At 47.3% G+C, this 288358-nt stretch overlaps 1 protein-coding gene, 2 long non-coding RNA genes and 1 pseudogene across 6 annotated transcripts; 3 read left to right on the top strand and 1 right to left on the bottom strand.

Annotated features, from left to right (window-relative positions):
* Positions 1–26645: 26645 nt before the first annotated feature.
* LOC133042927 (U2 spliceosomal RNA) lies at positions 26646–26730 on the top strand (annotated as a pseudogene).
* Positions 26731–90612: 63882 nt separating this feature from the next.
* ZHX2 (zinc fingers and homeoboxes 2) lies at positions 90613–266375 on the top strand. Of its 4 annotated transcripts, XM_061123274.1 has the most exons (5): positions 90613–90839; positions 171301–171369; positions 190567–190622; positions 246540–249284; positions 265121–266375. In XM_061123274.1, the coding sequence occupies exon 4, from the start codon at positions 246764–246766 to the stop codon at positions 249278–249280; it is 2517 nt and encodes an 838-aa protein (XP_060979257.1). In that variant the 5' UTR covers positions 90613–90839; positions 171301–171369; positions 190567–190622; positions 246540–246763; the 3' UTR covers positions 249281–249284; positions 265121–266375. The 4 variants fall into 4 exon arrangements, with proteins under 4 accessions (XP_060979257.1, XP_060979254.1, XP_060979256.1 ...); XM_061123271.1 differs by lacking the exon at positions 190567–190622; XM_061123273.1 differs by lacking the exons at positions 90613–90839; positions 190567–190622 and adding an exon at positions 171006–171085.
* Positions 258590–271045, bottom strand: LOC133042563 (uncharacterized). The gene is made up of 2 exons (XR_009689514.1): positions 270541–271045; positions 258590–264120 (listed from the first exon to the last, which is right to left on the bottom strand). It is a non-coding gene; the product is annotated as an uncharacterized LOC133042563 (long non-coding RNA).
* On the top strand, positions 270785–282800 carry LOC133042564 (uncharacterized). Its single transcript, XR_009689515.1, has 4 exons — positions 270785–270882; positions 270982–271098; positions 271924–271985; positions 282248–282800. It is a non-coding gene; the product is annotated as an uncharacterized LOC133042564 (long non-coding RNA).
* The last annotated feature ends 5558 nt before the right edge of the window (positions 282801–288358 follow it).

The raw sequence follows: 288358 nt of genomic DNA, 5'->3' as shown, positions 1-288358 counted from the left end.
ATTCTCCAGCAAGAATACTGAAATGGGTTGCCATTTCCTCCTCCAGGGGATCTTCCCTACCCAGGGATCGAACCTGACTCTCCTGAGTCTCCCACATTGGCAGGCAGATTCTTTACCTCTGAGCCATTTGGGAAGTGTCTGGACTAATCTTTCTAAATTATCAAATTCAAAGCCAGTCTTGCTGAACCTGGATTCCACACCCTCTTCTATGGCTCTCTGATCCCATCCCTCACACACTGCCCAGTTGGTCCATGATTTAACAGTACTGCTTTCATTGCTGTTAGTTTTCTGGTCCATCTTCAACATTCATCAGTAGCAAATGAACATTCATTGAGCAGCTACTATAATCTGTGCTTTGAGAATTTGAGCAAGAGTCTCAAGAGAAGATTAGACTTGTGGTTTCCATTGTATAACCTTTGGTACAATTTTATTTTTATTTTTTTTACATTATTGCAGGCATGCTAAATCTCTTCAATCATATCTGACTCTCTGCAATTTGACTCTATAGAGTGTAGCCCTTGAGGCTCCTCTGTCCATGGGATTCTCCAGGCAAGAATGCTGGAATGGGTTGTTATGCCCTCCTCGAGGGAATCTTCCCCACCCAGGGATCAAACCTGCATCTTCTGTATCTCCTGTATTGCAGGCAGATTCTTTATTGCTGAGTTACCAGGGAAGCCTGTTTACATTACTACCTTCAGCTTATAAACATCTTAGAAAAGACCCCCATTTTTGAAAAAGTATATCTCACATGTGAGGTCTTTCTGCAGATGATTGTGGAATAGTTGGTGGCTAAGTCTAGAGGAAAACAAATAATTTTTGTTTTGAGTTTGTAAACTACAGAGCTTTATTAAATAATCTTATCCACACTAAGATTTGTTTCTGCACTAATGGTGTTTCTATGCTTCCGAAGTCAAGAGCCTCAGTGTTCTGAGACTTGAAATCCAAAAAGGATGCAGCCTTTCCTTGGGCCCTGCCCACCACACTCCACCAGACTCATCACTGCCTCCTGCCCACAAAGGGTGAGTCTAGAAAAAACCCAGCTGACTCAGCCCTGGAACTGCCCTCCTCACTGCCCCCGGGCAGGACTGCTGTTCCTCTGCCTCCCAGTAGGGGGAGCAGCTGTTCCCTTCATCAGTTCCAGAGACCTTCCCAGCCTCCAGTTATTCTCCAGGGTTCGTAAACCTAAAAGACTCTTCCCAGAGTTTCAATCTTCCGTGTCCCACAGCAGTGGCAGCACCGTCCAAACTCCATCTCTGCTGAAAATGTAGCAAAATGAAGACTGTATTGGGAGCTGGCACCCGATAGCATGTCTCCCATCATGACTGCCACCTGCCTTCAGCCCCTGATATCTTGAGGAGAAAAAAATGAAATGCAAATTTGGACACATAGAAATGATGAATGAAGCTGCCACCACCCCCTAGAGCCCTTGGGCTTTCTTCTCTGACTCAGTCACCAATTCCCTAAGCTCGCGCAGTGCCTTCCAAAGCCTGGGTGTGACTACAGAGCCCTTGAAAAGTGACTAGTGTGATGAGTAGTTGAATGTTTTATTTTAATTCAGCTAGATTTAAAAACAATTCAGTTATGGGAAAACTTTATGCCTGGGACAATGTGGGCAAGATGAATATTTTTTCAACTGTAAATTTTATAAAATCAAAATACATATCAAGTATTTTTATTGAAAATTTAAGACTCCAGATGAGATGTGCTGTAGGTAACAGATTTTGAGCACATAGAACAAAAAGAACACAGAACAGTCACATTCATAGTGGTTCATATGATTCCATGTGAAAATGCTGTTTAGGGTATCTCGGGTTAAACCATATTACTAAAGTTAATTTTACCTGTTTCTTTTTTCACCTAAGAGTTGGCCCTTGAACAACACAGGATGAATTGCACAGGTCATTTATACGCTTATTTTTAAACAATAAATACTGCAGTGTTACACAGTCTTTGGCTGGTAGAATCTGCAGAGGTGGAACCACAGATACAGAGGAAGCATGGATTTGGAGGGCCAATCATAAATTACACTCAAATTTCCCACTGCTTCAAGGGGTGAGGTCCCTAGTCCCCCATGCTGTTCAAGGGTCAGCGGTATTTTTTTTTAGCAAACAACACTTTTCTAGACCCTCTTCCAGTTTGTTTGTCTTGGAGAGGGGTTGGCTGTGCTGAGCGGCATATGGGATTTTAGTTCCCCGACCAGGGATCAAACCCACTCTGCCTGCTTTGGAAGCGCAGCATCTTAACCACTGGACCACCAGAGAAGCCACTCCAATTTTCCTTTGCATTGAAAACTGGCCAGAAATCCCACCCAGTGTGAACAGGGTGGTGTTCTCAGAAGAAATCGCACAGGTTTCCGAGGCCCGCCGTGCTGGAAGGAGGCAGAAGGAGCAATACCAGGTGGAACTGAGTCTGACATCCTGAGGGAAAGCCAACCCATCCCAGGACCCTCCCAACCCCACCCTGACTCCCACGCCATCAATGGGATGCCTGCAGGCCCTCAGTGGACCCTCTCCTGGAGACCCAGGGATGATAAATGCACGGTTCTGGCCTTTTAGGAGCACATGGCTTTGGAGAGAGGGTTTCCACAGTCAAGCACAAGAGCCGTGGTACATGCAGGAGCCTCTGACTCAGCCCCAGGGGGAGCAGGGAACCCCCTCCCACCCCCCCATCCCCAGATGAGATGGCTCTGGGGCAAAGCTGGAGAAAATTAAGACCTCTCTCCACCTGGCCTATCAAGTGGCTCTACCAAACCAGATGCATGAACTTGGGCATCATTGCCCCTTGCCAAGGCTTGGCTTCCATCTTGTGAAATAAGATGCTTCGAACAGATTCTGCTTAAGAATGTAGTTATTCAGTACAACTGTTCTTTTCTCTACGCAGCATTGGCAGAGAAGGGGGGCTCCAATCAGGCCCGAAGCCAGGCCTTGACTTTTCTCCGAGAGCTAACTCAGGAGTTCATTTCCATGCCCAGTGTCCAAGCCCAGGTCTGCTTGAAACGCAGGCCAAAGGCTCATTAAAGATACACAGAAGGGAGGGCTGCGGGAACAGGAGTGCCAACCCCCGCCCCCCACACCAACAGGACCAACGCTGGGAGTTCAGCTTTCGGTGGCCGCTCTTATGCCTGGGAAGCACCCCCTTCCAGGAGACTCCAAGTTGGAAACACAAGATGGTTTGAGCACAAGGCCCCATCACAAATGCCAGCAGGATCAGAATATCCAGCAAAGTTCTTTCCGGGACTTCTGGTGCCTAAATAGTCCCTGGGAGACCAGGGAGGAGGGGTGGGGAGAGCCTGATCGTCAAAACCCAGAAACCCAGCTCTCATCCTGACTCAGAAAGAAAGTAAACAAAAAGCGATAGTCTCTCAGTAGTGTCCGACTCTTTGCGACCCCCTGGTCTGCCCATGGAATTCTCCAGGCAAGAATACTGGAGTGGGTTGCCATTCCCTTTTCCTGGGGATCTTCCCAACCCAGGGATCAAACTTGGGTTTCCTGCATTGCAGGCAGATTCTTTACCGTCTGAGCCACCAGCCTTGGAAATACAAATAACAACAATAACAGCAGTAATCATTTGCCCATCTCTCCCTCCATGTGTGAGAGCAAAAGAGGCACGTAAATCAAAGGCACTGGGAATGAGGGAGGCCAAGTGCACCTTCAGCTGCAGGAACCAGGAAGGGTGGGATCCTAGCAGGGTGGCATCTGGGGGAACAAGGAAACTGGGGTCCTGGGCGGAGAGGCTGTGGAGGCTAAATGGAGTGCATCTTCCTTTCCCGTTTAGATTATACGTTCTTCTTCTCAAGAAGAGAGAAGACAGTATTTCTGCAGCAGTGGACTAACTCTTCTCTATACTGAAACGTAAAGTTTGTTCTGAGCTTTAAATGCAGTAACAGAAAGTGTAAATCGCTTGGTTATTTACACTTTCTGTTACTGCATTTATCACTCTCAAGAACGTGTGCAGTAGTTTACAACTGAGATGTTTTGTGGGAGCCTGGGCCCTCCAGCAGGACAGGGAGTTTGCTTGATACTTTCTCTTGTTCCCTGTCAGTCTGCCATGCGATCTCTGAATTAGAAGGACCCTGAAGATTATTCTAGCTAGACCCTCTTCCTCTTCTTTCCCCCAGATGCCTCTGCAAGACAGGTGCGCATGCCATCTTTTCTTTATTGTATGCAAAACAGGATGTTAAAAATGTATTCTTTCTGTTTCAGTATCAGCTCATACCCCCAAGAGAACAAGAGCTGGCTGTTTACCATTTCAAAGTGAAGGGTAAGGGACTCTCCTGGTGGTCCACTGGTTAAGAATCCGCCTTGCGATACAGGGGATGTGGGTTCGATCCCTGGTCGGGGAACTAAGATTCTTCATGCCACGGAGCAATTAAGCCCTTGCACCACAACCAGAGAATCTATGCGCTGCAATGAAAGATCTCCCATGATGCAGCAAAGATCCCACGTGCTGCAACTAAAACCCAATGCAGCCAAATAAATACATAAATATTCTATAAAAAGAAAAAAACCAAGTGAAGGGGTTTTTTGGAGACAGCCGTCGAGTCCGTATGTCCATGATCCCTGTGGGGAAGGGGTTCCGTCGTCTCACTGAAAGCCGAGGCAAAGGGCCTGCAGTGACTTCTTGGAAGGCTGAATGCAAGTACACAGGAGACAGTAGGTTGGTGCTTGACTCACCCTGGGAAACCTAAGGGCCCCTGCTCTGCGGGCGGAGTGAGGAGCGGTTCTGTGGAAGGTGGCCCGCTCTCCCCAAGTTGTCAGGGCAGTGGGTATGGGAGAGTTTCCTGTGAACCAGAACCAGCCCTGCAGGTGGTGTGCTGCCAGATGCCGGGGTGAAGAAGTTGTGCAGGAGCCGATAGAAGACACCCGGTGAGCGGTCAAGCAAACTGCAGGTGCCCACCGGGAAGAGGGAGGGGCTGGCTGCAAAGAACCCAGGAAGGAACATCTGAGATCAGTCTACTGTCAGACCTGGAGGGCTAGAACAGCACCAGTGCAGTAAATCTTTTCCTGCCCTTTTGCTCCTCTCTGGGCTTCCCTGGTGGATCAGATGGTAAAGAGTCTGCCTGCAGTGCAGGAGACCCCAGGTCTGATCCCTGGGAGGGAAGATTCCCTGGAGGAGGAATCCTCCAGTATACTTGCCTGGAGCATCCCATGGATAGAGGAGGCTGGCGGGCTACAGTCCATGGGGGTCACAAAGAGTCGGACACGACTAGGCGTCTGAGATGCTTGTTCCTCTCTCTCCCTTCCCAGTTTTGGAGGAAGCAGAGGCTCAGGGAAGATGAGAGGGAAACAGAAACACCAAGTGAAGAAAGAGACCCAGCAGTCCCCACCCCCTCTCACTCACTCCAGGAGCCAGCCGAGCTGGAGAAGGAAGAAATTGTCACTCACAATGAAGATTGGAGTTGTCGAGTCCTTACACTGGAGTGGACCTATTAATTACTAAATGGAGTCCGGATTTTTGTGGAAAAGTAACTGGATGACTGTTTTGTAGATAACAGTGACAAAAGAAGTACAGTTTTATCAAGGAGCCAGATAAAACCTACAGAAAAGTTTGACAGGACGGCGGGAGACCAAGGATACAATTCATTTCCATTGCATCCTATGGGTCCCTTCTCGTCCACTGTGATAGTGACACTTTCAGAAGTCAGAATCATGCTCCCTGTGGCATTCCAATCTTTTTCTTTTTTTTTCCTCAAAGAATAATATAGGATGAAGTTTTTCCCTTGGAAGAAAATATTCATCTACAAGTTGAACATTGCACCATATGGACACACCGTCATTTATTTATCCAATATCTATCCAATGTTTGTTCTTGCAAATCATGCTAAAATCAAATATACTACGCATAAATCTTTGTACACATATCTGATTCCTTCCTAAGGATAAATTCCAAGGAATGGAACTGCTAGATTAATGGGTAAAAATTTTCAAGGCTTTTTCTCTCTCTTATCGAAGAGGTCTAGAAACATGTTTTTAGTAAGTGAATTGAGTTGTCCAGACCAGCCCTGCAGTAGCTGATAATTTTCTACAATCTAAATAGCTTTTCTCAGGAGAGAGAAGTTACTCTTGGGGAGGTCTTCCCATGCACAGGTATGTAAGGGGAGTGAGCATCACTCTTGAAGAAACCAACTATAAAACAGAGAGAGAGAGAAACTCATTGCATAACACTTTCATATAGTGCTTACCTTCCTAAGTTCCTCACAGGATTGATTTCTTGGGGAAGCAATATTTCTTGGGGGAAGTGTGGTCAATAGCACAGATTCTGGAGTTAGACAGATCAGCCTTGCTTCCCCCACATTCTGAAGGTGTTCCTCAAGCAAGTCTTACTTTCCCCTCTGTGTCCTGAGCATCCTCATTTGTAAACTTTCTCTGAGGGTTGTATTGTGTCCCCCAAAATTCATATGTTGAATCTTCCGTGCCTCAGAATATGACTTCATTTAGACCATTGGTTTTTGAAGAGGTAATGAAGTTTAAATCATTTGAGTAGGTCCTCATCCCATAAGATCAAACTCCTTATAAGAAGAGAAGCTTAGGATACAGACACACGAAGAGGAAGGACCATCTGAGGCGATGCCATCTCCACACCAAGGAAGAGGTCTGAGAAGAAACTAACCCTGAGGACACCATGATCTCAGACTTCCAGCCTCCAGGACTGTGAGAAAATCAATTTCTGTTGTGTTAAGTCACCTAGTCTGTGGTAATTTATGATGGAAGCCCTAGCTAACTAAAACTCTTTCTAAAAGCAGAGACATCACTTTGCTATGGACAAAGGTCCAATAGTTACAGATGGCTGTGAGAGTTGGACCATAAAGAAGGCTTAGCTCCAAAGAACTGATGCTTTCAAACTGTGGTGCTGGAGAAGATGCTTGAGAGTCCCTTGGACAGCAAGGAGATCAAATCAGTAACCCTAAAGGAAATCAACCCTGAATATTCATCGAAAGGACTGATGCTGAAGCTGAAGCTCCAGTGCTTTGGCCAACTGAGCCAACTCATCAGAAAAGACCCTGATGCTGGGAAAGATGGAGGGCAGGAGGAGTGACAGAAGATGAGATGGTTGGATGGCATCATTGACTCAATGGACATGAGTTTCAGCAGACTCCAAGAGTTAGGGAAGAACAGGGAAGCCTGGTGTGCTGCAATCCATGAAGTCGCAAAGAGTTGGACACAACTGAGCGACTGAACAACAACAAAATTAGATTAATTCCTGAAAGTGCTTAACTGGATGTCTGGAGGACTAATTGCTTGATAAATGGTATCATTCATTGTCATTTTCTGTGCTTATTTTAACAGACAAACTGAAGCCAGGTCAGCTAAATGAGTGGTTGCCAACTGGGAGTGATTTTGCCACCCAAGAGATATTTGGCAGTATCTTTAGATATTTTTGATTGTCACAGGTTAGGGGAAAATGTGCCACCAGCATCTAGTATGTAGGAATGTTTCTAAACTCCTATGTACAGAACAGCCTCACTCACACACACACACACACACAACAAAAATCAGTATTTCAGAGATTCAGAATGCCAAACCAACCCTGGCATTCACTGAGAGCCAGCTTTCACACCCTGATAAGCCCCATATCCTTATTTTGTGTGAAGCATTTCCCTCCCACTATCTCCAGAGCCATCTGGTATACCAACAGGTAGGCCTGGCCACACCCCTCTGTCTAGCACCCACAGTGTGTGATGATACAGAGGAATCTAATTACCAGGTGTATTAGTAGGCTCTTACTACAATGGGGCAGGCAGTAAGAATACCACTTCCCTGGGTCAGGAAGACCCCCTGGAGGAGAAAATGGCAACCCACTCCAGTATTCTTGCCTGGAAAATAGCATGGACAGAGGAGCCTGGTGGGCTACAATCTATGGGGTGGCAAAGAGTTGGACATGACTGAGCACGCATGCACGCGCTACAATGATGCTGCCTAAGGAGCAATTACAAATCTGTGAGGCAAACAAATTAAGCATTTATTTGTTGCTCATGGCTTTGAGGGACAGCTGTCACAGTTCAGCTTCAAGCTGTGGGTCAAGCTCAGGTCTGCCCCATGCATTTTATCCTGGAGCACGGGCTGAAGGAACCCCAAGAAACTGTCATGTAATTCACACAGCAGAAGTTCTCAGGAGGACGAGCCGCCTACAGATAATAAATGTTGAGAGGGTGTGGAGACAAAGGAACCCTCCTGCACTATTGATGGAAGTGTAAATTGGTACATCCACTATGGAAAACAGTATGGAGTTTCCTTAAAAAACTCAAGGTAGAATCACCATATGATCCTGCTATCCTATTCCTGGGCGTATATCTGAAGAAAACTCTAATTCAAAAGGATACATGCACCCCAGTGTTCTTTGCAGCACTATTGACAATAGCTAGACATGGAAGCAACCTGAATGTCTATTGACAGGTGAATGGATAAACAAGATGTGGTATATATACAATGAAATATTACTCAGCCATAAAGAAAGAATGAAATAATGCCATTTGCAGCAACATGGATGGTCCTAGAGATTGTCATATTAAGTGAAGAGTCAGACAGACAAATATCATAATATAACTTGTATGTGGAGTTTTAAAAAATGATTAAAATGAACTTATTCATAAAGCAGAAATAGACTCAGGGATGTAGAAAACAAACTTTTGGTTACCAAAGAGATAGTGGAGGGTGGGGAGAGGGGAGATGAATTAGAAGTTTGGGATTAACATATATACATTACTATACATTAAAATATGTGAACAACAAGGACCTACTATATAGCACAGGGAAGTATACTCAATATTTTGTAATAACCTGTGATGAGCTTCCCTGGTAGCTCAGACGGTGGAAGAACCCACCTGCAATGCGGGAGACCCAGGTTCAATCTCTGGGTCAGGACGATCCCCTGGAGAAGGGTATGGCAACCCACTCCAATATTCTTGCCTGGAGAACTCCTTGAACAGAGGAGCCTGGCAGGCTACAGTCCACGGGGTCACAAAGAGTTAGACACGACTGAGCAACTAACACTAACACGATGGAAAAGAATCTGAAAAAGTAAATATACTGTATATACACACACATATATAAATCACTTTGCCATACACCTGAAACTAACAGAACATTGTACATTAACTATACAACTTTTAAAAAAACAGGACTGGAGGGGGAAGATGCCTCTTACACCCAGCTCAGTCTTTGCATTACAGCTGCCAGATTCTTTACCTCCTGAAAACTCAGGGGGGAAAAAATACAAAATTTTAACACTAAAAAAAGTGCCAAGAAATTTTTATAAATTCAGTTATTAACTCTTCTGGCAACAGGTAAATTCTGTCACCTTCCCTCTGGGCAGTATTAATGTTTTAAACTTTGAAATCAGAGTTCTTGAGCAGCTGTTATCATCCACTGTTCCTCTAAACACCACCACACATGGAGGACAACCCTTTAAACCCCATCCCCTTCTGGCTGTCCTTTGTCCACTTCTGCAGACTTGATCTACGCCAGTTCCCTCCGGCTGCCATCCAACACAGGGCTTCAGAGCTTAGCATGAAATTCCCCCACGTTTTCAAGCCCCGCTCTCTCCATCAGACTCCATGCACCAAGTTCTTTAATCACTTACTCTAATTCCCCTTATCTACACCTAGCTCACACTAATCCAGTATCTCTATGGAACAATTAGGCTTCCAAATAGAGGCAATTTCTTCCACTTCCCATGGCCAACAGGCTGATAGAGCCATAAAACAGGGCAGAGATCACAGAGCCCATGCAGAAGAGTGGTTCTCAGAATATTTATATTTTAAACCTGGAACTCTTTGTTCATCTAAAGTTCCTCTAAAGAAGCCAAATATGCAAAGCAGATAAAGGCAGAACTACTCGAAATGAGAGTGAGTTTGGAGGGAACCCAGAGATCCGCCCGATCTTGCTCCCCACCCCTCAGCAGTTTTAAGGGAGCCCTTTGAAAGCCAAGGCTCAAAGTCTCCACATGTGCTCTCCCTTCTTTCTTCTGCCTGAAGTGCACTTCCTCGAGGTGTCTGCCTGGATCATCCCCTCACACCAATCAAGTCCCTAAACAAATTCCCCCTGTCATGGGCAGGGCGGAGTGGGGTAGGGTGGGGTGTTTTCCTGGCCACTTATCTAAAGTCGCCCCCACTCGAAGTCTTCTTTCAGGCTGCTTTAGTCTTGTGTTAGTCCAGGTCCTCTAGGAAAAAAAGATGCCAAGATGGGATAAGAATTGCCAAACATGATCAGGGGAAACATAAGAAATTAAAGGGAGGTAACTGGGATGGACTGGAAAAGCTGCAATGAAGGTCTGCTCCTGAGTGAAGGACAAAGGGAAGGAAGGAAGGACAAAGGGAAAGAGGGAGGGAGAAAATGCGGGAGGAGGAGAGGGAGATACGGAGTGGAGGAGGAGGGTCTTAGACTATGATAGACCTCAAAGGAAATTTCCACAAGACCTTCAGAGAGTATTCAAGCTAAAGTTCTGCATCAATGAGCCCTGCCTCTGTCTTAGTGTCCTGCCCTGCTCGGCTATTGGCAGAGAGCAGACCTGAGAAGCAGGGTCCCAGGCAAACACAGCACTGGATTTCAGAATGCGGCTGCTGGAGCTCTCGGTCACTTACACACGCAGCAGACGGAGATCCGAGAGGCCTAGCCTCATGGCTGCTGCAATTTTTCTTCATAGCACTTTCACTTTCTGATGTTGTGTTTAATGCTTCTTGGTTTATTGTTGTAATCTCTGTGACACCAGGGACACACTCGGCTTGTTCACTACTGTATCCTCGGCTCCTAGAAAAACTCCTGGTGGAATAGATAGAAAGCCCTCAATAAATATTTGTTGACTAGATGGATGGGTGGATGGATGGGTGTGTAGATGGGTCGATGGATGGATGGATGGAAGGAATGTGCTGAAAAGGACCTGAAAGTGTTTGTCGCTCAGTTGTGCCCGACTCCTGATGCTGGGAAAGATTGAAGGCAGGAGGAGAAGGGGACGACAGAGGATGAGATGGTTGGATGGCATCACTGACTCAATGGAAATGAGTTTGAGTAAACTCTGGAAGTTGGTGATGGACAGGGAGGCCTGGCGTGCTGCAGTCCATGGGGTTGCAAAGAGTCAGACACGACTGAGCGGCTGAACTGAGCTGAACTGTGCCCGACTCTGAGACCCCATGGGCTTTAGCCTGGCAGGCTCCTCTGTCCATGGGATTCTCCAGGTAAGAATACTGGAGTGGGTTGCCATTTCCTTCTCCTGGGGATCTTCCTGACCCAGGGATTGAACCGGGATCTCCCGCACTGCAGGCAGATTCTTTACTGTCTGAGCCACCAAGGAAAGTTGTGTTGTTAATTGAAGAGGAAACAAAAAGTCTCTTCCCACCCTGAGTTACATGGCATATGGGAGAAGAAAATCAGGCAAATTGAGGGGATTCAAGAATATTGTTTCCTTGGAGAAAAGACAGGATTCAGGGAAAGCTGAGAGAAACTCAGCCAAGAGCTTGAAGATGCAGGGAGTTTGCTGGCCGTGGGTTGCCATTCATCTAGGCTGAAGGCTTAAATTTACTCTTCTGAAATCAAATAGTAGCAAACTGGTGGCCGTGAAAAAAAACAGAAACATAATCTACCTCCTCTCCTTAGAAAATGCACACACCCACACATACTCAGATGCTGGGCTTCTTGTGTGGGGGGTCATTAATGATCTAGGAATAACAATCTAGGCCATAGCAGCCTCCACCCTTACCCCCCACTCAAACTCTCCACCATAACAACACTGTTATATAAGGCGCTTTTCTGCTGCAGAAGTTCCAAACTCTGAGACTCAGATTCCATGAAGATCTGACTCCACTCTTAAAAATTCAGAGCCAAGAAGATCTGAGGCTGTTAGGACTTAAGTTAGCATGGCTCTGGAAATGAGAAAAGAAGAATGGCTTCTGGGTGAGTCAATGTTGAAATCTAGTGACTTCTCCCTTGTAAGTAAGAACATAACAGCCCAAGGAATGTCTGCTCTTTTAGTTTACAGGGCTCCCTCTGATTCAATGAATTCAACTGATTTGTGTAACAAACCATAAAATTAAATGTATGGACTTAGAGAAATGAGGCTGCCAAATGGATTCTCTGAAGTAATTCGGCCTTTTTTTATTTGCTGCCCCATTTTTAGCCAAAGCTAGTGTAATGCTCTGAACATTTTCATAACAATGGAATCTCATAAGCCTCCAAGGAGCTAAGGGCAAACTCCAACTTTTAGTGACAGAGTTTAGGCAGTAGCTAAGGATCAAGTGAAGTCCAAGGCATTTGATGGATTTGATTATGGAAAAAGCGATCATTTCTGTCTCACTGAGCTCCAGGGATAGGGTCAGAAAAGGGGCCTTAGGGACAACAGAAGATGAGACGGCCCAGCATAGAGGAAGGGTCTGTAAACACCCAGCACCCCTTCCCTTCTCCACCCAAAACACCTTTCATCTACATATGTGGTAGACTTTGCAAAAAGCTTTCATAAGATCTGAATAAACAATGTGAATAGCACTAGTCAATTCCAAGGAGATGACACAATACTTGTACCAGATCCTTCATTCCCTTAAATCCCCAGGGGATTACCCATATACGATTCACTGACATATTTCCACTTCCCAGCACTGAGGGGTTATCTCCTAAATGGGACAGACACTGTCTGGCACACACTGTTTACTGTAGCTCCTAGTGGGAAAATTATGGAAAAATAAATCCTTCAACGAACATCACACATGGATGGATCTAGAGATTATCAGACCAAGCAAAGTAAATCAGAGAAAGACAAATACCATATGATATCACTTACGTGCAGAATCTAAAATATGACACAGATGAACTTATCTATGAAACAGAAACAGACTCACAGACATAGAGAACAGGCTTGTGGCTGCCAAAGGGAAGGGGGCGCTGAGGGAGGGGAGGGGAGGGAGTTTGGGATTACCAGATGCAAACCATTATACATAGGATGGATAAGCAACAAGTCCTAATGTATGGTGCAGGGAATTATATTCAATGTCCTGCAATAAGTCATGATGAAAAAGCATGTGTATATAACTGAGTCACTTTGTTGCACAGCAGAAATTAACATAGCATCATAAATCAACTTATATGTCAATAATTTTTTTTAACTTACTGAGTTCCTACTCTGTTAGACATCAGTGATAAAAATATGAATATGAGGTCATTCTTTCCCACAAATAACTTACAGAATAATAGAAGAGAAAAACACAATAGAAATGTAAGCATGATATGTTGAATCATTTATTCTGCAGATGACAGAATAAACCCTAAAATGTGACTTGGGCAACAGGTGGTTATTATTATATCTCACATATCAAAAAGTCTGAAAGATAGTTCTCAGTTTGGTTCAGCAACTCAGGGATTTCAGGGATGTGCCTCACCCTCTCTGTGATTCTCTTTGACTTTTTCCTCATAGTTTCCTCAAGTCTGAAAGATAGTTCTCAGTTTGGTTCAGCAACTCAGGGATTTCAGGGATGTGCCTCACCCTCTCTGTGATTCTCTTTGACTTTTTCCTCATAGCTGCTCCCAACATCACTCCTCATAGAACTATTTACATTCATTGGAAGAAATGAAAAAAGACAGGTGTTCTCCGAATCACTTCTTTGTTGTCAGGAAGGTAAATTTTTCCCAAGAATCCCTTAGTAGATTTCCCATCCACTCCTTTGAGTAGGATTGGATCACATCCTAGACCTTAGCTTCAAGGCAGGCTGGGAGAGAATATCACATTTTTTGAGCCTTTGTAAGAGGCAAATTCCTCCAGCAAGTAAACAAGAGAAGCAATGACTCTGGGTCAGAAATCAACAAAATCTGGCACACGTATATCCAGTGACAGAGAAGAATATGGTGAGCTGTGGAGGAAGTACAACTGTCTTATCCAGAGGAGGATCCCTGGACCTGGTAACTCCTAAGTTGAATACTGAAGAACAAGTTGGAGTTAGCAAGATGAAGATGATGATAGAAGGGTGGGGTGGAATGAGGTTCTAGGTAAAGGAACAGCATAAGCAAAAACATGCATTCATGAAAAAAAGTGTCAGCACCAATTTAATATTACGAGAGCATCTAGTGGCAGGAAATATGTCTCGGGAATTATCAGGGGCTTGATCACAAATTCCTCCTGGGCTGCGTGCAGGACCTTGAACTTGGAAACAAAGGCCAGAAGTTGCAAACTTGGAGCCTAGAGGCCAAACCCAAACTTCAGGCTTGTGCTTGGCAGGCATGTGGTGTTTGTATTCTGAATATGATGGCTGGAGCTGGGCATCCCTTTCTATCATCTTCCACCTGGCCTGCTTCCCTTAGTTACATCTTCTGCCTGTTCCCTTAAGGCTGTTGAGTTTGCCTCCCTGAGTAGGCTCCAGGGAGCCGTCAGAGGATCTTAAACAGGAGAATGGCCCCATCAGTAGTACATCTTATATTAATCCCTCTGGTGGCACAGTGGGGAAGTTGTAGTATGAAGATCACACTGGAAATAAGAAGATGGTAGAAGGTATATTTTCCAAAACTCTTGGTTGCAAGTGTCAGGAACACCACTGAAACCTGCTTTTAAAAAAAGATATATATTCATCCATACAACTTTAGCTCCAGTATTAATTTAAGCTTCAAATATGGCTAGACCCAGTAGCAATGTAATAACAACACATTTCTCCACATTGCTGTCCCATGTTTTGACTCTATTCTCAGACTGGCTTTCTGCTCCTAGAGAAGACAGTTGTTAGAAGCTCGAAACTGATGTGAGTTTTAAAGCCAGTTGTCTCCAAGAAAGGAGAATTTACCTTCCTGATACTTCTAACAAAATTCCTAGAAAAGACTTTGATCATCCTGGCTGGATCATGTGATCATTTGTGAGCTAAAACACAAGGCCCAGGTATGGAACAAACAGTGGCCAGAAGATGGAACCACACAGGACCCCACCCCCCATGTGAACAAAGGAAGAGAAACCTTGCAAAGAAAGAGTAGTCAGAGAATTAGCAGTAGAAGCAGAATCACACAAAGTCACAGCCATCTTTTTAACAATGAATGAGCAGCTCTTTCAAATGCAACTGAAGTATTATAGTTTATTATGTACTGTGCTTAGCTGCTCAGTCGTGTCCTGCACTTTGCAACCCCATGGACAGTAGCCCGCCAGGCTCCTCTGACCATGGAAATTCTCCAGGCAAGAATACTAGAGTGGGTTACCATTCCCTCCTCCAGGTGATCTTCCCAACCCAGGGATTAAGCCAGGGTCTCCTGCATTGCAGGTGGATTCTTTACCAGTTGACCTACCAGGGAACTCATATTTTATTATAACGTATTACATTTTATTATAACGTATTACATTTTATTCTAAAGAACTGCAGTGTCTTCACTAGGTTGCTAAAAAATGCTGGACATTGATAGAAATACTTTGATGAGGTTGTGGGGCCTAGGTGGGAGGATGGGAGAGTTAGCAATGGATTTGAGGAGTACATAGAAAAAGAGAACAAAACTATAGATGACTGAAGAAATTTGGCTGAAAGGAGAAATAGAAATAGAGAAGTTATAGGCAAAGATATAGCATCAGAGTAAAACATTTTACGCTATAAAGAACTTGAGTTAGCAGGTGGGATGGGGATCTGAAGATAAAGAAAGAAAAGGGAGTTACTTTTTAGAAAGAAAGATTGAATTAAATAACAATAATTAGGAGTGTCAGTCAGGATGTATGGCAGGTGAAAATTTCTGTTGTTCAGTTGCTCAGTCTTGTCTAACTCTTTGCAACCCCATGGACTGCAGCACGCCAGGCCTGTCCTTTACTTCCCCCAGAGTTTGCTCAGACACATGTGCATTGAGTTGATGATGCCATCAAACCATCTCATCCTCTGTCGTCCCCTTCTCCTCATGCCCTCCATCTTTCCCAGCATCAGGGTCTTTTCCAGTGAGTTGGCTCTTCGCATCAGGTGGCCAAAGTATTGGAGCTTCAGCTTCAGCATCAGTCCTTCCAATGAATATTCAGGGCTGATTTCCTTTAGGATTGACTGGTTTGATCTCCTTGCAGTCTAAGGGACTCTCAACAATCTTCTCCAATACCACAGTTCAAAAGCATCAGAATTTCTGAGGCATGTCTAAATCCTCCATTTTTGATGTCCTTTGCTTTCATGATGACTGAAGAAATTGAAGTCCTGCCAGCATCAGCTGTATTCATTCATAACTTGGCCAGGAAGCAGTTAAGCTGCTAGTGAGCCAGCAGTGATTGAAAGTGACAAAACCTCTACTCTCGGGGGTATTAAATGCCTTTGATACAGGAGTCCAGGGTCTTCCACCTTCCTGGAGATCTGAGCTATGCATTCCACTTCCAGCTCTTTCTGGGCCCATAGGCAGATGTACCTAGACACTGGGTACCATCTCTGACAGCTGGAAGTTTGGTTGCCTGAATTACTGTCAGCTTCACACTTTACAGGCTGCTTACCCATTACCTGGGCAAAGAGAGAATACAATCATTTCTATCTCATCCCCTCATCATCCTTTTCTCTTCCTTATTAAAGAACCTAGAGGGTGGTTGGGCTTCCCTGGTGGCTCAGAGCGTAAAGCATCCACCCAATGTGGGAGACCTGGGTTCGATCCCTGGGTCGGGAAGGTCCCCTGGAGAAGGAAATGGCAACCTACTCCAGTATTCTTGCCTGGAGAATCTCATGGACAGAGGAGCCTGGTAGGCTACAATCCACCAGGTTGCAAAGAGTTGGACATGACTGAGCGACTTCACTTTTTGGGTGATGGGGAAAAACAAAATTTCCCATACCCTCAGCTGCCAACAGAATTCCCAAAATAAGATGAGCTTCTCTAGATGATTCACTTAAAAAACACTTCACACTTCTGCTGTGTCCCTGAATAAAAAAAAAAAAAAAAAACCCACAACTGAGAGGAGTTATTATTCTGGGCGACAGGTGGAGATCAGAGAGGGACATTCAACCCAGCAGAAGAAGGGAGCAGGAAGACTTGAATATGTGGATTCTGAAATAAGACCACCTGGATTCCGATTCTGGAGTTCCCACTTATCAGCTTTGATACTTTGAGCAGGTTTCCCTGCCTGAGAAGCAGTTCAATAATAACAATGATGGGGGCTTCGCTAGTGGTTCAGAGGTAAAGAATCCACCTGGCAATGCAGGAGACATAGTTTCGATCCCTGGTCCAGGAGGATCCCACGTGACCTGTGACAACCAGGCCCACACGCCACAACTACTGAGCCTGTGCTCCAGAGCCCCAGAGCTGCAACCACTAAAGCTCATGCACCCTAGAGCCTGTGCTCCACAACAAGAGAAGCCCCCACATGCTGCAACTAGAGAAAAGCCAGAGCATCAGTGAAGACCCAACACAGCCAAAAATAAATAAATAAATAATGATAATGCTAATGGTGATGATAGCAATTACATCAAAGTGAAAGTGAAGTCGCTCAGTCGTATCCGACTCTTTGCGACCCTGTGGACTGTAGCCCACCAGGCTAAAAGAGCTACATAAGTGAGATATGCCCATTCCTTACAGTGATCACGTGGGCTGAGAACTGATACGAGGTGCATTCCACATGAAAGTTGGGTGAGTCTGCCAAAATGAAAAGAGAATGAAGGCTGTAGGACATTCAGCGTTCACTTGATGACCCTGTGAAATAGTGTTCACCTAATAGCTCACCCTTCTTCAGACTTCCTCGGCCTGGACATGGTGAGGCAGGAAGGAGAAAATTTCTCTGTCCACTTCAGAAATTGAGGTTAGTACAATTCGTTCTTAATTCTTCACATCTGGGGCCAATAGGCTTATGTCATATGTTTAAAGAAAAACTATCTCCCTCTTAAGAACATAAACTCAGTGCAGCCATTAGGTCAAAGTGTCAGCTAAAGATTTGGTTCCTGCAAAATGTCGAGTGAAGTGTCTTACCATTTATGACAGGACAGCTGTTGCCTCTTTTTCCAAGACGAAATGAAAGGATCTTATTACCTTAAATGAGAATGACTAAAGCATGATTATTTTCCTTTCAATCTTTTTCTCCCCAGTGGAAATTTACATAAGATGGAGCTGTCTGTAATCCATTCTGTTCATGCCGGTTGCATGTCAGAAAAACCTCCCCTCTTGTGGTCTCCATGGCAGCGGCCCTCAAGCTGATCCCAGGCAGCCTTTGCCTCATGGTGAGGATTTGACTTTTATCTGGCAAAAGCAATCAGTGTAGACAAGGGCTCTGTATGCTTCCAATGTGAGATTCTTTCTGATTTGGAATTCCATGTGTGTTTTGGCTCTGAGCATTGGTTAAACTCATGTGATGCATTCACGTCTATTTGTTGCTTTATTTTGTGATGAAATGGCCCGAGAAGCCTCCTGGCATTTTGAATGTTGTCTTTCCCTCTGTACTGATGATGGTGCATTTTCCAGTTTTCTAAGAAGGGGATGAGGGCTACAGATCACTTCCCAGATCAGTGGAGACTTGACTTCAAGTTGTTCTCTCAGCAGTGGACCGCTCTTTCTCGGCTCATCCTTTTGTGATATCCTGAAAAACACTGACCTGTGGTCACTGAATAGAGTTAAGCCCATGGTGGGGGTGAGCTATTGTACAGCTGAGTGAGCGGAGCCAAAACAGGCATTAGACCCGTAATCTGCCCTCATGAGCGCAACCAATGGAGTGGCCCTGTTCAGCACTCTCAAGTCGAAGTCAGGCTTTTCTAAATGGGAATTTAAAACCTCCACTTGTTTTGTCCCGTGAAAGATCCTGTTTAGAGAATGAAAAGACAAGCTGCACACTAGGAGAAAATATTTGCAAGTCTCATATCTGACAAACGCCTTGTATCGAAACTACATAAAGGCTTCTCAAAACCCAGCAGGAGAAAAACAAACAAACAGTCCAGTTAGAAATTGGCCAAAAGATACAAGCAGACATTTCACCAAAGTGGAGATATAGATGGCAAATGAGTAAAAGAAAAGTTGTTGAACAGCAGTCGCCATTAGGAAAATGCAAATTAAAAGCACAATGATATGGCCCTACATCTAAAGGTAACGAATTCCATTTGTTTGCCACCGTTGTTGGAAATCACTCACACTTAATATTTGTAATTCTTTTGGCCTTTTGAAATTTCATGGGTGCCCCTCTGATTTGGGTCTATTGGAATTTGATGAACAAGTTTATGTATAGGCGTCTTTTTCTATGCCCTTCAGGAATTCACAGGACTTGATCATTTGTCTAAAGCTTTGGTCTTTCATAATTGAGTCCATCTCTGTGTTCTTGCTCAAATGTAGGTCCCTCTTAATAATTTAGTTTGCCTCTTGCAATGTGTCCTCTGCATGTGGTTCCCTGAGTAGTGAAATGACTAAAAGTACGCACACTCCTGCTGACCACCTAGGTTTTGTGCAAGATAGACAGAAACAAACTTTTAGAATTTAGGACCAATAAAAGGCTCTTTTATCTAACAAGTTTTGGAGGTTTGCATTTTTCTTCTAGACTTCTTTCTTGCCTTGTACCTTTTTACCAATGGAAATCCGCAAAACATGAACATGAAGGGCAGCCGCTCTCAGAGGAACTAAGAAGCTGTGCCCAAGAACGAGACAACGGGGTCCAAGGTTTCCTGACTGCCATAGCAGACTGAGACACTGAACGTGCAAAGGTGGAAGTGGCAGACATTTACATAATGATGTCAACATATTTTATCTGCCAGCTGTGGGCTGTCTCTGTTTCTCCTTCCATAAACTCCTCAAAGCGTGACGCCCGGGGTGACCCCTGGGTATGTCGACCCCAGGGACAATTCTGGAAGCAACTTACAACTTCAGCTTTGTTTCTAATGGTCCTCTGAACAATTAGCAGGATTTTCTTGTTCTGCTAAGAAACACACTGTTAGGTAGGAAGTTAGGCATGAGCAGTGAGGGGTGGCCTAGCCAAAAAGGATGCAAGTTGATCTCTAAACCCCATCTTGACACTCCCAAGAGAGCTCATAGATATGCTACAAAAATAACCACACTTTTCCAACACCTGCCCATGGGCCCTAGGCACACAGTGGATACAAACTAATACATGGGCTTCTCCAAGTAACCTTAGGCAGCCAAAAGCCCATTAAGGGTTCATAAATATTCTACATGCATGTATGTAGATATTCTATGTCTGATTATAACAGACTGAATTATGGGAAGATACACATAACAGAGCCTGTTGTTCTATAACTTGCGGGTGTCAATCGGCCTTGAGCGTATGCCCATTTACATTCCCTTTCTTGACTGGTGGTTCATATAAGCCCTAGGAGGGCACAACCATAGGAGGAGATGGAAGTATAAAAAGGGAGAAGCCAAGCGGGATGGCTATGATGACTCCTTTGGGGTTGGTCTTCTCCCATATCTTGGGCATGTCTGTCTAGGAAAGATCTGTCTGCTTGAGCTGAACAGAGCTGTAACTTTTCTGTTGTTTTAAACCCTTTAGTCTGTCATTCTGAATTTTTGAAGCAATGAGACAAGAACTGAGGAAGAGAAATAAACTGACCTGACAACCCTATGCAAGTATTTTTTTTTTAGCAAGCCATCTAGAGTGAATATGATATCCCTTTTCTTTGTTAAATTTGTTTTTAATTGGAGGATAATTGCTTTACAATGTCGTGTAGGTTTCTGCCCTGTATCAACATGAATCAGTCATAGGTATGCATATACACGCTCCCTCTAGAGCCTCCCTCCCACCTCCCCTCCCATCCCACCCCCTCATGCTGTCACAGAGAACGGGATTTGGGCTCCCTGCTGTCATACAGCTAATTCTCACTCTCATATCTCTCATGGGGCTGCTTGCCATGGTGATGTGCTCCTACAGGAAGGAACAGGAAGCTTGGACAGTGGGGTCTCCAGTAGCCCCACCGTCTCCCCTCTGATGAGCTGTGATGAGGTCTGGTGGGCTAGTAGAAAGGACCCTTGATGTAAGGTCAAAGGATAAGATCCTGGACTTAGCTTTTCTGTTTAAGAGTTCTGTGGCCTGGAATAAGCCTATTGGCCTCTCTGGACTTTAGTTTCAACCCATTTGAAATTAATAATTTGGTCTAAGTGATCCAGTTCTAAAATGTGACTGACCGCCTGTGTCTCTATTGACCTGGAACTCCTAGCTGCTGCGGCTTCTGCTATAACAGTTGCCCACCCTGATGACACTGGGGGAGGGGTGATGGGAGCAGGCACAGGGGCACAATGAAGATGGGGGTAAGGTTTATGACAACAAAGAGAACCAGCGGTGTTGGTGATGTTGCTAATGGTTGATACTGATGGCAGGGTTTGGGGTACCTGCGGTGGTGGTCATAGCATGCTAAAATTGTCTCTCTGCCTGTATGCTGCAACCCTCATCACCACCATAAATTGAGACCTTACAACTACTTCTAGAATAAGAAATCTTAGAACTGGAAGAAGCCTCAAGCTTGAAGGCAGGCAGAGTGTTGTCTTTACTCACAGATGAAGTTCAACATGTCCGAGTAATTTCCCCAAATCCATCCACCAGTAAGAGCAGGGAAGGGCCAGGGGCAAGGCTTTCCCCAGCTGACAGCTCTGTTCACAGCATCCTTGTGTTTCATTCCCAGTTGCCCACTGTAGGCCCCACTGCAGTGGTTCTCAATCTTGGGCATTCATTACCAAAGCCTCAGCCCCGTTCCTTATCACTCGAATCAGCCTCTGGGGATGGAGTCTCTTAGGGACTTCACTGTGCCTTCCCTGCTATTTTCATCTGTTGAAGTCCTAAGCCCCAATATCTCAGAATATGACTGTATTTGGAGATAGGATGTTTAAAGAGGTGTGTGCGCTCAGTCGTGTTTGACTCTTTGCGACCCCATGGACTGTAGTCCTCCAGGCTCCTCTGTCCCTGGGACTTTCCAGGCAGGAATACTGGAGTGGGTTGGCATGTCCTTCTCCGGGAGATCTTCCTAACCCAGGGATCAAACCCATGTCTCTTACATCTCCTGCACTGGCAGGCAGATTCTTTACCACTAACACCATCTGGGAAGCTCCCCGCCCCTCCAACCATCAATTTTTTTTTTTTAGAAAATGGGAAAAATCCCAAAGGGGAGGTGTGGTGAGGATAGTCACAGGAAGGGCCTGCTTCAGCCTCACTAGCACGCTCTTCTCTCAGGGGAGACAGGCCAACGACTCTGGGAGGAGAAGGCCTGATTCGTGGCATGGAGCCTACAGGGTGGGGTTGTCCAGCCACCACCAGGCGCCTGTGTCTGGGAGCGCACAGCACAGAAGACCCACACCGCCTTGCCTCACCACCCTCGGGTGAGCTGGAGACTGGAAGCGGCAGGGCGGATCGTGTTGGGTCAGTCAGAACTGTAGGCAAGAACTGGCACACAAGCCCAGGCAGGCAGCTCAAGCAAGGGCTGAGTTGGGCCCGAGGCATCTGTCCAAAGACCCAGAGCCTTAGGTGCATCCAGAGGCCCGAAGTCCACGGCCACAGACCCCAAAGGAGATGGTGTCGGGTTTCAAGAGGTAGTTTAATTAAATGAGTTCTTTCAGATGCACCTTAATCTGATATCACTGGTGTTCTATAAAGAAGAGGAAATTTAGTTTCAGAGGGGAGACCATGTGAAGGCACAAAGAAAAGAGCCATCACAAACCAAGGAGAAAGGCATCATCACGAATCAACCCTGCTGACTCCTTGATCTTGAGCATCTAGCCTTTAGAATCATGGGAAAATAAATTTCCATGGTTTAAGTCCCCCCATCCTATGGTACTCTGTTCTGACAGCCCTAGCAAACCAATGCAAGGTCTGTGCACTAGTTTTCCTTAACTCTCCCCAGCTTATTTTCAAGCTCAGTTTCAAGAATGATCAGCCTATAACATAAACCTACATTCCCCCAGTCCTCAACATTCTAGCCACTCTGCCTGTCCAATCACAGATCCCACTTTCCTATAAAAGTCCCCAACTATAATCAGAACCTTCATTGCACCATCTCTTAAGACTGTCACACTAGTTCTTTATTTTTTTTTTAATATATATATATATATATACTGGCTGCATTGGGTCTTCGTTGCTGCACGCAAGCTTTCTTTTGTCTCATTGCAGTGGCTTCTCTTGTTGCAGATCATGGACTCTAGGTGCTCAGGCCTCAATAGTTCTGGCACATGGGCTTAGTTGCCACCTGGCACGTGAAACCTTCCCAGACCAGGGATCAAACCCATGTCCTCTGCACTGGCCAGTGGATTCCTAACCACTTGACCACAAGGGAAATCCTACCATACTAGTTCTTGCCATCATTCATTTGTTCCTGCAGGCTGTTTTCCAGCCCCAAAGTCTTCACCTCTCCCTTCCCCTAAACCACATGCAATTCAACCCTTTATCAAGCATTTACTAGATAGGGTATTATGATGCCAAATCAAGTAGTGTGTATTTAAAGAAGGGGCTTTCAGGGAGCTTTGCTCCCACTGAGTAAGGTGGGGAGGGATGGGAAGGGTATTTCAGTTTCCCATCCAAGTTCTCAAGTTATACCAACTAGGAACCTATCCAAACAACCTATTAAAAACTTGACACAAGTTTTTGAAGAGCTGGAGCAGGAATTTCCATTGCTGGCTTTAAGAAGGGGCATGGTTTTTTCCTTCAGTCCCCTGTTTAGGGAATCATCTTGGCAATTTTTGAGCTGTATTCTCAGTTCCTATGAGAACTTTGTCTTCTTTATACTGGTTTGCCTTACTAGTTTACCAACAATGCTAGTGAGAAGGGCTGTCCCTTAAGAGTTAAGTGCAGAAGTTCTGCACTTGGAAGAATCAATTCAAATCCCAGCTCCTCCACTTCCTTGTTGTCTAAACTTGCAAATATACAGAAGAGATTGCTGGTTGTTCTTTCAGTGAGGTGCTGGACCTCATTTTATACTGACTGTGCAGTTTGCATCTCTGTAGGAACATGAGGTTAATTTGTAAATTTCAGTTCAGTAAAGATGCAAATAATTTAACTCTGGTAGAAGAGTTAGTTCCAAGGGTTAGGGTTTATGGCCCTGTTGGACATTAACCAGCTTTCTATCTAATTCAGTAATTTTCCATTTTAATTCCCTACTATTGCTGAAGCAATGATCACATCTTAGACAGTAAGACAATGTAAGTTTATCTTATAGTTCTAGAAGTCAGAAGTTCAAAATCAGTTTCACTGGGCTAAAGTTGGGTGTCAGCAGGTCTGGTTCCTTTGGGAGGTTCTAGAAGAAGATCTGTTTCCTTTATTTTTACAGCTTCTAGGGTCACCTACATTCTGTAGCCTGTAGCCGTTTCATCCATCTTCAAAGCACATCACTCCAATCTCTGCTTCCCTCTGCATCTCTCTCATGCTAACGTTTCTGCCTCCCTCTCATAAAAATGCTTGTGATTACATTGGGCCTACCCAGATAATCCAGAATAATCTCTCCATCTCAAAATCCTTAGCTTAATCACACCCTTGAAGTCCTACTCACTCATAAGATCACATGTTGACAAGTCCCAGGGAGCCAGATGTGGATATCTTTGGGGAAACTATTTATTACTCAAGCTACCACACTTTCCTTATATTTATTTGTTAGGTCACAAGTTCAGTTCAGTCGCTCAGTTGTGTCCAACTGCATGCGACCCCATGGACTGCAGCACTCCAGGCCTCCCTGTCCATCACCATCTCCCAGAGTTCACTCAAACTCATGTCCATTGAGTTGGTGATGCCATCCAACCATCTCATCCTCTGTCATCCCCTTCTCCTCCTGCCTTCAATCTTTCCCAGAATCAGGGTCTTTTCCAATAAGTCAGTTCTTTGCATCATGTGGCCAAAATATTGGTGCTTCAGCTTCAGCATCAGTCCTTCCAATGAATACTCAGGACTGATTTACCTAAATACTCTAATAATGCTCTTTGAATACATTTTAATATCTTACTCCTTCCCTCACTAATTAGTGAGTTAAATAAAATCTGTGACGTGGGATCATTCAACATTTGCCAGAGAGTCATGATTTACATTTTTGAAAAGTACCCTCAACATAGCTTTGTGACCCTAAGCAAGCTGCATAACCTCTCCAGGTCTCAGTTTATATGTCTATAAATGAGGATGAAAATAATACTACTTAGCTTTTGGGGGTTGCTGTTGTAGGGAACAAATGAGACAATGTATGTAAAATGATTGGTCCAATGCCATATGCATCTAAGCTCCTTGTGTTCACTCAGTCCTGTCCAACTCTTTGTGACCCCATCAACTGTAGCCTGCCAGGCTCCTCTGTTCCTGGGATTTCCCAGGCAAGAATACTGGAGTGGGTTGCCATTTCCTTCTCCAGGGAATCTTCCCGACCCAGGGATTGAACCCGCATCTCCTGCATTGGCAGGCATATTCTTTCACACTGAGCCAGCAGGGAAGCCATTGTGCATCTTAAGTCCTCAGTACATGTTAGCTGAGGATGGGGATGCTGCTGATGTTGATGAGAAGCGGGACAAGCACTCTATCTTCAGTATCTACATCCCTAAAGTCACGGCGCTGTGCTCAGCACTCTCTAACTTCCTTTGCAGCCCTCCCTAGCTTTATGACCAGAGCCATCAAACATCAGGTACCTTATTCAATTTGCAAAACAGCCCTCCTCTAGGCGAAAAAGGCAATGCAACCTAACCAGAGTACCTGGCTTGGCAGAGAGGTGCTAGCTGGTTTCCAGTCTCTTCCTGACCCCCTGCCCCAAGCTGGGCCTCTTCATGTCATGAACAAACCATACAGCAAGGCCCTGACTATGATTTTAAAAGTAACGGATAATGGCAATTATCATAGGAAGCACTCCACATTGTTTTCTAGACAGAAGCAGAGTGATGTAATAATAATAACCTAAGCAGAAAGGCAGGACTTGTCTTTGCATTGATTTCATGCCAAAACATGGCAAATTGCATTAGACAATTGATAGCAAACTTATTACAATCAACAGTAATATTCTTATGCGGTCAGTTGCTTCAGTCATGTCCAACTCTTTGCAAATCTATGGACTGTAGCCCAGCAGGCTCCTCTGTCCATGGGATTCTCCAGGCAAAAATACTGGAGTAGGTTGCCATGCCCTCCTCCAGGGGATCTTCCTGACCCAGGGATCAAACCCATGTCTCCTGACTCTCCTGCATTGTAGGCAGATCCTTTACTACTGAGCCACTGGGGAAGCCCTGATATTCTTAAACACACACACACAAATAAATTCTCCCCAGAACAATGGACAATCATCATGTAACAGCCTAACCAGCCAACATTTCCTCCCCCAGCATATGTAGTGAAGGATGAAGCTCTCCATCCAAATCTTGTAACCTGCAGCTACAGAGAGGCTGACCACAGAGCTGCTTGAACTCAGAGTCATGTTTACACTGTAAATATGTAAATATGTCATGTAAATATTCATGCTCACTCTAGTTTATTAAAAAAGAAAACAGAACAAGGCTTATTACGATTCAAGCAGCCTTCTACACAAACTGCGGTCTGGATCAGCAGCAAGCATCTATATGACCTATGGACTTGATAGAAATGCAGACTCTCAGGCCCCACCTCAGACCTGCTGAATCAGAAGCCCTATCTTAAGAAGATCCACAGGTAATTCAAATACACATTAAAGCTTGAGAAGTTCAGCCCTAAGAACTTCTGAGTGAGAATGGTGGCTGGTAAGCATTCTGAATAGCTGTCCCTCTTTGTAAGGAAAAAATGACACCATCACTACAAACCGGTAGGAATGTCAAAGACGGCAAGTCACCGTACAGCTCTTTCTACAGCCATTCATCATCGCTTCTCGGCCTTTTGGCTAAGATCAAGTGTAGTATCTGTTCTACAAACATTCATTAGGACCCAGTTTATGCCGGACGCTATACTAGGTGCTGACATATAGCAATGAAAAAAGAGAGATGAAAAATCTCTGCCCTTGAGGATCCAATGAATAGTCTATAGCATGCTGGTGGTACCGAGTACCGTGAAGAAAAATAAAAATGAATTAGGGAGGGAAAATCTTTCACAATTTAAAATAGTACACTCAGCTGGTGGTAGTTGTCCAAAGTTCCAAAGGAAATGAAGAGACAAGCTTTGTGAGTATTGACTGGAACAGAATGGTAGGTAAAGAGAAGAGCAGACGCTAAGCCCTGACGAACAGAAATTCACAGTGTACGTAGTATGTGTGTACACTGGTGAGAATGAGTCATTGATGGCTGCTTGAGGGAGAGGGGGAAATTGTGAGGTTGTCCTTGATAAGCAGAGGGGATAAAAATCTCACAAAAGAAAAGACAGCCCAAAAGGCGGGCATGAACAGTTCAACCAATAATATTCAGGAAGACTGATTACAGGTGACCAGATATGGGTAAACTGGTAGAAAAGGTGGTGGGAATTTTGGAAGTTTACTCTGTTGCTTAAGATTTCTCCTTGAAATAGGAATCAAGTTTATCCTTTGAGAGGGAGGGGACAGAGAGTCTTAGAGGCATGAGGAGAGAGGATAAGCTCTTAAATAGCTGTCCAGAAAAGGGATGTTTGTTAAGCAACATTGATTCCACCCGTGTGACACATCACCATCCTTTTTTCTTCTCCAGCAATGTTCAGGGTCACGTTCAGATTCGAGAAGAGAGCAGAGTTGGATTTAACAAGGGTTGAGGTTTAGCCAGACACCTAGAATGAAGAGAAAGTGGCAGATTTGTTGCAGCTATATGCAAGAGTGATGATTATGAAGGATCATGGAATTTAAGCTCAGTTAAAAGAACATGAAGACACAACAAACAAGGGACTTATTTGAAAAAGTAATAGGATCACTGGATAACAAGTCCAAGTGAAGCCAAATAAGCATTCAGTTCAGTCACTCAGTCATATCCGACTCTTTGCAACCCCATGGACTACACCTCGCCAGGTTTCCCTGTCCATCATCAACTCCCCAAGTTTGCTCAAACTCATATCCATCAAGGCCAGTAATGCCATCCAACCATCTCATCCTCTGACGTCCCCTTCCCCTCCTGCCTTCAATCTTTCCCAGCATCAGCGTCTTTTCCAATGAGTCAGTTCTTAGCATCATGTGGCCAGAGTACTGGAGTTTCAGCTTCAGCATCAGTCCTTCCAATGAATATTCAGGACTGATTTCCTTCAGGATTGACTGGTTTGATCTCCGTGCAATCCAAGGGACTCTCAAGAGTCTTCTCCAACACCACAGTTCAAACAAGCATTAGGGTCAATAAATGGAAGAATTAAACTGGAAAATTAGATGGCCAGAGAGAATGGGATTCTTAAAACTGGAATTGTGAAGGGGGTACAATTAGTGCTGATTTCATGGTCCAGGTTGTGTTATCCAACATGGTAGAGACTAACTATAGGTGACTATTTAAATTTTAAAGCTTAAAATCCAGTTCTTTAATTACACTAGCTACATTTCAAGTACCCAATGGCCATGTGTGGCTAGTGGCTTATTGGACAAGACAGATAAAGAATATTTCCATCAACACAGACAGTTCTGTTGGGCAGCAGTGTTCTAGGGTGTGTCATGGGCATTCATGGCTCAGGTAAGATGATGGGAAGACCACTGGAGGGCCCTGGACCATCTACACAGACAGTGAAATCACCAGGAACCAGGACAGGAGTAGCTTTGGAGAGCACGAAAATGAGCCAGGAGCTAAAATCTTTAAGGTGTTAGAGTACAATCAGCACTCCGACTGCTCCAGGGAGAATATTAAAGGTTGCTTTTTTTAGTGAGGAAACAGTCAAATTGTCTAGAAGGACCACAAGGACAACAATTAAGATAGCCATGATACCTACTGTGAATATTCATTGGAAGGACTGATGCTGAAGTTGAAGCTCCAACATTTTAGCCACCTGATGTGACGAGCCGACTCATTGGAAAAGACCCTGTTGCTGGGAAAGATTGAGGCAGGAAGAGAAGGAAGCGACAGAGAATGAGATGGTTGGATGGCATCACTGAGTCAATGGACATGAGTGTGAGCAAACTCTGGGAGATAATGAAAGACAGGGAAGCCTGGTGTGCTATAGTTTGTGGAGTCACAAAGAGTCACACACAACTTATCAACTGAACAACAACAACCCCACATCTAGGCCAAATGTGCCTCAAAGATTACAGGAAAGGGCTAGAGGGAAAGCCATGCTCTTGGGTTGAGATTCAGTCTGTAGGAGGATGAAAGTGAAGGGGTTGTTCAAAGATTGTTGAGAATATAGATTTTGTTGATCACTGACCATGGGCCCCAGAGCAACAGCAAAACATTTTCAGGAGACAGGGAGCAGCACTCAATAAGCTCATGTAAGGGGAGATGCAGCGCTGGATGGGGATGAAGATCAGCAAGATGAGGGGTATCCTGGGAACCTGGGTTCTTCCTGGCGACTTATGTAAACAGCAATAACACAGCAAGATTGATCATGTCGGTCCCTAAGCAGTAGGTAGGAGAAACCGTGAGTGTTGAAGGAGAAACAGACCTCTTGCCTGAGGCATAGAGAATTCTGAAACATCCATTTCACTTCCTCCTGACGTCACATAAAGGCCATGAAAGGACCCAGAGCTTGCTACCTCTTGACTGCAGGCAGTGGGGGAGGAGGCCTGGGAAGGGTGGCCTTCCCCTGAAAACATGGAGCACTCTTTTTTTTTTCCTTTTTGGCCATGCCCCAAGGCTTGTGGGATCTTAGTTCCCTAACCAGGGATCAAATCCAGGCCCCTGCAGTGAAAGATTGGAGTCCTAACCATTGGGCCACCAGGAAACTTCTAACCCTCTTGACTCCTTAAACCTGCAACTAGAAATACCTGAGTGTTGAAACGGCCCTGGAAAAGGAGGCTGCCAGAAGCAGGAGCAAGCTTCAGGGATTCCGCAATAGAAACCTGAGTTCGAATACAGACTCTGTCACTTACTACCCGGCACCCTGGAGCAAGTCTTCTCACTTCTCTGAGTCTCTGCTCCCTGATATTCAGACTTTCCTGCTTATCTTCCACACTATGGCTTCAGTCTAGAAGTTTCCTGCCCCTTTTCCAAGCCAAGGGAATGGCTATGGTCTGCTGCTTGAAGATACACACCTTAACTAATGACCCTTGGACAGTCACAATACTCTAAATATTGTAAAGGTCCTGAGAAGCCCGGTGGTTTCAAATAATTTTTCCAGTGATACAAAGCAAATCCGTGGCTGCCTAGGGCTAGAGGTGGGGATTGGATTGACTACAAAGGGGCGAAAGGAAACATTTTGGGGTAATGGGCATATTCTGTACCTTGATTGGGATTGTATGCAACATATACATATGAGTGCATTGTTGTTGTTGCTCAGCCACTAAGTTGTGTCCTACTCTTTGCAACCCCATGGACTGCAGCACCCCAGGCTTCCCTGTCCTTCACTATCTCCCAGAGTTTGCTCAGATTCATGTCCATTCAGTCAGTGATGCTATCTAACCATTTCATCCTCTGGTTGAAGGCATATGGATGTATACATATGTCAAAATGCATTGAGCAGTACACATAATGTATATTTTGTTATGTGTAAATTATACCTCATTTAATGTAATTATCGGAGAAGGCAATGGCACCCCACTCCAGTACTCTTGCCTGGAAAATCCCATGGACGGAGGAGCCTGGTAGGTTGTGGTCCATGGGGTCGCTAAGAGTCAGACATGACTGAGCGACTTCACTTTCACTTTTCACTTTCATGCATTGGAAATGGCAACCCACTCCAGTGTTCTTGCCTGGAGAATCGCAGGGACGGGGGAGCCTGATGGGCTGCTGTTTATGGGGTCACACAGGGTCGGACACGACTGAAGTGACTTAGCAGCAGCAATGTAATTATAATTGCTTTTTATTTGACTTTGGAGAATTTTTTTCATTACTATTTCCTCAAAAGGCTTAATTTCTTGAAATATCATCTGAGAAGCACCACTGAGTTCGTTTCCTATGACTGCTGTAAAAAAATTACCACAAACGTAGTGGCTGAAAAAAGACATAAATTTATTCTCTTACAGTTTCTGGAGGTCACAAGCCTGAAACAGATCTCACTTGGCCAAAATCAAGGTGTATGTTTTTTGGAGGCTCCAGGGGAGAGTCTGCTTCCTTGACTTTTCCAGGGGCCACCTGCATCTCTTGGCTCATGGCCCCTTCCTTCATCTTCAGAGTCAGCAATCACATCACTCCAACCTGCACTTCTGTCCTCAAATCTCCTAACCTGACTCTGACAATTTCATTTTCCTCTTTCACTCCTAGGACTCGGGATTGATTGTATTGCATCCACTCAAATAACCCAGGATTGAGAATTCCCTGGTGGTCCAGTGGTCAGGACTTTGCACTCTCACTGCCAAGGGCCAGGGTTCAATCTCTGATTAGGGAACTGAGATTCCACAAGCCAAATGACATGACCAAAAAAAAAAAAAAAAAATCCAGGATCACCACCCCATCTCAAGATCCTAATTGAATCACATCTACAAAGTCCCTTTTGCCATTTTAGGTAACATGCACAGATTCCAGGGAGTAGGACATGGACATCTTGGGGGTGGGAGTGGGGTATCATTTTGTTTATCACATCAGTTTTAGAATATAGTAAGAAGAGTAAATAATAAGTCTGAAAACAAAAGCTGAGCCAGATCAGGCTCAAGGATTTGGAGTTCCCCTGGTAAGCAACAGGCAGCACTTGCTTACCATTGAATTGGAGCACTCACATATTTTAAAATGTGACAGCTATCATAGAGTATTAAGTGAAAATTTTTCTCTGTACCCCAGCCATCCAGTTTCCCTCTGCAGAACCAATAGTTGCTTACCACTTTCTTATGTATTATTCCAGAAATAATTTTATTAATTATATAATAATACAATATATATGTGTATATATATATGTATATATATATTTTACACAAATAGGAGCAGAGTATAAAAAATTGTACTGGTAACTTGCCATTTTTCCCCAAAGACTATAACTTGGACATCATAACCACAGCAGAACAAAAAGAGGATTGGAATAACCCCCTTCCCTTGAGAATGGGCAGAGCCTGTGACTTACTTCTTAATCAACAGAACAGAGCAAGGCGGAGGGATGTCACCTCCATAGTTACACTAGGTTACATAAGACTCCGTCTCAGCAGACTGGAGTGAGAGACCTTCCTTGCTGACTTGATGAGGTTTAACTGGCCACGAAGAAGCTCATGAGACAAGGAAATGCAGATGGCCTCTAGGTGTCATGGGCAGTCTCTAGGACCCACAGGCAGAATCCAGCTGATAGCCAGCCAAAACCAGAGCCCACAGTCTTATCATGGTAAGAAAGTGAACTCTTCCAACAAACTAAATGAGCTTAGAAGCAGTTTTTCCCCAGTCGAGCATCCAGATGAGAACACAGCGCGGTGTCCGCCTTGACTGCAAACCTCTAGGACCCTAAGCAGACATTATCAGCTAAGCCGTGCCTAGACTCCCGACACACAGAAGGTGCGGTGTCACCGTGTATGCTGTCTCAAGCCTCTAAATTTGCAGTGACTTGTTACACGGCAATAGAAAGCTAATAAATCCCCAGGGGTAGCCTGTAAGGTCTGTGTGGGCAGAAACCACATCCGTAGTGTATCCCCCAGCATATCCCCATCACCTCACACTGTGCTCAACAGGTTAAATGAATGAATGTGCATCCTCTCTACGACAGTTACAACCTCTCCATAAGGAGAATTCGTTTTATACAAGCTTTGTTCAGACAAAGAGAACATAGGTGATACATCCAAGATTCACATAGAAAAGGAGAGGCCTTGAACTAGCATCCCCTAGGACCAAACTCCAAGCCCGTTGATTAACATCACAGCTGCAAAGTCAGTGGGAGGCTTTGTAAATAATTGTCCCTAGCCTATACCTATAGCAGACATCACTGATCAATCCCAGTGTGCTTTCAGGCTGAGACCATTGCAAACTTTCTTGACTCAGCACTTTAGTAGGCACAAGCAATTGATCAAAACTATCTCAGCAGAGGATGACTATTCATCAGGAGAGCTCTAAGCTCCTAGTTGGTATCTATACCTCAGTGCAACTAGATTTAGACTCCATTCCAAGAAATGTATGGGGAAAGAATATGAAAGAGGCAAAAATCTAAGCATAGGGAGAAGTGATGCCCAGCTTTTTTTTTTTGGAAAAAAGCCAAGGAAAGAGATTGGAGATGGGGGTGGGGGGGGACAATGTTTCTAGAACCTTCCCTGCAGAGGAATGTCTACAACATTTCAGGACAGGAAATTTCACTAATGAAACACTCTACAGCTGGTTTCTCTTACAGCTAAATTCCCCAAGCTAGTTGTAGAGTCTTCCTTGTACAGAACTTGGATTCTGCAGTTAGAACCTTATTTATTATTATCACTGCCATAGCATCCCACCTGATAATCGCACCAGGGGCACAATGGAACGAGCATTCACCGTGGCTGATACTTTTATTGTTTTGACAATTAAGGTATATGCTTGCCTAAGGGGGCTGAAGTTTTGATATTTTAAAAATTAAGCTCCAGAAAGGAAAGCTAGCTTTTCAAACAAGGAGTGTCTATGCTGCCAAAAATATGATGAAGCCTTAAAGTTACACAGCAGATTGAAAAGTGAGGGAAACAGTCAATGAATTAGTAGTTTGGTTTTGACTTCTTTGTTAATAAATTGATAAAATTCACTTTGCTGTAGGCATTAAACAAACAAGGACTACTGAAAATATTGTGCTGACAATACCACCTCTCATGCCCACGGCAGGCATTACTAATTAATCACATTATTCTTTTTCTCCTAGTCCCAGCTTGGTCTTGGAAGCCTTCCCAACATGGAACTCCACACAGCCAATAACAATCTATCATTTTGGGTCTCAAGGCAAAACTACTTGCTATCCAAGATTATAGGCACAGCCCCAGCTCACAAATTTTCAAGCAAAAAGCAGTATTTCAAGTGACAATCAAAAGCAAGGACCTTGGACTCAGAGTGCCTAGATTTGAAGTCCACCTTTGCTATACCCAACCATGCCATGCCTCAGTTTCTCCACCTGTAAAATGGGTAAGTGTTAGCTGCTTGCTCAGTCATGTCTAACTCTTTTTTGACCCCATGGGTTGTAGCCTGCCAGGCTCCTCTGTCCATGAAATTCTCCAGGCAAGAATCCTGGAGTGGGCTGCCATTTTCTTCTGCAGAAGATCTTCCCAACCCAGGGATCGAACCCAAGTCTCCTACATTGCAGGCAGATTCTTTACTGTCTGAGCCACCAATGAAGTCCAAAATGGCTAAGACCAACAGCAATTACCTCAAGGAGCTACAATGATGATTAAATGAGTTAAGATATAGATCAATCGTGGAAGAGTGCCTGGCAAACATAAGTACTCTCTACTCTTTCTGATATTTTGATTCTTTTCGTTCTCTGTGCAAAAGCTCTCTTCCACTAGACTGCCAGGTAGGTATCTTGTTTTATTCTTCTCTGTATCCGCAGCACTTAAAACACAAAAGGAAGTTGAGTCAGTATTTATTAAACTGTTGAATCAAACTCTTCCAACCAGACTGACAGACTCACTATTCTTCCTCCCAACACCTCACCCACTTATGCCTCCTGTCTCTTCTGTCCTTTCCCATCCCCCGTCTTCCATCGCTTCTTCTCTTCATCTTCATCCTTCTACTATTCCCACCCAATCCCCCTTCACCAGTGTTCACCTAACTCCTACCCATCATCCAGAGCCTGCCCAGCTGGCATCTGTTCATTAATCTGTTCACCAAGCATGTCCAGCTCCCTGCCTGCTGGGTATCTATAATTTTATTTTCCTGCCCTGCCCTCTGGTTGGGTGGATGCAAGTGTGCATGCATGCGCAGTGATGTCTGACTCTTTGTGACCCCATGGACTGTAGCCCACCAGGCTCCTCTGTGCACGGAATTTCCCAGGCAAGAATACTGGAGTGGGTTATCATTTCCTGCTCCAGGGGATCTTCCTGACCTAAGGATCGGACCCAGGTCTCTTGCATCCCATGCACTGGCAGGTGTGTGGCTGGGTGGGACCATATGAAAAGTCTGGCTCTTGAGTGGAGAATTTGATTGCTGGCATGAGATTCTCCCGATCTCAGAGCTCCCTTCTCCTGTCACTACAATCAGTGATGTTCCAACCTGCGATTCCTCCATCTGTCTGGTTTGGAGTGAAAACTGGGTGGAGCAGAGCCACAAGCTGACCCAGGATGAACCAACAGCATGAATGAGAATGAATCTTTCTGCTTTGAAACCACTGAAACTTGTTGTTGTTTCTGCACCATCACTTGCATCTTCCTGCAACCCTGCTCCAGGTATCCTGACCCAGAGTAATTTTCTTCAAAAGGGCTGGGGAAAAAACTGTCGCTCATTTTTATCCTAACAGGGTGTCTTGCACATAATAAGTGTTCTTTAAATGAGGGCTTCCCTGGTGGTCCAGTGGTTAAGAATCCACCTGGCACTGCAAGAGACACCAGTTCAATTCCCGATCTGGGAAAATCCCACGTGCCATGGAGTAGCTGAGCCCGGGCGCCACAGCTACTGAGCTAGTGCTCTAGAGCCCACGTCCTGCAACTACGGAAGCCTAGAGCCTGCTCTCCGCAGCAAGAGAAGCCACCACAATGAGAAGTCCACGCACTGCAACGAAGAGTGCTCCCCGCTCACCGCAATTGGAGAAAGCCCGAGCGCAGCAATGAAGACCCACCACAGCCAAAAATAAAATAAAATGACTATTGAATAAATGAGCAGTCATTAATCTCTAAGTCTCTATTTGCCCAGAATATAAAGCAGGATAATAGATTTCTTGCTCTTCTTAACATTCCACCTCTTATGGGGCTAAAGTGGCTATGAACCATAACATGATGAACACATCTCAAGCATCATTACTAGATGATAAGCTTTTCGTTTATTCAGAATCCATTCATTAACAAACACACAAACACAGTTCTTAAGTTCTGTTGTTGTTCTTAAGCTCAGGAATGAGAATAGTGGTCAACAGCTATTGAATGGTCAACACAAGTCAGGCACTGTGCTGGGTATTCATCATGCCATTGTCACTTATAATCCTCAAAGAGTCACAGGAGATGGGTACCATATGCCTATGTTACAGATAGCAAAACTGAGGTTCAAAAAGGGTAAGTAACTGGCCCAAGGTCAAATGGCTAGAAAGTGGCAGAGTTGGAAGCTTAGTCAATCACCCCAAGTATCTGAACTTCTTGAGGAATAGAAACCCAAGTATTTGGAATCAAAATCATTAGCCACAGCTCTATTCTACTCCCAAGGAAGGTGTGAATTAAACACTCCTTGAACTGGGCAGGGAGAAGTACTGCAAGCTCAGGAGTCCTTAGTGTGACCACTGAAGGGACAACAGAGAAGCTACATAAAGCAGGCTTCCCAGACGCTCATCTTCCCCGAATCACATGGGCTAAGCTGGTGCTGGGTATTTTAAAATACACATCCATGGAGATGCATCCACTCCCAAGAGCCAGAGCCAAGAAAAAGGGAAGCATTTATTTCTCACTGTAGAAAAATTCATGCCTTTAAAAGCACTTCAAACAATGCCAGTCTCATGAATATCTGACCAGCGCAGTCACGCTGGGCCCAGTGCTCAGATGGCCTCAAACTTGGGATTTCAGGCTCTCTGGTCACCATATTGAAATTATCAAACTTCCCTTAGAGTTTGTGTTTTATAAGTGAAGCCGGAAGGGGCAATAGATCCTGCTTCAGAGAGCCTAGAGGCTTAGCTCATACAGAGCCCCAGCTCCTGCCACCTCCCTTATCCGGGGGAGGACCTTCAGCTGCCCAAATGCTCCAGACTACCTGCCCTGTCCCCTCCTGAGCGCGGGCATGGAGGTCTGGATGGGAACAGCGTGTGGGGCAGAGGCATGAGTCTGCATGCTAAGTTGCTCAGACGTGTCCGACTTTGCGACCCTATGAACAGTAGCCCACCAGACTCCTCTGTCCATGGGACTCTCCAGGCGAAAACACTGAAGTGGGTTTCCATGCTCTCCTCCAGGGAATCTTCACGACCCAGGGAAGCCACCAGGAAAGCCCCGTGGAGCAGCGGGCTCAAATTGAAATCCTTCTTCTACATTTGTCCCCTGTGGGATCTTGGGCATACTATTTAACCTCTCTAAGCCTCTATTTCCTCATCTGTAAACTGACAGTAAAAGCAATACCTGTTTCATGGAATTGTCTAAGAATTAAATGAGAAAACCTCTGTAGAGGGATGTCCCTGGTGGTCCAGTGTTTGGGAGTCTGCCTGTCAATGCGGGAGACATGGGTTCAATTCCCAGTCCGGGAAGATCCCACCTGTCACAGAGCAACTAAGCCCATGTGCCGCAACTACTGAAGCCCATACGCTCTGGAGTCCATGCTCTGCAACAATAGAAGCCACCACAATGAGAAGCCCCTGCTCCGCAACTAGAGAGTTGCCCCCTTCTCTGAAACTACAGAAAACCCTTGAAAACCCTTGTGCAGCAGCAAAGACCCAGCACAGCAAAAAAAACCAAAAACTGTAGAGCAGCTAGCCCCACGCCTGGCACAGAGCAGCAGCTCAAAAAACGGCAGGTGTTACGTTCTTACAAGCAGCTGGGAGACTGGTTTTGTGATCCCAGGTCACAGATGAGAAACTGAGGCCCAGGAAGACTAGGTCCAGCACCCTGGAGGTTCCTGAGCGGAACAGCCCAGACGCAAACCTACAGCTGCCAGATTGCAAAACCCAGGTGGCTGACCACCACTGCCACTCTGGAATAGGGCCTCTTTTGGTGGCTCGAGGTCCCACCCCAGTCCTGCTTCTGAGGTTTTTCAACCACGGCCCTGTGAACCAGGGCCTCACAGCTCTCAAAGCCTTGGCGGCGATCAAGGTAGGCCTACCAGGTAGCAACCGTGACCAGTATTATGTGCAAGCCCCAAGAGACCACTCATGTCTGTTTAACTTCCCTTCCGTGGAGCCCCACGCTGGGCCATGCCCAGACAGGAGCTTAACAAGCTCGTTTGATGAAAATCTATGAAGCTGATCAAGCTACTCTGTATCTACCTAATATTTGATGGTGACACGGAGCGATGGGAGGCGAGCAACACGAATAACATAGTAAACGTTCAATGGAAACTAAAGGTAAAGGGGACACAGTGGGAAAGGCAGACCACGCGTCGACTAAATGTTTGAAACCAAGCCTTTGATGCCTTTGAAACAGAATCTGGGAAAATTGCTGCACCCCCTGTAGCCTGTTGGAGGATGTTTTCCCCCTGCATTGTTGCACAGTTTGGGAGTCTCTAGTCTCTAATCTCCCAGGTTGGGAGCACAGCCCTGAGGTCTCGGGGAGGCAGGGTGTGTGTGAGTCAGCCCCGGTGCTGGCACGACCCTGGGCCTCGCGTGGAGTCCAGGCCGGCCTCTGACACATGGGGGAATGCAGAGACAGGAGTGGGTGTTTGCTGACAAGCAGCTTCATGGGAAAGCTTGCCTCGGCATTTCTCAGTGCTGAATCAGGGAGAAAAGTTGGGCAGAGTGCCTGCGGGGTTCAACTGAGAGAGAGAGAGAGAGAAAATAAAAAAACAGACCCTGAGGTGGGACAGCAAACAGCACGCGAGGCAGTGGTAGCAACAGCAGAATTCTCATCACCTGAAGGCCTACTGGGTGCCTTCCACGGCTCCCTGGCTGTCTTCCTCACAGCCCCAGGAGGCAAGGAAACCCCAGGGGTGAACGATGATTCTCTCTGGCTCATGAAGAAACTGGGGTTAAGAAAGAACAAGAGTTACACAGCTAACTAGTGGCTACAATGGAATTCAAGCTCATGACTGACAAGAGCCAAATCTCATCCACATCTAATCCATCGCCCTACCCCTTCTCTGGGAAACTGTGCCTCACCCAGCCCTCCTTCTCCTCCAGAGACTAGGAAAAGCCAGACAGACAGGAAGCAGAGCAGATGTGGAGAGCGCAGCCACCTCTCAGCCAGACTGGCCCCCAGCTGCAGGAGCCCAGGCGGGTCGTCTGCCGCCCTTTACCTTCCCTTTTCCACCCTGCTCATCCAGGTGAAGGGAGAACCCAGACCCCCCTCCGATTCCTCCCTCACCATGTCATTCGGAGCAGCACTGTTCAATTAAAACACAACCCCAGGTACATCTTGTAATTATAACTCTCTAGTAACCACATTTTTAAAAGTAAAAAGAAAGAGCCAAAATTAATGATATGTTTTATTGAACCCATCTATCTAAAACAGTATTGTTTCAATGTATTGGAGTTGGCCCAAAAGTTCATTAGGGTTTTTCTATAAGACCCCGAATGAACTTTTAGGGCCAACTCCAATATAACCAACTTAAAACATTAGTGAGATAGCATATGTTCTTTTTCTCATTCTAAGTCTTTGAAATCCAGATGCACTTTACCCTCATTCCACACCTCCATTAGGACCAGCCTAGGCACATGTGGCAGGTGGCTACTGTATTGGATGGGGCAGGTCTGTGGGATACCAAAATATCCAAATGAATATCACCTCACTCTACATGATGAAAAGGCTTTTTTTTTTTTTTTTCATTATCTGTGATTTTTTTGGATGTGCAGTCTAGGAATTTTAACACAAGTATAGATTCATGTGATGACCACCATAATTAGAATACAGAGCTATTCTTCCATCACCCTCAAAGGACTTCTTGGTGTTATGTCTCTTTTACTTTTTCTACTTTTTGGCCTTTCCACTTGGCATGTGGGATCTTAGTTCCTCAACCAGAGACAAAACCCACACCCTCTGCAGTAGAAGCGTGGAGTCTTGACCACTGGACCGCCAGGGAAATCCCTTGGTGCTATCTCTTTACTGTTACCCTCCACCCTCCCCTAATCTTTGCACAAATGTAATCATACTATATGTAACCTTTTGATACTGGCCTTCTACTCAGCATAATGCCTTTGAGGCTCATCCAAGTTTGTTGTATGCATCAATATTTATTTCTGCCTCATTGTATCATTCCTATTTATTACCGAGTTTTATTACATTGTATGAATGTACCACATATTGTATCTCCATTAAACTACTGAAGGACCTTTGAGTTGTTTCTGGTTTGGGATGATTACGATGAGAGCCGTTACATGTGTTCAGGGGTGTGTGTGTGTGTGTGTGTGTGTGTGTGTGTGTGTTCAGGTTTTGTATGAACTCAAGTTTTCACTTCATTTCTCAGGACTGAGATTGTTGAGTCATATGTCTAACTTCATAAGAAACTACCAACATGTCTTCCAGAGAAGTTGAATCATTTTTTATTCCCACCAACAATGTAGAAGGGTTCCAGTTACTCTGCATCCCTGTCAGTACTTAGTATTGTCAGTATTTTTACTTAGCCATTCTGATACATATGTAACCCACTCCAGTATTCTTGCCTGGAGAATCCCATGGACAGAACAGCCTGGCGGGTTATAGTCTTTAAGGTTGCAAAGAGTTAGACACAACTGAAGCGACTTGGCATGTCTGATACATAGGTGGTTGTATCTCATTGTAGCTTTAATTTGTTTTTCCCTAATGACTAACAATGATGAGCATCTTTCAGTGGGCTTACTTGCCTTTCTCGTATTCTGTTTAGTGATATGTCTTGGTCTTTTGCCCAGTTTTAAATTAGATTCTATGCTTTAAAAGTTTTATATATTTTAGAAAAAATAAATAAATAAAAGTTTTATATATTTTAGATACAAATTTCTTTGTAAGATATGTGATCTGCAAAACAGTTTCTCCCAGTCTCTAGATTGTTATTTTATTTTCTTAATAGTGTCTTTCACACAGTAAAAAATTTTAATATTAATGATGTCCTATTGATTTTTTTCTTTTATGAATGATGATTTTGTTATCATTAATAAGGACTCTTTTGCCTAACTCCAGGTCATGGAGATTTTCTCATATTAAGTCTTTGAACAATAAATCACATGTTTAATACCCAAGGGGTTATAACTATCCAAAGAAATTAACCTGTGGGTTTTTAGTTATGAAAATCCACATTGTCCTATGGATTCACTCATTCATTCACTCCATAGACATTTAATAAGTGGAAAGTCATCACCAGTAAAACAAAGATGACTACAATTTGGTCCACAATAGTAGTTGCCACTAATTGAGGGTCTAGGATCAGTGGCCATATTAATATTATCTATATCCTCCAATAAAGGAGAAGAACTTGAAACTTAGAAAAGTTAAACAATTTTCCAGCCACACAGGCAGGAAAGAGTAGAGTTAGGTTTCAATAGCTCCAGTGCTCTCAGGTACGGGAAGTTTCTTTCATTTCTAGCAATAGGAAACAGCTCAGTCTACCTAAGTGGTTAAAAAAAAAAATAGAGAAGTGGTCCACAGATATTTCACAGAACCAGCCCAATGACTGAACAACCATATCTTGGAAGAGAAAAAGTCATGAACTTCAAAGATATAGCTAGCAGGAAAAATAGAGATATCCCCTTTGAATGAAGCATCTTCAATTATTTTCAGCCTTTGCTTATGCCCTTTCTAGGTTCAAGTTCCTGGAGCAATCATCTGATTGGCCAGCTGTGGGTCATGTGACCATCTGTTGCCCAAAGAATGATGGAACCTTCATTGACAGCCCCACCAAGACTATATCCAATTAAGGGGCATAGTCTCCTTTCCTTCTTGAATGGAATACAAGGTGCTATTACTAAAGGAAAATGGGAAGAATTGATCCTGGGACAGCAAAAACAAAAAATATATATATATATATATAGATAGATAGATGCCCACTAATGCAATGACTTTCAACATTTTTGAACATGATCCGTGTTAAGAAATCTACTAATAGTTCACCAACATGTAAGTATATTCACATATGACCAAAATGAAATTTTCATTTAACATTATATGCCCTTACAATGTGTAGTACAATCTGATATGTCACACTTATTTCCTTCCATTTTTAGAAAATGGATGTCATAAGCCCTTTTTGGGTCAGAACCCGCACACTGCACTTACCATGGTTTCCTTCCTCTCCCTATCCGTGAAGACTCCAGAAGGAAAGATGTGTAAAACAGTGAAGGCATAAAATGGTGAGCTCCATAATGTCCCTCCAGACAACATCAACCAAACCATCTCACCAAATGGATGTGTGAACAGAGACGTAACACTCCCGTGAATAAGAAAAGGCTGATAAAAGATACCAGTTTCCCCACAGAAGTAGACCTTGAAACAAAGATGGGAGCCCAAGTAGCTTTTTTGTGAAGTGATCCCAGGAAGGCCAGGGAGGGAATGAGAAAGTGAGATGGGGAAGGGAGGAAGACCAGCAAAGGGTTCTTGATGAGTCATCTGGGGCTCGGTCAGACCGGACACCTGCTGATAAACAGCTGCAGAACATGCTTCAGGATCATCACACCAAAGGGCAGGGACACTGGGATGTTCATCCACCAACTGCATCCTTCCTTGGAAGCAGATCCCCAAAGCCATTAATTTCCCAATACATCCACCTGCCACCAAGTGAGGACCAAGTGCCCGCGGCTGGAGAACACCCTCAGGTAGAGAAATGCAGAAAGATTTGGGCTGTATGGGAGTTGTCTGCAGATGGCCTCCAGGTGGGTCAGGAGGATACAGTTCGAAGGTCTCCTGTTGTTTGTGACCGGGAGGGAGAAGGAGCAGCTCAGGAAACCATTTTCAGTCATGAACATCTGCCTTCCTTGCCAGGATCAGACACACCCTCATCTTCCATAGCACCTTGGAATCCCTGTGACTATCAGTCCCCTGATTTCTAAATGTACCAAGTTTATTTCAGCCTGGATGCCTAGTTTCCCACGTCAGCAGTGCTGAATGAAAACAGGAAATCCACCCAACCATCTCACCAGTCCTACCTGCCCCTCTGATTCTCAGTCAACATCCCAGAGAAAGTCTCATTTTTCAGCCAATGATCTCTGCCACAACATTTCAGGAAGTCTTTATCTACCATCTCCCTCCTCTTAGTGCCCGAAGAGAATATGGTTCTGCTCCTGTGAGGGTGCCACTGAAAACAAATGTCCAGGACTCAGAGGAACGCTCTAGCACTCAAACCTCAATTAATTCCCAGCTATTCATCAGATGAAAACACAGAAGATAGACTGACTTTGGGAGTCAGGTCCCATGGGATGGGAATAGAATCGGCATTGAGTACAGAGTAGCAAACCCTCAATCAACAGTGTCAGAGGGCAGTGGGTCTCACCCCAGGCTGCACAGCATCATCTGAAGAGCCATTAAAGAGTGCTGACTTCCCACAGGGAATAGGGTAGATCCTAGGCAGCAGTATATATATTTTTTTAATTCTATAGATTCTAATGTGTAGGATGTATAAGATGGAACAGGAGGGAAGAAAGAACACTTCCCGGGGTTTTGTTTTGTTTAGGTAACCCTCATGTCTCAATTAATTCTTTCCACCCTGCTATATGTTTCATATCACTGTACCCATCTCAAAGATAAGAAAACTGAGGCTGAGGGAAATAAAGTAACTCCCCCAAGCTCCCATCATTATAAGCAAAAGCCCCAAGCTTACTATTCAAGACTGAATCCATTCTTTTTTTTACTCCACCGTATTTATCTCCCAAGGAAATTTTTAAGAAAACTGATGGTGAAAGGAAAGGGGCAGGAAAAAAATTGAAATCAAGGGTATCACTGGAAAAATTAAGACTGGCCTAAGGAAGACCTGGTGGAAGGGGCTCTGGAGGCTGTGAGAAGCCCTGGATAGCCAAGGCTGTTCACAGTCCCAAGAAGAATGAGGCAATGCCACCAAAGGGGAATGGAGTACCAGCTAACCTGCCTTGTCCCTAGTTCCCCAGGGCTAGCCCTGCTCTCAAGGTCTTGCATCCAAAGTTAGCTCAATGGACCATTTTCCCATCAGACCCTGAACTGTGACTGGGGACGTCACAGCCCACCAGCTCCCATTTGAGAGCCTCTCAGGATGATTGATCTTCTTCCTCTTCTCTGTGGCCTCCAGGCTGGCTATATTCAGTGGAGAGAATAAACTGACAACCCAGCAACCAGCCTTTCCTCATTTCTGCAACTGATTTCTCTATTCTCTGCGTCTGCTTGGCTCTCCAAGCCCAGCAGTCCATCTGGTGGAATAGATATCCCGCTGCTTGCAGCCTCCTCTGGGACTGCTTGAAGATAGCAGAGGCCTCAGCCGTTTCAACTCTGTGTGTTTGTGCCATGAAACTGAATTTTATTTAAGCATCATATTTGGGGAAGGAAAAGGCGCTTCAGTCTTCGCTTTCTCAATAGTTTCTTTCAGCAACAACAAGATGCCTAATCCATTAAGGCAATCCTCAAAAGGAAAAATTCAAAACTAAAATCTCCCAGGCAGGCTGTGCTTCCAAAATCCAAGAGAATCTTTCAGTGAATATTGGAAAAGTGTAGAGCTGAGAGGAACCCTATAGATCATCCCTTAGAAGGGGAAGCTAAGACCCAAGTGGGGGAGTGACTTACCTGCTACCATGGCAACAGGGTTGCTTTGACCTCTTGTCCCCACGGGGTGTTCTAGTGGGCAGGAGCTGTGAACTGGGGACAAGCAGAAAGCGGCATGCTGAAGGTGATGATTCATGTTGGGAAAGGTGCAAATTTTACCATCCTGTGCATATATACACACATGACTGAAAAATGTGTACAGAAACTAGGGTTGGCGCCAAGGAAAACAGTGGATCTAAAGCCTGCAGGCTTAGCCCCAACTGTGAAGAAAACAAAGTGATCTTCACTATTTACCAAGCCATCCTTCCCAAGTTGGCTAATCCCAGGGCCACCATACTGCGTAACTCCAGGGGGCCCAACTCACACAGTACCGTTCATCTGTATTTTAGAAAGGTGGAAGAGTAACAGCATAAATATTAGCTATTATTGTTCTTGTTCTGTACTCACAGCAGGAACTGAGGCATTCATTGATAACTACAGGATTCATTAAAAACAAATAGCAACTGAAGAACCACCCCATCTTGAAATGTGACTTTCAAGATTCAAAAGAATAAATCTACAAAAGCAGGTTAATCACAAAGATCACTAAAAGAGAGGGAGGCCCTTTAGGAAAAGTTCCCTTAGGCACTCATGTAGGCATTATTTTCAGTGCTTTATGTATGAAAAGTCTCACAACAGCTCCATGACATGGGCATTATTATTATTTTACAGATGAGGAAACTGAGGGTAGAGTCATCAAGTAACTGGCAAGTCTCATACCTGGGAAGTGGCAAAGGGGTTCAAAGGCAGCAACCTTGTTTCCAACACTGTGTGCTGGACTGTTTCCATCAGGGGTCCCCAGCCCCTGGGTCTTGGGGCTGTACCAGGAGCCAGGCCACACAGCTGGAGGCGATGCCTCATTTGTATTTACAGCCGTTCCCATCACTCGCATTAGGGCTGAGCTCCGCCTGCTTTCTGATCAGCAGCAGCACAATAAATGTAATGAGCTTGAATCACCCCTCCCCTGGTCTGTGGATAAATAGTCCTCTATGAAACTGATCCCTGGTGCCAAAAATGTTGGGGACCGCTGATTTATATCACTCCTTTTGCAAGAGTCAATTAATCAATGTTATCTGCTTGTTTGAGCAGTGGGAACAGCTGGATCCTGTTCCATTGCCCTCAGATCACTGCAGGTGGCCAGCATGAAGTCTGCACTGGGGAGGCCATGACCAGGTGATCTTGCACCCATGTTGTAGGGAGGTGACAGAGACCACCACAGGAAATCTACAGTGATTTCCGCTGCTCCAGGAAACCTACAATGAATGATGTCATCAGGGAATCACAGATCTGGACAAGAGCCCCAGCAACTCCAAACATAACATGGGAGCTCACGGGGGAGGTTCTGGGCCTCTGGGGGCTCCTTCCCAACCCCTAGTCCTAGCCCTCCTTTGGGGAGGTGGAGTAAAAGGGAAGGGAGGAAAAAATGCTTTAAGCCCCTCCACCACAGGCCAACAGCATTCAGAGTAACTTTGAGACCCCCTCCAGGCCTCCCAAGCAACAAAGAGAGGAGAGATTTTTTTAATTCATCCCACTCTGCAATTTTGAGCAATTCACATCAAGTCTCTGAGCCCCAGTTTTTCATCTCTATAGACCCATCATATAGTAAGAATTAAATAGAAGAGATTCTCTGGCAGTTCCGTGGTTAGGACTCCAAGATTTCACTCCCAAGGGTCTGGGTTCAATCCCTGGTCAGGGAACTAAGACCCCACAAGCCATGTTGCATGGTCAAAATAAAATGAAATTGAGATGAGTGGTGAAAAGGGCTTCACACAATCTTTGCCACCTGACAGAAGACCAGTAAGTGAACCAATAAAATGACAGTTTCCTTCTGTTCTTCTGGGATTAAAAGAACGTGGTTAGGTTCCTAACTAATATTCATTCTTCTTCTTTACCAACAGATTTCTGATTTCATTCAGGGCTTCAAAACACCCAGATTTAAAAAATCACCTTCCCAGATTCCTTTGCAGGTTCAGGTGGCCATACTTCAGTTCTGGCAAATAGGATACAAGGATAAGACTATTTGGGGAGGCTTCTAGGACATTTGTCACTTCCCTAAAAACAAGGGTAACACACTCAGCTAACATTTGCCTTTGACCCTTGCCCTTTGTCTCATCTTCCTTCTGAAGGTGTGGCAACCATCTTGCCACAATGGGGACAAAGGCCATGAGCTGATGACAGGAATAGAGACAGGACCAGGGTCCTAATAACATCCTTTGGTCAACACACCAACTCTAGACTTCCTGACTCTTGACTTATTGGGTTAGAAAAATAAACCCTTATCAGGTTTTCCATTATTTGTAGCTGAACACTTTCCTAACTGATATTTACCAATCCCAGTTTGATGTATTGAAATAAATATAGTATAGAGATGCTGGGCTGTTTGTCCAAGGTCATATCAGGAATGATTGGTGGCAAATCCAGGTCTGCTGAGCATCTGAGTCTTAAATTCCCAACCCAAATGCCCTCCAGATCAATTCTATTCCCACAAAAATTTTATTTATGTCAAGAATCAGAATGATCACTATTATAAAATATTTCTATGTTAGCCAATTGTGCCATGGATAAGAAGCTCCCTTCTGGAAATGTAAGTAGCCAGTTTTTTTAAGAAACTTGGATTTTGTTTAATCTGTGCAAGTAGGCTTTTCAGTCTTGGAACAAATCATACACAATGCTCAGACAAAATGCTGACCATCTATAGCACTCAGGTTCACCCCTCAAGGAAACACTTGGAACACCACATTGTGAAATCAACCAAATAGAACTGCCTGCCCTGACATCTATGCTAGAGAAGATATTGAATTCACAAAAGTAATGCCTTTGAACTACTAATAAATATTTTATAACCTGATCACTTAGGAAGTCAGGATTGAAAAGCACTATTATAGAAATATAATCTTTGCATGGCAAAATTGTTTGAGCTTAAAGTTATCATTTGCCTTGGATTGTTACAATTTAATGAAAGCAATTTTCTGGACTCAAAAAATGCAATTAATAAGTAAAAGCAATTAGTAAATAAATTAACAAAGTCTCATTCAAATGCCCTTGCTGAGAATTTGTATCTGCAGGATGTGAGATTAATCAGAATCTCTGGAACTTTAGGATCCTTAGGAGAGAAAGGCCTAATGCTTTCCTTGGGAAGAGATGCGTCCTTGGAACTGTGAGGTTAGAGGCAGGTAATGTTGCTTAGAATTAATCCTGTCACCAAGCCATAGACTCTGGGTGGAATGACTTCGCAGTGATGCCCCCAGTGGCCATAGCTACAGTCACATCACTATTCCACTAGCCAGACCCAATGCATCCAGTGTAAAAACACATGACCCAAATTGTGCCAGATTCTCTCTCATGGGAAGTCAGGATGTAAACAGAAAGACATAGTGATGGGTAGTCTTTAGAACTGAGTCATGTGGCTGGCAGCAAACTGGAAATGGAGCCCACGAACTCCTGCCACTGAGGTCCCAGGGGCCTGTCTGTTCTTGCCCTTTCTAAGGTCACCTCATTCTGTGAATTATCCCAGGACTTTCCTAAGAAATACTTCATTTTAAACTTAAGCTAGGTAGGATCAGTTTCTGTTACTTTAAAACAAAAGCCTCTTAGAGAATACGTTTGACACTACTGTACACCCATGGGTAGGATCATAAAGTCAGAAAGACTCATTCCTTCCCACCTCTATGGAGAAATAAACAGTCCTAATCTTGGGCAAATATAAGGTGACAAGGAATCTCTGACTTATTGGAAGAGACCCTGATGCTGGGAAAGATTGAAGGCAGGAGGAGAAGGGGACGACAGAGGATGAGATGGTTGGATGGCATCACCGACTTGATGGACATGAGTTTGAGCAAGCTCTGGGAGTTGGTGATGGACAGGGAAGCCTGGTGTGCTGCAGTTCATAGAGTCCCAAAGAGTCGGACACAACTGAACAACTGGACTGAACTGAATTCTCCCTAGGTCTCTAAGGAAAGTGGTTTCAGCATTTGGCCCTCACACTCTATACCAGGCCCATCTTTTCCAAGTTCTTTCTTCTACCTTTGTGGTGGCAGCCATGCAGCTAGTGGTTCAGAATGTGGGCTTCCTAGATGGACTAGCGTTGGAAACCTAAGCCTGCTGCTTCTGATTGTGTGACTCATGGTATTGTCCATGGCTCAGTTTCCCCATCTAGAAAGGGGAGGTAAACAGAGTGCTAACCTATGGAATTATTGTGAGGACTGAGTTAACCTCGATGTGCTCAGAATAGCCTATCACCCCTAACTGTTCCAACCACCTCCTCCTATATTGCAAACACATCAGCCTACTTTTCAAAAACATATACTTTTAGCTGCTTAGGAGTCTTAAGGGGGCTTTGCTCATTCTGTTCTTTCTGCTGCGGAAACCCACTTCACCTGGACCCATTCCCCGTATTCTCCCAGTGATATATGAATAAAATGACCCCTGTTCCCCACACCCACCCTATACCAACATTCACTCTCTGCTCTGGAATTTCACACGATCCCTCCCGTCAGGAGTCCTCATCCCTTGATTCTGGGCTATTCATAGACATGCTTTAGTCAATAAAATTCAGAAGTGACGTGGTACCAGTTTTGAGCTGGAGCTTCAAGAGATCTTGCATGTTTTGTTTTGTTTTGTTTTTTTCTCTCTCTCTCTCAAACTCCTGCCCAGCCACAAGTTCAATCTAGCCTGTTGGTTGATGAGACACACATGGACCAGTCTGCACCATTATCCCAACCCACAGCAAATCATGATCTCAAAGCAGAGCCACCTAGCTGACCAGTATCTGACCACAGATGCACAGTGCTCTCCCTGGACCAACCAAGACCAGAAGAACCACCCAGCAGGTCCCAGCCCAAACTGCCAAGTCACTGCATTAAAAACTAAATAAGTGATTGTTGACTCAAACCTCTGAATTTGGGGGTGATTTGCTACATTGGAAAAGATAACTGGCACCTACCTACTCTAAGCCTCCTATTTCTCAGTGGTATAATGAAAGTAGGAATAATAAAATTTACCTCTTAAATTAAGTGTGAAGACTACGTGAGATAATGTGCATAAAATGCCTGTGTTACACGAAAAATTACATGACTATTAACCACCAAAGACATGGTAATGATGATACTGGAGTTTCCACTTTACCTCTCATCTGGAAATGTGGGAGTAATGATATCTAATGAGCAGGATTGTCATGAAGAATTGAGAAAATATGTCTAATGTGCTTAGCACCATCACAGACACAGAACATCAATAACTGGCTTATTATTGTGTTTTTGTTAAATATTATCTCAGATAATTGGCTCACAACCCACCACCACCATCTCCTGCCCTGCCCCTAGCCTTCAGTTTCCTCCCGCGGATGATTAGACCTTGATTCCCAACCCACAGTTTTGCACTGGGGCATCCCCCAGTCTGCCAGGAGGCATCACGATCCAGGTTAGAAAGGAGGTCTTATTTAGTTCCTGGACCCCTCAAATGTCAGTCCCCTGTGAACTTTAGCTACTAGGGGGCAGTATCTCCCTCCAGCCCTGCAGAAAGTGGGGGCTGTCCTGTGGGTCCTCTTCTGTTTTCTGATCCCACCACCCACCTTGTCTTAGGGCCCAGGCTTTGGGAAGCCCTTACTGGTCCCATTGTGTACAGGCCACACCCTCACTGTGATCATCCATCTGTCCACCCCAGATCTTCCCTCCTGACCAGGGAGCGACCCCTCCCCCAACCCACTTGCAGAGACACTGGTAGCAACACTTCTCCAGCTCTGGGCAACCTCTCAACCTACGTGAGTGGTTTCATAATTCATGCCTGCCCATCAGCAGACAGATTTAGCCTCCTGCCTGCTGAGTCTGGAAATACTGAATATTAAAATATCTCAGATGCTCGCCCTTCTGACGCCCTCGCCTCTCAGATTCACAAGCAGTTGGTTGCACAAACCATCCCTGGGACACACATCAGTTTGTCAGTTAAGAGGACTCTGAGCGCTCACATGTATAAGTTTCATGGAAATAGGAAGGTGTATTTGAGGTGACGGATTAGGTGCATGACTTTGGAGAAGCCCTAGTTCTCTGGCTATGGAAGCCAGTGTATTTTCTGCTGTTCCGCGTCGCTGCAGAACCTCGGCCAGCCCTTTTTGTAGCACCATTTGCAATCGAGGGAAGCAGGAATTCTCTTTGAAGGGGATTACTAAGCTAAGTAAAGCAAAAGATCTGAAGAAACTTTCTCCACCCACCTAGGATAGCCAGAGTCTCCCAGGAATTAAACTGACCAATATTTGAAGATGGAGGAAGCAGAGAGAATCTTTCCTACTTGGTAAAAAAAAAAAAAGTGTGTGTGAGTGTGTGTGGCTCGTGCCCCCATCTCAAAAGTCTAGCTGACTTCCCTCATGCACATCAAAGACTACCAAGCATTTCCCGCCTTTGATGTTGAAATTTTAAAACTTCTACTGAAAGAATTTCTAGATTAATGCACACACCATTTGCTAATATCCAGCAGTGACCAATTGTAAAAGTGGGTTCAGGATTTCAGGGAAGGAGGATGAGAATTCCCCACAGATTCAAAATAGAAGAAGGGGTCTCTCCTCTGTCCTGGTAGATTTCATTCTTTTCTCCACTAGGAATCCTGTGAGCCCCTGATGCTGGCTCCCAGCACTGAGCAGAATTTGAAAGGAGTTGGAGCTGCCTCTCGAAGTATGTGATCTAATTAAGGAAGCAAGGCCTCCCTGGGGGAAATGAAGGCTGATGTCCAGGCAATATAGAAAGCCTGCGTGATAACTTAGCATCAGAACCAGAGTGATGGAGTGAGTCTCTACAGACGGAGTATTAAGTTCCTCTAAAATACATTCAGGAATAAGGCAGCTCAGGCCAGAGTGTGTTGTATGAGAAAGAGACAGGCAAGGCAGACCTGGGTTCAAGCCCCGGCTGTGTCATTCACTGTCAATGTCCCACATTGACAGTGTGGGACCTTCCCCTCTTAGGCCTCAGTTTCTGCATCTGTGAAATGGGAATACAATGCCCATGGAAGAGGCTTGTCCTGAGGCTTCTTCAGACTTCTCTTTAGGGTCCTTCCCATCAATGCTTCTTTAGGAACTTTACCTGGGCACTTTACCTTAAAACAAGAGATTTAGGCTTAAAGGTGATGGAATTACAGTTGAAGAGCAAGTTGTTCATTGGATTTTTAGTAAACAGCTAAACTAAGCATGATGACTGGGCTTCCCAGGTGGCTCAGTAGTAAAGAATCTACTTGCCAATGCAGGAGACAAAGGAGATGTGGGTTTGATCCCTTGGTCAGGAAGATCCCCTGGAAGAGGAAATGGCAACCCAGTCCACTATTCTTGCCTGGGAAATCCCATAGACAGAGGAGCCTGGTGGGCCACAGTACATGGGGTCGCAAAGAGACACGACTGAGCGCACACACGCACGCACGCACACACACAAGCATGAGGGCTAATGACAAACAGGGAGCTTTGCCCACACATCTCCTTCACTGAGGGGGTCATTAATATTCTCTCTTCACGGGTGGCCAGCCAGGAACCCAGAAATATTCACCATATTAGCTTCCCATTGCTGCTATAACAGATTACCACAAACTTAGTTGCTTAAGACAAAAATGTATTATCTTCCAGTCCTAGAAGTCAGAAGTCCAAACTGAGTCTCACTGGACTAACAATCAAAGTGTTAGCAGGGCTGAATTCTTTCTAGAGGCTTTGAGGAGAATCCACTGTTTGGCCTTTTCAAGTTTCTAGAGACCACCAGTATTTCTTGGCTGGCAGTCCCTCCTCCATTTTCAAAACCAGCCACATTGGGAGAAGTCTTTCTCATGCTAACATCGCTAGTCTGCTCTTAACCTGCCTCCCTCTTCCACTTTTAAGGACTTGTAATTACACTTGGCCCATTGGGATAATCCAGCAAAATAACCCGATCTCAAGGTCAACTGATTAGCAAGCTTAATTCCATGCACCTTAATTTCCCTTTCCCACAGGAGCTAATGTATTTACAGATTCTGGGACTGGGATATTTACAGGCCACTTACCCCAGCTATGCCTCCAGAGATGGGGTGGAAACTGGGTGGATGGGGAGGAGTCAGTCCCCTTCCTGTCTGCAGTACTGATGGAGCAGCACTATGGGGACTGGGAAGGCGCTGGCCTGGGGGTGGGGGGTGTGAGGTCTGCCCTGACCTGACTGTTCACTGCCAGAAACTTTGGGCAGTTTTCAGGGCATCATCTTCTTCATCTGTAAAATGGGAATGATTACCCTGCCTCTCACCCCTGTATCACTGTTAAGAAGGTTAGATATGATTCCCAGCTGAGGGCCTCCTATGAACTGGGCCCCATGGAGGACCCTGAGGTATAGAGGTCATTTTTAACGACCACGATCTCACTATACAAGAAAATCATTCCATGCTTCCTTGCAGTTTTTCTAAGGATGCTTGGGTAGTATTTACAGAGTTAAAGACACGAAATAGGTATAACATTAGTTTCAATTTTTTCGCCTTATCATCATTAGCATTTCCAAAGTTGGTACATTTCCAAGGTTGGTACATTCTCTCTGAGATAGTCTTCCAAATAGAGGCACCCTTTTATTGTTCATTTAAGTCACTTCCAGTTTTTTTGTTTTTTAAGTGACATTAAAATGAGCAACATCACACATTATCTTTTTCCCCTTCAGTCCGAATGATTTTTAAGGATGAATTCCCAGAAATGGGTTTGATGGAGTAAAGGATATAAGGGCCTCTTTCAGTGCTTGAGACATATTACCAAAATGCTTTCCAAAAGCACGATACCACTGTCACCCCCACTAGCCTTTCATGAGTGTGAAAAAAAGTAAAAGTATTAGTCACTCAGTGGTGTCCGACTGTTTGCAACACCATGGACTGTAGCCTGCCGGCTCCTCTGTCCACAGAATTCTCCAAGCAACAATACTGGAGTGAGTAGCCATTCCCTTCTCCAGGGGGTCTTCCCAACCCCGTAATCAAACCCAGTTCTCCAGCATGGCAGGCAGATTCCTTACCCTCTGAGCCAGCAGGGCAGGTTGCTTCATGAGTGTATCAACTTCCTTAGTTTCTTCATTTTTACTAATTTAATTGTATCAGATAAAACTCTGACATTAGTTTAATTCATTTCATTGATAGTAGAGAAAGCTACACATGCTCCCATATGTACCTGCTAGGTGTTAATATATATCTTACATGACCTAACTTTTTATGTCTTTGCCAATTTCCCTCCCCCTAAAGCAGAACTAATCACCTCTTTGTTGGTCTCCTCTTAGTACCTAGTTCCTGTCTCTGTTCTTGGATACGGACACACCACAGAGCTGCGGTTATTGGCTCACATATGACTCTCAGAGGGAAAGGACTGATGTCTTCCTTCTCAAATTACCCTGTCGGTAGCCACTAGTTACATGTGGCCGCTGAGCACTTCAAATGTGGCTGTGGCACAGATGCAGACTATTATATGTAGAAGGTTAACAACAAGATCCTATTGCATAACCCAGGGAACTATATTCAATATCCTGTAATAAACCATACTGGAATAGATTATGGGAAGGGTATATATATATGTATAACTGGATCACTTTGCTGCACAACAGAAACTAACATGACATTGTACATCAGTTATACTTCAAAAAAAAAAAAGAACATGGCTAGTACAAATCAAAATGTGCTGAAAGCATAAAATACAGACTGACTTTCAAAGACTTGGGAAAAGAAAAAAAGAATGTAAACTATCTCATCAATTACTTTTATATTTATTAAATTTGGAAATGATGATATTTTGCTATGTTGGATTGAAGAAAATAATTATTAAAATTAATTTCACCTGTTTATTTTTACTTTTAGGGTAGCTACTGGAAAATTTTAAACATATACTTAAAATCTTTAAAACAAAAATTTTTTAATTTATTTTTAAATATATTTTAAAATTTTATGTTTCTATCGGACAAAGCTGCCTAGGGACCAATGTTTTTAGAGAAGTAATTCATTAAATGTTTGAGAATGGATTTACAGGTTTTAAAGTTCTTCGTTACCAATTGAATTGTGACTCAGTTAAAGATTATTATCATCATTATTATCCCTCTGCCATATTTATACCTGTCTTTAACATCAGTGAGACCAGTTGGAAATTGCCATTAAAGACAGTCATGACAAGAGAAAGACAGAGAGTGTGGTTAGTCCAGGTGATATTTATTGAGCATCTGCTGTTGCCAGGCACTTTCTAGAAACTTGGGACCACCAGCAAACAAAGTAGACATGGGTCCTACCTTGAGAAGCTAACGGGGTGGAAACAGACAGTTAATGACCTTGTATATTAGGAGGTGAGAAGTACAGTGGCAAAAGGCAGAAGAAAGTGCAGGTGAGGGACGAGCAGGTGCCACGGTGAGTAAGTGGTCATGGTAGGTTTCACTGAGAAGATGACAGTGTAAGCAGACTTGAAGAGCGGGGCACAGTATTCCAGGGCTTCCCAGGTGGCACTAGCGGTAAAGAACCCACCTGCCCATGCAGGAGACTTAAGAGATGAGGGTCAATCCCTGGGTCGGGAAGATCCTCTGGAGGAGGGCATGGCAACCGACTCTAGTATTCTTGCCTGAAGAGCCCCATGAACAGAGGAGCCTGGTGGACTACATACAGTCCATGAGGTCTCAAAGATTCAGACATGACTGAAGAGACTTAGCATGCAACACGTGCACAGTATTCCCATTGACTCCCTGGGGGAAGAACATGAGGCAACAGAAGCAGCTACGGCAGAGAACCTAAGGTGGGGCCGTATGATTGAAAGGGGCTCATCTCTGAGCCTCAGTTTCCCCTCTTGGAGGTCTCCTCTCTCTAGTCCTGACCAGCTCAAACATGCAGGGCTCCACCACCTATATCCCTGAGCACTGCCCCCTCTCCACCCCCTCCTTCCCCAAGCAGAGGCTTTGGCAGTTTCTCCGGTTGTCTGAATTCGAGAAAAGGCTTTTACCTAGAGCACTTGGGGGAGAACCAAAAGGAGCCGGGAAGATATTTATAGATCAGGACAGTCTGTAGGCTGCTCTGCAACCCTGGCTCATCTATAGGAAGAACCGCCAGTTGCTAAAATGATCGTCCCAGGGGAGCTGCCCAGTTGATTTGCCAGTCAGCCCAGGTCCCTCTCCACAGAGCGAGTGAGACAAACGGAAGGATGGAGGCAAATCAAGTTGCACTCACTTCCTAATTGGCTCCCCTGCCACCTCTCCCATCACTGTCCCTTTTCCACTCTGCTACACAGGTCTCGGTGTGTTATTTCTGTTCTTAAAAGTGTTCCATCCAGGACTTCCCTGGCAGTCCATCGGTTAAGACTTCCACGCTTCCAAGGCAGGGGATGTGGGTTTGCTCTCTGGTTGCAAAACTAAGATCCCACATGTTGCTCATCATGGCCAAAAAATTAATCTCGAAAAGAGTGCTCCATCCAATAGCTCCAAGCCCAAAGTTCTTAGCAGGAAATGGAGTCCATCTCAGCCTGGCCTCAGCTGAATGCTTCAGTCTCCATCCTTTTCTCTATTTAGACTCTTCCCAACGCATCACACTTTGCTTCCTTGTCTGTCTGCAGTGAACCCCAGTGAAGTGTACCTCCCACATCTGCCTGGGAGGTTCCTTTTCTTGTCCAGTTAGTGGACCTCACACAATCCTCCTTAAAGGACTAGCTCAGATGTCCCTTTTTCTGAGGACAGGCCTCAAAGCTGGTCCTGGGATTAGACTTCACCAGCTCTGCCATTCCTGCCAGGCTTCTAGGGCAAGTTCCCTGACCATCCAAGGCTTTGGTTTCCTCATCCAGCCAGAGGGTTGATAATAAATAGTGTGTGTGTGCGCGTGTGCGCTCAGTCATGTCTGACTCTTTGAGACCTCATGGACTGCAGCCCATCAGGTTCCTCTGTCCATGGAATTCTCTAGGCAAGAATACTGGAGAGGGTTGCCATTCCCTTCTCTGGGGAATCTTCCTGACCCAGGGATCGAACCTGCTTCCCTTGCACCTCCTGCATTGACAGGTGGATTCTTTACCACTCCGCCACCTGGGAAGCCCAATAAATACGACACACCTCCGGGAATTGTGTGGATCGAGGGGACTAATACATGGGAAGAGCCTAGCACAGTTTCTGGCACACAGTAAGTGAACAGTAAGCACTGTTACTCCGTATTTTTATTATTATTATTACTACTACTGCTTTAAAAAATTTTATTTTAAAACCGTTTATTTTTTTATTGAAGTATAGTTGACCTACAATATTATATTAGTTCCAGGTGTACAACCTAGTGATTCAATATTTTTATACATTCGAAAAGATACCACGGTAAGTCTGATCACCATCTGTCACCGTACAAAGTTTTTGCAATATTCCATGTTCCCTGTGCTGTACAGCACATCCCCATGACTTGTTTCTTTTATAACTTTTATAACTTTTCTTTTATTATCATCATTATTACAACTACTGCTACTACTGCCACTATTCACCCAATTTTTATAGGTTGAATATTTGTTTGCCCCTCCCAAATTAATATGTTAAGCCCTAACGCCCATTGCAATGGCATTTGGAGGTGGCACCTTTGGGAAGTGATTAGTCCTTGAAGGTGGAGCCCACATGAATAGGATTAACACGCTTATAAAAAGGGCTGGAAAGAAGGAATTCCTCAGTCCAAGGGTTAAGACTCAGCCTTCCAATACAGAGCGCATGGGTTCAATCTCCGGTGGGGGTACTAAGGTCCCACGTGCCATGGGTGCAGTCAAAAATTTTAAAACATAATAAAATTAAAAAATAAAATAAAGTTGGTTAAAAAAAAAAAAAGAGGCTATAGCAAAACTATTCCCTTCCTCCATTTGACCCTACAGCGAGTAGGCACCCTCTAGGAGGAAATGAGCCCAGACACCAAATCTACCAGTTCCTTGATCTTGGACTCCCAGTCTCCAGAACTGGGAACAATAAGCTCTCGTTGTTTATAAGCTATCGAGTCTGTGGCATTCTGTCACAGCAGATTAGGACACTGGGGAAGAGTGGCTCCTGCCTCCAGTGTGTTTCCATGTGACTTAGTTTGGGTTTCCTAAACTTGGTGGTGGTATTGTTTAGTCGCTAAGTCATGACCAGCTCTTTCTTGCGACCCCATGGACTGTAGCCTGTCAGGCTCCTTTGTCCATGAGATTTCCCAGGCAATGATACTGGAGTGGGTTGCCCTTTCCTTCTCCAGGGGATCTTCCTGACCTTCCTGAACCAGGGGATTGAACTGACATCTCTTGCATGGACAGGCAGGTTCCTTACCACTGAGCCACCAGGGAAGCCCAAACTTGGGGTTGGTTTCCTCAAAATCATACTCTGAGATAAGGACTTGGATGCAAGGAGTTTCTCTGGGACATGATCCCAGAAAGACAAGTGAGGAAGTAAGAGAAGTGAGACAGGGAAGTAAGACCAACAAAGAGTGTGTTCACAGGAAGGGTATCTTTGTGGTGTGAAGCTCACTGCCCACTGCAGAGCTCCCCAGGAAAGGGCCTCATCTCCCAACTAGACAAGGACATGCTGAAGACCCAGTACTGCCCAGTCACAGAGTTTCAGAGAAAATGACCGCTGCCAAAGGGAACTACCACAACTCAATGGCAAATAGCTGCCCCCAAACCTCAAAATCTTATAAGATCTGATTTAGCAATTCTGCTTCCAAGGATGTATCCTAGGTGAATAATCACAGATGTGAACAAAAGCACGGCTAAAAGAATTCTCATTCCCAAGATTGTTTATAAGAGTGAAACATTGGACACCATCTAAATGTCCAATAACAGGATAGTGAATAATTAAATGATGGCTCATTCCCACACTGAAATACCCAGCAGTCATTGAAAGTGATTTTGTATGAGAGTTTTTAATGTCACAGAAAAGTGCCCGTGATATTGTTTGGTCATTTTTTAAAAGCAGATACATAGACACAGAAACTAATATATATGGTATGACCTAATATATTAATACCATTAATATATGGTATGACCTATATATTGTCATGTTAAGCAAGCACACGTGTGCACACACACACATATACACACAGAGAGAGACCCGCAAAGATAATGATTAAAAATGATGACAGGATAGTACTGATGAACCAATTTTCAGAGCAGCAATTAGTCTGTGTCTATTAGATTCAGAGAAGAGACTTATGGACATGCCTGAGGGTGGGGGGAGGAAGGAGAGGGTGGGATGTATGAAGACAGTAACATGGAAACATACATGACCGTATGTAAAATAGGTAGCCAATGGGAATTTGCTGCATGACTCGGGGAACTTAAACCGGGGTTCAGAAACAACCTAGAGAGGTGGAATGGGGAGGGAGGTGGGTGGGATGTTCAAGTGGGAGGGGACATGGGTAAACCTATGGCTGATTCATGCTGATGTTTGATGGAAACCAACAGAATACTGTAAAGCACTTATCTTTCAATTAAAAATAAGTAAGTTTTTTAAAAAAGAAAAAAATGATGATAGTGGTAATAGCTAAGTGGTTGAATTGTATTTTAATTTTCTTTTTTTTATCAGTATTTTCAAAATATTCTACAGTGTTCATGTGTTCAAGGGTGGCTCTGACAGCACCAGGCTACCAAAGCAGAGAGTCTGCAAGAAGTGGGAGCATCAATTAACTGCCTGTCCAAATGAGCGTGTATTTTTCTCTGATCTGAGAGGTCCCGCTGTCAGTCCCCTCTGGGAGATCAGCTTACCTCTAACCTCTAAGTAGCCCATCTGGGCCATGTGCATCTCTAAAATCACATGGGTTTTCCCAGTGAGAAGATACAGCCTGCAACCAGAGAAGGAAATTAAATGCTTTTCTCAGTCAATTTCTCCATCTCCAAGTTTGAATCATTCTAATAGGGCTACCTGCTGATTTATGTTGCTTGAAAAAAGATTAAAAGGAGTTGATTCTATGAAGTTATCAGTAGATTTTAATGGGGGGAGGGGAATGCAGTGTTTATACTGCTTTCTAATCTCTGATCTTTAGGTCCTTTTTGATATTGTTTCTTGCTCTCTGACCATCCTTTGAGGTAGGATTCAGGTAGGATTTAGGTAAGGAAAGGAGAAGACTATAGAAAATCTTTACATTCACTCAAGAAATATTTTCTGATTTTTAGGAGGGGCGGGGTGGGGGGCAGCCCTCCTGCGCTTCTCTGTTTTTTTTTTTTTTTTGCTCACAATAGGATTAGAGGGACTTTCATCTTTTTTATCAACTTGTGGTGTCTTTGGCTACTCCCTCCCTTAATAGCTTCAGCCCAAGAAAGGGTGACAAGCTCCTGTCACTGCCCAGAGCCTGCAGTGATCCTCGGATCACGTTTATTGTCGGGCGGACCTACGAAGCCCCTACACATCCGGGACCTGAGAACACAAGCCTCTTCCCAGTTACCCCATCACAGAGCAGAGCCTGCTGGACCCGGTTCCCTTCCTGTGATTCTGTGCCCACCGCTGGGTCTGTGATGCAAGCCGGCCAGCCTGGCCCACAGGGCTAGTGGGGAAGTGGGCTTAGAGAAGGCTCTGTGGTTTCCAGCCAGTCTAGATTTGAGGAAACAAGAAGGAAACTCCGTATTTCCTCCTGACCTGAGGCCCCATGCCCTTTCCAGTTTTTATGAAAGAAGGCCTTCTTTGGGGGGAAGGGTGGTTTATGATGCTTTGTTGTTGTTCAGTCTCTAGGTCATATCCAACTCTTGGCGACCCCGTGGACGATAGCCCGCCAAGATCCTCCTGGACTGTAGCCCTCCAGGCCCACATCTACTGCATTGCAGGCCGATTCTTTGCTATCTGAGCCACCAGGGAAGCCCCCAGTATAAAACAAAGAGTTAAAAAGAAAAAGTGGAAGTCAACCAGAAGGTTAATATACTGCATCCTGATACAATGTTCTCTGTCCTACCTCAGAAAGGGTGCAGCCTGGAAGGGTCTCAGGTAATGAAAGTATTGGAGTTTTTAAGTGGAGAAATATAAAAAGGTTGAAAAAGGTTTCAAAGTCTTCTTTATAGCTTCCACTAAGTCCTGCTTCTCTGATAGAATTTCATGTACTCACATTTCAGTCGAGGTGTGTGCTGTTCAGTCGTGTCAGTCATGTCTCCATGGACTGTAGCCCCATGGGCTGTAGCCCGGCAGGCTCCTTTGTCCATGGGATTTCCCAGGCAAGAATACTGGAGTGGGTTGCCATTTCCTTCTCCAGGGAATCTTCCCAACTCAGGGATTGAACCCGGGTCTCCTGCATCACAGGTGGCTTCTATACTGTCTCTGCAACAAGGGAAGCCCTTCAGTTCAGGTAGACCTTGATAACCAAGTAATCAATCAGTTTTTTAAAATGTGCTGGATGATTAAGATGGAGAAAATGGGACTTAACCTAGTCTTGAAGAATGAGTAGCATTTGGGTGGGTGGGTGCTATCATCTGAAATGTTTGTGTCTTCCTAAAATTCATATGTTGTCCTCTTGACCCCTAAAGGGGATGGTATTAATAGGTGGGGCCTTTCTGAGATGTTTAAACCAGGGGGGAGCCCTTGTGAGTGGGATTAGTGCCCTTATAAAACAGGCTCTGGAGGGATCTCTAGCCCCTTCCTGCATGTGAGGACACAAGAGGTCTACAACGCAGAAAAGGGCCCTCAGCCAATCATGCTGGCACCCTGCCCTTGGACTTCCAGGCTCCAGAACTGTGAGAAATGACTTTCCATTGCTTATAAGCTACCCAGTCTGTGATATTCTGTTACAGCAGCCTGAATGAACTAAGACAGTGGGGATGAGATGAGCATGGCAGTCCCAGGAGAGGATTCCTGTGTGCTTCTACTAAACACAACCTAGGATTACCACCCTTTCTCAGGTGAGCCCCCTTGGTTTCAAGCAACAAAAATAAACTCAGCCTAGCTTGATGAAAAGGGAAATATTTGTGGAAGAAATAATGAATGGGCTATCTCATGAGCCATCCCCTGAGTTTCAACCACTTGCAAAGACTAACTGGCTTTCTCTGACTCCCATTTCTCAGAAACAGATCTGATTGGACCAATTCGACTTACATGGTCACCCCAGTCAACTGACTCTTGCTGAGAGTCTGGATCCCATGGGATAAACATGGCTGCTTTGAGCAGCTACCAAAAACGAAGGCCAGTACAAACTGAACTATGCTAATTCCACAGTTCTTTCACAGGCTCAAGGTTCCTGCTGTCCTGGAGTTAAAGCTTCAGCTGAAATCTGTGACTGAGTAGAAATCTTAATTCAATGTGGAAAATATGGCTGCCAGACTTAGCAAATAAAAGTACAAGATGCCCAATCAAATTTGAATACTTAACAAAAAAATTTATACCATGTGATATGTGGGACCTACTTATACTTAAAAAAAAAAGCTTCATTGTCTGAAGTTCAAGTGTAACTGAGCATCCTATATTTAACTGCCAAACCGAGTGGAAAGCTGGTCCTTTTGTGGGACTCTGAATTCTTGACATTTCCAAAATAATAATCACATCTCTGGGAATTTAAGCACCCAGGACAGATGTAAGGGTTTTCAATATGCCACATCGAGGACACTGTGAATGAAGCCAGCATCCTGAGAGCAAGAGGTGGACCTGCATAATTATCAGTGAGTTAAATTGCTTTGTTGCAGAGAGCCAGCTTATTAAACATGCATTTCAATTTTGGAGTGGTTGGCTGAAGAACTTGATTATCAACAGATGGGAAATCCCTCGCCGCAGCCGTGACCTTTACCTGTCATGTTGGCACACAGGACCACATCCAGATGACACTAGGAGAACTTGATGCCAGTCTCCAGAGCCTCTGGACAGGGCACCCTGGGCTTCCCTAGGGCTGGGATGGGAAGGTGGAGGGCCACGATGGTTACCTAGCTGGGTATATGACTTCCTTGGCTTAAATGGGTCTTTTTATGACTTCACTCTTCCGTCTCCGTGAAAACAACACTGTTCTTAGTTGTTAAACAAACTTGGGTCCCTGTCCTGAGGCTACCTCTTAGAAGCTTTACGAGCCAGAGCAAATCATACAACTACTTTGAGCCTCAGTTTCCTCATCTATTAATTGGGAATAATAATATTACCCACTTACAAGGTTATTGGGAGGAATCAGTGACCTCCTGCCTGTTTAAGTGTCAGATTCCATGGACCCCAGCCCCTCAAACTTGTCCTAGTCTCCCTCTTTCCTATTATCTAGGTCCCCAAGGTCAGTCATTTTAGTAATATCCTCCCAGCTACCTCAAAATGTGTGCCCTGTTTACAATTCTGCTCTGTTTATTGGCAAGCTTATGGATTTGTTGTCCCACTGTCTCTACCTCTGGACCAACCAGCTTGCTGGCATCAAATCAGAAATCATGTTAATAAGTCAAATCATATTACCCAACCTCAGACGGCCTCTCCTACTTAATAACCCTACTCTTCTCCAGTAGATGCACATCTCAGAGGCTTCATGACTACCACAGCATCCAAAATATTGCTTATATTTTGCTTTTTAAATAACGTTAAATAGTATATTGGGCTTCCCCAGCCGCCCAGGGGTAAAGAACCTGCCTACAATGCAGGAGATGCAGGCTCGATCCCTGGGTCAAGAAGATCCCCTCGAGGAGGGGATGACAACCCACTCCAGTATTCTTGCCTGGAGTATCCCATGGACAGAGGAGTCTGACAGTCTATAGTCCATGGGGTCTCAAAGAGTTAGACGTGACTGAGCGACTAAGCACAGCATATTTTATCATTATCATGATTATTATTGGTGAGGGAGCAGAGCATAAGTACAGGATAGGATATTGAGGTCTTCTGAACTTCCTTACTCAGAATCCTACCTTAAAGTCAGCTCCTTCATAGGACTTCCACTGGTGGTCCAGTGACTGAATCTCCACATTTCCAATGCAGGAGGCCTGAGTTCAATCCCTGGTCAGGGAACTAGATTCCACGTGCCTCAACTAAGAGTTCACATGCCACAACTTAAGATCCTGCATGTCGAAACTAAGACCTGGCACAGCCAAATAAATATACGTTTAATATAGGTCTTTTACCTCTTTTTTAAAAACAACTTTTATTTTATTTTTGGCTATGCTGGGTCCTCATTGCTTTGCATGGGCTTTCCCTAGTTGCAGAGTGGGAATTACTCTTCGCGGCAGTGCAGGGGCTCCTCGTGGCGGCTTCTCTTGCAGCAGATCACAGCCTCTAAGTGCTCAGGCCTCAACAGTTGCCGCACATGGGCTCTAGAGTGTAGGCACAGTCGTTGCAATGCAAGGGTTCTCTTAGCACATGCGATCTTCCCAGATCAGAGATCAAACCTGTGACCCCTGCATTGGCAGGCGGACTCCCCATCCATGGCACCATCAGGTAAGTCTAAAAATTTGTTTAAATTAAATAAATAAATAAAGTCAGCTACTTCTTAAGGTCACCAGTGGTGCCCCGGGCCCTCTGCCTATTGGCTGCATGCATGTGCGTACTCAGTCACTTCAGTCCTGTCTGACTCTCTGCGACCCCATGGACTGTAGCCTGCCAGGCTCCTCTGCCCATGGGGTTTCCCAGGCACGAATACTGGAGTGGGTTGCTGTGCCCTCCTTCACGGTATCTTCAGGACCCAGGGGTCAAACCTGTATCTGCTGCACTGGCAGGCGGATTCTTTACCTTGTCATATTGTCTAAAAATCCCCATTTGTCTATGTCATATTTGGAGTTGAACCCCATGTCTCTCCCCTGTTGCAATATCCCATCCCAATAGTCATAAATGTCTCCCTTATCATTTTAACAAGTGTTGGAATAATTATTTAACAGTTAATAACACCTGGAGCATGTCTTTTAATTCTGAGGAAGCCTAGGCTCCACCTAAAACCAAGGAGTCAGAACCGTGGGCATGGTTCTGATGTGCACCTGGATTGAGAAACACTGGCCCAGAAGATCTGCACAAATCTCCTGTGAGGTAGACTGGCTCTTAGACTGGATGGTCCCTTGAATTCTGTCTGGGTTGACCTTCACCTCTGTCTCAGAGCAGCCCTGTCCCCTTTGTCCAATCCCGCCAGACACTGTGTCCCTCCTCCATACATCTGCTCACACTGGCTTCCCTTCCTGAAATGCCCGCTCTATGCCCCCTGACCACCAGGGAAAGATTGCTCACACTGAAGAGCCCACCTCAAGCATCACCTCCCCCAGGGAGCCACCCCCAATTCTTCTTTCCAGGGATATAATGATCCCGTCCTCTTTCCGTCCGCACAGACTTGTCAACCAGGTATCACCACGTGGCCTTCCCTAGCACACCTGGTGTTACTGCATCCAAGATCATACCACTCGCCACTCAACAGCCCAGAAATCACAAAAACAAGTTCTTGGGGCAAGGAATGATGATTTGGAAAGCCAGCTGAGAAGATGGTGGGTTCGTGCCCCAAAGAACCATCTTGCCTGAGTTAGAATTCAGGCTCCTTTAATATTACAACGGGAGGCAGTAAAGTCAAACACCGCCTGGTTGCCATCAGCCCCCAGAGGGCATGTGTTCATTTCTTCCTCCCGGCAGTCATGCACAGGTGGGCCTGGTCAGGAGGCTCTGAGCCAAACAAAGGTATTTTAGCTCAATGTTTATTCCCTGGGAAGCAAGTTTCCCAGAGATGGGCCCTCGTTTATAATTTAAGCTTATAGGCAACATCCCTTTAGCGATTACCTTAGAATCCAAAGGTTCTTCCCTGTCGCACTGGGACTTCTTTTGCCCTGTCCGCAGGCCTGACAATGCACAAAGCAAGCCACAGAGGATGTCACTAAAACATCAAAGTGAAATGCGGCTCCTCACCAGCCGCCCTGGCTAAGGGCGTAATGAGTAGGACTTGATATTCATGTAAACAGATACTAGGTTTTCAGAAATTACCCATCTGAAATTAATACTGACACCTGAAAAAATAAAAACAAAAACTTTCCATCAGTCAAAATGAAACTTATTATATCTGCCAGAAAACTGTAAACTTGGATAAACCTCAGTATTGAACACATAAATTTGTTGATAGCAAATATTAGGAATCTTACAAGACAGAGCATGGAACTCAGTGTCAGGAAATCTGGACTATAAATGAATTCAGCCACTTTCTAAGTGTGTAACTTTACGTAAGATACTTAATTCCCAGGAGCCTCACATTTCTTATCTATAAAGCAGGGATTGTAATATTACTTCATCTACTTTCTCCAACAGGTTGCTTTAGTCATTAAATAAAATAAAACCTGGAAAATCATATTTCCTTTCATTGTGAAGCTCCATACAAACACAAGGAAGAATTTTAAATTCTTGCTAATTACTTGTGCTTTGCTTTTTCCCTTAATCAGTATCAACACTTTCACATTCGTATGAAACAGATCGAGATGTCCATTCAGGAATAACTAAGAAGGAAGGTTTATTTTAGAAAGACCGTGGGATGTTGTTAGAAAATTATGTCTTTTCTCTTAAGAAATAATATGCAAATAACTTTATCTGGCTGACATTTTTCCATACAAACTGTAATAGAAACTATCTTGGACCTGTATAATACACTTATGTCTAAATTGTAAATAATAACTAAGGGGAAAGAATAGCTAAGGAAAGTAAAGGAAAGGACAACACTTGATGAAAACTGCAATCTCAAAGGTGTTGAGGATCCAAAGCAGGCCATGTGTATATAAACAGATGTATATTGATATTTATCATTGTGCTCGATTCTCCTCTTCCTTATCCATCTTCTCCCTGTATAAGTCAAATCTTTCCTTTTTTTTTTTTTTTTTTTTGGATCAACGAGGTTTGGAGATATGAACACACTGGCAGTGTATGTGTGTTTTCTTTGTGTTTTGGTCATGCTACACGGTTTATAGGATCCTAGCTCCCCAACCAGGGATTGAGCCCAGGAGCTTGCCGTGACAGAGCAGAGTCCTAACCACTGGACCACCAGGGAATATTTTGTGTGTATGGATATGAGTGTTTGTGTGCATATGCGTGCTAAGTCGCTTCAGTCGTGTCCGACTCTTTGAGATCCTATGGACGGTAGCCCTCCTATGGACGGTAGCCCGCCAGGCTCCTCTGTCCATGGGATTCTCCAGTCAAGAATACTGGACTGGGTTGCCGTGTCCTTCTCCAGGGGATCTTCCCAACCCAGGGACTGAACCTGCATCTCTTACATCTCCTTCATAGGTAGGCAGGTTCTTCACTGCTAGTGCCACCTGTGTGAGTGTTTTTTCCCTCTAGTCTGTTTTTTAAGTTTGGCTGATTTACACTGTTTTAGGTGTATGGCAAAGTGGTTCAGTTATACCTATGTGTGTATATATATACACATATATGTATATACGAGGTGGACAAGGTATTGTTCAAAATGGCATCTCACATGCCCCCAGTAAAACGCTGGTCCTCTGAGTCTCGGGTATTTTGGGTAAACATCAACTGCTTCATGCCCAGTTCTCTCATCACTTGTGTCAACTCAGCATAGGTATACCATTTACTCAGGATATTCGGGAGCTCTCCCACATTCATCCACGTGGCGCGGATGGCAATGTTAATCCATGCCATCAGGGTGTGCATTTGCATGAGTCGCCTAGCGTTCTGCAACATTTATTTCAATGAGGGATGAGTGGTTATAGAGGCTAACTGTTCTCTCTCTTCCCCAGAACAAATGATACTGTCTGCCCCTGTGTCCCAGAGTCACAACAGCCATGCTACCAAGGGTTCCCCCCTTGCTTTTGCCACAACTGCTTACCCAAGCCAACCAACTCTGCCTGAGTATTTGGTCGATACGTTGTGAACTCAGTCACATTGGGGGTCCCATGAGGACGCTCCCCCCACCCCAGGGGTGATAGGTTGCTTGCGCTTCACTTTCTGCACAACTGGGGCCTCACTGACAAGCGGAGACCTGCGGTCTCACCAGGTTCACCGTCATCGTCCCTCCTTACCTCATAGTCCGAGGTGCTGGGCTCCTCAAGGCCACGCATCTCTTGCTCCAGCATGCGTACACGCTGCTCTAGCCCTTCCTCCCGTCTCTGCAGTTCATGCACTGGCACAGCATCATGGCAGGCACTGTCCATATTCGCCTTCAAGGAAGTCAAGAAAAATCCACCCCACGGTGCCAGCGGCGGCCCGTGCTGATTTGTCTGCAAACTGGAACCCACCGCCTGTAACGCCTTTTCAACACTATCCGGTGACCTGTCCGCTGCCTCCCAGCCTTCCACTGGGTACCACATGCTAAGTGGTGGCCACCGGCTTCCTCCTTCCACCGGAGCCTCAGGCTCCCCTACCTGCTGGGCATCCTGCCAGGTATCCTGCCAACTACACCAATTGTCTCACTGTTTGCAAATTCGCTGAACCCAGGGTAGGCAAGACATAAGTGGAGAAGCCGGAAGAAAACTCGAAGGGTGTAGGATATGCAGACATGTGTTTTCTCTCTGGGCTTGTGCAGCAGCAAAAGGGGTTTCTCAGGTGGGGCTCATATAGGTCTACAGAACAAAAGTGGCCGGGGGCCAAGCAAGTACATCGTGACCCACACGTGCGGTGCTATCAGTGTTCTAGCTGTTACATAACCATGCAAAATCATTGTTTACAGGATATGGGGCGAGGGCGAGAGGGCGTGGGCCGAGAGAGTCTGCCTGATGCCATCTTGGCTACGTGCTATTTCCCCACACATATAAAAGTGATATATGGTATTTGTCTCCCTCCCTTTAGTTTTTTGTGGTTGGTTGCTTGCCTGGTGTGGTGGTATTTAACCTCATCTTTGACAAGGCATGTGGTATTAAAGTCTGAGATACTTGGGTATCACAAGTTGCTACACAGCTCTCTGGTTAGGCTACAAAGGACATAGACTAGTTCTGGATGACAAGTTCTAGAAGCAGCAGAGTTAGTCAGGGAGATAAGTATTTTCTTCAAAGTTTTCTTGATGTAGAAGAAATTTTACAGATCATCTAGTCCAACCCTGTGCACTTTCTCATTCTACAGATAAGGAAATCAAGAATGATCAGAGAGGGGAAAGTGACTTTCGTAAGATTACAGAGCTTTTACACATCTTTCCTAAGCATCTTCCCTGTGCAAGGCATTATTCTGAGGCAGAATAATGGGACCTGGGGCCCTTTGCTGCAGTGCGGCAATCCTTGCACCCGGACACACCTCTCCTTGAGTTACAAAATAGGAAGAAAATTTATGGAATTAAAAATTTTAAATTCTGGACCAAAAGTCATGACTCTGCAACCCATGGACTGTAACCTACCAGCTTCCTCTGTCCATGGAATTTTCCAGGCCAGAATACTGGAGTGGGTAGCCCTTCCCATCTCCAGGGGATCTTCCCAACCCAGGGATTAAACCCAAGTCTCCTGCAGCTCCTGCATTGGCAGGCAGATTCTTTACTACTGTGTGACCTGGCAAGCCTAAAAGTTACAAAGACAAAACTAAAACAAAAACCCAACCGCCATTCTGGAGAGCTACAAGCAAAAAATCTCAAGTGTTGGAAGCAAAAGCAGGGTACTGCCCATACCCCATGCACTCGACACCACAAAGGGTGGGCAAACTGCCTAAGCCACCTCTCCAGCCCGACCCCTGGACACACTCCTACCTCCACCCCATCCATGGAAGGAATGAGCTTGCCCCCACTCAGGGAGTCAGCAAGCAAGGGAACTTACTTTTTTTGCTTCCTCCTGCAGCCAGCACAGGAGCCCCAGTAAACCCTTACCTGAATTTCTTGTCTGATCTCTAGTCAATTTCTATTGATTAGGGAAGAGCAAAAACCCTAGACAGTATCAATTCTATTGCTTGAGATGATTCCAGGATGAAAAAGAGCATGATCTCCATCCTCAAGGAGCTGAGGGTCTCATAGGGGAGCATGTAACATAAGGCAGTGAAATCACGACCAAGAAGAAATGCCTGAGAAGGCTGGAAGAACTGAAAGACCTTCTGATTGGGAAACGAGACAGGGTTTCACAAAGAACGTGGCATCTGTGCTGAACGTCACAGAACGAAACCCCTGGGGACACATGGCACCCACACTGGAATATTTATTGTGTCACTGGTTGTCTCAGGCACCCCTCTTGGAAAACAAAACCAGAATACTAGAAGATTAAAAAAATAACAATAATAAGACAAGAAGGGAAACTGAGAAGAAACAGACTAGGAAAGGACAAGCAGAAAGCAGTATGTTGAAGGTAATAAAGGGAACATTGTCTTTAGGAAAAAAATAAATAAACACATAACACCTGCTAGGGGCTCACATCAATTTAAAATGCAAAAAGCAAATCAAAGTGTATGTCTTTTCTGATCATGCTAAGAAGTTAAAGCAACTTGGTAGGATTATTCAACATAGTTATGGTGCACTAACCTTCTCAGATGTATAAACTATCCATTAGATCCATACTTGAGTTAAGGCAGAAAAGACCAGATAAGAGGGAAAAATACAAAGAAAAACAACTTTGAACTACATTTCAAAATGTGCAGGGGCTGGAAGAAGAGCCACTTTTGTGTGGAGATCCTAAGCCCTGCTGCAGGGGGCCAGGTCAGCCTGGAGAATAGGAACCTGAGAGATCAACATGCATGATGTCATCAACATGAGTGATTGATTATTAAAGGCCCGGGGTGGGGTAAGATGACCCAGCGAGAGTGTGTGGGGTGAGAGGGGAACCTGGGCCAGGATCTGGGAACCTCTGACCTCTCCAGGGCAGGCAGTAGCAAGGAAGAGTCAGTGGTGACTTAGGTGATTTCTAGGGGAGCAGAGGGCAGAGTGCAGTGGTTTGAGGTAGATGTAAAACAATGAGAAAGCAAACCAAAAAATGTCTTTAAAGCCACCCTCCTGGCAGCTCTACAGGGGACAATAGCTTCTCCCTCCGGCAGCGGGCATGACTGCAGAATAATTAGACCCTGCCACACACACTGGAGAGCCAGACACTCCCACGGGCCAAAGGAGGAAGCTCACAGGCAGTTCTTGGAGGGTGATTGGCCATCAGACAGCTTTAAAGCTTCAGGAAGTGCTTTACTGTCTGTGTGTGAGCACGATAAGTCGCTTCAGTTGTGTCCAACTCTTAGGGACACTGCGGATGCACCAGGCTCCTCTGGACCTACGGACTGACCAGGACCCATGGGATTCTCCAGGCAAGAATACTGGAGTGGGTTTCCGTGCCCTCCTCCAGGGGATCTTCCTGACCCAGGGATGGAGCCTGCATCTCCAGCAACTCCTGCATTGCAGGCAGATTCTTTACCACGGAGCCACCAGGAAAGCCCATTTCACTCCCTACACACCCCCAACCATGTGCACACACACACACAGGAATTATACATTTTAAATTGTATTTATTCATTTGTTGGCTGCACTGGGTCTTCATTGCCACTTGTGGGCTTTCTCTGGTTGTGGCGAGTGAAGGCCACTCTTCGTTGTGGTGTGTGGGCTCCTCATTGCAGTGGCTTCTCTTGTTGCAGAGCACGGGCTGTAGGTGAGCAGGCTTCAGTAGTTGCAGCACACGGGCTCAGTAGTTGTGTCCCGTGAGCTTAGCTGCTCCTCAGCATATGGGATCTTCCCCAACCAGGGATCGAGCCTGTGTCCTCTGCATCGGCAGGCGGATGCTTAACCACTGGACCACCAGGGAAGCCCAGAAATAATTCATTTAATTAGGGGACTAAACATCCCAGCATACATCTGCTGACCCGGCATAATAATTGGTGGCATCCCCTTTCATTCCCCGAGGTATATCAGTTTGGAAAATGGATTCCATGTGATTGCAGAGGGTCAGGGATGGTTGGGACAGGGGGTGGGGGTGATTACAAAGGGGAAGCGAGGGAGAGACGATTGTGGTGATGGAACAGTTTTACAGCTTGATTGTGGTGGTGCGTACATAAATGTACTTGTGATCAAAGATGAATAGCAATACACACACATTGTACGTTGACACACAATGTCAATTTCCTGGTTGCTAGAGGTAAGTGAGATGTAATCACTGAAATTGAGCGAAGGGGACAAGGTCCTCTCAGTACTATCACTACAATTTCCTGTGAGTCTATAATTATTTCAAGATAGAAGGGCTGGGGTTTTTAAATGCTCTGGAAGCCTCCCCTGAGCGCTGGAGCAGGGACTTTGGAGAACGGACGTTCATGCCTCCAGTATTTGCTCGGATCTGTGCAGTTGCTAATAGGAACATAAGCAGCTGCTGCAGACATGAGTTGGAGAAGGCTCTGTTCTTTAAAGTTTGGAATTATAAGACAGGGAGACCAAGAATTCTTGGTCACACTTTCATGAGCTCTGGTACAAGAAAATAATCATTTCAGTGTGAATCAGCAGAGATATATGTACCTTGTGAAAGTGGATCAGTGGATGGCCCAGAACAGCTTAGAGACAGCGAAGGGGATTAGGAAGCAGAAGAAGGACTTTGGCATCCCTGGGATTTGAGCTTCATCAACGTTCAGGAACTTCACAAGTGGCTCAGTGGTAAAGAACCCGACTGCCAATACAGGAGAGATGAGAGAAACGGGTTGGATCCCTGGTTGGGAAGATCCCCTGGAGGAGGGCACGGCAACCCACTCCTGTATTCTTGCCTGGAGAATCCCCATCAACAGAGGAGCCTGGTGGGTCACGGTCCATGGGGTCTCAAAGAGTCGGACACAACTGAAACGACTTAGCACATGCACAATGTTCAGGAAAACAGAGAATTAGTAGTTAACCTCAGACACATAGACAGTTTGGTCAACGACTTTCAGTTTATTCCTATCACAATTTTTGTCCTTCTCAGCCACTCAGCTGATTTTTTTATTTGTGTCACAACCTTAAAGGATCCCATGAGATATTTTTTAAAAACCATTTCCATTTCTTGAATGTTTTGCATTTACACCATTCATGTCATTTCATTCCGATCTTCACACAGACCTACAAAGTGGATATTATTACCCCCACTTCGCAGAGGAGAAAACTGGGACTCAGAGAAGTTAAGTAACTTGCCCAGTGTCACACAGATAAAAGGAGGTAGGGCCAGGATTCAAGCCCAAGTCATTCAGACTCTGAACCTGCCTCAGCTCCCCGAGTGCTGCAGTGCCTCTCCCGGGGTGAGTGAGGCAGGGGTAGTGGGAGTCACAGGGTCACCTGAGCTAGGTAAAGCCAAGTGCCACCAATCACAGTGTCGTTGCTTTGGTGGGTGGACCAGAAGTTCTCCCTTGGAGTAAAGCATCGGAGTTGGCCCTGTGCTCTGTCCAGCCCTAGTACCAGGTGGGGCGAGGGATGCCTTGGGTTTGCCCGTCCCTCCCTTTTTCCTCGGAGTTCTGGGTGATAAAGAGGAGAACCCTCCCTCCTCGCCAGAGCACCCTCAGGCTCTGTGCAGACGTCCATGGACTATAGACACTCAGGGCCACACATTAAACTGAGACCCTGGCAGAATGGCCGGATGTCCCCAGCAACTCTGCATACGGAGTAGGTCCCAGAAACCCGACCACAGGGTCTCTCTCACCACATCATCCTTTAGGTAAGTGGCATCTGCCTCGCATTAGAGAAGAAAGAATTTTCCTGGCCTGCAAACATCTCCAGCAAGAGCTCCACTGGGGAAAGCCTGCAAATTTCACTCTCACAGCGAAATCTGAGGATTCCAGGCCAAGTCGTTAGATTGGATATTCTGAAGCCAAGAAGGGGAGAGCAGCAGCTGAGACGTGGCTGACATCTTGACAGTTAAACTCCACAAACAGCGCCAAGGATTTTGTCTTCTGCTCACGTGACTCAGATGGGCAAATTGAAACGCCTCGGGGTCAGCCCAGGAGACTGGCGTGGTGACCGTACGCAGCTCGGAAGTCTCTCTGCCTTTATCCTCAGACGTGGTTACAGAGGAAAGGGACTGAGAACAATTAGTGGTCAATAAAATATGCTTAGAAACTAGCAGCTACAGTTTCTTCAAGTGTATTTGCAGGCCCTGGGGTAAGGACTTGAGTTGCATTTACCTCACTGCAGCCTCACAAGAGTCACACAGATCCGTTTGATTATCATCCCCATTTTACAGGTGAGGAAACTGAGGCCCAGGGGCATCCAACAATTTGTCTAAGGTTCTACTGATGGGTCAGCACAGAGAGGATTTGAACCCAGAGCTTGTGCTTTTCACTGTCATTTTATCTCCCACATGGATGATAGTTGGGGTGGAGAGAAGAGAGAAGCAGAACTAGACCCCAGGGCTGCCCAGCTCTAAAGCTTGTGCCTACTCAAAATATTCCATACATGTAGTTGTTTGGGTGTGGCCCACACACTTGTCCATGCACAAGAGCCTACAGCCAGGCAATGAGCAAATACATCCACCTTAGGAGCCTTCACTTGAAGAGGATGTTTTTTTTTTTTTAATTTTATTGAAGTATAATTGATTTAAAATGCTGTGTTAATTTCTGCTGTACAGATAAGTAATTTAATTATACATATATATATATATATATAATATTCTTTTCCATTTTGGGTTTATCACAGATATTGAATATAGTTCCTGATTTAGCATGTACACACACACATCATATGTTGGACTTTACTGTTTATCCAACCTGTATATAATAGTTTGCATCTGCTAGTTGCCAGCTCCCAATCCTTCCCTCCCCCACCCTTGGCAGCCACAAGGCTGTTCTGAGAGGGTGTTTCCATTGGTTATACCTAGTCCCAAGTACGCAGGAAGGCCCTCCAGGCTCACCACATTGCGAGTGCCACTCACCTAACCATTAACCAAACTGGCTCTGGCTAAGCTGGGAAACAGACAAAGGTTATCCTGTGGAGTGATTGCATCAGCTTCTCAACCCCGGCCCTGGCACCGGGTGGCCTTAAGCTGACCCATAGTCTGCTAGGACCACAATTGCTGTGCCCCTTTCCAGGCCCGTTGCCTTACCCTTCTGTTTCCAGTCCCTTAGGGTTTTGCGACCCCAAAGTTAACAGTAATAATAGCTTATATGTATCATGTATTTAGGGTATCCCAGGTAGTAAAATGGTAAAAAATCTGCTGCCAATACAGGAGACACGAGTTCTCCTGGGTCGGGAAGATTCCCTGGAGAAGGAAATGCCAACCCACTCCAGTATTCTTGCCTGGAGGATTCCATGGACAGAGGAGCCTGGCGGGCTTCAGTCTATGGGGTCGCAAAGAATAGGACACAACTGAGTGACCGAGCACACACAGGTACTCACACACACACACACACACATGCACACACACTTGGTATAGTTACTGTGATCCATGGATTAGTTTGTTTAATTCCCACAAACACTCTGGGAGTTGGGCACAATTATTAGCCAAATTTTCCAGGTGACAATACCGAGACTCAGAAAGGTCAGAGTACCTTTTCCTGGGTCATGTGTGTGCATGTGTGCTAAGTCGCATCAGTCATGTCCAACCCTTTGCCACCCCATGGCCTGTAGCCCTCCAGGCTCCTCTGTCTGTGGAATTCTCCAGGCAAGTATACTGGAGTGGGTTGCCACGCCCTCCTCCAGAGGATCTTCCTGACCTAGGGATCGAATCTGCATCTCTTATGTTTCCTGCAGGCAGACTCTTTACCACTAGTGCCACCTGGGAAGCCTCTTCCTGGGTCACACAGCTTATAATTGCGAGCTGGTACCTAATTTAAGGTATTTTGATCTTGGAGCTGAAGCTGATCCTACCTTTCATTGCAGCCTGCCTTTCAAAGACTTTGACCCAAGAGTGGGAGGATTAAGCAGCCAGAATGGAGGATAAATGTTGAAGGAAGAATACACTGGGCTGATTTTCATGTCCTCCTGAAAAGGGAGTTCTTCACCATCAGGTCACCTTCACCATGGGCCGATCATGGTCATGGTCATAGTCATGGTCAATGTGAATCTTAGAAATGATGTGTCATGCTTTCTAAAACATGCTTTCTGAACAGACAGACTTTAAAATTTTTATTTATTTGTTTTTATATGAAGGATTTATTTAAATGATAATTCCCTGGTTATGTGCTAAAGTTATCTATATTCACCCCAATCGCTGACCAGACAATGATCACTGACATTCAGAAAGATCAATATCAGACCCTGGAAATTCACGGTGGTCAAAGAGATTAACAGGGCTTTTATCCTTTCCATGACAGTAAAGATTATGAATGTATTTTTTAAAAGTTTCATTAAGAACTGAAAGTGAAATGCCTAATCTTAAAAATTAAAAAGTAATCAAACAAAATAGCATACTACCCAAATATTTCCATCATCTGAGGAATTTCTGTACAACATTTTGACTAAAGTACTGAAAAGACAGATTTTTTTTTCTTAATTTATTTTATTTTTCCATTTATTTTTATTAGTTGGAGGCTAATTACTTTACAATATTATAATGGTTTTTGCCATACATTGACATGAATCAGCCATAGATTTACATGTGTTCCCCATCCTGATCCCCCCTCCCTCCTCCCTCCCCATCCAATCCCTCTGGGTGTTCCCAGTGCACCAGCCCCGAGCTCTTGTCTCATGCATCCAACCTGTGCTGGTGATCTGTTTCACACTTGATAGTATACATGTTTCAGTGCTATTCTCTCAGATCATCCCACCCTCACCTTCTCCCATAGAGTCCAAAAGTCTGTTCTATACATCTGTGAAAGACAGACTTTTTAAAAACTGCAGCATACCTTTTATCCCAGCAGTTCCACTTCTAGAATTTTATCCTTCAGATACACTTGCACATGTGTGAATGGACATATTTACAAAGCTACTCAGTGTTTGTAACGGCAAAAACTTGGAAGCAATCCAAATGTCTATCACTGTGGAATGGTTAAATAAATTGTGGAATATAAAAAAATAGTTGCTCGGTCATGTCCAACTCTTTGTGACTCCATGGACTGTAGCCCACCAGGCTCCTCTATCCGTGGAATTCTCCAGGCAGTAATAGTGGTATGGGTAGCCATTCCCTTCTCCAGGGGATCTTCTCAACCCAGGGATTGAACCCAGGTCTCCCGCATTGCAGGTGGATTCTTTACAATCTGGGCCACCAGGGAAGCCCACTTGGAAGCAACCCAAATGTCTATCACTGTGGAATGGTTAGATAAACTGTGGAATACACAGATGGTAAAATACTCACCAAGCATAAAAAAAGTGTTTAAAGTGAGCTGTATCTGCAAGGATACGGAAGAGATATGTAGGCATGTATAGGATATAAATCTCCACAGCAAACTGCTAAGTGAAAAAAAGTAAGACCAGCTTGTATGTTATGCCTCCACTTATGTCAGATGTGGGGAGAGAGGAAAATAAATACAGGTGTTTTCTCAGATATGCATGGATGACCTGTAGCAGGAGCTAGAGGAAATGGGTACCATTTGTTGATTTCAGAAAGAACCTAGATGCTAGGGAGACAGAAGTGCAACATGGAATTTTTGCTCTATCTCATTATATTTATCATCTGAATGTGGGCAGCTATACCAAAATAAATCTATCTATATAAATATGCACACACATATGAATAATCATAAGGGAATGTTCACGGTCCATTAAAAAAAAAGTCCCTGGACACAGCAGCAGAGACCTTGAATTTGATCATTGTTTCTGCCACCTTGGAAAAGCTACTGGATGTTTCTGAATCCAGGTTTCCTCCATTATAATGGGGATGGTGAAGAGAGAGTAATAACTCTCTTCCCAGGGGTGTTGGGAAGACCAAGAGCAAAATGTATTTGATTCTTACTTCTCCAGATATTTGTAGAACACTTGCTTTGGGCTAGGCCCTGGGATCTAGGCTCAAAACTACATATAAGGGACTTCCCTGGCCATCCAGTGGTTAAGACTCCACACTTTCACTACACGGAGTGGAGGTTCGATCCCCAGTCAGGGAACTAAGATCCCACATGCTGTGCAGTCAAAAATTAAAATAAATAAAAATCATAGCGCCTCAAAACGAATGCTTTCTTAAAGATGTAAATCATTTAAAAAATAAAGGTAATGACCATGGGAATTCATGTGACATTGTTAGGAATTGGAAGCTGTATAGCAGAGTGTTCTAAAAGAAAAGTGAAAGCCAATCAGTTGTGTACAACTCTTTGCGACTCCATGGAGTGTAGTCCATCAAAACTGTAGCCTGCCAGGCTCCTCTGTCCATGGGATTCTCCAGGCAAGAAAACTGGAGTGGGTTGCCATGCCCTCCTCCAGGAGATCTTTTCAATCCAGGGTTCAAACCTGGGTATCCTATACTGGCAGGCAGATTCTTTGCCACCTGAGCCACGCACTAGTGGTAAAGAATCTGCCTGCCAATGCAGGAAACATAAGAGATGAGGGTTCAATCCCTGGGTTGGGAAGATTCCCTGGAGGAGGGCATGGCAACCCACTCCAGTATCCTTACCTGGAGAATTCCAAGGACAGAGGAGTCTGGCACGCTACAGTCCATAGGGTTGCAAAGAGTTGGACATTACTGAAGCAACTGAGTATGCACACATGAGCCACTTAAAAAGAAAAAAAAATACATACAAGCAAGGTGTGTCCAGAAGCTGTGCTCTCCCATCATGCACTGTGGGATTACTGGCTGGTGGGAAGATGGGCATGAAATCAATACAGAGCGATGCAGCCAGCTGCCTGTTGTCAGAAATACTACAGCAAGACAGAGTGGCTCTGGGAGAGAGACTATCACAGGGCTTATACGAGGCCTTTCCAAGACAGTCACACAAGCTCAGACCCACAGGCACTTGCCTGGCCAGGCGAGGAGGAAGGAGCATTGCAGGTGAGAATCCTGAACCAGAAATAAACTTGGAGAGTTCAAGGAAGCAGACGACAAGCAAAACGGCTAGGGAGCAGAGAGCTTGGGGGGAGCAGAGAGCTGGAAGCATCAGGGGATGGAAACATCTGGTGCCTCCAGGGATGGTGGGAAGGACCCCATGGGTACCTTCCAGGGGCAGTGAGAAGACACTCACTCATCTCAAGGTAAACGCGGCGGGTGCAGCATGGCAGATGAGAGAGCAGGCTCAGACCACCCACTTCAAATCCGGGCTCTCCCACTTCCTGCTGGGGTGCCCTGGGGCAGCCCTCTGCTTCTCAGTAAGGAGGCCAACAGTGCCTCTGGGTCAGCCTGTGAGGTTTAGGTGCATCCTAGGAGGAACTCTTAGCTCTGTGCCTGCTGCCTCTCACCTCTCAATAGGTGGCTTCGCAGCAGCAGCAGCCGTCATAAGAGTTGCGGTGCATTTCTAGAAAACCATTCTAGAGCCCAGCTGGGCCAGTGATGGTCCCTGGACCCAACCTCAGCCTACCTCCTACTTTGTGCTGTCCACAAGCAACGAGTGGTTTTAATTTTTAAGTTAGTTTGACAAAACAAAGGAATAGTAGTAATAATTCATGACATGTGAAAATCTTATGAAATTTACATGTTAGCACCAATAAATAAAGTTTTATTGAGACATGGCCAACCCCATTCATTTACAGATCCTGTATGGCTGTTGCCATGCGCCAACAGCATCGTTCAACAGCTGAAACAGAAATCGAAAGGCTGCAAAGATATTTACTCTCTGGCCTTTGAGAGAAAACTTCTGCCAATCCTTGCTCTCGAGATTGGATTAGAGAGGCTCAAAAATACAAGGAGGAAGACTGGTTAGAAGGCTCTCACTGAGAGTGAGCAAGGGAGAACAGTGAAAGGAAGAGAAGGAAAGAGCTGGGAGGGGGTTTCTGGAGAAGTGCTTTGAAAACTAGGAAGGGCTTACAAACATTGGGCTTTGCCAATCTTTCCTACACTGGTCACGGTCATGACTACTTCTGTCCATAAGACTTAAGAGGTTTTTGTGGTTTTAACATCAGTTTCAACATTCTATAATTCCAGGATACTTTATGGTAACAGCAGAGGATGATTTCAGAGTCCAGGTGACTGACAAGCTGGTAGCATGACAGATGTATAATGCTAGCACGCTCTGAGCAAGCCCAGTGCCGGGGTGTATAAATAGAAGTCAGAGGTCATTAGGAAGTATTCCTGGGGCTGAGGTCATCCTCCTGTCACAACGTCATGGCAGGGCCAGGTGAGATCTAGGTCCACATCTATTGTTGCTGTCGTTCAGTCACTCAGTTGTGTCTGACTCTTTGCAATTCCATGGACTACAGAATGTCAGGTTTCCTTGTCCTTCACTGTCACCTGGAGTTTGCTCAAACCCATGTCCACTGAGTCAGTGATGCCATCCAACCATCTCATCCTCTGTTGCCTCCTTCTCCTCCTTCCCTCAATCTTTTCGAGCATCAGAATCTTTTCCAGTAAGTCAGTGCTTTACACCAGGTGGCCAAAGTGTTGGAGCTTCAGCTTCAGCATCAGTCCTTCCAATGAATATTCAGGGTTACCCAACAGCAAACTAGAGTCAGGAGAACATGATGGATTGGAGAGAGGGCCAAAAAGTCAGCCGGAGAATAACACCTGTGAAAAAATTAAAGCAATTGGATAATTATGGATTATCCAATAACGGTGGGTGACAGGTATGAGGCATCAGATGCCCCAGATGTTGTTGTCAGCTGTTTACATGAATCATTTCATTTCATCCTCACAATCAACAGTACATGGTAGCTACTACAATTAGCTCCATTTTTCAGATGGAGGCAAAGAGAGAAAACCCAAGACAGTACAACTTGTCCATGGAGGAGTCAGAATTCCATTCCAGGAGATCTGGGTTGGAGCTCCTGGACTTAACCACTATGCTTCACTATCCTCTGTTCCAGCCCTTGGCAGGGCGGGGGGTAGGGGGGCAGGGTGGTGAAGACTGGGGGTTATTTAGGAACTATATTTAGGGTCCTTTTGTTATTTCCCATCACAACTCCCACAGAGTATAATATCTACAAGACAGCATTTATTATCCTATGATCGATTTATTGCTTTCTTGAAGTCATATGTGACCATTTAATCCTTGCTCATCAGCCTGCAATGTCATCCTCAAAACGCACGCACACACACACATCTCATCAAGGATGGACTGGGATTTCCAATGGGCTTTTTTACAAACTGCAGATAACTCTCAAAGCACCCAGAGCACCCCTGGGGGCCGTGGACAGAAGGCCACCGCTAGATACACAGCTCAGACCGTCTCCAGCTCCCCCTGACGTATCACCAGGTCAACTCTTCCACTTAAACCCAACCAAGTGGCATGGGCATGCCTATCCGCATAAGAAACAGAAGCTAGACCAACGACAACAATAATTATACCTGCCAATTATTAAGTGCCATGTGCCTTCAATTTAATCCTCCCAACCATTGAGAAACAGGGTGGGGATCATCATCCCTATTATTCACAAAGGAAACAGAGGGTCGAAGAGTTCAAGTACTTGCCACAAACCCTCAGGGAGAGGATGTCTGAGTCCGTATCCATGCTCAAAACCTCCTGATTCTGAATCTTGCCTCCAACTGCAAGGCCATGACGACTCCACAAAGGAATGAATGAGCAAGGTCTAAGGAGCAGCTCTGTTCAGTGGATGGTTATTGATCACACACTACATGCCCAGTATTGTATTAAGCCTTGGAGATGCAATAAGACAGAAATGGTCCCTGCCTAATAGAATCTAGAGTCCAATGAAGACAACTACAGAATGTATTCATTCAACCAATATTCACTGAGAGTCATCATGCCAGAGCCGGACACAATTCTAAGTGTTTAAAGATGTGGCAATGAACAGAAAATGCAGGAATACTGACTTTATATTTGGGCATTTCAAAACACTGTGATGGAGCATTTTAGACAGGCATAGAAGAACTGGAAGGGGAAACAAGTCTGGGACGTGCCTCCCCAGCCCTCCAGGGAGATATCCAGTGTTGGTGGGAAGTCTGGGCTCTCAAAAGGACGGTCACCACCCAGGCACTTCCAAAAGTCATATCCCAGGAGAGGGTTTGGGAGAGACTGGCTGGTTTCTAGCCCTGGGTAGCTAGAAAATCCCAGTTGTGCTGAATGCCCTGGGGTTCTCCAATTATTAATATTTTTAAGAGATGTCATGAAGTTCTCCTCCCAAGTGCTCCAGAAGAGATGAATTTTAATCCACTTTTATGTAAAGAGTGACTATGTTGGCAAACAATTTTCTGTCATGGAGTGGGGGTGAGTGGCATGAAAGGCAGTGCCATGATGTTTAATGCCTGCTCCAAAATGTTTGAGAATAAAAGATATTTTTAATTAAGCATCTTAGAAGTGGATGCAGAGAGAGGGGACATGGTAGAAAATTTTCAAACAAAACAAAGCAGGTTTCCCCTCTACCACCATACTCCACAGAGTTCATGACAACTGTGCATGGAGGTTTTCCATAACTGGACCACTACAAGGAGGACATGTTTTATCAGAATCTGGGTTAGGGTAGAGGTGGCATGTTGACATGACAAGCTCCAGCCACCATCTCCTTCAAGTTGGGATTGGGACCTCAGAGGACTCTGAGACCAAATGCTGGTCCTGGCTGTGCCAAACTAGCATGACCTTTCTCCTGCCACGTTGCCCAAAGGGGCACACATTCCATGGCAATGTGAAATTTCCTCTTTAAAGTGAGTCAATTTGGAGGGACGTATTCCATATACAAGGAAGCAGGTGGTCCTACATGACAAACTCAAGCTGGTGCTGGATAAATGGTTGAAGTTTGAAAACCTTGATTGGACCTGTCCCCATCTTTCCTGAATTTGAGACAGAGAAACTGAGGCTCCGAAAGTTGAAATGAATTGCCCAAGGACACACAGCAGGATGCTTCTACTCACCCCTTCTTCAGTGTGCTGTTCACATCTGTCACACAGGAAGCTTCAAACTTTCAAGAAAGAAATGGGATTCAAACGTGGAAGATAAGCTCAGAAACCCTGTGTCAGTGGAGGAGAGGGCAGGGGGGGCACAGATGGAAATGTTTCCTTTATTTCTCTAAAAGGGAAATAGATCAAGATCCTTTAAAGACACAGGGTACATCTAAGGCAAGTCTTCCAGTCAAGATGTCCCCACAACGTCTAGTTCCCTTCATAAGAGGAGCTGAGCATCCTCTATAAAGCAGTTAACAGTAGATTCACCATAGACGCTCCAAGTACACATGGTAATTCTATGAAAATGGCTTTAAAATTCCATCACTTAGGAATTCTGCTTCTGGAAAGATGGAATAGATGTAATTTTCCCTATTCCTCCTGCAAAGGACAACTAAAATCCCTGGACATTACAGGCAAAACCATTTGCAAACCTACAGACTCTGAAAGGTTAAGAGAAGAAAGCAGACCAATTAGGAATCTCAGGATCTGAGGAGTAACATGGCTATGATTTCCCTGGGTTTTCTTTTGCTTTGTACACCCCACAGTTGATGCTGACAAAACCAGCAACCTGCAGGGACCAGGAAATGCTGGGGGGAAAAAAAAACTCCAGTGAAACTCAACCAAAGCCTGCTTTCTCTAGTCAAAGGACCAGGAATGGAACAGAGTAGCAAGACAAATTTTTAAGACAAAAGTATCTCTACCCCAGTCAAACAACACAGAAAAAAACTGTGGCCCAGCCTCAATGGTGCCTGCAAAGGCCAAGTGAGCAGCCCAGACTTCCACTGGATGAAGGATGAAAGACTAACAAAGAAATAATGCCCCAAACATCCCAAATTTCATAAAACAACATAGAACTACAGATTTAAGAAGCTGTGCGTGCTTAGTTGCTCAGTTATGTCCAACTCTTTGTGACTCCATGTACTATAGCCTGCCAGGCCCCTCTGTCCATGGAAATTTCTAGACAAGAATACTAGAGTGGGTTGCCAAACCCCAAACAGGGTAGTTGTGTGTGTACCAAACAAAGGAATGGCAAAAACTGATGGAATGGAAAGGAGAACTAGACAAGTTCACAATCACCCTTGGAAATTTCAACAGCCTTTTCTCAACTTATAAAACAACTAGATAAAAATTAGCAAGGGTATAAAACATCAACAACCTCATCAACCAACAAGATCTAATAAACATTTATAGAATACTTCACACAATAACAGAGGAATACACATTCTTTTCAAGTGTCCCTGGAACACATACCAAGATAGACTATATCCTGTGTCTTCCAAACTCCGCGGTTATTGGCAGAATTCAGTTCCTTATGGTTGCAGGACTGAGGTCCTCGTTGTCTTGACTGGCAGCCCGGGACTGCTCTCAACTTCTAGAGGTAGCTTTCAGGTCTTTGCCATGTGACCTCTCTACCTCAGCAGCAGAAAATCATCCTTTCTCACACTGTGAATATCTCTGAATTCTTCTTCAACCAACTCTGCTTTTACAGAGCTCATAGAATTAGACAAAGCCTATCCAGAAATCTTCATAATTTCCAGATTATAAGGCCAACTGATTTGATATTTTAATTAGGTTTCTAAATTCTTTCACAGCAGTACCTTAGTTAGTGCTCAGTTGAATAAGCAGGGCTGGGAATCTTGAGTATCTTAGAATACTACTTAGAGTATCTTAGAATACTACTACCCCACATTCTATGTTAGGCAAGAAATGAAGACACAGAGATGGCTGGTAAAATACCCATCCTCAAGGGGTTACAGTCAAGTGAATGTAGCAAATACAAAGAAGTGACTGGACTGCAGGGTAATAATTGCTAATTCAAAGAAAATGCAGTAAATATCCTGTTTACTTCAGAGGAGGCAAGACTAACTCTCTTGGGAAGAATGCAGGCAAGCTTCCCAAAGGGAATGACATTTGATCTGAGTCTTGAAATGTAGAGAAGGGAAAGCATTCCAAGCAGAGGGTGCATGACTTAGAAAGACAGAAAAGACCACAGCAAATTTAGGAAGTGACAAGTAATCTAGCGCTGAATCTTAGAGGATAACATTAGAAAACATGGTTTTAATTGATGCATGGATGTAGCATTAAATGGTCCTGGTTTAGAAAGAAAGTTATTTTGTTGCAATTCTCTTTCCATCCTTTTAATTAGCTCAAGAAAAAGTTACTGGTTTGTTGTTAACACCTCTACACCTTTACCCTCTGGCTCTACCTTCTGCAAATGAAAGTGTCTAGCTAGCTTAATAGCACTCTTTCTTTCTGTGGATTATTTTTGTTGCTACCTTTCATTTGTTACAATCAGTGTTGGATTTCCTTTTCCCAGTGTAATAAAAAGCTTATTATCATCATTATTAAATAGATACACACATTTAAGTTTTGAATATAAAATGTCAAATAATATTACAGATAGTACATATACCTCTGGGGCAAAAATTGTGAAGGTGGTTTGTAAATGAGCTAATTTAGGACACAAAGGTGTAATGAGAAACAATCAAGATTAGCAGTCAGGATTTACAGTCAGTCAAACTTGAGTTCAAGTCCAACTCCTCCATGAGTCTTAGTCTTCTCCTACAAATTAGGGAAATGATACACCTACTCAGACAGTTGTGAAGACTAAGTGAAACCAAGTGAAGAGGCATCTTCAAGGTGTCTTCATGCAGCAGCTTTTAGAATCCCTCTCACAGTGCATGTCTCTGAAGAATGGAGATATGGGCAACACCAAACAGGCACTAAACTCCAGCACCTACTGAGTATCTGTGCTAAGAGTATTCATCTGCTTAGGATCTGGGGTGTGTGTGTGTGTGTGTGTGTGTGTGTGTATGTGTGTGTGTGTGTGCATGCGCTGGGGGGAGGGGTGGTTCTTAGGCTGAATTCAGCTGTTTTGTGAAAAACAACTAATATCACAACCCTTTTGTGAAAAGGTTGTCACTCAGAGGAGTGACCAGCACAGGCATCATGGACCAGTCCCTCCAATCCTTTGTCTGGCTTTCTCTGTGATCTCAGAATGCTACATCCTACAGAGATCAGTGGGAAGTATAGCTGGAATATTCAGACATACATGCAAATTAAAACACCAGGAAAACACCTCCCATTTCAATTATCTATTGCTATGTAATAGTCTAACCTTGGCGGTATTGAACAACTAGTATTTTATTATCATCTCCCATGATTCTGTGGGTTGATTGGGTTAAGCTGGGTGGATCTTCTGCCCCATGTGATGTCAACTGGGGCTGCAGTCAAGTGGGAGATCAATTAGCCTGGAACACCCAAGATGGCTCACTCACATGGCTTAAGTCTGACTGGGAATCAGTCAGAAATCAGCTGGGGCTGTTGTCCCTAGCATCTTGGTTTTCCACAATGTGGCCTCCCCTTGAAGCTTGGGCTTCTCACAACATGGCAGCAGGATTCCAAGAGGAAGGAAAATGCCAGACTCATAAGGCCTGGGCTCATATGTCTCAGAATATCACTTTCATAGCATCAAAGCAATCACAGGACTAGTCCAGATTTAAGGGGAAGGGAGATAAACTCCACCTGTTAATGGCAAAGTGTCTTTCATAAAGGGAGGGAAAGGATTGACTGCAGTCGCCTTGGGAGACCATGGTCCATACCCCCTGAAACTTTCATTTACTGCAAAGGGTTTTTACCCTAGAACTATGTGCATATTTCAACCCAGTAATGAGTTATCAAGGAATTTATTGTGAGTAAGCCATCTTGAATGGTTCAAGAGATTTGATGCAAGGTTTTCTATTGCTAGTGTTTCTCATGTTGAGAATACAAATGAGGACTGACTACCCATGCCCTGTCTCACCAGACACAAAGCCTATGCACCATAGAAATACAAGCCTGGATCCTGGTAACTGATGTGCTTAGCTAAGGTCATTCTAGGTAAACAGAAGATGTGGATACTCTTCAAAAACATTGGTTCCTCATAACTGGATAAGCCTTGACAAGAAGTGCATTTATTCCTTCCTTCCTTCATTCAGCATTCATTTGTGGTGCACCTGTGAAATGCCATGTTGGTTTAAACATAAGGATACAGCAGCAATGAACTAAACAAAGTACCTGGCAGTAGGAAGCTTACATTCTAGTAGGGATATAACCAAATAAATGCATAAGTAGATATAATAATGCTCCTCCAGGGTTCTGTAAGAAAAGAGAGACAATATCTGATAGGAGCCACATTTAGACTCCTTTTAGTATGATAAAAAGTGATGAAGATGGGGCATAGAAATAGCATTAGTTTTGCAGTTACAAGCCCTGGATTTAAATTGTGGCTCAGAATTAAGTTTGTGAACTTGAACTAATGATGTGATCTTTATGACCCTCAGTAACCCCTTCCATGAAACGGGAACGATAATGCCAGTTCTGCTTTCCTTATAGAGGTGATGCAAGGATCAAACCAGACTGTAAAAATCAAAGAAAAAAATAAGCGCTGAGTTTTCCCCATTTGGTAAACTTTTAGTTCTCCACTCCAAGCAGGATCAAGTCGCTGCCAAGCCAAGCTCCTGCTGTAAATTTGAAAACATCAAATCCCAGCTCCAATGCTACCAATGCCATGGGGTGGTCTCAGGGCACGAGACATTTTATATCAAGCCACGGGGTGGGGAGATGCAGACATGGGAGGAGACAGCCTCTGTCTAGCATGCCTCCTTTCTTCCTTTCACTCACAGGTATTCAGTAAAGCAATCTGAACGTTCTAAAAGGTCACACTCTGTCTCACTTTGTTGTAAGTTGTGTCAGTAGTAGCCATTCCACGCCACAGTTGGTAAATTGATATTTAACTGTTTTCATTTCTCCTAAGAGTTTCATAATGGAAAAAGTAAATAAATGTAACATATGGAAAGATACATATCAAAATTATAACCAGTGCCTGGTCCGACTGCTGATGTTTTCTTTTTCTTGTTTCTCTGTTTTCTTTTTTCATTCATTTAGAAAAATGCTTATCAAGCATGTGAATGCAGGGATCAGATAGCTGGAAGGGGTGACCCCACAACCCCTATCTCAATTTCAAATCTTTGCCACCCCCCACCACATCTTTTTTGAGTTTGCAAGCCAGTGTGGATTTGTTGTCATTAGATTAAGGGCCCCATAAGGGTAATGCTGCTTTTTCTTTCTTCTCCTCCTGCCATTTCTAAATTTTTAAGACTTCTTAACCTGGCCTAGTTCTCACCAAATCATGAACAGAAGTTGCTTCCTCCCTACTCGGCCTCTATAAATCACAGTGACAGACTCCTGTCTCTCCTTGGTTTTGAAGCCACCAGACAAAGATTGAATCCAGATTCTTCTGCTTACTGGCTGAGCGACTTTGAAGAAGCTTCTTAAGTTCTCTGAACTGCAGTTTTGTCATCTGCAAAATGGGAGAGAGAATACCCACAGGGAAGGTTGGTTGTAAGGATTTAACAAGATGATGTGTAAGAAGGGCTGATACATAATAGAGGCTTGAAAGACAATTGCTGCTAATAAAAGCAGTCCTGGGAAGCACTGGAGGCTGTTCTAGGCTGAGGGTGGAGCTTGAGTTGTTAATAAAAGGCAGAATTGTACAATCATTAAGAACTCTGGCTCTAGCCTCTGAAAAATCTAGTGTAAATCCTTGTTCCCTCCATTTGCCTTGGACACATTACTACATTTCTAAGAGCCTTGGCTTCCTCACCTATAAAACGCACATAATAATAACTTACCTTAACAGCGGTTCTCAAAATCTTATCCAGGGATCCTGGAGGGCCCCAAGACCCCTCCAGGGGGTCCTCAAGGTCAAATCTATTTTGGTTATAGGGCTAAAATATTACTTACCATTTTCACTCTGATTCTTTCTTAAGAGTACAGTTGTTTTCCAGAGGCTACGTGACATATGGAGTCATTGCTCTGACTGCACTGTGTTTGTACATTCCTGTGCCTTGATTTTTTCAATTTCTAATATGCAAATGTCAAGATGTATAAAACTCAGGTTAATAAAAGCTATTTGGTGTCCTCAATAATACTAAAAGTCTAAAGGAACCCAAGATAAAATATTTGGAGAATCACTGCCTAAGGGTTGTTGTAACGATTAAGTACTGTACCCCTGAAACTAATACAATAGTACAAGTCAAGTATACTTCAGTTAAAAAAAAGATTCAGAAGCAACTGGTATATGTATACAAAGCACTCAGTAAACATTATCCCTATAATTATCGGTTCCAAAGCATATCATATCAGATAAGGGTCTGCCTACTCCACCTACACATAAAGCAAACTGAAATCAAATCACAGCACTTAAGGCAAAAGTCACCTTTATTTCATCCCCTCCTGTTTATTTATATAGCAAAGGTTGAGTCCATGCTAAACTCTGAACAATTTAAAGACACTGAGGCACATAAGAGGCCCACACAGTGCCCATGAGATCCAAGTGCCCTGAAGATATGGGAACTCAGGGGACAGTCCAGAGGGCTTACCCTGCTGGCTCAGCCATGACCCTGCCACCCTATTACTTACTGGCCCAGAAGAAGGAGGGAATTGGGGGGTGGGCAGAGGAAACCTGGCTTATAGAAACCCCTCCTAAGTGGTTGACCAGCAAAAGGGAGGTGCAGCCTCAAACAGGAATAGCTTCCTTAAGGTTTCAGTAATATCCATGGAAACAAATTGAGAGCTATCATTTTCAAGGGAAGGTAGGGAAATGGTGAGATGACCTGGAAGAGTCAAGAGTAAGCAATATAAATAAGTTGGTGACATCTTTTTCTTTCACTCTTCAGACACCCCCTTGAGGGAAGAAAAAAACAGCATCCCTAAATTCTGATTTTGATGGCAAGTAACAGATTAGGATTTTAGACAGTAGGTATCAAATGAGTTTGAGAAAGATGCGACATGACCTGGATCACAGTCATCCAGCAAGTTCTTAATACTTTAAAAGCCTGCCTGCCCGGGCAGCTCAAGCCTCAGGTGCCAGAGGGTCTCGCGAAGAGACACCCCCTCCCAGGCCAGAATCTAATTTTATGCACTGTTAACAAGCAAACCCTACATCAGCGGGAACAAACAGGTGCAAGCCAGTAAGAAAGTTTTGCATACGAGCTATTTTTATTGCAAAAATTCCTGGGGACCCAAAGGAGATTCTGTTGGAGAAACGAGTCTCCGGGGAGATCCTAGGAAAACCTTTTGGCTTCTTTCTTCTCCTCAGCCTCGGAAACGAAAATCCTGAAAGGTCACTCAGTGCCTTGGCCAAGCGGTCAGCCCCAGAGCCAGCCGTTTGCACCCCATTCCCGGTCCTCGCCTCCAGCCACTCCGCCGCACCCGGCCACCTGTTGCTGCCCTCGCGTCCGGAGCCGAGTCGCAAGCCGCCGCTAGAGTTCGTTCTAATTCCCTGGAGCAAAGGCTGGCCGGGAAACCCCGACGCTCCGAGCCTGCTAATCTTCAGGGCAGGCGGGGACTCCGCAGGGCCTCCCAGCCCCAGGCTCCCTTTGTCTCCTCGCGGCTCTCAGAACATCAAAAGTCAACCCCAGACTGCATCCTCTCGCCCCTCTTGGCTCGTGCGCGCTCGCGCTCAGCTCACACCTGGGAGATGCTGACGCGTCAAGACGCCCACGGAGGGGAAAAGGGTCCATCCTGGCAGAACCCAGAAGCACAGACAGGTTGCTCTCCGTGAGAGTCCAGAGCGTCTCCTGAATCCCAAATCCCTTAGAGCTTCTTAGCTGAGCACTGTAGCTGCAGCGCCGCGCCCCAAACGCAAGTTCGCGGTTGCGGAGGCCGCAGGCGGAGAGCAGCGACATCCTGACTCGCCTTTGCTCTAAGGCGCCCGAGGGGAGGTCCAGGGGTAGGCGACAGTTAGGGATGCCCTCCCGCCAGGAACGCCAGAGTCGCAATTTCGAAAGGGACCCGCCTCGCTTCCGAAGGACTTGCTTGCCTGTGAGCGCCGCAGGGGTGTGCATTTCTGGAAGTCTGAGAATCCCAGCGAACGCTGGCCCGGCAAGAGTTTTTAAGTCAGCTCCCGGGGCGTCTGTTTGTTTATTGACGCTTAGGGGAAAAGTCTGAGGATGTTTAACCAACCTCAGACCTGGCACAAGCGGAAATCTCAGACTCTCTTGGGCAAAAGTCCTCTAATTTCGAGTCGTTATATAAGTAGGGGCTCTTTCTTACCCTGCCTACCCTAAGCGCTCTCGTCCCTATTCCAGGAGCTAAATGTGTTTCGCTTAAAAAAAAATTTTTTTTTTTTTTTTTTGGTTAAAGTTGTCATTATTTCCCTGAGTCCAAAGGCGGGAGAACGCGCAGGCCGCGCCCCAGGGCGCGCGGCGGCCCCACCCTCGCGCTGCGGGAGGGACGCGGGGTCCCTGGTGCCGCCGGCTCGCGCCGGAGCAGCCGCGCCCCGCAGTCCCTCCGTCCGCCACTCCACGTGGTCGGGATCAACAGTTTGCTGAGCTCATCAGTGACACCTTGAACTTTTAATAAAGAAAATGGGTATTGCACCGGGAGGGTTCGGCCGCGGCCGCCTCGCCGGGTCCTGCTTAATATTCAATGATCTCGCTCGCGCCTCCCCCTCCTCCCCTAGCAGAAATTCCACCGAGTCCGTTACTGGGCTCAGACTTTTAAGTTAATTTACGGGGCCCCCACCCCAACCTTGGCTAGTAACCAGCGCCTTGAGGGCTAGCTTCCCCCCTTCCCACCCCTCTAGCTCCCGCCTGAAAATTGACATTTCGCCGGCGTCTCCGGAGGGGGCTGAATTTCACTTTGTAACTTTCTGCGGAACCCGAGCCCGGGTGGCAGCTCGGGTGGTGGTATCGTATGCAAATACGCATGCTGACGTTACAGATCATGTGGGTTTTGGCGTAGATTCCCCACTGATCGAGACATTTTTTTTTTCCCCCTTTTTTTTTCCTTTCCCCCCCACCCCCCCTTTTTAAAAATTTTGGCCACTGTTCTCCGTACGGGGGCTTCTGTCTGTCTGGCTGGCTGGCAGGCTGGCTTGGCCCCCTCTTTCCCACGGAGCCCGAGCCGGGCGCCCGGTGGGGAGTGGGGAGTGGGTGGGGGGGGAGCCAGCAGAGTTCCATTTTGGAACGCCCCTGTGCCGCGTCTCTGCGTTCCCAGCCCGGGTCCCCGCGCTCCCAGCCCCCGGCGCAGGTAAGAAACTTCGCCCCGGCGCGGAGCACCCCCCCACCGCCCCGGCGCCGCCGGCCCCGAGCCCCGCACGCCGGGCACCGGCCACTCCAGCCCAACTTTCCCACCGCCGCCGCCGCCGCCGCTCCCGAAAAATGTGTTGTTAATGGGACTTGGCCGGGTGTGTGATTGCAAAGGGGGGCGCGGGAGGGGGGTGGTAGGTAGTGTGCAGGCTTTTTTTTTTTTTTTTTTTTTTTTTGCGGGTGGGAGGAGATCAGAGGAGCCAGAGGTGGGGAAGATTTTTTTTTTTTTTTTTTAAGAGTTCTGATTACAAGTTTGGATAAATGGGAGGCCGAGCGAGGAGGAGGAGGAGGAAAAAAACATGTCTACGTTTCCCTATGTCGACATAAGCCACAAAAAAATATGGCGTCCGCTTTCGACAGGGCGTTACGTAGACCCGACTGTGTTTTTATTTATTTATTTCGGGGCCGGCTCCCTCCCTCCTTGGCCCGAGCGCGGCGCTTTGTGCGAGCGGGGCCGGTCCCGCGGGGACTCGGCCGGGACGTGGCCCCGGCTCCGCGGGGTTCGGCGGGCGGGGGGCTGCGTGTGTGCTCCCCGCCGTCCCCCCCGCCCCGCGCTCCCCGCGTCTCCCCGCTCCCGGTGACGATTCGCCGTAACGTGGTGGCAGGAAGCATGACGCCGTGGGCTGAGGCTCGCCTCTCCGCTCCGCGCTCCTGGCGGCTGCCGGCGGCGCGGGCGGGCGGGCGGCCGGCCGAGCTACCTGCCGCGCGGGCCGGGCCGGAGCGCGGCGCTGTCCCCACGCCCCGCTCAGGTGCCGGGGAAGCCGCGTGGGGAGGGGCGGCGGGGGACACCCCCCGGGGACCCCCCTCCCCGCCCGGCCCGGCGGCCCGCCCCAGCCCACCGTCGCCACCCCCCACCCCCGGCTCGGAGCCGCAGGGGGCGCGTTTAGTCTCTGCCCCCACGAGAGAGGTTCAGCTTTGTTGGTGTTACGGCTCCTTGGTGGGGTCCCTGGGACTTGGTCGACTCTTCGTCTTTGCAAACTTGCCCCTTTCCCAGCCGCTGGGCATGAGGCTGGGCATGAGGCATGAGCGGAAAGTTGGAAACCAGTGAGCATCACAGGACTGTCCCCTTGGGCTCGTCGCTGTGCGGAGCTCGGGAGGCGGCGGCGGAGGGGGACAGGGGTGTGGGAGGCTGGGGGGAAAACTTGACTGGGAAGCCAAGTTGTGATTTGCTTAGGCTTCCACCTGATGGATTGGTTTCCAAGCCAGTGGGGTCTCTGCCTTCACAGCTATTTCCGCGGTGGCCTTTTGTTTGTCTGGGAGGTGGGGGAGGAGGAAGGTGGAGAAATCAAGACTTTCCCTGGACCCCTCCCCTTTGAAAGTGGCGCTGCCCAGCTTGGGCCCCAGGGATCACCAAGGCTTTTCGGACCCTGGAGTTGTGTCCTCCGCGATCCCCGACGGTCTCCCTCTGTTATCAATGTTAATGTTGAATGTTAGTCACTCAGTCGTGTCCGACTCTTTGCGACCCCAGGCTCCTCTGTCCATGGGGATTCTTCAGGCAAGAATACTGGAGTGGGTTGCCTTTCCTTTCTCCAGGGAATATTCCCAACCCAGGAATCGAACCTGGGTCTCCCGCATTGCAGGCAGATTCCTTACCGTCTGAGCCATCAGGGAAGCCCCCTGGTGTTGTTAATGTTATTAATAGCAGCTCCCCAAGTCTGAGGCAGGCCCCTGGGTGGGGGCAGGATTTGGGGGACAGGCATTGCCCCCTTCATTCCTCCGGTCCCTCAAACCTCCCACAATTATCCTCTTAAAACACACACATACATAGACTCATGCACTCACTCACATGCGCATTCTCTCTCCTGTAATGTTGAGCAGAAGGGAATGCCTTGAAGTGTAGGGAGTGAAGTTCTGAGAGCTCTTCAAGATTTCCGTCAAAAGGTGACTTTCTGTTTATGAGGGCAGTGAGTTAAAGTAGTGAAGTCCCAGGGCAGTAATGTCAAAAAGCATTTGGATGACAACCAAATGGAATAAATATCTTGTAAAATGGCATGTTTAATAGTAAAAATAGATTAATGGAGCCATCAAGTGCTTGAACAGACTCACATAAAGGTTTAAGTTTAAAGGGAAAGTTAATATAAAGCTGTAGACACATCTTCTTTTAAGGCCAAAGGTGGGAAATCTACAAGATTGAAATGTGTCCCTGACAATGACTGGACCCGCGATCTGGGAATATCACTGCTGTTTGGACAGTCTGCTCCAGTGACTGTTCTCATGTGCATGTTCACCTTCTGGCCAGGTTTGGTATCAGTGAAGGATCCACTTGGAAGTTAACAGCTCTTAAGGGGAAAATTCAGAGGCCAAGGTTTTGGGGTAAACTGAGTATACTAATTCCCGTTTAAAGGCAAAAATCAAACGCCACAAATGTTTGTTGGCACACAAGTATTCTGCCAGTGTAAATGCAACGTATCTTGACATGCCAAAAGGCAACCCCACCTCAAGTGTCCTGTCCCCGTCAGGACCATGAGAAATCAGTGGCATGCTGTGCATTTGACAAAAAAGGATAATGACAGTGTTTGATAACAGTTGCTAACACTGTTTCAGTATGCCAGGCATAATGCTGTATATTTTACATGCTTTACCATTTAATTCTCACTATAACCCTATGAGATAAATAGGATTATTATCCCAAGTTTACAGTGGAAGAAACTGAAGCTCAGAGAGGGGACAAAGACTTGCCCAGAAGCCACACAGCAAGAGTCAGACTCTGCATTTGAAGCCGAGTCTTACAGCACCCCAGTATAACTCCTCAGCAGCTCCTCAGATATGGGAAGTTGTAGTTAGAATGAGAAGTAAAGGCAGAAAAGAGGGAAGAGAGACCACTGCCCAGTGGTCCAAACTTGTAGGAATTTTCCTGGGTTTCATCTCTTAAGTGAAAGAAAGAAGTCTCTCAGTTGTGTCTGATTCTTTGCAACCCCATGGACTGTAGCCTACCAGGTTCTTCCATCCATGGGATTTTCCAGGCAAGAATACTGGAGTGGGTTGCCATTTCCTTCTCTAGATCTTCCTGACCCAGGGATTGAACCCCAGTCTCCTGCATTGTAGGCAGACACTTGACCATCTGAGCCACCAGGGAAGTCCTAATTCATCTCTTAATTCATTTATATTTAGCAACTCTGTGTTGATTTGTTTATTCCATAACTATAATATTCATCACACTAATAAAAGCCTAAAGTCATTAAGCACTTTTATATGTCAGGGACCAAGTGCTTAGAATTAAACTATTTTGTCTTCATGACAACGCAGTGGAGCAAGTACTGTTATCCTCTCCTTTATATAGACGAGGACCTGGGAGCACAGAGAGGTTCTCTAACTTGCTCAAGGCCAAACAGTAAACAATTAGCAGAGTTCCTGACTCCAGAACATGCGCCGTACACATGCCAATGCACTATTCTAGACATGATGGAGATGCTGAAGAAATGGAGCATCTCTCTAACCTTGATGCAAAGCCCTGCTCCAGGCACTGGGGAGACGTTAGTGGACTGAGATCCCTTACCCTTTAGGAGTTTGAGCAGCCAGCAGGCCACATCAAGCAGAATTAAATAGGGGCTAGAATTGAGAAAAGTAACTACTGTGGAAGTACCATGAAGGGCACAGTTCTTGTGCTGTGGGGGACCCCATAGAGGATTTCCTAGAGTGGGTAGCTGGGAAACTATCCATGACTGAGGCGGAACCATGTCTGGAGCTGTGTCCGGTATCATTGCACATAGCTGTTAGCACCAGAAATTCTGCCCACCCATGACTTAACCAGATGGGGGCCTATTTATGTTGGACAAGAAGAAAGTGGGTGGAATGGTGCCTCAGCTGTACCACTGGGGACCGAGGCTCTGTCTTTCTGTTCTGCCACCCATAGAGCTATAGGCATTTGACCCCAGCTCTATCACCTCATGGTGGGAAGGGGGCTGCTGCATCTCCAGGCCTCACATCTGCATTCCAGGAAAGGGGAAGTAGGATGACTGAGGCACACAGAACATTTACCTAGCATGGCTTTCCTGTTACGTTTGGAAAGGGACACCCCTCTCAGGGACCTTTGTCCTTAGCTTGACCAGAACTGTGCCACATGGTCACCAGAACCTACCAGAGAGGGGCAATCACATGTTTTTAGTTAGGCACATCAATGCCATAAACACACTGGGGTTCACCTTGTATGGCAGAAGAGGTGATTGGTGTAACTGTTGTTGAGTTGGCAGATAAAGTGTGTGTGGCCTCAGATGAGAAAAGGGGTATATTCTGGATGAAGTTAAAACTGCATCCTAGGAGCCATGTGTGTTCTGCTGAGGTAGAGAGGGAGATGCAGGGAAGATTGCGCAGAGAGGTGATGCCAGACTTGGGGGCAGACGTGGAGGAGGTTGTTTTAATTTGTAGGTACTAGGAAGCCATGGCAGGCTTCTGAGGAGGGACTATCCGGTGTTTAAAGAAGGTAAGACTGACAGCCTTATGTAAAGAAATCAGCTTGGTTCTTATCTGAACTCAAATGAGTTCTGGAAAGTTTCAGACCAGGGGACCAGTTCTGCCTTAGGGCAAAAAGAAGACGGCACACTAAGAAAGTGAGGGAGATTTTCTTTTAGGTTTTGCCAATAGGAATCCAAAATTAACCTGATGTTAGTCAGCTATTGTGTGCATGCTCAGTCACTTCAGTCGTGTCCAACTCTTTGTGACTCCACAGAGTGTAACCTGCCAGGCTCCTCTGTCCTTGGGATTTTCCAGGCAAGAATACTCTAGTGGGTTATCCATTTACTTCTCCAGGGGATCTTCCCGACCCAGGGGTCAAACCCCTGTCTCCTGTGTCTCCTGCATCAGGCAGATTCTTTCCTGCTGATCCACCAGGGAAGCCTTTAGTCAGCTCTTACCAGGAAGCAGCTAGCTCTCCTTTTGCAGTAACTCAGTGAGTGGAACTGGACACACTGGAAAGGAGTACCAGTTGACTCCCCAAACACATTGCTTGCCTTTCTCCTGACTCTCAGACTCCCCAGGTCCCACCTGTAGCTCCAGCACTCATCAGCAGAATAATTTTGGTTGTGACCCTTCAGCTTTGCTTTTTTTTTTCTTTCACATTTGTTTAAAATTAGAGGATAATTGCTTTACAGTGTTATGTTGGTTTCTGCCATACAACGTGAATCAGTCATAACTATGTATATAAACGGAGGGGATGCTATCAGAGGCCCTCTGTCAGTTTCCCCACACTGGCTTCCTCCAGCAAGGCCACCATCCCTGATTCTCTTCTCAGTTAATCACTTTATGATTTGGGGCTGTTACATATAAACCTCAGTTTCCTCAGCTCTGAAATGGAGATTATTCCAGTAGCTGCTTTCTGGATTGTTGTGAAGCTGAAGAAGACTTACAAAAGGGTTTAGCATAGCGCCTGACACGTGGATTCTGCTCAGTAAGTGTTACCTGTTGCCACCATCCTCACCTGCCATCATCATCACTGCCAGCACCTCTAGGATGTGACTTTCTTGTATCCTTGAGAGGGGCCAGGTAATTAACATGCATGAATTTGCACCATAGATTTCAAGACCCCAACTGTCCCCAGTTCATTGCAATTCTCCTCCATCCCGCCCTCCCCCGCCCACACTCATGTGTGCTCATTTGTGGCAAATCTGAGCAAGTTCTGGAATATGGCAGAATATGGCAAGCTCTCCCGGAATATCACAGTGGGACCCTGGTGCAGCATTCAGGTAATGTGCTGTGTCATGGTCAAATCCAGGCAGTGCCGTTCTGAAAAGATGCTCAGCTGCTCACATACCCCGGTGGTAGACAACAGAGTGGGCATTGTTCTGGGTACTGACAAGGTAGTTTCTTTTGTAGTTGAAAAAGAGAAAGTCCTCTCGATTCCCCACCCCCACCCTCCATCAAATAGGTTGTGATTTTAAGAACATCCACCCCAATCTGTTTCCTGTTTCTATGCTTGAAGTCATGCATTTAAGAGGGGTTGATTGGCAGTGGGGTGTGTGTGTGTCTGTGTGTGTGTCCCCTACACACACACACGTAACAGACCCCCAAGAAGAAAAACTTTCTTGGCAACCATCCATCATGTTCCACCCAGACTTTAAAAGGGAATCAAAGACCAGAGTCGGAATCAAGTTTTCTTGCTGACACCTCTCTTTCCCCGCCACCCCACCCCTGGTGAAGTTTACCTGTTAAAAGCCAAAGTTCACACACTTTCTTCCTCTCCCTGCCCGCCTCTTGTCCCCTAGTACTGAAACCCTTAGTGGGGATTAAATCTTATTACACAGTGTTTCAGTACAACAATATTTACCACATGAAACCTGTAGTGAATGAAATGCTTGTGTTGTTGATTCATGGGGGATCGATATGAAGGAGTGTGGCCCAGTCATTCACTCACTTTGGTATAAGAGGTTCAGAGTAGACTTTAGAGGTGCACAGGCTTGGTTTGGGATGGAGAAGTTCGAAGCACCTGCTGGGTTTACTTTCCTGGGTTTAAAGCCACGCCTGGTTCACCTTGCAGGGGGAAATCAGCAAAACCCTGGGAGTTGTTTGCTGTCAGGCTCCGGGCTGGGAGTGGATGCCTGTGCTTCTGGGGCCTTGTAGGGTGGCCAGGCTGATTTAGCTCTTTCTCCGGGAGGGAATGCTCCCTGTCGGGGGCCCAGAACAGACTCTATGGGAGAGAGAAGTAGCCTGCTGTTGAGAAGGGTAGCGAGAAAAGATGAATGAGATTTCCTGGGCTGGTTGGATGCCTGCACCTGCGGCTTCTGGACTCCAAACCAGCTGCAGAAAACCAAGGAAGGACCAGATTCTACACGGAGAAGCCTGCAGGCGCGCATGCAGGGGTAGTGCTAGCGTGACGGTTTAAATCACTGTTGCAGAAAGACTCAGGAAAACCAGTCCTCAGCGGGGCTGCCATTTGTATCCCTCAGAACCATCTCCCTGCTCCCCCAGGCCCCTGACCACAGCTGTGTCCACTCTGGCTGGTGAGACTGAACAAAATACAAAGCCCCCTGCCCACCCCCCACCCCGCAAACACAGTGCCCCCATCTTCAGGGCAGCAAGAGCATCCAAAACCTGAGTACCTACTGTGTGCCAGGCACCCTGCTGAACGTGCTGTCTTCACTGTATGCTTCAGGGTGACTGAGGAGTGCCTCCGGGGCCACGGTGGAGCCTCCCCTCAAAGACCGAAGGAGACTACAGTGCAGAGCGGTCAGGTGCTGGCTCAAGGTCACAGGGAGGAGGTAGTCGAGATTCGCGCTCACATCAGCGTGATTCTAAAGCTGATACTCTGAGGCATCACCAGGTCTTTGTATGTATTTGTAACTATATTTATGTGTCTATTTTTGGCAGTGCTGGGTCATGGTCACTGCGGGGTCTTTAGTTTGGGTGAGTGGGGGCTACGCTCCAGTTGTGGTACTCGGGCTTCTCGTTGCAGTGGCTTCTTTTGCTGTGGAGCCGGGGTTCTAGAGCACGTGGACTTCAGTGGTTGCGGCTCCCGGGCTCTAGAGCACGGGCTCAGCAGTTGTCACACTCGGGCTCAGCTGCTCTGCAGCATGCGGGGTCTTCGTGGATCAGGGATCGAACTTGTGTCTCCTGCGTCGGTAGGCTGATTCTGTATCACTGAACCATCAGGAGAGTCCCTCACCAGGTCTTGCTGATGTCTTCTGGAGGCCTGGAACTATACGGGGGGAGAAGGGACGGTTTTAGAATGGGTTTCTGGACAGTCTGACAACTTTTCTGCTAAAGGAATGTAGGGGTCAGTGCACACAAGTGCGTGCACGCATGTGTGTGTGTGTGTGTGTGTGTGGCGTAAGATTAGTTAAAACAAGAGAATTCCAGATCTGTGCCTGTTATCCTTAGCCACCCGAACCCCACTCCCAAGACAATTCTAAGCGTCTGTCAGTGTCTACACCAGAACATTCTCCAGGGGCAACGCCACCCTCTCCTCCCTGGCTCTGGCGAGAGAAGGAATCCCAGTGGGCTGGCAGCTGAGACTTGGAGACGGAGGAGAAGCTGGGTGCTACTTTCAGGATACTGAACAGCCTTGCCAGCCAATGGGGGCAGGAGGTTGGGGGAGCAGGCGTTGGGAGGGTGGAGAATGGCTGGGTTGCTGTTTTTATACAATAAAAGAGAATCATTGTAATTGGGAGCCCTTGAATCATAACACGTCTGCCCATGGTTCTTTCCAGCTGCAGAGCCATTTAGTTAAATAGCACACAGAAAACTCCTTTCAGCTGACATTACGTTCCCGCTATTCTTAAACTACAAGACCAGGCTGAATCGCTTGAACGAAAAAGCCATCTCAGGCTTCCTTAGCCCCTGTGGGTATGCAGAGCCCCCATGGAATCTTCCTAGCCTGTGCAGGAGGACGTTGAGAAATTATTTTCCTGTGCACTGAACCCTTGTCTTTTGAGGAGCAGCATCTTTAAGATATTTGCAACCCAGTCTGGTCAGAGCTGGATGTCGCACATGGCCAAGTTGTTTAGGATCCGTGGTGGCCCAGAGAGGGAAGGGAAGGGCCTCAGAATGACCAGGGCTGGAGGAGGCGGGGCATGTGGACTGACAGCCAGAAGATGGAAAAAGAGACCGCCCCCTCCTCCCAGCCAAGAAGCCAGGGGAAGGGATGCTGGTGGCTGCAGACAGAAGCACAGGCCCTCACCAAACCTTCCCTGATAGAGAGCACCGAGGTGGCCTTATCCTATAGAACAGCAGGAATTTAATTGATTCTGAGCGTGCAGTGAATTTCTGCCAGAGCCACACAGTTCAGGAGAATACTTCATATCATTTCCAAGAGCAGAGACTCCAGGGTGTAGGGAGCCACAGAACAGAAAGGGTTTGGATCGCTGGTGGGTTATGGGAGACCCTCCAAAGATGGGGGGCTGCAGTTGACACTGTGAGATTGAACGTGGCCTAACTTTGGCACTTTTAGAAACGGATTTATTGTAAAAAGTCTAATGTTCTCTGGTGTCCCCAGAGGGGGATGTTGGGAGGATAAGAATAATAGCAGCATGGTGCATGAGTAGGATCAGGGAGTGTTCTAGCAGGAAGGAAGTTTTGGGGTTCCCTGCTCCAACTTAGGGTTCCCTGCTCCAACCAGAGAAATAAGGGAGTTGACCCAAGGATGCACAATCATATGGCAGCGCGTGACTTTTCCTTTTCTGTGCTGTCTAGTTGAAGATCCTCTGTTTCCTTAGGACTCCTCAGACCAGCCAGCTCCATCACAGTACCCTCCCTGCCCCCCTTCTCTTCCCCTGTCCAATCAGCGGACACTCACTGAGCACCTGCCGGGGGAGGAAAACAACATCCCTGCTCTCAGAAAGGTCATGGTCATTTGGCACTTAGCAGCAACTGCTTCCTGACATCAGAGACGCAGGGCCCAAGTGCTTTCTGTGGGTTAGCCCACGGCATTTCTGGGAGATGGGAGGACTCTGTTATCCACATTTAATCGATGAAAAAGCACAGAGTGGGGAAGTCCTTTGTCCAGGGTTTCTGGAAGCCAGGCAGTCCTGCACCACACCCAGTGCTCTTAAGGCTCAGGCTCGTGCATCCTCGCCTACCCTCTTGTGCACCTGCGGTTCCAGCAAGAGGGCTGGGGCCCCACCCCATTGATTAGCGCCTGGGGGGTCGAGCCACCAGCCCTCGCTGAGGATAACACAAGGATGGATGTGTGTTCAGGGCTTGATGAAGAGCCTTCTCCTGCATGGGGGTTGTTCCCAATGTATTGAATATCAACTGTGCATAGGCTCTGTGCCCCTCATACCTCACGTCATAGCCCAGGTCATCTGTACGGCAGCCCTGCTGAGCAGATAGTGGGGACGGCAGAGATGGAACTCCAGCACACGTCTGTGCAACCCAAGACCAGAGCAGTTTCAGCTACACTGGGCAGGCATGCTGCAGCCAGAAGATGCTGGTTGGGGGTCCTGGGTGGGCAGGCCACTTAGGGACACAGCATCACCAGTGATGGGCCAACTTAGTTTTCCATAAAACTAAAGGTCTCTGTAAAAATAAAGGAACTTGGAAGCATTTTGGCAACTTTCAGTTGAGCAACAGATACTTACTTAATTTAAGCATAATAAAAAGTCCCGAGTGCTGTGTGTCGGGCGCTGGGCATCTCTGTACCATAGATGTTAATACTAGTCACATTTTAAAAAGTAGTTTGAGAATAGCATTGAAACATGTATATTGTCATATGTGAAACAGATCGCCAGTCCAGGTTCGATGCATGAGACAGGGTGCTCAGGGCTGGTGCACTGGGATGACCCTGAGGGATGGGATGGGGAGGGAGGTGGGAGGGGGATACAGAATGGGGAACACATGTACACCCATGGCTGATTCATGTCAATGTATGGCAAAACCCACTACAATATTGTAAAGGAATTAGCCTCCAATTAAAATTAATAAATTTTTAATAAATAAAAAAGTAATTTGAGAAGTAACTTATATAGCTTCACATCCACCCCTTTAAAGTGTACATTCTACTAACCTTTAGTGTGTCTGCAGAGATGTGCATCCATCCCCAGGGTCTAATCTTGGAACATTCCCATCGTCCCAAACAGAGATCCTGTGCCCCTTCACAGTCATTCTCCACCCTTATCTCCCATCCTCTCCCTGCTAACCCCAGGCAGCCACTAATCTTCTTTCCGCCTGTATAGCTTCGCCTTTACTGACATTTCATATAGAAGGAATCGTAGAATATGTGGTCTTTCATGTGCTTCTTTCACTTAGCATGGTTTTGAGATTCCTCCGTGTCACAGCATGCATCAGGACTGCATATTATTTCATGGCTAAATGATATTCCATTGTATGCATAGACCACCTGGGGCTGCCATAGCCAGATGCCACAGACTGGGTGGCTTAAAGGACAGACATTTATCTTGTCACAGATCTAGAGGCCAAGAGTCCAAGCTCGGGGTGTCAGCATCAGCAGGTCTGATGGCCCATGAGGTTTCTCCCATCGGCTTGCAGACGGCTGCCTTCTCTCCGCATCCTCGCCTGGCCTCTTTGTGCACCTGCCTCCATGATGTCTCTTCTGTGTGTTCAGCTTCCTCTTCTTGTGAGCACTGGACTAGAGTCCACCCTTTCAGCTTCACGTTAACTTGATCACCTCTCTGAAGGCCTTGACTCACATTCTGGGAATAGGGCTTTAGCAAATGAATTTGGGTGGGACATAGTTCACATCAGACCACGGTGGCCGTTTTGTTTATTCAGTGCTGCTGGGCAGTTGGCTTATGTCTACGTCTGGCCGTTATAGTAACGTTGCTGTGAACATCTGTGTGCAGTCTCTGTGTGGACATGCGTTTTCATTTCTCTTAGGTGGCTATCTACGTGTGGAAGTGCTGGGTCTTGTGTTTCACTTTTTGAGACACTGCCAAACCATTCTGGCTGTTTCCGTTTTACATTCCCACCAGCAGTGTATGGGGATTCTGATTTCTCCATATCTTCCACACCTCCTGGTATTACCAGAAGCTCCATTTTACAGATGAGAAAACTGAGGCAGCGGGCAGAGAAGGTCAGTCACAGGGCTATAGAGTAAAGGGAACAGGCTTCACACACACATGCCACACACACCAGTCTGACCAGTTCCCTACCCAGAGCTGGGACTGATTAGCAAATGAGGCCCCAGTGTGTGGCATCTTAGATGGCGCTTGCTCTCGGGGTCAGCAAGCGCAGGCTCAGCATCCTGGTTTGCCATTTGCCTTTCCTTTGTCCTGGCCTGGCCACCACCCTGCCGTTGCCTATGGGGTTCTGTGCTCCATGTTGGGGTTGGGGAGCAATGAGGGTGGGGACACAAAGGACCAAGCCACCACCCCATCCCGGGAGGGGTCCTCTGTCTGGCTGGAGACTTTGTGCATTTGCAGCTCCACCCAGCGAGCTGAGCTGGACCTGCAGAGGCAGAGTCCCTGCTCACAGGGTCGCTGTGCAAAATCACAGGGGCTCGTACCTGCGAGAGGCTTCCCTGGCGGCTCGGCAGTAAAGGACCCGCCTGCCAATGCAGGAGACACAAGTTCAATCCCTGGGTCGGGAAGAGCCCCTCGATCCCCCCTGCAACCCACTCCAGTATTCTTGCCTGGGAAATCCGACAGACAGAGGAGTCTGGCGGGCTCCCGTCCATGTGGTCACAAAGAGTTAGACACAACTGAGTGACTACGCAGCAACAAATGCCTGTGAGGAGCTGAGCGCAGCACCCAGCACCCAGGCGGTGCCCTGGATGTGCTGGCCAGCACCGTGGTGTTGGCACAGACGTACCTCACACCTGTGTCTGTGAGGCTGCTTGTGAGTCACTGTGGTTGAGGGAGGTCCTGATGCTTTGGGTCTGTGACTGGCAGCCTCATCCCCACCCCCCTGGGAGAGCCGTCACCCAGCGGCCAGAGAGTGACCTGAGATGAAAGAAACCGACCATCCACACCCTCCATGGACCTGCTCAGCCTGTCCTGGGAGTGGTGGGTCCATCCACAGAGCCCAGCACTGGCTCTCTTTCACCTCACGTGTTTCCCGGCTGGGCTGTAGACACTCCAGGTCTGGCTCTGTTACCAGCAAAGCCAGAGCGCAATTCCTGTGCTCCCAGGTTGAGAAAGTACCTGGTGGATAATACCTGTGGGGATCAAGGTGAGCCAGGGAAGGGATGCTCTTTCAGGGTTGGGAAGACATATGCTGATTGATCCTAATAGGAGATCTGGGGACTCAATTTCAAGATTTCTGGATATAGAAGATGTTTCAGTTACAAAAATGATAGAAATGATGAGACTTCTTGCTCAGTTTGGTCAGAGGCCACGATGATGCTGCACATGGCTTAAATGGACTTACCTCTCTTAATAGTGTTCTTTTTATTGGAGTATAATTGCTTTATAATGTGTTAGTTTCTGGCGTACAACAACATGAATCAGCTGTACGTATACATATATCCCATCCCTCTGGAGCCTCCCTCCCACCACACCCCCACCCCACCCCTCTCGGTCATCGCAGAGCGCCCAGCTGAGCTCCCTGCACTATACAGCACCTTCCCACTAGCTGTCTGTTTGACACATGGTGGTGTAAATATGCCAGTGCCACGCTCCCAATTCATCCATCCCATGCTCCCTTTCCCCTCTGTCCACATGTCTGTTCTCTGCATCCTGTATCTGTATTCCTGACCTGCAAATAGCTTCATCTGTGCCATTTTTCTAGATTCCATATATATGCATTAATATATGTATTTGTTTTTCTCTTTCTGAATTACTTCATTCTGTATGACAGACTCTTGGTCCATCCACACCTCTACAAATGACCCAATTTCATTCCTTTTTATGGCTGGGTAATATTCCATTGTAAATATGTACCATATCATCTTTATCCATTCATTTGTTGATGGACATCTAGGACTGATGCAGAAGCTGAAACTCCAATACTTTGGCCACCATAATGTGAAGAGCTGACTCATTTGAAAAGACTTTGATACTGGGCAAGATTGAAGGTGGGAGGAGGAAGGGACGACAGAGGATGAGATGGTTGGATGGCATCACCGATTCAATGGACATGAGTTTGAGTAAACTCCGGGAGTTGGTATCGGGCAGGGAGGCCTGGCGTGCTGCAGTCCATGGGGTCGCAAAGAGTTGGACATGACTGAGCAACTGAACTGAACTTAACTGAGGTTGTTTCCTTGTCCTGACTACTGTAAATAGTGCTACAGTGAACACTGAGGCATGTGTGTCTTCCTGAACTATGGTTCTCTCTGGGTGTACGCTCAGTAGTGGCATTGCTGGCTCAGTGGTTCTGCCTCAGGGGAAGGCGGCTTGCTGGCAGTTCAGACCTCCTGGCTGACGCCCTCCCAGCTCTGCACACGCACCATGCCAGCCACGCACCTGCCGGGAGCCTGGGTGGCCTGTGCTATGGTGTTGCTGTGTGTCTCACCAGTGGTCTCAGGTGTGTTCTGGCACCGTGACAAGACCTCAGTCTTGCTGGACATAGGGATTTACACTTTGATTCCTCCACTCCCACCCCACCCCCAGCCCCTGCCACCTGAACACTTAGCTCTGGTTGAGTGGTGGCTCAATACACCACTGCTCAATTGATAAAACAGAATTGAGTAAAATAGAATCTCTATGTGTGTTGAGATAGGAGTGGGGAGTCATACTGGGTCTGACCACCCAAAAGGGAACAGAAATTTTTCTGGAGTTGGTTTTTCAGTAAGAGAGAAGGAGGAAGTCTTATGGTAAGGAATACATATCATGGCAGATGTCACCATCCCCTCTTTACCTCCACTCCAATGACACATGGCTCTAAAACACCAAATCTGATCATGTTCCACTGACCTCTGAAAAACCTCCCAGGAGTCATAAACCCAAATGCTCTTAGGAGGTTTGCAGGCAACAGAAACAGGTAAAGGAGTCAGTTGTAGGACAGTAGGAAGTGATCGTGCATGCTGAGTCACTTCAGTCCTGTCCGACTCTTTATGACCGCATGGACTATGGCCCACCAGGCTCCTCTGTCCATAGGATTCTCCAGGCAAGAATACTGGAGTGGGTTGCCATTTCCTTCTCCCGGGCATCTTCCCAATGCAGGGATTGAACCCACTTCTCTTGTGTCTCCTGTTAACAGGGAGGTTCTTTACCAATAGCATCACCTGGGAAGTGGTAGGCAGTGGAGCAAAGTAGAAAACACATGTCCAGCTGAAAGGCACTCAAAACCCCCAAATCCAAACCATTTGAGTGGACTTTCCTTCCATGGCAAGGACTGCTGCTTAATAACTTCTGACCCATAGGATCAAGTCCAGATTCTTAGAGAGCTGCCCTCTACCCACCAGACATATTTTGCCGTAACCGCTTCCCGCTCCGCCCTGTGCCCCACACTTCAGCCATTCTGAACCCCACATGCTCCACCTTCTCCCCCTTTTCTTTCCTTTTCCACATGAAGGTCCTTCTCCCCAGCAAGACTCACCCCCCAGACTTAGCAGTTCCCTGGTGGCTCAGACAGTAAAGAATCTGCCTGCAATTGAACCTGCAGGAGACCCGGGTTCGATCCCTGGGTCAGAAAGATCCCCTGGAGAAGGGAATGGCAACCCACTCCAGTGTGCTTGCCTGGAGAACCCCATGGAAAGAAGAACCTGGCAGGCTGCAGTCCATGGTGTCATGAAGGGCAGACACAACTGAGTGATTAACACTTTCACTCGTTCCTGCCCTGGAAATAACTGCTTAGAAATCCTAGCATGTGGATTTTGACCTTTTTGCACCTCTGTATCCCTGAAAAGCCATGGACCACCCTCCGCCCCAAAGGAGAGTTTCCTCTTTGTCTTCATGTTCCCAGCACCAACCCAGGGCTGACCCCGTGAGCAGGTTCCAAATGACTGTCCCTCGAGTGACTGATTGGTTCTACAAACCAGTGAATGATTGGCCTGTTTGGGAGCCTGTGTTCTGGGTCAGAAGGAGGTAAAGTAGCAGTTGCTACCCGCTGCTGCCCCTGGTGGCCGGCATTGCCAGTGCCTGGAAGGACAGTCACTGGACGGACCATTTCGTCACAGGAAGCTGGCCAGACGGCTTCCGTCCCAGGCTGCCTTTGTCCCAGGTTTGGGGGCCTCTTGGCCAAATTCTGACGATCTGCCTGCCTCCCCGGCTCTGCCGGGCTGTCTCATCTGAACATCTGGCTTTTGTGTGCATCCTGGGCGCACTTCTTTCCTCTGACGTGGCGGCAACCTTTGTTTCCTTCCAGGGACACCATGTCCACCGTCCTGCGTGACACCCAGAGCAATACCGCAGGTGCCACGGCAGTGTCTTTCTACCGCTTCCAGTAGTAAACAAACTTTTGTTTTTTTGGCCAAGTCTGAACTTGAAAGCAAACTCTAAAGGTGGTAGAAAAAAGGACACGCATTGATTGAAGGCCTGATGTATGCCAACCATTAAATCAAGCATGTTGTCTACCCTACCTTATTTTAATTTCTTTCATTCCCCCAGCGACGCCACTTGGTAGACATTTTTATACCCATTCGACATCTGAGGAAAGTGAGGCTTTAGGAAATTAACTTGATTTAAAGCCGGGCCTGAGTGACCTTAGAGCCCAGGTACTTGCCATACTGCAGAGCTGGTGTGTGTGTTAGAGGTTATGAAGACTCTGGGTTAAGTGCATCAATGAGTGGGATACACAGACGTTGACCCCACATTTCCTTCCAGAGTTTACTATTTTGATTATAAAAGGCTGCATGGCTAGAATGAGTAACAGAGGCATCTTTTCTCATTCCTTAAGAAGGCTCTTCCTGGCACTAACACAGCTCCTCATTCTCAAGAAATGTCCTTATGCGGTATTTTTAAAAAACAGTTTTAGTTATTGACTTATTTTTTGGTTGAGCTGGGTCTTTGTTGCTGCCCAGACTTTAGTTGCAGCAAGCAGGAGCTCCTCTCCAGTTGTGGTGTGTAGGCTTCTCATTTCGGCAGCTTCTCTTGGTGCTGAGCATGGGCTCTGGGGTGTGCGGGCTTCAGTAGTTGTGGTCCCCGGACTCTAGAGCACAGGCTCAGAACTGTGGTACACAGGCTTAGTTGCTTCATGGCATATGGGATCTTCCCAGACCAGGGATTGAACCCGCGTCTCCTGCTTTGGCAGGCGGATTCTTTACCACTGAGCCACCAGGGAAGCTCCCTCACACAGTTTTGTTACCAATTTTTTTTTTCCCTCTAGGGAGAGGAGAAAAAAAAATTTGTCTCAAGAGAGATGGCCAGTTTACTAAATCTTACAGGATCATCTCACAGGTTAGGAAAAATAATTGTTGAGATTTCAATTATGTGGGGTGTGTGTGTGTGTGTGTGTGTGTGTGTGTGTGTAGTAGTAGTAGTAGTAGTAGAGAATAACTGGCCATTCTGTGATAGACAGGCATGAACGCTCGGGAACAAGCACTGAATAAGATGTATAAGTAGTCAGGTTAGGCTAAGCTATGATGCAGTGACAAATAAACCCTGATATCCTATTGGCTTAACCAAACAAGGATTATTTCTTACTTTCATGAAATGCACCAAAGGGCAAGAGCTCTTCAAGGTAGCTGTGACTTAGGGATCCAGGCAAGCTGAATTTTTTTTTGCCACATCATTTCAAAGAACTGGCTTTCAGGCTCCTAGAGAGGAAAAGAAGACTAAAGGGTCACATATACACTCTTTAAATACATCAGTTCTGCTCACACAACCCTGCCTAACTGCAGGGAGTCTGGAAAAACACAGGGGAACACATGGATGTTTGTCAAGTAGGATGAGCAAATCCTGCTTTGCTCTATCCAGCAAAGTCCTGGGCGTATGGGATCTGGGCATATGGGATCCTGAGCATATGGATAGAGTAAAGGATGACTTTGCTCTATCCAGCAAAGTCCTGGGCTCACTGGCCGTGTTGAGTCACGCGGAGTAAAGATTACCAGTAGCAAAGCCCCGAGCTGAACAGAACTTCCTGCCACTTAGTCGAATGCCACTTCTAGCTCTAAGAACAGTGTCCAATTGTCCTGCCCAGTGGTATGTGAGGAAGTGGTCCTGATGATCCAAAAGACCACGAAACATAAAAGCTTTTTTCCTGAGTGAGCGTGCATCGTGCCAGGTGGATTCTCAGCACTGGTGGATTAATTTATATACTCCCGCCACCTCCCCTCAGAGGACCTGACCATTCCTTTCCTCCTGAGAAAGGCCTGGTTATCTGCATGTAATAGATGAGGAGACTGAGCCTTGGCAAGGTGAAGGAACACAACCGGGAAGGGACAGAGCTTGCTGAACAGGATCGTCGTTGTTGTTCAGTCCCTAAATCACGTCTGACTCTTTGCAACCCCATGGGCTGGATCACACCAGACTCCTCTGTCTTCCACTATCTCCCAAAGTTTGCTCACGTTCATGTCCGTTGAGTCAGTGATTCTGTCCAACCATCTCATCTTCTGTTGCCCTCTTCTTCTGTGAGCAGAATAGCTGATAGCCAGCACTTGACTTGTGAGATTGAGAGTGTGGGGGGGATGCAGGAAAGGCTAGGGATTAAATATTAGTGTCATTCGGGAAAGTAGTTGAAAGCTTTTTGTGGATTCAGCTATGTATATACATTCTGGCATCACCGACTCAATGGACACGAGTTTGAGCAAGCTCCGGGAGTTGGTGATGGACAGGGAAGCCTGGCGTGTTGCAGTCCACAGGATTGCAAAGAGTCGGACACGACTCAGCGACTGAACTGAACTGATACATTCCGGGGGAGGGGAAGGCAGTGTCAGAAATGTTCTGGGTGTTGGACACTTTGGTTATTCATACAAGATGTATTCCAGCTTCTACTATGTGACAGGCACCATGCAAGACACTAGGAATGCTACGGTGGTGAAAAAGATACTACTTCAATCTAGATTTATTTTTCTATGGAACTTTCTAGATTTATTAAATGTCTTTTTAAATTTTTAAAATATTTTTATTTATTTGGCTATGCCAGGTGTTCTTTGTGGCATTAAGAATCTTTAGTTATGGCATGTGGGATCTAGTCCCCTAACCAAGGATCGAGCTCAGGACTCTTGCTTTGGGAACACGGAGTCTTACCCACTGGACCACCAAGAAAGTCCATAGAAGTCCTTGAAAAGTAACTTAAGAACCTTGATCCTAACATCCTGCTCAGGAATGGCCATGTGTTTGAATTTTAGCTCTGAAAACACTGAATGTAGCCCCTGGGACTCTGCTCAGAAAATAAACACCCTCTTCAACCAGTGGATTCCATAGTCAACCAGTCAAGCATTTGTTGGTAATCACCTTTGCATAGTTCCTGTCTTGGTCAGTCAGCCAATATGAACCTGTAGCCTCCAAGATCATCTAGTCCAACCCACTGAGGTCTTACAGGAGAGTAAACCCAGGGTTGTAAAAAGCTGAAGGCCCTTCAGCTACTTTAAAAGGTTTCAATATCAGCCCTTCTTCTACTTTAAAAGGTTTCAATATCAAAGCTGGGTCCTGAATGATGCAGTGAAACCAAAAGCGCTCCTCTCTCCTCTATAGTTACATTCAGGAATGTTAAGATAGAGTGTTTCACCTCTCTGAGCTCTTAACACCTTTGCCCAGAAGCCTTTCCACCAGCCCAGAGCGCCCAGGGCAGGAGAGCTAACAAGCCCGTCTCCCCACCCAACTCCTAGGTTTAAGCAGGAGAGAATGAAGACATTCTGCCCTCCGTTACAGAAGGTAAATGACACGTGCAACATCAAGTTACCAGCAGTGAGAACTGGACTAGAACCCTGTGCCTTTTGCTTGTGTTTCATTATTTTCTTTTTTTTTCAGTACTAGAATTTCATGCCAAGTTCTCTGACCAAGTTACTCACTTCAGATTGGAACAGGGGCGGGGCAGGTAGAAGCGATACAAATCCAGAGAAGTCTATTAAATATCGTTTTGGTGAACTTCACATTTTGTAGCTGGTTTGATGTCCAATAAATCCTGGTGTGTCCTGGTTACCTCTGAGGAGTAGAGGACTTGGTTGGAGTGAGGCTGGTTGTCCAAGGAGGGAGCCGGACGGTGCCCAGTCTTTCTATTGGGAGAAGCTCTCGTTCTCAGCGACCCCTGCTGGACTCTGATGTGTGGTCAACTTTTTGTTTCTAACCTTTTGGATGAGTCCCATCCACCTGCCTCCCACCAGCCCTCTGACTTTGCTTTGCCCAAATAACGGCATTTGAATTTACTTTTGAGGAAAAATGCTTTTGGTTTTTGCTAACTAGTCCAGTATAGCTGGAGTCTGTCTGTCTTGCAGTTCAGGTGACCTTGCTGACAGAAGAGGCCGGTCACCATTGGGTGTCTTTCACCGTCCCCCCTTGCATCCTGCTCTCTTCCTCTGTCCTGGGTTCATATAGAACTGGTTGCCAGCATCATGGTGGCCCCCTAACTTTTCTGCTCCGCTCGGTGCCCACAGAGGAAGCTGGCGTGGGGCCTGTAACCCTTGGCTTCTGCAAAAACAGTGGGAGGGTGGAGGGGGAGGTGGTTTCTGGATCCTGGATGGCACGGTGGAGCCCCCAAGCTGTCGTGGCCACCCCTGTGGTCGGTAAATATTTGTGGAATTCCTGAGGCAGGCAGCACCAGTGGGCCCACCGTGACCCTTATCTGGGAGTTGAGCTGTTGGAGATTTGGCATTCTGTCATTTGTTCTGGCAGCTGATGAAACGTCTTTGCACCACATGCCCTCCGTCACCCTGAGCGCAGGTTAACAGTGAAAGGCTTGCATTAACCGTGAGAATAGCTAGTGGTCACTTAGCCGAGTTTTTTTTTCTTTTTCCTGAAGGGGGCCAGGAGATGAAAATCCTATTAAACTCCAAGAGCTAAAGAACAAAGAACATGTTTTGTTTTGTTTTTCCCCCTTTCAAAACCGTGTGGGAGGCTTGCCTGAAAGACTTAGAAAAACAAAACAAAAACCTACGACTGGAAGTTGTATCATGTGTAGACAGGTGCACACACACACAAACAGAACTAAAACAGCACAGCTGGAAAGATGAATATTTTTGAGTCTTTTCTTTGCTGGCGCCTAGGTATTTGTAACCAACCTTAACAGCAGAAAATAGACATTACGGCTGATAGTCTGTTATAGAAGTTCCACGTTGTAGACCTCCAACTCTGTAAATCAAGGCTTTCAAGGAATGAAAAGACTAGACATTGGTGGTTGAAAATAACAAGGCGTAGAAAAATTCCTGCCCCTGGGTTTGCAGGGAGGGTTTACTTATAGCAAATTGCCTCCTTCATTCTGGCTGTCTGTAATAAAACTCTCAGGGCAGCATGGGCAGATTATCATTTTTAGCAAAATAATTTTAACTGAACGTATTCCAGCACATTTCCCCCATAATGCCCCTTCTTGTGAAATGGAGTGCCGGAAGTTGGGTCTGACAGCTGTCCTCACGAGCAGGTTTTTTGACCCGGGGCTCGTGTCGGGGGACTCTGGGAACCGAGGGCAGTGTTTTCCGTTCAGAGGAGAACTCCACAGACTGAGGGAGCAGAGCTCTTCAGCCGCGTCCTCCGAAACCCAGAGGCTCGCTTGGAGGAAGATGGCTGCCGCTTCCCAGCCTTCCCTGTCTTTCCGTTTGGAAGAGTCGATGTGGAACTTTCCCACTCTTCTGGCACGAGTATGTGTCAAGAAATTCCATAAACGGGCGAGGGTCGGGAGGCCTGGGGTCCCGCGCTGCCTGCTGGCTCTGAAGGGGCCACCCGCTCCCTCTCTGGCCACAGGGCCCCTGCTCGTCAAGAGGACGCGGGTTCACAGCCTCGGGGTCACTCTTCCTCGCAGGGGTCTGGCGCTTGGGTTCCCTCTGCCCGCTCCGGGCTGGCAGGGCTTCTTCAGGTCGGGCTGCCTGTCCGAGGCCCGCTGCCACCCTGGCTGCCTCAGCGGAGCCTGTTGACTCAGATCTTTCTGGAAGCCTTGCACGTTAAGAAACTGCCCACGGAGCTGGGGTGGCGTTTCCTCGGGAAGCCCCCGGGGTGTGTGGAGCAGCAGGCTGCTGTGCGCGGCTCTCGAGGCGGTGGGCCCGGGACAGATTTACAGGGAAGAAGGGAGAAAAGGGACAGAGAAGGGGCAGCTGGTGGGAGGGGGTGGGGGGAGCGGGCTGGCATGCTCTCAGGGCCCAGCGCCTGCTGGAAAAGTTAATGGGCCGGCTCAGTGAGGGTGAAGGGGGAAAGCTGGCCCGGCCGCCCTGCCGGCCCTGGGCCTCTGGAATGCTCTGTTTATTTACGACTTCGTGGAAGCCTGATGCCTGTTTCTCTTGGGAAATCACTTCTTCCAGGACTACGGGAGGCTGGCAGGATGTCTCCAGAGAAATCTTCCCCCCAGCCCACCAACTGGAGCTTTTGGGGGACCAGGGGAAGGCCGCGGGAGATGCTTTCGGAGAGAGGAGGAAGGGAGCCCGCAGGTGGAGGTGGGGGCCTCCGAGTGGTCCGCCTGAATGAACACCCTCTGCTTCCCTCTTTCCGGTTCTGAGCCTGGGAAGGGGGTGGGGACTCCGGGCTCTGGGGACTTAAAAGTGAAAGCAGCCAAGCAAAGGCCCCCACCGGATTTCCCTCGCCCTTCCCCCGCCCAGCCCAGCCGACCACCCCCAGATGACACCCAGGAGCAGAGGTGTGAGAGCTCGCAGGGGGCGTGAGCGAGACTGGGCGGTTTAGCCATCTGGCGTCCTTCTGCGCGAGGCTGTGACGGTGGGCTCCGGGCGCACCGCACAGCCCGTGCTCCTCCGGGCCAGCTCCGGGAACGGGCTGGAGCTCAGTCTGCTGTCACCTCCATGGAGGGCGCCTCTGCGCCCCGTCGTCCCCCCACAGCAGGATTTCTTCACCTCGCCGCCATTGACCCTTGGGGATGGCGAAGTCTTTGTCACGCAGGCCTCCTGTGCGTTACAGGGTGTTGGTATTAGGAGCGCCTTTCCTCTAGTTCCCTTCAAAAGCATCTCCAGGTGTTGCCAGATGTCTCAAGGGAGCAAAATTGTCCCATCCTTTCTTCCCCTTCTATTGAGGACCACAGGCTAAATCACATCCTGTTTTATTTTCATCTCAGCCCTCTTCACTCTCTGAAAAAATGATCTTACTTTAAAAAAAAAAAAACCTTTTTATTTTATATTGGAGTGTAGCCGATCAACAGTGTTGTGATAGGTTCAGGTGGACAGCGAAGGGGCTCAGCCATACATACACATGTTTCCACAACCCACTTGGTACTCTTGCCTAGAGAATTCCATGGACGAACAGCCGGGCAGGCTACAGTCCATGGAGTCGCAAAGAGTCAACACGGCTGAGCAACTAACTTTCACTTTCATTCTCCCCAAACCGCTGCTCCCATCCAGGCTGCCACATAACATTGAGTAGAGTTCCCTGTGCTATACAGTAGGTCCTTGTTGGTTATCTGTTTTATTAATAAATATAGCAGCGTGCACATGTCCATCCCAAACTCCCTCTCTTCCCCCCTTCTTTCCCCCTGGCAACCTATAAGTGTGTTCTCTAAGTCTGTGAATCTGTTTCTCTTTTGTAAATAAGTTCATTTGTATCATGAAATGATCTTACTTTTTTTTTCCCACTGGATCCCTCTGGTGCGCAGCCCAGAAGCACATTATATTCACCTGAGAAACATATATTACCATATGTAAAATAGATAGCCAGTAGGAATTTGCTATATGACCCAGGGAACCCAAACTGGGGCTCAGTAACAACCTAGAGGGGTGGGGTGGGAGGAGGGAGGTGGGAGGGATGTTCAGGTGGGAGGGGACATGGGTAAACCTACGGCTGATTCACGCCGATGTTTGGTGGAAACCAACACAATACTGTAAAGCAGTTATCCTTCAAATAAAAATAAATGTTCGACAAACATTCATGAAGTGCTTGCTCTGTGCCAGGTGTGGTGCTAAATATACAGGAGATGCAAAGTTGAGCAAAACGTGACCCCCGTCTTTTAGGCACCTCCAGTCCCCTGGGAGGCACAAAAATGCAAAGACACGGGGTTGCCCGTCTCACTGCTAGACTGGAGGTATGTGAACGGCAGTTAAAACACAGAGTAAGCAGTTCCTTAAAAGACTCTAGAGAGGAACCTAGTTTCTCTCCATGAGTTGTCTTACTTATATTTCACACTTGAACATCATTACAACCTTGCACAGTAAGTGTGGCCCCATTTCGCAGATGAACAAACTGAGGCACTGCATAACTTCCGATAGGGGCCACCTGCCTGCATGTGGCCCAGCCTGGACTCTAACCGAGGTGTGCCTGTCTCGAAAGCCCACATTCTTTCCAGCACATGACGCTGCATCCAGAGCTGAGGCCCGAACAAAGGATCCTGAATTCTCTTGCACACACAGCCTGTGCTTAAGATCAATCCTGTGTCTGCCATTAACCACCTAATGACTGTTTCCTGCCCCTGAAAGGTTACCCCTGAAGTCCTTTTATTCTGTACTCTTTCATTCTGTGAAACCGAGAATTGGCCTGTCTTCGTCTGGGTTCCCCAGAAGCACCCCCCCAAGACAAAAATCTAGATGTATGGTGTCTATCTGAGAAGTGAAGGGACCTGGAGCATTTTCAAGAAAGTTACCACTGAGAGCACCTGGGACTTCATCTCATGGGGACCTCTGGTCACGTGATGGCTGAGACCTATGCGGTATTTACTCACCAGCTTCCATCAGCCATGGCTGTGGGGTGCTCCCCAAGGAGCCAATTCTTCTGTGCTTCAGGCCTGCCCATCAGGAAGCAAAGGGGGCCTGGAACCAGGGAGAGACTCCAAGCAAGGAAACCCAGGTGTCAGCAGTTGGAAGGAAGGCTGTGGTGCACTCGAGCGGGAAGGACAGGGGAACGTGGGCAGGGTGTGGGCAGCATCTGCTCAAAGGAACAGCTCTCCACTCTCTTTCTCTTTTTTTAGTTCTCAGTCTCACTTACGGAGCACCTGTTGAATGCAGGGGCTTCCCTGGTGGCTCAGGCAGTAAACAGTGCCTGCAGTGCAAGAGACCCGGCTTTGATCCCTGGGTCAGGAAGATCCCCTGGAGAAGGGCGTGGCAACCCACTCCAGTATTCTTGCTAGAGAGTCCCATGGATAGAGGAGTCTGGCCGGCTACAGTCCGTGGGGTCACAAAGAGTCAGACACAACTGAGTGACTATGCACACACACATAAGAGTGCTGTAAAATAATAATATTGTATGCAGAGCTCCAGGCTAGGTTTGACATAGAAAGACATTCTGTTCTGATGGAGCTGGCCATCATGCACAGATGACCAGAGCACTTCCTGTCCCAGCATCAGCACCAGAGTGTCTCGGGTCCCAGGTCCTCAGCTCAGGGGTCACACCTCCTCCTCGTCAGGACAAGACCCCTCTCTTTCTTCACCTCCCCCTCGAGTTCTGTGCTTCAGGACTTTGGAACTGCTTGTAGCTCCTGATAAAGCTCCTCCTCTCTGACTGTCCCCCCTCTGAACCCTTAGGCCTTCCAGTTCTCCCTCCTGAATAACCCCCACCCCCACCTCGTTATGACTCAGGTTAAGATCGCCTCCTCTGGGAAGCCCTCTCTGACTAGCTCCAATCCCAGGTGCCCCTGGCCCTTTGTCAGGGTCACTGTTCTTATTCCTATCAGAGTAGTCATCACTGCAATACTGTCATCACCTTTTCTCTGTAAACTTTGGGGAAGTCAGGGATGCATGTGTCGTTAACACTGGGCATTAAAGCCAGGCCTGGGCATGAAAACTCAGCCTGACGTTGAAAGTCAGCTTAACTACTTCCTAACTGTGGGGCTTGGGTTGGACTTTAAGCCTCAGTTTTCCTATCCTTAAAAATGGGCACAATAATGCTTCTTTCATCAAAGGGTAGCGGGAGGCAGGGAGGTGTTTATAAGCATTAGAGAAAATTCTTGAAAAACTGAAAAAACAAAAAACACAGTATGTACAAGTGTCTGAGTTAGGGTCTCAGCAGGTAATGGGGAGGTAAGAGGAGCTAATGAATGGTTATTGACAGGCAAGTGGGCAGGCTTATGCAGGGTCAACAAGACATGGGGAAGCCCTGGGCTAGCAACAGCTGAGAGCCCTGCCTCCCCTACACCTGATGGGGCAGGAGGCCTCTGGAACTCAAGAGTAGGGTAGCTGGAGCAGAATGGCCCTGTTAGTTCTTACTCCAGATAACAAGGATTAGTAAGAGCTAACATTTACTATGGCCAGCACTGTTCTAAACATGTTAATTCATTTCAGCCACATTCATGGGGTGAATGTTACTATTTGACCCATTTGGCAGATGGGAAAACTGAGGCACGAATTCTTTTTTTTTCTGGATCCCACAGTGGGACCCCACTCAGCTGAACACAGTGGTTAAGGACCCCACTGAAACAGTCCACGGGGGTCACAGAGCAGGGTGAAGAAGGGAGGAAAGTAGATCTGCAGGGGAAAGGGAGGTGATCCAACACAATAGGTGACTGGTAAGTGGGAGTGCTATTGCTAGTGCCACCACTATTATTGTTGTCGTTGTTGGATCATCAAAGTGTGGGGCTGTGCCTGGCCCCTGGGGGGCTCAGATATTTTCCAGTGGAATAAATGAACCACTGTCCTGCTAACTACAAATAATAGCAGTGTGGCCCTGAATAGCATTTTTATTGAGTAGTATAATTGAAAATATTATCCCTTTGCAGGGCTTCCCAGGTGGCGCTAGTGGTAAAGAACCCGCCTGCCAATGCAAATATAAGAGATGTGGGTTTGATCCCTGGGTTGGGAGATCCCCTGGAGGAGAGCATGGCAACCCACTCCAGTATTCTTGCCTAGAGAATCCCCATGGACAGAGGAGCCTGGCGGGCCACAGTCCATAGCATTGCAGAGAGTCAGACATGAACGAAGAGACTTAGCACAACATCCCTTTACGCTTCTGGTAAGGTAGGAAATGGTTCACGCCTAAGAGTTTTAATAGTATTGACTCAGCGAATTCTTTTTGACATTTATTCAGGATTTTCAGACTGTATGGGAAGGAAAGCAAAACACCACCATCAATGTTTTATGGGCAGAAACAGAAAAGTAGATTTTTCCATTCGAGTTGAAATGTTAGGCACTTGGAGGTGGCTTTTGGATTTAGGTTGAGAGTTTAACACTCCTGCCTGCGGCCACCTGGAAACCACAGGTGATGCCCTGCCCAGTGGGCACCTCACAGTCAGGAGCAAGTGCGTGGTGCTAATACAAACGGCGTAGGGTTGATAGGGTGTAGGAGGCCAGGCTGGCCACCCGAGGCTTAGGATCAACAGCTGACACTCACCGTGTGCTTCCACAGGCCAGGTCTTTTCCTGAGATGTTAGCAGGGTTTTCTCATGCAATTCCCATGACTACCTTCTACAATGGATTCTGTTATTAGCCCCATTTTGCAGATGAGGAAGCTGAGGACCAAGGAGGCTAGACGGTTTGCCCAGAGTCATCCAGGTAGTAAGTGGAAGACCCCTAATTCAAGTCCAGAGTCTTGACGTTGGGAACTAGGGAGACCTTTCAACTGCAGTGCTGATCGCTTCTCTGTTAGAGAGTGGTGGAGAGGCCTTGGTCTCAGCTCCAATTTTACAAAGGAGGCTCAGAGAGGTACAGTAATTTACCCAAAGGTACCCAACCTTAGCAGGAACGTTTAAATGGGTCTTCATGACTGCTTCTGACTCCGAGCCATCCTGTACCCTTGGGCAGGTCACTTACTTTTTTTTCTACTTACTCATCTGTAAAATGGGACTAATAATTGTACTTTTTTTAGTTTACTTATTTTTAATTGAAGGATATTTACAATACTGTGTTGGTTTCTGCCATATATCAACATGGATCAACCTCAGTTATACATATGTCCCCTCCCTCCTGAGCCTTCCTCCCACCTCCCACCCCATCTCACCCCTCTCAGTTGTCACAGAGGCCCGGCTTGAGTTCCCTGAGTAATAATTATACTTTTAAGAGATATGGTCACTTCTGCCCTTACTCCTCTTAGCTACGAGGACACCATATGATGTGTGCCGACACCTTGGGTAAACTGCAAGGTGCTCATCAACAACAACAGTACTGATAAATAATAATAGTATGTCTGGAGCCCTGGTTCTGGTCAGTAGAGTTCAAAGCTCTCATCTGTTAATCCTTGTCATTCATTATTCATAATCCATAATTCTCACCACACTCCTTCCCAGTTTACAGTTGAAGAATCTGCTACAGAGAAGGGAATAACTTGCCAGGTTACCAAAGCTAGTGAGCATGTGCAGTTACTAAGATTGGAACCTGACTAATCTGGGTTGGTGCTCTTAACCAGTAGCTATATTATCAACAGATATTGTCCATGTTGCCACACTTTTCACTGCAAATGCATGAAACCAAAGAGAGCTATTTCTTCATGAACCTCAAATCTGGAAGGGACTGTTCTTTCTTGCAATGTCCCAGTGGAGATGGTGATAAATGCTATACAGACCATCTTCTAGGATAAGAGACAGGAAGATGTGAGGTTCCTGGAGAGGAATATGAAGGTCCCAGAGACTTGCCCTGTGATGTCACATTGGCCATTGTATCATAAAAGAAAGGGCAGAGATGTCTGAAGTGGCTGGAGGAGGACAGGCGCAGAGAGACTAGAAAGAAAAGTTGAAAACAGACCTCCCAGGAAGAAAGACAGCTCATGTGTCTAATCCCATGATGTCATTTGCTTGTGTCCTCCACATGTGATTTTGGGCAACAAGTGACCTTAGGAGCCATCCTGGGCCCCTATGACCTGAGCCACATCCTTCACTCGGCTCCAGATGTATCAGCCACAGAGCCCCAAATTTTAAGAGCAGACCCTGGAGGGAGGCAGATGTGAGTCTGACTCTCGGGCTCCACCCCTTTCCAGCTGTGTGACCAGAGGCTACCCCACCCTGTCATCATCTGTGAAGAGAGGTAATAATTCTGTCTGCATCATCAGTCTTTTGGAAAGTTAAGAGAAACCCTGCACGCAGAGAAGTCACCACCAAAAGAACTGGAAAACAGAAAGACTTGCTTTTGCGGGATGGCTAATTTTTATTATAATCTGGTGGTTTTCATGATCAACCTCTGTAGTTATTTGATTTCTTGAGCATGAACATGTATTTCTTTGCATATATATATATATGTATATATTTTAAAGCATTTTAAGAGGTCCTGAAAATCAGCACCCCACACAATGCTTGACAAATAGTAAGAGCTTAATAAGTGCAGGCTGTTGATGTCTGTGTCCTCTGATGGCTCTCTGTCAGTATTGCCTGGATGCTTCAAGAAGGGTTGGCGGGGGCTGCTATTTCTGCAGAGAGCTGCAGGGCTTCAGAATTACAGTGGTAAAGGCGAACCTGCTGGCTTGAGACCTCTTCTTGCCAAATGGATTGTCTCGCTCCCTTCAGTTCAGTTCAGCCGCTCAGTCGTGTCCGACTATTTGCGACCCCATGAACCACAGCATGCCAGTCCTCCCTATCCATCACCAATTCCCGGAGTCCACCCAAACCCATGTACATTGATGCCATCCAACCATCTCATCCTCTGTCGTCCCCTTCTCCTCCTGCCCTCAATCTTTCCCAGCATCAGGGTCTTTTCCAATGAGTCAGCTGTTCGCATCAGGTGGTCAAAGTATTGGAGTTTCAGCTTTAGCATCAGTCCTTCCAATGAACACCCAGGACTGGTCTCCTTTAGGATGGACTGGTTGGATCTCCTTGCAGTCCAAGGGACTCTCAAGAGTCGTCTCCAACACCACAGTTCAAAAGCATCAATTCTTCGGTGCTCAGCTTTCTTTATAGTCCAACTCTCACATCCATATATGACCACTGGAAAAACCACAGCTTTGACTAGATGGACCTTTGTTGGCAAAGTAATGTCTCTGCTTTTTAATATGCTATCTAGGTTGGTCATAACTTTCCTTCCAAGGAGTAAGCGTCTTTTAATTTCGTGGCTACAGTCACCATCTGCAGTGATTTTGGAGCCCAGAAAAATAAAGTCAGCCACTGCTTCCACTGTTTCCCCGTCTATTTGCCATGAACCGATAGGACCGGATGCTGTGATCTTAGTTTTCTGAATGTTGAGCTTTCAGCTGACTTTTTCACTCTCTTCCTTCACTTAGCCTGTGCCACTCTCACCTCCCTGCCACTGACTTGCTGGTGGGCAAGGTCTTACTCCAGGTCTAAGCTTCTACCTGGACTCAGCTAGTGTGCTCTTAGCTGCTTTAAGTCTCCTGTTTCCTGAGCTGTTTCCAAGGCTGTTTTGCCAGAGCTTAGAAAGGGCAGAGGGGCTTTCCGGGTGGCTTAGTGGTAAAGAAATCTGCCTGTTAAGCAGGAGATGTGTGTTCGATCCCTAGGTTGGGAAAATCTCCTGCAGAAGGAAATGATAACCCACTCCAGTATTCTTGCCTGAGAAATCCCGTGGACAGAGGAGCCTGGCGGGCTATAGTCCATGGGGTCGCAAAGAGTCAGACATGACTTGGCGACTAAATAGCATCAGCAGAGAAGGCAGAACGGTGCTCACTGGAATCCAGCTCCCTGGACTCCCTGGGTCAGGTGGAGGCTGATTAACTTCAGGTTTTTTCATGGCTTTTTAGCCAGTAGGTATGTGTTGGGGGGAGCCACAATTAGGCATCTCTGGTTGTCATTAAGGTGTTTGAGAATGCCACTCGTGAGCTCCTTGGGAACATGCTGGAGAAATGTTGGACAGTTCCTTTGAAGAAGTTTGCAGGTTAAATGACCACCCAAAAGGGTGCCAATGGACCTGAATGAAATTGCCTGGACCAAGATTCCTGGGAGTGAGCCTGGGGTCTCTGACTCACCCCCATTTCTGTCCATATGTTTATCTGTGGCTTAAATGAAGACCTAAATGCTCACTCTAGAAGCCATTCAGTCTAGACTTTTGAATTCACACTACTGCTTACAAGCTTACAATAATACGTAAAGACCCTTCACTTCTGAAAACCTCAATTTCCCTGTCTGTAAAATGGGAGATAGTAACACCTGCCTTGTTGGTTTCTTTTGAGGACTAAACAGGTTCAGATAGGTCTGAAGAGGGCTGGGCCCCAAGCCTGAGAGCTTGCAAGCATCTAGGCAGCTGACACTATCATTTCTCTGTGGTCAGAGATAACACGAAGCTGGGAGTGATAGTACACATGTTAGTGGTACTAACACGTCGGCCAGTAGTACCCTAGAAGATCTCAAGGGACAGGGAGAAGGAGTCAAATCTAGTACAGAACAGCAGGGGAACAGGGGATGGAGCCCTGAGGTATCTCAGAGTCTGGGTGGGAAACGGGTCAGTGGACTGCAGGTCCAGGAGTGACCAGCAGTGAAAGCAGGGGTGTGGAAACATCTTTTCACAGCATTGATAGAGTGGGGTCCAGTCGGTGAGCAAATAACAGCCCTTCTCCCCTGGGTCACAAACCTCACTGTAGAATCGGGCTCAGCCTGCAGTGTTGTATGTAAAGTGGGACGTCCACAAACGAACACATCAGAGACAATCCAAAAGGGGAACCAGGAGGCTTAAGACTGACCTCTTTCTTGCCAAATGGATCGTCTTGCTTCCTTATCCTTTGCGATTCTCACGTTCCTGCCAGTGACTTGCTGGTGGGTACACAGTACCTTGGTGCTTCGCTGGTGGCTCAGTGGTAAAGAATCTGCCTGCCAATGCAGGAGACACAGATTCGATCCCTGGGTCAGGCAGATCCCCTGGAGGAGGAAATGGCAAGTCACTCCAATATTTTTGCCAGAAAAATCCCATGGACAGAGGAGCCTGCTGGGCTACAGTCCACGGGGTCACAAAAGAGTCAGACATGACTTAGCAACTAAATGACAATAGCCACAAGCAATGCCTTACTCCAGGTCTAACCTTGCACCTGGACTCAGCTAGGGATGGTCTTTGCTGCCTTAAATCTCTTGGCTCCTGGGCTGTCTCCACGGTTGCTTTGCCAGGGCTTAGAGAGGGCAGAATGGTGCTCACACTGACTTCACGTCAGACACAGGGGCTTTCAGAGCTTAATTTCAAGATGACTTTCAAATCCTTCCTAAAGAAAGAAGTCCCAAGTAGATCCCATCTCCCGTCCCTGCTTTGACTTGAAGCATGACTGTTTCTACTTAGAGTCATTTGAGAAGAGAAAGAAACCATCGCGGTGGATTGAAAACAGGACTCAGTATATCTGCTCTGTTCATCATGCTGATGATGACTAGCACTTATGCCTCATTCACAGTTTCCAACAGGCTGTCACACATGGTCATTATATCATTCTGCCTTGCGAGGTTTATAGGTTGTCACCGTTTTATGGACGAGGAAGCTGAGATGAACTGGGGAAAGTGAAATGATTTGCTTAGTCACGGTACTGATAAGGTAGGTGGAGAGAGACTTGGAGCAAAATCTGGAGACAACGTTTGAGCTATGACTCAATGCTGGCTCAACAACTGCACTCAAAAAACATCGCCCTTAAGGCTATGGGAGTACTTCACGCGAGAGAGACTTGCATCCTGTCTTTCTTCCTGAAAACAAGCACAAAGAGCCATGGCAAATTCCTAGGGGCATCATCTTAGACTCAAAAAATATTAGAGAAACCAGTTTCTAGGATTGAGTCCCTACTAAGAAAATCATTTTCATTCCCTGGGATCTGGCTGGCTGTGTTGGTTTTAGTAACTTAGGTTTGTGAGAGATCGACACCATTGCCACATTTAGGAGTTTGTGTTGATGTAACTGTTGTAGAAAAGCACATATTGGTCCCCACCATCTATATGCCTGCGACTACTTTTTTTTCTCTCTCTATCTTCAATTTCGTGCAACTTTGCTTACAGCCTACTTGGCATAATTGACACATTGGCTCAGACCTCCAAGGCTGCCAACTTGGAGCCTTGGATCAGTGAAATTAGTTATGACAGATGTGATTATTTACAAGAAAATAGAAGTCACTATAATTAGACCTTTGAAGGAGTACATTTGGGTAGAGAATGAGGAAGCCCAAGTGTAACCTGGCATGATGTGTCTGGATGTCAGCCCTGAGCAGGTCCTTCTCCATGCCGTGAAAGGAGGTGTTGGGGTGGCTGACACCCTCCACAGACAAGGCCACTTAACAGTGCTTAGGGCACAGTTCTCAAGAGATGGAAAGGCGGCTAGTAGAACAAGCATTAGACATGGCACCAGAAGTGGCTTCAGTTCTCAGCTCACTCATTTGTCCTCAACATTGATTTCTTTTTTCAGTTGTAATATGGGGATGACAGAAGCCCCATCTCATCACAAGGTTTTGAAAATTAAAAGTGATAAAGTAAGACAGGTGTCCAGCATTATGCCTGGCATGAGCCAGCAGGCAGAAAGCGCTGAGTGGTAGATGTTCTTACCCCTCTTGAGCATAGCACTTAATCTCCTTGAGCCTCGCTTCTTTTCATTGGAAAATATAGATGAAACCATCTCACACAAAGGATGTGAGCACTGGAGGAAATGAGGTGTGTGAAAAGGGTTTCATAATCATTTGTGGCTATTTCATGTGTCCATCTTCCTATTATTATTTTTTAAATACCCATAATAGTTATCATTTATTGCATGCATCAGGACCCAGGCTTTGCAGTAAGAAGGATCAGTTTCTTCATTAGGCACAATAGGCATGGTGCGCAGAGCCCACAATACTTTTAGGGCCCCAGAAAATGTTTCATTTTAACTTCCCTTAGAATTAGAAGAAAAAATGAACATAATGTATATTAAATTGAATATTAAAATAATAAATAATAATAAACAAAATGGTTAATCCAGCCTGGAGTGTATTTGTCTTTATATTAATGTAACATTAAAACCTAATTTTTTATGGATTTTGAGGTTTTTTTAACATAGGAAGGGACACGCAGAGGCAAAAATGCCTAGGGCTTGCAAAAGTCATGGTGCACCCTTGGTTGTGGGAACTTTACAAATGTAAATCCAGTCCTTAGGAAGGTTTTTTTAATTCTCATTTTGCAGATGAGGAAATCTAAACTTAAAGAGGTTAAGAAACTCATCCAAAGGCTACATGGTAAATGAAAGTCTATATTAGTCAGATTGAACTAACAGCTGTTAACAACCCCAAAATTTTAATAGTGTAACAACTTAGGAGTCTATTTCTGCTCATATCACAAATCAGTGTGTATGTCCAGCCGGCCATGTTCCACACCGTGATTCAGGGACCCCAGCTCCTTCCCTCTTGTGGCTCTGTCTCCCTCTAGTCCTGGGAGCTCTCTCCATTCAGTGGGTGGGTGGAGAAAGGAGAGAACCCCAAGTGGGAGGTTTTTAGGAGCCAGGTCCGAATCACTTCTACTCATTGCATTGGCCAGAAAACTGTCATATGACCACCTGTCACTGCAAGGAAGTCTGGGAAATGTAGTCTAGCTGCTGCCTGGTAGGAAAAGGAGAACGTGGATACTGGGGAGTGCTCCCAACCCCTGATGCAGGGACAGTCAGTGCTGGATGCAAGCCCATGTCTTGTGTACACAAAGTCCATGCTCTTTCCACTCAGATGGTTCTTGTCACTTTTATCTTCCACAAAGCCCCTTTATGGGCCCTTTTCTCTTGCCAGACTTGCCTATGCACTGTTCCCAGCACCAGACCTTCGCCTGCTTGGTCCCCGTTGCTGTGGTAGCACCGGGAGGGAGCTCCTCCCTGCCCTGGCTTCCCTTTCAGGTTACCTTAAGAAGGCTGCTCTCTCTATCTCCCAGTCCCAGCTCCCTGGCTGCTTCTGGGCACGTGATGAAGCCAGTGATCACCTCCTCAGTGTGAGAAAGGGGGGCTCACAGAGTGTTTCAGAGGCAAGAGGAAAGAAGTTTGAGCTGTAGTCTTGGCTGGCCCATGAGCTGTGGGCACAGCATCAGCAGGAGGGGGGTGATGCCTGATGGTTGGGCAGCACCAGAGAGCTGCAATCCTGGTGGTATGATCATTTACCAAAAGTGACTCGTGACGTCTGCCCTGAACCCATCCATGTGTGCTGCCTTTGAATGTCCGTGATCGTAAAGGACAGAGCTGCTGGAGCCAGCTGGAGGCTAGATGCCCTGTGGGCGCTGTAACCCTTGGGCAAGCCCAGCGACCCTGGCAGTGTTGTGGTAGTGCTGGTGTTGGTGGGCACCCAGCTCCTGTAAGACCAGGTCACAGCGATCTGTTAGGAGACCTCTGAGTTGGAATAAATCCCTTCTCCAGGAAGCCCTCGGTGATTCTCCTTCTCTTCAGAACTCAAGGGCACTTACTGTCATTCATCTAAAGGCCCTGCTTTGCTTTGTGACATCTCTCTCAGTCATCCTCTCTTTATCCACTGTTAGCCTCGGAGGCAAGGAACTGAAACCGTGTGTGGCCAGAACCAAGTGGTCAGGATGCTCTGAGCACTCTGTAGGCCTCACAGACTCAACAGTATTTAGTCAGTTCTAACACTTCATCCAGATTCATATCCACGACTGGTTTGTTGTAAGAAGAAAAATGGTATCCAGGCACCATCCTTTCTTTTTATTTGATGGGAAAAGCACACTTTTTATTTATGTGATGGGAAAAGCACACTAAGGGGAAAAAAAAAGATTCAGCCCATCGTCATCTGAGATGCTCGTGGTCATCCCCCTCGTCTCTGTAAGGTGAATACAGTCGCAGTGGATAACCTGTGTCCCTATCCAAAACAGTACAGCTTCAGGCAGACCTGGTCACGTGCTGGGCTGCCATTCGCCAGCTGATTGACCCTGGACACATTCCCTCATCTCTCTCTGTTTCCTTATCTGTCAAATTCAGATCAGACTGTGGCTAGCTCATGGAGTGGCTGCAAGTTTAAAAGGAGAGCATATCAAGACAGCGCTTGGCACGCAGTTCTCCTCCCAGGCCCCCCCTTAGACTCTCACGCAGGCGCAAAACCTTGCTTCATAATGTGTCTTGCAAGAAGACTTGGCATCCAGGACGCGCCCTGGGAAGAATTTGTTTTTGTTTTAATGCCGAGGACGTTTGCATGAAAACAGGATCTTCGTTGCTTAGGAATTGATCAACTCCTGCTGCTGCTTTTCCCCTGCTGAAGTGCCAGTCCCATATTTGTCACAGGCAAAAGAGGAACGGTAGGGATGGCTGGGACCTCCACAGAGGCAGGATCGTGTGGCCCCTTGGGGTGAGTGACAGAGGCCACGGAGTCAAGAGATTCAGGAATCCATCCCAGGGTGAAAAGAGCTCACAGGTAAAGGGCGTCTTGGCCAAAGGACTGCCACATGAGCAGAGATTTTCTGCAGGTCTCATTTGACTCTGGGAGGAGAGAAGAGGAGACGGGGTTTAGACAGTGGCCTCCACCTGCAAGGATAAAAAGCAACAGAGAAGACAGCAGGCAGGAGTGATAGGAACCACTGTGTACAGTGGAGAAGCCGGGAGTGAGGAGCCGGACAACCTGAGTGGACATGTGCTTAGCCTGTCTGCTCCCCTGTTTCCCAACTGATGAAGCAACATCCTCTTTCAGGGTCATTATGGAAGTTAAACGAGACATGTGTGTGCTAAGTTACTTCAGTCCTGTCTGACTCTTTGTGACCCTATGGACTGTAGCCCGCCAGGCTCCCCTGTCCGTGGCATCCTCCAGACAAGAATACTGAAGTGGGTTGCCATTCTCTTCTCCAGGGGATCTTCCCGACCCAGGGATTGAACCCACGTCTCCTTTGTCTCCAGCATCGGCAGGCGGGTTCTTTACCACCAGCACCACCTGGGAATGAGAGTTAAATGAGATGCTCTGTGTTAAACGGCTGGTGTTGAGTAAGCCCTTAGTAAAGCCAAACCATTCATGTTAACAATAACCATTCATGACAATACCAGATGCTCTCCATCCTAAGGAAGAGACAGCCAGATGACCACAGAAAGCTGTGCAGAGGACAGGCTTGAACTTGATTTGGTACAGCTGTGTCCCCTGCAGACCATTCTGGAGGAGGTTTGGAGATGCTTTCTAAGACATCGAAGTAAAATTGCCCACGTGAACTTAGAGGAGGGTTCCCAGGACTCCTGCTCCCTGGGGCCATGCCCCACCTGCTTGTGGCCCCAGCCTGGTCCCAGGAGCATCAGCCCAGGAAGGAGCGAGATGAGAAGAGCCCGGAGTGACAGCTCAACCGGTCAGGTCCTTCTTGCCGCTGCCATGCTTGGCTTCCTGAAGGCAGTTGGGTGTTTGTGTCCAAATGCCCAGGAGAGGCCAGACACCTTTCTCTTTCTGTATCCTTAATATATGCTAATCAAAGCTGAGAGCCTGCAGAAAATATCAGCTTGGCCAAGCCCTGCTCCCTTGCCTTGGCCTGACCACCCTTCCCTGGGCTTCCCCTCCCATCTGCCCATCCAAGGGTGTCCATAAATCCAGCTTTCGGAGCCCTAGGGGGCTGGCAAGGCCGCCACGGACCTCAGTCACATCGCAGTGGAAACAATTGAAAACCACTTGGCAAAACTATGGGGTGATCTCATGTTTTATAGGGAGAATACATTTTTCCCTCCCCATTCTTATTCAAGCCTTGGGGGGAAAGCCAGCCTCCCTGCAAGCTCCATCAGGCTGGTACCCCAGGCTTCCTGACTCTTTGCTCCTCTGTCTCAGGTCACCCCGCCGTGGGGAGGCCAGGCTGCCCGGCTGGCTCTGGCCTCCTTGCAGGCCCCGCAGAAGCAGATCCAGCCTTACCTTCCTGGCTCGCCTGGCCGCCTGAGTCCCCTCAGAGGTGCGGCTGTGGCCACAGGGGCCTGTGGGGAGGCCCATATATGGAGCCTGGGGAATGTGGGCTCTGGCAGGTGGCCTGGAAAAAAATGGCCGTGTTCTGAGGGTGAACTCCGCCGGATTATAAATAGCACCGCCTCCCTTCCCCTTCCAACTTGCTGTCTGTCACTGCAGGGCTGAAGGTTTCAATTCAAGAGGACGGAGCAGGACCAGGTGGGGGGTGGGGAGTGGGGAGGAGGGGGAGATGCCGGATCGTGCAGGAGGTTCCGCTGCCGTCTTGGGATTGATGAAGAGAAGCGTCGCCAGCCAGACGGTGGGGCCGAGAGAGTGGGATGTTTTTTGTGGGGAGGGGAGCAGAATGACTCCTGATTTAATGCATTTTCATAAACCGAATAAGCACTGGGGTAAGACTAAGGGAAGGTCTAACTTCAGGAGGTGGTTTTAGAGAAGCTTTAGCGCCTCTAAAAAATAATAACGAAAATCAGCTGCCTCAAAATATAGATAGTTTCTCCCTGGTTCTGAAAGGTCAGCCATTCTGACCCCCAAATCAACACCCATGGCCAGGTGCCCACAAAGGCCCAGCCCTTGAGCCTTCTCCCAGAAGGTTTCTCAGTGGGTTTTTGTGTGTCTCTGATGCCAAGGAAGCAGGGTCGCTCACTGCTTCTCTGCGGACCTCAGCACGTTTTGCTCACCACGAGGAGGGGGATGAATTTAGAAGGTGCTGGAAAATAAAGAAGTAAAGGAGTGTGGGGCCCTGGCTATAGAAAGCCACCCTGTCCTTCACACCTGGGGAAGAGTGATGGGTGAGATGTTTCAGCGAATTCTGAAGGAGGAGGGGAGGCCTGGGTCTGCAGAGTCCTTGTCTGTGTCTTTGGCTCTGTGCTCCTAGGGGCCAGGTCTCCTGATTGACTGCCCCTCCTTCTGTGGTAGGCACTCCATGGTCGGGCCTACAGGAGCTCTGCTGGGCGCCATGGGGGGCCTGGAATCATGTTAGGGGCGAGCACGCCTCCACTGGTGTTGGTGAGTCCTCTGTGAGCAGGCAGGCTGGCCATGCTCACTCATATCCTTCCTTCCAGCACTTGTGGCTTTTGCGTCGCTAGCAATGATTTGGAAATGGGTTAATTGATAGAGTCCTTCTCTCCTACCTTTGTTGTTATTGTTCAGTCGCTCAGTTGTGTCCGACTCTTTGCGACCCCATGGACTGCAGCACACCAGGCTTCCCTGTCCTTCACCATCTCCCAGAGTTTGCTCAAACTCCTGTCCATTGAGTTGATGATGCCATCCAATCATCTCATCCTCTGTCACTCCCTTCTCCTCCTGCCCTCAGTCTTTCCCAGCATCAAGGTCTTTTCCAGTGAGTCAGCTCTTTGCATCAGGTGGCCAGAGTACTGGAGTATTGGCGTATTGGAGCTTCAGCTTCACCATCAATCCTTCCAATGAAGAGTCAGGGTTGATTTCCTTTTGGATTGACCGGTTTGATCTCCTTGCTTTTATAATCCTCATGTTTTGTGCTCTATGGAGTGATGTTTGAAATTAAGCATGTGAAAACCACAAAATTAAGGAGGAGCAGGTGAACTTTTGTATCTTTTGAATGCTTCTCAAAGAATCTCTGACCCCACAGAATATAAGCCCCGAGCAGACGTTAGGTGGGTGTGGGTGGACATCGGAACTTGCCTGGGTTGGATTTGGAGGGACCATCTAAGGGAGTGGTTTTGAAGCTCTGCTTCAGCAGCTCTGTTGGGGGAGGCACCCCAGAGGCCAAAACAGAAAGAGCCTCCCAGACCCTCGCTCCTATTTTAAGCCAAGCAGCTCCATTTTTACCTGTTTTAGGTTATCAGATTACATTTTTTTTAATGGACTTTATCCCTTAAAAAGTTTGGAAACCAGCATTGCAGCTCACTCGATCATTTTAGTGCTGAGTAAATGGAAGAAAGGGAAAGGGATTTTTTCAAGGTCATGCCCCAAGGCCAAGACCTCTGCTTGGGTAAATCCTGTGCTCATGGCTCTTGTGTTGAGAAGGGAAATCCCAGGGTTGTTGGACTGGGAAGGACCACAGAGAGCATCTCATCAACACCCTTTCTTCAGTAACTGAGGCCCCGGGAGGTGATGGGATTTGTTCAAGGCACAGTCAGTGCCAGGCCTGGGATTTGAAGCCATCACAGGTACTCATCAGAGAGGCAGGACGTGCTGTAAGAACCCCAAATGGCGGCGTCATCCAATCTAGACAGCTTCCCAGAGGAAGTTCACACTGAGCTGAGATGCAAAAGATGATGGGCAGCTGGGTGACGAGGAGGGCATCCACACAGAGGAACCAGACTCAGGCTTGGTCCTTTGCCCCTCTCACAGCTTCAGGCAAGCAGAGGCTGGGAAGGGACAGCAGTTCTCGTGGGCGGGCTGCTCCCACCTGTCTCTGTGTTGACCTGTCGCCGAGGGAGCGTGGACGGTGAGTGGCATCTCCACCTGCCAGGTCAGGCCATGTGCTGCGGCCTCTCGGAGCAGCCCTCTGGCAGACCCGGAGCCCAGCTTATCAGGAACAGAGCCGGGGCAGGATGGCGGCTGCTGGGAGCTTCCTGCCCGCAGGACTTGAATGCATAATGCACCGCGTCTGATGTGAGCTCTGAGAAAGTCCAGATGCCTGCCTGCTCCAGACAGGAAAGGACATCGCGGGGACGCCGGCGTTCACTCTCAGGGCAGCTCCCTGCAGCTCTTTTGCAGACAGACAGTGTTAGTCTCTCCCTCTGGACATGAACTTTCCACGAGGCGAGGATGGACCTCGGATCTTATTTCTGGTCCTGGGGAGTAGAATGTATTCCTTTATCAGGACCGAAGGAGGACTTGGGTAAAGACCCCCGGAAATGGGTGCGTTGCTTGTCATCACCCAGACACAGTGTAAAAACAAATACATGTTCTTTAGGGTGCAGCATACTGGGAAAAGGATTCCCGTTCTCTGCTTTCTGGGACATGTGAAAAACAGCACCTGCTCATGCCTACAGAGGCCGCGTTGTCTAATCTTGGGCTCTCAATTATTCTCTCATCCAGCAGCACCTAAGGGGATCTAGGGCCACCCAGGAGGGAGTGTGAGAATTGCCAAACCCAGAAGTCCAGCAGAGACCTCCCGGTCACTCCCATCGTCTGATCTGCCTTCAGAGGGGGGACTTCTAGGTGACGTGTCCTCCTTTGTTTTCATGAGATTCACAGCCTCCATCCTGACATGCCCACCTCAGTCCTGGGAGCCTGCGAGGGTGCCAACATCACCCTCCAGCTTTCTCTGTGCCAGCCTTTCTCAAAGCCCATCTGAGGAGCAGGAGTCCTGCAAGACACGTTATGACACAGGGTTCCATTCTCATGTTAGTTTGGGAAGCGCTGCACACGGATTCCTCCTGCGTGTGAGGACCCAGTTCATAGAGCATCACCTCCGAGGGGTCTTTCCAGACCTCCACCCACATGTGCTCTGTTCCTGAGTCCTCTTCCATCCTGATTTTACACGTGTCTGTTTACTTTTGTGTAGTCCATCTTCCCCCGCACTAAGCGATCCTCTCCCCATTCTTGCTTGCCTGTTTTTGTTCAGGCCTGCGTTGCTCGTGCCCTGGACACTGCCTGGTTCAATAAGAGAATGTGTCAAGTGCACACATGGACCAATTAATGTATTCAAACCCTTAGGGCTCCTTTATGTAGAATTCTGTTTAACTCTGTTTAGCTCAGTATTTTTTTTAATACTTATTTATTTGGCTGCACCAGCACGTGGGATCTTTGCATGGGATCATTGCAGCATGCAAGATCTCTATTAGCTGCAGCATACAGGATCTTTTTCTTAATTGCAGCATGCGAAATGCCTTAGTTGCAATACGTGGGATCTGGTTCCCCGACCAGGGATCGAACCTGGGCCCCCTGTGTTAGGAGCATGAAGTCTTAGCCACTGGACCACCAGGGAAGCCCCAGCTCAGTACTTTTTCCTACTTCTTCCCCCTTTTCTTTAATTGCCCAGCTTGTCGCATCACCTAGGACCAAGTCACATTGGGCCCTGGGAGGCCAGCCCTGCTGAGAGTAGCCAGCTTCCCGGTCCCACTCCATCTCATCCCCAGGTCTCACTTCCTTTGTGGTCTGATGACCAATGGAAACTGGCTTGTCCACTAGTTCACTCACTCCTCTGCTCTGAGCACTGTGAGGGCAGGGACCTTGCCTGTCCTGGTTCACCACTGACTCCCCCATGCCTCGAGCAGTGCCTGGGAAGTGCTCGGGGTGATTTCCTACATGAATAGCCCCCTTTTCTGACTCACCATCATCCACAGCCCATAGGACTTCAATTCCACCAAACACGCTCCGGGACATGCTATTTTCTTTTTTTGGCTGCATCATGCCGCTTGCAGGACTTTAGTTCCCTGACCAGGGGTTGAACCTGGGCCCTGGCAGTGAAAGGGCTGAGTCCTAGCCACTGGACCACCAGGGAATTTCTGGGACATGCTATTTTCTGTCAACACTCACAGCCAGTTGCCAGCCATCTGGTACGGTGGCGACTCCCTTTATCCATCAAAACACCAAGTGTCAAAAATGGAAGAGACCATGGCGACTGTCTGCCCAGGGCCCCTGTGTTTTGGAGGGAGAAATAGAGGTTCCAGGAGAGCAGTTGGTTCCAATTCAAGACTGGTCCCCCAAGACTCCTGTCTTACTTGCGTTGTCCTCCTGCGTTAGTCTTCCAGGGCTAAGCAACATGCACACTTAAAGCAACATGCACGCGTGTTATCTGACAGTTCTGGAGGTCGGAGGTCTGAAGTTAGTCTCACTGGGCTAAAGTGAAGGTGTCGGCAGGACTCTGCCTTCTGGAGGCTCTGAGCGAGAATCCAGTTCCTTGTCTTTTCCAGATTCTAGAGCTGCCTGTATTGCTTGGCTCGTGGCCCCTTCCTCCATCTTCAAAGCCAGCAGTGGCCAGTTGAATCTTTCTCAAGCTGAATTGCCCTGACCCTCCTTCCTCTTTCACTTTTTAAAAAAAATTAATTAACTTATTTGGCTGCTCTCAGTCTTAGTTGTGGCACTCAGGATCTTCACTGGATCACGCGAATCTTGCGTTGCTGCATGTGGACTCTCTGATTGTGGTGCTCAGGCTTAGCCGCTCTGCAGCATGTGGGATCTTAGTTCCCTGACTCATGTTTTAACCGCTGGGCCAACCAGGGAATGGAAATGGAAGACAGGACCAATCTTCACAAGGTGCCACTATTCGAATGCTCTAGGATTCTGTGAGGCCAGGAGTGCTGGGGAGAGCGGAAGGCATCTGCTAGGAGGTCCGGGAAAGGTCTCCCTCTTTAACGTCTAAGGACCTTTGTGATTATATTGGGCCCATTCAGATAAACCAGGATAATCTCTCCATGGCAACTTCCTTAACTTAATCACATCTGCAAAGACCCTTTGCTGTGTAAGGTGACATATTCACAGATACTGAGGATTAAGTCATAGCATCTCTCAGTCAAAGTATTTGTCACATCACTGTATAGCTCCTTCAGTGTCTGCCTGCCTGGTTAAGCCATGACTATCTCACAAGAAGGGCCTGGCCATCTCTGTGCCCAGCTTTGGCACATTCCTGGCACTGAGAAAGCACACAGGGAGTGTGGGTCTCCTTGGCTGAGACAGAAGTGGTCCTTGTTCATTTTACTGCACTGTTCCCACCCCCATTTCCATTAAGTGATGAAGGGGCCACAGCCCCCACCCCAGGTTCTAGTGTTCAAGTTCTGCCATGGGATCAGTCCTCACCAAGATCAAGAAAGATCCAGGCCACATCCACATTTTTAGACTCCTCACATGCTAAAATATGAAGAAAAAAAATGCAAGCTGATTATAGACATTGTAGATCTGTAAAATAATTAAACTAGTAAATTAACTCCTTTGACATCTAAAATACAATGCAATAGAATTGTCTTGCAAGCTTACTGCAGGTTTATATCTAAAATACATTCATTCAGGGTATTCTATGGGTGTGCATGCTTCAGTTGTGTCCGACTTTTTGCGACCCTGTGGACTGCAGCCTGCCAGGCTCCTCTGTTCTTGAAATTTTCTAGGCAAGAATACTGGAGTGGGTTTCTGTGCCCTCCTCCAGGGGATCTTCCCGACCCAGGGATCGAACCAGCATCTCTTACTTCTCCTGCATTGGCAGGTGAGTTCTTTATCACTAGTGCCCATTCTATGGGTGTTAGAAGCCCAAATTCAGATTGCCGCATACGTGTCTTAGGGGACTGTGAAAAGTTGAAGTGTGTGCCCTTTCATGAATGAGAGGCCTGGCCCAAGAAACCTTCCTATTTATATCTCCAGGCCTCTGGCCTTTGCTTGGAATAAAGGCTGCAGGAAAGGCCTCTGGAGTGCTGTGTTTAATACTCAAGAGTCAGACGTTGGGCAGGTCACATCCCTCATCCAAACTACTCGTACTCAACTGGTCTGGAGCCCATGTTCCAAGTTCCCTTTTCACCAACATCTTGTCACCTGAAGGGACTTAGAGCAGATTCTGGCACCTGGTTTGAGGTTCTGATGTAGCCACGATGACAGTTCCAGTTCTGGCCTGAGCCACTAAGTGATTGGATCATTGATCTGCCTTTCCCAGACCTCCTAGCAAATGCCTTCCCCTCTCCCCAGCACTCTTGGTCTCACAAAATCCTAGAGCATTCGAACAGTGGCACCTCGTGAAGATCTGGTCCTGTCTCCCCATCTGCAGTCAGAGAGGGCAAACTGCCTTCCCCGTGCACCCAGGTTGGGATTGAACACCAGGTCTCCCTGCTCACCCCCTAGTATTTCAGCTACACCATATCAGCCTAGAAGTAGGGTGGTTTCTTACTCTGCAGGGAGTGCAGATTGAAAAGCACAAAAAACCCTGATTTTGAAGCAACTTTGATGGCTTTTTGAAAGAAAACAGAACCAAAGGCGGGGGGCGGGGGGGGGGGGTTGGGAATCATCATGAACAGTTGAAAATAATTTGTATGTTATACGCTTTTCTATGTTCTATTTTACAATAAAAACACAATTTAATAAGCCACAAAAACTAAATAAATGGTGTTCCAGGCCCTCAAGTCAGCCAGGAACCCTTAACTATTTTTCTGAGCTCTCCCAGGCCTGCTCTTATTCCACTCACATTGCAAAGCCTCCTTAGCCCGCTGTCCACCATGGAGCCTGCACGCCTGCATCTATGGTTTGGGCTGGTCCATCATTCATTCATTTGCTCCTCAAAGTAGTTGTGATGGTCCTCATTTATTTAATGCATCATATACCCCCAGGTTGGGCTTCCCTGGTGACTCTGCAGTAAGGAATCTGCCCACCAGTGCGGAAGATTCAGGAGACACGGGTTCGATTCCTGAGTCAGGAAGATCCCCTGGAGAAGGAAATGACAGCCTACTCCAATATTCTTGCCTAGGAAATCTCATGGACAGAGGAGCCTGAAGTGCTACATCCCATTGGGTCACAAAGAGTCAGACGTGATTTAATGACTAAAAACAACCCCTAGGTTGCCCCTGATGGTACACAGTGTGACACTGTAAAAACAGCACAGACCCAGGTGTCCAACAGAGACCTGTAAGTCTCCTGTCTTAATCTCTCTGAGCCTCAGAGTCCTCATTTGCAAGTAAGGGACGTGTCCTAAGTCAGGCTTGCAAACCCAAATGCATACATAGGCCAGGCAGGCGAACAGAATGCAGGAGGCTAGCCAGGGGTGAGTAATAGGGAGTGGTGGTGACTTTGACAAAGTAGAGCATCCATGCCCAGTCTAAAAGGGACACTTGCCACTGAGTTCCCACTGAGTGTCCCCATGCAAGGATATGGATTCAGTGAGGTCGGGGAGCTCCTTTTGAATTTTTCAAGAAGACCTGGAAATCTTGATTTTTATGAGGTACTCCAAAAATATTTAAAGCATTGTTTACAGTCAAAGAAAATATGTCTAAGGGCTAAATCCAGTCCCAGGCACCTGTTTGCAAGCTGTGGGCTGGAGCCTCAATAGACTGTTTGACTTTCCCAGTCAGATAGGGGAGATGCTGCCATGTCGGCCTCACTTCCTTTGGGCCTGGATGTGTGTTTCTCTCACTGCAGTCAAGGCTTTGTCCCTGGAAGACAGCAGAGGCTCAGTTAACTCTAGGTATAAAGGGCTAGATCCCCACATTATACTCCTGTGTGCCATCCCCACCCTCACTGTAGCCTGCCAGACTCCTCTGTCCATGGGATTTTTGCAGGCAAGAATACTGGAATGGGTTGTCATTTCCTCCTCCAGGGGATCTCCCCGACCCAGGGATCAAAGCTGGGTCTCCTGTATCTCCTATTGCAGGCAGATTCTTTATCCGCTGGCCATCAGGGAAGCCCAAGACCAACACAGCACTGGGTATACAGAGATATGACCCAGTAGTATGTACTCACTAAATAAGCAACAACAGCAACTTGTAATGATATTATGGAATCAGTTATGGAAAAGGAGGTGCATAGAAGCCCATGAATTTTGGCAAAATAGGTGTAATGTTTGGTAAACAGGCTAATTCACCTAAAACCTCTAAGATTAGAGACGCTGGTCTGTGATTGATCCTCCTCCCTTCTCAAAGTGAGAGAAATGGAGTCTTGCTGGCTTCTATCATTTTTCAAAGGCTGCAGCAGCCCCTCCGGGCCTCAATTAATTTATTCCTTCAAGCCATAAATTTGTCTCTCATCCCTTCTTTATTTCCTCCTTCATTGTCTCCTGCTCCCCAGGAGGAGCCAGTAGACTTCTCAAGGACACGTCTTACTTACCAGGGGCAGGACTTGGGCTTTGGGCAGAAAAGCAGCCCATTATGCCCCAAATCTGTGGCTGTGAGAGTGATCACACCTTCTGCGGCTGAAGGGAGCACAAAGAAACACTTGAGCCCAGTGGCATCAGCCGCTTTTCTTCCCCGGAGGGAAAATGGGCCATTCTTCTAAATGTACTCCATTCCCACCAGCCCTCCGCTTAACCTCCAAGCAAGAGAGGCCCCAGTTTCTAGCAGGTTTCCCGGCTGGACACTCCAACAACATATTAGCATATTTTGCATTAAAAAAGGACTTGGAAAATGAATTAAATGATTGGCATGGTGTTTCTAAAGGTTTTTTCCAAACTACTAGTAATTGTGTGGTTTTAGAATTCACCATCCCTGGCTGAAATACCCAGGGCCTGGCAGCCAGCTTAATCAGGAGACATTGTACCAGGCGGGGGCATATTTTAGGGCTCGTGATACCCAGTGATTGCCTGAACAGTACCTGGAGACTTGCTAAAGAGAACCTTGTCCTAGTTTTTCAGCAGAGCTGGCAGTTCATTTTCCTTGCTTACAGAGAGAGCTGAGATTTACGCCCATTCAAAACCTCTTTTTATGAGAGGGGCTGGATCTACCCTGGAACCATCTGCTGAGGCGCCAAGCAGTGTAGACAGTATCCAGATCTGACAGTGAGCTAAGTGAGGTGGAGCTAGGTGCTCGGTTGGTCACTTATGGCCCTGCTCTGAGCCAAGAGAACTCGAGGTAGGGGAGCAGAGGTGTGTTGGAAGGCGCAAGTGTGTTGGAAGCTTCCAGAACATGCTTGAAAAAGTGTTAGTCACTCAGTCACGTCTGACTCTTTACAGCCCCATGGACTGTAGCCCACCAGGCCCTTCTGTCCATGGGATTTCCCAGGCAAGAATACTGGAGTGGGTTGCCATTTCCTTCTCCAGGGGATCTTCCTGACCCAGGGATTGAACCCAGATCTCCTGCTTTGCAGGCAGATTCTTTACCATCTGAGCCACCAGGGAAGCCCAGAATATGCTTAGGAAAATGCTATTCTGGTTCAGTTCAGTTCAGTCGCTCAGTCGTGTCCGACTCTTTGCAACCCCATGAACCACAGCACGCCAGGCTTTCCTATCCATCACCAACTCCCAGAGCTAGCTCAAACTCATGTCCATCAAGTCGGTGATGCCATCCAACCATCTCATCCTCTGTCGTCCCCTTCTCCTCCTGCCCTCAATCTTTCCCAGCATCAGGGTCTTTTCAAATGAGTCACCTCTTCTCAACAAGTGGCCAAAGTATTGGAGTCTCAGCTTCAACATCAGTCCTTCCAATGAACACCCAGGACTGATCTCCTTCAGGATGGACTGGTTGGATCTCCTTGCAGTCCAAGGGACTGTCAAGAGTCTTCTCCAACACCACAATCCAACCTCTTCTTTTTTGCAAGTGAAAGAGATGGAACCCAGAGAGACTATGACTTGCCCAGGGTCACCCACCATTTTCACTAGAAAGAATTCAGATCTCCTGACTCTTCATCGAGATTTGTTATTTTTTTTCAAGTCCAAAAAAGAAATAAAAAAGAAAAGATAACCAGGAGGTCAGGGTGCGGGGTTGGAAAAGATTCCTAGGGGCAGATTAGGAAGGTTGAGATGGAGGAATTTAGGAATGGCAAGTTGTGGTAGAATCTCTGGTTTTTTAGAATAACAGAGGGTTGTTACTCATTACTTGAATTAATGATGATAATGATAAGGTAATAATTGGTAACGTGTGTGCTTTCTTGGAGCCAAGCACTGTGCCTGCTGCTCCACCTGTTACATCTCCTTTAATCCTCACACAGCTCTGGGAAGCAGGTCAGTAGGAACATATCCCTGTTTTACAGATGGGAAAACTGAGGCCCAGGGTGATCCAGCTCTGATTTCAGAACCAGAGTCTTTAGGGGGGAAAAAAGAGACTCCATAAGAAAGTGATCAAGAAATGGCAGCAGCAGGCCCTGGCAAGTGTTAAGAACAGAGCCAAGATGAGGGAGAAAAGAGTGGAAACACAGGAAGGCGCCGGGGGCAGCCAGAAGGCTCCCGTCCAGAGAGCAGAGTGAGGCGCTGCCGCAGGGGACAAAGGAGCCGCAGAGACCCAGGCCCAGGTCTGACTGCGGGGACCGCGGTTCTGACCTCAGGGCAGAAACGCAGACCTGGGCTCAGGAGGAAGGAAGCCAGAATCGTTGTTTTTTCAGGAACTGGAGAGAGAGAGAGAGAGAGAGAGAGAGAGAGAGAGAGAGAGAGTGTGTGTGTGTGTGTGTGTGTGTGTGTGTGTGTGTGTGTGTCTGGAGAGAGAGAATACCTGTATTTGTGTGTGTGTGTGTGTGTGTGTGTGTGTGTGTGTGTGTGTGTGTGTGTGTGTGTGTAGGAGGAAAAGGAAGACACACCCTCTCGGGAGGGTGTAAGGGACAGCGCATCCTTTAACCAGCTCAGCCTGGGTCATTTTGTGCAAAAAGAGAAACCAAACAAAACCTGGGAGGGCAGGCAAAGCCACGAGCGCTGAGTGTCCCCGGTGTCCATCCGCGGACCCTCAGGAGAAACCCCGCGTGCGGCGAGCTGCTCGGCCCCGCTGTAGAGAGAGAACGTGCGGGCGGCTGGGCGGGAGATGAGCGTGAAGGCAGCCCAGTGCGCGTGGGGCCGAGGCGGACGCCGGCATGGTGGCGAGGGGCCTGCCCTGAGGGGCTGCGTGGTCTGTTTCATCTCAGATATTTCCGCCACCCCTTCCTGGGCTTCATGGATGGTGTGTGTGAATGGGTCCCTGGATGACTCACTCCAGGTGATTCTCATTGGAATTATAAACTAAGTACTGTGGGTTTGGGCGCTACCAGGGCCTTGTGGTTTGGCTTATATTCTACACAAGAGCACCCAGGAGATGGCAGATACGAATTCACTCATCCTACAGATTGAGGGTTTTGATCTTTTCTTAAACCATCGCTGAAACACTGCATTTCAGCAAAAGGTTAGAAAACATTGACTTAACTGTTGACCAGTGAATGAGTAGAGTATTACACAACTATTTCAATGTACAGTCTGAGGACTGTGTAATAATAAGGGTAGATACTTGCATGGAACATTAGGTAAAGCAAGGAATTTATAAAGTGTATTGGTAGTAGAACATTTTTTAAATAATCTGGATGTACCCAAAGTCAGAGAGGTTAAGTAACTCACCCAGAGTCACACAACTGATAAGTGGCTGAGCCAGGATTCAACCCAGATTGGGGGGCGGCGGGGGGGGGGGGGGGGGGGTGTGTGTGGCATCCTCTCAATCACCATTACACTACACTACGGAAGTCATCTTATGATAAATTTTTAGCTCCAAAGCTTCAAATCCAACATCATTTGTTTTGACTCTGCAAGATGTGCATGTAAGCAAGGCCTATGACCTTTGCTCTCATTAAAGAACTTTGAGAAGTTACAGCAGTGATTAGAGTGGTTAGAGTTACACTTTTCAAAATTTATTTAATGAGCTTATATTCCCTTTAGAAGGATATACACATAAATCCATGCATACAAATTGGAAAATAAGAAAAAAAAAAGCAACATGAGAACCCTCCCACCTTATTCCAGGAGCAGAGCAAGTGTCTCTACTTAGGCACTGTTGGAACTTTTAGTCCCTTTGGGCTTCTATGATAAAATACCATAGACTGGGTATATGTATTTTGGGTTTATGGCTCATGAACAACAGAAGCTTATTTCTCACAGTTTTGGAGGCTTCAAGTGCAAGATCAAGGGCTGTCAGATTCAGTATCTGGTGAGAGCCCACTTCCTGGTTCACAGACGGCTTCTTGTGGGGGTCTCACATGGAGAAAGGGGAAAGGGCGCTCTCTGAGGTCTGTGTTGTAAAGGCACTAATCCTCTTCATAAGGGCCCCATCCTTGTGACCTGATCACCTCCCTAAGGCCCCACCTCTTAATACTATCACCTTGGGCATTAGGATTTAACATGTAAATTTTGGTGGGGGACAGAAGCGTTCAGTATAGCAGGGACTGAACATAAAAGACTGGCTCCACCTTCACCTGCTAAGGAACTCAGAGATGAGACCAAATGTACAAGTGAAGTCACGTGACAACAATCACAAAGCAACAGCTTCGGGAGTTGAGATCTCTCAATATTAAGGGTGCTGAAAGGAGACTTCCCTGGTGGTCCAGTGACTAAGACTCAGCACTCCCAATGCAGGGGGCCCAGGTTTGACCCGTGGTCGGGGAATTGGATCCCACATGCCACAGCTAAGAGTTTGCCTGCTGCAGCTAAGACCCCACATGCCACAACGAAGACCAAGTGCAGCCAAATACATAAGTAAAAATAAATACTTTAAAAAAAAAAGAGTGCTGAAAGGATACAGAATAAATGACCTCACAGATGGAATTCAGTCTGATGGGTTTTCTTCTTTTGAAAAATTACGTTTGGAGGGGCATTGTGATGTATCAGTGGCAGAAGCAATGGCATGGACTAATTGCAAAGGGTATATACACTATTGATCAGGATGTGGGCTTGTTGTTCTAGACGGAGAATCTGAACTTGCCCTGTTGAGGTGGTTGAAGTGAAAGTGAAAGGCGCTTAGTCATGTCTGACTCTTTGTGACCCCATGGACTATACAGTCCATGGAATTCTCCAAGCCGGAGTACTGGAGTGGGTGGCCTTTCCCTTCTCCAGGGGATCTTCCCAACTCAGGGATCGAACCGAGGTCTCCCGAATTGCAGGCAGATTCTTTACCAGCTGAGCTGTGAGGACTGGGGGACATTTCCCCCCTACCATTCTTCAGGTTTTTTTGGTCTGGCCTAATCATTAAAATGAAACATGACAGATTAATGTGAGAAAAAAAAAAAACAATTTTCTCCATAAACGTAGAACTTCCATAGAAATGAAGCACCTTCTGTCAAATGACCAAAGCAGGCTGTTTGTACATCATTTTTTGACAAAGAAACAATTCTTCGTGATGATAACGCAAAACAAAGGGGCTTGTGCTTGGGGTAGTAGACTGATGGAGAAGTAACAGTTTGTTTCTATAACTTTCTTAGCCTTGAATTTCCTAACCCGATGAGAAGGATGCTCTCTATCCTTCTGGTCTAGGAAGGGTCACTTCATGTGGGACGTTTATATCCCACTTTCAGGGGGAGAGACAGAGTCGGAGTAGGTGTTTTTTAAATATTTATTTCACTGTGCCAGGCCTTAGGTGTGGCACTCAGGATCTTCCATCTTCGTTGCAGCATGTGGGATCTTTAGTTGTGGCTTGGGAACTCTTAGTTGCAGCAAGTGGGATCTAGTGCCCTGATCAGGGATCGAACCCGAGCCCCATGCATGGGGAGCATGGAGTCTTGGCCACTGGACACCAGGAAAGTCCCCAGAGTCAGTTTTTTTAATGTCATTTTTTTTTTTTTTTTGCTACCGAGTGTTTCTCAAGTAACTTTAAATCAACATAATCACTGTGTCATTGAGACACATTGAGGGGTAGTCAGCCCACCCTGCCTAAAGGGACTTTGTCCTGTGAAGTTTTGCATATGACTGAACATCCAAAGAAAACCTACCTGGGCAACCAGCACCAGACCTCTCTTTGATCTTGGTTATTGTATAAACTAGCCTGACTGCAACCCTAGCAGCCTTCAGGTGTCCACGATCCTTTCCAAAACAAGAGCCGGTTCAGTGAGGTCACCTACTGGTCACCCCACGTGCGTTTGGTGGTCAGTGCCGCTTCCAGTCGCTCAGTCGTGTCTGACTCTCTCTGACTCCGTGGACTGCAGCACGCCAGGCTTCCCTGTCCTTCACCATCTCCCAGAGTTTGCTCAAACTCATGTCCATTGAGTCGATGATGCCATCCAACCATCTCATCCTCGGTTGTCCCCTTCTCCTCCTGCCCTCAATCTTTCCCAGCTTCAGGGTCAGGGTGTAATTCAGCTAAATTAATTTTGCAGATTCCTAGTGTTTTTACAGGTGGGAATGTAGGCCCGAGAATTTGAGATTTAAAAAATGCATTTCAGACATACCGTCAAGTTAGAGCTTCGTTTTGGTCCGTTGGGGGTGGCCACCAAGTAAACAGCTTGATTTCCCTCCCCGCTGGAGGTACAAAACGCAGCGTTCATGTTCGCCAACAGATAAATGTCTCCAATCCCTGGCAGTGCTTAATGGCTTCTAGTAGAGTTAAGGCTGGGAAAAAAGAAACGGACTTCCTCTTATTGGGTAAAATTAAAACCCCGAGGAGACGATTCCATTTCAGGCAGACCCTTTCCTTCTCCGATGACTCATCCACAGCCCAGCCAGCTCCCTTTCAGCTTATTCAGGTAAAAATGGAAGATAGAGGCCACCCGCCTGGGCAGGCGGTGGGGGTGGGGGTGGGGCTGATGAGCTGGGTGTTGGCGGTTTATCAGCTGAGATTTGCATTTCTAATAAGGGCCACGTCCTGGGGAGCTGCAGCCCAGTGACTGTGAGTCTCTTTTTAAAAAAACAAATAATCATATATAATTTTATTTTTATTTTTTAATTTTTATGGAGGTATAATTAATTTACAATGTTGTGTTCATTTCAAGTGTACAGCAAAGTGAATCTGTTATACGTGTACATATATCCATTCTTTTTTAGATTCTTTTCCCGTTAAGGACATTACAGAGTATTGAGTAGAGTCCCCTGTGTTACACAGTAGGTCCTTACTGTGGCTATGAGTCTGTTTCTCTCTCAAAGTGCTCTGTTTTGCAGGGACCAATGCAGGAGTCTTCATGGCTCAGATGGTGAAAGATCTGCCTGCACTGTGGGAGACCCAGGTTTGATCCCTGGGTCAGGAAGATCCCCTAAAGAAGGGAGGGAATGGCTACCCACTCCAGTACCCTTGCCTGGAGCACTCCATGGACAGAGGCTACTGTCCATGGGGTCTCAAAAGAGTCAGACACGACTGAGCAACTTGCACTTTCACTTTCTGAGACCCTGTACTGAGACCCTGTAACAGGGTCTTCCTGGGGAAGACCTTCCTGGCCTGAGCCTTTAAAATTCTATTGTAGCAAGTTGCAGGGCTCACTGGGGAAGAGTCCTCACCAGACTGTCCCTCACCTCCCTTTGTCTATGTAAGAGAAACATGAAATGGTGCACTCCGAGATTTTGAGATTTATTGTTTTCTCCGAAAAGAAGTCCCCAGGCATGTCTATCCAAGCATTATTTATACAGTTAAAAAATTAGGAAAAGAAAAACAATGTTCAAGAAGAGGTGAATGATCAAAGAATTCAATGATTAAGTAAATTAATCATTAAATAAATAAGTAGTAGAAATCCCTAAGGCATACAATTAGGTAAGTAATGTGATTTTTCTAAATGTTAAATGAAAAAAATGCTGTACATAGTTTTTATTTTTTAAAAAACATACACACAGATGGAAATATAGCAAAATGTTAAGGTAGTTCATCTGGAATCAGATCTTATGTTTCCTCTTTTATTTCTTAATTTCCTATACTACACCTTTAGTCATAGAAGTTAAATGTCACAACAGGAAACTATCATATACCCTCGTTTATTTTTTTCTTTGTTTGTTTTCCTTCCTTTTTTATCTCCTCGCATGAGAACATCAGCTATGCTGTCAGTGGAACCGCCTTGTTCTGCGCAACAAACATTGTATTGCTAACAGGAACCAGAAATCCACAGGGGTTAGGACAAAACCTACCCCTCACCCGTCGTTCCCTCCTCCTCCGTGAGTCCCTCTAAACCCTTCTTGAGCATGTTTATAGTTTTAACTGGTACAGCCTCTCGGGCCCAAGGAGTTCCCTGTGTTTTCCACCCTCCGTGTGAAGTGGCAGAGGCCTGCCCGAACGGTATCCTCAGATGACCTCCTTCAGAGTCCAAGGGTCCTCCCTGGTTTTGCATTTCTAGGACTGAGCAAACAAAATGAGAGCGAAGACTACACATTTGCAATTAGCCAAGTATGCGTCCAGACTGCGTTGTTGAACTTGGTGTTGGAAGAGACCTCAGAAATTGTTTAGGCCGGTGTTTTCCTAAAAGTCCACATGATGGGAGTCAGTATTCCAGAAACCAGTGGAAGCTGTACACGACCCAGGATATGGTGGCACTGGCTGCCTAAAAATATCATTTGGGGGGGAAGGGGGGGGAGCTGTTTTCCTTTTGCTCTGGGCTGGAAGCAGATAACAATGGCTACTTTGTTTGGATCAGAAGCTCCAGCAGTTGCACAAATGCTTCACTGCTTTGTTAGTGGAGAAACTAATTAATGTATGAGAGACAAAATCTTTTAAAATCGGGTGTGTCAGAAGGTGGACATGGATACGACCCGTTATCTGGGTTCTACCTAGTAGGTGGCAAAGGCAGGAATATGCCCCATGCCTGATGGATGAGAAAGTGGATTGAGGGCAGCTGCCTCACCCCAGCTAAGTAGGCTGCCATGGAGACCAGTGGCTTAGAATCCAGGTGTCCACCTTGGAGACCTGGGCTGCCTCCAGGGCACCCAATCTGCCTGTTTAAACCAAGCCCCTGAGTTGCGTTTCCTGTACTGAAAATAACTTAGCAGACTGAATTTTTGACTGCTCCAGCTGTGATCTTTTTTTGTAGACTGAGTCCTGAGTCTGGAAAATTATTATTTTCATTGTCTTTCTACATCTTCTCCCATCTTTCCCAGCTGTGGAATACAGACTTCCAGGTTCAGAAGATTCCAGTAGGAAAGCAGATGGGCTCTGGAATCTTGACAGCCTGGGTTGAAATCCTGCTTCCCCCACTCACCAGACTCTCATCTCAGATGTAAACTTCTCTGAGCCTCGGTTTTCCCAACTGTAAAATGGGAATAATGATAGTATCTGCCCTTAGGATCATTGTGAGGATTGAACCACATAATGAATGAAGAGTGCTTGCCTGACACCTGGTGCCCAGTACGTACTCAGTAAAGAGTTGTCACCCTCAGCACCATCGTCATATTATCAGTTTTCCGTGGAAGAACCACAGCCAGGACCCAGAGTCAGCTTTGAACCTATTTTGCTTGGCTGCACTAGGGACAGTGACCCCGCCTGCTGTGTTATTTGCTTTATCTTCCAGGGCAGAGCAATCCTTTAGCTCCTAGTCACCTGGTACCCATTTTCAAGGTCCTGAGAACTGACGTAGTGTACTCAATCAAGGTCACACAGCTCCTGGGGCAACGGGAGAAATCTCCCATGCAGCTCTCTAGAGCTCATCACTCTGCAGAGCTCTGTCCCTTGTGGACACCTCCTCAGATCCTCCAGCCCAGGAAAGGAGAGAGAAATAGGTGAAACAAATGACCAGATTCTCAGGAATGCTCGTTGGAATCACCAAGTGTCTCCTGCATGCCTGCTGCTTGCTTAGTCGCTTTCCTTTATTCAGGAGATTTCAGTGGAGCTGATGCTTCCTGTTTCAGGTTCCTTGAACCGCCAGCCCCACCTGAGCGTCTCGGATGCTGGGTTGGGTGATGGGGACACTTGGGGCCTGTGGCAGGGCCAGGAGTCGGCTGGTTTGAAGCCCTCGTTCCTGCTCTGCTTACCCCAGCGTGGGGTGTTAAAGGAACTCTGTGAGGCATGGTGCACCCCTGAAAAGGCCCTTGTAGGTCTCTAAGGTCCCTCTGGCCGGAAGCCTCCCTACCTGCATCAGCCACTTCCTGAGCACACCTTTGAGATGGCAGACACTCTGAGACCACAGAGCCGAATGAACTGCACTTCCTGCTTTCATGGCAGCTCACGGGGCAGGGAAAGTCAGGCCCAGACTGTAAGCCAAATCAGCGGGGATCCTTGCACCTAGAGGGTAGTGGGGGACGGCATTCCTGAGCAAAAGCACTGAGATGTGACCTTGCACGCAGTGGGGAGCCCATCACTTGCTTGCTGTCTGGCTGCTTTGAGTGTGTTTCTTCTGCCCTGGCTAGATGTTAAGTGCCTCTAGGCAGGAGATGTAATGAGCCCTGCTCCTTCTCTAGTCCTTGTGCTTGTGGGCTGATGGACAGCTTGGAAAGCACCTTCACTTGAGTCATTTTATTTGACCTGCTCAGCAGCTTTGTGAGGTCAGATTTTATCCCCATTTTACAGATTTGGAAACTGAGGCATTGAGCGGGCGGTTTGGTGGCTCAACTACTCAGTGACTGAGCCTGGATTTTGCATTCAGGTCTGAGCTCCAACTTGACCTCCTCCCCAGATCTCACCATCATGGTCAGCACTGGGGGAAATGCACATGGATTCAGTGCTTGGCAGAGAAGGCGAGACGCTGAGAGGGAGCCAGCATGCGAGCATGAGCTTGAGGGTCTCAGTGGAAAAGACTTTGGCAGGGAGACCCCTGGCTTAAGTTCCTGCGTCTCCAAGCATGAGCTACCTGCACTTAGAATAGTCCCTTCCCTTTGGGGCTCAGTTTTCCTGGATGGAAAATGAAATGATAGTAGGAGATTCCATCTCACAAATCTATAGAAGTACGATTGAGAACTTTGGTCTTCAGCACTTTCTCATCTCTCAGCAGCCCCAGTCTACTACGCCCGCACTCCCAGCCCCCTCCCAGGCATCCCCACCCCTGGGTCTCTTCCAGCCTCCGTATGTCCCTCTCTCCAACCATCCCGGCCTCTAGCCCAGTGGGATCACCTGGGGAGCCTGTTAAAATGCTGACTCCCAGGCAGCAACCCAGAACCTGATTGCTCTGAGTCCCGGGGAGATGGGCCCAGGAACCTGCATTTCTCCTCTGAACACTCCCAGGAAATTCTGCTCATCAACTAGTCTTGGCAATCATTGGGTGAGCTCAGGAGTCCTCCAGCTTTGGCAGACATCAGTCCCTTGGGGCGGGGTGGGGGTGGGTTATGAAATGACTGAGCTGCACCCTCAGAATTTCTAATTCAGCGTTCAGAGGTGGGGCCCACAGATGCACTCTTCAAACAAATTCCCAGGTGATGCAGGGATCACACCTGGAGAACCACTGCCCTAGCTCATTCCCCAAGCAAAGCAGCAACGACATCTTAACTCGTGGGCAATGGCTGGGTGGAGCGGTCCTGTCAGCACATGAACTTTTAACAGAGACCTTCGAAATTACTGAATAATTATAATAACAGCTACTGTTTACTCTGACACGCGCTACATGCCAGATCCTGGTCTAGATGTCTACGCTCAGTGTCTCGTTATTATATTTGGGTTTACAGATCCAAAAACTGCGGATGCGATGAGGTGATCGTCTAGTTTATTGTTGTTTATCAGTTGCACAGTCGTGTCAACTCTTTTCGACTCCATGGACCGCAGCACGCCAGGCTTCCCTGTCTTTCACCATCTCCTGGAGCTTGTTCAAACCCATGTCCATTGAGTTGGTGATGCCATCCAACCATCTCATCCTCTGTCATCCCCTTCTCCTCCTGCCCTCAATTTTCCCCAGCATCAGGGTCTTTTCCAATGAGTTTGCTCTTAGCATCAGGTAACCAAAGTATCTATAAGTGCCACCAGGACTTTCTGGAGGAAAGCTTGGGCTGTGTTCTTTATCCCATGAGGCCTCTCTTTGCCGTCTCTGGCAGGAGTATCAGGAGAATGTCAGCCAGGTTCAGAGAGAGGTCACCACGCAGGTTGAGGGTGGGATTTTTGGCTGGAGGAGCCTTTCATTAATTCCCCACAAATCGTCCCCTGCCGGTGGTGGCCCTTGGCTCACACCCTTGGGACAGCCTGTCTGCTGCTCATCTGCTGGTTTTGCACACTTTGAAGGGGCCCCTCATGTAAGCAGGGGTCCTTGCAGCTCTAGCAGCCTGAGCCCCTTGGGTGAACCTGTTTGTTCTTGTTGTGCATGCATGCTCAGTCGTGTCTGACTCTTTGTGACCCCATGAACTGTAGCCTGCCAGGCTGCTCTGTTCGTGGGATTTTTCCAGGCAAGAATGCTGGAGTGCGTTGTCATTTTCTTCTCCAAGGGGTCTTCCCTACCCAGGGATCGAACCCACGTCTCCTGTGCTGCTACATTCCAGCCTGCTGGGGTTTTGTGTGGGGTCTAGCCTGGCTGATGTTCTGTTTGCCTGTAAGGGCCTTGGGATCTCAGGGATCATTCAGCAGGTAGCAGTGGAGAAGGCTGAGTCCGAGTCTCGACTTCAACTCTCCCAGCTGGTGCGTCTTAGCAGGGGAGCTTTTTTCCCTCTAGCATGTGAAAATTGGCCTGTTGTTTAATAAGAAGCTCATTGATTTGTGAAAACATGTAAAACACAGAGCAACTAGAAAATACAGGTGGCCAGGAGGGTTTTATCCATACTTAGCACACAGATCATCATGCTGTGTATGTGTGTTGTTTTGGTTTTGGTTTTATTTCAGTTGTATCTGGCAGGGATCTCAAGTTTTCTAAGGCAGCTAATGCCTTTCCTTCAGCACGTCCTACTTCTTCTAACTGTTCTCTTCTCTTTGCAAAGAGAAGAAAGGAAGGGAAGATGGAGGGAAGAAGGAGAGGGAGGGAGGGAGAGAGGAAAGGAAAGAAGGAAATGCCCTCAGACACGGATCCATTGGGGTGGCCAGGGATCTCCATACAGTGGCTTCAAAGTGTTAACGCTTTCTGTTTTAAGAGGGTAGACGTGCATAATACCTGCCGAAACTCTGTCTGCACCCTTGATTAAGGTAAAGCAGTAAAAGTGCTTAGGGTCTTCCTTGGCAGTCCAGCGATAAAAACTTCGCCTTCCAATGCAGGGGATGCAGGTTCAATCAGGGAGGTTCAATCCCTGATCAGGGAGTTAAGATCTCACGTGACTTGGGGTGAAAAAACCAAAACATGAGAACAGAAGCAATGTTATAACAAATTCAATAAAGACTTTAAAAATGCCGCCCCCCAAAAAAATTTTTTTAAAAAGTGCTTAATCCAGCACAGGCACAGTGTAGGAGCTTAAGAAACGTTATCTGCTGCTATTGAAAGTGTTAGACATTGAAGATCATGTTCTTGCATCGTTTTCATAAGAGAATGACCTGGCTTATCATTTAAATGAGATCTCTCTCTCTAGGCCTCTAGCAATCTAACTGCTCAGTAAAAATTCTAATTTTTCTGCCCAGGGCAGAACAAATATGGGCCCGGTTTTAAGCGCATCATAGCTGCGTTGTTATCTTTGGAATACTGAGACACCGGCATGGGAGTTTTCAGTACTATCTTGTGCATATAGATATCCTTATATCTGAAAAGGATATAAAATTGCAACACTAAAAGACAGAAATGAACTGGAAATCATGAAAACAAGAGTGAAAACACAAAAGCCCAATTATAATGGAATAGAGGTTATGTGGCGTGCTTGCGTGCGTGTTCAGTCGCTTCAGTCCTGTCTGACTCTTGGCAACCCCATGGACGGTAGCTCACCAGACTCCTCTGTCCATGGGATTCTCCAGGCAAAAATATTGGAGTGGGTTGCCACTTCCCTCTCCAGGGCATCTTCTTGTGCTGCATTTTCTGGTTTACAGAGCAGTTTTAGCTGTTTCTCATCCCAGTGGCTTCACGACCAGCCTGGAAGGCAGGTGTGATTCTGCCCATTTCACAGAAGAGAAAAGAGAGTCAGGCTGATGCTGAGTGGGAAAGACAGGAGCCACATCACACCGGGCCTTGCAGGACTTGGTAAAGAAATCTAAATTGTTCCCAGTTCAGCGGGAAACCTTTAAAGACTTAAGCAGGAGAGTACTGCAATCTTATCTACATTTTTAGATCTCTTGGTAGAGAGGGGAAGGAGCCAAAGTGAAGTCAAGGGGGCCACGTGGAAGGTGGCTTTGGATGTTCAGGCAAGAAGTGATAGACTCCCCTGGTGGTCCAGCGGTGAAGAATCTACCTGCCTGGGCAGAGGACACGAATTCAACCCCTGCTCTGGGAAGACTCCTCATGCTGCAGAGCAACTAAGCCCCTGAGCCACAACTACTGGATTTCAAACACTCCGGAGCCCGTTCTCAGCAACAAGAGAAGCCATCACAGTGAGAAGCCCTTGGCACCGCAACTAGAGAGTAGCCCCCAATCGCCACAAATAGAGAAAGGCTGCTTGCAGCAATAAAGATCCAGCACAGCAAAAAAAAAAAAAATTTTTTTTTAATTAAATTGTTTCTTTCACCCTAGTGACAGCAGGGGCTGTTTCTTTTTGTTGTTGTTGTTGTTTTTATAAAGAAATTGTATAGCACTTATGGAGATAAACTTCCCTGGTGGCTAAGCTGGTAAAAAAATCCTGCAATGCAGGAGACCCCAGTTGGATTCCTGGGTTGGAAAGATCCACTGAAGAAGGGATAGGCTACCCACTCCAGTATTCTTGGGCTTCCCTTGTGGCTCAGCTGGTAAAGAATCCGCCTGCAATGCAGGAGGCCTGGGTTCGATCCCCGGATTGGAAAGATCCCCTGGAGAAGAGAATGGCTACCCACTCTAGTATAATGGCTTGGAGAATTCCATGGACTGTATAGTCCATGGGGTCACAAAAAGTCGGACATGGCTGAGCGACTGTCACATGGAGATAAAGAAAAGGGGGTGGTTGGAGATGTGGTGGTCACAAGGTGGTCTTAGGGTGGGTTGACTGTGGATGTTGATGGAGAGGGAGAACCAGGGGTGGTGCCAGCTTCCTGGTGGGTCATTGGGTGGTTGATGAAGGGCATGTCTGCAGAGGAACAGGTTTCTGTGGAGGTGGGGGAGGCTTTACTTGGATTTATTTTTGGAAGGAGGGTATCTCCTTCCAATCACTTCTTATGGCAGAGAACAGGCTGTATTTTCCTGCTCCTGGGCACTGAATAAATGCTTTCTGTGAGCTGGGTGCACTCAGGTCCAACCCAGGGCAGCCTGTCTGCAAAGAATGCCACCGTTGACCAGGCACTGCGTTCCTTCTGCCGCCAAGGAACCAGGGAGCCATTAATGACCCCTTCTGAGAACTCTGGGCCCCCGTACAAGAAACAAACAAAAAGCCCTGATGTCCTGCCTTCTCGTGTTTCAGGCTTTGGTAGCTTTTTCTTTTGCCAGCCTCCACGGGATCTTTCCTCTGCTAATGTTGGAAAGCGATGCTGTTTTGTTTTTTTTTTTAATGTTGTACTCAGGCCTTAAATAACCTTTACCATGAGTAGATGAAGCCTAGTAAAATGCTATTAATATAATAACATTGACAATAATGATGAGCTTTGGTAGAGTGTCCTCTTTTATATACACTGTTTGAGTTTAGCCTGGAGACAATCAGGTGAGCTAAGTGGCAGGTTAAGCTCTGTTTGGGAGGCCAAGGAATATAGTAGCCACGGGCGTTAAAGGTGCAATAACAATGGCATTGCTGAGACTTCCCTGGCTGTCCAGGGGTGAAGACTTCGCCTTCCAGTTCGGGGGGTGCACATTCAATCCCTGTCCAGGGAGCTAAGATCGCGCGTGCCTTGCAGCCAAAAAACCAGAACATAAACAACAGAAGTGATCTTATAACAAATTCAATGAAAACTTTAAGAATGTTCGACATCAAAAAATACCTTTTGGAAAATGGCATCTCTAAATTATAAGAGTTGAGGTCCTTGGAATGGGGCTGGCCTGTAAACAGCAGCTGTTGTCATCTACATGGTTAGTTTCTAGATAGACAGAGGCACAAAGAAACTGCGACATACACACAGCAGTGGAATCAACCCTGAGTTTGTAGTTCAAAAAAAGTTCAAAGTGTTAGTTGCTCAATCATGTCCGACTCTTTGTGGACCCCATGGACTGTAGCCCACCAGGAAAGTTGTGTAGGATCTGTGATATTTCTGGATGCCATTCTCATAAGGAACCATGTTCCAAAGTCATATTCAAGGGGATCCAAGCTGCTGCTGGGCCTGGACCCCCATGGAATCCCCTCCCCCATCCCCCTCTTTGGGCTTCCAAGGTGGCACTAGTGGTAAAGAACCCACCTGCCAATGCAGGAGACATAGGAGACGAGGGATCCCTGGGTTGAGAAGATCCCCTGGAGGAGGACATGGCAACCCACTCCAGTGTTCTTGCCTGGAGAATCCCATGGACAGAGGAGCCTGGCGGGCCACAGTCCATAGGGTCACACAGAGTCAGACACAACCGAAGCGACTTAGCACGCATGCATGCACCCCCGTCCCTCCCAGATGTCCCTCCCAGGTGAGGTGGGTCGAACACACCACCCAGGGCTGTTCTGGCCTGGCCCTGCCTCCCTGCCTCCCGCTTGGGTGACCCCTTCCGATGCACCCCATTCTTTGAAGTAGGGTTCAGACCCCACCTACACCTCTCCTTCCCTGAGCCCCACCCTCATGGCACCCTTCTCCTGTGGAGTTCTGCATCAAAGCCCTCCCGGGCCCCACCTCACTCATCCCAGGCGTCAGTCTTGGCTCCCCCATCAGGTCGATGGAGACAGAAGCCCTGCCTTGTACCTTGTGATTCTCCAGCCAGGCCAGGGCCAGAGCAGGTGCCATGCAACTGCCTTGTAGACAATAGTAAAATAACCATCCCCAGGAATCGCCTGGGCAGAGGGGCGGTGTGTTCATCCAAGTCTACTCCCTACTCCAAAGGTGGCACCTTGACCCAGAGCCTCTGAGGCCCCCAAGAACATTCAAGAACATCCCTGCACACCGCACTGTTATCCTCCATGTGGTCAAATCTCTGCCTTTTGCAGGTGGCTCCAGGGCTCACATCTCTGGAACGTGGACTGTGTCACCCTTTAGAAATACAGTTGTGGGGGAGGGGTGGTCAGAATTGGGGTCAATCATACAATAATGTGCCCACTTTTACACTTCGCCTCCTGTCCGGCCTCTGAAGACCGCTCCAGAGGAGGTTTCCACACTTGTCCTGGGCACCGTGGAGATGACTGTGCAGGCCCTGCTTGTTGAGACGGTGCTTCGCTTTGGGCTGGGTCAGTTCTGGGACCGTGTTTTCAGTTGGCCCTCAGAGAGGAGCAGACCAGTAAATGTGTGCGTGAGTAGGACCTGGCTACACCGCGTAGCCCAGGCGTGCTTCTGAGGGTCAGCGTGTTCTGTGCTTAGGCTGTTTGTGTTTGTGTGCACCTTCGGGGAGAGAGCGGGGGTCTGCCGGGCCAGTCGGCGGGCCGGGGAGACAGTCCTGTTTTTGGAGCAGCCATAATGTTCCTCCCTCCCCAGCCCCCAAATTTGTTTCAGCCCAGTGGCTCCCTCCACTGACCTGGACGTAATGATTGTATTCTTCATAAACAGAACATCCCCCCCACCACCGATTCCCAGCCCACCCCCGACATGAACCACTCTCTGCTCATTAAGGGCTCTAAAAACACACTTCTCTGTGGGAAGACGCCTGGGCCCCTTCATAGGCCCTAATTGTCACAAGTCCCTCTGTCCATCTCTTAAAATGCTGAAGCTTTGACGAGGCATGGGGATGGGGGGAGGTGGGGAAGGATATCATCTTCCCTGGATCCCCAATATTTGGGTTTTGTCTGGTAAAATTATTTTCCCGGGCATCGGACGGAGAGAAAATGGACCCTTTCTGCTTCTTCCAGGGCTGATTTCAGCTGCGGTCAGAGATTCAAGAGCAGCGGGTGTGCCCTGCCCCAGCTCACCTCCCTCTTCAGTCCCCATGTCCCCTGTGGGATGGGAGCCAAGAGGTTTTCAGGGTCGGTATCACAGAAAGAGGAGGTGGTTTTGCAATCCAAATGGTAGGCTGTTGCTAAGTGACTGTTGTGAACCTTGGTGGCACTGAAATCTATGTACCGAGGCCGCCACCCCACGAGGGTCTCTCTGGGGCCACTTGTTCCTGGACCCAGAGCAGCTGGAGGCTAGAATCTACAGATTGGACGGCATTCCCAGCAAAGCCCTGGATCCACGTGGTGGCGGCCAAGAGGCACTAGACGGTCTGGACAAGGGCCTTTCTGGGTTTTTCAAAGTGGAGAGGTGGGGATCGAGAGCAGGGAAAGGTGTCCGCCCTCCCTGCTAGAAGCCCAAGGGAGCCTGGCCCTGCCGTCCACCAGCTCTGTTCCAGGTATGGCCTTGTGGCTCTGACCTGCAGTTCCTCGCTGGAGACACAGGGTGAACGGCACCCACCTACCGAGTGAACGGCTCTGAAGGCAAACATTCCCAGCTCTGCTGCTCTCTTGCTGTGTCACTTTGAGCAAGTTACTTCATCTCTCTGTGCCGGACTTTCCTCGTTGTTTTAGTTTCCTGTGATTGCTAGAACAGAGGACTGCAAACTTGGTGACTTAACAAAAATCTAACCTCTCAGTTCTAGAGGCCAGAAGTCCAAAATCCAGAGTCAGCAGGATCCTGCTCCCTCTGGAGGCTCTGGGAGAGAGTCCTTCCTTGCTTCTTCTTGGTGTACCTTGTATCTGTATCACTCCCAGCTCCGCCTCTGCCTTCACCATCACCTTCTATAGGGGGATTCTTCTCCAGGTGTTTCTTATGAGGACCCTTGTTGATGAATTGAGGGCCATCTGGAGAAGCTAGAATGATCTCATCTTAAGAGCCTTTACTCTACGAAGACTCTTTTCAAATAAGATCACATTCACAGGTCCTGGGGACTAGGACATAGACATATCACTGGAGGAGAGCGGCAAAATTCAACCCACTACACCGGTTTATTAAATGAGGGTGACAATGGAGATTACACAGATTCATGCATCTCATGTTCTTTGCGCTGTGCCCAGCACACAGGACACCTTCAGTGTCATAATCCTCACCAAGTCACCATTTCATCATCACCATCACCACCAGCATCATCACCATGCCTAACGTTTGTGAAGAGGCTTCCCAAACTGGACACATCTAAAATTAACTCTTGACTCTCATTCTTCAACTTCTTAGGAAACAGATACCTCTGTTTAAATAATCCTGGTTTCCTCTTTCTCTCTCCCACGTCATTACATCTGATAAGTCCTGTCTATTCTGCCTTCAAAATATATCCCCAGTGTGACCGCCGTCTCCCAGGATCACCACGTCGCACCCCTCCAGGGGGCAGCTTTCCCATTTTTGTGGCCGTGAATGCCACCTTTGGGGTCATATTCAGCCCCGTGGTACTGCTCCCTGCCACCTCCATCCCCGTCTCCCAGTTCAAGCCCCGTCACCTCTCACGTGGGTCATTGCAGTTGCCGTTGGCTGTCCTCTTGGCCCCTCTCAGCTGCAGCCCTCCGCTCGCTTCATGCACAAAACCCCGACTGTCTCCTCTCCTGAAAACTACAGACCTCTTAAAAACACAGGTCAGATTGTCAATCGCTACCCCAAACCCTACACTGGTTCCCCCATCTCAGAGCAAAAGCCAAAGTCCTTATGGTAATCCCAGGGGATTACCTGCCACCAGCCTTGACACACGCACACACGCACACGCGCGCACGCACACACACTTGCCCTTGCTACTTCCTCAGTCTAGAACACTCTCTCCCCCATTATCTTTGTGGGAAAGGTCTCCCTCGTGTCATTCAGGTTCTGTTTAGAAGGCACGCTGTCATGGAGGACTTCCCTGCCCACTTCCGGGTCATAGCTCAGCCAGAACCTCTCAAATCTCCACCATCTTCTGTTTGTTTTTTTTTTTTTTTCAAAGCACATCTGGCTACCTGGCACTGGCTATTTATTTGTTTGTCGCATCGTCTAGCCTCCCCCATCACACTCCTGGAAAGAGGCACTGTGTTTTGATGGCTGTTGAGTCCTCAGCCCCGAGGAGCTGTTAAGCTCGTGAGAAGCACTTCCTGGACGAGGGAGTGATTATCGCGGGGCTCTGGTTTCGTGTGCGTCTTCCAGCTCTCCCAACAGCCACTGGCGTTTGGTCCCCTCCTCATTTTGTCGGACTCAGACAAGATTAAATAAACGTCCCTAGACTACTGAACTCAAGATTGGTAGCAAGAAGATCTGAACCAACTAGTCTCTTGCCAGAACCCACTTTCCGAATCACCATCTGTCAGGAGGCAGAAAGGAAAGACTGTCGTGACAGACCTTTGGAAATGGAAACGTGAGTGCAGCAGGGCGACAGTAGCCCAGCGCAGCACATCTAAGCAGATTGCTCCAAAATTATTTGGGCCTCCTTCCTGTTTAATTTTTTAAATTGTGAGAGCCTTTTTTTACTGCCTCCCCAGACAGTACAACATGAGAGGGAAAGAAACGTGTCCAAGAGGCCCTGTTGCTCCATTGAATTTTTACTGTCAGACTTCGGTGGCCTGGAATGTTCTGGAAATGGGGCACTCAGGCTGCATGAATGTGCACTTTATTCCAAAAACAGGTCAGTCCATTTTCCGCCTTGAGTAAACATGGTGTGTTGATAAGAATCAAATATTTCAGTGTGGGGCTGTGCAAAGATGCATTCTCAACTCTACCACTGAGATAACCTGTGCCCTTAAACAGTAATAATAGTAACTCTTACTCCCCTGAGTCTTCCCAGGTGCTAGGGACATTCCAAGTGCTTTATAGGTATTAACTCATTAAGCTCCTCAAACCAATCGTGGGAGTAAGTACTCTTATTAACCCCAGTCACCCTAGGTGGCTCAGTGGATGAAGAATCTGCCTGTAATGCAGGAGACACAAGATGATGCAGGTTCCATCCCTGGGTTGGGAAGATCCCCTGGAGGAAGGCGTGGCAACCCACCCCAGTATTCTTGGCTGGAGAATCCTGTGGACAGAGGAGCCTGGTGAGCTGCGGTCCGTGGGATCACAAAGAGCCAGACACTACTGCAGCAATTGAGCATAGTCACAGAGACACAGAGATGTTGGGCAACTTGCTCAAAGTCACACAGCAGAGCCAGGACATGAACGCGGGCCGTCTGTCTCCCGAGGATGAGTTTTAACCAGCTCTCTTTTGTGACTCTCAGCTTCATCTCTAGATTGTGGGAAATGCATTCAATCATATTTCCAGTTGGAAAAATCTATGCTTTTAAGACTGAGAACCTGGCAGGAGTTTTGAGTGGTCAGTGTGAGTGCAGAAACGACCGGCAACTGGGCTGCAGCAGGAACAAGGCTATCCCAGGAAGGTCCACCGTCCTGGCTCCCTTTCCATCATGTTCTCACTTGTGTCTGCTCTCCTGTCATTTGCTACTTTTCTTGCCTGATGTTTGCAGAAATAAGAGCCCATGTGTGCGTATCTACCCCCAGACATCTTTCCCCTCGGTGTGAAATTTAAAAAAAAAAAAACAACAAAAATGAAACTCTTGTGGTCCCTTGGTGTTGATTAGCTTTAAAAGCACTCTCACATGTCTGTTCTTACTTGATTCACATAGAAACCCTATGTGAACAGAGAGGGGAGAGTCCCATTTTACAGATGAGGAAATAGAGGTTGAGAAGGCTGATCTTAAGGTCACAATTATCTCCTGCTTCCTGTATTTCCGGTGTCCTTCCTCAGGGTTTTTCTTACTTTTCTGTACTAATCTTAGCAGACAGAGTCTTCAATTGATCCCAGCCACTTCCCACGCTATTGTCACCACTAGATTAGTTACAAATTCCCACCAGCATGGCAAATATCCTTTACTGAGTGCCTTCAATGTGCTAGGAACTGTACTAGGGACTTTTCACATTTTATGTCCTTCTAATCCCCACAATGGGGCTTCCCATTGTGGCTCAGCAGTAAATAGCCCGCCTGTCAATGCAGGAGACGAGGGTTTAATCTCTGGGTCGGGAAGATCCCCTGGAGAAGGAAATGACGGCCCACTCCAGTATTCTTGCCTGGGAAATCCCATGGACAGAGGAACCTGGCAGGCTACAGTCCAGGGGGTCGCAAAGAGTCGGACGTGACTGAACGGCTGAGCATGCACGCAGTCCCCACAATACCCCTTTGAGATGTATAGCACTGTGACTCCCATTTTACAGATGAGGGGCCTGAGGCCACATGGCCCCAGGGCGACCCGTGCGTGTAGTCACACAGTGAGGAAGTGGTTAACCCAGCATCCGCCCGTGTTAACTCAGCTTGTCTGGTGACCCCTCCTGGATAAAGCCTGCCGTGACTCCTGGTCGTGACTCCTGGATAGAGGACAGTGCTCAAACTTCTTGGGCTGGTGTGCAGGGGTCCCTGAGCCCGAGGCACTCACCCCTCCAGCCCGTGCCCTAGCCCCTGCACTTTCACACTCAGCCACACTCAACCGCCCTGCTCAGGCCATGCCCTTGTCCTGCACCATGCCTCTCCACTGCCCTCCTTGGAATGCACCCTCCTTCCCCTTCTGACTGGTGATTTCCTGTCCATCCTCCAGGGCCCAGGCCAAAGCCACCTTCTCCCTGCAGCCTCCGGTGACCCGCCCTCCCCCGCGCCCTTCTCCCTGCCCAATGTCACTCTGCCCCAGGGCACCCCGAACCACGCCCCTCTGCTGCATAGCTCACCTGCTGTCCCTGGCCCCAAACCCAGCCCGCAGAGAGAGGGACAGGGACAGCAAGGAGCAGTGTGCTTGTGCAAGGACCAGGCTAAGAGCTTTCTGATTCCTTGTGGTGTTTTAAAAACACGTGCCCACCCAACAAAACAGCTTTGCGGCTGGTATCCAGACCATGGGCCACCAGTGTGAGTCTCTTGGGAGCTCCTCGGGCGTTCTTATGCTTCACTGCACTGTCGGTGCTTAAACGAAGGAGGGAGAAAGGAGGAGAGGAGAGAAGGAGGACTTACCTTCCTAGACCGGACAATTTGGCTTCCATAAAACAAGCTGTATTCGTCTGCTCGAGCTGTTGTAACAAAATACCATACACTGGGTGGCTTAAACATGTATTTTCTTGCAGTTTCTGGAGGATGGAAGGCCAAGGGCAAGGTTCCATCCAGTTCTGTTTCTGGTGATGACTCTCTTCCTTGCTTGTAGGCGGCCACCTTCTAGTTGCGTCCTCACGTGGCCTCTCCTTGGTTTTTGTACTCGGAGAGAGCAAGCTCTCTGGTGTCTCTGAGAACACTAATTTTATGCGATCAGGTCCCCATTGTTATGACCTCATTTAACCACCATTAGAAGTCCCATTTCCAAATACAGTCTCGCTGGGGTTAGGGCTCCAACGTGGCTTCCCAAGTGCCGCGAGTAGTAAAGAACCGCCTGCCAATGCAGGAGCCATAAGAGACGTGGGTTCGATCCCTGGGTCAAGAAGATCCCCTGGACTAGGAAACGGCAGCCCACTCCAGTATTCTTGCCTGGAAAATCCCATGGACAGAGGAGTCTGGTGGGTTACAGTCCGTGGGATCACAAAGAGTTGGACACAACTGAAGCGACTCAGCACACAGGCATATAAATTCAGGGTATGGAGGACACACATTCAGTCCATATCACATGGCATGTGGATCACTCAATCCACAGGTCTTCCCTGTGTCCTCACTATGGGGATTCTGAAAACACCAAAAGCAAACAGCAGAATCCAGTGGTCAAAATCACGGGCTTTCCTATCAGGCAAATTCAAGTTTGATACTAGTTCCACCACTTGCTGGCCAAGTGACCTTAGACAATCCACCCAACTTCTCTGAGCCCCACACCCCTTATTGTGAAAGGAGGACAGTGATGCTGACCATACAGGGCTTGTGTGAGGATGAAGCAAGATCCAGGCATGTCCACCACGCCCAGCATCGCTGGGGACCCCACTGCAGGAACAGTTACTGAGTGTATCCTCTGTGTACTGGACTCTGAGCTGGGTGTGGGGTATCCAGTGGCAAGCAGGACAGAGCGATGCCTTCTTCTCATTCTCCCTCAAAGAGCCAGATGATAAACAAGGCGAATGGGACATGGGCTGTAAAGAAATAAAACAGGCAGAGGGCAGGATGGAAGGAAAGCCCTCACTGGGGAGGTGACTTGGACAAGAAGCTGAGGCCAAAGACTCGGGGCAGAGTCTTCCAGGTGGGGAAGCGGCAGTCGTGAAGGCCTGAAGGTGGGCACGTTGGATGCCCACACGAGCAGTTGGCATTCATCGTGATGGCTGCGGTTGTATTGTATGCGACCCCACCCTCGGAGGCCACCACCCCGCGGGGACACAGGACCCCCTTGCCCAGCCCTCCAGCCCTGGAGCAGGGCCGAGCCGAACCAGCTCTCAGAGGGGAGCAGAGCCTTGAGTGTCGTGCTGGGGACGGCAGGACAGGGGAGGAGGAAGATTTGGCATTGCGGGCTGGCTAGGGGGGCAGCGAGCATCCCTGCGAGAAGAGGGGAGTTTGGTTGAAGAGCCTGGAATCTGAGGGACCCTCGGAGATGGCTCAGGCCTGAGCCCAGTCCAAGAGCAGTGTCAAGCCAGGAGCCCGAGGCGCCCCGTGGACGAGCTCGGCGTGAGCTGACAGGGCAGCAGCCCCCATTGCCACAGCTGGGTGGGCAGGGCGCTCATTCTGGAGACTGGGCGCCCCACTCAAGATGCAGGGCCCGGGCGGAAATCCAGCGCTGTGAGTCACGACCAGATGTACAGCCTGTCAGGGGCATCCGGGGCCGAGGAGAACTGGTCACGGTTTCCTGGAAGCTTCCAGAGTGTGGGGGAGGGGTCCGCTGAGGACAGGTGCCGGTGGGGGCAGGGCCGAGCCAGGAGACCCGCTGGGGGGCCAGGCCAGCTGCACTGGGGCCTAACTTTCCGTGGCCGCGGGGGGAGTCAGAGCCTGATGCCCGTGGACCCAGCTGAGGCACATTTGGGGTCTCCGTCTCCCCTCCCACAGCGTGTCTGGAGTTTCCTGGACTTCTGAGAGGTCGCATGCCCCTCGGGGTGTGGATGTGGGAAGAGCAGCCCAACTGGGACTTCTGCGTTGTCATCCCATAAACTTGGATTCAGATCCAAGGACATCCACAAGCCCAGCCCCTCTCTGGTCCTCCATCCTCTCACCTGCAAATGAATGGGATAAATTGGGAGCTCTCCAAGGTTCCGCCCAGACAATTCCTTTGTCTTCCTCCCTATAGATAGGAATGGGGGCTTCCCAGGTAGCCCTAGTGGTAAAGAACCCGCCTGCAATGCAGGAGACATAATGAAACACGAGGTCGACCCCTGGGGTGGGAGAATCCCCTGGAGGAGGGCCTGGCAGCCCACTCCAGTATTCTTGCCTGGAGAATCCCATGGACAGAGGAGCCTGGCAGGTTACAGTCCATAGAGTTGCAGAGTGTCGGACATGACTGAAGCGACTCAGCACACAGATGAGAGACACTGAGGCCACGGAACAAGGAGCCTGCTCTGGGGAAGCCCATTTGGAGCTTGGCGAGATCTGCTCCCTTCCCCCACCCCACCCCATGTTCCAGTGTCCTGCAGCCCCTTCCCGATCTTCTCCTTCCTGGCCACCTCTTACCCTCCTTCTACCCGTGCTCCTCATCTGCAGACATGGAGGCTCAGCCATTCCTGGGGTGGGTGGATCCCAAGTCTAAACCAAGTGGAGAACTCCCAGGGCCATGGCCATCTGTGTGTGCTCACTGGGATAAGCGGGCAGGACCTCCTCCAGCCACCTCCTGTCTGAATCCTACACATCCTTCAATCCACTTCAAATGGCACCTCCACCAGGAAGCCTTCCAGATCACCCCAGCCAGAGTCATCGCCTTACCCAGCCTCCCCCAGGCATCCCGCTTTATAATTCTGCTGGTGCTGTTTTTACTTTCGTTGTTGTTTAGTCGCTATGTCATGTCCGACTCTGCGACCCCATGGACTGTAGCCAGCCAGGCTCCACTGTCCATAGGGTTTCCCAGGCAAGAATACTGGAGTGGGTTGCCATTTCCTCCTCCAGGGGAATCTTCCTGATCCAGGGATCAAGCCCACGTGTCCTGTGCTGGCAGGTGGACTCTACCACTGAGCCACCAAGGAAGCCCCATTTTTTTACTTACTAGTGTTGTAATTGTGTGTGCAAACATCATAGCTCCTGTACACAATTCCAGACTCACTGGACACAGTCACCAAATTGCCCGGTTTTGCCCATGCTCATCAGCAGCCGCCTCTTTGACATCTGATGTGGTGTTTGGATTCTAGTGTTGGGTAGATATTTGCAGAATAAATGGAGTTTTCTTTCTTCTGTGCAGCAGAAAGATTCTTTCCTTCCAGAATGAATGGTTGGATGTGTAAGAGCATGTGTTCTATAGCTGCACTGGGTAGAATCTTAGCTCCACCATCGACACATGGCGGGACCCTGGACAAGTTACTAACACTCCTGCCTCAGTTTCCCCATGTGTAAAGCGAGGGTCATCATAACCTCCCTACCTCACAGGCTGGCTGTGAAGGTTAAATGAGTCATGCTTGTCAAGTGCTTGATGTCATGCCCAGCAGATACCTGATTCAGTAAGCAAAGTTGTTAGATTTTGGCAGTCTGATATGTAAATTTTTCTTTGATTTTTTTTTTTTCTTTTTTTAATATTACACAGTCTTGCAGAATTTGAGTTTGGCTCTAGGTAATTGCCAGGTCCTGTCCAATCCTTGCATTCATTGAACCTGTATCGGGTATTCAGTGCCATCTGCAGAGTCCCTGGATATGCCGGCTTGGAGCAGGGGGCAGGGAAGGGAGAGACGAGCCTTCACTGGCGTAACTGCTCGCCAGCTCGGGGCTAGCAGCCACATTAAGCGCTCTTACTCAGTTCATGTGACTCGACAAATTTGGAATGTGTTGGGGAGAGAGAGTTTTTCCAGCTATGAGTCAGTACATTTATGCTCTCTCACACACACATTTAAAATTTTTAAAAAGAAAGAGACTTTAGCGAGAATTCATTTATGAGTGCAGAGTGGACATCTCTGAAAACTGTGTTTTGACCCTGAAGGCAAATAATACTTAAGATATTTAATAAAGAGTTCAAAATAAGAGTCAAGGGAGAGAAAACACAACTAGCTGCTTTTTTCCTTCTGTATTCTCAGTCACTAAAGTGCATGTTGGAGGACCCAATATAGCATGGGATTATAAAGCACCTCCTGGATACTCCAATTTATACTCAGCATAGTGGGAAAATAGATAGATGAAAGAAGGGAGGCAGAACCAGCATTTACTAAGCACCTGTTATGTGCCAAGTAATCGGAGCTGGGGTCGGGGTACATGTCCAAAGTTCAAGAGACAGCGTGGGGAAAATGGAATAATTGTGTTCAGACACGCTTGGGCTCAAACTTGGGCCAACTTTTAGAATGTTATATAAGTCCCATCTTAGCCCATTTTGTGGATGGCAAAACTAAGGCTCAGAGGAGAGAAAATAATTTGTCTATGGACACAAAGCTCTTAAGTGGTGGAAACCATATTCTAAACGGGGTCTGTTAACCTTCTGCCTTATGCCGGACAAAATATGTGATACAGCAGTTTTCAGATATCACACAAGAGACAACACAGGATTGTGTTAGCTGGGAGAAGGGAAACAAACACAGCGAGTTCTACAATTGCACCAGCTTGCTGCCTCACAGCAGTTTCCAGAATGCAGTATGAGGAGGAATCGCCCCCCCAAAAAGAAAAATAAATAAACTAGGTCTGTGAGTCTCCCTATGGTGAAGAAATTTGGGTTAAATCAGTGTCCCCAAGGCTGAGTGTCCCCAGGAAGGAGGGAAGCTGGCACACCCATTCTCGGTGATCACATTTGCATTTCCTAAGCAGGTACCACTTTCTCGTAGACCAGTCCCTTTAACCACCTCTGGACACGACTGAGCGCGTGCACACACACGCATTCACACACACACTTGACACAACTGAGCACGCACTCACACACACACGTTAGTGATGATGAAGAACACACACACACACACACATTAGGGATGACGAAGAACCTGCTTTTCGTCCAGGCTGGTCCAGTCTGCTGTTGTTTACTTTAAAGAAAGAAACCAGCACCCGCCCAGAGCGCTTGCGTTTCCAGCTCACTTACATCTCTTTTGCACGGGCTCATTTTCATAGACTCCCAGTCTCCAGGGAGCCATGTCTTTCCCTCGGAAACATGAGCTGTAATCAAAGGTGTATTCATCCGCACACATCTGCCGACAACCACGCCGGAGCCATGGTTCCCCGAGGCCTGACAGAAGGAGGCTCAGGCCAGGTGCCCCGGGGAGAATTTTTCCCTACACAAATCAGATTGCCCTGTGGTTGCTCTTTGTAAAGATGGCAGAGTCCCAGGCGGTGCTTCTCACATTGCCAGAGGACCTGAGGGGGCCAGGGGGCAAACAGGATCCCGCCATCCATTCAACAAAGACTGTTGCAGGCCACTGTGTGCCGAGAACTGCAGACCCTGAGAATCCAGCTCTTCTGGTGACTTCCCTTCACTGACAGGTATAAAGACCCAGCTTTTTAAAGGCCAGCGAGTCCCTGGAGGAGCTGGCTGCTGCTCTTTCTCTGGCCTGCTCGGCCTTAGCCACTCTGGCCAGCTTCCATTGCTGGATGCCCCATGCACCTCCTTCTGCCTCTGCCCTGTATACATTCCCTCTGGCTTTCTGGATTCTTCCTTCCTCTCTTGACCAGGTTTGCTGCCGCTTGCCTTTCAGATCCAGCTGCCCTCCCCCAGGCCCTCCATCTGCCTCCCTGGTGATCTTGCCACCATTGCGTGTGCTTCCCCATCACGTCATTGCAGTCTCTTCTCTGGCCCAGCTGCAAGGGAGCATGCATGCATGCTAAGTCGCTTCAGTCATGTCCGACTCTGCGACACTATAGACTGTAGCCCACCAGGCTCCTTGGTCCGTGGGATTCTCCAAGCAAGAACACTGGAGTGGGTTGCCATTTCCTTCTCCAGGGGATCTTCCCGACCCAGGGATCGAACTCATGTCTCTTTAAGTCTCCTACATTGCTAGGCAGATTCTTTACCACTAGCACCACTTGGGAAGTCCTGCAAGGGTAGGGCTCACTTTATCTCCCCAGTGCTGGCCCGAAGCCAGTGCCCCACAGAGAGCTGTTGGAGGGAGACTTCCCTGGTGGTCCAGTGGTTAAGAATCTGCCTGTCAATGCAGGGGACTTGGGTTCGATCCCTAGTCGGGGAACTGAGATCCTACAGGTCAGGGGGCAACTAAGCCCATGCTCTCTGGAGCCCACGTGCCACAAAGATAGATCTCAGGTGCTGCAACTAAGACCTGGTGCAGCCAAATAAATAAAGAAATATTTTTAAAAAGATTGCTGAAGGAACGAAGAGACAGCAGTGAGCAAATTAAACACTGCCCTGCCTGGTGCTGGGCACATCTTAGAGTGTTGATTGTATTTGACAATTTTCAGGGGAAATATTTGGGAACAAACACAGACCAATTCTAGAGTAGCATGCAGTGTTCTCGTCAGTGTTCAATGCTTCTAGTTGCACCCACACCCTGGGGAGGTTGTGAACTCGGCCTCCTCTGCAGTCTCGCGTGGGGACATGGGGCCTTCATGGAAGCGTAGGTTGGTGTTGGTGGAAGAGCTGGCCCAGTTTGCCAGCAGCTCCAGCCAAAGTTTAAGGGGCAGCACTGGGAGTAGTGGGGAATAGAAAGACAGTTCAGTCAGGCCTGAATTCAAACCCGTCACTCGATGTTTTCTCTTGTGACTCGGGGTGATACGTGTGATCACTCTAAGATTCAGATTTGTTGTCTGCAAAGTGGGTACTGAGTACTTGCTCCTCAGAGTTGCTGTGATGAAGAGAGAGAGGCCGTGGAAGACCCACTCAGTGCCCAGCACAGAGCAAGCACTCAGGAAGTGGTGACCTTTGAGCTCGTCCTTCGCTGATCGCTCTTATGAATTAAAGGTGGTGTTGGTGTCCTAAGTGGAACATTTCCTGGTGCAAAGACAGGCAACTTAAGGCCACACTTCCGGCATGCAGACTCGTGGCTGCACAGAAGTGGCCGGTAACTTGCCACCTTCTCTGAACTTGACCTTCCTCTCTTGTGCTCAGTCCACAGTAGCCCCAACCCAAACCTGCTGATCCCCGGTACTGTCCTGCATGGGTTCTTCATCCTCTCCTCAATATGAGGCCATCACCCCAGGACATCATGACCTGTTTACTAGACCCGGAATTTCTTACTCATCTGCTAAATATTTGCTGAGTGAAAAAATGGACTGGAATAAACTGCGAGAGAGGGAGTAACCCTGGGTGTTTTTCTTCTTCTCCGAACGGTTAAAACACTGTTCCTCTTTTTCCCCTGCAGTTGTCCAGCCATCCAATGGGATTAAACTAGGCCGGCGGGGTCAGGGTGGGGGTGGGTGGGTAGGAGGGACCTGTAGGGAAAATCCTATGGGCAGATTTTTCCTCATTGGGATTTTGCGCCTTGTGATCATTTCCTGGGGAGAGGTGTGCTGAGCCAGGAAGACTGGGAGAGCTTGAAAGGCAGTGGAAAGCCTTTTCCTTCATTTATGCTGCTGCTCACAACGCGAGCATCATTTCCACATTCAGGAACTGCCGTGGGCACCACGGCACTGAATCCCCGTGCAGCCAGGAGGCAGGTTCCGTTTAGAGCTCTGCTTGGCTGGTGAGGAAATTAAGGTCCCAGGGAGGGCAGGGCTTGGCATCAGGTCACAACACAAGTGCGTGAGAGAACCAAGACCAGACTCAGATGTGTCATTTCCGAGACCAGTGCCCTCCCCCCCACACTGGTGAGGAAGGATCAAGTGTCTAGTGGGTGATGCCCCAGTGCTGAGTTCAAGGGAAGGGACTTCATTCATGGTCCTGTGCCTCCAATGCAGGGGGGCACAGGTTTGATCCCTGGCCAGGGCACTAAGATCCTATATGCATGTCCAAAAAGGTGAAAAAATAGAAAAGGCTAAATGGGAAAATGGAACTGATTTCATTGAGACTCCCCAGCTCCAAGAAGAATTCACTGTTTGCAGCTCCAGCCAAGCCCCACTCCACACCTCTGTGCCCAAGAAGAAACTCCTAGTCAATTGGGGATAATAATAAGTATCACCAATAATAATAGTAGCTAACATACTATTCTGTGTACGTGCATACGTACACATGTAAGTGCTATATCTAGCACTTACATGATTCTAAGGGTTTTGTATGCATTACCTTCCTGGGTCCTGCAGGGTAATTCAGAGTTAATTTGGGGAAGTGGGAGGACGGAGCATTGACTAGAGAGGGTCTAAGATAAGGTAGCCACATGGCTGCATAGAATCCAGTGGGTTCAAAAAGCTTGGGCCTCGGGAGCCCATAAACACAGCAGGGCAAAGGGAAGGGGGAGTGATGAGCGTTGGCCAGAGCCCGCAGGGTCAGAGGCCCTGGACGAGGAGTGTGGTCTGTATCCTGAGACAAACGAGGGCATCCGTGAGCTGCTCCCACCTGTACCACCTCTATACACATTGTCCTCCCTCACCTTCGGTCTATTACGTATCTTTCTCCTTTTATATACTGTGACTTTCCTAAGGGTAGGGGTTGGATCTTATTTATGTCTGTCTACTGCCTAGCATAGAATCAGGATATGGGATTACTCAATATGTGGATACTCAACAGATGATTGTTCATCAAATATTTAATATATTCAACGTTTAATAATGGTTGGTTGTTGTTGTCAGTCCCTAAGTCGTGTCTGACTCTTTGTGACCCTGTGGAGTGCAATGCACCAGACTTCCCTGTCCTCCACTGTCTCCTGGAGTTTGCTCAGATTCATGTCCATTGAGTAGGTGATGCTATCTAACCATCTCATTCTCTGCTGCCCCCTTCTCCTTTTGCCTTCAATCTTTCCTAGCATCAGGGCCTTGACATGGTAATATTTAATAACTATTGCAGTCCAAGGGGTCGCAAAGAGTCATACACAACTGAGCAACTGAATTACAACATACTTACTACGTGTTTGTTATACACAGATGTTAGTACCTAAAATATAGCTACTGTTATGCAGGCATTTCTGCTCTAAAGTGTTATATGCGTGCCTATAAAACCCTGCATTCTGATAAATTCAAAAATCAAAGCATTTGGGGGACAATTGGGCTGAAGCGGAGTATTCACAATTCATACGACTCTGTAATGAAGCACAGTCCAAGCGACGATACCAGTCCAGTTCAAACGGCGTTAAGTTCTGAGTTAGAATAAACACAAATAACTATAGGGCCTGAGTGACTATAGGCCAATCAATATTGTTTTAAAAGGGGGAGAACTTGATGGAAGGGGCTAGCGAAGGGTTGAGGCTGCTGGGTGTAAAGGCAGAAGCGGGCCGGTGTCTTCATCCCAAGTTCCTGGGGCAAAGCACTTTCAGGCCCTGCTGGAGTGTGGCAAGGATGGGTGGTCTCTTGAGCCCCCAGCCTTTGCACAAGGACCGGGGTGAACCAAGCAACACGAGCAGCCCAGACAGAGCGCGTGGCCACCGGAGCCCTGAGGAGGAGCCGGGAGGGCGGAACCCTGTGGCTTGCCCTGCTCAGCTGTGTGTACCTTGCATCCGGCCACCCTCACTTGGTGGTGCAAGGTATTAACGTGCCAGGAACGTTTGCCAATGAGCCAGTGCGACGTCCAGGTTTTGTTGACGTCAGTCGCCTGTATGCCTTGTGTGCACTGAACCTCCTTGAGGAAGCATGTACAGCAGAACAAACATTACATAACGGAATACATGACCGATACACCAAGGATGCCTGCTGGCCAGTTTACATCAAGGAACGTACCAGTCACACACCCTCTGAGGGTTGTGGACTGTTTTCTTCTTGGTCCACAAGTCTATTCAGTAAACCCATTCTGTGAGCAGAGAGTAAGGCAGGATGGAGTCGGGGGACACTAATCCAGTTAGTCACTCAGTCGTGTCCGACTCTCTGTGACCCCATGGACTGTAGCCCTCCAGGCTCCTCTGTCCACAGAATTCTCCAGGCAAGGATACTAGAGTGGTTGCCATTCCCATCTCCAGGGAATCTCCCCAACCCAGGGATCAAACCCGGGTCACCTACATTGCAGCCAGATTCTTTACCATCTGAGCCACCAGGGAAGCCCCCTAGACACTAATGAAAGTGAAAGTCATTCAGTCGTGTCTGACTCTTTGCGGCCCCATGGACTATATAGTCCTTGGAATTCTCCAGGCCAGAATACTGGAGTGGGTAGCCTTTCCCTTCTCTAGGGGATCTTCCCAACCCAGGGATCGAACCCAGGTCTCCCGCATTGCGGGCATTCTTTACCAGCTGAGCCGCAAGGGAAGCCCAAGAATACTGGAGTGGGTAGCCTATTTCTTCTCCAGCATTATCTTCCCAACATAGGAATTGAACCGGGGTCTCCTGCATTGCAGGCGAATTCTTTACCAACTGAGCTATCAGGGAAGCCCTAGACACTAATGAAGGGTACCGTAAACCCGTGATGTGATCGCTTTCCCCATCGGAAGCAGCTGAGCTCACACCTCTGGACTTGGATTCAGAGGACCTCAACCCCATCCTGCCGGAAAGCTGTGCAACCTCAGGAAAATCACGTAACCTCTCTGTGCCTCAGTTTCCTCAACTGCAGAACAGCACCAGTGATTCTCCCTGAGTCCTTTGAAGGAGCAGGCAAGCTAGTGGATGGAAAGTTCTTTCTAAACTATAAGGGGCTTTTCAAGGTATTGTCCTTCCTGCTGATCAGTGCTGGGCTACCCAGGTCAGCTTGCCTCCTGGGGTGCCTTCTCCTGCCGGATGGTCAGTTCTAAGGGCAGAGGGCAAATCCAGCTACACTGGAATCAGAGTAAATTAATCACTGGGATTCAATGCAGAAGTTGGGATAAACTTTGGGAAGTGTTGCTGGCCTCTGAGGACAGTGAGGAGGAGGGGAGCCCGGCCTCCCTCCCTATCCGATGCCTCCCTCACTGAGCACTCACCCGTCAGTGCTCCAGGCCTGAAGTCGTCAGCTGATCCCTGGCCCACTGCCTCGCCCCTGGCCCCTCCCACCAAGCCAGGCCTGCCTGTCCCATCACCCTCTCATTTTGCTTCCCCGAATAGCACAGAGGAAGGGAACACTGATTCCGGAATCACGTGAACTCAGGTTTGGATGAGCTTTACCACTCAGCATCATTACAATCCTGATAGCCAAGTTGTGGTTTCTTGAACCTGTCTCTTCCCCTGGGGAATGGGCTATGACTTCCTGACTTTCTTCCTTCCTTCCCTGATGAAGGGTATTAGAAATGCATGCTTTGCAGACTTTAATGTGCCACAGAATCACCTGAGGAGCTTGTTAAAAAGTAGGCTCTGGTGCTTAGGGTCCCGAGAACCGGCCCTTCCAACAAGCTCCCAGGTGATACAATTTCACCTCTGACATATGGATCCGCGTTTGAAGTACCTGCCATAGCGATAGCACTTCATGGTATGGCCATAAAGGTTTTTTTCCCCCCAAAGGGTGCTCCTTTGAGAACAGGGAGAGATGAATAGAGAAACCTCTGCTCCCCTCAGAATTCCAAGGGCAACAAGGAAAAACAAGCTCGGCTGTAAAAGCGGGCAGGGCGTGGGGAGCAAGGAGAAGCGTGGTCCCAGCCGCGGCTCAGAGGCAGACTCGCCACGCGCACGTGTGCGCTGCAGGTGGGCCTCGGCCCGCTGCAGAAACCTCTAGAGCTCGGGCCTCGACTTGCCACGCTGGGAACGAACGCATCCTCCGAGCTGGGCGCTCGCCTGCTCCTCTGGCTACAGCTCTCCTCAAAGCGCTCAGGGCTCGCCCAGCAGGAGTCTCCCAGGGCGGAAATCCACATCGAGGGCTTTTGTTTTCAGGGCTGCCGTATCTTTCGGACTCGAGGCCTGTAGGCAAAGCTTTCCTTCTCCACCCTCACCAACCGTGAACTTCTGCTGCTGCCAAGGAACTGACACCAGGGACTGAAAGCAACTCGGAGTGGGGTTCGGGAGACGCCTCCCCAGCCCCACCCAGCACATCTTGCTTTTAGTTTCACTCTCCTAAAAGACCTGCTTCTCAGAAAGCTGCTGACTCACCCAGAGTGTGAGGGTCTTTTTTTTTTTTTTCCTTCTTCTCAGCATCATTACAAAGCCCCGAGATTCTTGAGGTCAGTTTAACGAGTGGCTGGGCCTTGACCATTTCGTTTCTTCTCCCCATCTCCATCCCAGGGTCCCAGGGCCTCAGACCTTCTAGAAATGGGAGTTGATACCCCCATTCGCCTTGTCCTGCTTTTAATATTGATTATTTCTCCTCTGTAGGTCTTGACGCACTGACTGCTCTGGAGTCAAAGTAAAAAGATTCCCAGGATGTAAGCAACATGGGAACTGGTGAGTGACGGTGTGTTTGGCGAAGGTTGGGGCCTCCGCTGGATTTCAGGGATGGAAGGGAGCTGCGCAGGGGAAGCGGGCTCCGAAGCCCGTCCAGGGGACAGCTGAACTTTTGCACCTCTGAAATTGTTTATGTCGAGATGCGCCTGGAAACAGCGCGGTGCAGAGAAACTGTGGGTCCCTTAGAATTCGCGGGGTCCCTGTCCACCCCTCTCCAGACGCAAACTGGAGCCTGCAGGTGGCTGTGCTGACCTCTCTCTGCTCAGATGCCAGCATCTCAGGCTCACCCTCTAGAGGGCATGGGCTGGGGACTGTTCTCACGAACCTTGTAACCAGGGTTCGGGACGCATTCTTAGAGCACAGAGGGAACTCCGCAGTTCACACCAGTTTGTAAGCCATAGCCCTGAGGAGACATGAGTAAATGGAGGTGAGAGAGCCACCTTTGCTCCTTTGAACGGCTGTCACTGGCAAGAGGCGGGCGGGCAGCTAGTGACTCAGCCTAAGGAGAAATTCCTACAAGAGGTCGGCAACTGTAAAAAATCGACGTCTGTTAGTAGTGAGTTCCCTGTCGCTGACAGAATCCAAGCACAGGTTGGAGAAGCGTGGATGGGAAATATTGAAGTGGGGAGGGGTTCTGACAGGGCAGTGTTTTACAGACTATTCCATGATGACCAAGAATCCTGGAGGGGCAGGAGGATGAGGGGAGAGTTTAGGGAGAATGAACGACAGGACTTTGTAAGCTTACACGTGCATTCCTTCAGCGCTGTCTGTTTTATGGGGCAGGCTCCTGCTTTAAGGGCTTCCCAGGTGGCGCTAGTGGTAAACACCCTGCCGCCAATTTTGGAGATGTAAGAGATACTCGTTTGGGTCGGGAAGATTCCCTGGAGGAGGGCACAGCAACCCACTCCAGTATTCTTGCCTGGAGAACCCTATGGACAGAGGAGCCTGGTGGGCTACAGTCCATGGTCACACATGTGGGCCCAAACACCTGATCAATGTGAAGGGTGGGCAACTCTCCAGGCGTGATGGGGTCTCTGATCAGAGGCTCTAGAGAGCTCACTCCCATCCCAGGTCCACCAAACAAAAGAGTTGCCAGCGCATCATGCCATCGAGAGACTTGCCCAGGATCCAGGCCACACAGACCAGAAGGAAAGGCAGGGTGGGAATGCTGTGCTGGGTTCCCCCGAGTCCCCAGGCTTTGAGAGGACAGTGAGCGTGGCTTCCCCAAGGGAGCGGGGGTTCTCCGGCCCCACATTGTCCAGTGACCAAAACCTGCCCCGATGAGCATGAAAAGAATCGCTCAGTGGAGAAATTGCTCAGAAAAGACACCCGTCGCAAGGGAGAGGGTCTGAAGGTTAGAGTAAGGAGCATGGGGGCCTCCTTTGTGCTTTGTCACCGGGTCTTCTTCCCCCTGAGCCTGGGTCAGCTGCCGCAGTAAATCTGCACCGAGGGCAGGGCGCTGTGGGAGGCCAGAGATGCGGTTCTTTTTCAAGAAACTGACGGCCTGGATGAGAATCAAGTTTGACAGCCCCTGTGCCGAAGCGGTGTGTTAGCTGTGTTCTGAGTGCTGTGTGGCAGGGGGTGGGAGAGGGAAGGGAGGGGGCTGGACAGCAGCTTGGGCTGTAACTTGGTGCTTCCTTGCAAGTCTGGAGGCACAAGTTGGGCTTTGAGGACAGAGGCTGTGTCCTTGATTCAAAGGACCTGAGATATGTGCTCAGGAAGTGACTGTTGAATGATTAAAGGGAAAGTGATAAAGAGAGAACTCAGGAGGCTGTGTCTGTGGTTACGATCAGACAGCTCGGGTTCAAATCCTATTTCCACCACTAGCTGTGGGGCTTCATAAACAGGAGTTGCCGATCTGTCTATGCCTCAGTCTTCCCATCTGCAAAATGGGCACCATGCAGTACCTACTACATAAGAGGGCTGGGAAGAATCAAGGAAGTGATTCATGCAAAATTGCTTGGTCCCCTGCCAGTATACTGTTAATGCCCAATAAATATTAGCTCTTATTCTTCTGGAAGTAGGATGTGATCCCGATTAAGGTTCAGTGTTGGGACAGGAAATAGCAGCATAGGCGAGAGGACAGAGCACTGGGCCGGGAGTCAGAAGCCCTGGCTTAGCTGCAGGGAGGGGATGCGAGAAGCATCACTCCCCCCAGGCTCACTCTACAGCAGAGATGCAGAAAGAAGGTGGTCAAGGGCAGCTCCATCTTTCCTGCTCTCTCTCTGGTGGTCCTGGCACCGGTCCAAAGGCAGAGGCCACTCAGCTCTTTATTACCTGCTAGGGGGCCTCACGGAGAGTGGTTGGACTTCTCAGGACCTTTCCTTTTCCCAGTAAATGAGAAACCAACGTGAGCCGCCTTCCCTTGCAGAAGTGAAAAGCTCAGGTACAAGAGTGAGTCTGCTGGTACCAATGGGAAATCATTTAAGACTTGTGCTTGAGTAGTGTCATCTGGAGCCTCACAGTCAGTGAGCATTGATTTCCCAGTTGTTCTCCAGGGAACCCTGGCTATCTCCTCAACTGGACGATAGATTGTCCAAGCGATGCTTCACTATGCAGAAGGCATCATCCACCATCCCAGGATTTGTAGCATATTTCAAATAAAAATGGTACTTGCCTGAAAATTTGTGGGGGTCACCTTTCTTGCATTAGTGGTGGACATGGAACTCTGGAATGGACTTACTTGGTGGCCTACCTTTTTTCTCTTCTGCTTCATCACCCTGTGATCCTAGCTGGATAATAAGATGGTTGTTGTTCAGTTGCTAAGTCGTGTCTGACTCTTTGTGACCCCACGGACTGCAGTCTGTCCTTCACTATCTCGTGGAGTTTGTTCCATGTCCATTGAGTCAGTGATGCCATCCATCTTATCCTTTGTTGCCCCCTTCTCCTCTTGCCCTCTGTCTTTCCCAGCCTCAGGGTCTTTTCCAATGAGTCAGCTCTTCGCCTCAGGTGGACAAAGTATTGGAGCTTCAGCATCAGTCATTTCAATGAATATTCAGGGTCGATTTCCTTCAGGATTGACTGGTTTGATCTCCTTGCTGTCCAAGGGACTCTCAAGAGTCTTCTCCAGCACCACAATTCAAAAGCATCAATTCTTCGACACTCAACCTTCTTTATGGTCCAACTCTCATATCTGTACATGACTACTGGAAACAACCATAGCTTTGACTTTCATTGTATGGACCTTTGTCAGCAAAGTGATGTCTCTGCTTTGGTAGTTTAAACCAAAATTGTTTATGGCATAAGCACAGCCCCTGTACCTACAGGGCCCTAAAAACTGTCACTCATGTCAGTCTCCTTCTCTCTGTGCACCCCCTAACATCCACCAAGTGACCCCAGCTTCAGTTTTGCCTTTAGTGGGAAGGGAACAGGGATGAGGCAGGAGGCAGCTTCAAAGACAAAGCATCAGGGAGAGGAGGTCCCGATTCCTGGTTCCATCAGCCATTGGCCTCTCTCAGCTTCTGTTCTGCCTCTTTTCAGATAAGGTGACTGGGCTAGGTCAGGGGTGGCAAGTAGATTTCATCTCCTGCCAATTCTGATCAATCGGTCATGGCTGCCAAGGGCACTGTATGGAGGACTCTGAGGCATACCCAGGAAAGAGGGTGCTACAGTGGATTAGTGATGTCGGCTGGGGAGCAGTAAGGAGGACGTAACCCATGTGCCACCTTTTGGCCTTTGAGAAAAAATTATTTCCAAGGCCCCTGCCTGCTTCTGCACATCGTGGTTTTACATCAGGGGGGCAAAGCACAGCAAAACCTCATTAATCTGGACCACTTTAGGGCCAACCCAAGTGATTGAAAAAGTCTTCATCTGAGGGTGCCTATTGCATGCAGGTGTGCTTTATTATCCTTCAGTTTGCAGAGTCAGCTCAGCCCAGCTAGCTGACAGGTGCAGAGGCCAGGGTGGTGGTGGTCTGTGCTTGCAGGTCTGACCATATGGCTGAGCACACCTGACCTATAACACTTCGAGGGCACTTACTCGGTGAGTTTTAGATCAATACCAATGAAACTCTCAATGAAGCAAGGCTTTTTTGAAGTAGAAAATCATTCCATGGGCAGCTTTACTTCTGTTTCAAATTGCCAGGGGATCTGAATTAGAGAGATGTCACCGCACTAGCTGGGAAAAAGCTATTTTTCCAGAATTATATGCAGAAGATGAGATCAAGTGGTTCAGAACTACATTTCCTCTGAGTTTCCTGATCTGTAAAATGGGGAATTAATATACCTCACAGGGCTCTGCAGGAGGGTAATTGAGATAAAATGTGGAAGAGACCCAAATCGAAGATCTTGCTCACAAACTATGGTCAAAAGATGCTATTTCTGCCCCCGCCCCCACCCCAACCTGTACCTCCATAATTACCTGAAAGCAGAGCTTTCTCCTTGTCGTGCATTGGAGAAAAATGAGGTTACAGATTGTCTTAATAGTATCATAACTTCTCAAATGATTCCTGTTAGTTTTTCAGAGGCTCTTTTTTTGCTGCTGCTGATTCTCCCCTAGGAGCGGTCCATGTAACTCAACTTGAGTTACTCTGCTCTCAGTCTTCCTCAGGGAGTAGCTGACGCCCCAGGGGTCTGACAGGCATGCATAGGAATGCCTTGGTAACAAGTGTCTCTAGAGGGATTGAAGCCCATTGTGACTAGACGGTGTCTTCCCTTCAGCTCAGCAAGCCTCACCACCCGAATTCACCCACTACAGGCAGAGTCCGGACAGCCAAGGGGGAGAAGAGCAAGTTGGAACCCACTGAATTTGAGTGGGAGCGTGTCTAAAGGATGGGCTTTACTTGCTCAAAATGGGGAAGAAGTTGGAACTGAAACTCCTCTTTCAGCCTTAGTTTCTGAGATTCTTCAAGATGCAGTTTATACTTTAAAAAAAAATCAAGACCAGTTAAATCCATATGAAGGGGGGGAAATTGGAACCCACGCACAGCTGGAGGAGTAGTGCCTCTGATCATGGAAGCCGTGTCAGGGTGGGGAAGTCCTGGAAGCCCACGTGAGCCCATTAGGACCCCTGGGTGGTTAGCCCAGAGCTGAGTTCTAAGGGGGCAACAGGCAGGCGCACACCTGTTACTCTGGCCATGCTGAGCATCAGTCCCCAGTCTTCTCCAGCCCCTGGCCTGGTCTGGGCCGGATAGCATCATGCTTCTCTTTGGTCCTGTCTCTGGGGCCTATCACAGAACAGCCTCCCTGCCGCCTGAAGAGCTGTCCCACCCCCAGAGGAGGTATAGCCAGTGGTCACCCTACTGCCCCACAGGCAGGGATGCAGGGAGTGGGGCCCAGCCTGCCCTCCCATTCTTCCCACTGAGGCTCCACTTCCTGCTGCAGGGACCCTGTCCTCTGTCCTCTCCCTTCATCCTTACCTGGCCTCAGACTCCTAGATACTCCTTTAGATGGAGCTGAGGGCGCCGTGGACCAGGCAGGACCTTAGGGTTAAAGGTCGTAGCCCCGCCTTTAGAGGCCTGGGCAGGCACATCACTCCAGACTCAGCAGGTGCTGCAGCATCCCCCCGAGGCCTGTGTCCCCTCTCTGGGCTCCCACAGAGGGTACTGTCTACACCACCTGGCATGAGGCCGCGCTGCAGAGCACTTAAGACCACACACTCTGGTGCCAGATTGGCTGGGTTAGAATCCCAGCTTGTACCTTTGCTAGCCCTGTGATCTTGACCAAATTATTTAACTTCTCTGTGCCTTAGTTTCCTCATCTGTAAAATGGGCCACTGGGTAGGGTAACGATGATGACTACAGAGTTTATGAAACATGTATAGAATAATGCCTGGCACTGAGTAAAAGTGTTAGTAAAATAAAACGTAGGATAACTACGTGCAGAAGTCAGTTTGTTGTGTGATCGCCCGACCAATACCAAGATGGTCAGTTTCCTACCCGCAGAAATGAAGTCCCTCATTCTGCCTGTGGGTTCAGGGAGGCTTTCACTTGGACCCTGAGGAAGGGGCAACATTTCTGCAGAAGGAGAAGAAGGGGCAACATTTCTGCAGAAGGAGAGTAAGGGGCAGCCTGGGCAGAGGTGCCGAGGGAGAGTAAGACATGTAGAGGGTTGCGGGAAGGCTGGTGGTGCTGGAGCTGGGAGAGCCTGGTGGGGGAGCACACGGCAGCTGAGATGGGCAAGCTCGGCTTGGTCAAACCACAGACGTTCTCGAATGCCGCGCTCAGGATTGGACTGTTGGCGGGAAGTAATAAGCAGGTTTGGAAGTTTTAAACCAAGTGATGCCGCCTTGGGTTCAGGAACCTGACATGGTCACAGTGGGGGGAGGCGGCGGGGGGCTGCGAGTAAGAGATCAAAGACGAGGCAGGAGGCCAGAGGCATCTCCAGAGAGGTGACCCCTGGAGACAGGATGTGGCCACCCAAACTGAGGTGGTCACAGCAGGGGCTAGCAAGGGGTTGTCTGCAGAGTACCAATTCAGAGAAAGCATTGCCGGGACTTGAACATGGAAAGTGAGGAAGGAGGGGTCAAGAGCAAGCCCCAGACTCCCAGCTTGGAAATCTAAAAGAGTGATCCTATTAACCAGGGAGCAAACAGAAAAAGAAGTGGATGTGGCAGAAGCTGCTGGGAACATAGCACTGGGCACACCTGTGGGACGCCCAGGGTCTGGTTGAACAGGTAATCTTGGGAATCCAAATGGCTTGCATTTAAATCCTAAGGGGTCGTGTAACTTTCATGAGCCTCAGTTTCTCCATCTGTATAATGGGGATCATGCAATTATTAGCTGCCCAAGAGAGCTGTGTTGATCAGTACATGTAAAGTGTTAAGGGCTATGCCTGGCACAGACAGATTGCTCAATAAATATGCCCTGGAATTACATTAGTATTAGTATTGATAGTAATCCTAGGATTAGTGTTTGTATCATCATCCTAGTGGAAATGTCCACCATGTGCCTGGAACCCAGAAGCAAGCTTGGGTCGGGATAGATTAATTCAGGAGCCGTACGTATATAGGTCAGTGATTATCTTGTCAGCCTGGCCAGTATGTTCTTGGGGGAGGAAAGGATGAGCCTGACCTAGGTGCTTTTCTTTTAATGTTTATTTTTACTTGTTTATTTGGCTGTGCAGGGTTTTAGTTGCAGCCAGTGGGAACTGTAGTTGTGGCATTCAAATTCTTAGCTGCAGCATGTGGGATCTAGTTCCCCAAGGAGGGATTGAATCCAGGCCCCCTGCATTGGGAGCATGGAGTCTTAGCCACTGGATCACCAGGAAAGTCCCTGACCTAGGTTTTTTTCAAATATCACCTTCCCCAACTGCAGTTTAGCCCCCACCCCACCCTTGTGGCCCTATGAAAAATCAACATGGGCCAGCGTCACCATTACCCAAGACACATGCCACATCCCTCAGGCCTATTGGAATGGAACAAGGATGGACAGGCAGCTGATGGAGGAGATCAGGCAGTCCCCCATGGCCTGCACGCTCTCGGGGGCAGTTCAGAGCCAGAGGACAGAACCCTGAAATGTTGTCAACATGTGAGAGGCAAGACCAGGAGAAACAGCTCAATCAAGGAACCAGGTCACAAGTGTCCCACATGACATCAACGTGAAAGCCGCTCAACACGTGGATGGACTAGATGTGAAGGCTCCACCATAGGCAGTTAGTTCGCCTGCAGATCCAGGTGCAAGTTCAAACCATACTCCCATTCAGTAGCAGGTTGAGGGGTCTTTGGGGGCTTCCCAGTGACGCTAGTGGTAAAGAACCCATCTGCCAATGCAGGAGACTTAAGAGAGACAGGTTCGATCCCTGGGTCGGGAAGATCCCCTGGAGGGAGGGCATGGCAACCCACTCCAGTATTCTTGCCTGGAGAATCCCAGGGACGGAGGAGCCTGGAGGGCTATAGTCCATGGGGTCACAAAGAGTCAGGCATGACTGAAGAGACTTAGCATGGATGCATGTGGGGTCTTTACTCCCAACATTATAGCAGTAGAATCAATGTCTCTGAGCTAAACAGGAGTGGGGAGAAGAGAAGTGAGAAATGGCAGCCCGCCCTCCCCCTACCGTCCACCTAAATCTTCACCCTAGGTGCCCAGCCCTAAACTCCACTCCACGTTCCTCCTGAGCCCAAAGTGTCAGCCAAGGAAGGGTTGACACCTGAAACTGGTAGGAAACAGTACTGAAGTGGATATTGGATTCTATTAATCAGACTTTTAGTTACAAAATAGAGATCTAATTCATATTGATGTAAGTGCAAAACAGAGAAGCAACTCATGTAATTGAAAAGTCTGAGCTGGTCTGGCTTTGGGCCCAGCTGGAGCTAAACAGTGTCGGCGGGTGTGGTTTTTCGCTCCATCTCCTCCCCCGGCTTTCTTCTATGCGAGCAAGTTTCCCCCACCGACCCAGCCCCTTCTCTCAGCAGCCCCCACAGAAAGAGGGCCTTGCGTCTGTCATCGTCATTCTAGCAAATACTCCGGACTTGAGAGGGTCGGGCGGCATGTCTGTCCCTAAGCCTAGGGGGGCTGGCTGAGCCCCAGCAGAGGGACTGTGCCGAGGAGGCCCTGCCTCCTCCAGCCTGTGTGGGATGCCATCCTCGCTTCTGGTGGCCCTCCCAACTTTGGAGGCCTCTCGTGTGCAGGAAAATGGTTTATTTCCTCTCCCTATTGCTGCTGCAACACATTCCTTAGTGGCTTCAATCACACACATTTATTATTTTACAGTTTAGAAGGTCAGAAGTGTAAAATGTGTCTCACTGAGCTAAAATCAAGGTGCTAACAAATTGCATTACTGTCTGGAGACTCGAAGGGAAAACCTGTTTCCTTGAATCCAGCTCTTAGGAGCTTCCTGAATTTCTTTGCTCGTGGCCCCTTCCACCTGCAAGGCCGGCAGTGAACAGTTTTCTCATGGCACGTCTCTCTGGCACTAGCTCTTCTGTTTTTCCGTTCCATCTCTGACTTAACTCTTGTGATTACCTCAGCATCATCTATTTCAAGGTCAGCTGATTCTCAGTCTTAATTCCTTCCGCTACCTTAAGTCCTCTTTGCCATTTAAGGTAACATATTCGCGGGTTCCAGGGTTCAGGGCAAAGGCATCTTTGGGGGCTATTATTCTGCCTACCTCAGTGATCACTACCATCATCAGTTCTAACCTTGATCCAACACTTACCATGTACAAGGTTGTTTTCTAAGAAGTCCCTTATTGTTGTAGTTTAGTCGCTAAGCCATGTCCGATTCTCTTGCAACCCGTGGGCTGTAGCCCACCAGGCTCCTCTGTCCGTGGGATTTCCCAGGTAGGAATACTGGAGTGGGTTGCCATTTCTTTCTCCAGGGATCTTCCCAGCCCAGGGGTGGACCCAGGGATCTGTATTGGCAGGCAGACTTGTTTATCACTGAGCCAGCTGGGAAGCCCAAGAAGTGTGTTAGGTGCCTTTAATTCATTTCATCCTCATAAATCTCCAGGGGTGGGGGGCATGGCAGGTCTTACCATTGAGGAAACTGAGGCACTGGAAAGTTATTCATTTCCAAGGTCATGGATGTAGTAACCGTAGAGTTGAGGCTGGAGTTGGACCCCAAAGTCCAGCTCTTCACCAGGAAGCCAACTGATGGAGAATGTTGGGAGTCTTAGAATGATGGGAAGTAGAGATACTTTCCTACAGTAGTCAAGGTAGATGAGGTGGTGGGGAGGTTGTCTGGTGCCAGACGCCCTGGGTTTATGTCCCAGCTCTGTCCCTTACTAGTGATATGACCTTGGCCAGCTCTCTCCACTTCCCTCTGCCTTCCTGTCCTGGACAATGAAATGAGCATTACAAGACTACAGTGAATTGATAGCTGGTTTTATTTTTGTTTTTTAAACTAAGACAAATTCTGGACCCCAGTTTTCCTTTTCTACATGTAGTTTCCGCCTACTTTTAGTGGGGGGAGAAAACCCCATATCTACATCTCCCTGTTCTTTTCTTTTTTTCCTCTACTTCCCCATAAGGCAGCATGGCAGGGACGAGCCAACCATGACTCTCTCTGAGCAGCCTGTGAGCTAAGAATGGCTTTATATTTTTAAAGAATTAAAAAAAAAAAAAGAAGAATGTGACGGAGACTGCATGTGACCTACCAGGCCTAAAATATTTGCTCTCTGTCCCTTTCCAGGAAAAGTGTGCTGACCTCAGAAAGCGCAAGGTTTGGAGAGCCAGGCAGTCCCGGTCTGCACTGGCTGCTCGGGGCCCCATTAGACCCTTAGACCATGAGCCCTTCGGTCGGGGAGGAGGTCCTCTCGTAACCACTGTGGCAGAGTAGTGCTGGTAGTAACAGCAGAGGTGGCGGCAGCCAGGATTTATTGAGCATTTACTCTGGGCGAGCGCCGTGGTAAGAGCCTCGTGGCCTTAAATCAGACCCTCCACAGCGCTCTGAGGAACACACACTGAACGCCTGTGATGTGCAGGGAAAACAGAAGCTGCTTGGAGGAACAGGTCACCGACTCGTGGTGACACAGGAGAGGAACAGGGGTTTGAACCCAGGCGGTCTGGATCTACACTTCTCCTCTGCCTCCCTGTTGCCGCCATCACCTCTCCTTTCAGGCAGAATCAACTTTGACCACGCCTTCTGCGCTTACTCGCCTCACCTCTTTCTCCCGGTTCTCCCACAAAATTCCTTTCCCCTGCAAAAGAGAAACTGAAAAATGGAAGAGCTGTGAGGAACGGCTCAGACTTGAACATGTAAAATTTTGTTGCCAGCATCCATCCCTCGATCATCCATCTGTCCATCACCCATGCATCCATCTATCCATTCATCGAGCAAACACAGCACAGCACCAGGGACTCAGGAGCGCCCACATCTTTGGCAGTGCCAAGTGGGGCAAACCTCAAGGCCCCAGGTCCCCCAAATTCACTGTTGCGGGGAAGCGCCCAGAGGAGCTCATTAAATAACACCGAGCACTTGATTCACATGCTTGAATTCGGGGCAGCGCCAGGCTATCCCAGCACCCTCCCCCCACCCCACGTGGTTACCATGACAACATTATTTTAACAAATAACTCCTTAATATTTAATGAAAATTACGCTCCTGACAGGCAATCAGAGCAACCACACTGCAGAGCGCTTAGAGGGCTCCACGAGGACATTTTTGCACGAAGCCTTCAGTTTCCCCTGATGCCCGTGTACCATCCATTGCCAGAAAATGCAAGTGTTCTGGGGGCTGGGAGCCAACGCGATGCCAGGCCTCCATTGCACGCAGCAGTTGAGGGTTGTCATTTCTTTAATGCAGAATGTCACATCGGCTACCCGCGGACAGGGGAGTGTGATAGCATTATTAAATGCGCCTTTGTACACTGATCTACTCATTTCACCACTGCTTGCCTGCGGCTGCTGCAGCCTCATCTACTTTCTGTGTCTTGAATCTCGAGCTGGGTTGTGGAACCATGTGCAGGGAGCCCAGAGCCTGCGAGCACCAGGGTGAGAAAGAGCTGTTTCCTTTTCAAGGCACCATCTGGTCCCAGCTGGTTGATTCATAACAGCCAGGTGCAAGGATGGGAGCACCCAGCCCTCTGGCCTCCAAAGGGCTAATGCCAAGACAGCAAAGATCAGAACATTCTGTGGCAGCCTCCAGCACTCTGATGGGCCAGCTATGGGCTAAGCCTTGGGGTGGCGGGGGTGGGGGGGGAACACAAATTAATTTATACATTGGAGATCCCCAATGGGAAAGATGGATGATTAACAAAGTGGGGAGAGTGTTAGCATGGTGATCTGTTAGCTGTGTGCCCTCGGGTAAATTTCTTAACCTCTCTGTGCTCCAGTTTTCTCATCCATAAGTTGGAGATGATAACACTAACCTATAGGACACCCCAACTGTGGTTGTGAGGTTTTAAAAAAAAAATGAAATAAATGTATAAAAAGCACTAAAATCATTCTTAAAATACTCAAAACAGTGGGCACATGGTAAGTATTAAAAAGCTGCTAGCTGGGATTTCAGGTTCCCATGGTACCCTGCATACGATTATAATAATAGCTGACGCCTGTGAAGGGCTTACTGTCCCTCAGGCACTAAGCAGTGATGGAGGGACACGATGTCATTTAATCTTCACGGGCAATCCTGTGAGGCAGATACTCTTATGATTATCATCCTCACCTTGCAGAAGAGGAAATGAGCCCAGAGGGGTTGGGGAACTAGTCGTGAGGCTATAGTAAGAGGGAATTTGAATCCAGTTTGTCTGCATCTGCCTCCTGACAAAATGCACACAGGTGGGGCTGGGACCACAGGTGCCTCCCTGGAGGCCCTGGGGACAGCTGTCTGGGGCAAGTTGCTGTGGATGTCTTGAAGGCGCATGGATCTTCGTGGACAGAGGATGGGACTTGAAGGTGGAGGAGTGGTTCTAAGTAAGAGGACCCTGAAGAGCTTGGACAGCCTACACTGAGGAAAACCACAGCCTGGTTGCCTATTCAAAAAGGCAGACTCTTGGCATTGAGAGGGAGCTTATCTTAGATAGTGACCTGCATAATTTGAATACATTTGGTTTTTATTTAAAAGGATTGGAAGAGAAAGCATGAGACATAAGAGGGAGGGCACAGTCTTTGGAGTTCTCCATTTCCTCATGTAGGGTTTGATTAGGTCATGTGTCTGTGGGGTTTCCCTGTGGCTCAGCAGTTAAAAACCCGCTTGTTCAATTCCTGCATCAAGAAGATCCCCTAGGGGAAGGAAGTGGCAACCCACTCCAGTATTCTTGCCTAGGAAATCGCACAGAGGAGCCTGGAGGGCTATAGTCCATGGGGTTGTAAAAAGAGTCAGACACGACTTAACAACTGAGCACCCACGCAAAGTGTCTGTAGCAAGGGTGTGTGTGTATGGAAAATGAAAATATTTTGTGCTTGTACCTCCAAAAGCAAAGAAAGAAAATTGTTTTAGGCTGTGTAGCAGATTACAATCAAAGACATAGTGTATCACATATTTTAATATATATGTGTGTGCATGTATCAGCTATTAATTGTCACAGTAGTGATTCATAACAAACCTCCACCAAACTCACTGGGGAACAACAGGAAGTAATTGTTTAGCTCCCAGTCTGTAGGGTTCAGCCTGTCTGTGTTGGTTTCGCTTATGAACCTGAGGTCAGCTAAGGGTCAGTGGCTCTGCTGGTCTCAAATGGGCTCACCGTTACCTGTGGGATGGCAGGAGGGTGGCTGCTCTCACATGACTTTGGCTGGGACGACAGGAGTGAGCTGACCACACTCCACACATCATCCCTCTCCAGCCGTCTTGCCCAGGCATGTTCTCGAGCTCAAGCAGAGAGCTGCCAATGCTTTCCCAAGCCGTGGCTTGCGTCCCATCTGCTAACAAACATCCCGTGAGCCACAGCAAGACACATGGCCGGAGTGGCAGCGCGCAGGCTCTACAAGGTTCAGCGTCAAAGAGTACAGACACTCGGAGGGGCAGAGAATCAGGACCCTTATCACAATCAGGAACACTTTTCCCCGACATGTAAAATAGATGGCCCATGGGAAGTTGTTGTATAATTCGGGAAGCTCAACCCGGTGCTCTTTGACCACCTCGAGGGGTGGGAGGGAGGTTCAAGAGGTAGGGGACTTGTGTATACTTACAGCTGATTCATGTTGTCACATGACAGAAACCAACACAGCATCGTGAAGCAATTATCCTCCAATTTAAAAACTTTTTTAAAGAAAAAACATGTTTCCCAAAATCCACCTGACGAACCATCAAGCCATCAGGGAGAAGAAGTCCTCAAAGACGGATTGGAATAGTCGTATAACTTCTTCTGGCCCCGGAGCCACAAGATGAACTTGACCTCAAAGTAGGTCTTTGGTGCACAGCAATGAAATCAGCATCTGAGTCTTCAGCATCACACCTGACCCCTGATTCAAGGTGTCTGCAGTGATGAGCAGACCCTTTGGCCAAGGAATGGGGGCTGGTGTGCTCCCTCCATGGCACTTGGCTTGGATGCCTTCTTGTCCTGAGCTGCTTTCTCCCAGAGCCCTGAGAACTTGGTGTGAGCCCTGTGTTCCCAGCAGAACTTTGTACTCCAGGTGCGCCCTGAAGGCAGTCTGCTTAGAAACGTGGGGAAATGAAAGCAGACCCTGTCTAAATATTTTTTCTTAATTCCAAATCATTTTTGGTTTGTAGTAGCCCCGGGCTTCCCTTGTGGCTCAGCTGGTAAAGAATCCACCTGCAATGTGGAAGACCTGGGTTTGATCCCTGGAGAAGGGAAAGGCTACCCACTCCAGTATTCTGCCTGGAGAATTCCATGGACGGTATAGTCCATGGGGTCGCAGAGAGTCAGACATGACAGAGCGACTTTCACTTTCAATACATTGAATGTATTTTGCACTTGATACTTCCCATAACGTGAAGGACTAGAATGATTCCCATTTCACAGGTCAAGAGACTGAGGCCCAGGGACCCTGAGTGACTTCTTCAGAGTGGCAAAGCCAGGTGTGCAACCAGCCCTCTCTCTCTCCACCCCCAGAGATCTCCAGGTTAGTCCCAGGGACTGCATTCACATCTTGATTCTGGCTCTTGCAGACATGTGATCTTGGATATGTCACTTACCCGCTCTGAGCCTCTGGAGAGAATTCTACTCCCTGATAGGGTTTTTATTTTTAATTTTTTAAAACTTTTATTTATTTAGGTATTTACTTTTGGCTGTGCTAGGTCTTCACTGATGCTTGGGCTTTTCTCTAGTTCCAGCAAGAGGGAGCAGCTCTCTAGTTGCAGTGCAGAGGCCTCTCATTCCGGTGGCTTCCCTCGCAGAGCATGGGCTACAGGCGCACAGCTTCAGTAGATCGGGCACGTGAGCTCAGCGGTTGCAACTCCAGGGCTCTAGAGCACAGGCTTAATAGTTGTGGCGTGTGGGTTTAGTTGCTCGGCAGCACGTGGGATCTTCCTGGATCAGGATTAGAACCCGAGTCTCCTGCATTGAATGCAGAAGCATTCTTTTCCCACTGAGCCACCAGGGAAGCCCCCGATAGGGTTTTTATGATAAGTAAATGAATTTAAAATTAACTGAGATTCTTGAGTGCTGCCCTCCAGGCAGAAATGTTCCCCATGCTCTCATGTAATCCTCAAAACCACCCTGAGAAGTAGTACTGGTATTACCCCATCTTTACAGATAAGCAGCTGAGGCTCATTGACTCCCCCCCAGTGACCAGCCGGAGGTCACACCATGGTAGAGCTGAGACCTGGAGTAGTCTGTGTGCCTCAGAAACCAAGGCCCCTCTGCTTCCTATGAAGAAGTTCAGAAAGGATGCTGTCATTTTCCTCTGGGAACCTTGAGATCGAGTGGCACGTAAGGGAAAACCCTGCTGCCACTCTAAAAATCATGTAAAACTGGTGTTTCCCCAAGCATCTAGCCCCTTCAGACAACAAGAATGTTATTTTCGAGCTGGGGTCCCTGCTTCTGGGCCACGGACCTGTACCTCCTGTCAGATCAGTGGTGGCATTAGATCAGAAACAAAGTACAAAATAAACAGGGTTTCCCTGGTGACTCAGTGGTAAAGAACCCTCCTGCCAATGCAGGAGACACGGATTCGGTTCCTGGATTGGGACGATCCCCTGGAGGAGGTAATGGACAACCCACTCCAGTATTCTTGCCTGGAGAATCCCATGGACAGAGGAGCCTGGCAGGTTACAGTCCATGGGGTCACAAAGAGTCGGGCACAACTTATGACTGAGGACACGTCCATGTACAGTAAATGTAATGTGCTTTAATCATCCCGAAACCATTCCCACCCACCCAGTTCGTGGAAAAATTGTCTTCCATGAAACCAGTCTCTGGTGCCAAAAAGGCTCTTGACCACTGCTTTAGAGAATCCCTGAGCTCATGCCCCAAGGACCAATAGGAAAAAAAAAAAAAAAAAACCACCCTACTCCAGCTAAAGGTTGAGTTCATTGAACCCAGTGACTCAGAAGGCAGTAGCATCATCCAGCACTTGAGAAACACTGAATGAATTACGTGCCCAAATTCCTCTGGCTCAGATGTAATATCGCCGCCCGTTTCATTTACCAGGCACGTGAGCGTTACTAAAAGGACCCACACTGGGCACTTAGGCCCCTCCACTCGTACCCTGACACCTCTCCTATCTATAAAGCTTTCTGAGCACCTTGACAGCAGAGTCTTTTAACTCACGAAGGGTGGTTAAAGCACGGATGAGTGCCTGTGTTCCACAGATAAGAAAACAAAGGCTGCAGCCATTAAATTTTGGCAAAAGAGGTCAAGGCCGACACTGACTAAAACTGTTTCTCTGTGTTCACTCAGAATCGTGGGTCCAGATTTCTGTTCCACCATTTACTGTCTGTGTTGGCGCTAGTGGTAAAGAACCCAGCTGCCATTGTAGGAGACGTAAGAGACGAGGGTTCGATCCCTGGATCAGGAAGATCCCCTGGAGAAGGCACTGGCAACCCACTTTAATATTCTTGCCTGGAGAATTCCATGGACAGAGGAACCTTGCAGGCTGCTAGTCATGGGATCGCAAAGAGTCAGACGTGATGGAAGTGACTGAGCACAACCTTGGGGAAGTTACTTTCCTTTTCTGTGCCTCCGTTTGCACCTCTGTAAAATGGGGATAATAGTGATTACCTTTTAGAGTTGTTCTGAGAATTAAGTAGTTAATCCATGTCATGTGCTTAGAACCACAGTACCTGAAGCACCCAGGAAGCCTGTGATAAATACTGCATCTTGCTATTACTGTGTGCATATTGATTAATCATTATTGGAAATGAAGCTTAGTAAATGTAGTTTGGAGATAAAATCCTTAGGGGGCATGGGAGTGGAATCACAAAAGACGGCTCGTGTAATGAGCACATTCCAGAGGCCACTGGGATAGGTGACTTGCCCAAGGTCATCCTGCTAGAGAGAGGCCACGTGGGAAGTAGAAGCCAGTTTCCCTGACCCCAAGATCAGGATCCTTTCTGCTTGTCCACAGTTCCTGAGAAGGGGCTTCTGTCCCATCCCTAAGTCCCCTCTTCTACTACTCTGTAACTTACCATGAGAAAAGTGTCTGCACTCACATATCTAATGGAAACCTCCCTGAGTTCCTTAAACCTTCCAGCCAGCAGATTCAGTGGTACTGAGAACCTATGTTTGCAGTAACCATGCAAAAAGGAGATAGTCTGTATGGAAGAACACTTAATTAAGCACTAGGTTTAATTAAATCAATCTCCCTCTCTGCCTCCATGCCCTCCTCAAACCAGAAGCCTATTGAAACCCTTAACTGGAAGTTCTGATTTGAGCCGTTTCTAATCAGACTCAAAATTGCTAGCTTGTTGTCTTAATCTGCTCTGAGATATCAGGCTTCTGTATGTGATTCATCTTTCCTTTCCTTGGCCATGTTTCAGACACAGACAATCATTGCACTATGGCTTATCGTGTTGTGGTTATTGTCCCCTGAAAGGAGTGAGTGGAAACAATAACTTTCCTTGCATATTTCTTCAAGCACCCACACACCCCTCTTTTTAATTCCAAAGCCAAAGGATGAGCTTTGCACATTTTTTTTTTTTTTTTTTTGCAACCACTGTGACCAAGGTCCTTTGCCTCCACCCTCAAGAATCTTCATTAATTTTTTTAAACCTTCTTTCTTCCCTTTTCTGAAGGGTGGTGACCTGCCCCAAGTTGTGAAATAATGACAGCATGCAAAACTGGACCTTGGGTCCCCTAGAATTTCTCCCTTCCCTCCCAAGTCCGGGGGTGCCTGCCACTTCCTGAAGCCCACTTCTGCCACCCTGGCCCAGTCCTTGGGGCTGGCCAGGTGGGGCCTGAGTGAAACTGCAGAGCTCTTGTGTTGAGGTGTGATGGCCGTGCTGAACGAAGCCTGGCCCTCGTGGAAGGAGTGGTGGTGGGAACACTGAGAATACTCGTGGAACCAGAAGCAAGCTGTGGAAACCCTAGGTGCAGGTGGCCATGCAAATTCAGTGGGTGGGGGTACCTCCACTGGGCCCAGCACCTGTGCTTTTTTTTCTTTTTCTCTTCTCTTTTTTTGATCAAAGCATAGTTGATTTACAGTATCATGTTAGTTTCAGGTGTGTACAGGGCTTACTGCATGACCGTGCACTTTTCTGATCCTTACATGGCCAACCTCTGATTCTTCCTATTTCAACTTAAAGACACCTCTTCAAGGATAGAGGCAAGGATGGTAGACAGAGGGGTAACAATACTGCAGAAAAACAAACAAAAAAACCAAAACCACTGGAGCTGGGGGGTGATATGACCTGGGTGAGATTTTTCAGTGTTACCCTGAAGTGAAGTGACAGTCACTCAGTCATATCCGACTCTTTGTGACCCCATGGACCGCAGCCCACCAGGCTTCTCTGTCTATGGGATTCTCCAGGCAAGAACACTGGAGTGGGTTGCCATTTCCTGAAGCAGCGTAGAATTGTTGGAAAACAAAGGCCAAAACAGGAGAGCAGGCAGAGGGGCGATGGCAGCTTGAACCAGGATAGAAAGCAGTGGGAAGCGGTCAGATTTCAGGGTGTATTTTGGAGGAAGAGACAACAGGAGGTGCTGAAGAATAGGCTGGGGTAAGGGGAAGGGGGGGTTCTTGCCTGTCTGGACTCCACTGCTGAGACCTTGCTGGCTCATGAAGAAGTCACCAGATTGCAGTTAGGAGACAGGCCTGAGCCATGAGCAGTACAGTGCTTGGCAAGTCAGCGACAGCGTCATAGCACCGAGATGTTGAATTTCTTATTTCTAGAGGAACCACCCAGGGGCCCATCTGCACAGTGACAGCATGTGGCTGTGATTCACGCAGACACACCCAACGAGAATGAATACAGAGGACATCAGGAGGCCGGGCATCTTTGTCCTGCTCAGTAAAGGAAGGGCCCCTCTTAGGAGGTGCAGTGTCGCGTTGGAGGTTTGGAGTGGCATTGAAAGTCTTCACTGTAACAGCCCTGACAATAACAACATATTTTAAACAGTGCTTTTCAGCAGTGGGAGGAGGCAGGGGCAGCTTTGTCCCCGCAGAGGACATGGGCAAGGTCTGCAGACATGTTCAGTTGTCACAGCTGGACGGGGGTTGCTCCTGGCATCTACTGGGTGAAGGATTTCAGCATGCTGCTGAACACCCTACAACACACAGGATGGCCCCCTCAACAGAGAGTGAGCTGACCTAAAGGTCAGCTGTGCCAAAGCTCAGAAATCCTGATTTTTTCCCTCAGTTGGCATAACATAATTTCTTTTATTTCTTGTATTTTATTGATGTGTAGCTGGTTTACAATGTTATGTTAGTTTCAGGAGTACAGCAAAGGGATTCAGATTTTATGTATTTTTTCTTTTACAGATTCTTTCCCTTATAGATTATAGCAGCATATTGAGGACAGTTCCCTGTGCTATAAAGTAGGTACTTATTGGTTATCTATTTTACATATAGTAGCATGTATATGTTAAGCCCCAATTCCTAGTTTATCCCTCCCCCCTTCCCCTTTGATAACCATAGTTTGTTTTCTATGTTTGTGGGTCTTCTACTCGTTTACTAGTAGAAGTTAATTTGTATCATTTTTTTTAGATTCCACATACAAGCGATAGCATATGACAGTTGTCTTTCTCTGATTTACTTAGTATGATAATCTCTAGGTCCATCCATGTTGTTGCAAATGGCATGATTTCATTCTTTTTCATGGGCATGTAGTATTCCACTGTGTGTGTGTCTGAGTGACATCTTTATGTTCATCTGTTGATGGACATTTAATTTGCTCCCATGTCTTGGCTATGGTGAATAATGAACAGTTAATAGTACTGCAATGGACATTAAGGTGCATGTATCTTTTGATGAGGTGCAATGAACACTGAGGTGCATGAATTATGGGAGAAATCCTGATTTTAAATACAGACATCCCATGCTGCGGGGAAATGGTTAACCCTATTCAGGCCTCTGTAAAATCCTGTGGTTCAGAGCATGGGCTTTGTGGCCTGGTGGGCTCTGCTGGTGTCTATACCTGATAGAGGAGTTTCTTGCTCTATATACTTAGAAGGCATTGGTGAAGAGTTAAGTGTGCATACATTTATAGCAGCATGTCTGAAAGGCTGCCAGTTTCAGGGAAATATTTCTTTTAATTAAAATGCACAAAAATGCCATTAAAAGTTAAGCAACATGTGCCAAAAATTGGAAGCAACTGAAATGCCGTTCTGTAGGTACCTAGATAAACAAACCATGGTGCATCCACACAGTGGGGTGTTACTCAGCCACAAAAGGAAATGAGCTCTCAGGCCAAGAAAACACATGGAGGAAACTGAAATGCATCTTAGTAAGGGAAGACAATCCAGCGTGCTTCCATATTGTATGAGGCCAGCTCTAGCACATTCTGGTAAAGGCACAAATAGAGGGACAGCAGAAAGGTCAGGGGTTGCCAGCGGTTGGCGGGAGGGAGGGGTGAATATGTGCAGTACAGGGGGTTTTTATGGTGGCGACAGTCTTCTGCATGAGACTGTGACGGTGGACATGTGTCATAGATTTGTCAAAACCCATTAAATGAACAATACAAAGCATGAACCCTACTGTAAACTGTGGACTTTGGTTAATGATCAGTTTTGTTGGATCAATATCGGTTCATCAGTTGTGACAAATATACCATATTAGTGCAGGATGTTAATAGTAGGAGAAACTAGGGGAAGAGAGGTGAGGAGGGATGTGGAAACTCTATTTTCTGCACATTTTTTTCTATAAAACTAAAACTGCCCTAAATATTACATACTTAGTCACTCAGTTGCATCCAACTCTTTGCAACTACACAGCCTATAGTTCGTGAGGCTCCTCTGTCCGTGGCATTTTCCTGGCAGAAATATTGGAATGGTTTGTCATTTTCTCCTGTAGAGGATCTTCCCAACCCAGGGATTGAACTGGTGTCACCTGCATTGAGGGCAGATTCTTTACTGCTGAGCCACTGGGGGAACCCTGCCCTGAATATTAGTCTATGAATTTTTTAAGTTAATTTGGGCAATATGATATATAACAGAATTAACAAAATTACTCATTCTAATAGCTAACACGTACTGAGTGCTTCCAAAGCAGCAAACACATCATAAAATTTTGTTACTGTCATTATTGTGGGCGAGGCTCTAACAGAAGACCTGGGAAGGAACGGCAGCTCTCAAACAGCACTCACTCAGGTCCAAAAAGGTACAGTGTTGAGCCGTAGAGATTTGGTCCCCACCACAGCCCTAGGAAGAAGGTCCTAGCGTCATCATCATTTTATAAGACAAGGAAATGGCCACTCAGGTTCAGTCATGTGAGCTGTGTCACAGAGCACTAGAGGCGAGATGTGAATCAGATCTAATGAACTGCGGGGCCCATGAGCCTGACGTTGTGCTCTGCCATTGTGCACGCATGTGTGTGTGTGTCATGCGTGTTCTGTGTGTGTGGTGTGCATCAGAGAGAGAAATGGAAGCGAAACGGGGGCGATTGGTGAGTGTAACTAGATAGAAGGAAAGAGGAAGGAAGAAATGCATCAATAAATGAAAATATCCCTTCCCCTCTAGTAACAACCACTCTATATCTCCATGTTTGTTTTTGCTTGGTCTGGAAGGGTAGCAGGGAGGGTGAAATGGGTAAAGGGGATCAGCTGTAGGGTGATGGATGGAAGCTAAATTTTTGGTAGTGAGCACCCTGTAGTATATACAGAAATGGAAATATAATAATGTTGTACACATGAAACCTATGTGATGTTATAAACCAGTGTTATCTTCGTTTTAAAAAAAGAAAATACACAAATGAAAGAGAGGGGGAAAAAAAGAAAGTGTCAGAAGAAAACAGAGGAAAAGGGCAAGGAGCCACATCCTCTGGAGCTGCCTGGAGCTGGTGGCCTGGGCTCAGGAAGGTTTTCCCAGCGTCCCCTGTCCACGGCCCCCGCCTCGTGTCTGGGTCTCTTCCTGTGGGCGTTGCCACCCTCTACCCTGCTTGCCCACCAGGGTTCATCACGGGGTAGTGTGCAGCAGTGACCCAGGCCAACCAGTGTTTCCCTCGGGCCCTGGCCAGCCTGAGAGCTGAAGCCAGCCTCCATCCTGGGTGGTCCTGGCTTGCTTCTCTCCCCAAAAGTTGCATGGCGGGTTCCCAGCCAGCTGCAGAAGTCCCCCTTCCACCCCCGCTTCTCCAGAGGTGGTCTCCGTTCAAAGGGGAATACGAGGACCCAGCAGCAGCCATCACACTCTTAAATGAGCATGAGCAACCCATGATCCCAAAGAGCCGCCTCCAGCCCCGCAGACAGCATCAATGCCTGCTGCTTTCAGACACCAGAAACAGACACTTGCCTCTTTCAGAAGGTGCGAGAATGAATTGTCCTGAGGACTCCCTCCAGCTGCCGCACCTTGCATCTTCCCATCCTCTATAAGGTGATGTCATGCATGGGAGGCAAGGTGGCATTCCTCTCTCTCAAGCCACTTTCTCAGTTCTACCTTGCCCCTCCTTTTTTTATTTAAATCCATCTTAGTTATCTTCACCCTAGTCCTCCACTCACTCACAGAGAAACCCACATGAGGACCTGGATGTTGTCCTGATCATTTCTGGTCCTCTCTGTGTCTGGAAACCATGCCTAACAGAGTGTGTCCTCAAGAAGTGCTTGAATGGCACCGCTCTGAATGAGTTAATAGAGCTACTTTGAGTCTCAGCCAAGGGCAGAAAATCCAGAGAGGCATTATTTTTTGTCCATTCCAGAAGACTTCAGATTGTTGTTCTGTTGTTCAGTTGCTCAGTTGTGTCCGACTCTTTGCGAACCCATGGACTGCAGCACACCAGGCTTCCCTATCCTTCACTATCTCCCAGAGCTTGCTCAGACTCGTGTCCATTGAGTCAATGATGCCATCCAACCATCTCATCCTCTGTCATCCCCTTGTCCTCCTGCCCTCAATCTCTCCCAACATCAGAGTCTTTTCCAACGAGTTGGCTCTTCGCAGCAGGTGGCCAAAGTATGGTAGCTTCAGCATCTGTCCTTCATTCTCATATATTGTTTTTCAACACCCCCACGTTGATTCCTCTCATCCCCCTCCCCAGGGCCATCACCAAGGAGCTACATTAAATGACAATTCATGTTGACACATGTCTCCCTGTTGCCCTCCCCTGTCTCTTTAAAGGGGGCACTTAGGTGGGGGCAGACTGAAGAGCCAAGAGTAATTGCATCATAGGGGAGGTGTGAGCCCTGGCGAGGACATTTGCAATTATATTAGGTGGGGAAAGGCGCTTTCGGAAGAAGGGACACCTGGGGGTGAGGCTTCTGCAGGGGAGCTGGCTTCTCTTCAGAGGCGCTGCGGGAGATGCTTGCTGAGCTGCACAGGAAGAGGGTGTGGCTGCTGGGATTACTTCCAGCATAATTGGCTTTGCATGGCTCGCGTATCAGCCATCAATTTCTGTATTTCCTTTTACAGTTGGAATTCATAAACAAATCTGTGTGTTCTCACCCTGTAGCATTTTTTTTCCTGCTTCTTTCTGCTGTTTTGCTGTTCATCTCACTAGCACTTAGACTCCTTATGTCTCCGATATGGACCAGACATTTCATATCTGGTGGCTCAAATGGTAAAGAATCTGCCTACATTTGGGAGACCTGGGTTCAATCCCCAGGTCGGGAAGATCTCATGGAGAAGGGCATGGCAACCCACTCCAGTATTCTTGCCTGGAAAATCCCATGGACAGAGGAGCCTGGTGGGCTACAGTCCATTGGGGTCACAAAGAGTCAGACACGACTGAACAACTAACACGCACTCAGACACACACACGCGTTCAGCATGCTAGCTGTGAGGCAACAGGGCAGTAAGGTGGGTGCCCTTTAGGTGCCCACAATCTAGCAGCCAGGCAGTTTTGAGATTGTGTGGAAAATGCTCTGACCAGTGTACACACCGAGGAGAGTCTTCTGCAGTGTGACCATCAGGACCATCTTTAAAAATCTCCCATCAGATCCCAGGAAGAGCCTCAGTCCTCCCACCTGCCAAGTCAGACCCTCCCCCAAAGAACAAGCTTTATGAAGAGTTTCAATCATCTCACTCTTAATTTCTCTCTCCTGCAATCAGTGAGTCGTCAGGCTGTAATTCATCAGGATTACTCTTCTCGTCGGTGAGAGCACAGCTGGGCACTCTGTCTCGGCCGGAGCTCTCTGCAGACAGGAGGGGCCAATGGCAAATGCAGGGGTGGGGGCCCACCCTTCCAGGTCCTGGGATGCCCCCTCGGAGGAGGAGGACTCAGGAGGGAGGCAGAGACACTCACCAGTCTGGATCCGAAGCCCAATTCCCACAGCTCTTGTATAGCTCTTTTCTGTGACCCTTTTATTGAAGGTACAATTTTTATTAAAAGGGATGAGCTCTTCTCTAAGAATTCTTTCACTCTCTGCCCTCTTCTCTGGTTTCCCTTTGCATCAGATGGGCATAGCCAAACCTATTTCATGGGATTCTGGGGAGGATAAATCAAGATAATGAATATGAACGCCTGTGACACAATGATGGAGGTGATTGGCATGTTTTGAGCACTTGTTCTCCATTTTTTGCACCATGCATGCAGTGTCTCATTTAATTCCTACAGAAACACTGTGAAGTGGGGCTTCTTTGGTTCATTTATCTATTCATGCTTTTAAAAAACATTTATTGGGCATCTACTATGGCCAGATACTATGCAACTGGGGATCTAGCCATGAACAGGCAAAGTCAGGCAAAGTCACTGCATGCATGCGTGCTAAGTTGCTTCTGTCGTGTCTGACTCTTTGTGACCTCATGGACTGCAGCCCACCAGGCTCCTCTGTCCTTGGCATTCTCTAGGCAAGAATATTGGAATGGGTTGCCATTTCCTCCTCCAGGGGATCTTCCCAACCCAGGGATCGAACCCATGTCTCTTTCTATTTCCTGAATTGGCAGGTGGGCTCTTTTATGACTAGCACCTCCTGTTACACCATTTTATAGACCAGGACACCAAGACTCAGAGACAGTAAGTCACTTGGGCAGGGTCACAGCGCCACTTGGCTGGCTCTGATGCCAGTCCCTGCTCTGCTGTGAGGGACTATCTCCCCAGGTCTGAGCCCAGTGCTAGGAAAGGAGAGAATTTTGTTGATGTCTGAAGCTTCCTTCCACCCTCCCCTGGCTTTGTGTAGATTTGATTACAGGACATCAAGGAGAGGACTGCCTGGGGATTAGGAGTTAACGGGTGTGACCTCAGAGAAGTTGTTTAACCCCTCTGAGTCTGTTTCCATGGCAGTGAGTTGGAGAGGAAATTAACAAGGTTGGATGGCCTTCCAAACAGCCAGCGTATGGGAACATGCTTTAAAACCTGATGTCCTGGGTCTTCCCTGGTGACTCAGTGGTTAAAAATCCACCTGCCAATACAGGGGGACGGGTTCGATCCCTGGTCCAGGAAGATCCCACAAGGCAACTAAGCCTGTACGCCACAACTGCTGAAGCCCTCACACCCTAGAGCCTATGCTCCACAACAAGAGAGTAGCCCCTGCTTACCGCAACTAGAGAAAGCCCACACGTGTTAATGAAGGCCCAGTGCAGCCAAAAATAAATAAATGAATACATTTTAAAAATACACTGGTTATATCACCTTCAGCAAGTTACTGACCTCACTGTGCCTCAGTTTTGTCATCTATGAAATGGGAAAAATATAGCACATAATGAGAGGGCTGTTCACTAGAATTAAGTAATCTTATTCCAGTGCTAACCACTGTGACCCCCCTGCGTCCAGCACCTTAACTTTGTTCCTTCCTTCAAAAGTGCAGCAAAACCCTGATATTCTGAGATGGTCCTAATGATTACATTTCTTACTCTGAAAATCAAGCCTATTGTTTCTGGAAAACATCGTGTCCCACTATTCAATGTGGGATTTATAGCCTTCAGGCTGGGAGGTTTCTGCTTTGTCTGTTTGTTTTGTTTTTTTAATACGACATTTAGAAATTTAAAGGAGCAATTTCATTTCCATTGACTGAAGTAGATTGTTGAAAGAACAAGAAAGCTAAAGAGCAGGTTCTCATTCCAGGACACAGCCTCATACATGGAGTGATTTTTGTGTTTTTCTGACAAAGAAGTAAGATTTTGTTTTTCCTTCAGACAGTGGTGAAACCTCCTGTCTCAAACCCAAGTCAGTTTTGTTTAACCAGAACAACTGGGAGTATGGGCCAGGAGATGACCAGTCTAGATGCAGGGACAAGTCCCGTCCACTGTGCAGAAGACAGGTTGGGTCCTCTTGCCAGGTGTAGTGGTCAAGTCACTGCAAGGCCACGTTTGGGCTTTTTTGAGATCTCAGGTTGTTCACCTGCAAGCCTAAACTCATGAAAAGTCATAGCTGCCCATCCTCTTCAAGTGAACGGTACATTTCAGGACCTTCATTCCAAGGGATGGCAGCGATGGGTGCCCGCTGGCTTGTCCGCCCTGTGACAACAAGCCACTGTGTATTCAGCATCACCATGCATGTGACAAGCCCTTCCCAGGCACTTTGTGTAGTCATCCCCAGTTGTTATCAGAAACCCATCTTACAGATGAGGAAACTGAAGCTCAGAGAGGGGGAGTGGCTAATCCAAGGCTACGCAGCTATGAAGTTAGCAAGCCAGGTCGTTTTTATTCCAAAGCTCTTTTCATTCTGGCAAACAGCCAAGAAAACTTAAAAATGGGAGATGAGGAAACAGTAGAAAAAGCCTCAGGGACAGGTCGTGATGGTAGTGGGAGTGGTATTAACCATCAGAAGAAAAGTGCTACTGTCCATTATGGTAATAGTGATGTCACTAACTATTCACTTTTAGAAAAGGATCTAAAAATGGATGAAAAGATACTGAGTCAACTCTTTTGAAAAGAGTGGAGTTTGTAGGCTTGAATTCCCAATGTCAAAGACAGAACTTAGCCTGATCAACCTGCTTCTGGATTTTTTTCCTCCCTGCCTTCATGCATCACAGGCTGCACACTGTAGGCCATTTTTTGCTTCTAGTCTAAATAGAACCAAATGAACCCAGTCTATCCTGCCCACAGAAAAATGAGAGCAGCTGACACTTATTTAGCGCCCTGTGTGCCAAGCCCTGTTCTCTGCACTTTCCGGTCTTAACTCCCTTAAAGCTGCACAAGGATCCTGTGGGACAGACCCCCTTATCATGATCTTTTTGCACAGATGAGAAAATTGAGGTGCAGGGGAGCCATGTGACTCATGGAGGTGACTCCCCAGAGAGCAGCCAGGATGCGTGCCCAGGCAGGCTGGTCCTGAGGCTACTCTACCCGCCCTGGCCCAGTAGGACCTGTTCCCAGCCTCGTTCTTCCAGTCGAGTGGTGGTTTTGCACAGACTTGTCCAGTACTTGCTCCCTGGATCATCTCACACTTTTACAGAAGTCCTGGGTATCCAGGGTTAGGGGGTTCCATCCACAGAACAGCCATCTGCTCAGCACACCTGTACCGAATCCCTACGGGGGCCAAAGCACCAAGCTCTGTGAGTGCAGGTTCTCGGCCACACCCTCGTGGAATTCCAAATTTCCAGAGGGCTGGAGGGCTGGGAGCATCTTGGATATTTTTATCTTCCCCGCCCTGAGCTACAGTCTTTCTGTATCTCCTACACAGACCCACTCATCTGCCTCTTAACCCTCTCCCACAGCACTGTAAGCACTTCTTCCTGACATACATGTTTTTTTACATTGCAGTACAGTTGCAACCCACTCCAGTATTCTTGCCTGGAAAGTCCTATGGACAGAGGAGCCTAGCAGGTTACAGTCCATGGGATCCCAAGAACCAGATATGACTTAGGGACTAAACCACCAACCACCACCACCATAGTTGCCTTTCGGCTTCCCAGGTGGCAGAGTGTAAAGAATCCACCTCAAAATGCAGGAGACACAGGAGATGCAGGTTCCATCCCTGGGTCGGGAAGATCCCATGGAGTAGGAATTGGTACTCCACTCCAAAATTCTTGCCTGCAAAATTCCATGCATAAAAGAGCCTGGCAGGCTATAGTCCATGGAGTCACAAAGAGTTGGACACGACTGAGCGACTAAGCATACAGTGCTGTGTTGGTTTCTGAAATACAACAAAGTGAATCAGCTGTAAGTATACACATATCCCTCTTCTCTTGGACCTCCCTCCCCAGACTCCTGATATACATTTTCACTGCTTTTCTTCCCCACTTCTGCTCAATGGGAGTGAGAATTTGCCCTCAGCACATGGAACCTAGTTGTTAACTATTTGTTCATACCCTGCCTTGTCTTTCCGGTTGGAGCCAAACGGGCATGGTTTCCAACAGCACAAAGAAAGGAGCTGCTTAAATAAGCCCTTGTGAGGCTGGAGCAAGAGGGTGTTCATTTATGGCCTCATTCAGAACCACTCCTGTCTGAGTCCCCAAACAGAAATGCTCTCACATGTCTTGTTTTCTCTCTCTCTCTGCATCCGTCTTACCTGAGTCTAGAATGTGATGTCTTTCCCTCCTCTTAACCCAATTCCACAGTCACACCTCCCATGCCACTTCCCCATCTCCTGACTTACATGGAAAATCAATGTATTTCAAGTAGGAAATAACGAAGGCAAAGAGCTTTCACCTGAGGTGGAAATTATGCCACCAGCTTGATGCAAATTGGAAGGAAAGACAGAAATAAAGTGGTGTTAGGTAGTACAGGCGCACTCAATAATTCCGTGCGGTATTTGCTGCGTTTGTAGCAAGGTGGGCTGGGCACAGAGCCCAGATAAAACTAACGTTGTGTCAAGTTTAGGCTTTTTGGGAAAAGATGTCAGTGAAAAGCAGTGGATATTTGTTCAGATTTTTGCAGAGACATGAATTGTTTTGTAGCCTTCAGTGTACCAGGCTTTTCCCTCTGTCCCCCACCCCCTAAAAAGCAGGGGGCACTCAAAATGGAAAGATGATCAGTTTATGGTGGTAGCGTAACTTCTGCTCATCAAACATGTGGGTTCCAGTTTCTGAGAGTCAAAATGTATTGGTGCTTCATTTTGTCCCCATGCTGGGTTTAAGTTGGTTGTTTTCAAAGGCTCATAGATGGGAGCTGGCAGCTGCGGATGAGGCCACAATGTCACGGTCAGGTGCAAACGCCATTGCCCACTCTACTCCTCCTCCTCCAGGAAGCATCAGGGGTTGTCATCCATGTCTGAGAAGGAGGTTCCAAATGAAGAGCCATGCGTGTCTGCCTTACAGAGCTTGCAGGCGCTGTTATCAGCATTCTCCTGGCAGACAGTAATTGCTGTGCCATAAGGCACTGCCTCTTACATATACCGCATGCTGATTTTAAGTGACCTGGATGGATATTGGTAATTTTCACAGTTAGGTATATATTCTCAAGAGTAATAGGAAAAAAGATAACCTGTGTTATGTTGTAACCTGTTGTGATACGTATTACTGCTTAGAATGATGCTAGACTTTGCAAAACAATTTCTTTTATTAAGAAAAGAGAATGGGTGGTATTTGTCTAGGGCATAACTCACAGCAGTGTGGTGCAGATGACTGAAGTTAGAGGAACCATGCTAGAATGTGAGCATTTTTAGTTAACTTTTCTAAAAACCATCTTGCATATGGTCGGTCTGCCACACTCCTCCCCCACCCCCCAATTTATCTCCCCTATTTCTGGAAGAATGAAAGAAAAATGTCAGTGTGCACACGAATGACTTTGGGGTGTCCTAAAACCAGAGATCCCTCATATTCTCACAAAGAGAGCCTAATACAGTGGGTTTGAGGGAGGCCCTGGAATCTGCATTTAATAAGCTTCCCTGGTGGCTTTGCGGTAGGAGGTCCTTAGGACCTTACTTCTCAAAGCACCGCCTCAGAATATGCGCCCAAACAAAGCTTTGGCATAGAAGGCACCCTTCTATTTTTTTCCCCAGTGATTGATGCCTGCTGTCTGTGAATAAAGTCTCATAAAACCTAATTTAATTGTTGAACAGTGCTTCCTCTTTAAAACCTCTTGTACATGCAGGTTGGAGGGCCGCTTGGCTCATTGGGATTTGTCAACCTCAGCACTATTGACATTTGGGGCTGGCTAACTCTTTGTCCTGATGGATTATCCTCACACTGTAGGATGACGCAGTACCCCCTGGCCTCGACCCTTGAGATACCAATAGTGCCCCCGCCCCCGGCTGTTGTGACAGCCAAAACCACCTTCAGATGCTGCCAGACATCCTCCAGGAGACAGACTCATCCATGTGGAGAACCACTGGCTTACGTTGGTGCCTTCCTCCCACTTTGATAAGTCTTTCAAGTCACCACTGGACTCAGAAAATGGTGCTAAAAACGCATTTGCCAGCCTCCTATTTCTAGGACCAAGTTACTTGAAAACTCAGGTCCCCAGATGGAAAAAGTCTGCTCCAGTAGAAATTATTCATAGCTCTATACCCCCTTGAATTTGTATTCTGTGCATAAAACAAAATGAGAAGCCTGCAGCCTGGCATCAATCTACTTTAGATCAGCTGCAGATTCAAGGGGCTTCATGAACTCAGAATATAGCTGGGACAGGGCAGGTGGCTAGTGGACTGCCCTCCCAAGGGAATCCAAATGATCCAGCATGTGTTCCAGGCTTACTGTGTGCCTGCGCTACAGTAGCTGGTAAGGATACAAACATGAATGAGATGGAGCTCTGTCCCCAGAGAGGCTTAGGGCCATTAGGAGGAGTCAGGCAAGCAAGACATAATGGTTCTTTGCCACGTGGCCTAGCTTCCGATCCAACTCTGCTCATACTAGCTGTGTGACTGTGGGCAAATTACACGGTCTCCCTGTGCCTCTGTTTCCTCAGAGGCAGAAAGGGTACCTACCTCAGGCGGTTGTTAGAAGTGGTACGTACATCACGCAGTTGTTTGGAGGGTTCATACACATAAGGCTTTTCGAACAATGCCTGGCATGTAGAAAAGGCTATGTTAGAGAGCCCAGTGGTGGGCTTCTCTGGTAGCTCAGTGGTAAAGAATCTGCCTGCCAATGCAGAGGACATGGGTTTGATCCCTGGTCTGAGAAGATCCCACACGCCGAGGGGCAACTACTGAGCCCATGAGCCTAGAGCCTGTGCTCTGCAACAAAAGCCATTGCGATGAGAAGCCAGCAAACCACAACTAGAGAGTAGCCCCTGCTACTCTAGTTGTGATGACAACTAGAGAAACCCGCACGAAGCAATAAAGACCCAGCACAGTCAAAAAATTTTTTAAAGTTTAAAAATAAAATTATGTGTGTTAGTCACTCAGTTGTGTCTGACTTGTTGTGACCCCATGGACTGTAGTCTGCCAGGCTCCTCTGTCCATGGGATTTCCCAAGCAAGAATACTGGAGTGGGGATCTCCCTGACCCAGGGATTGAACCCAGGTCTTCTGCATTGCAAGTAGATTCTTTACCATCTGAGCCACTGGGGAAGCCCTATCTGTCTAAACCCAAATTCAATCTTGGATTAGGTAACTATCATCAGTGGACCATGAATGTAACCAATTTTCACCATGGCTGAGAGTCTGAGACATAGTTAACTCTAGCTCTTTGAAATGAACGGTAGCAAGAGGAATTGAATACAGACTTTCCTGTAGCTCAAACAGTAAAGAATCTGCCTGCGATGCAGGAGACCAGGGTTCAATCCCTGGGTTGGAAAGTTCCAGTATTCTTGCCTGGAGAATTCCATGGACAGAGAAGCTGGTGGGCTGCAGTCCATGGGGTCGCAAAGAGTCGGACTCGACTAAGTGACTGACGCGCAATAGGAATTGAATAGAAGCCATCAGTTAAATAAAGCTAGATAAGGAAGCTAAGAATTTAGCGAATGTTTCCTGAGAGCTTACAGCTCAGGGATCTGTTACATTTACAACTATGTTCAGTGCAGAATTCATGAGTAACTGAAGACAACATAAGAGTCTAGCCATAGAGGGGTGGCGTATGCTACCTTCAGACAATGAAATCTGGCCAGGAGGATAAGGATTACTCTTAACGTGTGGATGGGGAATGGTAACTGTGATACATGGTGACGTGAAAAACGCAAGTTGCTGAATAATGCATCTGGTGCAATCCCTTTTGTGAAAAATAATCTCTGTGTGTGGGTGTGTTTGTGCTCGGGAAAAGGATAGACATCAAACCGTTAAAAGCAGTTAGCTCTGGGGGGAGTGGAAATAGAGAAGCAGAAGTGGAGGATCATTTTCCCCTGAACACTTCTGTTATCGTTTAGATTTTCAGAAAAATCAGATGTTGCTGGTGAAATTTAAAAATTCTAAAAAGAAATTTTTTTTAATTTAGCTGCATTGGATCTTATTTGCAGCATGTAGAATCTTCACTGCACCACACGAGCACCAAAGTATTCAGGCTTGGTTACCCCACCGCATGTGGGATCTTAGCTCCCCTACCAGGGATCAAACCCATATCCTCTGCAATGGACGGCAGATTCTTAACCACTGGACCACCAAGGAAGTCCCAAAGAACTGAAGATGGTTTTAACTAAAAAGGACAGAGCATGAAGGCTGCTCGCATCCTAGGGGTCCATCATCAACTTGCTTAAACCCTTCTTGTCCTGTTTGCTCAAAATACGAAACCTCCCAGGAGTGTTGGGAAAATGACAGACGTGCAGCTATATTGAAAGTGCCTAACTAGCAAGAATCAGTCCTGCGCAGCCTCTTCGTATGGAGGCCCAGAGCCTGCACGTCAGGTCAGAGGATGTTTCCCTGTAATGACACCCACCTCGTAAGGGTGCTGAGAGAAGTAAGTGAAATCCAAGCTACATAAAACGCCTAGATCTTAAGTACTCAGAAGACGTAGCTGAGTTAGTGCCTTTATACCAGCCTCCCCAGCACAGAGCCCAGTGAAAGGCATGTGACAAGCACCACCAAAATATGGCATGGTTCTTTAATTCCAAACAAAACTAATTCAGGGACTTCCCTGGTGGTCCAGTGGTTAAGACTTGGCCTTTCAGTACATGGGCTGTAGGTTCTATCCCTGGTCAGGAAGCTGAGGATGGCCAAAAAAACAAAACATAAAACAGAAGCAATATTATAACAAATTCAATAAAGACTTTTAAAATGGTCCACATTAAAAAAAAAAAAGTCTAAGAAAAAAACCACACCAAACTAATTCTAATGCCTGTTGCTGCATTTCTCAAACAGACACATTCTCCAGACAGTTTGGGGTCTCCCTGGCTAACAGCGTGATGGGAGGACAGATGGCAAAAGACACAAGACCTCCCTCCATACTTGCCCTGCGACCGTGTAACTCCTTTCACAGAGGGCGCGGGTTCTCTGTGGGTGAAACTGGATGTCACTTCTTACCCCCCTTGATCCTTCAGGGCTGTTGTGAACACAAATGAGACAGGAGTGTTGTGTAAACTTTAAAGCCCTGTCCACATGGAAAACTCTCATTATCACCATCATCCTTTTTATTTGACCTTAAACTGTAAGAAGGATCTGTCTCACAACTAACTAGCACTCACGTATCAGAGACTTCAGCTCCAAAGTTAATTTTTCAGAGTACTTAAAAACAACTTGTCACTTGCGGGGTGGGTGACGATGAACTGGGAGATTGGGATTGATGCCTGTGCACTGCCATGTGCAAAACAGACAGCTAGGGGGAGGGTCTGTATAGCATAAGGAGCTCAGCTCAGTGCTCTGCGATGGTCTAGATGGGTGGGATAGCGGGTGGGAGGGAGGTCCAAGAGGGAGGGGATGTATGTATACATATGGCTGATTCATGTCTTTGTATAGCAGAAACTAGCACAACATTGTAAAGCAACTCTACCCCAGTTAAACACAAAAACCGCCTGCCAGTGATGGCTGCAGCTAGGGTAATAACTGCAAAGTGAGAAAGCAGAGAGAACTCACACCTTCCAAAAAAGAAGGCCGTTCTTGGCGTTGCTCTCAGAAGATGATGTTTGGCTCCTGGTCTGATCTGCTTTAATGGCAGCCCGCTCCAGTGTTCTTGCCTGGAGAATCCCATGGACAGAGGAGCCTGGCATGGACTACATAGTCCGTGGGGTCGCAAAGAGTCAAACATGACTGAGCAACTAACACAATACTGGTCCTCTGTGCTCTGAGCACACTTCCCAGGCCGACCTGCACTCCACGGGCAGATGGAGACGTGCTTGCCCAGGGGACGGTGGATTCACCACGTTTTCAATCTTCTTGGTGATTTCCTCCTTCCACAGATGTCACTTAGTTCTAACTTGTTCTGTAATTGAAAACATCTTCTACCTTGTTCCAGAAATCTGTGGCACTGAGCCAGTGGCGGGTAGGACTCACCTGCACAGCAGCTTAAAGGAAGTTTATCTGATTGGGGCTGGGTAGCCAAAAGGAGTTCAAAAAGGTCAAAACGTTGTAATTATTCATTGCTCTTTAGGTTCATGTATAGACTTTTGGAGGTTTCTAAAAATAGACTAAATACTCATCCTTCTTACTCGGTAACCCTATTCTAGACCTCTCTTCCCTCTTGCTTCCACTCACATCGCCTCCCACATTCACGCCAACCTCCTCGGTGACCCGTCAACCCCAGCTTTCGGCCCGACTGTCACTCTCTCTGGCAGGACCGTGCCTCTCATGCCTAGCCTCTTCCAGAAGCCTCTGGGTTTACCCTCTTCCATCCATCTTCCATCCCACGGCCAGGGTAACCTTGAAAAGCACGGGGGTTTCTTGTGCTTGCCAGTCTAAAGCCCTCCTTGCCTTCATTGGCTATCCGGTGAGTCGACGTTGCCCAAGGCCCGCCTCCCCAGGATAAGCCCCGCCCACCTGCCCTCCCCCACCCAACCCAGCTTCCCAGTGGCTCAGCTCCCCACTCCCAGAAGTGCGCACTGTCAAACTGGCCTGCTCCCATTTCCCTTAACGTACCAAGCCTCCGAGCCTCTGCTCTACAGCCTGTCTGCCCGCTGCTCTCCTTCCCTCTCTCGTTCACCTGGTAAACTCCTGCTTGCACCTCAAAACCCAGCTCAGAAATTCTCTCCTCAGAGAAGTAACTCAAAGGGAGAAAAATCAGAGTCAGGCCAAAGACCAGAGGGACCACCAATCACCATTACCGCTTGTTTTCTTAAATCCAGGGCTCTGCCCTTGCATGTTTCCCTGTTTGGTCAGGCCTCACCCGACTCTCAGGGTAAATCCTATCCTTATCCTGGTTTTGCAGATGAAGACACAGAAGGTGAGAGCGGAGTGACTGGCCCACAGTCACACAGCCAGCTCGCTGTGGAACTGGGATCTAAGTGTCAGTCTGTTGGAGGAAAGCTTGCGGTTCGGTCAGCTATCTGGGACAGTGTTTTTCTAACTGCCTGTGACAATTCACCAAGTAGGTGTGAAATCGGTCTAGGAGGCAGGGCTAGCTCCATAATTTGTGGGGCCCAGGGGGAAACGAAAACGCGGGGCCCTTTGTTCAAAGAGGAACAAGCATTTTTCTTTCTTCTGCAGTCTCTCCACTTGTCTTGGCTTCCCACGGCCACAGCCTTGACCCTCACGGAGCTGACTGTTTTGAAAATACCGTGCCTTTTCCGCATGTGCTGCTCGCGGGCAGTGTGGCCTCGGAGCTGGCGTCAGCCCTGACCGGCCGTGACAGACAGTCTGGGAGAGGCTGTCAGAGGCCCCTCCTGACAGAAACAGCAAATGCCGTCTGCTGTGTCCACCAGCCTCCCGCTGGCTGGGCTGCTCACAAGCTGACTCCTGAGCGCCTGCTGGCTGCGGTGTGTGACAGCGTGGCCACTGGGCTCTGAGAATGGGTGTGTGATAAGAGCTGGGTGAGTGGCTACGAAACAGCATTCCCAGTGGCGGGGACCCAGCCTGTGTAGCCTAGTCAGTGGTCGCAAATCCAGGGACCACCCTTTAATCAGCCCAGCTGTGTGCCCCAGACCCACCAACAGCCTCCAGTACCGTCTCCTAATCAGCAGCCCTTTGCAAGAGGTGTCTTATCTCCACTTTGCAGATGCAGAAACTGAGGCTGAGAGAACCGAAGGGGCTTGCCCAAGGCTCTGTATTCATTCACTAGCAAATACTAAGGACTGTGTGCCAGGTCCTCAGAAGATGGGCAAAAGAAAGGGGTCTTCGCTTTCATCAGCTTTAGTCGAGTGGGAGCCAGAAAGAGGTGTAAAGATGCCAGCTTTATTGAGAGACCACTCACATACCGTGTAACTCACTGGATGCAGTGCACCAGCCAGCAGGTTTTATTCTATTCCAGAGTTGCGCACCCCCAGCACAATTTTAGACCATTTCCATCACCCCAAAAAGAAACCTGGTACCCCTGTGCAGTCACTTCTCAATTCCCTCCCTTCCCCCAAACCTCCCTCCCCCTAAGCTCTTGGCAACTACTAATCTGCTTTCCGTTGCTATAGATTTGCCTATTCTGGACATTTCTTACAAATGGAATCATACAGTTATGTGGTCTTTTGTGACTGGTTTATTTCACTTAGCATCATGTTTTGTAGCATGTGCCAGCCCTTTATGCTTTTTTTCCCTGCCAAGTAGGACCCCATTAAATGGATAAAGACCGTATCTTGCTTGTTACGCATCAGTTGATGGACGTTTCCTGTTTTTGATGATTAGGATAGCACTGCTGTGAACGTCACATACAGATGTTTGCACAGCAGAAACACAGATTAGAACTTGGTTCTGCCCATCTCCGAAGCCTAGCCACTATTTCTCAGCAGCCTCCATGCCCCCCAGAGATCATGCCTATACAAGCCTGTCTGTCTCAGAGCTAGGTGGGTTTTGAGGGAAAAAAAAATTCATCCACAGTCATAGCTGAGCCTAGAAGACTTGTTGGCAGGGATGAGACTCCCAGGAGTCAGGCAGGTGAGGAAATTCTTCAACAGTCGTGTGGTTCTCATCCTGCCCTTCATGAGGGGAACCAGCAGAGAGCAAAGGCTGAGTGAGGGGCTGTGTCCTGAGTGACCCTAAACTCAGAGGACTGACCAGACAGGACTAATTGAGAAGTCTGGGCAGCGTCTGCAGTGGAGCCTGAATGTGGTGCCCTTCTGACTTGGTCTTGCTCACAGACCACAGAGCATGTGCTTTAAGTCACTCATGGTTCTTTCCTGAGCCAGCTACCTCTTATGACAAAAGAAAGGTTATGACACTATCAATTCTTGATAGAAAGGAAGGATAGTGCATAGAGTCCAGCAAGTCCCAAGTCCATAGGTGAATCCATCCTATTAACTATGACTTGAATGAGTTCAATGGGCTCCTGGGGCAAGCCTTTCCTGATCTCCACCCCGCAGAACCTACCCATTCTTTGCTCTATACTCCTTTCTGTTCTCTTCATTCACAGAACATAATCTGTTGTCACATCTCTGCCTGTCTTCTAACCTGCCTCCTCCTTGAACACAGGAAGGAAAGACTGCTCGTTGTCAGAGTCAAAGCACCTAGCACAGTCCTTGACACCTTGGAGGTGCTCAGGGGAGGCCGGGGAAGGGAGACGGCAAGCCGGCAAACAGCACTGGGGAGCGCCTGCTCTCACCTGCTGTCCGATCCTGGCAGCCAGCCCTCTGCCAGGCTGCCCAGGCCAACATGGCAGCGTGTACTGAGCCAGAGGGACAGAAGGACACTAAAGGAACTTTCTTCCCACCAGCCAGGTCACCGTAACCACAAACGGTAAAACAGAGAGAGAAGGGGGCCGAGCGGTCAGCAGCCAGAGCAGATGGCATTTGTCTACGACTGACAGGCACAAGGGCCCCACTGGTTATTTCTCAGCCACGCCTGCGGCCCCAGTTCAGCCCTGGCCTAGTTTCAGGCTTATTATATGCCAGTGCTGGAGCGAAATGCCCACCTTGTCCCTGGTTCCTGAGACCTGCCCTTTCAGTCCTATCACTTGGCATTTTACTGCTTCTACGATCCGCCACTTATCAAAACCCCAACTAATTAAAACTTGCAAGTGATTTCCTACAATCCTCTGTTTCCTAGTAAACGTTACAGGTTAATTCAAATACTTCCTTCAGCTCCTATAGAAGTGGTTTTCTCCCTGTCACTTTGTCATCTAAGCCTTTTCATCTTTTCTTAGATTTTTCTGACGTTCAGAGTTTACAATTCAGTTGTTCCCGGAGAAGCTGCTCTGTCTTTATGGGGAAGCACATCTCTCTTTAGGATGGTTCCTGTGGCAAATATTTTAATGTTTTCCCCAAAGGAGAGCATCTTGCTTTCTTCCCTGCCTTCCCAAAACCTAACTCTAGGCTGAGTCTGCTGTAGCTGGTTCTTTGCAACCATGACTGTGCACCTACTGGGCACCCTTCCCTGACTTCCCACTGAGTATCCAGGATTCTGCTTCTTCACCTTTCTTGGACCAGCTGTTAGCATCTCAGAGCCCTGGGGGCTGGAGCTGAATCCTGAGAGCTCATCCCATTCAGTGCCCATGCTTTTCAGGTGATATAATGACACCTGTTAGGAACAATTCCAGGAAGAGCATTCAGGTCTTCCAATTCAGGGGCCATCTCCATGCAGACGCCTTGCCAGAGGTACAGCAGGTAACTAAGAGGCCACATCTTACGAACACAGCTGCGTCACGCCATCAGGGTGCGTGACTCTGAACTCAGCCTTCTTCCCACTTCATTCTACCTCCTGTGGCCCCCGAGGCCTCTCCCACCATCACGGTGATTCATAGCCGGAAAGGACAACAACGTGTTCTCTTCAAACCTGTGGATCTCCCCAAGTCCTCCTCCTAGATTGTGTATGGAAAATAGAAGATGACTTTGTCAGAAATTCGTCAGAGGTCCTGTACTGATCATTTGGGGAATTTGCTTGGAAAATCGCCCGCCTCTTTCTGCTTTTGCTTTCCTGGCTTTCTGCTGTGGGAAAACATTCCCTCTCTCGGTTGTGGGTGGTTAACAGGAGTCTGGGCAAACCTCGGGTTCTAGCAGGGCTGCAGAATTTCTCGGGATAGCAAATAAAAGCAGCAAAGCCTCCGTTTGTGTCCCATCAAAAGCAGGCTCATTCTTTTCTCATTTCTGGCAGAGTCTCATTTTGTGATGCCTTGGGAAATGACTCACTGGTGGTAGTGGGTTATTTTCCCCATTGTACTGTGTGGCCTGAAGGCCATGGAAAGTGATAAATACTGTGTCGGGCAAGGAATGGAGGTGATGGGTTTTTAAGTTTCAGCTCCCCTAAATGTGGATTTCCAGCTTGGGGCTTCGATGATTTACCTGCCTCTCCTCCTCATCCTCCTGCAGCCCACGGGATACATGACCGACCGACCAGCACCCTCTGGTCCCTGGGGCCATTGCTCTCCTGAGCCGGGGCACACTGATGGGGAAGGACAGTCAGGCCTCTTGCCTTGGTGGGTTTCAAACTGCCTGCCTTGAAGTGCAAATGGCAGGTGCCGATTCCTCTGTGCCTTTCAGAGCCTCCGCCTGGCTCTTTTATGAGATTACAGGCACTTTCATCTCAGGTTTGGCCCCGTTTTCGTCCTTCTCAGCAAGGCTCCAAAGACGGCAACGAGGCGAGAACAAGGAGAGGAGGCCCATTCGTGGCTGCAGCCCCGCTGGGCAGGGCCACCTGGCCTGCGCATCCTCCAGCCGCATCCCTTTGAACCTCAGAGACTGAGAAGGGAGCACTGGGGACCAGGTTAAGAGGGGTCCTTTCCCCCTTGGCGCCTGGAGGAAGTTGCATTGCATCCTGGGAAGGCTCTAATCATCCCATTGCTTTGTGCTGTTCACTTCAATCCCGGGAAGCAGGGCTCCGGTGCTTTTCTTCTCTTTTAAACCCAGAGGTACTTTTTTGAGGCTCAGGGCTGAGAATACAACCTGTCTCTTGCGCTTGTGCTTTATGTGCATGCCCGCACACACACCCTTCTTCTTTGCTCTATTTGCTCATCATCTTGCTGGTCAGGTTTCCTTTCCTTAAAAGTCCAACCCAGGTTTCCTTCCCGTTTTGCTCTCAATAAAGGGAGGGGGAGCTCCTACCTTCTCCTCAATCCTGATACCTTCCTTCCATCCGTTTGTCCTCTTTTTGAATCGTTTCTGTGGAGCTTTCCCTCGGGGCTAGCTTCTGTCCTTAGGAACAGGAAATGCAACAAATACCAAGGTGGAGTCCTTGCTTTTTGACTTCACACTACTGATCGGCCTTGCCGACCCCCAGCCCCTTCCAGCTTCCCCTCTCAGCACTCCTCTCTGGAGCCCAGTCCACCCAAATCCACACCATTCCTGGGCCCAGCCTTCTTTTTGTGCCTCGGTGCATTTTCCCACGCATTCCCTGGTTCAGCATGCCCTTCCTTTTCCAGGTCCCCGTCCTCACCTTCACCTGGCTCCACCCTGCTCTCTGTGCAACCTTCCAGCACCTCTGCCCCCACCCCAGGCAGCTAGCACCTCCCTCCTCTGTGCGCTCAGAGGCAGTCTAACCGCGACCTGTGTTCCTCAGGGCTCCCAGCCTTGGGCTCACATTTGGGTCCCCACATGTGAGGCTTTGTCCCAGCGCACTGTGGTGGGACTCCCCACCTGAGCATCTCCAGGCCCCTAACCAGGAGGAAGAGGGGATGACAGAGGATGAGGTGGTAGGATGGCATCACTGACTCAGTGGACATGAGTCTGAGTAAGCTCCAGGAGTTGGCGATGGACAGGGAGGCTTGGTGTGCTGCAGTCTGTGGGGTTGCAAAGAATCGGACACGACTGAGCAACTTAACTGAACTATTCCTGGGACCCTCAGCAGACGTGATAGTCTTTACTCCAAGAAACTACTGTGACCCCACCTCCTGTTTCTGCCAGAGTTGAGCCTCCTCTTCTTGCCCCTCTGAGGCCCCACAGCATCTGACAGAACACCCAAACCACCACCGTCCCACCCCACAGTGAACCCTGTGACAAGGAGAATCCGCCCCCACCCTGTGTGTCACATTCCATCCCGAGGCCCTGGCAGTGCTGCTTCATGCAGAGATTTTTCTTGAGCAAACTCTCCGTTTTTGCTTGTCCCCTCCTCTCAGAATTAGGCATGCATCCTTGCGACCTGGGCCAGAGGATGATCTGACGGAGATCAGGCACCAGGCTGCAGTCACATTTCCTTCTGATGACTCAGGCGATGTTCCTGAGTCAGGGTATGTGCCTTCCCTAAGGAAACGTTACCTCCCAAACAGCTCTGGGTTCTTAGAATTCAAAACATTGTTAGCAGATCTGTCCTGCCAGAATTCCAAATGTGCCCTAATGTGTCTGAATCCTAAAACAAACAGTACAGGCCCGGGAGGCACAGCCACCATGCTTATACTCTTCTTGCCCAGAGCAGACATCAGTAATCAATCACAGTTCAGTGTCTGCCCAGAGAAGCCATTAGGGTTCTTCCCAGACACCGCATTCTAAAAACCCCGCAGACCAAACCTCTACTCTGAAGGCTTCCTGGATCCCCTCAAGGGAAATAATTTCACCCTTTTATTTTTTTAACCTTTCATAACCCTCAGGATTTCACTGCTCATATCTGGGCCCATCCAGATTATACTAATAAAACTAATGACTAACATCCACTAACTTTTTTTAAAAATTGAGGTATAGTTGATATACAATATTATATGAGTTTCAGGAATACAACACAGTGATTCACAATTTTTAAATATTGGGCCGTATTCCTTGTTTGTGCAATACATCCTTGTAGCTTACTTATTTTATACATAGTTGTTTGCATATCTTAATCTCTTACTTCTCTTGTTCCCAACCCCCCACCCCCACACACACTGGTAGCCACTAGTTTGTTCTCTATGAGTCTGCATTCTTTTTGTTATATTCACTAGTTTGGTGTATTTTTAAGATTCCATATATAAGTGATATCACATGGTATTTGTCTGATTTCTTTAACTAAGTATACTACCTTCCAAGTCTATCCATGTCATTGCAAATGGCAAAATTCCATTCTTTTTTTAATATATGTATCTCACATCTTTATCCACTCATCTGTTGATGGACAGTTAAGTTGCTTCCATATCTTGGCTATTGTAAATAGTGCTGCTATGAACAGTGGGAAGCATGTATCTCTTCGAATTAGTGTTTTTGGGTTTTTTCAGATATATACCCAGGAGTGGAACTGCTAGGTCATATAATGTTCTATTTTTTTTAAGATTGAAGTATAGTTGCTGTACAATATTACATAAGTTACAGGTGTACAATATAATGATTCACAATTTTAAAGGTTATACTCCATTTATAGTTATTATAAAATATTGTCTATGTTCCCCATGTTGTACAAAATGTTGTTGTAGCTTATTTGTACCTCTTAACCCCCGGCCTATTTTTAATTTTTTGAGATGCCTCCATACTGTTTTCCATGGTGGCTGCACCAATTTACATTCCTATCAGCACTGTGCTAGAATTCCCTTTTATCCGCATCCTCACCAACATCTGTTATTTATGTGTTCTTTTTGATGATAGCTACTCTAATAGGTGTGAGGTGCTATCTCATTGTGGTTTTAATTTGCATTTCTTTGGTGATTAACGACGTTGAGCATCTTTTCATGTGTGCCTGTTGGCCATCTGTATGTCTTCTTTGGAAAAAATGTCTATTCAGGCTGTCTGACCATTTTTCACTCGGGTTGTTTGCTTTTTGGGTGTTGAGTTGCATGAGCTGTTTATATATTTTGAATATTAACCCCTTATTGCCATTTCATTTGCCAATTTTCTCTCCTATTAAGTAGGCTATTTTTTTTTATTGATGATTTCCTTTGCTGTGCAATAGCTTTTAAGTTTAATTACACCCCCATTTGTTTATTTTTGCTCTTATTTCTTTTGTTTTAGGAGACATCCAAGAAAAAGTTGCTATGATTTATGTCAAAGAGTGTTCCACTGTATTTTCTTCTAGGAGTTATGGTTATCAACTTTACATTTAAGTCTTACATCTATTTGGGTTTATTTTTGTATGTTGTATTAGGAAATATTTTAATCTCATTCTTTTACATGCAGCCGTCCAGTTTTCCCAGAATCACTTATTGAAGAGATTGTCTTTTCTCCATTGTATATTCTTTCCTCTTTTGTTATAGATTAATTGACCATGAGTGCCAGGGTTGATTTCTGGACTGTCTGTTCTGTTCCATTGATCTACGTGTCTGTTTTTGTGCTGGTATTATACTGCTTTGATTATTGTAGCTTTGTAGTATTCTTTTGAGCTCTTACCTTGAGTCAGGCTCTATTCTAAGTGACTCTTGTTAAACTCATTTAATCCTCACAGTCATATGAAGTAAATGCCATTGTTGTTTAGTCACTCAGTCGTGTCCGACTCTGTGACCCCATGGACTGCAGCACACCAGGCTTCCCTGTCCTTCACCATCTCCTAGAGCTTGTTCAAACTCATCTCCATTGAGTCAGTGATGCCATCCAACCATCTCATCCTCTGTCGTCCCCTTCTCCTCTTGCCTCCAATCTTCCCCAATGTCAGGGTCTTTTCTAATGAGTCACCTCTTTGCATCAGGTGGCCAAAGTATTGGAGCTTCAGCATCAGTCCTTCCAATGAATATTCAGGATTGATTTCCTTTAGGATTAACTGGTTTGATCTCCTGGCAGTCCAAGGGACTCTCAAGAGTCTTCTCTAACACCACAGTTCAAAAGCATTGATTCTTCAGCACTCAGCCTTCTTTATGGTCCAGCTCTCACATCCATACATGACTACTGGGAAAACCATAGCCTTGACTAGATGGACCTTTGTCTGCAAAGTAATGTCTCTGCTTTTTAATATGCTGTCCAGGTTTGTCATAGGTTTTCTTCCATGGAACAAGGAGCCACTATCATCCCCATTTTACAGAAGAGGCATCTGAGACCCAGGATGGACATGGTCCCCAAGACAGAAACTGTATCCTACCCACCCTTGTCACTTCAGTGGTTCAGCCAACATTTTTTTTAGGCACTCATGCACACCAGGCCCTGCAACAGACCTTGAGGACAAAATTAGAACCATGTGTGATGCTTGGGTGTACCCCTTAAATCATTTACTTTGAGCACAATTTTCATGGAGATAGGAAGATGGGAGCTAAATTCAAGAGTAGGGGAGTAGAATTGAAGAGTGAAGGAGTAAGTTCATTCAAGGCATTTAAAATGAATGAACCAGAGAGGAAAGAACAAAGCTGGAGTCTGACTAATGTCTTTTATCCCCTGACAGCCCTCCCTGTTCTTGTAGAAGCAGGTTTTTCCCTCTCCAACACCCCCAAGCTCAGAGGACGGCCTCAGAATTCGTGAAAGAGCTGTAGCCGACTGGGGTGTGGGTGGGTGCTGGTGCAGAGGGCCCGCCCCCACACCCCTCAGCCTCACTGTTGGGGCACCTCTTCCACCCCATGCAGGATGACAGAGACGCTGTAGGCCACTCATACTCCTGGCTGGGGGGCCATCACCACCAGGCCCCCTCCAGGACTGGCTGTCAGCTGGTCCAGATCCCCCAAACCTCTCCTTCCCCACCAAATTCAGCGATGCTGTTTTACTTCCTTAGAAACAAGAACTTCAGTCCTGGCATCTACCTCCCTCAGCACCTTCCCTGCCCCATCTTTTCCTTGCCTCCCATCTCAACTTCCCCTGTTACATCCAGATCCCCTCCCCCCTGGTCCTCAGCAGATACCATGGTTTGTTCAATCCTCTATGTCGTGGCCCAGGCGAGAGCTCAACCTGCCTTGTCTGACAAGGGGCAGATAGAAAATATTTTTTGACTGTGTGGATCAGAGGGTTTCTGTTGCAGCTACTCATATCCTCCTTGGAAGGGTGAAAGCAAACATGGGCCTAGTTGTCTGTGTCCCAATAAAGCTTTATTTATAAAAGCAAGAGATAAGCATAGTCAAACCTCGACCAAATTTCTCCCGTCTGGAACATCCTTCAGCCTCGTTTTGTAACATCCATTCTTTCCTGTTTTTCAAGGTTCAGCTGTAGTCCCACCTAACCAGGAAAAAACCCCTCCCCACCACCACTCCCCTATATGCTAATCTCCCCTTCACCAAGTCCTTTTCCTTATCATAGTTACACCTTTGCATGTGTTACCTCACTCTACTTAGATGGTTAGCTGCTTGAGGTGTACATCTTAAAAAACCTAATGGTGCCATTAGATACAGCAATGTTCTGAATTCGTAATCAGTACAGAGTATCAATCCACCATTTAGGAGATTTGCTCAGTTGCAGTGGATGAGCAAGGGCGTGGTTCGCTGTTTTTTTCTGGGACAGCACGTGGATGATAGCATGCCATTTATTCATTCCACATGTATTTATTAAGTACTCACTACATACGAAGTACTTTTTTTTTTTTTAATAAGTCATGTGCTAACTTCAGGCTTTTACTAGCATGAATATGTAATGACATCATGTTTTGAAAACCACCAGATTGAGAAATCAAAGACATTCTCAAAGATGAGAGGATGGCAGTGATGACTAGTCAAGCATCTTTCAATTTATAAAGTACGTCTATAGCCATTTTCTCATTTAATCATAGCGACAACCCTCCGAGGGGAATGGTGTTATCCCATTTTACAGATGAGAAGACTGGGCTCAGAGGCTTATGGCCCTGCTTGTTAGAAGTCACACAGCTTCTAAGAAATGGAGCTTGACTCCAAAACTGTTTCAGCCATGTTTTCCCTACTAAAACAAAGTAAAACCACTCCTCTGATTCTAAAGATCACAATCTAGGTTGTCATAGAAATTGTTGAAAAAATATAAAACAAAAAATAAAAAATCATGAATACTCTCTCAGCTCATAGACAACCCATGTTAATATCATCTGCATGTTTTTACATGTTTGTGTGTGTTGACACAAAATTGGAATTCTCTTGTGTATACTGATGTGCTCAGTCGTGTCCTAATCTTCATGACCCCCTGGAGTGTAGCCCACCAGGCTCCTCTGTCCATGGGATTTCCCAATCCAGAATAGTGGAGTGGGTTGCCAGTTCCTTCTCCAGGGGAGCTTCTCGACCCAGGGATCGAACCCACATCTCTTGCATCTCTTGCATTGCCAGGCGGATTCTTTACCACTGCCCCACCTGCGAAGCCCCATATACTGATATGCAGCTGCAATTTTGGGGGGCCATTTCTTAAAATTAAGGTATAATTTGCATACAGTGATACTCACACTTTTTGATGAACAGTTCTGTGAGTTTTGATAAACCCACATAGTTGAGTAACCATCACCAAAGTCAAGATACAGAACAATCCTATCACCCCCAAAATTCCTTTGTTCCCCTTTAATGCACCCCCTACCCCAGCCCCTGAAAACCACTAGTTTTTCTCTAATTTTCCTTTTTGCAGAGGTCACTTAAATGGCATCATACAATACACTGCAGCTTCATTTTTTCCTTAACGTTTTATGAGTATGTTCCCACATCATTATATATTCTCTGAATGTATTAATTTTTTTAATGACTCCCAGGCACTCGCCCTCCTACGTGCTCTTCCACTCAGTACTGCAGCCCCTTGGAGAATAGAAATGAGAGGTAGAAGGTCATGTTGCAAAGAACAAGAGCAGAACGGACCCGCTTAGGCCATGTCAGCCTTGATAGGAGGAGCCGGCTTTTCTGCCTTCAGGCCAAGGTGGCTGAGTTCCATGCAGGCACACCAAATAATACCACATCCATGATACGTGACAGTGACGTGTATCCCGCTCTGTGCCTTTCAAGCCTTCCCGAGGCATGGCAGCTTCAGATTCTTGGCTTCAGATCCAGAGTTTCCTCAAGGAAATGGAGATAAGAGTTTTCCCCCCACTGGTCCATTGTGAGGATGAAAGGAGATGGTGTGTGTGAAATTGGGAACCACAGTGCCCTTGAGCATGGACTTGGTTTTCCCGTTCCTTCCCCAAATGTCCGGATCCACCTTCCTTTAAAAAGGAGAAATGAGGGCTTCCCTGGTGGCTCAGTGGTAAAGAATCTGCCTGCCAATGCCAGAGACACAGGTTGGATCCCTGATCTGGGAGGATCCCACATGCCACGGAGCAACTGATCCCATGCGCCATGACTATTGAGCCTGTGCTCTTGAACCGGGGAGTCGAAACTACAGAAGCCCACACACCCTAGAGCTGGTGCTCTGCAGCAGGAGAAGCCACCATGATGAGATACCTAGAGAGTAGCCCCTGCTGTCCACAACTAGGGAAAAGCCTGCACAGCAAAAAAGACCCAGCACAGTCAAAAATAAAAAGCAAAATTATTTTTTTTAATGGAGAGATGAGTTGATGTTATTATGACAGGTGGTCACCTAGTTGAAGCTGCCTCCCTCCCAACATCAGAAGGATCAAGAACGCATTGAAAGGAAATCAACCCTGAATATTCACTGAAAGGACTGATGCTAAAGCTGAAGTTCCAATACTTTGGCCACCTGATGAAAAGACCCGACTCATTGGAAAAGACCCTGAGGCTGGGAAACATTGAGGGCAGGAGGAGAAGAGGATGACAGAGGATGAGATGGTTGGATGGCATCACTGATGTAATGGACATGAACTTGGGCAAGCTCCAGGAGATGGTGAGGGACGGGAGGCCTGGCATGCTGGCTTGTGGCAGTCCATGGGGTCATGAAGAGTTGGACACAGCTTGGTGACTGAACAACAACAAGCACTTTGGAAAGAATGGTACAACTGTCAGAATCATTTTCCTTTGAGAACAGATACACAGGGGACTTCAGAACCGGTCCTGAACGCGCAGGAGGCACCCCTCAGTGCAGGATAGGGGCAGGAGCTGGGATGACACTTGTAGCTCTTAGGACTAAAATGGCTCAAGGCCTTTTCTGTCTTCATTTGGGGTGTTGGAGTTCTAGCCATTTCTTCTCCACCCCAGCCCGGCATTTTCTTCTCCCTCCTCCTGGGGGACAACTTAGACTTCTCCCAGCAAAGCAGAGTTAGTATCCTAGAGTGTTGCTATGGAAAGAATGGCAACATCCCTTGCGAATTCGTGAAGAAAAAAAAAAGAAAGAAAAGGAAAAAAGAAAAAAAAGGAAAAAAAAAAAAATAGGACAAGCAGGATTTTTTTTTTTTAAGTGTTACAAAACTGGGAGAAAAACTGTTCCACCACTAAATATATCCACTTACCAAATCAGCAGATGTTAGGGTTTATACAGCGTCAGACTCTCAGTCCCGAAGAAGACTCCTGGCAGAGCATTTTCATGGCTGTAGCTCCCACAGAGGCCTGGGAGGCTGCTCGAGATTTCTGGGTTGGTGGCTGGGATCTTCTGTGTTGGCCAAATGGAGGATGTGGCAGTCATTTCCAGGGGTACCTCTCAAAAAACTGGACTCTGTTTTATTTCTTATAAAGACCTTCCTCCAGTTCCTCTTGCCCCCTGCCATTTCCTGTATCAGGTCACCCAAGGTTGGACTCCCTTGGGTTCTTTCCAAAAGCCAAATCTTGGAGTCTGAGGTTGAACCCGAACCCTGCCTTGGACTAGCTCTGGTTCTGGAGCATGTTTTTCTGAGCTCGTCATGAGCATCTGAGCTGCAGTTCCCTTGTTGGTGAAACACCTACTTTCAAAATTTTTTTTTAAGTTTAACAATAACACATGAAGCTCCTAGCACGGCGGCCCGCACAGAGCCATTACTAGTGGTGTTGTGTAATGGAGAGAGATTCTCCTGCCTTATAGTCACATTTTATATCTGCCTCGGGGACTGTTGGGGGCTGCAGAGGGGGCAGGTGAACTTGGGTCTCTCCTCTGCTGATGGAGCCAGCCGGGTGGTCCATGAGGTATGGACCCCACCTCAACCTCAAGCCTTCCTTGGTGTCATGTGGTCATTCTTAAAATTACTTCCTGGCCTCAGATTCCGGATGCAGAGCACCTTCTCACACTCTTGGTTGATGTCTTGGGCCCGCCTCTGTTCTGGTTAACTATTGCTGCCTTAAAAGTGAAAGTGTTAGTCACTCGGTCACGTCCGACTCTTAGCGGACATAGACCGTAGCCCACAGAGCTCTTCTGTCCTTGGGATTCTCCAGGCAAGAATACTGGAATGGGTGGCCGGTCCTTTCTCCAGGGGATCTTCCCAACCCCAGGATTGAACCTGGGTCTTCTGCATTGCAGGTGGATTCCTTACCGTCTTAGCTACCAGGAAAACCTTAAAAATGCACCAAAATTTAGGAGTTTCGATCAGAAATCGATTGTCTCTCACAATTCTGAGTGAGAAGTTCCAAGGGTAGCAGTTATGGCTCATCTCTGCTCCGTGCTATCTGGGGCTTTGGTTCAGAGGACTTGAAGTGATGGGGCTAGAACCGTGGGGGCTGACAGAGCATCTCTCTGTCTCCTCAGGTAGCTTGAGTCTCCTCACAGCATGGTGGCCTGAGGGCAGTCAGACTGCTCACATGGTGGCCCAGAGCTCCCGGGGGGCTGGGGGTGGGGGGGAGCAGAAACTTGTCCTCTTTAAGGTTCCACCCAGAGCTGCCGTAGTGTCACTCCTACCACATTTCATTGGGCAGAGCAGTCACAGAGCAGCCCCAGTTCAAGGGAACAGGAACGGGACACCTCTCAGTGTCAATGAGTGTGTGGCCATCTTTAATCTGCCACAGTGCCTGCTTGCATGCTGTCGCCTTAGTCGTTTCTGACGCCTTGCGACCCCATGGACTGTAGCTCGCCGAGCTCATCTGTCCATGAGATTCTCCAGGCAGGAGTATTCCAGTGGGCTTCCAGGCCCTCTTCCAGGGGATCTTCCCGACCCAGAGATCCAACCTGCGTCTCTGACGTCTCCTGCATGGGCAGGCAGATTCTTTACCACTAGTACCACCTGGGAAGCCGTGATCTGCCACAGTATCTACCACAAAATCACTGCCTGCCTGCCCTCTAAGGAGAGTCTTGGAAGCTGGTGGTGGCACCTGAGTGCAGAACCAGAAGGCAGGACCCACATCCCTGGTCACAGGTGAAGTTGGAGCTCAGGGTAGCTGGCTGCTCAGAGGGTTATGTACAGACTGCTCCTGCTTTGGGTAGGGTACTAATTTCCTAGGGCTGCCTTCACCAAAGTACCACTGATGGGGTGGCTGAAAACAGTAGAAACTTTCTGTCTCCTGGTTGTGGAAAACCAAAGCCATGCTTCTCCTGAAGCCACTAGGGAAGGATCTGTTCCACCCCTATCTCCTAGCTTCTGGTACATATGTGCATGCTAAGTCACTTCAGTCATGTCCAGCTCTTTGCAATCCTATGGACTCTATCCTACCAGGCTCCTTTGTCCATGGGATTCTCCAGGCAAGAATACTGAAGTGGGTGGCCATACCCTCCTCCAGGGGATCTTCTCAACCCAGGGATTGAACCCATGGCTCCTGCCGCATCTCCTGCATTACAAATGGATTCTTTCTTTACTGCTGAACCACCTGGGAGGTGGGAGGGATGTAAAGAGCCTGCTGGGGGCAGAGGTTTCAGGGAGAAGAGTGTGTGAGTTTTAGTTAGAGCCTCGGGGACCCTGAAAGCTCATCAGACAAGTTGGAATGGGATTCATGGAGCATGGGAACCCAGACTGGTTGTTACTGACATAAGAGACAGAGTGAAATCAGAGATAGGGGGAGATTTGCCTGGCAGAAGGCACAGGCAGACTGGAATAAGGAAGACCGTGAAAGGAATGATCGTCATTCCATTTCAGCAATCTAGATGAGGTGTGATGATGGCTTGGACCAGTGTGTAAACATCTGTGGTGTTACAAACAAATGATAGAGCTTGGATTCAAACTGAAAGGGAGAGACAGACTCATGAACTAGGGTAACGTACCTTGGGCACACACAGGACAAATGACACCAGAGGTAGAAGCCAGCATGGTTTTGTGTCACCAGCATGAGTGACAGGAAGTCTGGTGGCCCTGCAGGCACAGGAGTAAAATGAGGAACTCAGATGATCATCTTGGCTTGCAACAATTTGGGTTTGAGAACTAGATGTGTGCTAAGTTGCTTTAGTCATGTCTGACCCTGTGCAACCCCAAGGATTGTAGCCCACCAGGCTTCTCTGTCCATGGGATTCTCCAGGCAAGTATACTGGGATGGGTTGCCATGCCCTCCTCCAGGGGATCTTCCTGACCCAGGGATCAAACCCGCATCTCTTACGTATCTTGCATTGGAAGGTTCCTTACCACTAGCGCCACTTGGGAAACAAACAAGACACACTGTTACAGTTTTTGCTATTTCTGCTTTTATTCTCTAATTAACTAGATAGAATACATTGAATACTTTCTATATACCAAGCTGTATTATGCTTTTCTTTGATTGATCATATTATTTGATTCTCACAACAACTGTCTGAAGGATAATTTCAGTTATTATCCCCATGATACAATGAGAAAACTGAGATATCATTTTCTCTCTGAAATGCTCTGTCCCTTGAACAAGATGTTATTTTAACATTTTTCATTTTAATACCACTCATGACACTGAGCTTTCAATTTTTAAAAATTTCTTCCCCTGTGAGTGTGCTGATAATTTCATCAAGCAATGCTCAGTGACCATTCTGACCCATTCAATCAGCTGAGAAGTAACCCCATTTCTCATTTGTATATAGGGTTTTGCTTCTTGATATTCATCAGCATGTTTTTAATATTTTGACCAAGCTCCCACCGCCAGGGTCATAGCATGTTGGAGCCTCATGAATGTCAGCTGGAAATTCCTCTGGAAAAGGACAAAAAGAAATCTCAAAAACAGGCCCATCATATGTGAAAAAAAAATCCACTAAGTATATTGTTTCCTGTCCTTTATACCCATAACACACACTCTTTCTCACACAGATTTATGGAGTACAGCAGTTGCCATAAAGATCTAACTAACAAAGAAGCTATGGATGCCACAGAGTTGGCTATAATTAATTAATGTTGTATCTTACCAAAAAAAAAAAAAGGCAAGAGAAAGATCAGGGTTGGGTTCAAACGTCAATTCGGGAGACTGGCTCAGCACTGTACCACCTGTTGGCACAACAGGAAGGGAACAGCAGAGAGCTGGTGTGAGGAAGGTTCTGAGACAATCACTGAAGGAAATCTCAGCCCCAGGGGCCTCGTGGGAGAATAGAGGCTATAGCATTTCGGCTCTGCCTCCTCAGAATTAAGAACTCCTGAGCAATGACACAGGTACCAGTGTTCCATGAACCATAATGCATGTTCCGGACCTGAAGGATGTTGATTCCCAGCAGCATCGTTACTGTTATTATCATTGATGCGAAGAGGAGGGGCTGGGCTGTTGGCAAAAAGGGACACACACAGATTGGTAATTTTCTACCAAAGAGCAGCAGCTTGCAAAATTGCTCAGAAAATGTGAAAGAGGAATTCTGGAAGAGTAGGGAACCCTACAGATTCTTTCCCAAGCTTTAACTGTTTAGAAAAATCATACTTTTCTAGAGCCCTTCCACCCAGGACTGACTTGGTAAGAATTCTGCCTCCATGGTGAAAGTGAAATTCGCTCAGTCATGTCTGACTCTTTGTCCCCATGGACTACATGGTCCATGAAATTCTCCAGGTCAGAATACTGGAGTGGGTAGCTGTTCCCTTCTCCAGGATCTTCCCAACCCAGGAATCGAACCAGAGTCTCCTGCACTGCAGGCGGATTCCTTACCAGCTGAGCTACCAGGGAAGCCCATGGTAGTGATCCCAAAAGGGACTCTGCCTTCCAACTTTGTTGAGGGTGGGGAAACTCCGGACATGGCCAGCCTTGTGTGCTGGGAGAAGGAGAGGGAGTGGGCAAGCGACCCCCCTGCTCATCCCCCACCCCCACCCCTGCCCAGTCCTTGGTCTGTTCAGCCAAGACATCACATCGGCAAAGCCAACCAGAATCCTCACCCTTTCAACCCAAAGCTGGTCCTCACCTCACCTCAGAGGTGTCCCAGGTCCAGGTGGGCAGCCCTCGCCCGTGCTGCCAGAGGCCACTTGTCCAAAGCCTCCCCAGTCCATGTACCCTCCAAGGAGCATGGGTACCTCTCTAAGCCTCAGTTTCCCCATTTGTAGAATGAGTGGGGCTGGACAAGCTCGGATCCAGGTTTGCAGTCTGTGGCCCCTAGTTATCCTGAAGTACTGGCTTTCACCCTGCCTGGCTGAAGCTGTTTAATTGTGTTGGGGTGCAGTCATGCAAGGGGCTCTGTGGCGGCCCCCCCAGGAGCCAAGCGTATTTCTGTAGGAGCTCTGTGCTGCTGGCCACAGGGAAGGGGCTGAAGCTTGTGCCTTGGGCCAGAGAGGAACCTGCCATTGTGTAGTGGCCTGCCACAAGACATCCATCCCTTATGTGACCTTTTAAAAAAATTAATTAATTTTTTAAAATGTATTGCCTGTGCTGGGTCTTAGATTCTGCGTGCGGGCTTTCTCTAGTTGCGGCGAGCAGGGGCTACTCTGCTGCGGTGTGCAGGCTTCTGTCTGTGGTGCCTTCTCGTGTTGCAGAGCACGGGCTCTAGGCGCACAGACTTCAGAAGTTGTGGTGCACGAACTTTGCTGCTCCGAGACATGTAGGGACCCTCTCAGACCAGGGATCAAACCCATATCCTCTCCATCGCTAGGCGGATTCTTCACCACTAGACCACCAGGGAGGTCCCCCTTACACGGCCTTGCAACGCAAGAAGGCAGGATGTGGGGGAGGGAGGGGGAAGGGAGGGGCGGAGAAAGGGGACAGAAGGGGGAGGGGAGAAGGCAGGTAGCCCCCTCTATGCCCTTCATCTCACATGACCTTCCCCACAGCCCTGGGAAGTGAGAAGGGAAATACAGTTGGGGCGCCTTCACGACAGTTTGGCTTTAACACACTCACAGTAGGGATGAGGTCCTCTGCCTCCAGGAGCAAGTGTTTTGAACATGGGGTGCAGCTGAGGGTGCAGGCCAAACATGCACCCTGTCATCACTCGCTTAGAGCAGTTCCATCAGCATCACCTGGGAGCTTTGAAACACACTGAGGCTTGGTCCGTGTCCCAAGATTCTTAGGTCATCACCCTGGGGGTTTTGGCTGAGCATCAGGGTATGTGGGCAGATGTGACTTGTGATTTTACAAGATCTTTCTGGAGGATGAGTTGAGGAGGGAAGGGCACGAATGGGACTAGCTAGGCGACCAGGGAGGAGGCGATCACAGGGGCCCAGATGAAAGGTGATGGGACTGGGGTCAGGGTGGTGGCCATGGAAGATAATGGAGGAAGGGGGGTCAGGAGCCTGATATGGAGGGAGAGCAAACAGGCCATGCTGGTGTGAGTCTGTGCACGCTCACATGTGTTTCTCTAAAGGCGATCGTTTCAGAAGCTGAAGCAGAGAGCATCGTCCTAACTGAGACAATTTTATGGAAACTGAAGGCGGCAGATCCTGGCCTTGTGGATCAGAGCCCCACAGGCTGTGGTCTCCAGCTCATTACTCATTCTCAAGGCAGCAGCCAGCTTCTCATTCCCAAGGCCCCCCAGTGGAAGGGGGACCTCTAGCTTCTGTCTGGAAACGGAGCAGCTCACCAAAGGGGAGGTCAGGAGTGACAGGAAAGTCACAGGCTGCAAACCTAGCTCAGCTGGCCCGCTGCAGGATCGTCCCATGGATGCTGTAACCAATGACCACAAAACAGCACTAGAGCTCAGAAGCCGACAATCAGATCCGCAGGGCTAAAGTCGAGGTGTTGGCAGGGCCGATTTCTTCTGCAGTCGTTCTTGTTCAGTTGCTAAGTCGTGTCTGACTCTTTGCTAAGTCTTCTGCTGATTCTCCCTGGTGGCTCAGTGGTAAAGAATCTGCCTGCAATGCAAGAGCCCTGAGTTCAGTCCCTGGGTCAGGAAGATCCCCTGGATAAGGCATGGCAACCCAGTCCAGCATTCCTGCCTGGAGAATCCCATGGACAGAGGAGCCTGGCGGGCTACAGTCCTTGTCTCAAAGCATCAGATACGACTGAGCGACTAATGCTTCTGATAAGTCGTATCCAACTCTGCTTCTGCAGGCTCCTTGCCTTTTTCAGCGTCTAGTAGCTGCCTGCATTCCTTGGCTTGTGGTGCCTCCTTCCATCTTCAAAGTGTATCACTCCAATCTCTGCTTCCATCCCCACATCATCCTCTCCTCATCTGTAGTCAGATCTCTCTCTGCCTCCCTCTGTAAGAACACTTGTGATTATATTTAGGGTCCACTTGGATGATCTAGGATAATCTCTCCACCTCACTGTCCTTAATCACTTCATCAAAGTCCCTTTTGCCATGGAAGGTCACATTCCCAGGTTCTAGGGCTTAGGACCTGGATGTCTTTGAGGACTACCATATTCAGCCTATGATACCCTTGGCTCCTGGGCAAAGAGATGCAGAAATACAGCCCCTGGATGTGGCTTTAATCTGTGTGATTTTGTCTGGGATCTAACCGGCATGGATGAATGGCTTTGTGAAGGACATTCTATCAGAGAATACGAGTAAACCTTCAGCCTTTATTCCAGGCTTTGAGATGAAGGGAAGTCTCTTCGAGGTAGAGATGAAAGAGGTTCAAGAGAAAGCTCTGGGTTTGGGGATGCAAAGGATGAGCTGGAGGGAGGGGGTCGGGGACAGAATGGAGAAAGGGATCTGACAGACAGAATCTAAGCGTCTGCTGAAAAGCCTTGTCTCGCCCTGATCCGTGTCTGGGGAACAGAAAAATCTCACTTCTCTCCCAGCTTCGAGAAGATGAAGTGTGCCCAAATCACCCACAGGAGCGAAATGAAAAGGTTACACCGGGAATTGTCAATATGATAAATCCCTGTGGTCTCACAGCCTCTCTAAACGTTTTGATAGCAGAATGTGATGGATCATGAATCAGAGTAGGCCCATCTTAAACACCTGATACCGCCTTATTTATGTATGTATGTGACACGTAAAACCAGAATTGATTCCTTTTTCTTTCTGTCTCAGGGATATTTTTTTTTCCTCTTTCAGAAATGCATCACTCTTTCCCCGGCCCTGGTTTTCTGTGTTCGTGGGTGTGTGTGCCTATATGTGGAGGTGGCTGTTAGGATTCTTTCTACCCAGAAAAAGGATGATCTGTCTTGAAGATGATGATAGTACCAAGAATTAACTGCAAAACTAATGAAGCCACTTTGTTTCAAAATATGTCTGAATCTTGTTGCCTTCTTTGTTTTTTGTTGTTGTTTTGTTTTTGTTTTTTTTTTTAACAAGATTATTGCTCCAAGAAAGAGGGAGTAAAGATGGTACAATGTGAGAGATTTGCCATATGAAACCCAGGCAGACACAGGGACTATTTCCCAATTGTCCTGGCTTGGATCTACAGTCATAAGCTACTTCAAGCCCCTCCATGGGATCAAATTAAACTTGCTTTGTCATATGCTTTCTTCAACACTAATTTCTGCTTTATGATTCATTACAGTTGTAAGTGTTGTATGGAGCCTCATTTCCCATCCAAGTCTGGTCTAATTCCAAAGCTAGTGGACTTACCCACTCTGCTTAACTGGTGTCTTTAGGACCAGCTCAGCTCAAAACACCTTGATCCTACCATGGCCTTGAGGACAGATAGCCACCCAGCAGAATCCATCACCCCAACACAACCACCTCTGGGAGAAACTTCACTTACCTGCCCAGTCAGAAAGGCCATGAGATTCAGGGTCCTCTCACCACACTCACATCCTGTCGCTTCCCAAAGCTTGTGGTTGGCCTTGCCTTGGGGCCGGCTCAGGTCACCTCTAAGAGCCTCTCAACCCCAGTGCCGTGTGACACTTGTTGATTCTGGTTTTTCTCCTTTAGCTTCTCTTGCTAGAAGCAAAGAATGGCATTTGGGTGCAAAGTCTTTATTTATAAGCCATCAAGACAGTGCTTCATTTTAACTTTAAAAAAAACTGTAATGCTGTAGTTTTGTTTTTTAATCCAGTCTATAAAAGGTACTCCTTAGGATTAAAGTATCTCTCTAGACTCACAGGTGACTTTTCCTTCCCCCTGTTTGGAGATGTTTGGAGCTCTCATCTCATGTTCATCTACCGCTGAATGGTCCCAGGTAGGGAAAAGTAAAACATTTTCCCATTTACAAAACCATATATTGGCAAGTGAAAAGTTGTACTTTTCAATAAAACTTTTAAAGTTCTTTCCAAAAGAAGTATTTTGAGGGAGAATATGATTTTTAAATTAGAATAGTTTGAAAATTACTTTGCAGAGAACATCGAATGCTGTGGTTAGTCGGTGAGTCTTTGCCTCAGTTTTCACTGATATTTGTTATTGTGTTGAGGTTATCCATGCTTGATATGAAGATCTCAGCTTACATGTCCTCTCCTCAAAGAGGCTTTCCCTGAATATCTAATTGAACGTAGGTCTTGGGAATTCCCTGGTGGCACAGGGTTAGGACTCCACACCGTCACTGCCAAAGGCCAGGGTTCAATCCCTGATCAGGGAACTAAAATCCCACAAGCTGCATGGATCGAACAGCCAAAAAAAGAAAAAAAGGGAAAGAATGAAAGTAGGTCTTAAATCACCGTCACATCATTTCTAAGAGCTTTTTGTAGAGTACTTGGGCTTAGTCACTCAGTTTGACTCTTTGTGACCCCATGGACTGTAGCCCACCAGTCTCCTATATCCATGGAGATTCTCCAGGCAAGAATACTGGAGTGGATGGCCATGCCCTCCTCCAGGGGATCTTCCCAATCCAGGCAGTTTACCACTATCTGTAAGTTCTTTGTTTTCTGATTTCGCCTCCCTAGATCATGGGCACCTTGAAAGCAGGAATCTTATGTCTTACTTCCTGAGTATCAAAGCACTGTCTGGCATAGAGCAGGCACTCAAGGAGGATTGAATGAATGAATGCTTGAGCTGTGTTTTCTTTTCTGAGGTCCCATGTTTCTGCTTTCAAAAAATCAGTCTTCTGCTGTATTTCCCTTTTAAAATATTGTAGGAAGGAATGGGGCACTGAGGTAGGATTGGGTGGCAGAAAGCACCTCTCACAACCAGCTCTGAATACTCCCAGGGAGGTCTGAAGGTAAGGACGACATGGTCAGATTCAGGTTTAGAAACATGACGTTCAGTCATGGCATCAATTGTGACGTAGGCAACAGCAAGAAATCTGTTTCCAAAAATAAATATTGACGTTCGGGGTGTGGTACGATTAGCAAGGATTCAAGGTTAGCACTATGTGAATGTCACTCCCACTAACATCCTGAGATTCTTTCTCAAGGGAAGGCAAATGGTGTGGCAAGAATGAGAGCCCCCATGACAAGAATGAGAGCATGTTGCAAACAGGCACGCCACCCAGCATGTCAGCCATGGCAGGGAAGGCTAAGGATTGCTGTTTTATTTTTGTTTTAATCTTTATTGAATTCGTTACAATATTGCTTTTGTTTTATGTTTTGGCTGTTTGGCCACAAGGCATATGGGGTCTTAGCTCCCTCACCAAGGATCAAACCCATATCCCCTGTGTTGGAAGGCAAAGTCTTAACCACTGGACTGCCAGGGAAGTCCCAGCATTGCTGTCTTAGAAAGAGTGGGGACTTACCCTGGTGGTCCAGTGGTTAAGAATTCACCTTGCAGTGTAGGGGACATGGGTTTGATCCCTGGTCGGAGAAGTAAGATCCTGCACGCTGCAGAGGAACTAAACCCACACACCTCAACTACTGAACCCACATGCCGTAATGAAAGATCCCACATAACACAACTAAGAGCCAACACAGCCAAATAAATATTTTTTACAAAAAAAAGAAAGAAATGGTGGCAGTGAGGAGGTTGGCCTGAAACTGCATCTGTTGGGACCTTTTCAGTTATAGGTGCCAGATAAAGTCCCATCAGAGTGGCGTCAGCAAACTGGCTTGTGGGAAGGTCCCTGCGTGCATCAGATCCAGGCATGGCAGCATGCAGAGGGATGCAGTCATGACTCTACGTCTCAACTCAGCTGGTTCCGACCAGCTCCACTTGGGTCATGAGCCCACCCCTTAATCACTCACTTTCGCTGAAGAACGTGATGCAGTGAGTGGTCAGGACCAAGTCACATGCCCACCACTGGAGGATCCACAGGGGCCAAGAGTGGGTGGGAGCCTTTCTCTAGAAAGAAGTGGACTGCCACGGTCAGCGGAGTAAGGAAGGCATGCCGGACAGGCAGGCACTGCCTGGCACAGTCAGGTGAAGCCAAGGTCAGACCATGATGTAGGGAGTCATTGCAGCTGCAGGGAGAAGCCAGGAGGAGGACTCCTCCTGGAGCAGAGGAATGAAGGATGGGAAGCCATTAAGGAAGCAGAGTTGGGAGGGCCTGGTGCATGATCAGCCATGGGGTGGGAGGGGGAGTGGAGGTGCAAAAGGAATCTGGGTTTCTAACTCGAATGACTGAGATCATGATGCATTTATTTGGAATGAGGAGTGTTACAAAAAGATCAAATTTGGGAGACTGGTGAGGAGCTTGGTGCTAGATGAGTTCAATCCTGAAGCACCCATGAGACTCCAGGTGATGATCAGAGATGCATAGAATCCACACTTGGAAGAGGTTCTAAGACCATCCAGTCCAGCCTCTGCCAAATTTCCCCTTCAGATCCACCTTCCAAATGGGGATAACTGAGCAGTCTGTTTCCAACCGAATGGGACTGGGTCATCCACTTTTTTGAATTCATGTATTATTTTTCTTGGTTTTCATGAATTATCTTAGCTTGTTTAAAAAATCAAGTTTCAGTGGACAGTGGCTGGTTACAAGTCTGGGTTTTCATCCTTGCTGTCAGCCAGAGGTGGGGAAGGGAGGTCTGCGGCTCCACAGCGAGGAGAGGGGCTAGAAAGGCTGGGTTCCTAGATGTCTGTCTGCAAGGGTGAGTGTGGAGCTCTGGGATGATTGAGATCACACCAAAGAGGATGGAGAGGAGAGGGATGAGGAGGAGCCCAGGGCATGGAGGTGACAGTGGAAAATGGAAAAAGCAGCAAAGCAGGAGCTGCTGGGAGGAGATCCAAGGGCACCACCCGGGAGAGCCAAAGGGAGGCAATGTGAGGAAGGCGGTTTGCCCCACAGAGTCAGTGATGTGGGATATATTTGGTGTTTTAAAAGAAAAGCATTGACAGAGCAAGGAGGACGGAATGTGCAGAGGTGAGGGATGAACAGGGCAGTAACAGGAGGGATAAGCTGCAGTCATCTCAAACTTCCTTTGAGACATTTTTTTTTTTTTGATAGTTACATGATATTAACAACAGGTACCTTCCCTGAGTCGCAAGCTCAGAGCTCATCATATTGGAGACACAGAGGCAAACACTGTGCACAGACTTTGTTGTTGTTATTCAGTCACTCAGTTGTGTCTGACTCTCTCTGACCCCATGGACTGCAGCACACCAGGCTTCCCTGTCCTTCACTATTTGCGGGAGTTTGCTCAAACTCATGTCCATTGAGTCGGTGATGCCATCAAACCATCTCATCCTGTATTTCTCCCTTCTCCCCCGACTGCTCACTCTCACTGGGTACCCTCATCACCCTTTGACGTGGGTACCATTTTCATCCCCAGATTAGATAGAAAGGCTGAGGCTTCAGAGGAATGGTGTGACTTGTCCAGACCCACACACCAATCAGTGGTGGCCCCAGACCCAGAAAGCCAGTCTCTTGCACTGGGGAGTCTCTCTGCCCCAGGAAGCAAGAGTTAGCATAATACTGGGTAGATGATGGTGGAATTGAGCACCTTTGAGAACTTTACTGTTGCTTACCACATTTGTCTTGCTTTGTCTACTTTTTTAGGGAAATGGCAAGCTGAAGTGATCATAACCCAAAGGGAGGGGATCCAGTGAAGGGAGATAAGAGTGGAGGGAGCCAGTGAGTGCTAGGCTGGGGTCCCTGGGGAGCAGACGGCAGGCCTGGGGGTCAGCTGGAGGTGTTACCTTATAACAGGGAGACCCGCTACCCACTCTGAGGTAGAGAGAAGAGAGATGAGTGTGGAGATGGGGAAGAAAGTGATCATGATCTTCTCGGCAAGATAGAAAGCAAAATCTTCTCACACAGGCAAAGTTGGGAGAACTAAAAAGACTGCACAGTTGCCATAGAAATTTCTATCTGCGTGAACAAAAGATGAGTAAAAAGATGATGCAGCAGCATGACTCGGGTGAGATGAGCTGGTGTAAACACACGACCCCTAGCACGGGGGTTGGCAGCTGAGAGGGGCGGTAGGGGAAGGAATGCCCTGAGGGGGCACCGAGGGAGGGGCGGGGGCAGAACGGTACCTGTGAACCTCACTCTGCCAAGTCCCTCACCACTGACGGAAGCGATTAAAGCTAGCTCGCTGGCTACCGTCACCCTTCTAGGTACCCAGACAGAGTCAGCGTTAAAGGGTCTCTTTCAGTCCAATCTGCAGTGGAGGTGGAAGTTCACCCATTCACAGTTGCAGAACTGAGGTTGGCCAAGGGAAATGAGCGTGTTGCAGTTGGCATTCTCCAGGCCACCTGTGGGTTTGGGGCCTTGGGCGGTGGGCATCCCGGCTGTGGCCAGAGCAGGGCAGACTCCTATGAGTAAGTGGCAGAACCAGGATTCAAATCAGAAGCCTGGTTCCAGCCCGTGGCCCCTTCCCCTCACCTAGTGAAGAGCCGAGGGAGTCTGAGCTTGGAAATTCATTGCTTTGAGTAAAAAGTGAAGTCTGGGCCGCAGGCTCACATGGGCTGATAATGGATCTGGCTTCTTTGTCTCTGAAGACTCACTCCCCCGCCTCGAGTCCCCACTCCTACCACTGCTAGTAGGACACCATCCTCCTCTCAGCATCACCCAAACACATGGTGATGCTCATGTCATGATTTTGTCTACAGCCTTACCGCCCTGGACACACTGGATCTCCTCTAATGTCACCATTTCATTTCAGGAGCTTCCTTTCATCCACAGAAATATTTTGGCTGTAGGAGACCTTGCAGGCCCTTCTTCCTATTAAGACAGTGTCTCAGTGCAGCGAGTTGAGAAAGACATTACAATTCAATCAAAAATCTTACTCCTTTGAACACCCCCAGTGGGGAAGATCCACTCGAAACTTGTGAGAAACCTCATTTATAGACCCAGTGTCAGGAAATATAATAACTAACCATTAGCAGCTGTGTGTTACTGGGACCCAGCAATGAGTGCAGAGCCAAGGGTGATCTGGGCTCCACCTTCCTCAGCCAGCAAGCTAACCTCTCTGAGCCTCAGTTTCCTCATCTGTGAAATGGAGAGCATTACCGTCTATTGATGTTGTGGGAATAATGAAGATTTTACATGTAAATGGCATCTTGTTACTACGTTATCCACCTACGCTTAACCAGATCAGCAAACCCTTCTTAAAAAAAAAAAAAAAAGAGAGAGAGAAACTGAACAATAAAAGTTAAGCACAAACACAGCTAATGGGAAGTAGCTCCTTAAAACTCACCTCTCCAGCCACGACTCTGCTACTGCCCACGCTGTTGATTCTAAGGATGTCTTACACTCCATTATCCAGTGCCAGCATCCTTTTCTCTTCCAGCATCATTACTTTCTACAATTCTTCCTCTATTTTTGTGTCGTCCTCCGAACTGTCATTTCCCAGGGGAGCTTGCTAATTCATGCTAGTCCAGCACAGAACACAGCAAGGAACATTTCCCATCTTCACAGTGCAGGGTTGGCTTGGGCCCAACCACTTCTGAATCAGGAGAGGCCACTGATGCCATCAAACCTGGCTGATTGCTAGAAATGCAGATTCTTGGGCCTTCTCCTGGATGCTTGAGTTTAATAAGTCTGGACTGGGGCTTTGGACAAAGCACCCCAGATGGTATCTGATGGTTAGGGAGCCACCCCATAGGCCCACACCCAGAATTCAAGTTTAGATTTAAAGTTAAGCTGGGGAGAAATCAGTAAAGGTCAAGAATTAACCTAGGGTCACCAGTGACATTTCAAAAGCCTCTCCCATTTAACAGATGAGACAAATGGAGGCAAGGATGGAGACAGATGAGGAGGGAGCTGGGAGCTTAGAGCAAAACCCAAGATCCCAGCATCCCATTCCTTTCTCCACCCATGCGCCCCCACCCCCCACCACCATCACCACCACAACATACATTCCCATCAGATTTCCTTCTCCTGGGGTGCGGTGCTGCAAGGAGAGTGTTGTGACTTTAAGACATAAAGGAACAATCACACACACAGACACAAAAGATTTACCCTTGATGAACTGCAGTGGAAGCTGCTAACAGCTCTGTCAGAAGACCCAGCAAAGCTAAAAGCATCCTTCTGGGCTTTGATGTCCTGACAAGATGCTTCCTTTGAAAGCTCAGAGACAGTCCTGTAATTTCCTCTGACAGCCCTGGTGAAAGCTCTGAAATAAGAAGTGGCGTCCTGCCAGAGCCCGAAGGTGTGATTCCTTGAGAGCGGCACGTGTGTCCTCCCTGAAAGGCCCAGGCTCCTCCACTCACCTCGGGCTGGAGACCTCTGTGGCCTGACTCTTCACCTGCCCCAGTGCCTCCCCCAGGGAGCTCAAGGCCTGGACATTTCCCTCATCTGACAGCTTGGCTGCATGCCAGCCACCTTGCAAAGAGTTTCCAGGGACTGATCTGACAGTATGACCCATTTTTCCTCCCCTGAGGGCCCCAGGTCACTCATAGGGAAAGGTCAGGAAATACTAATGCCCTGTGTCTGGAAATGAGCAGGGTGATGGGGAAGAGGGAGACCGAGGGGGAGAGAGTAGGAAGTGGGAGCCAGTGGGAAGGTGCTCACCTGGAGAGGCTGACAGAGCCTTCTGCTCCAGGTGTCCACACATGCAGTGTCAGCCTTACCTGGGAGCTTGTTAGCAAGGCAGAGTGTCAGTCCCGCCCCAGACTTCCTGAATCTGTATTTTAACAAGATCTCCAGGTGATTTGTCTGCACGCTGTATCCCAACTCTGCTGCTCTAGGCTGTGTGATTATGGCCACTCTCCTTAACCTCTCTGAGCTTCAGTGTCTACACAGGGTTCCAGAGAAATGAAACACACAGCACTCGGCTCATACTAAGCCTTCAGTGAATGTTCACCATCATTGTCATCGAGAAAATGATTAAGGGAGAATCCATTGTGCCATATTTAAACCCAAATCATCCAGCCACTCCTTGGTGGAGAAGGAAGTCCAAAATGAGTGGGAGAAAGTCCGGACAGAAAGTAAGGAGCCCTCAACATCTACGTAAGGAACAAGCTTAAAGGCTGGAGGAAGGGGTGTCTCTTAGCAGACTTTACTCTGACTATTGAACTTGGGCTAGTAAAGATGATGCCTGATGCTTAGCTTGGGGGTTCTTACCCTCATTAATGTGCCTACCCTCATTAATGTTTCCCTGCCATCCCCACCCGTCAAACTTACCTTCCAGCCCCTGCTGCTTCCATGATCCTGCCTAAAAGGCCTCACCACTCCTTCACCAGCAGAATGAAACCCCGCCTCTTCAGCATGGCATTCAATGGCAGCATGCCATTCACAATTTTGCCCAAGCTGACTTATCAGGTGCCTCGAGGCTGCCATCACACCTGCCCTTTAGTTTCAGTCCTTTTCATTCCTCTGATGTTTCCTTCTTCCTACTGCATCCTCTGCCTGGGAGTACTCTGTTCCTCTGATCGGAATCATTACCCTTCTCTGTGGCTGGCAGAATCCAACTCTGCCTTTGGAGCCCTGCCTCAGATTCCCAAGGCAACAGAAATAAAAGAAAAACTAAACAAATGGGACCTAAGTTTTGTAAGTTTTTGCACAGCAGAAGAAACTGTAAAGTGAAAAGATACCTGCAGAGTGGGAGAAAACATTTCCAATGATGCCACCGACAAAGGCTTAATTTCTAAAATATATGAACAACTCATACAACTAAATATCAAGAAAACAAAACTAACCAAAACATGGGATGAAAACCTATATAGACATTTCTTCAAAAAAGACATACAGATGGATATCAGGCACATGAAAAGATGTTCAACATCATTAATTAGAAATGCAAATCAAAACTACAATGAGATATCACTTCACACCAGCCAGAATCATTAAAAAGTATACAAACAACAAATATTGGAGAGGGTATTAAAAAACAGGAACCTTCCTATACTAGTGCAGCCACTGTGGAATTCCTCACAAAGCTAAAAATATAGTTCCCATATAATCCAGCAATCCCACTCCTGGGCGTATAGCTGAAGAAAACTATGAAAAGATATATGCACCCCAGTGTTCATAGCAGCACTATTTATAATACCAAGACTTGGAAACAATATAAATGTCCACCAACAGATGAATAAAGATGTGGTGCCTATATACATTGGATTTCTACCCAGCCAAACAAAAAAAGAATGAAATAATGCCATTTGCAGCAACATGGACAGACCTAGAGATTGTCATACTGAGTGATGTAAGTCAAAAGAGAAAGACAAATACCCTATGATATCACTTATATGTGAAATCTAAAATATGACACAAATGAACTTATCTATGAGAAAAAAACATAGTCAGGGACATAGAGAACAGACTGGTTTGTGCCAAGGGGGAGGGGGTGAAGGGAGGAATGAATTGGGAGTATGGGATTAGCAGATGCAAATTATAATATAGAATGGATAAACAACAAGGTCTTACTGTATCACACAGGGATATACAATATAGCACAGAACTATATTCAATATCCTGTGACAAACCATAATGGAAAAGAATGTGAAAAAGAATGTATATGTGTGTGTGTGTGTATATATATATATGTGTGTGTGTATATATATATATGTAAAGTAACATTGTAAATCAACTATACTTCAACAAAGTAAAATTTAAAAATCACAGACCTCCCCACTCCCCGCCGCCCCCATCTTCGCTGCCTGACTTTTCTCCATCATGCTTTTCAGCATCAGCTTCTGCCCGCTCATTTCATGAACGTGAGCTCCTCAAGAGCAGAGACTCCTGTCTGCTCGCTTCTGCATCCTCGGCACCCACAGTGCCTGACGTAGGCTCTTGGGCAGGATGCGATGACTGCATACATAAGTCATTGTGTGCCATCGAGGGGTGTTCAGACGGCCCTGCCCTGCTAAGTTGGGAAGAGCTGAATTATTCCCCACCCCCAGATTCATATGTTGGAATCCAAACCTTCAGAATGTGACTATGTTTGGAGATAGGTTTTTTTTTTTTTTTTTTGGAGCTAGGTTTTTTAAAGGGGAGTGTGTGTGTGTGTGTTCAGTCATGTCTGATTCTTTGCAACCCCATGGACTGTAGCCAAGCAGGCTCACTTAATTCACCTTAAATGAAGTCCGCAGCGGGGGCCATAGTCCAATCTGACTGGTGTCTTCATAAGAAGAGGAGATTAGGAGACAGGTGCGCGTGGAAGGGAGACTGGGAGGGGACAGCGAGAAGAGGGCCATCTGCAACCAAGGGGAGAGGCTTCAGAAGACAGTAACTCTGCAGACACCTTGGTCCTGGACTTCCAGCCTCCAGAACCAAGAGAAATCAACTTCTGTGGTTTAAGCCCTACTATCTGTGTAATTTGTCATGGCAGCCTGAGCTGACTACTACACCAGCTGTGAACTCCTTGAGGACAAGAACCCATGGTTTCTTCATCATTGTATGCTCCATATCCACAAGGTTCTAGTCCAAACCCATACTCAGTTAACAGGGCTCTAATCAAATTGCACTCCCCTCGCAACAGAAAGATGATGATGGAAGAAGCTCTGAGCAGTGAAGGGAGAGCCCTGCATAGACAGCCAGAAGCGAGTTCTCCGTAACTGTCTATACAGGCCGGCCGTTTTCCTTACATCTTATCTATTTCAAGGTGGTGTCGTCTCTCACTTGCTGTTGGGTTCCTTGTGGGGTGTGATAAATGCCACGGTGGAGAAAAGGAAAATCCAGTCAGCGGCAAAAGCAGACAGAGGAGGCAGGAGTCTTCCCTCAGTGGTAGGGCTCCCCTCCATGTAACAGGCATGTGTGATGCTCTTAGCAGCCATGTGAGGGGTGGGATTCAAGACAGAAAGAGGCACGATGGAGAAGTCCCAGAGGAAGGCCACTTCCCACCTCTCCTCTCCTTCTGGGCTCCAGGGTCTTAAAGATGTTTTGATCTGCTTGGGTCACCCCTCCAAGGGCAGCAGTTGCCTCTGAGGCTCCCCCTGCCAACCCCGGGGACCACTCAGTGCTGCTTTGGAGTCTTTGCAGGTTGGTATACAACTCGCCTGTGCCCAGTTCGGATCCACTGGGAAGCTGGTCCAGAGCAAGGCCCGTGGCATGGAGCCAGTCTGTTGTCATACTCAGCACCCACCACAGAAGGGACTGTGTTGGAGTTTTGATGTGCATTTTAAATACGCATGCTAAGCAGAAATTTTGGTTCATTTGACTTGTTAATTTTTCTCTTATGATGCTCACACCGAAGACTGTACTTCTGACACCTCTGGTTAACAAATGTGTGAGCCACCTCCCACCCCCTCCCCCGCCAAATAATTCTCTGTGACATCAGTTGGTGTCCTATAATTTAACTCAGTTCTGACACTGTCTACCTGGAGATAATGCCAGGTTATACAGGGTGAGGATTCAGTCCTCCAGGACTTCCCTTCCCAACTTTAGATGCCAGTCGGAAGTCCAGGTTGTCCCCAGTGCTTCTGATGACTCTATCAACTGGAAGTTTCCATGACCTCCTTCTTTAATTAATTTTAATGAATTAATTTGCTAGAGCAGTTCAGGAAAACAGTTTACTTACTAGATTACTGGTTTGTTTTATATATATATATATATATATATAAATACAACTTAGGAACAGCCAGATGGAAGAGAGACACAGAGCAGGGAATGTGGGAAGGGGCTCAAACTTCCATGTTCCTCCCAGCATCACTCCTCTGGCGCCTCCATATGTTCATCAACCCAGAAAACGCCACAGTCTTGTACTTTGAGGATTGTTATAAAGGCTTCATCAAGTAGGTATGACCAATCACTAACTCAACTTCCAGACTCTGTCCAGAGAATGTGAGTTGGACCAAAAGTTCTATGCTTCTGATCATGGCTTTGTCTTTTGGGTGACCAGCCCCCATCCAGCAGTCCATCAAGAGTCACCTCATTAGAACAAAAGACATTCCTATGGCCCAGGAAATTCCAAGGAATTTAGGAACTCTGAGCAGGAAGCAAACACTTTTAAGTATATATTTTTTGTTGTCTCACATTTTATCTACCCAAGTCTCAAAGATGTCATCTTATGTTTTCTCTGGAAGTTTCATGGTTCTAGCACTGTATTTAGGTCTCTAATCTATTGTTAACTCATTTTTTGCATATACTGTGAGGTAGGAGTTGAATTCTTTTCTTTTTCATATGGATATTCAGTTATGCTCTCAGCATTAAAAAAAAAAAAAAAAAAAAGACTTTCTCCTATGGAACTGACTTGTTCAAAAATTAACTGACCATAAATGTGGATTTTTTTTTATGTCCTATTCTGCTGTATTCACCTAATAGTTTATTCTTCTATCAAAACCATACTGAATTGATTACTGTTGCTTAATAGGAAGTCTTGAAATTAGTTTATAGCCCCCAACTTTGTTCTTTTTCAGTACCAAAAGGTACTTCTAGGTACCTTTTTGTTCTTTTTTTTGTACTTTTTCAGTACCAAAAGGTTCTTCTAGGTACCTTGAATTGTCATATGTTTTACAGTCAACTCATCAGTTTCTTCAAAACTGCTCTTGGAATTTAGGATTGTGAGCTATAGATCAATTTACAGAGAGCGGATACCTTAATAACATCAAATTGTCCAATCCATGAACACTGCATATCTTTACATTTATTTAGATCTTTAATTTCCCTCCCTGATGGCTCAGCTGGTAAAGAATCTGCCTGCAACATGGGAGACCTAGGTTCAATCCTGAGGTTGGGAAGATCCCCTTAAGAAGAAAACAGCTTCCCAATCCAGTATTCTGGCCTGGAGAATTCCATGAACTGTGTAGCCCATGAGGTTGCAAAGAGTCAGACATGACTGAGCGACTTTCACTTTTAACTTCTCTCAGCAGTCTTTTTTTTTTTCCCCACATTTTAAAAATTACTTTATTTTAATTGGAGAATAACTACAGTATTGTGATGGTTTTTGCCATACATCAACATGAATCGGCCACAGGTATATATGTGTTCCCCATCTTCCTGAACACCCCCCCACCTCCCTCTGCACACTACATTTTAAAGATCCTTGAAAGACAGTTTGAGAGATTTGCTCTTTGGGCATTGTGGAATTCTTTTCTTTTTAAAATTAATTTATTTATTTTAATTGGAAGCTAATTACTTTACAGTATTGTAGTGGTTTTTGCCACACACTGACATGAATCAGCCGTGGGTGTACATGTGTCCCCATCCTGAACCTCCCTCCCACCTCCCTCCCCATCCCATCCCTCAGGGTCATCCCAGTGCACCAGCCCCGAGTATCCTGTATCATGCATCAAACCTGGACTGGCGATCTGTTTCACATATGATAATACACATGTTTCAGTGCTATTCTCTCAAACTATCCCACCCATGATACATATCTCTAACCAGGGACTCATATACAGAATCTATAAGGAATCCTACTAATCAATAACAAAAAGACAAGTAACGCAACTTTAAAAACGGGCCAAAGACTTGAAAAGACATTGCACAAAAGAAGACAGGTGAATAGTCACTGACATGAAAAATGCTTAATATCAATATTCATTAGGAAATGAAAATTAAAACCACAATGAGATACATTTCATAGCAACTAGAGTGTTTTTGTTTTTGTTTTTTGTTTTTTTTTCATGACAGCAAAAGGGCCCTAGGAATCTTTTTTGGAGAGAGGGGAAATATTCTAAAATGAGAGTGGTGATGGTTGTACAACTTTACAAATTTACCCCCAAAAATCATTGAACCATACCATCACAATAGGTGGATTTTAGGATATGTAAATTGTTCCTTATTAAGCTCATACATTACTGATGAAAGTGTTAGCCGTATATTACAATTTAAAGACACAAGCTGGGCTTTGCTGGCAGTCCAGCGGTTGAGATTCTGCCTTCCAATGCAGGGAGCACAGGTTCAATCCCTGCTCGAGGAACTGAGGTCCCACATGTTGCGAGGTGCAGCCAAAAATTTTTTAAAAGACACAAGCATGTGGAGAAATTGTAAACAAATGCTGGAGAATGATTAACATAAAATTTTCACCCCTAGGAGGGAGGAGAGGGGGGTGGGAAGTGATAGGGGCAAAGAAGGAACTTCAAAGGTATTTGTAATCTTTTTTCCCTATATTGGGTGATGATACACAGTGTTCATTGTATCAACAGTTTTTATAGCTCACATGTAGTCTATAGATTGTTATTTTGTTTCTGTCCTGTAGTTAATAACTACATCTTCAAATGGATAAAATAAAGCATAAAAGAAACTAAAGGCAGACCTGATAAGAACACTTGATACAATAACACACTATCCAGTGGGGAGTAAGACACAACCCAACCTGAGAGACTTGATAACAGCACAGAAGGCAGAGTTGGAAGACGGTCCCCAGAGATGAAAGCCCGTGGGCATTCACACAGACTTATAAGGCAAACCTATGGGCATGGCAGACCAGATAGTGAGGAAGAGGATAACAGGTTGGCGGAAGGTCGTAACTTCTCCACTTTGGGCTCACAAGGGGTCAGGGGAACACAGCACCCCATCTGTCCTAAAAAAATAAATACGCATGCATGCCTGCACGCATTCATTCTTTTTTGCTAACTTAGGCCAGTGCACACCTGAACCTGAAAACCTGGCCAGAAATACTCAGCCCTAATGCTGGCGAGTGGCAGGCCTCATGGCACTAGTCCTGACCTCTCACTGGTGGCTCACAGACTTTCAGAAAGACAGACGCCAACTCTCTACCACTCTGCAGACACTCTCCCGCTTGTTGTGCCCAGATTACTCTTCCAAGGGCAGTGGTTCTTGCAGCTCCACGGGGAGAACGCTGGGAGAGGAATGCTTCAAAGACTCACTGTTTTATGAGCCCTCCCCACCCCTCTCTTTCCTTTCTTCATCTTTCCTTCTTTTTAATCTGCTATGGTTTGGATCCCTGGTTGCCAAATACATTTTAGAAGATATCGTCTATTCTGAACCACAGTTTTTAGAACATCAAAAAGCTTTTAGGATATTTCACCACTATTTGGCTCATTTCTTGGCCTCACTTGTCAACAGATTTAAATAATTCTAGATATGAGGAGTTTCTGTGAAAAACAAGTCTCTTCTCTCCCCTGAACCTATTTCTGCCTCATTTCTTTGTTTTGCAGCAGAGAAGTCTCCTTTTGCTCCCTCTCTTTTAAAATTCATAATTCAAAGACCCAAGCCTCTTGGCTAGTGGGTGCAAATTTGGCCACATTCTGCTGTATCAGTGAAACCCCCTGCAGAACTGGGCACCTCCTTTCCCATACAGATTTCCCCCATCACATAAACCCTGGTGTACACTCAACATACCTTCACACATGCATAGACACATGGGCATGCACACAAACACATGCAATATGCATGCACCTACTTGCAAGTGCAGGCGTGCTCGTGTGCACACATACTCATTACTGAGCATCCATGAGAGATTTTCCCATACTTCATGCATCTGCATCAGTAGCAGTTCCCAAGGTAGCCATCTTGCAGTTACTTTAAGATTCAACCAATCTTTATGGAAAGCATACTGCAGACCGAGTATAGGTCTAGACTCCAGGGAAACCACAGTGACAAATTCCTGCCTTTGTGGAGCTTATATTCTAGAACAGCACCGCCTAGTAGAAGGTGCCTCAATAAGGGCAATGTCCCACACTGCTTAATACAATAGCCACCAGCCAGGTGTGGTTACTGAGCACTTGACATATGGCTGGTACAAATGAAAACTGGAGTTTAAATTTTATTTAATTTTAATTAATATAAATTTAAAGAGCCACATGTGGCCAGTAGCTGCTATATTAGGAGAAAATGGGTAGACACTCTCTCCTGCCTCTTCCTCTTTACTTATTTATATAAGTAAATTTTGAATATTAAAAAGTACTATCTTAAAATCTCCTTCTGCATGACTCTCATCAAAAAGAACACAAATAACAAATGTTGGCAAGGATGTGAAGAAAAGGGAACCCTCATACACTGTTGGTGGGAATGTTAATTGATATAGCCACTGTTGAAAATAGTATGGATGTTTCTCAAAAACTAAAAATAGAACTACCATTTGACCCAGCAATTCCACTCCTGAGTATATTTCTTTAAAAAAGCAAAACACTAATTTGAAAAGATACATGCACCCCAATGTTCGTAGCAGCATTATTTCCAGTAGCCAAGATATAGAAGCAACAGATGAATGGATAAAGAAGATGTGCTGTACACACACACACAATGGAATATTACTCACCCATAAAAATAATGAAATTTTGCCATTTGCAGCACCATGGATGGACTTGGAGGGTATTATGCTAAAGTGAAATAAGTCAGAGAGAGAAAGACAAACACTGTATAATATCAATTATATGTGGAATCTAAAATATACAACAAATCAGTGAAAATACCAAAGAAGAAGTAGACTCACAGAGAACAAATTAGTAGTTACCAGTGGGAGAGGGAAGGGAGAGAGGCAAGATAGGAAGGAGTAAGAGATTAGGGGGTACAAACTATTAAGCATAAAATAAGCTACAAGGATATATTGTACAATGTAGGATATAGCTATAATAACTATAAACGGAGCATAACCTTTAATAATTGTGAATCACTGTGTTGTACACCTGTAATTTATATAATATTATACAGCAACTATACTTCAATTAAAAAGAACTTTGCAGGTTAAAAAAAACATTTAAGCCCTTTTCAGTACCAAAATGAATTTCGAACCATAAATAAAGCCCATCAAGAAGCTGAAAAAAATTCTGCTGCTGCTCCAGAGAGGAAGGAAGCAGGAGGCCCGTGGGAGGTTTCCAGCCGGGAGATGGACGTGGCTTACGCAAGGCAGGGAGAGGTGGAAGTGGTCTGATACTGGTTTATTTTGAAGACAGTCAGCAGGATTGCTGGTGGATTAATTTGGGGTTGGGGTGAAGAGCATTTTGGCCCAAGTGTGCCATGATAGAGCCATTGGTGGAGATGAAGAACTTGAGAAAGAGGGAACCCATGTTTGAAGGGGAAAATCAAGAACCTGATTTTCCAGGGATGTCCCTGGTGGTCCAGTGGCTAAGACTCAGCACTCCCAACGAAGGGGGGCCTGGGTTCCATCCCTAGTCAGGGAACTAGATCCCACATGCCTCAACTAAAGGTCAGCGTGCCTCAACTAAGTCTTGGCACAGCCAAATAATTAAATTAATTTTAAAATAAGAGTCTGATGTTCAGCTGAACATGTCAGTTTGGGTGTCATCAGCAAAAAGACACTTCCTCCCTGCCCTGCTGTACCCATGACCTGTCCTCCCCAGTGCCTTGAGGGACCCATACCTACTGCTGAGGAAATTGTCCAGCAGGAAAATGCCTGAGAGTGGGCAGGGTTCTGGGTTCACTGGGGGTGGGGCGGCGGGGTCCCCCCTCCCGGGTCCTGCTCAGGTTTGTCACCTGACCCCCTAAGCAGATAAGTGGGCCCCCACGCCCTAGAGGGTTACTCTTGAAAGTAAGTCCATTAATTCTACCTTGAGACCTCTTTTCAGTGGGACTTGAACCCACGCCAGCAAGAGGGACAGAAGGGGATATGCCATCTGCATCCCTTCTCCCTGGATGTCGGCTATCCCTGTTTCAGAACAAGTCTCCCCACTCTAGTACACGCATGATGAAAGGCTGTCCTCTACAGAAGTCCATGCATTCAGACATTCAGCATGGTCTAGCCCATCACTTCCCCTGTTGGGGTTCTATTAACATATCCTACCTCCTTATAAGCAAAGTGTTCTTGTTCAGTCAGTAAGTCATGTCCGACTCTCTTCCATGCCATGGAGCCACTGCCAGGCTCCTCCATCCATGGGATTCTCCAGGCAAGAATACTGTAGTGGGTTGCCATTTCCTTCTCCAGGGAATCTTCCCGACCCAGCGACCAAATCCTCATCTCCTACATGGGCAGGTGCATTCTTTACCACTAAGCCACCTGGGAAGCCCCAGATTGTTCCTGCACTCCTAAATTAATATTTGTTTAATGAAATTCCAATCAACATTCTAACAGAATTTTATTTTGCAGATGATTCTGATTTATGAGAACTGATTTACATTAATAGGTGATCAGAAAAAACCAGAATTGTTTGACAAAAGAATGATAAAGAGGAACTCTACCTGATACTAAAACATGCTCTAATCTATGGGGAAAAAAATTTAAGTGACGCATAAGTGGAAGCCTCAATAGCTAGATAAGAGATATAGAGCAGATATAATCGGGAAACATCCTATAAAAATGTAATGTATGACCAGGGTGGTTTCACAAGTTAGAAAAAAATAACACTATACATGCTACTAAGATAATTGATAACTTTCTAGAAAAATGGTTAGAATTGTATGTCACAGCTTACCCCAAGATCAATTCAAGTCCAGATGAGTTAAATATAAAAAATAAAGCCAAAACACTCCAAGAAAACATAGAATAATAGGTCTCAGCTATCAAAGCAGGGAACCACTTTCTAAAATCACTGTGAAAAAGATGGATAAATTTGCCAGCTAAAAATTAAAAATTCTCTACCTGTAAAACATGAAAAATAACCATAAGCAAAACTAAATGACAGACTGGGAAAATTTGCAACAACACAGAAAAGTACTAATATTTTTAATATGGAGGTAACACTTGTAAATTAATAATAAAACCATTGGGCGTCACAGTACAAAAATGGCATAAATCCACAATTCACAAAATACAAATGGCAAGTGAATCTTTGAAAACTGTTCATCCTGATTAGCAATCAAGAGAAGCACCAAAGCATATTAAAACAGTTTTCCCATATCTAATTGGCAGGGCTTTTCATGGTAATATTTCATGTAATCTCAGCGGTGAGTCAGGCACTCATTCACTGCCGGGGAAAGGCCAAGAGGAGCAAAAACTTGGCCATAAGAGCCAAGAGAATTTAAAATGTTGACATCCTTGGACCCACTGCTTTTATTTCTAAGCATTCATCCAAAGGTTGTTATCAGAAGTAAGGACTAAGCATGTTGACTGCAATTTTGTCAAGAAGAGTCAGAAATTAGGAATAGAAGTCCAAAGGCAAATACATCGTGTGTGGTGTATCCCTAAAATGTAATTTCATGTTTTAATCCTTCTTTTACTCAATGTTTGTGAAAATGGGAAATGTTCAAGAGAAATGAAGGAACTGTGATGTCTGGGATGATGTTTTTCTTTATTATACTTTGATGCATTTTCTGTAATGATATTCCTTTTATGATAACAAACAAAAACATTCATATCCATTTTCTAATGCCTGTATACATGCCACTTTCCAGCCCCAGATAAGCATCTTGTTTCTGATGTCCCATCCATAAAAGTGACTTGCAAAGCCAGCCAGCACTTCACCAGCAGGGTTCCCTCCGCCACCCCCACCACTTCATAATATCACAGCACCCTTGTTGCTTTTCTGCATCCCTTGGTCTCTAAACATGAATGAGTGCCCTGCATCCTCATTTGTTTGTTTTGGGCTTGTTCCCACTGTCCTTCTCAGAGAACGGAAGAGAAGAAGAAAGCGATCCTTCATTTTTATGTGCACCTGCTCTCACGCCATCTGTGCTTACCTGGGTGTTTGCTTTGGGTGCCGGTTGGGATGGGTCACAGGAGCAACTTGGAAAGTATCGCTAGTTTCTTTTGTCTTTTTTGAGGAAACTGACACTGTCTTTGTTTTTGTCCCATAGGTATGATGCTGCCTCTTGCGTTCTGCCGTTGGAACAGTTAGTTTTCTGTGCTGAAAGCATTTCGGGAAACTCAAGCACTAGACTTCAGCGTTCAAGGGAAGCCAAAGCCATTGGAGGGGGCAATCAAGCCAAAAACCTTTTATCTGAGTAGTCCCAAAAATTTCACTGCCCCTTCCCCATCCGCCCCCATCCCCCAAATAAGCCATTGCACACAGACAGGCAACATGGCAAGCAAACGAAAATCCACCACCCCGTGCATGGTTCGGACATCACAAGTGGTAGAACAGGATGTGCCCGAGGAAGCAGACAGGGCCAAAGAGAAAGGAATTGGCATGCCACAGCCTGAATCAGCCAAGGACACTTGGGCCGCGGAACCTGAAAACTCTTCCAAAGAAAATGAAGTGATAGAGGTGAAATCTACAGGGGAAAACCAATCCAAAAAGCTCCAAGGTGGTTACGAATGCAAATACTGCCCCTACTCCACACAGAACCTGAACGAGTTCACGGAGCACGTTGACATGCAACACCCCAACGTGATCCTCAACCCCCTCTACGTGTGTGCCGAATGTAACTTCACAACCAAAAAGTACGACTCCTTGTCTGACCACAACTCCAAGTTCCATCCCGGGGAGACCAACTTCAAGCTGAAGCTCATCAAGCGCAATAATCAGACCGTCTTGGAGCAGTCCATCGACACCACCAACCACATCGTGTCCATCACCACCAGTGGCCCCGGAAGCGGGGACGGTGACCCCGGGATCTCAGTGAGTAAAACCCCCATCATGAAGCCAGGGAAACCGAAAGCTGATGCCAAGAAGGTGCCCAAGAAGCCGGAGGAGGCCACCCCCGAGAACCACGTGGAAGGGACCGCCCGCCTGGTGACGGATGCCGCTGAGATCCTCTCGAGACTCGGGGGCGTGGAGCTCCTTCAGGACTCGCTAGGACACGTCATGCCTTCTGTCCAGCTTCCACCAAATATCAACCTTGTCCCCAAGGTCCCCGTCCCACTGAACACTACCAAATACAATTCTGCCCTGGATACCAACGCCACCATGATCAACTCCTTCAACAAGTTCCCCTACCCAACCCAGGCAGAGCTGTCCTGGCTGACGGCGGCTTCCAAACACCCAGAGGAGCACATCAGAATCTGGTTTGCCACTCAGCGCTTAAAGCACGGCATCAGCTGGTCCCCGGAGGAGGTGGAGGAGGCCCGGAAGAAGATGTTCAACGGCACCATCCAGTCCGTCCCCCCAACGATCACCGTGCTGCCTGCTCAGTTGGCCCCCACGAAGATGTCACAGCCCATCCTCCAGACGGCTCTCCCATGCCAGATCCTCGGCCAGACCAGCCTGGTGCTGACTCAGGTGACCAGCGGGCCAGCGACCGTCTCCTGCTCCCCCATCACGCTCGCTGTGGCTGGAGTGACCAACCACGGCCAGAAGAGACCTCTGGTGACTCCCCAGGCTGCCCCCGAGCCCAAGCGCCCCCACGTCGCTCAAGTGCCAGAGCCCCCACCCAAGGCGGCCAACCCCTCGCTGACCCCGGCCAGCGATCGCAAGAAGACCAAGGAGCAGATAGCGCACCTGAAGGCGAGCTTCCTGCAGAGCCAGTTCCCCGACGACGCTGAGGTCTACCGGCTCATCGAGGTGACCGGCCTCGCCAGGAGCGAGATCAAGAAGTGGTTCAGCGACCACCGGTACCGGTGTCAACGGGGCATCGTCCACATCACCAGCGAATCCCTCGCCAAAGACCAGCTGGCCCTCGCCGCCTCCCGCCATGGCCGCACGTACCACGCGTACCCAGACTTTGCCCCACAGAAGTTCAAAGAGAAAACCCAAGGTCAGGTGAAGATCCTGGAAGACAGCTTTCTGAAAAGCTCTTTCCCAACCCAAGCAGAACTGGACAGGCTGCGGGTGGAGACGAAGCTGAGCCGGAGAGAGATCGACTCCTGGTTCTCGGAGAGGCGCAAGCTTCGGGACAGCATGGAGCAGGCCGTCCTGGATTCCATGGGGTCCGGCAAGAAAGGGCCAGATGCGGCGGCCCCCAACGGTGCCCTGTCCCGCCTTGACCAGCTCTCCGGTGCCCAGCTGGCCAGCTCTCTGCCCAGCCCCTCACCAGCGATTACAAAAAGTCAAGAGCAGGTTCATCTCCTGAGGAGCACATTTGCCCGAACCCAGTGGCCAACCCCGCAGGAGTATGACCAGCTGGCAGCCAAGACGGGCCTGGTGCGAACTGAAATCGTGCGCTGGTTCAAGGAGAACAGATGCTTGCTCAAAACTGGAACCTTGAAATGGCTAGAGCAGTACCAGCCGCAGCACGTGGCAGACGATCACGGCTACGATGCCCCATCAAGGAAAGTGGTCAAGACCGTCATCACCGAGAACCCGAAGAACGGGAGTGAGGGGGGTCATCAGTACTACAAGGACCCCAAAAAGCTCTGTGACGAGGACCTGGAGAAGCCAGGACCCAGAGGGAAGGCAGGTGGCGAACAGACGAAAGACAGTTTGCCGGCAAAGCCCTCGGAGGCCACGTCGGACCGGTCGGAGGGCAACAGCCGGGACGGCCAGGCCAGCGATGAGAATGAGGAGTCGGGCGTCGTGGATTGGGTGGAGGTGACGGTTGGAGAGGAGGACGCCGCCTCCGACAGGTCGGACAGCTGGAGTCAGACGGCGGCAGAAGGCACGGGGGAGCTGGCTGACTCGGACTCGGATAGCGGCCCAGCGGAAGCCAGCCAGGCCTAGACAGGTAATGCCACCTGTTCCTGGGGAGCCAGGGAGGGAGGCTGGGCTTCTTTCTGTCTATTGCCTGTGTCGATGCAGTTATCGGGTACAGGGCTGTTGATGCAGATGATGTGTTCGTCTTTCAAGCTCTTTTAAAACAAAGGAAGAAAAACAGGGGCTGGCAGATTTACATCCTTATTTACGAGGCGGTGCCCAAGTGGCACTAGTGGTAAAGAACCTGCCTGCTAATGCAGGAGGTATAAGAGATGTGGCTTTGATCTCTAGGTCAGGAAGATCCCCTGGAGGAGGGCATGGCAACTCACTCCAGTATTCTTGCCTGGAGCATCCCATGGACAGAGGAGCCTGGCAGGCTGCAGTCCATAGGGTCGTGCAGAGTCAGACACAACTGAAGTGACTTAGCACACACAGGCACGCTGGTTGGCAGAAACATCACTGCCTGTGGCCTTTGGGCGTCTGTCCATTCTAAAGTCTGGTAACAAGGTTAACACAACACAAGGCCTGTTTTGTGTTTGCTGCTATAAGAAACAAACATGAAAGGATATGTCTTTTCCTCTTCCTTTTGGGTTTTTTTTAAGAGTTAAGTGTCCAAGTTTACTGAATAAAAATGTGGGATTGTTTTCTCTAACCTGGAAGGTTTTGAAAGCTCCTGGTGTTTGTGTTGTGGTGGCTAAAGGCAGGGGCCCCCGAGTATGTCTGATTAAGTAACCCTGCTTGTTGCTGCACTGATGGGGTCCCCAGAACCCCTTCAAATCTGGACGAGACTGGTATAAATTAGGCCTGTGGAGCCACAGAAGCCTGGGAAGGGAGGTTACCATGGTTACTAATGGCCATGTCATCCACATAATGGGACGTGCCACCGAGCCCTTGGTGTGTGCGCTTCACCAGAGGTCTGTGCAAATCAGAGCCTGCAGTAAGTTTAGAAAAGGGGCGAGGGGGTGGTGGAGAGGAATAGTAGCGGGGAGGATAAGGAGGGAAAGTTCTGCCTTGGCCAAAGCCAGGGTATGCCAAGGGCAGCTTAGGTCCAGCATGGAGATGCACGATTTACAGTCTGCCTGGGCTGGCTTCTCCAGAGGTCACTTAAAAGGCAACAGACACCTCCCGCTCCCACCCATGTCATCTTTAAACATAATGAAAGGTAGAACCTCCAGAATGATGGATAAGTTCCCCAAGAGAGCCCTGGAGATTACCGTACCTCTTTATTTATGAACTCAGACAACTTTGGCGAGCCATGTCACTCATTAATTCGTTTATCCAGTCAGAAAACGAGGCACCTGGCAAGTAAAGTCCTCTGGAAACCTTATTTTAGCCAGTCCCCTCAGCTATTAGAAGAGCAATTTAATGAGCAGCCAAGCATAGAATGCCATCATGTCTTTCTCCTCCAACTTTTCCAGAGGAAGTGGTAATATGTTGGGGGTGAGGAACGGGGGCTGGTGATAGGAAGGGGTTAAAGGGCATCATCCATGGTGCCACCTCCCCATTCTCCCTCTGGCCATTTTCTTGCTTCTTATAAGACCCTGCTGGGACTTCCCTGGTGGTCCAGTGATTTAAGACTCCATGCTCCCAGTGCAGGGGGCCCAGGTTCAATCCCTGATCAGGGAACTAGATCCCACATGCCACAACTAAGAGCCTGCATGGTGCAACTGAGACCCATCACAGCCAAACTAAAACATAATAACAAAGTAATAAATTTAAATTTTAAAAAAAAGATCCCACCAGTCCAGCTCATATCTCCCATATTGAAATGAAGGAGCAATTTTTTTTTGTCCAGTCAGACTCTGTGTGAATACTTATAGGTTGCCCGGCCTTCTGCTCTAGATTTCTTCTGGTGCATAAACATGTCTACATGATGCCTTTTTCCTCCTACCATATAGTAGACAACTGGGTTCCATTCAACTTAACAGATACATTCTGAGCACCTACTGTGTGCGGAAAACTGTGCTAGGCACTAGAGAGAACAGGGTGAAGAACACAGAGCTCTCAATCCCCTGGAGCTTAGTCAACCAATCAAAAGGAAATTACTCTTTCCTTTATTCGCCAGGGCGTTCCGTTGTGTGATGGAGACGTGCACAGCTGTGGGGGAGCACAAGAAGGGGCACCCAGGCTGGGGGTCAGGGACGGCATCCTGGAGGAAGGGACAGCTGACTCAGCTGATGAGGAAGGAATTAGCCAAGTGCACAGACAAGGAGAAGGGCTTCCCAGGTGGCGCAGTTGGTAAGGAATCTGCCTGCCAATGCCAGAGACGAAAGACACGCGGGTTTGATCCCTCAGTCAGGAAGATCCCCTGCAGGAGGAAATGGCAACCCACTCCAGTATTCTTGCCAGGGAAATCCCACGGACAGAGGAGGCTGGTGGACTACAGTCCACGGGGCCGCAAAGAGTCAGACACGACTAAGCGACAGAGCAGCAGAAGGAAGTAGCCATCTCCCTGAAAAAACAGGAACACACAGGAACCTCTTTTTATTTATGGCAAATGCCACAAGAGTGTGCTAGAAAATATCCCTAAACAAGATGCTAGGATCTACTCAGCACCGGAAGACTCCTGATATCCCTAATGGGCCTCCTGATATTTTTCAGATGCCATCGTTTTAAGGAAGGGGCCTCAATCTGTGCTGCTGGCAGTGCCTGAAAGTTCTCCTGACAAGACACCCCTTCGAGGAAGCTTTCAACCTCAAGGGGGAAAAAAAAAACTCTCCAAAATTACTTCACAGCTTTTATGAACCAAACACAGAGGTCTCTTGAAATTCATAAATATTCAGTGATGTCTTTATTTAAACACATATTTATCTAGGAACCTGCAGTTGAGTGCAATTGCCACACATATAATCCTAGAAATAATGCATGGTTTTGATTTCATTTAAAAAAATAAATTAAAAACTTGGGTAAGCAGCTAAGAGCTGATTCTAGGACGGGATTTCCTCTGTGGGAGTGAGTGTCCCCCCCACCCCCACTGCCACCCCGCCCCCAGTCAGTTCCTCAGGCTGAAGCTTGGCAAGGCTCAGGACAGTAACTGTCCAGGCTCACCTGGCCCTGAGATTAGATGCAAAGATAAGGGATCCTTCCCAAGCCGTGAATGGGATCACCTTGATTCAGTCTCTGGGTCCATCCATTATCAAGCCGTTCATTGAGAGACCTGTCCCCATAAGAAGCCAAAAAAGAAACTCCTTTCCTAAAAATGAGTCAAAATACTCCAGCCAAAGATTGTCAGACGTATGCCTTGATGTTTGGCCAGATGGAGTAGCCCCGCTCTACTTCCATGAAGAATTTCTGTATTTGTATATGCTATGTGCTCAGCATTCTTGCCAGCACATCTATTAAGTTATTTAAACTTCTTGACAACCCTCCAAGACAGGTATGGCTCTTTCCTCATTTTTTGCCATGCTAAATCGCTTCAGTCGTGTCCGACTCTTTGTGACCCCATGGACTGTAGCCCACCAGGCTCCTCTGTCCATGGGATTCTCCAGGCAAGAATACTGGAGTGGGTTGCCATTTCCTTCTCTAGGGGATCTTCCCAAGCCAGGGATTGAACCCATGTCTCTTATATCCCCTGCATTGGCCGGCAGGTTCTCTACCACTAGCGCCGCCTGGGAAGACCATTTCACTCAGTTGTGTCTGACTCTTTGCAACCCCACGGGCTGTAGCCCACCAAGTTCCTCTATCCTTGGAATTCTCCAGGCGTGAATACTGGAGTGGATAGTCATTCTCTTCTCCAGGGAACTTCCCAACCCAGGGATCAAACCCTGGTCTCCCACATTGCAGGCAGATTCTTTACTGTCTGAGCCTCCATGGAAGCCCATTTTATGGGAGGCCAAACTAAGGCTCAGGAATGCTTGCCCTGGTTTCCTCAGCTGGTGACTGGTGGAGCCTGTAAAGCCCCTCCTCATCTGTCAGTTCAGTGCCTGACCCAACCACCATGGCCCACCACCTTGCCAACAGTGCACCACCATCACCACGCAGGCTAGACCAACAGGCTGTGGTCAGGTCTTCATTCTATATGGAACTGAACTCTAGTATACAACTATTCATTCACTACTTTGCTGCCTCCTGATTTCTGCCAATTTCCATCTCCTGAGAATTAGGGATGGCTTTGGGGAAGAGGTAAATTCTGTGAAAATGTCAGGAAAAAAATTATTTTCCATAGTTCAACTTGCTTAAAATATTCAAGGCTGCCAATTCTTGAAGCCTAGCTACAATTTAGGATCCAGGATATGTATACCCCCATAATCTGTTCAGATTAGCCATCTAAATACAGATGTGTGAATGGATGGATGGAGAAGTGAAAATGTTGTAGTTAACTATTTCCCCGTCTCTCCTCTACCAGATCCTTGAAGGCAGGCACCATTCCCAATTAATCCCTGAATCCCCCAGTGCCTGATTCAGAACAGATGCTCTACAGTGGTTTATTGAACCAACCTGAAAATTACTAGAGAGAGTTGGCTTCCAGTTACCCAGGGTCTGGTATTTCAGTCCTCTGCTTCTCCTCATTCTTTTTCCCATCACTCACTAGTTCCATCAGATGACAGCCGTCAGGGGAGAGGAATTGGGGACAGTTTGCTTTCCGTGTGTGAGCAGCTTGAGGGAAAGGTCTATTGGAGAATCAATCACTAGCTATTTACTGGGTGATGCTTCTCAGGGACTGTACATTAGCCTCACTGCCCTGGTACCTCATGGAGAGTTAACTGCTATCACTTCCTTTTATCTAATTCCAGAGCTTCTCACACTAGGAATTTCCCCTGCACTTTAGGCAGCTTGTAGCAACTTAAGAACATAATGAAATCAAAGCCCCTCACTTTTCAGAGGAAGGATGCTGGCCCCAAGGAGGAGAAATAACTAGCCCAGAGACGTTCACAATAAGAGCCTTGGCTCATTCATCCATCAGTATTTGTGGAAAGCCTGCAGTGCCAGGCTCCAGAAGGCTGCGGCACTCAGCGTGTCCCTGCTCTCATGGAGCCCACATGCTGTGTGTGCTAAGTCATTTCAGCCGTGTCCAGCTCTTTGCAACCCCATGGACTGTAGCCTGCCGGACTCCTCTGTCCATGGCATTCTCCAGGCAAGAATACTGGAGTGGGTTGCCGTGCCTTCCTCCAGAGAATCCTCGTGACCCAGGGATCGAACCCACGTCTCTTACAACTTCTGCATTGGCAGACAGATTCTTTACCACTAGTGACACCTGGGAAGCCCCGGAGCCCATAGTCTTTGATCAAATCATCTTCCATCAGACAAAAAGGAAACGCTGCCAGGTGACAAGATTTTCTGAAGGAAAGGTGCATGGAACTGTGAGACTATAGAGCAATTTGACCTGATTTAAGGGGTTGGGCAGGAGAAGGTGCTCCAGTGCTCTTGCCTGGAAAATCCCCTGGACGGAGGAGCCTGGTAGGCTGCAGTCCATGGGGTCACAAAGAGTCAGACATGACTGAGCGACTTCACTTTCACTTTTCACTTTTATGCATTGGAGAAGGAAATGGCAACCCACTCCAGTGTTCTTGCCTGGAGAATCCCAGGGATGGGGTTGCACAGAGTCGAACACAACTGAAGTGACTTAGCAGTAGCAGCAAGGGATTGGGCAAGGTTTCTCTGAACAGGAAGTGGATGAATTGAAATCCAAAAGGTTAAGTAGAAGTTGGCTGGGCAGAGCGGAGAAGTAGTCCAGGCAGAAGAGACAACATACTCAAAGACAACGTACTCCCTGAGACAGGAGGGAACTTGGTGCGTCAGGGAACCTGAAAGGTGGCTACTGTGGCTGCGACTTGCCCGAGTTCACACTTCAAAGAAGCACAGGAGATAAAAAATGGAATGCTAGGTGGATTCACAAGTCATCAAATTTTCCCTTGAAACTCCTCTCCCTTACCAATAAAGACTATATGTGATTCTGTGTGTATAACCTGGTAGACAAAGTTTGAGACCCTCTGAAATGCTTAAGGAAGGAGCAAAAGGAAAGTCATCGGGCTTCCCTGGTGGCTCAGTGGTAAAGAATCCACCTGCCAATGTAGGGGACACAGGTTCAATCCCTGGTCTGGAGAGATTCCACATGCTGCGGAGCAACTAAGCACATGTACCAAACCTACTGAGCCTGTGCTCTAAAGCCCAAGAGCCACAACTACTGAAGCTGGCGGCCCTAGAGCCCACGCTTTGCAACAAGAGAAGCCACCACAATAAGAAGCCTGAGCACCACAAGTGGAGAGTAGCCCCGACTCACTACAACTGCAGAAGGCCCGCGTGCAGCAATGAAGACCCAGTGCAGCCATAAATAAGTAAAATAAGTAAATCTTTTTAGGAAAAAAATAGAAGGAAAGTCATCTTGCAGATGTCTGGATGTTGAGAACTTTCTTCCCTGGTGGTAAGTGGAAGATGGATGGTAGAAAATTCTAGAACACCCACATACCTATACATTTTATTCCTTTTTCTGGTTAAAGTTTCTACAGCCTTAATACTCACTGTATTAGTCAACTAGGGCTGCCAAAATAGCAGAGCATGGACTGAGCAGCTTAAAGAACAGAAGTCTATTTTCTCACAGTTCTGGAGGCTAAAAGTTCAAATCAAGGTGCCGGCAAGGTTAGTTCCTGATGTGACCACTCTCCTTGGCTTGCAGACGGCCACCTTCTTTGTCCTCACATGCCTTTCCTTTGTGCATCTACCCTCCCGCTGTCTCTTCCTCATCTTATAAGGATACCTGTCCTGTTGGATTGGGGCTCCACCCTTATGACTTGTTTAACCTTCATTACCTGCCAGCGTAGGAGACATAAGAGTCAGCGATGCAATCCCCAGGAAGATCCCCTGGGGGAGGAAATGGCAACCCACTGCAGTATTCTTGCCTGGAGAATCCCATGGACAGGGGAGCCTGGCGGGCCGCAGTCCAGAGGGCCGCAAAGAGTTGGACACGACTTAAGTGACTTAGCACAGCGTGCACACACCTCCTTAAAGGCCCCGTATCTCCAGATACAGTCACACTGGGGATTAGAGTTCAGCATAGAATTTGGGGTAGGACACAGTTCAGTCCATAGCACTTAGCAGTAGCCTTGTCTGTTGTTGTGATCAAGTGAGATAATATAAATGAAAGCCCAAAAATAGGGGCTGGCCTTGGCATCAGCACCTGCTCAATGGACACAACTCATAAGTTGCACAGTCTTCTGCATGTGGAGAACTTGGCCGTCTTGCCTTTCCAAATTGACTGTTTCAGTTGGGGCCGCACTAGGACAAGCTCATGATTTGGGGTGTTCATTGCACCTGCATCTCAAGGTGGGGACAGGGTGCAGAAGCAACAAGGGGTGACATTTGCTGAGCATTTACTATGCCAGGCACTGCTCAAGCACTTCACGTGTGTTAACAACTCTCCAAAGACATTATTTTCATTGTCTGATGAGAATGAGCCACAGAAGAGTAACTGGCCCAAGGTCACTGAGCTAGAAAACTGTGGAGCTGGAATTCAAACCCAAACTTGTAACTGTGTCAAGAGTCTACCTGGTGAGTTTAAAATAGGATTCCAAGGAATTTCCCTGGTGGTCCAGTGGTTAAGAATTCACTGTCCAGTGTAGGGAACTCAGGTTCAATCCCTGGTCATGGAACTAAGATCCCATATAGTTCAGGGCAGCTAAGCCCACATGCCACAACGAGAGGAGCCCCCTTGTGCTTCAACAAAAAGACCCAGTGCAGCCACACACAAAAAATTAATGCACAAATAAAATATAATTCCACTTGCTCAGATTCTTTGAGTTCCACAGGATAATATCCACTGATGGAAAAGGAGCAGGAAGACCCAGTGGCCCCTGATTCCTTCTGCCTTTGAACATCTCCACAAGCAGGGAGACCCACCTGGCATACAAGTCTCTGCAAGGTCCCCAGGAGGTCCCCAAACTGCTTCAGAGAGTCTTAGCCGGACATCCAGAGTTGACCAAGGCCGAATGTGGGGTCAGTTTGGGATAGTGCAAAATTTTCCACATCCACTGGGAATTGACTTATTTTTTCCTTGTCACCCATGCCCCCTCCCAGCAAAAGAAAGCTGGACTCAGAAATATTACTGAGCTAACAAATCACCGTCACACTGCTTGTGTTTCTGTCTCAGGACTGTGGTGTCCTCTCTCAAGTCCACAGGGCCCAGGGGAAATCCCTACAGGGAAAATTAAGGAGAAATAGGAACAGAAAGCTGGCACAGGGGAAAAGAATTCTAATTGTCTCATGCTTCCCCAAAGGCAGAGTAATAAGGAAACAGATTTTGCTAAAGAATTAGATAGTGCTTTTTAACATTCCAAGGTGTCCCCAAGATAGAAAGGGACAGCTGTAGGAGGCAGCAGTTCCCCCATCCTGGGCAGTGTTCAGGGAGAAGTGCGACATCCACTCAGTGGAAATGTTTGAAGAGTGGCCACGAGGAAAGGGGCCCAGTGACCTTGCAGTTCCCCCACAGCTGCGATCTGGTGCCCTGGGACTCAGTGACCCATCGGGCCATTGGTTCTCTGCAGGGGCGAGTGTCCCTGGCCAAGTGATAAGGCTCCAGGTAGTAGCCCAGGGGCTTAGCAAGAGGCCACATAAGTAAAGATCACTGTTGTTGTTCAGTCACTAAGTGGTGTCCAACTCTTTGCAGCCCCATGGACTGCAGCACGCCAGGCTTCCCTGTCCTTCACTGTCCTCCCGGAGTTTGTTCAAACTCACGTCCATTAAGTTGGTGATGCCGTCCAACCATCTCATCCTCTGCCGCCCCCTTCTCCTCCTGCCCACTCTTTAAAAAAATCAACAAAAAATGAAATGTGAACTTTGTCACCGATCTTGTTTAAGCAGCCACTTCTAACAGCACTGTGCTGTCTTCCCGTGTTTCGTTCATTAACAAACATTTGAGTATCCTCTGTGAGCCAGACGCAGTGGTGGGAGAGACGGGGTGGGCAGGGGGTAGCAGTGAACACGGTGGACGTACGATTAAGCAGGCAATTTGAAGACATCGTGATGACAGGTGTGCCGTGCAGGCCCCGACAAGGGAACACTTAACAAGGTGAGCTGAGCGTGTCTGGGAGCAGGGCCTTCTGGGGACGCGGCCAGCCGCTGGGACAGGGGCGCTGCCCAAGGGGCAAGGCCACAGGGCTGGGCTGTGTGCCCTCTGTGTCCAGGATCTTCCCAGCCTCGCTCTGAGAGTGCTGCCAGCTCCCACAGCCCAGCTCCTGCCCACCACGACACACCCTGGGAGAGGTCAAACGAGAACTGAAGCCCAGCAGTTCCAAGAGTGCCGCCCGGGTCTGGAGCCATCCACAGACATCTGGGAATACTGCAAAAACCAAAAAACAGTGACTTTGTCTCCCCTTCTCCAGGTCACCCTTTGGCCTTGCAGGCTGGTTTTTGTGGCTTTTTTAATGGTCTTGTTCAGCATTTATTTTTCTTTATTAATACATAGTTGGAGGATTATACATGTTCATACCCATAAGACAGGGAAAAACACATTATCATAAGAGAAATGAAATATGATTCAAAGAAACAGAACAACATCCCATGCTCCTGGATTGGAAGAATATTGTTAAAATGACCACACTACGCAAAGCAATCTATGGATTTAATGTGATCCCTATCAAAATACTCATATGACATTTTTCACAGAACTAGAACATATAATCCTAAAAGTTATACAGAACCACAAAAGACTCAGAATGGCCAAAGCAACCCTCAGTTCAGTTCAGTCGCTCAGTCATATCCGACTCTCTGTAACCCCACGGACTGCAGAATGCAAGGCTTCCCTGTCCCTCACCAACTCCCAGAGCCTGCTCAAGCTCCTGTCCATCGAATCAGTGATGCCATCCAACCATCTCATCCTCTGCCGTCCCCTTCTCCTCCTGCCTTCAATCTTGTCCAGCATCAGTGTCTTTTCCAATGAGTCAGTTCTTTGCATCAGGTGGCCAAAGTATTGGAGTCTCAACTTCAGCATAGGGGGTCAAAAAAACAAAGCTGAAGGCATAACCCTCCCAGACTTCAGACTATACTGTTGATACAAAGCTAAATAATCAAAGCAGCATGGCATTGACACAAAAACAGACACACAGATCAATGGTACAGAATAACCCAGAGATAAACTCACACCTATATTCAATTCATCTTTGACAAAGGAGGCAAAACTAGGCAATGGAGAAAAGACAGTTTGTTTGGCAAGTGGTGTTGTGAAAGCTGGACAACTGCATGTAAATAAGTGAAGAGAGAACACACCCTCACGTCATACACAAAAATACACTCAAATGGTTTAGAAATCTAAGTGTAAGATATGACACTATAGAACTCATAAAGGGGAGTAGGGGCAAAATATTCTCAGACATAAATCGTAGCAATGTTTTCTTAGTTTCCCAAGGCAAAAGACATAAAGCCAAAAATAAATAAATGGAACCTAATCAAACTTAAAAGCTCTTGCACAGCAAAGGAAACGATCAACAAAACAAAAAGGGAACCTCCTGAATGAGGGGGAAAAAAAAATTTGCTGATTGTGCAATCAACAAGGGGTTAATATCCAAAATATACAAGCAGCTCATACAACTCAATATCAAGAAAACAACCCCATCAAAAAATGGGTGGAAGACCTAAATAGACATTCCTCTAAAAAAGTCAGAAATGGCCAACAGGCACATGAAAAGATGCTCAATATGCCAATTATATTAGAGAAATGCAAATCAAAACCACAATGAGGTAACATACCTGTCAGAATGGCTATCATGAGGAAGTCTACAAATAATAAATACTGGAGCGGATGTGGAGAAGAGACAACCCTCCAACACTGTTGGGAGGAATGTAAATTGATGTGTAAATACGATGGAAAACAATAAAGATATTCCTTAAAAATCTAAAAATAGAACTACCATACGATCCAGCAGTCCCACTCTGGAAAAGATAAAAACACTAAGATACATGCGCCCCCAACATTCACAGAAGCACTATTTGCAATAGCGAAGACGTGTAGACACCACAAGTGCCCAGCAACAGACAACTGGCTTAAGAAAATGTGGCGTATATATATATATATGTATATAACTCAGCCATAAAAAAGAATGAAATATTGCCATTTGCAACAACATGTATGAACCTAAAGAATATTAGTGAAGTCAGAGAAAGACAAATATTACATGATATCACTTATATGTTAAATCTAAAAAATAACACAAATTAATCTATATAAAAAACAGAAACACATCACAGACACAGAAAATAAGCTCATAGTTACCAAATGGAAAAGAGAGGGGATGGATAAATTAGAAGTATGGTATTAACAGATACACACTACCATATATAAAATAGATAAGAAGCAAAGATATACTGTATAGCACAGGGAACTCTAATCAATATCCTATAATAATAATGGAAAATAATCTGAAAAATAGTATATATATATATATATGTGTGTGTGTATATATATATATATATATATAGGATCACTTTGCTATATACTTGAAACTAACAGAGTATTGTAAATCAACTCTACTTCCATTCTTTTTAAAAAATGCTAGATGGAGAACCACCTTAATTTTGAGGTTTATCTAAAAGGCAAATTTTTACCAACATGACACTGTAAAGCAATTTTCCTCCAGTTAAAAAATTTAAAAATGAAAGGCAACTTTTTACCAGTCACTTAGAGACAGGGTTCAGCTTTCTGTATGAGAGACAAGATGTGTATAGTCTCACACACAGGTGAGTTCACATACCCCTAAGGCCGTAGTTCTGCACCTGGCTTTCCTCAAGGGAAAATGAAGCAGAACAATATTTCTGGAGCACCCGTATGTTTTGCATACCTCATCTGTTACCCTCCCAGCAGCTGCCTGGTTGTGAATTGTGGAAATGAGGCCCCGGAAGGCTAAGTAACTGGTCTCAGCACACAGCTCAGAAATGGCTGGCCCTGGACCCAGTTTTCTCTGACTCCACTTTTCTTTCCACTCTGCTCCACCGTGGGTGCCCACAGTCCTGTGCAGAGCTGGCGTTCCTTGGCCTGGTGGGGAGTACAAACAATCACTCTTTACCCACCTTGGGCCTTGTTTCCTGGAGTCTTTATTTATTTATTTATTCTTACCCTGACTGTGCTTGGGTCTTCCTTGTGGCGCGTTGGCTTAGTTGCCTGACCAGGGATCGAACCTGAGTCTCCTGCATCAGAAGGCAGAGTCTTAACCACTGGACCACTAGGGAGGTCCCTCCTGGAGTCTCAAGAGTTGTTCAGATGGACTTTCAGCCAGGAGCCTCCTTTCCAAAGGCAGTAAAAGACCCCGTTTGCTGGGGGAAACTGTTCTTTGCGGAGCCCAGCAGGCAGATGGCTGTGGCCCATGTACCCGTCCTGGGTATGTGTATCTGCATGGTAACAGCGATAGGCATGTGGTCCTCTCTGGGTGCTCGGGACCACCAGCCCCTGTCTTTTTTTTTTTTTAACTGAAGGATAATTGCTTTACAGAGTTCTGTTGTTTTCTGCCAAACATCAGCATGAATCAGCCACAGGTATGCACACCAGCCCGTGTCTTACAGCAGACCTGCCCTTTCCTGTCACCTCGTGGCTCCCTGCAGGCAGCATATGTGCACAAGGCAAGGAGGCCAGACACAGCTCAGGTGTTGGGAGAGGCAGTTAAAGTTGGACTTGCCCCAGCGGAATGCAGGTTCCACCACTTACCACTTGCCTGACGTCATCTGATCTCACTAAACCCCATCTCTTCACCACAGAGCAGGCCTACCTCTGAGGTTACCAGGTTACCATAAGGAGCAAATGAAATGACCCCTGTTGGCACTTAGTATCAGGCCTGGCTCATAATAAGCATGAGATACATTTAAGCTACTCTCACTGTTGTCGCAACCATGATTGTTATTACTTTTGACTCTGCTGCTGAGCAGTTATGTGACCTGGGGAAATCACTTTTCCTCCCCAAGCTTCCTTTTCTTTTCCTTGTGAAAGAAGTGATGTTGGCAGCATCACCTGTAAGGATCCCTGTGGCTTTTACAATTTGATGACTTTTCCTGGATCCCTTTTGGGTGGTACCAGATCCCAAGGACACCCCTGGAATCTGATTTCATTCACAGACAATTTCTTTTACAAGTTGTATTTTTTAATTGAAGGATAATTGCTTTACGGTATTGCATTGGTTTGTGCCATACATCAACATGAATCAGTCATAGGTATACATATGTCCCCTCTCTCTTGACCCTCCCTGCCACCTCCCCCCGCTTCAGGCTATTACAGAGCCCTGGTTTGAGTTCCTTGAGTCATACAACAAATTCCCATTGGCTATCAGTTTTATATACAGGTGGTGTACCGCCTCCTTCCTCCCCTCTGCCTTCCCGTTACAAGTTGGTTTCTTAACTGCAATTCAGTCTTACTATCAGGAGTACTGACGAAATGTGGGTACCTTTGACATCCAGACATTAGGAATGACACAATATAGATGATCTGCTGATGCCTTTGGCTGAGAAGTCTGGTCTTCTTGCTCTTGGTCCCCTGCATGCTGCCGCTGCTGCTGCTAAGTCACTTCAGTCGTTTCCGACTCTGTGCGACCCCATAGACGGCAGCCCACCAGGCTCCCCCGTCCCTGGGATTCTCCAGGCAAGAACACTGGAGTGGGTTGCCATTTCCTTCTCCAATGTGTGAAAGTGAAAAGTGAAAGTGAAGTTGCTCAGTCGTGTCCGACTCTTAGCGACCCCATGGATTGCAGCCTACCAGGCTCCTCCATCCATGGGATTTTCCAGGCAAGAGTACTGGAGTGGGGTGCCACTGCCTTCTCCGTGGTCCCCTACATAAAAAAAAAAAAAAGGCTTCTCAGGGCCTTCTCAGCTAGAGAAACGACCACACAATAACAAGCTGTGAAATGGCCTTACCAGGAACGAGGCAACGAAAAAGCCAGTGGCTTCAAGAATCTGCAGACCTGACCCCCCTCCAGCCTTTCATGGAATACTGACTGCGTACTTCACAGCCCCCAGCCTGCCCTTGGATTCCTGGCTCAGGATCCCTGGCTCCTCAGAGCCCACAGTGGAGATGGAGGTCTGCCTTGGTTTGCCAGGGCTGCCATCCAGTACCACAGACCGGGTGGCTTACACAACAGGAATTGATTCTCCCACAGTATGCAGACTAGAAGGCTGGTGTTGGCAGAGTTGCCTCCTTCTAAGGGCTGTGAGGGAGCATGTGTTCCTCACCTCTCTCCTAGCTTCTGGCGGGTTGCTGGCAGTCCTTGGTATTCCTTGGCCTCTAGATACATCACCCCGGTTTCTACCTTCATCTTCCCGTGATGTTCTCCTTGTGTGTCTCTCTGTGTCCAGAATTTCCCTTTTCATTAGGACACCAATCCTGTGGGATTAGGCCCCTCCCTGTAGACCTCATGTTAAGGGTGATCACCTCCATAAAGGAATCTCCGTAGGGTTACATTCTTTTTATATGTATTTATTTGTTTCTTTGGCTGTATCAGGTCTTCACAACTACATCAATTGTGGTGCGTGAGCTCTGGTGCGTGTAGGCTCAGTACTTCCGGCGCGTGGGCTTAGTTGCCCCACAGCTAAGGGCAATTATGGAATCTTAGTTCCCTGATTCGGGATCGAACCCTCATCTCCTGCATTGGAAAGCAGATTCTTAACCACTGGACCACCAGGGAAGTCCTCAAATAGGGTTACATTCTGAGGTCTTAAGGGTTAGGATGTCAACACATCTTTAGGGATAAAGAAGGGACGGTTCAACCCATAAGAAGGTCCTTGGACTATTTTCATTACTTCAAAGTCTGTAAGAATTAAACACTTCTCCATGCTGATTCTTAATGAACACTATTAAGAGAACGGGCTCTGGAGATTGCCTGAGCTGGAGTTTGGGTTCTTCCACTTTCTAGCTGGGTGATCTTGGGCAAGTTTTTTGGCTTCTCTGTGCTCAGTTTCCTTACCTGTAAAATGGGAATAATAATTATATCTACACCTCTGAGGGTTGATAGAAACATTAATACATTTTTTTCTCTTTTTATTTTTTAACTGGAGTATAATTGCTTTACTGTACAACGAAGGGAATCAGCTTTGTACAACAGAAACTAACACAGCATTGTCAAGCAATATTCCAATTTAAAAAATAATAGAATTTTAAACTTAAAAACAAAGAGATAAAAAGACACTTAAAATTTCTCATCTTATGTATTACCATTATATAGACTATCACATTTGGAAAAGGTTTCATCTAACAAATACAACACAAGCACATATAATACCACATGCCAGACAGTATTTTAAACACTATTTCATATATCGGCTTCTCATCACAACTACTTTACTAGGTGGATGCTATCACCATCCCTGTTTTACAGGAGCAGAACTAAGCCCTAGAGAGATTGTGACATGTGTACGGCCCCAGGGCAAGTATATAGAGAAGTGTTGGTCACTCAGTCGTGTCCAACTCTTTGTGACCCCATGGACTAGGGCCCGCTGGGCTGCTCTGTCCATGGAATTCTCCAGGCAAGAATACTGGGGTGGGTTGTCATTTCCTTCTCCATACAGAAAAGTCAGGACCAAAATCCAGACTTGTCTGATTCTGGCATCTTTGAGGAACCATGGTGACTGGCTGCCTATCCAGGAAGAAGAAAAGGGTCTTGTCATGATGAAATGAATCACCTCCTTCACTTGCCCAGAGAGTCATCCTGTTTTCAAAGGCCTTATTCTGAAGGCATTTCCCATAATGTCAGACCATGCTCAGGACACACACTCATTTCTTTAAAACAGGCCCCACATGTGAAGGGCATCTGTCCATCCTCCGACCCCAGGATGACTTGGGAAGTGTCTCCCCAGAACAGCCAGGGAGAGGCCACCTCCCCTACCCCAACCCCGATGCCTTGCATGCAGGGAATGACAGTCATCTCCCTGACATCTTGTCTCTCTGGTCTTGTGTCGTCCTTCTAGGGAAGTCCATCAGAACTGCCGTGCTGATGCAGGGAATAATCTGTCTTCAGAGAAAGAAGAGAACGTCCCTCCCCAGCTGAGGGCCGCCCTGGCCTGAGACTCCGAGTGGAACGACTTTGCTGCGTGTGCCTGCCGCTGCCTTGGCGCACACGCATCTCCCCGAGGCCCGGTGGGAACTGCTCCTAGTGCCAAAGTCCTACCACTGCGTTTTCCACGGGTCCCTGTAAATAGTTGGCTCCTGCGCCCAGGCCCCCACCTCTTGCTATACTGGAACCAATTTGTACAACATGGGAATTTTGTTACCTTTTTAACTGAGGGCAACTTCCTTTTCCAGCTCTACCATTGTAAGGTCTTTTTTCCAGGAGGGAGGGCTGATCACATGTGCTTTTCTCTTTTTTTCCTTTCTTTTTTTATTTTTATTAATTTTGGGGAGGGGGGTTTTAGCATTAGTGCCATTATATCTACTGGATTTTAGGTAGGGCGAGTTCGTTTTTTAAAGATAGTTTGCAATTTGCGAGATTTCTTCCGGGGAAAAGGGCTGGGATTCAGGCCTCTGTCTGAGCTTGGAGAGGGGTTTACGGATGACAGATCTTCCAAATCAAATCCATTTCTATAGTTCTTCCCCAGCTGCCCTTGGGGGGTCCCTGTTTAGCCACGCACAAGGCTTTCTGAAGTGCCCCCAGGCCAGTCTGGTTTTTTCTGATGGCCTGGCCTCTGAGGTCAACCCTTGGGCCAGGAGAACTGGGTGGCAGGTGGCTACCCTCTGAGCCCCTTTTTAGAAACCAGCAGAAAGGGCTCACAAGTGCATTAGCGTTATCATTAATTTTGTGAAAGTAAAACAAAGAGAGATTGTGCTATCTAGGTAGTACAAAGATGAACAGCTTTGATTTTCATTTCTGTTCCTAACTGCCTTTTCTCAGTGTGGTATTGGACAAGATTTCAGCTTGAAGCTTCACCACGAATTGATTTTTTCTTTGTTTTGTTTGTGTGTTTGTTTTGGGCCAATTTTAGATTCATGAGTGCACTTTTTTTTCTCAGTTAGTCCTAACTTCTAAAGAAGAAAAACCAAGAGACACATCTGGTGTAAATGTTGCAATATAAATTGTGTTTGCAGTCCCCTCCCCCCATCCCACTGCCTCCTATTTGAGTACACTGCACAAATAAAATGTTAGGGAGTTTAAAAAAGAAAAAAAAAAACAATTTTTCTAACTTGTTGCTCATTTGTTGTAACTCAATAAAGCAAAGACTAAACATTTTTATAACCTTTTCCTCTGTTCCTGGTTCTTCACTGCTATCTGTTTCCCAGGGCACAGCACAAGAGTTTCAGCTCACCCACCCCACCCCCGATTCAAATCCATTATGGCCACATTCCTCATCCTTCGTCCTGCCTCAAGTGAGGTCATCGCAGGGTTTTCAGCACAGGGGGGGACTATAAAAACCAGGGGTCGGTGTCAGTATGGGAATTGTTACCGCATCTCTGTGACATGGAGAAGTGATGGGCCCACACTTCTCCTGGGTCTTCTAAAATACTGCAGAGCAGACTTTCCTTGTGGTCCAGTGGCTGAGACCCTGCACTCCCAATGCAAGGGACCCGGGTTTGATCCCTGGTCCGGGAACTAGCGCCCACATACCACAACTAAGTTTTCATGCCACAACGAAGATCCAGGGCAGACAAATAAACACTTTGTTCAAAATTAAACTAAAAATTTAAAAATTCTGCAGAGCACGGGTGTGGGAATGAGGCCTGTAGGCCACTGCTGCCCCTCAGGTGACCTCAGGTAACCTCTTCCCTCTCCTAGCTTCCTGGAAGACAATTTTTCCATGGACTGAGGGCGGGGTGGGGGGGTGGTTTTGAGATGATTCAAGTACATTACATTTATTGTGCACTTTATTTCTATTATTATTACATCAGCTCCACCTCAGATCATCAGGCATTAGATCCTGGAGGTTGGGGACCCCTGGTCTAGATGTTTCATCTTCACAGAGACTTAAAGACTGCTGGCCAGTTTATCTACCCCTCCTCTAAACTCTACTATCTCCTGCCAAAAAAACAAAAAGAAAAATTCATCCTGTACTTCCTTTAATCCAAAAAAAAAAAATTGAAAAGTGGCTGTAGTTGGCTCCTCTCCTGGTCCTGCACTGCTGTTCCTGTCTGTGCTCTGAGCAGTGGACCATCCACAGCCTCATCTCATGCTGGCCTGTCCTTCCAGCCCATTAATAAACATCAGCCCAAGCGCCCCCCTCCAGCTTCTCCCCTGGCAGTCAGCTGCCTTCCCATCCCACTATTCACCACCCTTGCCATTCAGCTTGCCATTCTCAAGCAATTTAATTCTCCCAGCAAGGCAGCGTGAGATGCTATCAAATGCCTGAAGAAACCAAAGGGAAAACCTTGCCAGAACTTTTGTCTTTTTATATTTAATTTCTGCACCAAAGAGAAAGCCTTGCTAATTAGTTGCAATGAAAATACACAGGGCAGAGGGTTGTGCTCTTTGAAGCACTCAGCAAAACATGTCAGGTTGTGTCTTCTCCCCTGGGAATGATTAAAGGGTGGCAGAAATTAGGAGAAAGGTGGTTAAGGGGAATAGATGGACAGGTGGGGTGGAAGCCACGGAGGGGTGTGAACACCCGCTGGTCTTGTCTGCCCCATACCTCTTCGCACATCTATTCCTTTAGGGTTACTTGTCTCCCCTTCTGTTCATCTAATTCTGAGGGGCTGCCCATCACAGGGACCCACTCCCGTCCCACAAGGCGAGCCTGGCACTTCAGCCATCAAGCCAGGCACAGTGTGATGCACAAGCTCTCAGATGCTGGGAGAAAGTTCTCTTTTCCCTTTGAGATGGCAAGTGTGATATCAGCCCAGAGCCACCAGCTAATTCCCTGCCCAAGAGAGGAAACCAGCCTGCAGATAGCAAGAATGAGGCTGAAAAAAATCAAAGAGGCAGAGGAGGAATGAAAGAAGAAAGAGGTGATGGTGGTGGTGACGACAGTGGTGACATCATTTGGGTCCCTGGGCCCCACCGTTCCTGGCCAGCTCCCTATCTTAACAGTTTCATAAAAACAACATATTTCTCTTCTTGACTTAAGTTCAAAACGTTCTGAGTTGGGTTTCGGTTCCTAGAAACTGAGCATTTTGATGGTTTGATAAGATTATGAGATTTATAAAAAGGAAAAGACAATAAATATAAATAGCCCCATGAGGCTGATGGTTACCATGCTGGATGCCCATCTCTTAGTCTCTGCTACTCAGGTGTGTGCCCAGCAGCAGCATCCCCAGGGTGCTGGTGAGAAATGCAGAACCCAGCCGCTACCCCAGACCTGTTGAATCATAATCTGCAATTTGACACTGTGCCCAGTTGACTCATCTGCTCATTCAAGTTTAAGAAACACTGCTCTGAAGACTCCACAGCCTCCTCCACAACCGGGGCGTGGGGTGGGATCTGATACATCATGGAGCCTGTTCTCAAGAGTGTGGACCCCCCAGGCCTTGGGGGGCAGGAAGACAGAGGCAGTAACAGGATGGGGATCCCGTGGTACCCCAGCTGCGCATGCCCTTGTCCTTCCAGGCCACCTGGTGCACAGCCACTTCTGACCAACAGCCTGCGGAAATGACAGCTCTCACTGACCAGCCACGATACAATCTGGAGAGAACCAGGGGAGACATCAGTTCCCTCCTACTGATTCCTGAGAGCTCCCATCTGGAGTGCCTTGCAGCTGGATGTACTTACAAACCACAGTAGAGGGCCCATCATTACCCCTGGGGACTTGATTAGTAAAAATGAATTTAAAAAGACATCCAGGAGCATCCCATGACATGCAAGTCTGGTATCCTGTAGAGGGTAGGAGGCACATTGCCCTGGACTTTGAGGAGGGGGGAAGACAAAGGTCTCCATCCGTAACTCTCACACCCTCCCCCAGAACAAGCCCCTAAAGCATTACAGACTGCCTCAGGCTGGATCTTTGAGAAAAAGAGGGCACAAACTGAGGGATTTAAAGGAAGTGCATTAAAACGATGTTTACAAAGGGGTGGGCAGGGCTTGGAGAAGCCAAAAAGGGAGGATGTAAGGAGCTTGGTCTGAAGGGGTAAGGGGTGGGGCAGTTACTGGAACCTACAAAGGATAGATGGACAGAAAGGGGTTCCTGAAAGAAGATGTGGCCTTCAGGAAACCACGGTGACCCAACAGGAGGAGAAATGCCCTGATATCATTCTCCTCCCATCCTCTGTCCTCCAGCCACTGCCTCTCAGGGGCCAAATCAACCCGAAAGTCAAAGGGCAAGGGGATCTGTTGGTCCATTGAGGCAGTCCATTGGAGTCTGCCTCCCAGCACACAGAGCAGGTGGGGTAAGTGAGGAGGGGGAAACAGATGGTCCAACACACAGATCAAACTAGGGGCTGGATCCGAGATGACAATACACACCAAGAATGCTATATGGCCCACTCCACATTCATGGCAGACATTAATAATCAACTGGTGGACTTGGACAGCTTTCACAATTCTGAACACAGAACCTCACCTTGAATCTGTTAACCTATGAGATGACATAGGTGGTGGGCGCCACTGGTTGCCTAGCTAGTATCCATCCCCTCACTTGTCCTTGCTAATGGAACCGAGATACTGCTCAGGAACTGACATACCCCAAACCCAGGTGAGAAAGTCAATTTCTCTTGCAGCCAGGAGTGGCTAGTAAGACGCACGCAGAAGACTTGCATAGCCGGTGCCTGTTGTTACCTTGGGTGCACTGCTGATCTTGACAATAAGTCCTTGATAGCTTCTTTGAGTCCCTGAACTAGTGCCACAGCTGAAAATTTTCAAGCAGTTTGATATGTGAGAAAAATAAATACCTATAAACCCACCACTCGTTGGATTTGACTGACACTTGCATTAGAGTGCACTCATAAGTGACACAGAACCTACATGCCATCCTTTGGCTGGATGGATTATGAATCCTCTCATTCATGCATGAGTTCATTTCTCCCTGTGCCGCTTGCCAGGTGAGAGAGAAGTTGGGTATAATCTCTCTCCTCAAGGAAACGTGATCTATATTTTGAAAGATGAGTAGGGGTTGGCCAAATGGATAAATCAGAGGATAGTACAAGGAGCAGCAGTGAAAAAGTGTATACAGTGTCAGCGTGTTAAGTAGTAGAAATTCAACAAGGAGTCTGTTAACGTGTAACAAGACAAGAAACCATCAGTTTTGAACAACCCACTTTGAAAAACAACCGAATCACCCTAATTCAAACACAGTCACAAAGAAAACTAAAGTGATTATCCACTTGGAAAGACCCTGAATAACTGCCAAAGAACTATGCTAATTTGCTTGCTGATGGTAAATCAAAACCATAGTTTGGGATTTACCAAGATGAGTAACATATTACATAAAAGATATGTAAAGTGAAACAAAATAGGTTCCACATCTTTTACCTCGGACTTGCTTCCCATCGCTGAATTTGGGTCACAGCCTTGGGCTCGGGTCCATCTCCAAATGATCGCCCAACTCCTCACCCAGTCTCTCTTCCTTGGGGCCACTCTGCTCTGCTTGCTGACTGGTGAGCATTCCCTGAGTCCAGGCAGTTTCCCCTCTTGGAATGCACCCCTTTCCCATTTCTTTTCCAGTCCCAATTAAAGTTCCACTGGCCAAACACAGGTACATCTTGGGTGACAGAGAGGCTGGATTAAGGAAGACACACGTATCCCAACTGGTTCTTCAGAATCCCTGCTGCTCTGAACTCCTGCATCCACGAGATGTAATCTACTTCTACCCAGGTACTGTTTGGTTGTTCAATCTTCTTTTAGTGTGATGCTCCTCCTGACCAGGAAGTGTGCTGAACATCCATCCATCATTCCTTTCATCCTCTCTTTCAGCAACACTCACACCCCTTCCCCCGGGAAAGTCTTCTATACACCTGCTTTTCCCCTGTAAGCCCAAGACCAGACCCTTCTCTCTGTGGGTAGTCATCTGACTCAAGCCCAGCCAATCAAGTGAGTGGCCCAAGGGGTACACACGTGACACCAGCTGGGTTGATCAGAGTCTTCCCTGAGGTTTAAAGAAATTGAAGCAAAGAGAGCTGGGAGAGAGAGAGAAAGAGGTAGAAAGAGACAGAAGCAAGGACAGAGACAAATGACATGATTTAAGTATTTGGATCCAGTCAAGCTTAAAGTGAGGTCCGCCCCATCTCTCCCAGTTATGTGAGCCTATAAATCCCCCCTGTGCTTCAAAACTCGTTCAAGTTGCTTTACTGTCATTTAGAAATGAAAGAGTCATGACTGAAACCTACACGCTTACCCCACTGCTCAGCACGTTTGCAGAACTGATAACAATTAAAGATGCAGGGCAGATTGGATTACAGTTTGAAAATATACTTGCTGTGATTCCACTTATGTGACATGTCCAGAATAAGCAAGTCTATAGGGACAGAAAGTGGGGGTTGATGGAGCAGAGAGAGGATTGGGGGTGAGGGCTAGGAGATGTGAGATTTCTTTGTGGGGTAACGAAAACGTTACAAGATTGACATTGTGATGGTTGCACAACTCCAAATATATTAAAAGCCATTGAATTGTACACGTCAAATGGGTGGATTTTATAGTGTCTCAATTTTACATACGTAAATATATATTTTTAATTTTCATATATATTTATATTTTATAGTTATATATGATTATGTATTTTTAATACATAGCTTTATGTGTAAATATATATATAGAGAAAGAGTGTGATTATAGAAACTAGAAACTGAATAAAGTTAACTCTTGAATTATAAGGAACATTTAAATTACTACAAAATTAACTATATCTTTTTCCCCCAGAACCTGCTCCTATATTTCCTATCTTGGTGAACAGTGAATGGCAGCAGCTTCCAATCGCCCAAGTGAGAAACCTGGGGGCATTTTTTTACGTGTGTGTGTGTGTGTGTGTGTGTGTGTGTGTGTGTGTACACGCACACACAAAAGTTGCTCAGTTGTATCCGACTCTTTGCCACCCCATGGCCTATACAGTCCATGGAATTCTCTAGGCCAGAATACTGGAGTAGATAGCCTTTCCTGAGTTTTTTTTCCCCCTTGGGTTTTAACCAAACACAAATTTCTCTCACTTCTAGCTCCCAGATCTCTCTCTGGAGGACCCCTCCACTGCCCCCAAAGCCACGGTCATCACGCAGACCCTCCCCTCATTTCCCTGCACAGCCTCCTAACCCACCTCCCTGCCCCGTCTCTCCCCACAGCCCCATCGGTGTTCCAGGCGGCACCCAGGCTCATCTCTACAGCAGAAGCCCCATCACGCCTCTCTTCCCTCAGGGGCTCCCAAGCTCCTCTTGGCTGCTGTTCCTGGTACCCTGCCTGTCCCTCCCAACCTCCAATCCCCTGTATCCCCAACCCCATCTCTCCCCACATCCCCTCTCTTTTTCTCTCACACACACACGCGCATGCATGCACATTATTCAAGCCCATCCTCAACTACTGTGTCCCCAACTCCCTCCAGGTTCTCTCCTGCCTGACCCAGAGGAATAATATCATGTCCTCCAAGAATCCTGTCCTGACCCCTTCCAGGCAAGTCAGGGGCTTCTTCCTCTGTGCTCCTAAAACCCCCTCCATATGTCTCTATTATAACTCTAGACGCATAGTATTATAATTGTCTCTGTGCCTCTCTGTCATATAACCTGTGATCTCCTTGCAGATAAAATCGACATCTTTTTTTAGTTTTTTTCAACCTTCCAGTTTTATTGAGAGATAATTGACATCCAGCACTGCACACATTTAAGGTGTACAACATAAGAATGTGACTTGGGTCTTCTTTATCTTTACTGCTAACACGGGTTCAGGATGAGGCCAGCATGCAAAATTCGGTTGTATATTGTATAAATAAGGGCTTCCCTGAGAGCTAAGTTGGTAAAGAATCCACCTGCAATGCAGGAGACCCCAGTTCGATTCCTGGGTTGGGAAGATCCGCTGGAGAAGGGATAGGCTACCCACTCCAGTATTCTTGGGCTTCTCTTGTGGCTAAGCTGGTAAAGAATCCACCTGCAATGCGGGAGACCTGGGTTTGATCCTTGGGTTGGGAAGATCCCCTGGAGAAGGAAAAGGCTACTCACTCCAGCATTCTGGCCTGGAGAATTTCATGGACTGTATAGTCCATGGGGCCGCAAAGAGTCAGACACGACTGAGCGACTTTCACCTTCATTGTATAAAAAAATCTGCACTAGCGATATCAAAAGTTTAATTAGACTGGGGACGGTAGTAAGATATTTGAAAATAATCATCTGTGGGAAAATACCCATGATGGATAAAACAGATTACTGTTTACAGACTTTTTCCCTTTACCCAACCTGCCCAAGAGACTCCTAACTAACAGCCTAATTCTTCCTCCCTCATCTCCCAAGAGATCAAGTCCTAGATGTTTCTGGTGCAGGCTCTAGAGTCAGCAAAGAAAGAGAGTAGCAAAGGGGTTGAAGCAGAAGGATGTAAGGAAAACAGGCCAAATTAATCCAAGTAGTAAAGAATGAAGAGAGACACAAAGAGGAAGTTCAGTAAGTGGAAGCCACTGCAGCTGGTGGAGAAGGACAAAATTCTTCAAAGTTCTGGTAAGGGAACAGCTTCAAACAGAGTGTGAGATATAGATAGATAGATAAAATCGAGCAAGAGTCCAGAGAACATTAAGACGTGCTACCAGGCTTTCCTGGTGGTCTGGTGATTAAAAATCCACCTGCTAGTGCAACGGACACGGGTTCAATCCCTGGTCCAGCAAGATCCCACATGGTGCGGGGCAACTAGGCCCATGCACCACAATCCCTGAAGCCCACTCTCTCGAGAGCAGCCACCACAATTAGAAGCCTGTACACCCCAACTAAAGAGTAGTTCCCACTCTCCACAACTAGAGAAAGCCCACACACAGCAACGAAGACCCAGCACAGCCAATAAGTAAATATTTTTTTTAAAAAAGAACTATGAAAAAAATTTAATCTAAAAAAAAAAGACATGCTGCCATGGGGTATAAACGGAAGCCTGCTGAATGTCCTTTCAGAAAGATGAGAAAAATATTAAATTCCCTTTTCATGGTTTGGTTTATTTGGATTATGCTTCTGTAACTAATCCTAGGACTGGACCATGTGGCTCACAGCTTCAATAAGGTTACATGAGAAGTTGTTTCAGTAAATGTGAAATGAAACTGGAAAAACCACTGAAAGCAGGTCCTGCTATTAATAGGGTAAGTCTCATTACCCATTTCTATGGACCATGCTCATCTTCACATCTGTTCATAACTGTTCTCTGTCTGGCAAGAATTCTCATGAGACCAGAAACAGACAGAAAAACAGTTAAGCAGCAGAGGACAAGTAACTTTTCATGATCACGGGGAGTATCCATGGCAAGCGTACTATGTTGCTTCGGTCGTGTCCAACTCTCTGCAACCCCATGGACTATATAGCTCACCGGGCTCCTCTGTCCATGGGATTCTCCAGGCAAGAACACTGGAGTGGGTTGCCATGCCCTCCTCCAGGGGATAGTCCCAACCCAGGGATCAAATCTGAGTTTCTAATGTCCCTTGCATTGGCAGGGACTTTATCACTACCTGGAAAGTTCTTTATCACTACCTGGAAAGCCCCATCCATGCCAAGGCTATCCCAGAATAAAGGGGCACCAAATTCTGGCCCCTGTTTTTACCACTAATGGCTTTCTCAACCCTGGGAAAGTCACTTCCCCTGTTTAAGCCTCAGTTTCTTCATTTGGAAAATGAGAAGGTTTAAACCAGACAACCACCAACTATTCATTCCAACTCTGAGACGGTGTGATCATATGATCCTAGGAATCTGGGCCAACATTCTCTTAAAAGTCTCCAGACTCCAGCTCACTTGGCCAGCAGTGAGCTAAAGAAAGCTTTAGGGCAATAGGTCTAAAGCTTTTGAGCAAGGATTGTCAGCACCGCCCAAGGGAACTTTGAAGGTGCTTGTGTGCCCATAAACGGTGTTTAATTAAAGAGCAGCGAACAGCAACACAGAAAGCTAAAAAGTAGGCTGTACAAGAATATTTCCCCCAACCCAGAGCCTATCACTCTGCATCTCTCCTCAACCAAACTACACGCACAATGGTATTTGTTAGAGAAATAGAGAACCTTTGTTTGGGGTCATTTGACCAGTTGCCCTGGAAAGACAGCTGCCCTTGCTCTCTGCCTGGACACTGTCTGCTAGGCACTGTCTCCAGCCTACAGAGGTGAATAAACCTCGCAGGCTCCAACACGGGAATCAGGCTGGGAACTGGGCTGGTCTTAGCAGGATGAAGCTATCAGAATGGCTAGGACTCCAGGGAGGAAAGATTTCCACGGCACTGGGAAACATTGAAACCCTGCAATGGAGAAAGTGCATCATTTTCCACATCAGAGTAAAGTTTAGACTTCAGAATGATGTCATCAAAGTCGGATTCAGGAACCTGCCCAAAGCCACAGAAATGGGTGAGTGTCCGAGCTAGGAATTGAACCCAAACAAAGAAAGTGAAGTGGCTCAGTCCTGTCTGACTCTTTGTGGCCCCACGGACTATAACCAACCAGGCTCCTCTGTCCATGGGATTTTCCAGGCAAGAATACTGGAGTGGGTTGCCATTTCCTTCTCCAGGGGAAATTCCTGACCCAGGAACAGAACCTGGGTCTCCCGCATTGCAGGCAGATGCTTTACCGTCTGAGCCACCAGGGAAAGCAGGATTCGAACCCAGGTTTCTCTGAAAGGAAAGCTCATGCTGTTGTTCTTTTTTTTTGTTTTTTTTTAATTGACTGCCCTGGGTCTTCCTTGCTGTTCACAGGCTTTCTCTCTAGCGGTTCCTCTAGTTGCTGAGCACAGGTTCTAGGGCACGTAGGCCTCAGGAGTTGTAGCTCCCAAGCTCTAGGGCACAGGCTCAGTTGTTGTGGCACATGGGCTTCATTGTTCTGCAGCATGTGGGATTCTCCCGGACCAGGGATCGAACCCATATCCCTCGCATTGGCAAGCGGATTCTTAACTACTGGACCACCAGGGAATTCCAAGCCCATGCTTTTAACCACAAAGCTTCAGCCCCTCAAGTGTTCAGCAGGGCTGGGGACCCATTACAACCCTGGAAGCAGCACATAGGCACAAGCCCTCAAAACAGCTGGTATATGGGGTACACGCCCCAAGGGTCACAGCCCCTGAGGACTTCCCATCCTGTCTCAGGCCACCGGTGTAAACCGTCCTCCTTGCTGGGAGCCTGGCTTTCACGTCTGTGGTCACGGAAGGCTGGCTGGAACGAGAGGTGTGGGTTAGGTGGAGTCTGTCAAGGAGCTTTGAAGAGAAAAGCAGAGTGAGTAACTGGGGGGGATTATCAAGTGATTTTCATGATCATCTCCTATTCACTCCCAAGAATGAAGGACCAAGAGACTAAGGGAATTTGACATCCACGTCATGACCTGGAAAACTTTTACTTAGTTGTTTTTTCCAGCTGCCTCCTTGAACCAATTTTTCTTTCTTTTTCTTCCTCCATCATTTGACGGAAGTTGAAGACTTGTGGAATACCTAGTGTCTGTCTCTGGCAGAGCTCTCACACGCTGATTGATAATTACCTATTCCTGTGACTGTTCCTCCTTCGTTAGGCCCTGAAATCCCCGAGACAAGGATCTTATTCATCTGTGTATCCCCAGATGAATCACCCAGCATAAGGCTCTCCATCAATAACGTGGGAAAAAGGAAGGAAAGAAGCACTGAAGGGAGGAACTACTCAGCAGAAGGAGATTAAGAAAGCCAGGATCTAGGACAAAAATTTCAGGCTTTTCTTGCATAACAACTAAATGTGGTCTTGAGAGGATCCTGGTTTGACCAGAGAAACTCAAAGACAGACATTGAGAGGCAAATGGCAAAAGCTGAATGTGGATGGATGTTAGATGATACTAGGAAATTACCATTCATTACTATTATATTAATGGTCTGGTGATTATGTAAGAAAATGTCATCTTTCAAAGATGCATAATGAAGAGGTGAAATATCACGCGTGCATGCATGCGAAGTCACTTCAGTTGTGTCTCTTTGCAACCCTTTGAACTGTAGCCTACCAGGCTCTTCTATCCATGAGATTCTCTAGGCAAGAATACTGTAGTGGTTTGCCATTTCCTCCTCCAGGGCATCTTCCCGACCCGGGGATCAAGCCTGTGTCTCTTATGTTTCCTGCATTGGCAAGTAGGTTCTTTACCTCTAGCACCATCCATGAGATATATATATAACTTACTTTTAAATATTTAAAATATTTCAGAAAACAAAGGATGGCAAACTCATGGTTAACACAAGGTAATGAATATATACATATTTATTATTCTCTTCATTTTTCTGTACATTCAAAATGTTTCATCACACAAAATTCCAATAAAGCATAACCATAACACCTTTACCAAATTCAGGCAAGTATCATTACTACAATCCTACTATCTCATATACAATCCATAAGTATCATTACTACAGTCCTATCTTGTATACAATCCATAAGTATCATTACTACAATCCTACTATCTCATATACAATCCATTCTAATTTTGCCTATTGTCTAGTACTTCCCTTTACACCAACTTTTGTTTCCAGGATCCACCCCTGAATTACATTTTGCATTTACTTGTCATGCCTCTTTTCTTTCTATTTGGAACCATTCCCCAGCCTTTCTTTGTCTTCTACATTTGAAGACAATGACATCCTTAATGAGTAAGGTCACCGTCTTGCTGCACGTGTCTGATGGTGTCCTCATGATCTGGTTCTCGAATGCTACAGGACTCTGGCAGGAATATGGCAGAAGATGGCATGGCCTTCTCACTGCCGTATGTCAGAATGTACCGGATGTCAGTTTATCCTCTCACTGGTGATGTTGATCATTTGGTGAAGGTGGTGTCTGCCAGGTTTCTCCACTGTAAAGGTACCATTTTCCCCTTTGTAAATAATCTGTAATCTGTGGCAGATATCTTGAGACTGTGTAATATCCTGTTCTCTAATGTTTCACCCAATGATTTTGGCCTCTGCTGTTGATTCTCAGTGAACTTGAGAATCAAGTTGAATCACATCTGCTTAAATCAATGAATACTTGGATGGCTGCAAAATGGTGATTTTTGTAGCTCTATCTTTCCTTCTGCTTCCCTGGTGGTTCAGACGATAAAACATATCTTTCCTTCTATGTTTATTAGCTGGCATTCTACTGAGAAGAGCTTTCTCTTTTCCCCCTAGCATAATGGACTCAAAAATGTTGTTTTTTTAATATAAGCATTTCCATGAGATATTAGAAAGGTGTGTTCTATAGTTTAGCTTTTTTTTTGGCCATGCCTTGTGGATCTTTCTTCTCTGACCAGGGATCAACCCCCCATCCCCTGCAGTTGAAGCTTGGAATCTTAACCACGGGGCCACTAGGGAAGTTCCTACATTTTAGAGTTTTTAGGTCTTAGAGCCAATTTCTTCTGCCTCTAACATTATGTGTAGCCTCAGCAGGGCCCAGACTAAAGCATATATGTGAAAGAAACTAAATCAATTTTACCCTTTCCTCCAGCATCCCATCTTGGTTCATTCACTTACTCTACAAACACATACGTGCTACATTTAAACTAGATAACCAACGAGGACCTACTATATAGCACAAGGAACTCTACTCAATATTCTGTAATAACCTAAATGGAAAAAGAATTGAAAAAGAATAGAGATATGTATCACTGAATCACTTTGCCATACACCTGGAACTAACACAACATTGTTAATCAACTATACCCTAACATAAAATAAAAAATTTTTAAAATACAACACATACTAAGGGCTGAGCCCTGGAGCCCCCAAATTGAATTCACATCTTCACTAGTGAGGAAGGCAGGAGGCTAGGTGACTAACTTCATCCCAATGCAATGGGCTGTCACAGCAGTGAGCAAAGTGGTCCAGGAAAGGGCATGGGAAGAAGGAATGGGAAGATGAATGGGAACCGTGGTGAAGGAAGAATAGGAACCCCCACTCCCAGTCCCTGCCCAGTAGGGATGGGGAAATGGGCCTTGCCAGAGTGTTTGGGATCAGTGAGGAGTCAAAGGGCCTAAAGTTTGCAGGTTATAGTTTTGCCTGGTTGGATGTGGTGAGAGAATAAAACAGATCAAGATTATTTTTTTATAAAAACTGCATCCCACCATGTGCACACTCTTATAACCCAACTCCTTTCCTTTCACAACTTGCTCTGGACATTGTTTCCATGTCAACACATGCAGATCCCTTTCAGTGGATTTTCAAATGAGTCATTTTCAGTGTCAGACCATGATTTATTTAACCAATGTCTTGCTGATGGGCAGGCAGGTCGTTTCCAAGTTTTTTACTACTGCAATCTTTGTTCATCCTTGGTCTCCTGTGTATCTGATTATTTTCTTAGGATAAACTGGGGAGAGGCTTTTGGCTTCCAAGATCAAAGCCAAACCTGAAGGATTCAAGGCCAGAGCCAGAGAGGGCGTCATTAGACTGCCCACTGTTTTCCTGTCCCTGCTTCATCCCCGCAGCAGGAGAACGCTCCTCCCTAGGATCATGCCCCCTACCTGCCTGGGCTGACTGTGGACGAACATGAGAGCAGGGTTTCGACTAAAAGCTCTCACCAATTATTGCCAACACAGATGGGTTAAGACTCCAGGTGGGCACATTGACATTTTCTAGACGTAAAAGTTAGAGCCTAGATAGACTAACGTCCTGTCCCAAGATACCAGAAAGGAAAACTATGGTGAATGGAAAGGTGGAGAAGCCTGTCTGCCTGGAAACAGGGGAAGAGATGAGGATAGGCACGACCAGCAGTTGGGACAGGAGGAATACTGATGTCGGAGCCGGGCCATACAAATCCTGTCTTTGGAGGCAAGTCGCTGAACTTCTCTGAGCCTTGGTTTTCTTGAGTGTAAAATGGGAAGATAATGGCTGCATCGGGGAGGTTTGTGAGGGCCGATTAGATAACAAACCTGAAGCCTGGATGCAGTGCTGGAGGGTCAGAAGCCCAAGAGGAAATGTGACCCACCACAGGTGGTTCAGTTGAAGACAGCACGTTGAAGGGACTGTTTAGATGAGTGTGGGCAGGGCTAAAGGAACAAGCAAGGCACCCGGGTCTGGCCAGGCCGGTAGGGCTGAAGGAACCTCAGGGGGAGAGTGTCACCAGAAGCCAGTGATGGTTAGTGCCATGTAGGAAGGACCACTAGCTGGAGTCCTGGTTGTAGCTACTGCTGGTGACACAACGCCAAAGAGAGAGGGAAAGAAAAATGAAAGAATAGATTCCCTCTCCCCCAACTTCCAGCCCTCCAATCTCCTGCCATTGCCTCCCAGGGCCAAGCCCAACCAGAAGCCAGTGACAAGGGGCTCTGGGTGATACAGCCCCGGAGGAGGTCCAGCCTGTGGAAGGCAAACACTCAAATGGACTCCAGGGGATTCTAGCCAAGGAATCCTGGTAAACAAGCCATTGATTCAGAGACACCAAGATGCAAGGTGGCAGAATTCATTTAACCCAGGCCTCCTTATTTCAGAGATGGGGAAAACAGTCCAACATGAGTCATCCGCCTAAGGTCATCTTCTAGTTAGTTACACACCCTAGACCAGAACTGAAATACTATACTCCAGAACCAACTTTTTTTTTCAACCCACTCCAGCATTCTTGCCTAGAGAATCCCCATGGAGAGAGGAGCCTGGCAGGCTACAGTCGCTGTGGTCGCAAAGAGTTGAACACAACTGAAATAACTTGGCATGGCAGGCATAAACATCTTATTGCAGCCATGTAGCAAAGTTGTCTTTGGTAGAGCCATCAGTTCACTTATTCCTAAAGCCTCTGAGCCTTAAAAGGTCCACTGTCCCTTGCAAAGTATGAGAAACCAGAGTAACCTCCTCTTTCGTGGGCTCAAGCAAGTAAGAATTACAGTCTTTAGTTCTCAAGTAATTATCAAGGACAAATCTTCCTTCAAATTCAAATCAGTCCAGATTCAAACCGAAGCTTGGTGGGGGAGAAATGAAGTGAGTATCCTCTGAGGCTTCTCTGGTGGCTCAGACTACAAAGACTCTGCCTGCAGAGCCTGATGGGGGAGGCACAATGGTCAGCAACAATCACAACTGGACACCAACACAGAGACCTTGGAGAAACAGAAGAGAAGCATCAATTCAGAGCAGGAGCATGGTACCCCGATGTCCATCGCAGCACTGTTCATAACAGCCAGGACATGGAAGCAAGCTAAATGTCCATCAACAGATGAATGGATAAAGAAGATGTGGTGTGCATGTGTATATGTGTGTGTGTGTGTATATATGTGCTATTATGTATGTATAATGGAATACTACTCAACCATAAAAAAGAATGAAATAATGCCATTTGCAACAATGTGAATACAACCAGCTAAGTGAAGTAGGTCAGAAAGACAAGTACCATATATCACCTATATGTGGAAACCCAAATATGACACAAATGAACTAATCCATGGAACCGAAACAAAATCAGGGACACAGAGAATAGACTGGTGGTTGTCAAGGGGGAGGGGGGTGGGAGAGGGTAGGAGTTAGAGGTTTGGATTAGCAGACGTAAGCTTTTAGATATAGAATGAATAAACAAAAAGTCCTACTGTATAGCACAGGGAACTATATTTAATATTCTGTGATAAACCATAATGGAAAGAAATATAAAAAAGAATGTACACATATGTATAACTGAGTCACTGTGCTATACAGCGGTAATTAACACGGGGCTTCCCAAGTGGCACTAGAGGTAAAGCACCCACATTTCAATGCAGGAGACACGAGTTCAATCCCTGGGTCGGGAAGATCTCCTGAAGGACGGTATGTCAACCCACTCCAGTATTCTTGCCTGGAGGATCCCATGGACAGAGGAGCCTGGCGGGCTACAGTCCATGGGGTCGCGGAGAGTCAGACACGACTAAATCAACTTAGCGCAGTAATTAATACAACCTTGTAAGTCAACTACTCTTCAATAAAAAGTAAAGTTTAAGAAAGGGGGAGGCATGGTTGGCTTCCTGGAGGAGGTGCCACCCACCCTGAGTTCAGAGACAAAGAAGAAGAAACCATAAGCAGCAGCAGCTGGGAGGAGAGAGGGTGTAACAGAAACACTGGTAACAAGTTTTTTTCTCTTCTCACTTTCTCTCCTGCTTAATTTCCATCTGCCTCCCCTTGCACAGCTGAAGGGGTTTTTAACTCTCTGATGGGAAAACAACCTTGGTTGTTCCATAGAAACAAAGAATCCGTCTGCCAATGGGGTTCAATGTCTGATCTAAGATGATCCCAGACACCGTGGAGCAACTGAGCCTGGGAACCACAACTACCGAAGCCCACGGGCCCTAGAGCCTGAGCTCCGCAATGAGAGAAGCCACTACAAAGAGAAGCAGCCCACGCCCTGCAACCAGAGAAAAGCCCTTGCAGCCAAAAATAAACAAATAAAATTATTTTTTTAAAAAGAAACACCAGGGTAAGCCCTTCTGGTCTCTGCATGCGAATCACCTGTCTGGAGGGCACGTGGGAAACCACAGTGCTCATTCCTGCCTGACTTGACCAGTGAGGAGAGAGAGAGGACCTCAGATTTTGATAAAGCGCAGGGACAAGAGGTGAATAGAGGGTGGAGCGGGTCCTGGGAGGAGCCATTTCCATTCCTGGAACTTTTCTCCTGCCGAGAACCAAGGCCAGAGTCCACGGGGCCCGAGGCAGCTGGAGTTAACACTGGGCAAGGGACAGAGAGCATTCGCCCTGGCCCCTATGTGCCTCGGGTTTCAGAACAGGTGACGCGCCCACTCTTGGCACTTGAAGCAGATAAATCAGCCTGGTGCTGCACCCAGGCCAGTTGGGTCTCTCCTGGAGCAGTAAATACAAACCCCTGACTTAGCAGGCTGTGACTGGCCTCCCTGCTCCAGCCCGTCACCTCCCAGTCCTCACCCTTTGCCTGCACGGGCCTCCCCCTCTCCACAATCCTCCACGTCTCTTGCCTTCAGACCCTAGCAACACTGCCCTGTCTACCTGAGACCTTCTCCCTAGCCCTACTTCCTTTATCTGGTTAACCCTGCTCGTCTCTCAGGTCTCAGCTGAGCCACCCCTCCTTCCAGAAGTTTCCTGTGATTCCACCCCCAAGTCCAGGGCAGCTGCCTCTGCTTTGAGCTCCCATGTGTCCTCTACTCACTCCTTCAATGCATCTCTCACGGTGACTTGTGATCTCGCCGGGTTGCGAGCATCTCCAGTTAGGGCTATTTCAGGGCAGAGACCGAGACTTGTCCACCTTAGCGTCCCCAGCACAGCACCAGGCCTACGCACGTGCCAGGCCACATGGACACGTGAGCATTCACCCTCTCTCCGTGAGCCACCGCCTCCCATCAGGAGGATCAGAAAGTCCAGATCACTCCTCGGCTGAAGGGTCCTTCTCCAGGGCCTGAGAGTGCTCCCCCCATATGAAAAAACACTCCCTTCTTTCTATTTGCAAAGGGCTTTACGTGCATTTTTCTACCCTGCTTCCCCACGATCCCGAGGGGCAGGTATCTGTCTATTGATTTTACCGATAGTGAGCTTGAGACCCAGAGCAACTAAGGGAGCTGAGAGGCATGTGGGAGATGGCGACGAGAGGACCGGCCCCAGGTCTGTCTGATTCCGGCTCAGCACTGTTCCCCAGCTCCTCTGGTTTCCCATCAATGCATCCTGGGCTCTGGCATCACCAGATGGAGCCCACTAGCCTGAGATCCGGGTGAGCAGTCACCACTCAGGCCCCTCTAGTGACATGGTATCCACTCCACGACTCCACAGGGGATCCCTGGGACGGTGGGAAAGCCTTGATTCTCCCCGCAGTTTCGTGGCTCTTCAAGTGCCCATGGGTACAGGCCCATGTCCACCAGGAACACGCGGCTGGGGTGACTCCACAGAATCTACAACCAGTGTTGGGAAGGCTGAAGACACTCCCCGAGGAGAGCCGTCTTACCTGCTGCCAGAAGATGAACAGCTTCTACGTGCTGAGTTCCCACAGGTGACTTCCATTGCAATAATCAACTGACGCCCAATTGGCAAGGGAGTGAATGACACAGTTCCTCAGCCGTGGTGGTACAGGGAAAAGTATCAAAGGGCACGTATCAAGCTGAATGTGTGTGTGCTCAGTCACTCTGTCGTGTCCACCTCTCTGCAACCCTATGGGCTATAATAGCCCTCCAGGCTCCTCTGTCCATGGGATTCTGCAGGCAAGAAGACTACAGGGGGTTGCCATTTCCTTCTCCAGAGAATCTTCTCAACCCAAGGAATGAACTCAAACCTCCTGCATCTCCTGCATTGCGAGGCGGATTCTTTACCCCTGAGCCATCTGGGAAATCCAGCAAGTTGAACACCAATAGACAAAACCTGTACCTTTCTAGGGTCGTTAGAGAATAAGGTGATGTCCCCAAAAGGCCCTGATTTGGGCCATGAGCACGGTGCATATTTGCTTGCCTTGTGGCCATCCTGTGCCTGTCAGCAGTCTTCTTCCATTTGTGGAATTCCTGCTTTCCATCTCAGCAAGAATTTTCAATCGCCTTTTGCCAGCCTCTCTTGCTGCTGGGAACAAGCACCCACTCCACAAAGCAAGTAGAGCCAGGGGGAGCGATGGGTCACCACCTTTGGACCCTCAGCTTCCTCATCCATAACAGCATCAACCTCACTGGGCTGTTTTGAGGGTCAAACTGACGACTGATCTGAGGGCTGGGAAATGAATGTTTTCCATGGACAGTGTCTGCACCCAGTGCTCCCCAAACATTTGCTCACCAAGATCTCACACCAGCCTGATGAGGGGGGCCTCATCTTTCAAGGTTCAAGGAGATATATTAACTGGCTTAAGGTTCAAGGGCTGGAAAAGGGCAGTGTCAGCAGTGCCCAGGTTGGCTGGACCCCCTAGTCCATGCTGAATATACAGGAGGCAGGGGGTTTGGGTTCTGCCTCTAACTGAGAGGGGGGTGGATCTTTGGCTTCTTCTGAGCCCCAGCATCATTTGCAGTATGAAGACGGTACTACCCTCAGTTCAGTCGCTCAGTTGTGTCTTACTCTGTGACCCCATGGCCTGCAGCAGGCAAGGCCTCCCTGTCCATCACCAACTCCCAGAGCTTGCTCAAACTCATGTCCATCCAGTCAGTGATGCCATCCAACCATCTCATCCTCTGTTGGCCCCTTTTCCTCCTGCCTTCAATCTTTCCCAGCATCAGGATCTTTTCCAATTAGTCAGGTGGCCAAGGTATTGGAGTTTCAACTTCAGCATCAGTCCTTCCAATGAGTATTCAGGACTGATTTCCTTTAGGATTAACTGGTTTGATCTCCTTGAAGTCCAAGGACTCTCAAGAGTCTTCTCTAAAACCACAGTTCAAAAGCACCAATTCTTTGGCACTCAGTTTTCTTTATAGGCCAACTCTCACATCCATACTACCCTCAGAGTGTAATGATTGTGGGGATGATGTGAGTTCATGGTTGGGAAGGAAAGAAATAACATTTCTGAGCAGAGTTAAATTATTTACATATACTATCTGACTTAACAGGGTTTCCCAGGTGGCTCAAGTGGTAAAGACTCTGCTCGCTAATGCAGGAGTCACAGGAGACACAGGTTTGATCCCTGGGTCAGGAAGATCCCCTGCAGGAGGAAACGGCAACCCACTCCAGTATTCTTGCCTGGAAAATTCCATGGACAGAGGAGCCTGGGGGGCCCATGGGGTCGCAGAGAGTCAGATACAACTACACACACACACACACACACACACACACACACACACACACACACACACACCCCTGACTTAACAGACTTCCGAGGTGGGAGCTGGATTATTTCCTTCTAGTTTGGGCTTCTGGGTGTGTCAGGACTGTGTGACTCAGAAGTCCTGAGGGAAACCAGTCCCCAGCTGCCCTCACCACCATTCCTGGAAGCTCCAGCTCTTACCCAGAGAAAGGCACCCCAGAAGTGAACCTGCAGGGCGGGCCGTCTTGTCTCCTGCTGCCAAGGCCAGGCCCACAGCTCCTCCGATGGCCTTTGTTCCTCAGGCCCTGAAGCCAGGCCTGCACTCTCGATACACACACACACACACACACACATACACACACACTCAGAGCCCTGCACTTGGAACTCCCCTCCGAAACCCCACCGCTATCAAGAAAGCCATTGTCAAATGCACACACTTAAAATGCTTAAAGGCTGCGTTTTTCTTCTTCAAGGGCCCATTCCTAATCACAAGAGGCCACTTGGTCTGAGTGGGGCCCGGTGATGCTGATTAATGATTGCATGTTTCTCTAGAGTGGGGGCCATTCAGCTGCCTCCCGCCTCAGCGCCTGCCTGACAACTTTCCCAGCCAGGGTCGCTCTTAGGTTCCAGAGGCCCTTGCTCAACACCCGCTTCAGCAGGTCCTACGCCCCCCTGCCCCTTGCCTCACCCTGCCGCCCCCCTTCCCTAATGGGCTGGGGTGGCGGAAGATCTGGGGAGTTCATTTCCTCACTTCAGCCCCCCTTCATGGCCCCCCCCACCACACCCCATGTGCATGTGAATATTCATACAACCCCACGCTCCTCCAGACAGTTCATCTTAATGATTTTTAAGGGTTTTCTTTCATTCTTTCTCTGTGTGACAGATACAAAAATTATTAATGAGTGAGTGTTGCCAGCTCCCCACGCATACCCCCTCCATCTCTAAAGGAAATTTTATCTCTGCATATTCTCCTTCCTCCCCCTCACCACAGCCCATCCCTCCCACCACCTCCTCCACTTCCTTCCAGCCAGGCTTATTCCCACATTTGGGGAACAGAGAATCGGAGAAAGAGCTGGGAGGCACCAAAGAGAAGCAAGAAAGTAAAACAGGGGTGAGTGGAGAAAAGTTGAGCTTCAAGGATTCTGGTTTGGGAAGCAGTTTTCTTGGAGGTGGGGAGTTAGGGTTACAGCCTCAGGCATGAAGGTCAAAATGGAACAAAACGGATGAGGATTTCAAGACACTGGGGAAAGAAAGATAACCAAACGTTGGTGCCTTTGTACCCCATTCCCAAGGCGGAGGGGGGAGGGGGTACTATCTCTTTGAGAAACTGGTCGTTTTCTTCTAGAGTGGAACTCGCACCTGCTCTGTGATCCAGGGATTCTCAGTTCTAGGAAGGAGGTACAGGAGGCCCTGCCCAGCAAATAATGTGTCCCTATGTTCACCAAAAGATATGTGCTGAAATGTTCACGGCAGCACGGCTCACTTTATCCTAAAATGACCCACACGCCCATCAACAGTAGCATGAGTAAATAAACCAGGGTGTGTTTACACCGATACAGCAACAAGAAGGAAAGTGGGACAATTACGCACAACAATGTGAATGACTCCCACAGTCATTTAATGGTAAATGAAAGAGGCCAGACACAAAGGAATTCATGACTCCATTTATAGAATATTCAAAACCAGGCAAGCCCAAAAAGTTATCTACATAGTTACAAGTCAGGATAGTGGCTCACTTAGGTGTTGATAACCATTAGGGAGTTCTAGAGGGCTTCTAAAGGGCTGACCTAGTGCTGGTTAGACAGGGATGTTCAGTTTGTAAAAACTCATCAAGCCCTATACTTAAGATGTGTGAGATTTTCTAAATGGACCCAATTCAATAAAATCTCTTGGAAAAGCGGCAGCCCTGCAGTGGGGCTGTCCTTTGGACTCCTCAAAGATTGGGATCACTGTGAAGCTGCTTTGGTGGCCGGATCGTGTTTCTGTAAATGTGATACTGTGCCGAGGCTTCATGTTCTCTCAATTCCTTTGATGGTCCTTCTACACCACCAAGGAGATTGATCATCCTGACTCCTCCTCGGGATTAGCTGGGATCACGTGACTGAGATGGTTGGATGGCATCACCGGCTCAATGGACATGAGTTTGAGTAAACTCCAGGAGTTGGCAATGGACAGGGAGGCCTGGTGTGCTGCAGTCCATGGGGCCGCAAGGAGTCAGACACGACTGAGCGACTGAACTGAACTGAAATGAACTGCGTACTAGCCAACAGAATGTAGGCAGAAATGACAAATCCTACTTTCAGCCTGGCCGCTGAAATCTCCTGCACATTCCTCCACTTGCTCTGTGCCTCAGTCTGCTCACCACTGGCCAAGAATTCAGCGGAGGACTCTGAGGTCCCAGGAGGTCATAGAGCTACTATTTCCCACCATGGCACACGAGTAAGTTTAAAATCCTTGCACTAGAGAGAAGGAAGCTGAGTCCCTGAATAACTGCATGGAGCAGAGTCCCCTCCTCATTCCCGCCATCCCACCTGCCTACCCACAGTGGGCTATGATGTGAATGAGAAATATT

The sequence above is a fragment of the Dama dama genome, chromosome 21 (assembly GCF_033118175.1).
Source record: "Dama dama isolate Ldn47 chromosome 21, ASM3311817v1, whole genome shotgun sequence".
NCBI lineage: Eukaryota > Metazoa > Chordata > Mammalia > Artiodactyla > Cervidae > Dama > Dama dama.
Note: the sequence above shows the minus strand (reverse complement) of the source record. Positions and strands in the feature narration are given on the sequence as shown.

Coding starts and splice junctions, on each gene's coding strand:
- ZHX2 (XM_061123271.1), top strand. CDS start 246,764: ATGGCAAGCAAACGAAAATCCACCACCCCGTGCATGGTTCGGACATCA.